The 249,274-nt window shown below is 49.4% G+C and overlaps 5 protein-coding genes, 2 long non-coding RNA genes and 1 other non-coding gene across 24 annotated transcripts; 4 read left to right on the forward strand and 4 right to left on the reverse strand.

Annotated features, from left to right (window-relative positions):
* Window positions 1-11,028: 11,028 nt before the first annotated feature.
* CAPG (capping actin protein, gelsolin like) lies at window positions 11,029-23,989 on the forward strand. 10 transcript variants are annotated; one of them, XM_010958920.3, is made up of 10 exons: window positions 11,029-11,126; window positions 17,818-17,853; window positions 18,015-18,187; window positions 18,293-18,447; window positions 18,634-18,801; window positions 20,030-20,179; window positions 20,515-20,607; window positions 21,080-21,212; window positions 23,132-23,220; window positions 23,802-23,989. In XM_010958920.3, the coding sequence occupies exons 2-10, from the start codon at window positions 17,831-17,833 to the stop codon at window positions 23,865-23,867; spliced, it is 1,050 nt and encodes a 349-aa protein (XP_010957222.1). In that variant the 5' UTR covers window positions 11,029-11,126; window positions 17,818-17,830; the 3' UTR covers window positions 23,868-23,989. The 10 variants fall into 10 exon arrangements, with proteins under 10 accessions (XP_010957222.1, XP_010957225.1, XP_074210845.1 ...); XM_010958923.3 differs by having other exon boundaries at window positions 11,035-11,126; window positions 18,018-18,187; XM_074354744.1 differs by lacking the exon at window positions 11,029-11,126 and adding an exon at window positions 11,294-11,391.
* Window positions 23,990-24,961: 972 nt separating this feature from the next.
* On the reverse strand, window positions 24,962-43,785 carry ELMOD3 (ELMO domain containing 3). 8 transcript variants are annotated; one of them, XM_045519490.2, is made up of 13 exons: window positions 43,715-43,785; window positions 42,579-42,746; window positions 41,325-41,609; window positions 38,129-38,197; window positions 37,580-37,649; window positions 35,040-35,108; window positions 33,968-34,059; window positions 32,668-32,791; window positions 32,338-32,460; window positions 31,233-31,363; window positions 26,865-26,941; window positions 26,437-26,564; window positions 24,962-25,981 (listed from the first exon to the last, which is right to left on the reverse strand). In XM_045519490.2, exons 3-13 carry the CDS (start codon window positions 41,376-41,378, stop codon window positions 25,779-25,781), a joined length of 1,140 nt encoding a protein of 379 aa, XP_045375446.1. In that variant the 5' UTR covers window positions 41,379-41,609; window positions 42,579-42,746; window positions 43,715-43,785; the 3' UTR covers window positions 24,962-25,778. The 8 variants fall into 8 exon arrangements, with proteins under 8 accessions (XP_045375446.1, XP_045375451.1, XP_074210848.1 ...); XM_045519495.2 differs by having other exon boundaries at window positions 42,688-42,746; window positions 43,715-43,734; XM_074354747.1 differs by lacking the exon at window positions 43,715-43,785 and adding an exon at window positions 43,505-43,711 and having other exon boundaries at window positions 42,688-42,746.
* A 34-nt stretch (window positions 43,786-43,819) lies between these two features.
* On the forward strand, window positions 43,820-56,690 carry RETSAT (retinol saturase). Its single transcript, XM_010959124.3, has 11 exons — window positions 43,820-44,128; window positions 46,686-46,868; window positions 47,326-47,567; window positions 48,065-48,266; window positions 48,687-48,884; window positions 50,507-50,626; window positions 54,011-54,149; window positions 54,378-54,487; window positions 54,565-54,731; window positions 54,836-54,995; window positions 55,273-56,690. Exons 1-11 carry the CDS (start codon window positions 43,960-43,962, stop codon window positions 55,410-55,412), a joined length of 1,830 nt encoding a protein of 609 aa, XP_010957426.2. The 5' UTR covers window positions 43,820-43,959; the 3' UTR covers window positions 55,413-56,690.
* On the reverse strand, window positions 56,671-64,326 carry TGOLN2 (trans-golgi network protein 2). The gene is made up of 4 exons (XM_010958914.3): window positions 63,997-64,326; window positions 63,103-63,773; window positions 62,037-62,120; window positions 56,671-60,432 (listed from the first exon to the last, which is right to left on the reverse strand). The coding sequence occupies exons 1-4, from the start codon at window positions 64,040-64,042 to the stop codon at window positions 60,427-60,429; spliced, it is 807 nt and encodes a 268-aa protein (XP_010957216.1). The 5' UTR covers window positions 64,043-64,326; the 3' UTR covers window positions 56,671-60,426.
* Window positions 64,327-64,463: 137 nt separating this feature from the next.
* Window positions 64,464-70,988, forward strand: LOC141575474 (uncharacterized). Its single transcript, XR_012503070.1, has 2 exons — window positions 64,464-67,592; window positions 70,716-70,988. It is a non-coding gene; the product is annotated as an uncharacterized LOC141575474 (long non-coding RNA).
* On the reverse strand, window positions 70,945-215,836 carry TCF7L1 (transcription factor 7 like 1). Its single transcript, XM_074354743.1, has 12 exons — window positions 215,434-215,836; window positions 215,285-215,348; window positions 214,950-215,077; window positions 88,279-88,362; window positions 77,692-77,824; window positions 76,748-76,850; window positions 76,392-76,475; window positions 75,405-75,548; window positions 74,576-74,735; window positions 74,380-74,487; window positions 73,547-73,622; window positions 70,945-72,357 (listed from the first exon to the last, which is right to left on the reverse strand). The coding sequence occupies exons 1-12, from the start codon at window positions 215,677-215,679 to the stop codon at window positions 71,924-71,926; spliced, it is 1,764 nt and encodes a 587-aa protein (XP_074210844.1). The 5' UTR covers window positions 215,680-215,836; the 3' UTR covers window positions 70,945-71,923.
* Window positions 146,097-146,200, reverse strand: LOC123618075 (U6 spliceosomal RNA). The gene has a single exon (XR_006726445.1). It is a non-coding gene; the product is annotated as a U6 spliceosomal RNA (small nuclear RNA).
* Window positions 215,837-216,006: 170 nt separating the features above from the next.
* LOC141575475 (uncharacterized) lies at window positions 216,007-222,063 on the forward strand. The gene is made up of 3 exons (XR_012503071.1): window positions 216,007-216,922; window positions 217,256-217,319; window positions 219,393-222,063. It is a non-coding gene; the product is annotated as an uncharacterized LOC141575475 (long non-coding RNA).
* The last annotated feature ends 27,211 nt before the right edge of the window (window positions 222,064-249,274 follow it).

Raw genomic sequence — 249,274 nt, forward strand, 5'->3', positions numbered from 1 at the left:
AAAAACTGTGACCCAGACCCTGCCCCCAGGGGGCCGCTCCTAGCGATGGAGAGGGCAGACCCAAGGAGATGTTCAGTCCCTCTGGGCTGCAGTTTCCTCCTGTGTAAACAGGGATGCGAACAAGGCATTCCCCGTGGTGGAGGCGCTTCTGAGGGCTGAATGGGATGATACCCAGGAAACACAGTGCGTGCACAGTAAATTGCAGCTCTTCCTGAGGAGGCGGGACCCCTGTTGGTAGAGCTGTTGCCAGCGGATGGGGAAGGTGGCGAAGGCTGGCTGCGGTCCCTGGTGTGAGTTAAGTGGGAAGCCTTGTGAGCAGGAGGTGGGTGGTTTCTGAGGACCTGAAGGAGGACAGGGAAGCAGGGAAGCAGGGAAGCAGGCTGTGGCTAGAGGTCTCAGAGGGGGGAGATTGTGGACCGTGGAGCCAGAGCTGCTGAGGTGGGGCTGGACCCCTCAAGGCAGGAGGGGATGTCACCCACTTCTGCTGGCGTCGAGCACTTCCTGTGTTTGGGGCCATCTCCACCATATGAATCCTTGCCTCCATCCAGAAGCCAGATGAGGCCCACCCAGCCTTCCTGGCAGCTGGTGTGCAGGCATTCTGCCAGTAGGATGCCCCCATGCTGGGCTTTGTATCCAAAGCAGGCACCAAGAGGAATCCACCCCGGGGAGGGGGTGACAGCTAAATCCTGCTTCCAGAGGCCAGGAAGGTGGAAAGCCCAGCGGTACCACCCAGAGCCGGGATCAGCCCAGAGGTGCCTCCAACTGGGCCAGGTTGGCTGTGGCCTTTGGGACGTTGCTCCTGGTTGGTTCTCTGGTCCTCCGGGAATTGTGGTAAGCTACAGGGCGATTCTGAAGAAATTATTTTTCAGCCTAAAGTACCTAGGGTTGGTTTCTCTTCCTTTCAGTGAGGAACTCTGATTTAGAGATGAAACCGCAACATCAGGGGGTTCACCACATGGCCACCAAGAGGCCCAAACCACGAGGGGTCTCACGGGAAGGTGAGACCAGGCAGAAAGAAGCAGTGTAGCTTTTCATTTCTATACTTTTGGGACTTTTACATGACAAGCATTCATTATTTTTAAAGTTAAAAAAAAAAATCTGTCAATACAGATAAAAAGATAAAAAGAAGGAAAGCAAAGAAGTGGGGAGTGGTATGGGGTCGCCACAGGACAGCCAGGGCCCCTAAGCCAGGGAGATAGGGGGAAAGGGGGGAAAAACCAGGAGCACTCTGAGAAGACAAGGCTTCTGCTCCAGAGAGAATGGGAATCCATCGTGGCAAGTGGAAGGGGTTGGGGAGGAAGAGGGAAGGGAGAACTTTCTGACCCTGACTTAGGGCCACATGGGCAGGAGGGGACGGGGAGGGGAGAGCGGAGAGTGGGGAACAAGTCCTGTGAGGGGTAAGGGAGAACGAAGGGGTCCTCAGGATATTTTCATCCGAGCAGGTGGTCAAGTTAAGAGGCCCACAAAGCTCCTAGGGGAGGGGCCTGAGGCCAACTGAATGTCTGTGGTTGGGTTAAAGGTAAAGTCAGGGCAATCTTTTTTTTTTTTAATTGTATTATTATTTATTTTGGGGGAGGTTATTTATATTTATTTTTGGAGGCGGTACTAAGGAATGAGCCCAGGACCTTGTGCATGCTAAGCCTGCGCTCCACCACTCGAGCTACACCCTGCCCCTCTCCCCGGGGCAATCCTGAAGGAAGGTGGCTGGCAGGAGGGAGAGAAGGGGTCCTCCTGGGCTGATGGATGGAGGATGTTGGGGCTGGCTGAGCACAAGCAGAGCCCTGCTTCCTTGGCCTGCTGCCCGCCCAGGCCCACTGACTCAGCTCAGTCCGGTGGCAGCTGTGGCAGGTGATGGAGGGCAGTCGGATGACACACAGACCCTCCTAAGAGGGTCTCTGCTGCACCACCGTTTATTGCTGCAGCTTCCGAGCTTTGTGACAGTCCCTCCATCTCCCCAAACACAGGTGCAAAGCTTGGTGTGTGGTTTGTGTTTTTCTGGAGGGCAGCACACCAGCCTTCTGCAGATTCTCCAAGGTTGAGGGTTGGGGCGGAAAGTTGAGTTGGCTTTCTCTGGCCTCCAGGGTGAAGTGCACGAGCTCACACCACCCTGCTTGCCTCTGCCTCTGCCCCCGCCGCCCGGTGCTGTGCCTCGGTCCCACACACCCTGCCCCTCCCTCTTCTGGAACTTGTGCCCGTGATAGATTTGACCATGATGCAGCTCTGCCTGGAACCCTTGACTGACCCCCCTTGAGTGGAGACAATCGCTTCTTGTTGCCGAGCAAGTCAGTCCTACCTACCTCTCCAGCCCCATCCCCTGCCTTTGCCCACAGACTCACTCACACCCACCTTTTTGCCTGTGGTTCCACGGTGATGGGGCCCCAGGTGGCCCATTCTGCACCCTTTGTTGACTTAAGGAAATTTCAGTTGGAAGAAATTGAGATTTTTACTGTCCTTACAGAATATGAAAAAGAGGGAGGGCTTTCAAGGATAGAAGAACAAAGCAAAATAAATAAATAAATAAATAAATAAATAAATAAATAAATAAATAAATAAATAAATAAATAAATAAATGTTAAAATAAAAGGAAGAAAAAAGGACTCTCCTGCATAGATATTATACTTCAAAAATTTTTTTTTTTACCATCCCCCTCAAAAGCCGCTCTGGTCATCTGCAACTGGCAGTCTTCACAGATGGTGCAAGCACCCTGTCCTCCCCTGGACCCCAGGCCTCTTCCTCCACCTCAGCTCCTTATTATGCAGATCACCAGAGTGCCTTGAGCTGCCTGTGAACTTGATGCATTAGCACACTGCCCAGATTCTACCCTAAGGACAGCCCAGCAGGTGTCCCAGTAGCGGGAAGCCTGGGTGAGGTGGGGGCAGGGCGGCTGCAAACACTTCTAGTGGTACCTGACTTCTTTCATCCCTCTCTAGTCTCAGACAGGCTCCTCCTTACCTGGGAGCTGCACACTTGCCTTTCTTCTGCTAGAAACTCCGGTCTTTTGCCTCCCTCTTCCTTCAGGCCAGTTTAAGTGACTCTCCGCAGGGGTCCCAGACCAGGGCAGTCAGTCCCCCCTACATAATTAAATTTACTTATATTTGTATTTTATTATCATTATACTTAATTATATATTTTAACGAATTTTATTTATTATTTGTTTTTAAATTATTATATTTAAATACAATTTTATAATATATAATTATATTCAATTATCTAATAATTAAATTTAGTTGTGGCTCCCACCATAATTAAATCTATGGGTGTATTTCAGGGCTAGACTGTAGACTCTCACTCCACTGCAAGAGCTCTAAGTGGGTAGCAACTGTGTCCGTCCAGTTCATTGCCAAATCCCAGGTGCCCGGCCTGCAGCTTGGCGCGTAACAGGCTCTCAAAAAATATTTGTTGTAGCTGCACATTCAAATCTTACTCCTCTCCCCCACCTGCTCAGAGCCCCTGCTTCCCTGCAAACAGCCTTGGTCTCACTCTGGAAGGCCCAGGGCTTGTTCCTTTCCTGTCAGTGGACACCAATCACCAGGCCCTGGCAGAGCACAAACGTCCTGAGGCCCTTTCCCTGTTTATCAGCTTCTCTAAATGCAAATGGTTACCAAGGACCTTTGACCTCGCTTTCAACCACCGGGGTCCTTTCCTCTATTTACCTTGAAAAGTGGAGGAGGGGCATCTATCCTCCCCCTACTCTTCCTACTCTCCATCCCCCATCCCCCCATCCTGCCCCGCTCCCCCTCCCTCTCCAGATGTAACAAGGCCCTGCTTAGGCTTCCGTCTTCAGCTTAGAGCCTGAAAGCCAGGCATCTCCTGTTCCCGTTGCTTCCTTGTTCCTTTCTCCCAGGACTGGTGAGCAGAAGTATGGAAAACCAGCCTGGCCTCCTGCCTGCCCCTTAGGAAAGACCGGGCAGTGCCGCTTCGCGGATGTCCTTCGCGGATTCCATCCACACATCCTTCCTCGGTGGGTGTGGCGGGCCCTATCACCCTCCCCAGCTTTACCAACGGAAAAGCTGAGACCAGAACGGAGATGGATGCTGGGCCTTGGGCCAAAGTCATCTAATTACGTACACAGGACCAAAGCCCTCAGTGCCCCTCACCGCATCCCTGCCGCTATAGGGACCTGGGCAGTTGTTCCCCGGGAAAGCGCGACTCCTGGTGGAGAAGAGAAGCATGGCGGCCTGTCCCTCATCCCAAGACTGGCTGAGAGAAATGGGCGTGGTCTGCAGGACCACCGACACACGGCTTTATCCAGTTACTGATGCAAGGCCCTTCCTTGGAAAAATCAGGTATCTGTGTATGTGCAGGTACTTCCATGCATAGAATATGTACGTTTCTGAGCCACTCCCAAGGCCCTGAGGGGAAAGAACCCAACTTTGGGAGCACCTTCCCCTCCGCCATATTCCCTATTAAGGACATATTAACACTGCCCTGTAACTTTAACTGCACCCTGCTGGCTGGATCTGTAACCCAGGAGGACCCTATGGGGCCTTCTCAGGACAGACCCCTCCCCCATATCATCTGTTGCAGCTCCTCTCTGAAGTACCCAGATAATGGTCTCTGATGCACATTTCCTGAGTTGTTTTACAGCTGCTAAATCCACCACCAAATGGAAGAAATTAACTACTTGCTGATTCTGAGCATGTGGCCCCCAGACCTACTGGCGCCAAAGGACTGATAATGTTAACCCCTGTGACACCGCCCTGTTACCTCACCATCAACCAATCAGAGAATCATGCACGAGCTGATCACAGACCCTGGGACACCCCTCCCTTGACTTGCCTTTAAAAATTAAAAATGCTTTGCTCAAAACCATCTGAGAGTTCAGGTTTTTGAGCACTAGCTGTCCTGAGCTCCTTGCTAGGCACCCTGCAATAAACACTGTACTTTCCTTCACCACACCCGGCTGTCAGTAGATTGGCTTTGCTTCCCACTGGCAAGCAGACCCAAATTTGGGTCGATAACAGATCTTCAGGAAGCAGGGATAGGCATTAATGGCTTTGGCACATTGTGGGTAAGTCACATAGGCTCTTACTGATTCAAGAGTCTGGTGCTAAGCCCTGGAAAGCAGGAGAGAATGGGCTCTTACAAAGAGCACAGGGACTGGGGCATGGGCTGTCTCCAAGTTTCTATGGTACCTATCTCTGGTATCTAGGGGCAGAGGGGATACTCAACAAAAGGCTGGTTGTCTTAACAGAAATACTTGGAAAACCAAGACTTTGGTAACTTCCCAGGCAGCAATGGACATGCTTAGAGACCACCTGACTAGTTAATGTGACTCCTACTCCTGTTACCAAAAGGAATCTGCGTGTTCTACTTTGAACATCCTTTCTGGAGTCGTTTCTAATTATTTCAAGATTAAATGGACTATTTCCAGGAAATAGCTGGTCTTAATCTAACTTACAGAAGAATAAAATCTCACTGACATTACAGGGTCATGGCTAGACCTTCAAAAGCCAGGTATTTTCCTATCTGCCTTGATGGTCAGGGACACAGCAGTATATGGTCAGATCAGGAAGTGTAAACGCTGAAAATGGAGTTGGAGACAGAAAGTCCAATGTGTTGCTGGCCACTGTGGTGTCACTGCTCCCGATACAGGTGTAACCTGAATCCTCACTTGGGAGCCAGAAATCAGCTGAGAAGAGGCCTAGGGAGAGAGACCTCAGCACGGCTCACCCCACCAAGCAGTTCCTGACTGGCACAGAAGGGGTTGGGTAAGTCCCTTCTGTAGTATCTCAGTGGATCCTTATGCAAACTTAGGACAAGAGTCCTGGTGCTTGACGCTGAGGTGTGAACAGAGCACTTTGAGAGGGAGCATACTGAAGAAGAGTGCCAGGGTTATTACTTCGTGGCAGCCCCTGAGCCTTACCTGGCTCTGCCATGTATAGCTGATGGCTGGGTGCAGGGCGCTAAGAGCCGTCAGACACCGAGGATCGAGCATCCGAACCTACACCCCAGGACTCAGGAGGACCCTGGCCTTCCCTGGGCTTCTCCAGGAGACCTGCAGGCCATACAGATACCCTAACAGGCTTAGTCCTGCCTCAGGGTTTGGGCTGCTCCTCCCTCCAGGAAAAGGGAGTTCGCTCCAGGCGATGGAGAAGAAGGTTAAGGAGGCACACTGCGCCCCTGCAAGGAGACTGGCCCAAGCGCCCACCTGCCATCCCCTTCTCCGACAGCCCCAGCTCGGTCGGGAAGACGGGGCGGCACTCAGGATCGGGGAGTAGGACTGGGGCCAGCGGCCTCACGGTGGAGTACTGTGTGCGGGGCAGGGAGCCGGGCTGCTGGGAGTGCAGGGCCGCCTCCCGGCGGCAGGGGAGACCCGAGCCCCATCCGGAGCTGGGGAATCCCACCGCGCGGGACTCTTGCTTCCGGCCGGGAGCGCCTCCCTCCCGGAGGCCCCGCCCCGCGGCCCACGGCCTGTTGGGGTTTGTAGTTCGTGGAGGCAGGGCCAACACAGCCAGTGCGCGCGCGCGCCTGTGTGTGTGCGCGAGTGTGAGTGTGTCCCGAGGTCCGCTGTAGCCTCCCGGTCCTCCTGACCTCGCCCCCAAGGGCCCCCAGGACCCGGGCGTGGCGCGGGGATCGCCGGCCCTCGCTCCCGAGGCCCCACCTCGCGGCCCGCTCCTGCTGGGATTTGTAGTTCGGGCTGGGGCTGGGAGTCCCACCTGGACCCCGCGTGGTGCCATCCTTATTTCCACTTTTTCCCGAGGGCTCTGGATCTGGCCACTAGGCCTGGCGCGGGGTCGCAACTCCAGCCGGGCTCCCTCTGGCCCTTGCTGCCTACCGGTCGACCCCGCGATGTGTCTGCCGGTGCCGGCAGGACCAATCGGTAGACGCGCAAAAGAGGCACGAAGACGGGTGCGCTCTGGCCCGGGCGCGCCCTGGTCTCCGGCCGAGCCAGGCCAGAGTGGAAAGCCGGGAGAGAAAGGCGGGGGAGAAAGCCAGACCGGGCCGAGGACTCCAGGCCCCGGTGGGCAAGGCTGGGCTAGGCGATGGTCCAGGACCTTTTCAGGTCTTAAGGGTCTGCGATCAGTGGTGTCCCGTAATGATGACCAGACCCGCCCAGGGCTGGCTGAGCACTTGACAGCTGATTACCTTTCAGGGTTGTCAGACAGAAGTTTTATTTGCCAAATTTAACAAACCTACAGAAGGAGCCCTGGGAGGGAGGAAGACTCTTGTGACCCTGAAAGCCAAGAAATGGGGCGACCCTGCCCACGTGTTTGCTTTGAGGATCATGTGGCAGGGTGTGTGTGTGTGTGTGTGTGTGTTTAGGAGGTTTGTAAACTGTAAAGCCTGGGGCACGGGTGAGGTGTTATTGTCAGGATCCGAACTCTTAAGCCCTGGAGAAAAGGCGCTGGGTCTTCAGGAGCAACAGGTTAAAGGGGAAGGTACACTCGGTGTGTCCCCATTAGGAGAAGCTGGGTGATAGGTACGTGGAACCTCTCTCTACAGTTTTTTTTTTTTTAACGTGGGGTGCAAATGAATCAAGGCTGGCCTTACCACTCAAACATACAAAACTGTTTTGTTTTTCCATTTGTTCACAGCTTTATTGAGTATACAATCCAATGTTTTCTAGTATATTCTCAGAGTTGTGTGACCATCACCCCAATCTAATTTTAGAACATTTTCATCACCCCGCCAAAAGAAACCTATACCCATTAGCAGTCACCCCCAAAATTCCCTAACCCCTCCAGACCTAGGCAACCACTAATCTATTTCCTGTTTCTAAAGATTTGCCTATTCTGAACAGTTCATTTTAATGAAATCATATAATATGTGATCTTTTGTGACTGGCTTCTTTCACAATGTTTCTTTCATGATTTTTTTTTAAGTCTTGTTTAGTTTTATTATTTATTTATTTAGAGGGGGAAGGTAACTAGGTTTACTTGCTTGCTTTATTTTTAGAGGAGGTGCTGGGGATTTAACCCAGGACCTTGTGCTATATCCCCTCCCCTTCTCTTACGATGTTTTAAAAAATTCTTCCGGGTAGTAGCAGGTATCAGTACTCTGCACTACTTTTGTAACTTCTTGAGAGTCTATAATTATTTTGAAATTTTTTTTTTTTTAAGTACAGTATCTGGAGGGTGAGCAGAAATAGTCTCTTATCTGCAAAGGACTCTGAGCTGGCAGTAGCATTCAACACTAAGAGCAGGACAGGCCTTGGTGGGGGGGAGAGCAGGGTCTGGCAGGGAGGAGGGGCGGCTGTCTCAGCCCCGCTCCACCGCAGGAGGCTGGGTGCAGTGTTTGGGAGGGGAGGCGTGGTGTCCTACCTGGCTCTGCCACTTACTAAGGGAGTCCTGGAGCAAGTTATTTTGATCCCACTTTGCCTCCATTTCTGTAAGATGCCTCCGTCTGTAAGATGAGGATAATGAGAGGATCTACTTTTAGAGGGTGAATGGGAGGATTAAATGAGAAAATCGTATGAAGGCAGCGCCTGGCATATAGTGCCAACTCTCAAGAGTGTTAGCTCTTATGACCGTACAGTGGTGTTGAGGACCCAGTGTGACACTGGCCTTGAGGGAGTAAACCTGTCCTCTCGTGTCCTCCTTGGGGACAACCCCTCCTGCCCCAATCACTCAGTGCCCTCCCCGCCACCATGATGCTCCACCCGAGCTTCTCCTGGCCTGCCCGTTCATGCTGTACTGGACAGTCCCATTTTCCCTACAGATCACCAAGGAATTCCAGGGTGTCACTGTCCAGGATGCCTCTGAGCACCCAGCAGTGATTGAAAACAAACTTCCTAGTCATGAGCTTTATTCAGAAAATATGGCCATCCAGACCCCTGGCTATTCCTCAGAGCAGCTGAAATGATCTAGAAAAATTCATTGCAAGTCAAATGTAAAGGCTAGTGGCATCCTGAGTCAATGCCTTCAAGGGATATTCTGGCAGAGTAGTGATATTGGAAGTTCTAGGTATTGTGACAGGCCCTTGTCATCCCCCCAGGCTGAGGAAGTACAACAGCTTAGCCTGATCTGCCCTCAGGATTGGAGTCAGAGGACCCAGAAGGGACTCCTCGTCTAGTGCCTGCATGTTACAGATGGGAAACAGGCTCGGACAGACGGCCACGTGGCAGGTAGTTAGAAGCCAGGCTGGGAAACTCACTTGGGGAGGATCCTTTGCAACTTCAGGAAATTCTTAGCTCGGGAAATCAGTCCATAGCCTGGGTCCACAGACACAGGCTGCCACCTTGGGAGGTCCCAGACCTTGGCCAGAGCCCAAGTAGCCAAAGGCCGGAAGCCAGTCTCCGAAGCCTCCCTGTCCTGGTTTCTTTCAGCCAGATGTTTGTCTTAGGACTCCATTAATAATAAAGACCATGGCATCCTCCACGTGTCTAGGACTTCGTTCTTCTCAAAGTGCCTCCCGTAGGTCAACTCATTGGAGCCCCACTATCCCTCGGGTTAGGAGGTCTGGGGTAAATGTCCTCACTTCACATGGGAGGAACCTGTAGTTCGGAAGATTTAAGTGACTTTCCCAAGGTGATGAGGCTAAGGGCAGTACTAGAATTTGGGGACATTGCTCTCTAATCTGTTAATACATTCAGGTAAAAACAAAATTATTTTGAGTGTCTGTTACCTGCTGGGTGCTCTGGTGGGTGCAGGGATCGCAGGGAATGACCTGTTATGGTCTCTGGGATGGAGGAGCTAACAGTGTGATGGGGAAGGCAAAAGCGGCAGATAATAAAAGTGGTGGTGAGGGAAATTTCTGGTGGTGGAAGTGTTTTATATCCTGTGGGTTATATGGGTGTTTGCATATGTCAGAACTCATCCACGTGTACGCTTATGATGCGTGCATTTCACTGTAAATTTTACCTTTAAAATGTAGGAGATGGGAGGGGGAGGGTATAGCTCAAGTGGCAAAGCGCATGCTTAGCATGCACAAGGTCCTGGGTTCATTCCCCAGTACCTCCTCTAAAAATAAATAAATAAACCTTATTACCTTCCCCTACCAAAAAAAAAAAAAGAGAGAGAGAGAAAAATGTAGGACATGGGAATGCTCTGGGAGGATTACGCCTAGCAGGGTCTTGGCAGGGTTCAGCTGTCCAGAAGCCAAGGGCTGACTAGGTTGTTCGTGGATGCAATTTCATCTTTGCTCCTGGGGTGTGGCTGAAAAGTTTTCCCATGGAGTCTGTAGACCTTAATGGCCCAGTGGCCTGATGCCCGGAGCACCTAGGAGAACTGAGGAGGGAGTCAAGGTCACTGAATGTTTCAGAAGAGGGATATTTAGGCTGAATCTGTAGGTGACCAGTTGGTCAGAAGAGGGTAGTTTCAAAGCATTCCTCAGGAGCGGAGTGTGGCTGCCCAGTGTTGCCCAGATGCAAGGGGATAGAACAAGGCTTTGAACGGCTTCCCTTACCTCAGGCCCCATCAGAGGGCCTTAGAGAAAGTCCTGCTGTTGGAAAATTTTCAAGCCGATTTCCAAGAAAGGATAAAGTCCTCTTACCACTGTGTCCGGGACCACACCCTAATCCTAATGCCTTTTGTTAGCTGACCTCTTGGCGGGTTCTCCTGCTGGCATGGCTCCATTCAGAAACCAATATGGAATTGTGGACCACCTGCTATGCACTCACTTCTGAAGGCCCAGGCTCCAGGTGCAGACACTACTGGCTGGCGTGTTTTCCTCTGAATAAAGAGAAGGGTGAGGTTTCGCAGCTCCAGCACCGGCTTTGACGCCCGACCAGCCTGAATTAGAATCCTGGTTCTGCTACTGAACTGGCAGTGTGACCCTGGACAAGTTACTTACCCTGTCTGAGCCTCCCGGAGACTTCATTATGATGAGGACAGTTGTGAGGACTGAACAAGATCACTGAGTACACAGTAGGCACTCAAGGAACAGTAGCTGTGCCATTTTGATGGAGGCCAAGGCTCGATCAGTTGGATGGGCCACGAACACTGCCACGGTCTCAACAAGTTTTGCGCATGGTACGGTTGTTAGTTTCCCAGCATCCGCCCCCAGTCTAGGTCCCTTTAGGCGCCCTAGTCTCCTGGGAGGGGGTGCTGCGAGGGGCGGGCTCAGCAGCGCCCCCAGCCGGCCCAGGCCCGCTCGGCCCCTCCCTCTGACTCACTCGGGGCGGCTTCTGGATGTCGAGGGCCGGGGGAGACCGCGGCCGGAACAACCCAGCGAGGCGGTGGCAGGCAAGTAGCGCTTTGGGCTCTAACCACCCGGTGTCCGGGCTCCTCAGTGCCGGACGCAGGGGCTCAGCTGGCTCGGGGCCGCCTCCTCGGGTGGCCCGCTCCCCAATCCTCTCTTAAGGCCGCACCCACGTGTCTATTCACGTCTCCTGGCTTCCCGTAAGGAGGGGCGGGAGGGGGCGGGTCCGTGCTAAAGTAATGCTTTCTTTGACTCCATTTGGGACAAACTGGTCATTCCTGCTGGGGAGACCGGCGGGAGAGGAAAACTGTGAGTCTGATAAAAAACAAATGTAAGAGTCTGGTTACCAGAAAATATCATTAATGCGTGCTTTGTAAGAGTTCCCCGGTGCTCGGGCGGAGTGTCCTGCTCTTTTGTTTCTCTGTTAATTTGCAAACCTCTTTTTTCCCTGTGGTGATGGAGCCACCTCTTTAGCCAGGTGAGGCTCCAGTGTGGGGAGAGAGCAGACACTCGTTCATCCTTGTGACTTTGGTCGCTGCGGAGTCCGGAGCTAAAAAGCCACCCGGGTTCTGCACCAGTGCAGACCAGAATCAGTGAATCTCACTGGGGCAGGGTGGTGGCAGGGCCAGGAGGGGTGATCTGTGGTTTAACTTTCCATCCTCTTGCTAAACCGTGAGCTGGGGGAAGGGGCAGAGATGTTGCATCCTGAGGAGCTGGGTATTTGTTACTGAGGTTCCATGGTAAACTGTGTTAAGAAAAGAAAGCCATCTAAGCTTATTGAGCATCTACTATTTGCTAATTAATTATACCATCTAATTAAATCTTCACAGTTATCTTCATGCCCATTTTACAGACAGGGCACAGGGAGGCTCCAGCAAGTTAAGTCACTTGCTGGAGGAAGCATCACCAGTAAGTAGCCAAACTTTCCAACCTTCCATTCTACCAGGTTATCTGCCCAGCCTCTGGTCTCATGGAGACAAGACCCTGCTGGGATTCCAACCCAGACTACCCTCTTTTTAAGGCCGTGGAGACACTCAGGTGCCAGCTAGAGTTTGTGTTCTTTGAAGAAATTATTTAACTTCTTAACTTGCTCCGGTCCAGAAATTTTAACAAAGGGATTGAGTCAGTTTCACTGCCCCCTGGGTGGGGCCACTTGAAGGCTAAGTCTTAACTCTAACCAGCCTGCTGACTAGCCTGGGTCCAGGCCAGGCCTGTGTCCAGGACAGGTGGGCCAGTGTCCTGGGCTGAGGGGCCCTGTGTGTGTGGCGGCATCACTTTCTCCTGGCGCACACACGCACTCTGTTGCCTCCTCCGCAGCAGGCTCTGGAGGGAATGGAAGCTCCCTTGCTCTGCCTCCTGCTCCCTGTGTGATCACAGAGCAAGTCACTTGTGCTTTCAGGGGCCATCTTGCCTCCATCACATCGTAAGGGCCTAGAGCTACTCTGGTCCAACTCGCTTGCTTACTCTCCCAAGGAGATATGGAGGCCCTAAAAGCACAAGTGACTTGCTCTGGCACGCTTATTCTCGGTGCTGTCCCTCGGAGCTCCCAGAGCCAAGACTGTGACAGTCAACCCTGGTGAAGGAGAAGCTGAGCAGGGGTGGACTTCAGAGGCTTCCAGGGTGCAGGACCCTGCAAAAGTGTTTCACGGGCCTCAGCTACACCCTCAGAACTGAACTTTAAAAAAAAAATTCAAATGTCTGCATTCAGGGCAAGGAGAAAGACAGGTCCGGGGAGGAGGAGAACATGGTGCAGAGGCAGTGACCCCACCCAGGAAAAGTGACTAACCCCGCAGAGGCCGGGCCGGCAGACGTGCTTGCCCCACAAGGCTGGCGCGTGGGGAATGTGGCCAGTCCCAGCTTTCCTGTGGTTTCCCTCGCGGGTCCCAGACTCAGAGCTGCCAGCCCCTGCCTGCAGCTGGCTGAGGCCACTGCGGGGGCGCTGCGAGCTGGGGTGGGCCTCCCGCCTCGCCGTGGGGGCCTCTGAGGAGCCAGCCCTGCCATCCTTCCTGGCAGCCCACAGTGTCAGCTCTCCATCAGAGCCCCAGCACAGTTTACCCCTTCCTGTCCTAGGACAGGGCCTCGGCACAGGCTGGGGGAGGAGCCCAAGGGTGGGGCCGATGGAGTGGCCGCCCAGAAAGAAGGCGAGGGAAGTGGAAAGGTGGGGTAGGGCAGGCTGGGAGGAAACGGAGCCTGAAAAGCAGAAGCAGGAGGAAGAGGAGCAACTAAGAGAGGTGACAGTGGAGGGTGGCCGAGGGAGGACCTGGCTGCGCTGGCCGGGACCTTCCTAGGTGGGCAGGTGAGGGCTGGCTGCAGGGGCTGGAAGCCGACTCACATTCCTGGAAGCCTCTTTGCCCAGGGCTGGTGCGCTCAGCTCACTGCCCTGTCTGGACAGATACATTATCCGACGGGAGCCTCCTAGCTGCACAGGTGGGTTGGGTTCACAATATTGATAAGGAGCTCCTGGGTCGGGGCTTCCGGACAGAGACCACCACGCCAAGTGTCCAGACACCTGAAGGCCCTCGGCCAGCCCGGAGGGGCATTCAGATTAGAGGATGCCTGTTTCTAAGTTAGGGCTGTGGTGTGACTGTGGGTGGGTGGGTCGGAGTGGTTGGCTGGGGTGGGGCAGGCCGAGCGTTTGATCTAACTGTGTGGCCCAGTCCATTATTTTGCAGATTCAGCAAGACTCCAGCTGAGGGTCTGGCTGGGGGAGGGTGGAGGAAGGGAGGTGAAGGTGGAGCTGGGGAAAGGGCAGGAGTCCTTCTTGGTGTCAGGGGCAAGGGCACTGGCTGAGGAGTCCCCAGGCCGGGCCTCTGGACCCAGCTCCTGCGAACGCCCACGTTCCGGGCTGGGGGGATCTGGCCTCCTTTCTAGAAGTGCTGACACCCACCCCTCACTCATTATTGGGGAGAGGGGTAGGGGCTGTTGCATTTCACGTGGAAGGGCAGACAGGGAGGGTGAGGTGAAGGGACCTGCTGGGAATCAGTGGAATCGGGGTCTGGGGAGGACTGGCCATTCTGACAGCTGTCCAGCATGACCGACCTCCCACCCCTGTGTGTCCTCAAAGGCCGGTTCCTTCCTAAGTCAGGACCGTGGGACAGCCAGCAGGGCACACATCCTCCCCCAGCCCCTTGACGATCTGACTTGACCCCTAAGCCCTGCTTTCTGCCTCCAGGGCTGCCCCTGCCTGTTGAAATCCTGTGCTATGTTGTAGACACTTAGGTTCCGTTTGGTATAGTAATTGGAGCCCAGCAAGTCCAGTTAATCAACTCCTTCTCTGAGCCCCTGCATGGTGCCAGGCACAGTGTGAGGTTCCAGCCAGATCAAAAGAGGCAAAATACAGTTCTTGCCCCCAAAGCCCTTCTAATCTAGTGGGGGAGATGGCCATGGCCATAACTCAGCACATTGTGGTAGAGTGGGAAGAAATAACGGCTTTAATGTAAGAGGTATAGAAGCAGCTGCCTTGTGAGGTGGTGAGTTCCCCGTCACCGGAAGTGTCCAAGAAGAGGATAACGAGGGGTGTATAGAAGGGATTTCTGTGCTAGGTTTTGGGAGGCAGATGTGGAATAGGATTCACCTTCTAATGCTGACATCTGTGATTCTGTGACAGTCTAGGGAGGGTTGTCTGCGGTGTGATGGTTTCCTGCTTCACCGCCCCATTAGCTAGACCATGAGACATGCATGTCTCTTTCTTCATTTGTGTGCCCCTCCCCACCCATTCTGCCCAGTGTCGAGCTCCCAGCATAGACCTTGAATGGAGTTACGCAGCCCCTGTCACGGGCTGCTTGAGGAGTGCAGGAGTGCCAGGCGTGTCCCCTGCTATGGTTGAGACACAGAGCTGTCAGGTCACTCTCAGCTTGTAAGCAGGAACTGAAGGGTATGCTCCTAGGTGAGAGGTCTGGGAGAACTCCCAAAGAAGGCAGAGGCTACGGAACGTTGTGGAAGCCTCCTCAGACAGATGGGGCTTGAAATGGGCCTGGAGGGGTGGTAGGGCTTTGATGGACGTGAGGGTGGAGCTCCTTTGCAGAGGAAGCAAAGGAGCTGTGGTCTTGAGCGGAGGGGGTGGAGGGAGAGGAGTGACAGGCCGGACTGAAGTCGGGTGGACGCCTGCCTGCGGGAACCTGGAGCAGAAGGCCGGGGGGGCAGCGCTAGAACTTCTCCCATGCTGATACCTGGGTTCCACACCAGAGAGTCTGGTTTTAACTGGCCTGGGCACTGGGATGTTTTTAAAGCCCCCAGATGACTCTAATGTGCAAGGAACTGTGAGATGCTGTTCTGGACAGAGTTAACTGGCAGCTTCAGAACCATCTGGAACACAGTTCAAAATGCAGATGCACAGGCCCCATGGAATCCAAATCTCCAGGCCTGGGCCTCTGTGTTTTTGTGAGATCCCGAGATAATTCTAACGGGTGGCCAGGGTGGAGAGCCTTGGGGCAGGCGGCCAGCCTCTCTCATTAAAACCCTGCAGTGGCTCTGGGAGGCCTGCCTGCTTTTGAGTTGTGGCCTGAGCTCTCAGGTCGGTAATGCAGCACAAAAAACAAACAGCCGACACTCGGCCTCTTTTGTTCTGCCACCGCTGTCCCCAGTCTCTCCCCAGTGGCTTGGGCTTGTGGGCGGCCACCTCACCACTTTGGGCCTGAGTCATAGGCTGAGCTGCCCATGGGATGTGGGGACAGCATGTGACCCTCTGTGGGATGGAGAACCACTAAAGTTTCCCTCCCCCAAACCTCCCCCTCACTGCCTCCGCCCTTTGGGAAGGTGTGGTTCCAAAAAACGCCTTCAGCTATGTTGGATGTTAGGAAGGAAAAGGAAAGTCTTAATTCACGTGGTGTTTTACACCCATGACCACTGCTCCTGTTTCTCCCTCTGTTTCCTACTCAGACTTAACACCCTCTGCTCTCCCATCCACCCACCAAAGACTACTCTTTGCCCTTCCTGCTTCCGCAGCCCCCAAGAGTCTCCTATGGTGCCGATTTGCCTTTTAACGCTGCAATCCCCCGGCCCTGCCCTGGCACCACAGGGGCTTGCTGCTCAGCTGCACAGCATGAATTGTGCTGCAGTGCTTGCTGGGGTGGGTTCCGCGTTTCAGCCAACGAAAGAAACCCTCTATTGATGGGAATACATGAAAAAGACAGCGAGTGAAGCAATAGCTACCGCATTTGCGGAATTTTTTCAAAGATAATACATTTTTTTTAATTCCTTGCCTTGAGCACTTTTTTTTCTCCCTAAATAACTTTTGTCCCAAAAAAGTTGCTCTTACTGACCTACAGAATAAAGGTGATGTTCATCATCCTGGCATTGGAGGGGAGCTGGGCATCCAGAAGTGATAACTGAGACCTGGGACTGGGGGAAATTCCCGGGGGAGGGAGCTTAGCATTAGAGACAGCAGGAAGTCTGATGTTAGCTGTAGGGTTTTTTTCCCCTGAGGTTTTTTGTTCGGTTGGGTGGGTGGTTTTGGTAGGTGCCCTTCTATTCCTAGTTTGCTGAAAGCTTTTGTTTTTTTTAATCAAGAATGGAGGTAGATTTTTTCTTAATCCCCTTTCTGCTTCTGTTGAGATGATTTTATAATTGTTGATGTGGTTGGTTAATAGAGTGGATTCTATTGATTTATTTTCAGATGCTAGACCGACTTTGCGTTCCTGGGATAAACCTCATTTAGTCATGATGTTTTATCTTTTTATATATTTCTAAATTGTGTGTGCTAAAATTTTGTTAATTTTTTTTTTGTTTCTGTGTTCCTGGGGTATCTTGGTTGAATCTTCTTTTCTGGTTTTGTCATCTCAGGATAATGGTGGCAGCAGAGGATGAATTGGGAGGGGCTCTCTCCCGTTTTCTGGAAGAGTGTAGATCTGGTATCATCTCTTCCTTAAGTTTTTGGTAGAATTCATCTGGACATGGAATGTTTTGGAGGGGAGTTAGTTTTTAAGTACAGTTTCAATTTCTTTAATAGATATTAGAACTATTCAGGTAATCTATTTCTTTTTGAGTGAACGTTCATAATTTGTGCCCTTTAAGGACTTTTTCCCCATTTCACACAAGTTGTTGAATATATTGGCATACAGTTTTTGGAATATTCTCTTTATCCTTTTAATGCTTGTAGAATCTGAAGTGATGGTCATAGCCTTGTATTGGAAATTTGTGTCTTTTCTTTTTCTTAGTCAGTTTGTCTAAAGGGTCATCATTTTTTTCTTCTTCTTTTCTTAATGGAAGTACTGGGGGTTGAACCCAGGACCTCATACATGCTATGCATGCCCTCTGCCCCTGAGCTATACCCACCTCCCTAAAAGATCATCAATTTTAATGATTTTTCCCAAAATCAGCTTCATTGATTTTCTCTTTTTTGTTGTTTTCTATTTATTTATTAAGTCATTGACTTTTAGACTTTTCAAATGTAAGCAGTTATTGCCTCGTGTGATGCCGAGTTAGGAGTCTGGAAGCAGAAGAGAGGTGTGGCCGAGGGGTCACAGCAAGGGGAAGATACTGGTCCAGGAGCCAGAAACCTGGTTATCGCCAGCCACTCACTAGTCACTCAAGTGTGTGACTTGGGATTTAGACTCTCTTTGCCTCAGTTTCTTTCCCTGCATGATGGAGCCAAAGATAATCTCCTCTTGAGTTCTTGCAGGTGACTTAGTTGATGAGTATGAAGGCACTTGGCCACCTGGAAGGATCTCCCCAGACTAACGTGAATGGTGGTTGGAACAGCATTTGTAATAATAATGGCTTCTTCTGTCTTTTCAGATCTGGAAACAGCATGTACACACCCGGCCCTCAGAGGTAGGCTGTGCGCCCCATCCCGTTTCACCCCTCCCCTTCTTCACTTCCAAGGGCTGCCCCTCCTCGCCCCCACCTCCCGGTCCCCCGGCCTGCCCAGGTCTCTCTGCTTGGGCCTATTCCTCAGGGGCCTTGTCCCCCGCTGACCCTCTCCCCTCCCGCAGCAGCTCTCCGTTCCCAGCCTCGGTGCGGCACCCCGGCCTGCACGTATGGCGGGTGGAGAAGCTGAAGCCAGTGCCAGTGGCCCGAGAGAACCAGGGCATCTTCTTCTCTGGGGACTCCTACCTAGTGCTGTACAATGGCCTGGAAGAGCTCTCCCACCTGCACCTGTGGATAGGTAGGTAAGGGCGCTGGGAGGACTGGTTGGGAGACTGGCCCGGGCAGGGCCCGGGGCTGGCATGGGTCTCATGGGCCGTGCCCTGCCACCTCCCACCCGCCCCAGGCCAGCAGTCATCCCGCGATGAGCAGGGGGCCTGCGCCGTGCTGGCCGTGCACCTCAACACCCTGCTCGGGGAGCGGCCTGTGCAGCACCGGGAGGTGCAGGGCAACGAGTCCGACCTCTTCATGAGCTACTTCCCGCACGGCCTCAAGTACCAGGTCAGAGCCCGCCTCCTGCGGTTCTCTCAGAGCCGGCCCCACTTCCAGCTGGTCCTTACCCTGCGAAAGGCCTGTGCCCCCTTGGGGCAGGGTCCTCCCCACCTCTCTGCCCGCCTCCCAGTGGGATGGGGTGTGGGATGCTCGGGCCTTGGGTCAGCCCACTCAGGCTGGCCATTTGGGCTGCAGGATGGTGGCGTGGAGTCAGCGTTTCACAAGACCTCCCCAGGGGCCGCCCCAGCTGCCATCAGGAAGCTGTACCAGGTGAAGGGGAAGAAGAACATCCGGGCCACCGAGCGGCCGCTGAGCTGGGACAGCTTCAACACAGGGGACTGCTTCATCCTCGACCTGGGCCAGGTGGGGGGCAGGGCCGACCGAGCACCCGCCGGGCTGGCACTGCGTTTTGAAAGGGCGGGGACCCAGAGGCAAAGGCAGAGGGAGAGAGGCTGAGAAGGTGTAAGCGCACTGCGAGCGGACCACTGCAGCCATTAGAGACAGCCTCCTATTTGTAAGGACAGAAGCCTCCCTCCGCTGTCTAGCCATTGCCTCTAGTACTAGAAGCTACTCTCTCCTTCTGGAGCCTCTGTGGGTCTGAGTTAGCTGCCCACCAGCCCGTGCGCTCATCAGTCCACTCATCCCTTCACTCAGTGAATTGATGATCCTGCTCTCAGCCAGCACGGGGACCACAAATTGTGGGTCCATCACTGGCTGTAACCTCATCACTGGATGTGATGAAGGTCCTAAGAGAGGGAGTGGCTGTGCTGGGGGGAGGCTTGGGGCAGGGAGGGGCCCTCTGGCCTAAGCCACAGTCACTGCCCCAGGAAGGCGCCGTTTGACTGGACCTTCCCAGAGGGGAAATGCCATTCCAGGAAGGGACAGGTGAGCCAAGGCACTGAAGGGGAGGAGGGTGCAGACATGCATGTCATCAGCACAGAGGGATCTAGCCTGGCTGGGACCCAGGGTGGGGTCAGGAGCGGTGGGAGTGGAAATTGCTAAGGAGGCCGAGACCCAGGTGAGGAGGAGGTTGACTATCTAGGGGTCTGGACCTCATCTTGTGGTGCTGAAGATTTGGGACAGGAAGATGAACCCAGGTGCTGTTTGGAAGCAAGTCTGGAAGAGGAAGGAAGTCTCAGGAGAGGTGATGAGGGCCGTGCCTGGTAGGGGTGCAGAGGCCTGTGAGATTCTGGGCCCAGGGATGCCATTTATTCACTCAACAAATAATATTCAATAAACAGACAATAAATGTTTATTCTGGGCCTAAATACGTACCAGTTTCTGTTTTGGCAGGGGGCACACAGCAGTGGGCCAGGCTAAGCAAAACAAAACACTCATGCCCTCTTGAGTTTTGCTTTCTAGTCAGGGAAGATAGATTATAAACAAGATAAAGATGTTTAAATGTATGACATACGTGATGTAGAGAAACATAAAGCCGGAGGGAGATGGGGAAACCCTCTTGCACACTGTCATTCCCGTTCCCAGAGAGGCCGTGGTCCTTGCTTGTCTTTGATCGTCTTGCCTCAGAGGACAGTTAGTTCTGTGGACGCAGGCAGCTGGCTCTAACCTGATCCTCCCTACTCCCCTCCAGAACATCTTCACCTGGTGTGGTGCAAAGTCCAATATCTTGGAGCGTAACAAGGCGCGGGACCTGGCCCTGGCCATCCGGGACAGTGAGCGGCAGGGCAAGGCCCAGGTGGAGATCGTCACTGACGGGGAGGAGCCTGCCGACATGATCCAGGTTGAGAAGACTTGGCGGGTGGCCTCTGCTTGGAAGCTCCTGAGAGAGGCAGTGATCAGCTGGGGGGCTACCCCGGAGGTGGTGGGTGGGGCGCTGCTCAGGGCTTGGCTAGCTCAGTGGCTACCTTGGTGGGACTCAGAGTCAAGTCTCCCTGGGGGTGGAGAGACCGGTGGCCGGGCAGGTGGACCTAGCCCTCCCCACCTCTGCCTGGCACCCTTGTGCTGCAGACGCAGTTTGTCCCAGCAGAGGCGGTGGCCCTGGGCCTGATGGGGTGGGAAGGTCCAGGCCAGGTGCCCAGGATTTCCTGGAAACATAGCCTGCCCTGGCCCCTGCAGGTCCTGGGCCCCAAGCCGGCTCTGAAGGAGGGCAACCCCGAGGAAGACCTCACAGCCGACCGGACAAACGCCCAGGCTGCGGCCCTGTATAAGGTGGGAGCTCCAGGCCTGCCCTGGGACCCGGCAGGGGGTGTAAGTCTGGTGTGCGTGGGGCTGAAGGGAGAGGAGAAAGCAGTGGGCAGGCTGGGCCCAGCACTGGGCTGGTTTACCCAGGGCTTGGAGGGAGAGGAGGATGGGAAGTGGGCGGAGGCCGGGTCCCCGAGGAGAGGCGCGCCAGTCACTTCCGCCCTTCTGGAGAAGGAGGTTTGAAACAAGCCGAGCTTTACTGTTTTGAATGCTTTGCACTTGTTTGTTAATTTGGAGTCTCCTCAATTTCCAAAGGAACTTGGGGGCTCTGGGAGGCAGTGACTGAGCGTGAAGTGAGGGTGGGGTGGGGCCCAGGATTTGCCTGCAGTGATTCCTCTGGTGAGGTCTGCTGCTCTGGCCTGGGGCCGTGGGTGGCGAGGCGGCCTGCTCCGTGTGCTGCAGGGAGGAGGGTGATCCAGCGCTGCCCACTCTCCCCCAGGTCTCTGATGCCACTGGGCAGATGAACCTGACCAAGGTGGCCGGCTCCAGCCCCTTTGCCCTCGAGCTGCTGATCCCCGACGACTGCTTTGTGCTGGACAATGGGCTCTGTGGCAAGATCTACATCTGGAAGGGTACGTGTGGCTTCTCCACCCCAGCCTGAGACCCCTGCGGCCGCTCTGACCTGGGGGGCTCCCCACGGCAGGGCTCAGCCAGCCAACGGCTTTCAGAGGCAGCCTCAGGGCGCCTCCATGGCTGAGGCGTTTCTCTTTGCAGTTCCTGGCTCCTTAATTCCAGGCAAAGGTTCTGAACCTTTAGCCTGCCTCAGAAGCACCCGAGGGCCTGTTAAAACCCATAGCTGGACCCCACCCCATGAGATTCTGATTCACAAGGTGTCGGGTGGAGCCTGAGAATTTGCACGTCTAACCATCTAACCGGTTCCCAGGCCGTGCCGCCAGTCCAGAGGACCACTGGCACAGAGCTCTCCTGGGCCTTCAGGGCTGCTGGGACCCCTGTTCCTACCATTCTGCCTTGCGGTGTGACAGACAGACTTTAGATATTAAATCTCCCTTTACGCAGTGGATAGTAAACCAGCAGAACTCGTTTTCCCGGGAGATTGCACCAGCTGGAAATAAGACACTGTTGTGCGGAAGCCTGTTGGCTAGATCCCACTCTGAAAATGTTGAAACAAAGCTCTGGGTCTCTGAGTGATACAGGGGGCCACTTCTCTGTGCTGTCTTTTCTTGGATGTCTCACCACCCTGCCCAGATTAGAAACCTCTTGAAAGCAGGAAACACATTATCTCTGCTGTCTTGAGGAGATAGCATTTGCTCAGTAAATATTTGTGGGGTCAAGCAAAACCAAGAGAAAGTCTCAGCCAGGAGGGTGAGTATGAGGTGTTCTAGCCTGGCAGCTACGGGGCAGTAACACTGTTGCCTCAGGGACGGGTCAGGAGTGGCACGAGGCCAGGCGGGTTCCTAAGAGGTAAGCGGGTGGGGGAGGGGGGAGTAGTGCTACTGGGGCTGCTCCTGCCTCTGGGTACCTTTCCCGTGGAACCAGTTCTGCGCATGGGGGGCGGGGGGGTGATGTTCCCAGATGCCCACGGGAGTGTATTTAATCCCAAAGAAGAAGCGAGAACCCAGAGGAGAAACAGGAAGCTTGGGAGCCAGGAAGAGAAGTGTCTTGCAATCACAGAAGCAGGATACAGCACATTCATTTCAGATACATTTTCACTAAGTAGATTTTTACAGCCTGGCTGGAGAGCCAGCCACAGAGCCTTGCTTCCTTGGGAAAACCAGGGGAGCATAGTTTGGTTAAAGGGACCGGCTGCAGGCCGGGAGGGAGGACCGGGCTGTTCCCTGTAATTGCTCTTCGCTGGCGTAACGATTAGGCCGGTGTTGGCATCTGGCCTTGTGGGAGTAAGATGGATAGTAAATCACACCCTTTGGTCCTATTTAGTGTTACGAAAAAGGCTTGACAACAGTGTAGTTGACAGACTCAAGAGGCGAGGGGCCTTGGAGTCTGATGCCAGGGAGACACTGGTTCTCCTGGAATTTCCCTGGGGCCCTGGTCTGAGCAGAAGGCTTCGACGATTAGAGCGGGCAGAGGGCAGTTTTCATCTGGAGCTGCCAGGTTGGGAGGGGCTGACCTCCCGCCTCCAGAGAGCCCTTCAGCATTCTTAGCACCTCCTGGTCCTTTTATTTTATTTTATTTTATTATTTTATTTAATTTGATTATTTTACTTAATTTGGTTTAATTTTTTATTTTATTTTATTTTTTATTTTATCTTATTTTATGTTATTTTATGTTATTTGATTTGATTTGATTTGATTTGATTTGATTTGATTTGATTTATTTTATTTTATGGAGGTACTAGGGATTGAACCCAGGACCTTGCACATGCTAAGCACACACTCTGCCACTGAGATACCCCGGTCCATTTATTTTCAAAGGTGCCAGCTATTCTGTTGACCCCCTTAAATCTCAAGAGAAATGGGATGTGGGCAAGAGAGGGGGCCCTGCTCTTTGGAAAACTCTCCTCCCTATGATCCAGGGCGAAAAGCTAACGAGAAGGAGCGGCAGGCGGCCCTGCAGGTGGCCGAGGACTTCATCTCCCGCATGCGGTACCCCGCAAACACTCAGGTGATGCGATCCCCGCGCCCCTGTGCCCTCCTCCTGGGGCCCTCCCCGTGGCCTCCCACCTCGTGGATGGGACAAGGAAGGCAGGAAGGCCTGGGGCACAGTCAGGAGCAGCCAGGCCTCCCTCCCAGACCTGCCCAGTGGGAAAACCCCTCTCAGCCCTTCAGAGATTTACAATATGTGTTATTTTCTAAGGGGGTGTTGGGCACCACCCCCTCGGGAGCCCAGCGAGCCTGTGTGCCTCTGGACAGCACGTGCGCCTCCTCTGGGCTGTGGTCCCTAGCTGGTACCGCCCCTTCTTGCCCCAGCCCAGCGACACCACAGGTCATTCTGAGGAGAGCTGGTAAAGCCCGTGTGTAATTGGTGCCCCTCTCAACCTGCACCCGAGTCCTTGAAGCAGTCTGTTTTCTCAGCCTGCGTCCCTGTAATCTTTCTCATCTCTTGGCTTATCCGGAGGAGCATCCCTGGCCTGGGTGGTGTGTCGGCTCAGGCCTGGTACCCGGCACCCTCCTCCATGGCCCTGGCCCTCCGCAGAGGCAGAGGTGGCCCCCTTGTGAGCGAGACATCCTCTGCTGTCCCTGCAGGTGGAGATTCTGCCCCAGGGCCGCGAGAGTCCCATCTTCAAGCAATTCTTCAAGGACTGGAAATGAAGGCAGGTGTCTCCCTGCCCCACTGCCTGCCTGTTGGCTACTCTGCCTTCCCGATCAGTGCTGAGGTGCCCCCGCGGATGTTCAATAAAGGAGACCAGTGCCCTTCCTGCTCTCTGCCTGCACTGCCTGCCTCCAGGCTCACTCTCCCTGCCCTGCCTGTTCACCTGGCTCATTCCCATGCTGGGCGGGGCGGGACCCAGATGACAATTCCACAGCCTCTGAGGGGCCAGAGCTGGCTTTGCAGGGTTCAGGCAGCGGGGCCAGGAGTCCAGCGGGCCTGGCAGGCACTGCCGTGAACCCAGGAGGGCGGTGGCGCAGGGCCAGGCCTCAGGGCACTTTCAGCCCAGGGCTCAGTTTGGTCTCACGTTCCCAATGGGGACGAGGCTGTGGCGGCAGGCATGGGATGCATCTCCATTCAAGTCAGTTATTAACTCAGATGCCCTAATAAACCACTGCGAGGCAGCTTCCAAATGATGTATGTTTGCCAAGCAAAAGGCAAGTCCTCTGTGCAGGAGTCCAGCTTGCCACGTCATAAGCACATTGCATCGTGTATTCAGCTGATGAGCTCAGGGCCACGTGGGGAAAAGCATCAGACTAGCGTCAAGGGTCATAGGTTCTGGTTCTCACCTGCCTGTTTGCTCCCGGGCAAGTAGCTCTTCCTTGTCCAGGCTCTAGTTCATCCTCTTGTGTAGCGGGGTGGTGGCTGGACTATCAAAGAGGTTAGAGAGCTAAACGGGGAGAATGGAGTGGCCCCAAAGCAGTCTTACCCTGGAGAGTGTGAACCGGGGGGGCAGGAACAAGGTGAGAGCTGTGTAAGCCTGGACCAGAGGGATGGGAGTCTGCGAGGCCTGGTGGGACTGCAGCTGTCCTGGCCCACCCTCGGGGCCTGCGATTGCAGCAGGGTGCGGCCGGAAAGCCTATGAACTCGGCGGGAGTTTGGCCAGGGCAGAGCAGCCTTCTCTCGGGGGCCTGTGACCAGTGCAAGAGACAACTAGGCTGTCGCTGGGCCGAGTGCCTGGTTCTAATGGGGACCCTGGGATAAAAGGGCCACAGGAAGGTGCGAAGCTTGTTAGGAAGGACAAAACTTGAGACCCTTAACCCAGAACAACTCTTTTATTCGGAAACTGCTGGTTTGTGAACTTCCTCCTTCCCTCAGCCAGGCCAGAAACCCCTCCCTGATGGGACCCGCACAGCCTCCGCCGGGAGCCCAGCTAGATGAGACGACAGGGTGGGTGGCAGCAGAGACACCTCGCCCCTGTGCCTGGCTGTGTATCCCAAACGGCGGGGAGGGGGAGGGATGGGGAGTGGTGAGTGGGGGGGAAGAGTGCAAGGCCAGAGACGCCCCCTCTGGGGCCCCCTCTCCCTCTAACTGGCCTGGGGGACGGAGGAGGACAGCAGGCCCAGCTGCACTCTGGGGCAGCTCTGGTTCACGCTGCCGCTCCCCCCGCCTCCCCCCGTCAGCCGCCACTGCTACCCTCTCCCTTCACATTCTGACTCAGTCCCCGGCTGGTCCCTGTCCCGTGGACCCCTGGGGCCTGAAAGCCCGTGGGGAGTCAGAATTTCAGCACCTCTGCTTGGGAACATCCTCCACGTGGGGCTGTGTGGAACATCCCGAGGGCTTCCCACCTCACAACCAGTCACTCGCACTGAGACTACCTGGAACTCGACTCTGGAAGCTGCGGCCCAGCTACGATTAGGCAATGGCCTCCTTGCTCTGGGGGCAGGTCTGCAGGGAGTGGGTCAAATAGAACAGCCCCTAGTACCTCATGCAGGTGAGGGTCCTTGGCTCCCCTGACCAGGCTCACAGGCTTCCTACATCCCTTCTGCTAGGGCGGGAAGGGACTGGCCCAGCCACGGGGCACCCGCCGAAAGCCCCTTCAAGGCTCCCCGTCAGTCAGCTGTGGGGGTGGGTCAGATCAGCCACCTGCCTTTGGATGAGGGCGGTGGCAAGTCACACACGCCTGTGAAAGTCAGGTCCTTGGATGGAGGGGCTTGTGGCCCAGAGCACTTCTGTGCTCCCAACAAGGAGGCCTGTCCCTTTGACACACCGGCTAAGTAGATCTCCAGGGTCTTGAGCAGCCGCCGGGGGCTCTTCTTGGCCCACATTTCCAAGTCTGGAACAGAGGATTGGGGAACAGAAGGCTTGCGGGGGCTCTGGCTTGCACAACCATCAGGGCCTAGCAACTCTGGGGCACACGCCCAACCAAGAGCCTCTGGAGAGAAGGAAGAAGGCATCTTCTAAGAGGGAGAGCTCCCCAGAGAGGCCAAAGAACCAGATACGGCCACAGGGACCACACACTCTACTTGTCCGGCACAATCTCAACTCTGAATAGTCAGCCCAGGTGTCGGGCCCAGCTTTTGAATCAGAAAATATGATGGCCGGGGGTATGAGGCCAGAGAGGGAGGTGATGGCGTCAGAGGAGAAGAGTGGGCTCCCGAGAGGGTGCTGATGGAGACTCAGGGAAGCTGAACTTGACACTGTGTGAACAGGGATGTGGCCAAAACCAGTCCCTGAACCTGGGCCCACTAGGAGTGCAGGAGCGAGGCCTCCCGGGAAGAGCGAGCATACCTTTAAGGACAAAGCCCGAGTCTGAGATGGTCTTGTGCTGCGTCCTCCAGACGTGCGCCAGGTGGAGGAAGGTGGCGGCGTAGAAGCTGTTCACCACCGGGATTACCTGCTGCCGCCGGTTACACTCCCTGAAGGATGGGGGGGGGTCACCTGCTCAGCAGTGGACAAAGGCTGACACCTGGGGGGGGTTCCTCTCTCCCTGTTTCCCTAGGGGAGCCCTTCCCCAGGCAGCCTTCACATCTCAGGTCAGAGTCAGGGAGGAGAGATGGTCTGGGACCCTCATGCATGGGGACTTCATCCAGGTCCCCAGGAGCCAGCAGATGAGTGAGGAAGAGAGCTGGGGAGGATGAGGCAGGGGTGGGAGGGCACCAGGCTCTGCTGGCCAGGGGCTGGGGACAGGGTGGGTGGTGAGCAGCGTGGGGACTCACCTGGACAGACACTCCTCCCTCAAGGCTTGGATGGCGATGCGGGTGATATTCACGGACATCAGGCAGAAGGGAAATTGCTGGAATGGGTGGGGTACGGGTCACTGGCAACCCAGCCTCTGCTTTCTGTGCTTCCACCATCCACAACCTATCCTGGCCTGCAGGCGACCAGGGCAGTCACAGCCCGGAGGCAAGCAGCCAGTATGACTGAGGCTTACACTTAGTTTTCACGATAATCTCCCCATCTTACAGAGGAAGAGACTGAGGCTCAGGGACCTTAAATCACTTTCCTGAGGCACTGGGATCAGGATTCCTACTGAGGTTAATTCACTCCAAAGCTACTGTGCAAACGTCTGTGCCACTTCCTCCAGCTTCTTCAACATCCCCACCGATCAGCTCTCCTTGGCCTTCACCAGACCCAGCCAGTGTGCCCCCCCCATGGACCATATCGTCCCCTGGGGTTGGATGGACCCAAGAGGAGTGAGGCTCAGTTATCTAACCAACTATAGGTTCTTAAAAATCTCTTCCATTCTCTAGGCTTCTGGTTATTTGACTGCTCATAAGCTCTTCACCCAAAAGCAGACAGAGAAGGTACAAGTAGGTAGAAAGTCAACCTTGACTTGGAGCACACCCTGCTCTTCAGTGACACTGAGGCCTGCGGACTGGCTGTGCAGGTCACACTCCCGAGAGGGGGCAGCCTGGGTCCAGCAGGGCTGCTTCACCAGGAAGGGCTTCAGAATCCCCTCCAGGGGGTCTGCCTGAATGCTTTATTTTTAAAGGGGCAAGCCCCTTCCTATTCTTTAGTAACAGAAAGCCAAGCAAACAAAAAGGGGCTTTTTCTGGGGAATTTGCAAATACTACATGTTAGTTTCCACTGCTGCGCCCACATGAGGACGTCCGCTGAAAGGGACGCGCAGGCCAGCGCACTCCGGAGCTTAGAACACAAGCCAAGGTCTATTTATCTCATCTGCTTCCCCCGAGAAGAAAACTCCATTACGTTAGGATATAGGACTGTGCTGTCCAGCACGACAGCAACTAGCCACGTGAAGTGTTTTAAATCTCAATTAGTTGAAAATTAAGTAAAATTCAAAATCACTCCTTAGTCATCCCAGCCATATTTCAAGTGCTCGATAGACACATATTGGACAGTGCAGATACAGAATGTTTCCATCACTGCAGAAAGCTCTAGTTGACAGCACTGTACTGTAGAGGGTCTTCTGGCCCCAGGAAGAATTTTCTCAGGGTTTTTTCTTCCATGAAACCTCGATCCCAAATCTCAGCCTGGCCACCTGCTAGCTGTGTGTCCGTAGGAAGGCCACCCCAATTCTGTGAGCCTCAGCTCTCCTGTCTCTCCAAGTCAAAAAGGAGATGAAGTTTGAGTGCTGTGCAGAAAAGAGTTAGGCCAGCAGGCCTGACACCGCCACCCACAGAAAGTGCTGCTTACCAGGGTAGCTTGGCTGGCGTCTGGGAACGTGGATTTTGAGAGGGTTCCCATCATTCCCTCAGACTGACTCACTGCACCTAAACTGTCTGTGCAAACAATGCGATGATTTCTGCTGAATGCCCGGTTTCCCTCTGTGATGCTGGAATCTTGGTGCGTGCCAGACAGATGGTGCCTGCGTGACCAGCCCCCGGTGAAAAGCTCAGATACTGAATTGCTAATGAGCCCCCTGGTTGGCAACAGTCCACGTGCTGCACAACTCGACGCCAGAGGAGCTAAGTGCATCCCTTGTGGCTCCGCTGGGAGAGGACTCCTGGAAGCTTGCACCCGGTTCCCTGTGGATTCTGTCCCACGCTCTTCTTCCCTTCGCTGATTTTGCTTTTGCTGGAGTCAGTCATAGCAGAGAGTCTGACTATATGCCAAGTCCGGTGAGTCCTCCCAATGAACTGTTGAACCTAGCGGTGGTCCTGGGGACCCCGACACGAGCACCATGCTGGGCAGAGTCAAGTCACTAATCATTACAGAAACTCCATGAGACCTTTTATTACCTATGGTCTACACAGTCTGTTGTCCCACAGCCTACCTCACAGAGCTGCTCTGAGGAGTAATTCAGATCACACGTGCAAAATACTAAGCCAACACTGGCGCTTTCTTCTCCATTTCTGTTGATGGCCACTCTGTCTTTCAGACTAAAAATCACCATTTTGATGCCTCTCTTTTTCCTACACCCATACCCAATCCATCAGAAAAATACGCTGGCTTTCCTCTCTAAAGCCCATACACTCAAGATTCTTTATCCAGAATCCGATCACTTCATAACATCTCCTCTGAAAATACCCTGATCCAAACCACCATTTCTAACTTGATTATAAAAGCCCTCACGGATTCCTTAAAAAACTGAAAACAGAGTTACCGTATGATCCAGCGATCTCACTGCTAGGCATGTACCTGGAGGAAACTCTAATTCAAAAAGATACATGCACCCCAATGTTCACAGCAGCACTAGTTACAACAGCCAAGACATGGAAGCAACCCAACTTTCCACTGACAGATGACTGGATAAAAAACGTCATGGCACAGATATACAATGGACTCAGCCAGAAAAAAGAATAAAATGATGCTATTTGCAGCAATGTGATAGACCTGGAGACCATCATACTAAGTCAGTCAGTCAGAGAGAGACAAATACATGGCATCACTTACATGTGGAATCTGAAAAATGAATGACATAAACGAACTTATTTACAGACCAGAAACAGACTCACAGACGTAGAAAATAAACTTATGGTTACCAAAGGGGAAGGAGAGGAGAAGGGATAAATCGGGAGTTTGGGATTTGTGGATACTAACTACTATATATAAAACAGATAAACAACAAGTCCTACTGTAGAGCACAGGGAACTATATTCAATAGCTTGTAGTAACCTAGAATGAAAAAGAATGTGAAAAAGAATATATGCATATATAAAACGGAATCACTATGCTGTACACCAGAAACTAACACAACATAGTAAATCAACGAGGCTTCAATTAAAAAAAAAAAAAAAAAAAAAAAGAACCTCACCAGAGACCACTCTCAGGCTTGCAGCTGGTAGGATCCATTTAAGAATGTGAGTTGAGGGGGAGGGTATAGTTCAATCGGTAGAGTGTGTGCTTAGCATGCATGAGGTTCTGGGTTCAATCCCCAGCACTTCCATTAAGCAAGTAAATAAATAAATAAACCTAAGTCCCTGCCTCCGAAAAAAAAAAATAATATATATATGTAAGTTGGATCATGTCACCCCAGGCTGTTTAAAAACCTCACTTTACTCAGAGTAAAAGTAAACGACCTCATCACAGCCTACCAGGCCCTCCGCCGCCTGGTCCCTGGTACCCTGTGAGCTCCTCTCCTCCCGCACCCCCCACTCCTTCTCTCCAGCCAGCTTCCCTGCGGTCCCTTTGCCTGCCAGACACACTACTTCCTTGGGACCTTTGCTCTAGCTGCTCCCCCTGCGTGGAATGCTTTTCCCCCAAATACCAGCTTGGCCAACATCCTCACCCCGTTCGAGGCTTGGTTTAAGTCTCACCCTCTCACGAGAGCTACGCTAACACCCCACGACAAACTGTAACCCTCCCGTATTCTCCTAAGCTTGCCTGCTCAGCACCTTTACATACCCTGCCATTCATGCACGTATCGGGCTTACTGTCTTGTCCTCTCTGCTAGGAGGATCGTCGTCTTGCTCACTGACACACCCCAGGCACCAAGAACAACAGCTAGTCCCAACAACAGCTCGCACAGGGCATGCTCAGTGAGTAACTGTTCAGTGAATGAAGAATTCCAGGCCCCATGAACCTGCGGCAGACGAACGGCAGGAGACAAGTCGAGTTTGTTTTTTAAAATGGAGGGGCCACCACCTCTTACTACCTGGGAAAGCCATCACACCTAACCCCAGACAGCAGGCCTGGACAGAGACTGAGTGCCACAGGGGCCATTTCTGGCCTTGTCACCTGACCGTCGGAGGCAAACTCCGTCCTCTGGGCATGTAAAGGCTGCCCCCTTCCTCCAGGGTCAGGGGACCCTGCCAGTTCTGGGAGGGCAGTGGGCTGAAGCGTGACACCACAGTTGTGTCTACTGCTTTTGTACATTAGCCCATTTAATTTTCTCAACTATCCAGCTGCAGTTTCCATGATTTCCATCGTACAGACGAGGAAACCAAGGCTCTGAGGAGCTGTGGCTCTTGCTGGAGACGCACACCAATGAGCGGCGGAGCTCAGACTCCAGCCAGGTCAGGGCGGCAGGGCAAGCCAGGCCTGGGTTGCCTCAGCTGTCCTGCGAGTCCTCAGCAACTGGAGATATCTGCCCGCGAAGCCACCCTGGCAACTCAGGAGAGCGCTGTGCCCACGTCCCAGCTCTGCCAGCCCTGTCTGCTGGCTCCCCGCCAAAGCCCCACCTGGATATGGTGACGGGACAGGCGGAGAATCTCCTGGGCCATCAGCAAGGTCTTTGAGTCCATCACCAGGTACAGGAGATGCAGGAGGGCAAGAAAGCCTGCTCCTCTCAGGTCTGTGGCTGGATTTGCTCCTGTAACAGAAACCAAGAAGACAGCGAGGGTGACGGTGGGCAAGGCTTAGAAATCCCTGCTCTGTTCGTTGCCAGCAGACCTACCTTAGAAAACGGCTAAAGGAAAGGAAATGACAAAAGAAGGAATCTCAAACTATTAGAAATAGAGAGAGAACAGAAGGAGGGTACATACGTGAGTAAATCCGACAGGCTTTGCTTCTCTTGAGTTTTTTAAATTGTTTGATGGTTGAAACAAAAATCATACCCCTGATGTGCTTCCCAGTTATACAGACGGAATATTTAAGACAATTATGTTAAACATGAGGGTGGGAAAAGGGACTTAAACACACTGTCAATCCCAACAGGGCACCGATTAATTATGGGTATATAAAGATTCCTTTTAAAATTAAGGTATCTTCCTGTTCTAGACAAACGTAATTTGATATGATTTTGCAAAAATAGTACAAGCCCAAAACAGGTGCAATCATTTTGTTTCACTCAAAAAATAAAGTAACAGAGGTTGGGCATAGCTCAGTGGTAGCGTGCATGCTTAGCATGCAGGAGGTCCTAGGTTCAACCCCCAGGACCTCCATTAAAAAAAAGAATAATAATATAAAACAAAATTTTCATCAATATTAAAAGAAAAGAAGAAAAAGGAAAAATTGGATTCTAAATCCTATCACTCCAACGCTTTCCACCTCACTTAGAGTAAACGTTGTTTGTTTTTTTAACCATCTCCCGTAGAGTGAATGCTTTGTCGTGGCCTGCAAGGCCACCGTGAACACTTCTGTCACTCTTCTCCACTTCAGCCACCCTCCTTGCTGTTTCTCAGAAAGACTTATGCATGTTTCACCTCGGGGCCTTTGTGTTTGCTGTACGAACTTGCCCCAGGTACCCTGTCTACGGTGCTGGCATGACAGCAGGAGGACCGTGGGCTCTCACTCTAGCCTGGAAGAGGGAGTCAAGGAGAGGACGACGATCCATCCCTTTCTTACCCTGAAAGCCCAGATCTTCCCAGTGGTCTCCAAGGAGGGCACAGTCAAACTTGGAGCCGGTCAGCTTCTTGTAGATGGTCTGGAGGACTCGGCCGTGCATCGGATCTTGGCTATCCAGGCCACCTGCCCCAAAACACACCCCAAAGCCCCCAAGCTCTGTTGCACTGCCCTCAGGGGAGGACTGAGTGCCTCCCAGAGAGTAGGACAGCCAGGAGAGACCTGGCCTGTGCTCCAGACACCCCGCTCTCCCCCTGACATGGTAAAGGCAAGACCCCTGGCTTAGTCTCGGCAACAGGGTGGGCGGCCTGTGCTCTCTGCTTGACCACTCACACTGAGCGATGGTCAGGACCAAGTCTCTTTCTTCACGGAGGCCCTGGTGGAGCTTTGGAGGCCCAAACAGACGGTGCCGGAGGGCAGCGAGCCCGGTCCTTCGAATCGTTGGCTGGATTCTTTTCTGGGGAGGAAGTTGCAGGCAGTGGGCAGAGTGCTAGGTTCACTTGCTTTCACGAACTCACCATCAGGCTCGGTACAGGACTGTTCTTGCAGAGAGGAGTGGTTCCCCCAACTAACTGGCTGGCCTCTGGACCAGGGAAAGCGGGCAGGAGCTAGGAAGCACCTGCTGAATCTGGAGACAGGCTCTTCTAGCTCCCAGGCTCTTCGTAGGCAGAAAGAGATGTCCCCACGCACAGGCATGATCAGCCAGTCACCTGCGTTTGGAACTAAATATGTCACTGACTGCCAGGAAGCTAGAGGTTCCCAGCAGGACGATTTCTACCCTTTGTATGTCTGCCTCTGCCTCTCTCTGTAAAGGACATAAACAGAAAGTCTAACGGCCCCCTCAGCTTCCCGGACAAGATGGTCAGCGGGAAGGGGGGTTCAGTGGAGGCTTTTTTGGACCTAGATCCCCCTGAGGGGTAGCTGGAGCCTCTGTCCACACAACAGCACTAAACCAGCTCACGCTGACTTCTTGTTCAGAGCCATTGCTGTGGGTCTTAGCACACCCTGATTTCAGCAGCTCCTGGCTCTCTGGGTCCTACAAACCAATCTGACCCCTGTCTTTTCATCCTCTCTCCTTGAGCCAGGTTTTAGGCTGAAGATCTGAAATCACAGTCCTCTAAATTTACTACGGGCCACTCAAGATGCCCCAGAAAGCTTGCCAGCTTTTATTCTCCTCAATATTCTTTCTTTTTCCAACCCCACTTAGTTTTTAAATTCCCAAAGAGCTTCCTGTTCCTCGAGAGAATGGAAGATTTTCCTACGCTGACCGTGAATTACTCAGCTCTCTGGACAGGCTACCCTGCTTCCCTAAGGAACCTAGTATCTGATTCCAGACCTCCCCATCCCCAAGAGGGAAGAGCAGGGAGCAGCCACACAAACCCCTGAATGATGGGACCACAAAAGCTCCAGGGGCATAGTCTCCAAAAAGCCGCCGTGGCCCCGCATGAAACGTGGATAAACGTGGGTCTTTGGCTCCCCGTGAGCCTGTGGCCCAAAATTTCTTAGCTGGGACAGGTCCCTCAACTGGAAGCTTCCATCATGCTTGCCCAGTGCCTTATCTTGGTGGGACAGAATCCTGGCTCCTGGGAAGAAAGTGCTTTGCTTGACACCCCAAACCTCCTCACTGTCATACCTTGAAGGAGGAGAGGTCCACGGTCTGGAAATGCTGCAGAGCCTCACCGAAGGAGATAAGCTGCCCCGGCTGGTCTGAGCGGGCCTGGCTCCCTGCGGCCAAAAGGAAAAAACCTCAGGGTGTGCAGCAGCAGTCATTGTCAGCAAGCACTTGCCGAGGGCCTTCTGGTCACCATCTCTAAGCCCAGCACTGGCCTCCAGCTGTAAACACCAAACACCTACAGCTACAATCAGTCCTCTGTCAGGGGGCTGGCTTGACGTGCTGGGCCGACTCCCTTTTCAGACTGGGCTGTTCAGGGGCGGGCTAGGGCAACACTGCAAGCGAACAGGGACCGATCTGCAGGGAGCTTCTGAAGCCCACTCATCTGTGAGGGGGCAAGTCACTGCCTGGAGCAGGTGCCTAGGCAGGAGCGTGCTACAGGTTTGTTTAGGGGCCTTTCTACTTTGCCCCTTCCCACACCCTGGGTATGAATGATCCCCTCTCTGTCCTTTGTTACGGGGAACTAGCTTATCAGTCAGCATACAGGTGATGGCTGATACAGTCCACTGCACCATCTCTCCAGGAGCTCAAGTGGGGCTCAGGCTCGATATGGGTCACTGTTCTGCTCTCCCACAGCTCCATCCAAACCTCTCAGAAAGGCACGAGAGACGGTCTTGACCCAGCCCTCAGAGCTGCCAGAAGGTGCCTTTAGTCCTCATGCCTGGGGACTTCCTTGTACAGTGAACAACCTGTTCAACCTTACACAGGGGTCCTGGCTGCCTGCCTCCACCCTCCTGCCCGACCTCATCACCCTGCAAGAGCTGACCCTGACCAAGGGCCTCCCTGTCTTCTCCCAGGGCAGGAGAGCTGGTGGCCCGTTCCCCGTGGTGTTCACCCCCCTTCCTTCCAGAGGTTGGATGGCATCACCTTTGGATTGGGAATAGAGACGTTATTCTCTGTCATGCAGCTAAAATGAGAACACTCAGGAATTCTGTGTCCTCCTCCCAGAGTCACAGAAGCACTGGCCACCCAGGTGGACGGTGCCCTGAGCAGCCGCGGGGCTGTGCGCAGATGGCGCCATTCCTGCGGTTACCTGTCTCTGGCTGGATGCTCTCCACGGCTTCCCATTCTTCCTGGGCTCTGAGCACCTCTGTATTCACAGCTGCAACAGTGAGAAAAGGAGACCCTCTGAGATCCAGGTGTGTCCAGATCACTGACGCAGCCCCCAGCTTTACCTGCCAGCCTTGGGTCTTACCGCCCCCAGAACCCTCTACGGGTTCTCCATAACTTTTCACAATCTGGACCCTTCTTGCCTCTCCGGCTCTGTTCTAAGGCATCCAGAACTACCTGAAGTCTCTCATCACCCACTTCGGTGCCTCTGCACACACCGCTCTCCCACCTTCAGTTCCGGCCCCTTCTGGTGCAGCTCCTGGTCTCACCTCCCCCGGGTGCCTGTTTAACCTCAGCAGTCTGCACTCGGAGCCGCTCCGCTGGGAGACCCTGACCCCCCGTGCTTGTCTCAGTGCTGTGACTGTCTCTCCCGCTGCACAGGGAGCTACAGGAAGGCAGGGTTCTCCTGAGCCTGGCACAGTGCTTGACACGTGACAGGTGCTCAATGAATGTTTGATGAACAAGTGAAAGCATGACGAATGGGGCGGTGGGGGATGGAGAACAGGAGCAGGGCAGGCGCTCTATAACCACCGCGCAGCCCTTCTCTCCACACCACAGCTGTCACTCTCCAGCCCAATCCTGGCCGAGAGCCTCACATGACATTGAATCGTTTTGAAAATATACTTGCAAATTAAATAAAATGCTACCGAAACCTTGAAACATGAATGGTTGATGGGGACGAGAAGGCAGCGGGGAAGCAGGAGAGGAGACCTGGAACTCACAAGGCAGAGCCCACGGCTCGTCCGCTTTTCATCCCCATCACTCGCTTGCTGGACTTTTCCAGCCAAGTCGGTCAACCATCCGTAATCCCTCTCAGGACTGTAACTCTTCAGTTCTAGGGGTGTGTGTATGTGGTCCAAAGGTGAGGGCTCAGTGCACGTCAGCTAGAGTCCATCCGACTTTGCTGACTCGGCACGCTTCAGATGGTTACGAGCTACTTTATCAATCTTTCACCCTGCACACTTTCACCTACAAACAAGCTGATCAAAGATTGTGAGCCAGGAGGCCAACCTCGCAGGCAAGGGTGTGGCCAGTTGGCCGTGATAGCAGCGTAGTCAACGGGACGGACAAGGTCTCAAGGAACAATCGCAATCTGGTACCCAAATTAGAGACAAACATCCAGCCTGTGTAAGAGCATCTTTCCTTTCCTTTAGGAACCAGGTACACAGCCCCCACCTCTGAAGATGATCCTGACGTAAATACTACTTTCCCACCCCCTCATACGAACAGAAGATGGCGGAGCCAAATCTCCAGGATAACCAACCCAGCTCACACGAGTACGGCTCCTTTTCCCTTTTTTCAGCTGCCTCCTTTACTCAGGGTTTCTTCTACTTATTCACAGAGTACACAGCACTGCTGATGTAGTCAGCCTATTAATTTAAAGTAGCTGAGAGCCATCTGGAAAAAAATTCTAACGTTTAATATGATTAAAAATGTCTGGCACATAAATGCCAGCTGTACTGAAATAGAGATTTTTAGCATTTAAGGCAAAATCTCAGATAAACGTTAGGTTTGTCACTACACGGTCAAGACAAAATTAAAAGAAACTTCACAGACCTACAAATTTAGAATATTTTTAATAGGCCCATATTCTTGGAGATTACATTTCAATTTGCAGAATTTAAAGATAACGATGCGTACTCGTGAGCACTCAGCATGGCTTACAATCTATGTGCTAAGCATTTAATCCTTATCAGATTCCCACCATACAGATTCTGAGATAATTCCTGTGTTATAGATGAGGACAATGAGGGTTAGAAAGATTGAGTTAATTACTCAAGGTCATGCCGCTGGTGGATGAGAGAGCTAGGACTAAAGCCAGAGATACCTGACTCTTGTGAACTGGTGGGTGTGCTTTTTGGTGTAATAAGTTAGCAAGTAGTTGTACAGCACAGGGAAATATATTCAACATCTTGTAGTGGCTCATGGTGAAAAAGGATATGAAAAGGAATATATGTATGTTTGTGCATGACTGAAGCATTGTGCTGTACACCAGAAATTGACACAACATTGGAAACTGACTATAACTCAATTTAAAAAACACACACACACCAAAAAAATTAGCAAGGCGAATGAGCTTTAAGTATAGTACGGGAAGAATCATGCAAGTCAGATGAAATAGATAACTTTTCAAAGCCTCTTCACACACTCTGTCTCATTGCATTATCACAACATCCCTTTGAGGATAAAGGAGGTACTAATGTTTCCACTCCAGACACAGAGATCACATGATTTGCTCAAAGGCATACAGTAAGCCACTAGCAGGGCTTGTGGGGTCAAATCAGAACTCATGGCTTTTGACTCCTGATCCAGTGTTGGCTCTCATTCTCCTTGAAGAATGATAAATCTATAAAATTCTGTAGGCAAAGTAGTGAGAGATGTTCAAACGATAAAAAGCAGACCCTTGGGGAGCTCTGCCTTGTATCCCACCCAGGCCCCGAGGACCCTGAAGGGCGACCTTACCACCTGGCTCCCAGCCATTAGCTTCTGTTGTCAGGGCCCGGAGGATGCCGTGGTTCTTCAACTCCGAGATCTGCAGGGGCAGCTGACTTTAGTGTGAGGGCAGAATCCATGGTCCCCCGTCCACAGCAACCCATCCCACCCGCTATACTGAGTGTTCCTGAAACTTAAGGCCAGAAGGATCTAGTCTTCCCTGATGGACTGATTAAAGCCGATCTTAAAGAGAGGAACCTGGAAAACTCCAACGAAGGTGTAGAAGGTGGGCGATGTGGGGGCAAGTTTGTGCCCTCCTTGAACAGTAAACAGACAAAAATTCACTCAACTCAACGAGACGGTGGTGCGCCTTCGGCATTCCACCGCACTTGATATTCTGCTGCATTATAACAATTATCTTATTGGATGGAGGTTGTTTTGCCTGTCTGTGCCCCCTGCACCCCAGCACCCTCCACCCCGGGAGTGTGGGCTACTGGAGGGTGGGGTCTGTGCACCACACAGCAGCACACAACATCAGCTGCTACTGGCAGGAGGTATCGAGGTGTGGGTGACACGTACAGGAATTCCTCTGAAAGCCAGAAGGGCACTGCTGTCCTTGTCACAGGGTGGAGCAGACACACTTTCAACCTGCAAGACAAACCAGAGTCAGTCTCCCGGGCACGCAGCAGTCCCCCAAAGGTGAGAGCTAAAATGTCGCACCTTTTCCAGTAACACTAACACACACACACACGCACGACGGATGAACCCCCAAAAAGTCAACTACAAGAAATACTGCAACGGAAAATTTTTGTGTAATCTAGTCTTAAGAAAAACTGCAAAAATCTTATATAGATGTCTTGGCTCCATTAAAGGTCTCAGAGCTCTAAGTAAGTAACATTCAGAGAGGCAGTTTCTTCATTTTTGGCCTCTCTGCTCAGCCAAGCCTTTCCTCTACTGGAACTTAAAAAACTGCCTGACCAACATTTTGCAACTCTTATAACCAATACAAGGCTAATTTTCCCAGTATGTTAAAAAAAAAAAAAAAGATCCTACAAATCAGTAAGGGCGAAAACCAACCCAGTAGAAAAATGGGCATGGATGTGGGCAGTTTACACGCAAGGAAACAGAAATCGTTCTTAAACCTATGGGAAAATGCTCAGCCTTACTCATGACAAGAGAAATGTCAAATGCTACTACTCTGAGAAAATATTTTTCACTTATCCTGTTATCAAAGATCAAAAAGTGTGGTAACGCGGCGCTGGATAGATGGCCAAGAGTTATAAGTCACTGGAGAGCAAACTGTTACGACCTCCACAGCTCGATAATACCTGATGGAATCATACATGCTGTTTATATGTTGGGCCTACAATTACACTCCAGAAATGTAGCTAACAGACAGACTCATCCTTGTGCAAAACAATGTACAGTGTGATTGACTAGCAGTGCTGTTTAGAATAGCAGAAGGCTAGGAAAACCCTAAATGCCCGCTAATAGACTTAATTTTTCCCCCCGATTTACTGAGATGTCATTGACACACAGCGCTGTGTAAGTTTAAAGTGCATAGCATCATGATTCGACTTGCACGCACCATGAAATGATCACCATAATAGGCTTAGTGACCATCCATCATTTCACATAATACAACATCGGCGAATAGAAAATTTTTTTTTTCCTTGTGGTGAGAACTCTTGGGATTTACACTCTTAACAACTTTCATTTATAACATACAGCAGTGTTGATTATCTTTATCATGTTGTACATTACATCCCTAGAACTTCTCTTACAACTGGAAGTTTGTACCTTCTGCCTGCCGTTACCTAGTTCCGCCTCCCCCACTTCCCTACCTCTGGTAGCCACAAATCTGATCTCTTTTTCTATGAGTTTGTTTGCTTGTTTTTGAAGTATAGTTGGCATACAACACTAAGTTATCTCCTGGTATACAACATAGCGACCCGGTATTTCTATATATTTCAAAATGATCACCATGACAGTTCTAGTTGTCATTAATGGACTAATTGTAAACAAATTAAAGCATATCCACTCAGTGAGATCCTATAGAGCCATAAAGAAGAATAAGAAAGTGCTTTATAGACAATATGAAACAATCTTCATGCTACATTAAGTAAAAAAGCAAAGGGCAGAGTATATATACTATTTTACTGTTTGTATTGCCAGGGGGAAGGGTATAGCTCAAGTGGCAGAGCGCATGCTCAGCACACAAGAGGTCCCGGGTTCAATCCCGGGCACCTCCTCCAAACGGAAATCAGTGAAGAAACCTAATAACATCCCCCTCATAAAACAAAACAATACCAGCCATTTGTATTTTTTAAAAACACATAAATATATTTTCCTGCCTTTGCAGAGACTATTTCCAGAATTATATCCAAGGAAGTAGTAACTTTGTCTCTGGAAGGAAAAAAGAGGTGACTGGGGGAACACGAAAGGAAGGTCATTTTTTCACTATATGTGCATCCTCTGCACTTTTTGGATTTTGCACCATGTGAATGCACTATTTTCTCCAAAATAAACAAAAGAAAAAATAATTATTAAAAGAAAATAACTAATAAAGGAATCATCATTTATGTCAAAGCCTTGGAATCCCAGATTGTCCCATTACTCTAAACCCTCCTACATGTTTTCGCCAATTAACACTCCTTAAACACAGCCTTGATTTTTTAAAATTTCTTTATGCTTGGGACACAAGAATGGACACCCAAACACACCACAGCTGAGCAAACTCCTCTACAACTGGCTCACGATGCCTGAATACTATTCTTTCCCACTTCAACCCAACGAACACACTTCCTGCAGTTCCTCTGCCATCCATCCCTTGGTTCACGTGGTTTTCCTCCAGAATTACCCCCCCCCCCCAACTTTCTGTGTCCTCTAGTCCCATCAAGGTCAGTTCCATCTTCTCAAGGGGGGTGACGTTACCAACTGGGGGTAAAATGGGCCCTCACTTCTCTAAGTCCTACAGCCCTTCTGTATGAAGCACAGGTCTTCTGCAAAAGACCCGCCTCCCGAATCTGACTCGGCTGCTTTGAGCGCAGGGACCTCCTCAGATACGTTTTATATTTCTCACACCCATCTGCACAGCACGAGGCACAAGGTACGGTCTCAAATATCCAGTGATTCATCGTGCTGAACAACTTCCTGCATGGCCTGTGTGCTCAGGACTCATCACATCCCCTCTTTCCCTCTCCGACTCAGTCCCCTCCAGTGTCCAAAGACTCCCCTCTGGAAGAACAGTTCACCTGTCTTAGTACAGTGAAGAAAACCTTCCTGGGTTTTCAAAGCAAAGACTTTGTCCCCATTCTGTCCACTGAATCCCACAGGCTCCATTTAAGACTGTTTCTGGGCAAGGTAGTGAGAAAGGTAAGGATGTAGAGGTACCTGCCAGGCTCACACAAGACACAGCACAGTGAACCAAGGGTCCTGAGGATAATCAGGTCAAAGTAGGTGTTTGAGAGAGAAAGGGCCGATAAGGTAAACAATCCAAATCGATGAAATACAAATGTCCTGGGGAATCCTGGGTTGGAATTCTCCTCCCACCCAAGCAAATCCAAACCAAAATCCCATAACCCACTTAGAAGAAAAGGTATCAGGAAAGGGAACTGATCCAGAAGTGACGAGAAGCGAACAAAGAGAACTACATGAGGATTTTCCCTAAACATTTCTAAAGCTCCACACTGTCTTCATAGATGCTCTGTCTTACGACCATTAACAGCATATCCCAAACCAACACCTTATTTCCCGAAGAGAAGCGCTTGCTTACCTCTCCATCTCTTAATTCTTTCTCATTTTGGAAAGAGCAAGAGTTTTCATTCATGACTCAAAACCATTTGTTCAAGAGAGCTTTGTCCTTGGGCTCAGAAAGGAGTTGAATGAGGTCTGAGATTAGAAGCTATGGGGACAGCCTGAGATCTGGTTGTCCTATCTTTGCCTTCCTTCTTGGCAGCATTCAGACTAAGAGCAAGAAAACAGTCCCTTTGTGCCATCACCAGGGTGTAGGTTTCTGTGAGTATTGAAAGAAGTCCCCGAGGTCTCTGGAGCCTCAGCCCTGGAAAAAAATTAAAGAAGAAAACTGGTTTCATCATTTAGTTATGCTCTGTTGGGAAAAATTGACTTTAAAAATGTTTAGGCAGCTGTAAACATATTCTGAATAAACAGGCTGCTTTAGTCAAATGCCGTTCTCTTACTTGCCCTGTCACTGAACAGAAAGAAGAGGTCCCTGCAGGATTCTGAGGGCTGGAATCTCAGTGCCCAGGAGAGAGGGCCCCAGTGTAAGTGGTGGGGTCTGTTTCCAACATGAAGTTACTGGGATCTGGGGCAGCCTATCAGAGGGGTGAGGCTAATGGGTGGCACGCTGTTGAATGGTCTTAGCTGAAGCTCTCAGGCTTTGCTTAGGTCTCAGCACAGGTTGGACCTGACATTTGATTTGGTTCCTTTGATGGTAGAAACTCAAAAAGCAACGCAATGCCTACCCTTCCTCAGTTCTCACCAGTATCGTGCATGTGACAGCTGCCTAGACAGTCTGGTCAACATTAAGTCTTTCCTCCTATGACGTGACCTTAGGAAGAGGTCTGGACAGGCCCGTACCTCACCGCGGGGAACCGGACACCATGGATGCCCGTCACAACAAAAATCCGGATAAACAGGCAGATGGCCCACCTACAACTGACAGGCACACCTCACAGACTTGGGTGACTGAAGAAGGAGGGTGGCACGGCTCTGAGGTCAGCCCTCCATTGTGGGCAAACGATCTGGATTCTGGCTGCAGGTGACAAACTGGAATCTTTATCAGGAGGCAGGACACACTGATTCCTAACACCAGGAGCAGGAATATCTCCTGGCTTTTGGGCTGGACATTTGGCCCAGGGTAACTGAGGGAGCAGGGCAGTGCGGTTCAGTCATGGCATCCCAGGATCTAGCTCTCTCCATGTCCTCTGGGGTCCCGGTATCTGCCTCCTTTTCCTTTCCCTCCCCCTTGACTTCCATGACAGCATATGACAAAACACGTATCACCCACCCTTGGGAAGGTGAGAGGCAGGTATGGTAGCAGCAATCTCAAGAAGGCTCTTCTGTTACTGGGCACGAAATGAATCAAGTAGCGTAGAAGCATGACCAGCTTTACACACCTGCAAATCTCAGCTGTGGCTAGAGCGCTGCTGGGGGCTCCAAAAGAAATAGTTACTACCTGTATCAGAGGAAGAAAAGAGCAGAAACTGTCAAACAGCAAGTACAAGTTACAGAGTCACTCCTACTGGTTCCTTATAGCTGGGCCTGAGGAAATGGCCGTCTTTAAGGATAGATGCTTTCCAAATTAAGTATTTATGGTGTACCCACTTTTTAAAAATTGAAGTATAGTTGATTTACAATGTTGTTAGTTTCAAGTGTACAGCAGTGATTCAGTTATGCTATATACATGGATTTTTTCAGATTACTTTCCATTACTTTCAGATTACTAATCTTGTAGGTTACTACAAGATATTGAATATAGTTACCTGTGCTAAAGCTAGGCCTTGTTGTTTATCTATTTTTAAGATGCATCCACTTTAGGCAAGAAGCTGCATTAAGGGGAATGATTTTAAGTTTAAGCTTGCTGAAGCTTACACTCTTGGAATAAGTATTGAATCTAGAAACTGGCTCCACACCTTAAATACAAATACGCACACAGGCAGGGCTGTCCTCTCATTGGGCTTGTCACCGGCCAGCTCCCTGCTCTCTCTGGCCCCCATCAGGCCCCCACCGCAGGCATCGTCGGCGGGCTGTGGGGCGCCACGGCCGAAACTACTGGCCACTTTGCCGGCACAGAGCCGAGTACTCGCCGGCTGAGATGTGCGAATCTCAACAGAGATCTCAATCTATCGAGACACCCAGCCAGACAGGGGCTGCGCGGGGACTCCAGATAGAAACTTTCTCACTGCTCGTTGGGGAAACAGGAAAGCATCTTGCCTCAGGTCACCCAGCGAGTCCGCGGCAGAGCGCGGACCATAACCCAGATCTCCCGTCTGCCAGTCGGGAGTCTCTCTGTCCTGCAACTCTCAGCCTCGTCTGGCCCTAGGGCGATGACTTCCACCCCGCATTCCTCCTTCTAGGACTCCCAGAACTCCCCGGACGCGTCCCCGAGTTCCCAGCTCTGTCCGGACTGGGGTCCCTCATCACCTCCGGGCCTCCTCCGCGCATGCGCACGCCGCTATCTGCCCCCCAACCCCCCCGCGCAGCGGGAGAAGGAAGTACGAGGAGCCGGGAGGGTCAATCTGCGTCGGAGGCTTGGCGTCCCACCCGAAGAGTGCTGGTTGGTCAGCGGTCCAAGCTGCCTCCACCTCCCGGCTGGGAGGCCAGGCTACCTCTGGGGCGCCGCGGGCGCAGTCCAAGCGGACGAGCTGCCCGCGTCCGGCGCCGGCGCGATGTGGCTGTCGCTGCTGCTGCTGGCCGTGCTGCTGCTGGCGGTCCTTCGCAAAGTTTACAAGGCGCTGTTTGCAGGCGGCTCCCCGAATCCCTTCCTCGAGGATGTCAGGCGACCACCCGCGCCCCTGGTGACCGACAAGGAGGCCAGGAAGAAGGTTCTCAGGCAAGGTCAGCGGGAGAGACCCCGGGGTCCGAGGCTGCGCCCGGGCATCCTCGCGGGCTGGCGTTCCCATCCCCGCAGGGCGAGCTGCTGCCGGACCCAGGCCTCAGGGTCCCCAGACGTAAAAGGCTTCCTTGCAGGTGGAGACGCCCGCTTTAGAGTCCTCCACCGGCGAGAGCCTTCACCCCCACAGGCTCAGGGAATCGTGGCTCCCCCGGCGCGGGCACTGGCTTTCCCCCTACTTGGAGACCTTTCCCCCACTTGGTTTTAAGACCTTAACTTTTTCACTTATTTTCCCACATGGGTTCAGAGACCCCCGTGGGATTGCTGCACAGAAACCTTTATAGGAAATTGCATTTGGTCCATCGAGCGACTTGACTGGTTGGACCATGGCTTGAAAACTTAGGGAGACGCCCAACAGAGTCTGCTCTTTGACCAAAGGACGTTCTCTGTCATCTTTAAAAAGTATTTGGGGCTTCTTTCTAAAGTTTAAAGAAAGAGTTATGCCGCTTTAAAAAAAAAAAAGTTTACCCTGTTTGATCTCCTGGGTCCCTCACTAGTATTTTGTGTGACAAGCCTTGCTTCACAGTTGGAGATGGTACTGTTCTGAGTGAATGGACTATTAGTCGGAACTGCTGAGATCAGTTTTAATTGGACTTGTCACTAATTTCCTGCATAACCATTAAGCACACTGTCACAAATTTCCTGCATGACCATTAACGAATCACTCCATTATCTGGGTTGGTCTAAAAATGAGATAACTACTTTAACTGTATTTCACACCAGGTTGTGATCTCTTAGTGGGTCATGAAATCTACTGAGTGGGTTGGGACTAGCATTTTAAAGTGAAGTAGAGTTGAAAACATCAGAGTGCATCATATATAGTTCTGGTAAGTATTGTGAAACTTCTGTTTCAGGTATTTATGTTATATACTAACATATATTCTGGGATGTAATATGAAATGTATTTTTCACTCTAGTATTCCCATTCTGGCAGGGTGAGCTGCTGCCCACTGGGACCCAGCGAATTATGGCCCCACCATCTTGGGCAAGGACTTTGGTGAGCAAAGGTCTGGGCATAGCCTGGTCCAGGCCCCGCCCCTTAGTATGGCTCATGCTCACGTGATAAAGAGACCTTTCTCTTACTGGTTTTAAGACTTTAACTTTTTAATTTGTCTTCCCACAGGGGTTCAGGTACATAGAAGAGCTACACAGAAACCTTTATAGGAAATTGCATTTGGTCCCTCAAGTGATTACAGTTAAGAAAAACAGTTAAACTAATTATCAATTTTTAGACCAACCCAGATAATGGAGTGACTTTTTTCCCTTCTTTAAATTTCCTTTTTAAAATTTTTCCTTTTTTTCTTTCCTTTCCTTTTAAAAAAATTTTATGGAGGGGAAGTAATTTTAGATTTATTTATTAAAAAAATTTTTTTAAACAGGTGCTAGGAATTGAACCCAGGACCTTGTGCATGCTAGACATGCACTCTACCACTGAACTGTACCTTGCACCTTGGAGTGACTTGTTAATGGCCATGCAGGAAATTAGTGACAGTGTGCTAAACGGCTATGCAGTTTTTCACTCTAAGTCTTTTTTAAAAAACATTTGAAAAGTTAAAAGTTTCCCAAGTTCTCTAGCAGCTTGAAAGATTGCAAATCTCAGTTCTTCAGGAGTGATCTTTAAAGAACAGACCTTGTGTGGGGAGTGCCCATCAAGCACCACGGGCTGTCCAGTTTTGTCTTGTTTAGGTACTGCCCTTTCAACCCTGCCTCCAGGCTTCCCCAGTGTGAGGGGGGTGGTGCTGTGACGTCTCAGAGCAGCAGCCTCCAAGCAGCTCTGTGCTGCCCACGCCTCTGCATCAGGATCTTGAAGAACCATCATATGACCGGGCTGGCCCACCTCTCCCTGCAGACTTTACATTTTCCCAAGATAACCTGCTTGTGAATGGGGTAGTTCCTTGAGCCAGCAGCCTGCCCCACGACACTCCCTCTTCCCCCACCTCCTTGTATTGTTTCTTCCCTAGCTCACTCTCTGTCTGGTTTTTGGTTTCTCAGCTTATGTTGTCAGAATTTTTCCCTTTTTTTTGGTGGGGGGAGGTAATTAGGTTTATTTATTTTTAGAGGAGGTACTGGGGATTGAACCTAGGACCTCATGCATGCTAAGCATGCACTCTACCACTTGAGCTATACCCTCCCCCCACTGTTGTCAGATTTTTTTGTTGCTTGTTTTTCTTATAATAATTTCTCGAGTCTTACTTTCTTTGAAAGTAGGGAAAATCCCCAGGTACATAGGTGGCTTTGGTTAAATCAGTTCTTTTTTATTTTGTTAGTTTTTGGTTAAATCAGTTCTGATCAAACCAAATCACTCTGTTTAATCTGCCTGGCTGGCCTTGAGCATTTCCCAGCAAAGTGTTGGTGATATTCTAGCCGGGAGTTCCGAGCCAAGCTGCTCTAGAGTTTTCCTGCATTGTACAAGCTAGAGGGTTCTGCCTTGGTTTCCACATCTTTGCTCTTTCGCTGTCCCGCCTGAGCAGCCCACCCTCTATCTCTTCCCCTGTGCTGCAGCTTTCTCAGCCAGACTGGTGCCAGAGAAGCTAGATGTGGTGGTGATTGGCAGCGGCTTTGGGGGCCTGGCTGCCGCTGCGATCCTGGCCAAAGCTGGCAAGCGAGTTCTGGTGCTGGAACAACACACCAAGGCAGGAGGCTGTTGTCATACCTTTAGACAGGATGGCCTTGAATTTGACACGGGTAAGGCTTCTGTGGAAAAGGGTGTGGGATAATGGGCATTTCTGTGATTTGGGGGACCACGTCTTCTCCCTGGGCACCACTTTCCTTGTCTGACAGCCGTACCTGCTGGGAGCTGAACTGGGCAGGGATTTGGTGGTTTCTGCTGCAACTACCCTCTACAGAAAGGGTGGGTAGCCCCCCCAGGCGTGGACTTGGCCCTGCAGGACAAACTCTTTCTTTTGTTGTTGTTGTTGTTGTTTTTATTTTTTTATTTTGGGGAAAGAGATAATTAGCTTTTTACTCATTTTTTTAGTGGAGTGGGGATTCCACCCAGGACCTTGTGCATGCTAGGCATGCACTCTACCACCAGGCTGTGCCCTCCCCCAGAACAACCTCTTTCACGTTGCTTCCTTGTTGGAGCCTTTCAGGGCTCAGTCGCCTTCTCTCTACGATGCCTTGTTTTTCTGTCTCCCAACAGGAATCCATTATGTTGGTCGCATGCATGAGGGCAGCTTTGGCCGTTTTACCTTGGACCAGATCACTGAGGGGCAGCTGGACTGGGCTGCCTTGCCCTCACCCTTTGACATCATGGTACTAGAAGGGCCCAGCGGCCGAAAGGAGTTTCCCATGTACAGTGGGAAGAAAGCGTACATTCAGGGCCTCAAGGACAAGTTTCCCCAGGAAGAAGCTGCCATCGACAAGTACATAAAGCTGGTGAAGGTAAGCTGGACACGCTGAGGACCCCCGCCTAGTCCCGACAAGGCTGACCTTCCGCATTAGAGGAGTGAGTGGTGAGGGAAGCAGGAAGGAGGAGCAGGCATGTCTGTCTGGAACTCAGCCCCCAACCCGGGTTGGCCTCTGTGCGCAGCTGGCCCCTCTGTCTCTGCAGCCTGGGCTCAGCAGCTGCAATGCTCACTCCGGCCTCTGGGGGCGCCCTGTTCTCCTCGCTCACCAGGCTGTGTTCACATAGGCGCCCTTTTCCACTTCCTCTGAGACCAGATTGCGATTTTTCAAAAGGAATTTGGGCAGGAAACTGAAAAGCCAAAAAGGAATCATATGAGGGGAGGATGGAAAAAAATTCAGAGTACAGAGTTTTAAAAATCCATGTTCAGCCGGGTAAGTGTTTCAGGGCCCTCGGCCAGTGCAGGCTCTCGGAGAGATGCTGTTACAGCGCTGCTGGGGGCCAGGCGGTTCCTCCCTGCCGGTTTCCTCCCCAGGTGGTATCCCGCGGAGTCCTTCATGCCATGTTGTTGAAGATCCTCCCGCTGCCTGTGGCTCAGGTGCTCAGCAAGTGCAGGCTGCTCACCCGATTCTCTCCGTTCCTTCGCGCGTCCACCCAGAGCCTGGCCGAGGTCCTGCAGCAGCTCCCAGCCTCCCGGGAGCTCCAGGCGGTGCTCAGCTACATCTTCCCCACATACGGTGGGTACCAGCCTGGGGCCCTGGGCGGTTCCCTCGATCTTCCTTCCTGCACCTGCTGGACTGACTGAAATGGAGCAGCATTCACCCCAGGGAGCTTAGGGAGCTTAGGGAGGAGACGTCTGTCCACCTCCCTGCTGGATGCTCTGGAGAAAAGGCCATTCATCCATGCTCTGGATGACCTTCCTTCCCAACCACCACTGCCCTCCCCGGCAGCCTGGCAGTTGGCAGGGAGGACACTCCCCCTGGCCCCAGCGTGGTTCCCCACGTTTTGATGGAAACAGGCCCTCTGGCTTCTCTGGGGATCACTTGGATCCTGGGGTGGAGAGCCTCAGGCCACGTGTTTTCTGATGGGAACCGTGTCCCTTCCTGAATGGTGTTGCTGCCTGCTCCTGCCTCGTCACCCCTTCCTTCATTTTGTAGGTGTGACCCCCAGCTATACGGCCTTTTCCATGCATGCTCTGCTGGTTAACCACTACCTGGAAGGGGCCTTTTACCCCCGAGGGGGCTCCAGTGAAATCGCCTTCCACACCATCCGTGTGATTCAGCAGGCTGGGGGCGCCGTCCTGACGAGGGCTCCTGTGCAGAGCATCTTGCTGGACTCAGCTGGGAGAGCCTGTGGTGAGAGGCCTGCATGGGGCTTCATGGTCCTTGGGCTGGAGTGGAGGGGAGACCCCAGAGAAAAGAAAGCAGTGAGGGCAGAAGGTGCAGAACTGACCTCCTCGTGGGAGCTTAAAAGCTGGAATCTGCCTCCAAACGGGTGGAGAAATAGTGATTGGTTCAGAGGTAAAAAGGACACAGGAAGGGTAAAGGATTGCGTGGTTCCCAGAGAACAGTATTTCATCATTTTTTCAATAGATAAAAATAGTTATCCAGTAACCCAGGGCCTTCTTGAGTGTAGGGGCTGTGTCTTTTTAATCTTTATGTCTGTAGATTCTAGATAACAGAGCCCAGTAAACGTTCAGTGGAGTGGGTCCGTACCTGGGCACTCCGTAGGGCATGTGCGGGCCGGCAGGCTGCCCTGCCCTCGATCTATAAATGACACTCACTGTCCCAGCTCAGGCATTTGAGGTCACCTGCAGGGAGTCAGAATCCCCCTGTGGGTGAACTCCGTGAGGGGAGGCGCTATGCAAGGATGGACTCCAGTAAATAGAACGGGGAGGGGGTGGTGCTTAAGAAGCATTGGGGACAGGGACGGAGGAGGCCCTAGGAAAAGAGGACTGGTGTGACCGTGAATTTGCCAGAGAAATCTGTTAGGGAGGAGGGGGTGAGTGGGTGGCCCAGTGCATGAAAAAATCAAGGGAGATCTCTGAGGACGCGTTTGTAGAGGAGTCCGGGAAGTTGCCAGGGGGAGGAGAGGCAGCTGGCAGCTGTGTGAGACTCTCTCTCCTTTTCATGAGCAAGTTTTTCCAGCCGGAAGGGGCTTATGAATCAAGGTGGGTTTATCGGTTCAGTAAATTCAGTTCCGAATATATTTATTTGTGTTTTTCATGTGCTAAGTGATAAAAGGTGGAGATAAAAGATACGTAAATCCTAATCTCTCATTTAAGAAGTTTCCAGCTCATGGGGAAGATAATTGACATGCCCCGTAGGGGCACGTGCTGAGGGTGGAGGTGACAGAGGATGGTGGCAGGGAAGGCCTCAGAGGGAGGCCACAAAGAGGGAGGAGAAGCCAGAGAGGCGGGTAGGTTTATTCCAGGCCGGGGGAATAGAATGTGCAGAGGCACAGAGGTAGGAAAGAGCTGAAAATGTTAGGTTGAATCATAAGAAACTGCCGTATTTATAGGTCAAAAACATGGTCGACTACCAGCTGTTTCATGTAGTTCCACCTAATAGTTGGGTGAGAATGGCCAGAGACGAGGCTGGGTGCCCAGGAGGGGCCACGTCATGGAAGGCCGATACAAGGCTTTGGGGTTTGATAGAGGTTGAGGTGTCACTGGAGGATGTTAAGGAGAGTGTTGGAACCAGAGCTCCGGCAGCGGTGAGGAGGGGCCTGGGATTCCAGCAAAGGCCTTCAGCCCACCAGCTTCGTTGGGGTTCGTGTGAAGAGAGGAGAGCCCACGCAGGGGTGGGGGGGTTGGAAGCAAGTGGGGGTGACTGTGGGATGCCCTGGGGGTGCTTGAGGATGTTCCCCTCACTTCGCAGTTTTGCCCGCCTGCCCGGGGGAGAGATCTGGCGGGGATAGGGGCCTTTCTCGTCCTCCTGGAACACACAGAGCCCCAGCCAAGCTCTTGTGCCTGCAGGTGTCACCGTGAAGAAAGGTCAGGAGCTGGTGGACATCCACTGCCCTGTCGTGATCTCTGACGTGGGACTGTTCAACACCTACAAGCACTTGCTGCCCGAGAAGGCCCGCTCTCTGCCAGGTAAACGCCGGGCTGCGTCGCTCTCCAAGTTCCCCAGCCTGGCCCCTCTGCAGGCAGCTTACTCAGCCTGGCTCCTCCTTGAATCAGGGCTGCCCTTTGACCCGCCTTAGACAGAAAGAGGAACACACTGGTCCCTAATGTCCATTCCCAGCAGGCCTCTGTTCAGGGGTTGGGGTCAACTTCCTTTGTATTGCATCCTCCTCAAAGACCCCTTGGTCCTTCTCTCTCATTTCATTCTTGGCATATTTACTCCCGTTCCCCTTGTAACCTCAACCACAGTTCCCTCTCCTCTGTTCGAGTCTCTAGTCCAAGTTGCCCATTTCTGGTTTCCCTAGATCTTAGATCCTCTCTCTGATAGTTAATGACGGTGGGTTGAGTCCTAAAGGGACATTTCTGGGGTTTTCACTTAGGTTGCCTCATGAATTCTGCTTCCTTTCTTAATTCCTCACTTACTGAGTGGGGAAGCCTGGTCTGACATTATCGGTAAGGGAACTAAGGCTGTCGTGGAGGAGAAAGGCCTGGCGTGATCGCTGCGGGCCTCTCCTGGGGCCCAAGGTTATATTTTCCTGTTTCTTTGGGAACCAGCTCCGGATCGGTGTGCAGGCTACAGGAGTACCCTGCTGGCTTTCTTCTGTTCCTTGAGCCCAGCACTCGAAACCTGGGACCCAGATGGAAATATGCCTCAGTCTGGCCATCTCCTGATAGTCTAAAAATGAAAGCCTATGTATTTTGGTCGGGGTGGGGGGCCTGTCTGTGTGCGAGCTATAGCTTTGTCCTTGCACTGGATGCTCAGCCACTAGGGAGAGAGCGTCGCCCTAATGTTCATGGCTGGGGAAACAGGTGTGTAAGTGAGGAACTTCCCAGGGCCAACCAGCTGGAGGTGCTCAAGCCAAGACAGGCTGCTGGGGTGTCTGACTCGAAAGCCTGAGCTCTTGGCCCTCTCTGGGCTGGGAAGAGTGGGGCCTCCAGAGAGAAGGCCTCACTAGAAGGGGCAGGAGAGCAGGTCAGCCCACAAGAAACAGTGGCTGAGCCAAGGTTAGCTGGGACGCCACCATTTTGGAGTGTAGCCGGAAGCTCCCGACATGCTTGAGGGAAGGGGGCCGCTGGGCTGGAGGGGACCAGTAACCCGGGGGGTAGGAGAGAGGGGTCTGGGTGGAGGCCTCTGGCTGGGGCGGGAGGTGGAGAGTAAGGAGCAGCTCAAGGTGCGGGTGGGGTGGAAACCATGGACTTCAGTGGGCCCCGGAGTGGGGGCCCTGAGAGCAGTGGAAGGAACTCTCCATCCCCGAGGGAGCCGGGCCAGGTGGCTTCAGTGGGAGAGTGAGGTCTTGGGTTTCCCTGTGGGGAGAGGGTGGGTGGCAGCTGTGATTGTCTCCAAGAGACAGGACGTGTCCTCCCAGAAACTGGCCTCCTCAGTCCTTTGCCCCACTTGGCTGGGCCTCGGCCAGCATGACTGCCAGCAGAGGCCAGCCCTCTCTCAGACTGGGTGAGCCGAATGGGGTGAGGCAGAGACCGCCCACTGGCTGTTGGCACTTCCTGCTTCCCTCTCTCCCCGGACCTCTGAACCCTGCCACTGTCCCCGACAGCCCACTTCCCGCCAGGCCCGCCTCCCCTCCGGGCAGCCACGCTTCAGAGTTGCCGCTGCCCTGCCCTCCCTTCACTGCCGGCCACAGCCTCCACCTGTCTCAGCCTGGAAGACGGGCTGGGGTGCCAGCCCCGACCTGGCTGAAGGGCCACTTGTCCCTCTTGGGTGCAAAGTTAGATGCTGCCCCAGGTGAATCTCAGTTTGAGAACATTTCAGGCAGTGGTGCTAATGACGCTTAACTCAGAGACCCCAGGCGCTGGGACTCCTTTGTTTCCAGCTGTTGCAGGGTAGAGAGTCTCACAGTTCTGTCTCCCTTTCAGAGATGGGAACTGGGTATCTGGGCGCCATGGGGACAGGCGGTTCTGGGTCAGGTGGCGGGTGGAGGTGGGGTGGTCAGGCAGAGGGGCCTTTGTGACAAGAGTGCTTTTCTTAAATTCCAGGGCTGGTTTGACAATCAGTAAGGGAAGCTAAGGCTGGGGTTGAGAATTAGGGCTTGGTGTAATCACTGTGTGCCTGATTTAAGGCCCGAGGTTATATTTTGCTGCCAGGTGTGTGGCTCCTGGACCCCCTCCTTCCAGGTGGAGAAAGGGAAAGGCGGGGCTGCGCGGAGGTGGTTGCTGTTCTAACAGGCCTCTGAAGACCTAGCGGGTTTCACTCCCGGGCCCCTGGTCCTCTCCGCACCCACCCCACCCCACCTGGAGATGGGGTGTGGTCACTTGGCAACGCTGGGGCCCAGGTGGGAAGGTGCACCTGCGGCCCTGGGCAGTTCCTGCTCCTTACCACCTCCCCTTCCCGCCTCAGTGCCTGGAAACCTTAAGGCCATTGCCCTACTTCCACTGTTACAACGCCCGCTTTCACTCTCAAAAGTGGCTTTTTCTGGATGACACATTCTGTGGTCATCCTACCCACTGCACTCAGTTCTCTGCAGCCTCTAAGAGGGTGGCGGGCTTCTTCTGGAAGCTCTCTTTTGCAGGAGGTGGGCATCTTGTCTGACTCCTCCTCACTCAGCACGTTTTAGGTCCTCAACAAATATTTGTTACATGAATTAAGCAGAGCAGCCAGTGGTGAGCTATCCCTCAGGCAGGGGCTGAAAGTGTCCTGGGAACAAGAACAAGGGCTAGTTTGGGGGAGCAATTTCCAGAAAACTGGTCTGGGAGCATCGGCTGAGAGGTGGGGCCGCCCAGCAGCTTCCGTCCAGGGGACATCCAATGGCTGTCACCTTTCCACTCCAGTGCTGTTCCTCCCTCCTCCCCAGCTGAACCCTGAAATGCCAGGTGCCAGGTGCCTGTGATGCTGTTCACATCTCTTCACCGGCATGGCTCATGGCTTTGAGGCCTTGTGCTGACTGTCCAGCACAGTAGGAATTAGGCGCATTTATTCATTAGATAAGCTTGTATTAAACTTAATACTGAAGGCAAGGCTTATAACAAACTACTGTTCACATCGGTGTTCTTGGCAGTTTGGAGCCCAGTCATGGCTCATCACTGAAAAACATTAAGGGGACAGTTGGAGGCAGTGAGCTTGAGACCGTCCTGCAGGCGCGGTGAGCCGGCTCGGGGAGGCTGAGTGTCACCTGCTTCTGAAGGAGCGCAGAGCAGAAGTCTGGGGCTGTGGCCTTTGCAGGTGGGAGACAGAAGAGCAGGCCCCCGCCAAGTCGATGTTGAAATGCGTTGTCCGAAGGGCTGAGGCTGCAGATGAAGGGAGCAGGCATCTGCAGGCCTCTCCAGGGCGGCGGTGGCCGTTGGTGGCCATCAGTGGCCATCTGTGGCGACGGCTCACACAGCCCTCCGGACTCTCTGCAGGCGTGAAGCGGCAGCTGGGGATGGTGCGGCCCAGCTTGAGCATTTTCTTGGTCTTCGTCTGTCTCCGAGGCACCAAGAAGGAACTGGGTTTGCAGTCCACCAACTACTACATTTATTTTGACACAGACATGGACAAGGCGTAAGGCATCTATGTGCACGTCGGGGAGGCTGAGCCCCGGGAGAGGCAGCAGGCGATGGGATGGGAGGAGGTGGGCAGAATCCACTCCCGATAGGGCTTTCTCCCACCCAGGCTGCCCCTCAGCTTCATCCCTTTGGAGGGGTCCCTGGGGATGAACTGCCCTTGGGGTGGTGCTGGTGGCTGCCAGGAGGACCAAGGCCAGAGACCAACAGCCCCCTCCTCCCCCAGGATGGAGCGCTACCTCTCTAAGCCCAGGGACGAGGCTGCAGCCCACATGCCCATCCTCTTCTTTGCTTCCCCTTCGGCCAAGGACCCGACCTGGGAGGACCGGTACCCAGGTGGGGCTACAGGTCCCAGGGGGAGGGGAGCTGGCTGGGGAAGGGGCGGCTGTAGTGACCCGGCTCTGCGTCCCCAGACCGGTCCACCCTGGTCATGCTGGTGCCCACCTCCTACAAGTGGTTCGAGGAGTGGCAGGGCGAGCCCAAGGGAAAGCGGAGCAGCGACTACGAGGCCCTCAAAAGCTCCTTCGTGGAAGCCTCTCTGTCAGTCGCCCTGAAGCTGTTCCCACAGCTGGAGGGGAAGGTAGGGCAGGGGAATGAGGGCCGGGTGACTGAGCTCCAGGAAGGGCAGGAAGGGAAGAGGCGAGGATCTCACAGGGTCCCACTCCCCATCTCTCATCTCCTCAGGTGGACAGTGTGACGGGAGGATCCCCGCTGACGGCTCAGTTCTACCTGGCGACTCCCCAGGGTGCCTGCTATGGGGCTGACCATGATCTGAGCCGCCTGCATCCTCATGCGATGGCCTCCGTGAGGGCCCAGAGCCCCATCCCCAACCTCTACCTGACAGGTACCCCATTCGGCCAAAACCTGAGGCCCTGGGCCTCCCTGACACCCCACATCCCCTGTCCCTGTCCTCAGATCCTGCTGTCTGTCCCCTGCAGCCACCCACACCCTGGCTGTGCTGCCTCGGCAGCTGTGGGCCCTGGTCCTGGTCTGAAGCCAGCACTCAGTGGCCCCAGCTCAGGGGGATGAACCAAGAATCTTTGTCCTCCCTTGTCCTCCCCTCTCCCCGACGTGATGGGGGCAGGCAGCAGTGCTCACAGGCCTCTGTTCACGTCTCCTAGGCCAGGACATCTTCACCTGTGGGTTGATGGGAGCCCTGCAAGGGGCCCTGCTTTGCAGCAGCGCCATCCTGAAGCGGAACGTGTACTCAGACCTTCAGAAGCTTGGCTCAAGGATCCAGGCACAGAAGAAAAAGAATTAGTTCAGTTGGGGATGAATCAGAGGAATTTGGCTGGTGCTGTGGCACTGCCCTGACTTACCCATGTCTTTCTGCATTACTTCCTTGATCACGTAAATAACTCTAATTTGTTGCTGTTTTTTGAGTAGATGTCCAACACACAGGGCTAGCATACAGCTTCTTCCACCCAGGGCAGGCGGTGCTCGTCCACACCTTTTGTAACACGCCATCCCAAAAAAGGCCCAGTGTGGGCTACTGATTTGGGCAGCTTTAATGGCTCGTTAACAGTGCTCTGCATTCCACACCCACACTTCCAGACTCTGAGCCCTTGGACGGAGTGTTCTTTTGGCCACATGGCTAGAACCCTCGAGCATGGGTGAGCTGAAGCCTGGTGGGCCGGTGGGTCCTGTGGGCCCGAGGCTTCTCCTCCCGTTCACTCTGTGCTGTGCTGCAGGTCTGCACTGTGGAGGAGAGGGTGCCTGATGAGCAAGGTTGTGGTTGTAGTTCCACAGGGTCAGAGGCTCCAGATCCCATTTTTCTGGTTCCAGTGGCTCTTTGAGAGGGTGGGGAAACCCGTGTGATTGATAGGCTCCGTGTGGATGTGGGAGCTGGGGGTCAGACAGGACACGTTAGAAGGCAAGATATGCGGTAGGCGAGCACATCTAGTTCGTATGTAGCCAGGCCCAAGGCTCGTCTTCTTTCTGATCCAGGTGACATCAGGGTCTCACGTGCCGGCACCGAGATACCCTCCCAGAGCTCCGGGCCTGAGCCTCAAAGCTTATCTTCCAAAAATACACAGCAAGGTAGGGGTGTTAGCAGTCAGACACATTATGACTAACAGCCCAGCTACCTCCCAGACCTAGAACACCGGCTGCATGATTTCTGGGTTTGGAAATCAGTCAGGATCAGAACCTGAAAGGCTACAGAAAGTGTGCCAAGTCTGGGAGTGGCATTTCAGTTTATCAGTACGTACGTGGAGAGCAGGTGGGAAGGTGAATGAAGGCCAAAGGGTAAAAAAAAAATGACCTTTTACTTGTGTTAGACCTTGTTTCAGTTCATTTTTATGCAGTTTTAATAAATTTGATATTACGAGGGGGATGAAGAAGTGCACTGTAACCGGCAATAGCGTAGTGACGTCGCGCGGGGACAGATGGTTACTTGCCTTAATGTGATTAACTTGTAGATAAATGCCGAATCGCTGTTCTACACCTGAAATGAATACAATATAGTACTAACCCTATCAACTCTCCTTTTTTAAAAGAAAGGAAAAAAAAAATAAATGTAATGATTTGATAGCTTTAATATTTGAAATTTATTTTGGTTTCTGTGCAGATACAAAACTTCATTGCAATGGCCCTCACAGAAGCTCAGTAAAACATACACTGAAAAATACTTATCATCAGACCGAAGAAGCTTTAAAGAAATAAAATTAAGTAATTATCATTAAGTTACAAGCTGGAAATATAAAACATTGCAAAACAGTGGTGTTCTACTAATTGGGTAAACAAAAAAGAAGGGAAAATTTCAACAATCACTCATTTATGTAACACGTCAGACTGCTGCATTAAAGGAGCATCAGAGTGTGAGGAAGCTGGCTTTGCTGGCAGCTTGAAACACTCTACAGCTCAGACCCCGTAACTTTACCGAGCAGTTTCTAAATTGGGATATTTAGGAAATTCACCTGGGACTTGGGGAGTGGAGTTGAGTTAGTCCTGGTTCTGGATGCACAGTTAAATTAAATTTGAAAATCTCTTCCCAGGATTCTGTCTTAAGCAAAGCCAAGCCAAACACAACCATTCCAGGAAGAGTTTTTAGAAAAATGGCTGGCAGGGCTACTGGGGCTGGTGGATGGCACGCTCTCCTTGCTGTTCAAATGATTCAGAACACGGGCAAAGCGTGCTAGTTTTCATCACACATGCAGCATTACTTATCAAGTTACCCTGTGAAAACAAGGGGCAGGCTTTTGAATCAAATGACACGAAATGGCAGAAGAAGATGTGAATGCTCATCCGGGGAATTTCCGAGGCTCGGAGTCCCATCACCCAGTGTTCCGTTAAGAGTCGTCATGGGAAGAGAGATGTCAGCGTGCGCATCGCCGGCTGTCAGGTCTTTCTGAGGTCTCTGAGCCTGTCTAGTTAGATGCCTTCTACTCCCTCAGTCCAGAGGGGGACTCATCAGATAACTCTGCCCGGTGATCTGAAGCAGGGAAGCAAGCTCCTCTGTTAGCATCCGTGACTGAAGCACAGATCCATCCAAACAAACATCCTGCAAGCGAAAGCGGGGGGCGGGAAGGGGAGCACAGAGCTGTGCTGCCCCAAGATCACGCTGGTCCCTTTACACGCGAGAGGAGATGCACAGGAAGCCACTTAAGGTGGCTCCTGAAAACAGGGATGCGGGGCCTCTCACGCCTGCTCCCTGCCCCTCCCTGGCGGGACAGATGCCTCCACCAGCCCACCTTCATCTACACAATCTACAGGAAAACACGCTTCAAAGAGTCTATTTTCAAAAAGACAATTAGCCAGAGAACGACCTTCCCTGTGGTGTGGGAGACTTCTCCCAGGGCGATCTCTAGAGTGAAACTTCAGTTCTATCATAACTCACACAAGGAACGGTACTTCTTGGAGGCTCAAAAAGCTATGTGGACGCCACATGACTTGTGCACCCACTTGGGGCCCACCCTCCTGGTGCCTGGAACCAACCTTTCTCTGCTCTCCTCCTTACTGCAAAGTCCATCAGTAAGGGACAGCAACCAGTAGCCAGAAAGAGCTGGGTGAGACCCCAGTCAGGTCACATCCAGATGTCCTGCACAGAGAACACGTCTCCTCTGTAAGAAGACACCCAATTCCTGACGTCCCTGGGGCCTGTCCCGTGTTAGGCAGATCCACAGACGGCGCCATGGGGGGGGGGGAATGTCCCACAAGGAGCTTACTTTTCTTGGGGAGATCAGACAGAGACGTCGGATACTGGATGCCCTGCTCTGCTGGCGTTGCACCATTTGTGACCGGCATTATTAAGAGCTACTGGAGTGAAATGGAAAGAGCCAAGCGTGGAGGTGGGGGAGTCTGGGGAAAGAAGAGAAGGGGGAGCACCCTGCAGGGAGCCAGGGAACAGAGGCCACAGCAAGGACAAGGTGGCACAGGGGCCTGGGTGCGCACCCGACAAGAGAGGAATAGACAGACGTGTCTTCGAGGGCCTTCTCCCCCATCAGCACAGGATAAGGCAAAGGAGTTCTCAGAAGCCAGGACACAGGCCCCAAAGAGGGGAGGTCAGTTTGGACGGTCCATAGTGTCCAATTCTATCAGGGCCAAGACTAAGCTTTGAGAACAAGCCATTGGACTGGGTGACCTGAACCTCTGGGAAAACATCATCAGTGGAAAGACAGGGACCAAAGTGAGTTTGTAAAGGTTATGAAGAGGATGCAGGGCAAGGGGATGGAAGCGACACTTTCTGGAGAGGGTGAATGGCAGAAGGAACCACATAGACTGGCTGGGAGCAGAGGGATCCGGGCAGGCACGAAGGCAGACACAAGGGGCTAGTGGAGATGGGCAGAAAGAAGAAACAAGAGGGGAGGAAGGAAGGTAGGGACGTTCCCTTCTTACTTGCACAGATGTCACCTGCAAAGAATGAAAACCTCAACTCGAAGTCGTGGGCTGTTTTAAGCAAGGTAGAAGACAGCGTGACAGACAGGCCGGTCCCTTCTTCGGCCAGACGTCTTCGACAGCACAGAACGCATCCCATCCTCTCACTTCCCCCCTTCTCTGCGTTTCCCTGACACCAGCTGTTCTCTCTCAGTTTTCTCTTTGCAGAAACGACTCTCTCTAGGCTCTCTGCAATCGGGCAGCCCCACAAGGACAGATTTAAGTCAAACTTCAAACCACAGCATGACCCAAGCCACTAGCCCCGGTCACCCCGGGGGACTCTCCAAATTTCTTCCATTTTAAAAACCCCTGACGTGGGACAGAAGGGGAATTTTTACTCATTACCCTTGGCATTTTGTATCAGATAAGAGGACCATTAACTAGATTAGGTGGAAGAGGGCGTATAGTCAGTTTGTAAATAGAAGTCTGTTTTGTCTGTTCTAGGCAACAAAGGCAGAACAGAGTTGGTGGGAAACCTGGTTCACGAAAGCCCTTGGGAAAAACACGCAGACCCAAACCAGCCCTCCCACATGCTCCCCCGCCCGGAGCACGAGTTCACCGTACTCCCGAGAGCGTCTGAGAGCATCTGTAACGACCGGTGGGGGCAGGGACGAGCACAGAGATTCAGTAACTGCAACTGTTATTCTCAAAAGAACCTGCGATAGGACAGTGGCGCTACGGCTTTGCTCCCAGAACCGCCAAGTTGAGCTTCCTGCTCAGGACAACCGAATGGAGGTGGATTCACTTTGTCCTCAGTGACATGAAGACACCAGAAGAACGTGAAGAGGTTGCGAGACAGGCTGGATCCACAGGCGCCAGAGTGCTTTTTTAGTGGCTGTTTGGGTTTGTGGCTGAAGCCTTGGAGGAGAACTGTGGGTGCAAAGGAGCTCTCTGCTCATCGACATTTACCATCTTCTCCATCTTCTGTAGGGCACCCCCCCACCGCCAGCCCCGCTGCTCAGGGAGAGGACTTACTAGAAACGCACCTCAACCTACAGCTTCCTCCTAGGTCCGCGAAGGTAAATAGTGGTGAGTGCGCTGCTACCTTCAGGGGCTAACTTTAGCACAGAGCCAAGGCCCCAGGGAGGGCAGTCAACAGCAGTCACCTGCCTAGGCTGGGAGCTCCCTTTGGTCACGGCTGGGAGCCCGCATGTTCCTCAACTCACACTTAGAGGGGGAAAGGCTGGAAGACACCAGCATAAATAACAGGAACACAGGAGGACAGGGTCACCAAAGTGCAGGTGCAAAAACCAAAGCAATGCCCCCCGCCTCTGCCGGCCGGGACTTGCCGCCGAGCCCTAGAGGGGGGGCTGTCTCTTATGTCACAGTATTCTTCTCTTCATTTTTCTTGATTTAGAAACACATCAGCAGGGAGGACAAGGTTCTTGAGAACAGAAAAATCAAATCTGAAACGGGAGCAACACAACCCATTGGTAACGGTCACTTTTTTCAGAGGAACATGCCTTACTACTGTGATTGGAGGAGGGGTCGGGGTGGAGGGGGAATCAAACAGGAGTCGCAATTCGGGGAAAAAATTCAGAATTAAGACAAACTGACCCTCCACCATAGAACCAGCAATAAAAGCACATCAAATTATTATTATTTTTTTACAATTATGGAAAAACATTTTAAAGCTTTTTCTTGGTGATGGGTGCTTATGAGGTTTATTTATTTATGTATTTATTTCAGTGGAGGTACTGGGGATCAAACCCAGGACCTTGTGCATGCTAAGCATGCTCTCTACCACTGAGCTATCCTTCTCCCCGCCCCATAAAATTATTTTAAAAGTTGGTTTGTGGTAAAACATACACTAGAAAGAGCCAGACTTGGTGGAGGGCATATGGGAATCATGGCTTCCACCTTGTACCATTCTGTATTGTTTTGAATTGTTTACACGTGCATTTTTCTTAATCAGAACAAAATTATGGTGGGGAGGGTATAGCTCAAGTGGTAGAGTGCATGACTGGCATGCACGAGGTCCTGGGTTCAACCCCTAGCACCTCCTCTAAAAATAAATAATAAAAAAGCTAATTACCCCCCCCAAAAAAACCCCAAAAACTAAAATAAAATAAGGCTTTATTAAAAAAAATTATAATGAAGGGGAAAAAAAAATCCCTGGAGTCAATTATCTGGGAGGGTACTAGGCTAGGGTTAAACTGTGAAGCTGACCCACTGGGTCAGCTGACAAAGGGGTTCTGAGCTGAGTGGCCTGGTCTGAGCTGTACATGTGAGCTGTGTTCCTTGTAAGTCTGGGAACAACGCACAGCTGGGCACCAACTACTCTTGCCCAATGCCCTCAGTGAACTGCACAGAGGGAGGAAGGGCGTGTGCTGGCAGCGAGGCAGAGGCAACAGCCGGTCCCTGGCAGGGGCCTGAGCTGGCCGCACTCAGGAAGCCTATTTGCAGGGCTGAGCGGGGGGCTGGAGGCTCCCAGATCCTCCGTTTCTGGGTGTGTTTGTTTTCAGGGAGTGTACACTAGTGCTTTACCATCCAAAGTGCCGTTCCAGCAGCATGAAGAATGGCACCTGGGAACTCCCTAGAAATGAAGACACATTGGCTCACCCCAGACACACTGTGTTGTTTTTTTTTATATATATATTTCATTGTGCTTTTTATCACAATTCCTAGGGTGAGTCATACGCCGATTAAAATTTAGGAAGTGCTAGTGGAGGGCAAAAAGTACAGGACGAAAGCCTAGAGAGCTGCCCTCAGACCTAGATTTTGCCATAAACTTGTAGTGGGAAATTAGGGGAAAAAAACCTAGTGTTTCTGGGCCTGAGTTTCCTCATTTGTTGAAGGAAGAAGCTGTTGAGTACTTGAGAATTTCTTCTAGCTCCAACACTGCAGATATGTTTATATGGATGTCTTTAAGTCTCAAAAGGGCAGGGGCAATGGTAGCCCCCCACCCCGCCCCAGAATCAGCTGCAGCCACCATGCCAGACGCAAGCGCACTGCTGGGCCCATCTGAAAGTGCATATCCCTCCCATGGACCCGGCTCTTCCTTCCTTACCTTCTGGTCCAAACGCTGGTAGTCACTGGCCTTTGGCCGCCGAGTGACCTTGGATCTTTTCCCTTCCAGGACAAAAGCAATAATCTAGGGCAAGGAAAAAGAAAGTGATTAACAAGTCACTCTATAATGACACGTTTCAGTCTCTGAAATCAGAGGTAATCACCTGGTGGCCCATTTGTTAATGACCCTGACAGCAAAAAAAGCAGTATGTCCACAGAAAGGTCAGGGCCTCGTTACATCAGAATCCTTCATGCTGCTAAACAGGAAATGTCAGATGCAGGAGGGCAGTTCTAGGCTCTAGCTTGTGGGAGTCATTTACTCAAGAGCACTTGGTGAAAAGAACTGCCAGCTCCTCCCCAACTTAGCCTCCTCCAGGCTAAGCGATCCCTTTTTTTTTTTTTAATCATAAGCAATATTTACTTATCTGCCAATATATTCTTTCACCCCCCAGTTCACTTCATCTTAACCTTATCACTCTCATCTCATGCCATGATGAATACTTGGATGTAGAACAAGGACATTTTACTAAATGTCTCCCCTCATTTCTCACAGCCCTAGGCCTCATGGCTATCATGAACTGAATCCTTCAATTTTAAACAGCCTATAGAAACTACGAAGTTCTTAGGGCTCAATAAGAAATGCAATCATTTTGTAGTTAGAGTGGTTACTAAGCTAGAGATAATAATAAGACAGGAAGCATTGTCTTTTTTGAGAGTGGAAGCAGCAAGAGAAGTGCTCTAACTAACAAACTGACAGCTACTCGGGTCCTCTCAGGCTGTGAAGGATCGAAGTTCAATATTATGGGAGGAGGCCTCAACTCAGGTCAGGTCATAATAATGTCCTAAACTCGGCACCTGATGCAACAGCAGAGGGCCCGCAGAGGAAACAGACATGAAAACAAATGGTTTCTACAACAGGAGTAAAGAGCCCTAGCAGGGTCTGAGAAGAAAACTGAAGTCTGTTTTAAATTCCCAGTGCTTACAGGCAGATGAGTGATGAACACTCACACCACGCTTTCTGGGTGGAGGAAACCCCATTGCTCTTCTTAGGGTGGCTCTCAACTTACCTTCCGCTTGTTGTGGTAGGCAATGTAGAGGACAGCAACGAGGATGGCTGCTGTCACCAGATACGCAAAGAAGTGGCTGCTCTCCGCACCGGCACTTCCAAAATTATCCTTATCAGGGTCATCTTGCTTATTCAAGGGGTTCAAAGACGTCTCTTCACGGTTCTTACTGGAGACAGGGTCAGGCATTTCTTTCTCTTCTTTGGGTGGTGAATCCTCTTCAGGCTCTGTATCCTCTTCCTCAGTGTCCTTGGGCTCCACATCTTCACTTGGCGCTAAAGACTTATCTTCTCCCTCCTGTTGGGGAGAAGGGGGTTCGGAGCCCGGTAATACGTTTCCCCCAGCTTCAGTTCTGGAAGCTTGTAGAGTTTTGTCAGCTAGTGTGTTGAAGTCAGGCTTTGTGACCTCCTTGTTATCAGAGGAGGCGCTGGGGACCTGCTGGTTGGAGTCTCCAGAGGGCTGTTGCTCCGATGTCGACTCTCCAGGGCCGGCTTTCGTGGTGTGCAGCTCCGATGCCGGCCGGCTAGAGCTGTCATTCGTGGAGTGCTGTTTCAGAGTGGTTTTGCCAGTATCTTTTTGCTTAGACGGTTGGCTCGAGGTGAGAGGTCCTGTAGAAGGCTGAGTTTCCTTCGGAGCGAGGCTGGTGGTTGGCGGAGAAGTGGGCTGCAAGGCCTCTGAAAAACAGAAACCAGGTAGCTGAACAGAGGCAAGCGGGGAGAAAGGAACCCGCAGATCCCTGCAACGGACAAACAGGGGAGGAGGGGTGATGGCGAGCGGAGGGGTGGTGAGGGGCAGGGCAGGGAAGTGAGGTCAGGTGGGGATCGGCCTCGGCGAGGATGGTGGGCCCGGGGTCGAGAGTGGGATTATTGGGGGCTGGCAGAAATGGGGGGGTCTCACCCGCCACGGCGACGCTCAGCAAGACAAACGCAACCAGGAACCGCATCCTGCAGATTGCGCTTCCGCCCTCTACTGCTATCGCGAGATCGGCGCGCGGGCTCAGCTCTCGAAGCCCCGCCCCTTCCTGCGCGCGTCCTCCGCAGCCCCGCCGGGAGCCCAGGGCGGGGCTTGGGGAAAGGCCTGCGGGGTGAGTAGTTCCGCAGCTTCTTTCTGGTTGTGGCGGATTTTGTCGGTGGCGGTGTCGTGCTGTCCTCTGTGAAGGGCGTATCCACCTTTCCCTGGCTCTTTTGCTCCGTGGCTGTCGCAACGGACGTGTCACTCTCCTTTTCCTCTCATACTTATGGGACTATCCAGGCCGAGCACGAGCTCTCTGGCCCGCGGGGTCCCACGGGAGTGTGACGTCGCTGGGCCGCGCGTCACTTCGCAGCATCGCCTTCCTGCGTATCTTTCCCCGTGTCTCGTGGTTCCTGCCCTGCTGCACACGAACGTGTGGAAATCTGTGGCGGGAGCCTGCGCAACCTTGCTGCCCTCTCTCCCGACTCCATGGGAACTGCCCTCTGAGGTCGCCAGAGATGTTTTCTAAAAAGTCCATCCTTTTCCTGATCTTAGAAGGTCTTCGTGTTTCCTGCAGAAAATCCACTGAATGTGTAGAAGTAGAAAACAAAATTTTTGTCCCACTCTTCCAGGGTAATCAGTGTTAATGTTTTAGTGTATTTCTGTCCGGCAAATACTTAATGTTTTTGATTACGTAATACATTTAATGGTTCAAAAATCAGAACGGGATTTTTTTTTAAGTACAGGTAGAAAATTCTTGCTCTCTACTCCGCAACTTTACATCTAGTTTTTTTTTTTTTTTTAACAAATACAAATAGACATATTTTCCTTTCCTTCTTAATTAGTGTATTTTCGTTGTCTTTTTTCTATGCATATTAATTTTCTCCCAAATTGGAACCATTGGGCAGTTTTGCATTACACTGTTTAAAATTACGTTTATAGTTATTGTTGTTTATAATGAAATCGTTTTATGAACACTGGCCAGAGTATGTGCTTTGTGGACTAAGGTTTAAAAAATGGTAGGCGCTAACTTAATGGAACATGTAATTTAGTGGACCACAAACATTAATCAAATATTTACACAGATGTGTGTGTGTGTGCATGTGCACACACATTCCAAGAAATGCTAAGAAAGAAAAGTACAGAAAACATGAGCTTTGTTGAGAAAGGCACTTTGAGCTGAGGACCAGGTGTAGACTGTAGGTATTTCTCTGGTGAGATTGAAGGGAAGAGGAGGGTGAGCTTTCCTGGCTGAGTGTACAGGGTGTGCAGAGGCCTGGAGACAGGTGGGAACTCGGTATTTTGTGTAAGAAAAAAGATGATGATAGCATTGTCAGATAACAGAGAAGAAGAAGAATGGCAGGGGATGAGGCTGGAGCAGATCTGGATTAAGGAGTAAATAATCTGAGAGTTGTCCCGAACATAAATCTCTTTGGGGCACAAAAGTACATCAAAAACTATGCCAGTTAACGCAGGTTGAAATGTAATCCCACTGAAAAGGACTACAGCTGTCAGGAGATAAACACTCCCCTGCAGTCTGAGTACAATATTCGGGTTCCATGGCATTCAGTACTAGTTAGTCCAAATTCTAAAGGGTTTTAAGGACTAGTACATGGCATAGATACAATTTTCAAGAACAAGTGCCTTGTCATTTAAAACCTCTTTAATATGCGTCTCAGTGTTTTTCTGTTGTAAGAAAATCTCACACACACTCTCATCACTAAGGCGAGAATAAGAATCAGAGTGAAGTGAGAAATTGTTTACCAAATTATTTCAGAACCATGACTCTGGCTAGAGGAAGTGAATTGGTAAGTGAATGTTTCTAAAATTGTCTCCACCTCCCCTAAATAAATACTTGAGTAACCTTAGAGAATACCGGCCTAGGACAAATGGTTACTAAACTTACGTGGTGATCATTTTGTAATACATGCAAATGTCAGATCACTATGTAGTACACGTGAAACTAACATAATATCGTCCGTCAACTATATTTCAATTAAAAAAAAAGGATATTGGCTTAGCACACTCATATGTGCGCACATTTGTGTTTGTGTGTGTAGATAGGAGAATGGCATATTATTAAGCCTGACCCATTATTAGGCAGGAGAGAAAATAAGGGTCCAAATCATGCAGAGTTCGTGGGCCATGTCCAAAGTTTTATATTTTATCCTAACATAAACGAGAAGCCATTAAAGAGGTGTAGGTAGGGGAAAGATATAATCAGAGACGGGAAGTTTTGAAGGTTAGTCTGCTTGTCAGGTGAAGAATCTGTCGTCAGGGTGGTGAGGGGAGAAGAGTGGATTTAGGAGTTAATCATTAAGGAGACTTGCTGTAGTCCAAACAGGACCAACACAGGGACGGTGAGAACGGAGGGAAGTGGTTGGACTTGAGATAAACTTGGGAGGCAACACCAACAGACCGTGGAGGTGGACTGGACTTGGGAGGGAGGGGGATGGTGAGGAAGGTGTAGAAAACCAGATTTAATAAGGGTAGGGCATAGAAAATGAATTCATCCTGCTCTTGTTTAAGATGCCTGTGGGACAGTCAAGTGGAGGTGTCAGGGAGGTAGTTGGAAATGTGAGCATGGAGTTCGAAGGTAAATATAGGAACTGTTTCCCTAACTAAAATATTGTTTAGAAAATATGACTTAATAGTTTCAGAAAAAGTAATTTGAGTTTATCATAATTTTTGTGACAGTTCCCTTATTATTGGAGATCTGAATTATTTTCAGTTTTCTACTGTTAGTAACTATTATTTGTAATCAGGGACTGGTTAAGGGCATGAGACAGACCCTCAAAAAAATGAAGCAACTTGCTTAAGGTTGTCCTATTATCTTACCCATCCTTGGACAGCAGTGAATATTCTTAACCTGCTAATTTGATAAGAAAAAAAAATAGTCACTAACTATTATTCTTGAATAGTTTTTGAACAAGTAATTCACATGACTTGGGGGAATTTACTTAATTGCTTTAAGTATCAAGTTCTTCATTATGAAATGGGAATCAAAGTGTTGAGGGTTAGATAATTCATACAGAGTATTTAACACAGTATCTAGCATATAATTAAGGTTCCCCCAAATTGTTGTTATTATAATTAATGTGTTCATTATAGAAAAGTTAAAAAAACAAAGATAAGCTAAAGTAAGAAAATAGAACTATCCTGTAATCCAGAGCTATGATCATGAATATTTTGTTGGTTCTCCCTTTTTTATAGGCATCTGTGTGCATATGGTATCAGCTGGAAACAGAGCAAGTTACAAAACCACTCATGCAGTTCTTACCTTGCAGACCTCTTTGTAGCTTTAGTGCTACTAGTCTTGTCACTTGTCTTTTAGGACACTAACCTCTCCTTGTTTTCCACTATTTGTTTACTCAGCATCCTTTGAGGGTTCACAGTTGTCATAGGAGCAAGTGTTTCCAGAAGGAAAATGGAATCAACAGTCTTAAACCCAGCACAGAGCTGAAGTAAGATAAGGACTTAGATATTTCAGCAGACTAGTGGGAGCAAACCCCGGTGGCAGTGGGGCAAGTGGTGAATGGAAGGTAAGTAGAAACCACCGTTTCCTGGAAGTGTGAATGAGAAACAGAGGGTTTCTAATGTGGGAGAAGATTAAGTTTTTTTATTGACTGAGAGGAAGACAGTATTAGACCAAGATTACAGGACAGATACAGTGGCTGGACGACTGGTGGAACAAGGTACCCAAGATGAAGGGCCGAGGTCTGGAGAGCAGTAGTGCAGTTCCCACTGGGTTGAACCCGGGGTTGACACGTAAGACCTGCAGAAAGGCGGTTAGAACGGCCGGGGGTGAGAGGATGTTTAGGTAGGGCTGTTGGAGATCAAACTAGAGCTGGCCTCAATTTTCTTGATACTCTAAGAGGTAAGGCAGTCTTTGAGAGTAAGAGGGTGGGGATTAAACTGGGGGCTTGATGGTGGAGAGAAACGTTGTTGAGGGGACTAAGAGAGGAAGCTGACCCAGGGTACGTGTAATAATCGATGAGCGGTGCTGAGGGCCTGCGTTATGTTAGGCACCACAGATCTACTGTGGCACCTGCTTCAGTTGTGTGGTTTTTTTTTTTTCTAAGAAGCAGATCTTAGCACTAACTCCTAACTCACACCAATTTCGGTTTAAGGGAACGGTAGGGTGTAACTTGAATAAGTCTTAAAATTGCCTTGCACTTCTTCATGATGAAAACACTCAACAAACTCAGAAAAGAAGGGAACTTCCTCAGTCTGAAGGGGGGCATGTGCAGAAACCTTACAACTAAGGTCATACTTAATGGTAAAGACTGGGTGCTTTCCCGCTGGGATAAGGAACAACGATGTATGCTCTCCCCACTTCTGTTCAGCTTTGTACTGGAAGTAGCCGAGACAGCTCAGCAAGAAAACAGAACAAAAAGCATCCAGATTGGAAAGGAAGAAATAAAACTATTGCTATTTGCAGATAACATGACCTTGTATAAAGTCCTGAGGATTTTCTAAAAATTTATTAGGATGAGTTCAGCACGGTTGTAAGCTGTAAGAGCATTCTACAAAAGTCGGTTGTATTTCTGTACACTTGCAATGGACAACCTAACAATGAAATTAAAAAACAATTTCATTTACCATTGTATGAAAAAGAATGCAATCCTTAGGTGTAAAGTTAACAAATGAAGTGCAAAACTGACACTGTGAAAATTTATGAGAGATTATTGAAAGGAACTGAAGAAGCCCTGAATAGATGAAAAGACATCCCATGTGCATGGACTGGAAGACTTGATTGTTAGAATAGCTGTGCTCCCCAATGCCTATTACAGTCCCAGCGGGCATCTTGGAAGAAGTTGACAAGCTGATCCTAAAATTCACATGAAAATGCAGGAGACCCGTAATAGCCAAAACAGTTTTGAAAAAGAACGAAACTGGAAGACTCTCACTTCCCAATTTTAAAATTTACTACAGAATGATGGTAATTAGGACAGTGTGGTACAGGCATAAAGACAGAGGTAAATGGAATAGAACTGAGAGTCTGGAATTAAGCCTATACTTTTATGGTCAGCGCCATTAGTATTAGTTGAGTAAATGCAAATCAAAGTCACAGTGAGATGCCACTTCACACCTAGCAGGATGGCTGTAATCAAAAAAAAACAAAATAATACGTTGGTAAGGATGTGGGGAAATTAGAACCCTCACTTTGCTGATTGCAATGTAAAATGTTGCAGAGCTTTGGAAAACAGTTTGGCAATTCCTCAAAAAGTTAAAACACGGAATTACCGTATGACCCAGCAGTTCTGCTTCCAGGTATAAACCCCAAAGAATTGAAAACAGGGACTCAAACTTATATTTGTATGTGAATGTTGATAGCAGCATTATTCACAAGAGTCAAAATGTGGAAACAGCCCATGTATTCCTGAATGGATGAATGAATAAATAGAATGTCATTTATACGTACGATAGAATATTACTCAGGTATAAAAAGGGATGAAACGCTGACTCACACTACAACATGGATGAACCTCGGAAACATTATGCTGAGTGAAATAAGCCAGGCACAAAAGGACAAGGACTGTATGATTCTTCTTACATGAGTTACCTAAAAGAGGCAAATTTATAAAGATAGAAAGTAGATTAGAGGTTCCTTAAGTCTGAGGGAAGGGGGGAATGGGGAGTCAATGTTTAATGGGTACAGTTTTTGTTTGGATGATGAAAAAATTCTGGAAATTATGGTTGCACAACATCATGAATGTACTTGATGCCACTAAACTGTCAACTTATACATATCATACATATATATGTTATATTACATATTTTACCACAATTTAAAAAGCTGTGTGTCTGAGTAGGGTGAAAAACCTGGCAAGTACTCAGAAAAAGGTAAAAGAAACTAAATTATTTTATCAAGACTTAAAAAACACAACTCTGATATATGTTACAACGTAGATTAACCTGGAAAACATTATGCTAAGCTAAGTCAGTCAGGCACAAGAGGACAAGTGTTTTATGAGTCCATTTATATGAAATATTTAGAAAGAGAAAGTAGATTAGGAGTTACCAGGGGCTAGGGAGAGGGAACTAAGGGAGTTACTGCTTAATGGTTACAGAGATTCTGTTTAGAGTGATGACAAGTTTTGGAAATAGACGGTGATGATGGTTGTACAATACCACGGATGTAATTAATGCCACTGAATTGTACATTGTTTAAAAGGACAAATTTTGTTCTATCTGTTTTACCATCCTAAAAAAAAAAAAAAACCAAATGAAGTGCTGTTACATACAACATGGATGAATCTTGAAAGTATTATGCTGAAAGAAGTCAGTGAGAAAGGACCATACTGTATGTATGATTCCATTTAAATGAAATAGCCAGAAAAGACACATCCAGAGACAGAAAGGAGATTCATGTTTGCCAAGGGCTGGGCTGGGCTGGGGTGGGAGTGGGGTGAGAAGGAGGAAGTGGAGGGTATTAAAGAGTATAGGGTTTCTTTTTGAGAATTTTGAACATGTTCTAAAATCGACTGTGATGATGGGTACACAGCTTTGAACATACTCAAAACCATCAAACTGTACACTTTAAATGGGTGAATTGTGTTATGTGAATTCTATCTCAATACGGCTGTAACAACAATGAAAAATTAGCTGTGGGGCAAGATACATGCAAAGCAATCCAAGGACACCCTTCTTGGTAATTACAGGACAAATGGAAATAAAAAGACCCCTCTCTCTGGATCTCAGTTATCGATGCAGACTGGTCTGTGCACATTCGAGACTGGAAGCTCGGCTGGATTTTTCTAGTTGAATCAGGCAAGATTTATATCCCCCTCCAATTAGCAGTAATCTTCTGTGTGTCTGCAAAACCCTCACCCCGGGCTCGGTGTGAGGAAGGGGGCTTAATTCAACAAAAGGACTAAAATACTCAGAGGAGGTCTTGCGACTGCAATTTTATTTTCTTTTGTGAAAATAAACAACTGGGAGTTTAAACTGCTCCAAAAAAACCCCATAAAAACAAAAAGAAATACACACAGAAGAAGCTTGTGAGGTGATGGGGGAGGGAGGAGGGTCTGTAGAGCTTTGGCAGATTGTGCTAGCACTGGCCCAGGTGACAGAAGCCAGACCTCGGAGCCAGGTCCTTTCTGCCACTCTGGGGCTGTGAGGGGACATCTTGACTGATGAGGGGATGGAACACAGGCTTCTTCACTGAGGAAGTGGCAGGCACCTTGAGGCCCTTTAAATGCAGGGAAGAACCATTTCAGAGGACCTCTTCCCCTGCCGAGAGCTGGAGGCTGGCGGGGTCAGGGCCACTGATGGAAAGGACGCTGGTGGAGACAAACCAGGCCAAGGTGTCTTCTGACACGGTCACAGCCTTACACTGGGCAGAGGATGAAGAAGATGAAGGCAAGAACCGATGGAGTTCAGCAAAGGAGAGACACGTGGGCCAGGTAAAGGGGAATGATGCCCAGGAATGGGATGGAGATGGAGAGGCGGCGGGCTGGAAATGGCAGCGCTGGCCAACATGCAGACTGGGTGGGGGAAGCCGGGACACACTGGGGACGATGAGGAGAGGGAGGAGGGCAGAAAGTCCAAGAGGTAGAGAGAGAGGCGTCTTCTGCCCAGGTCCATCCACCGCTGCACATACAGGAAGAGGAACACTACTTTTCAGTTTTCAGTTCTCTTTTTTTTTTTAAGTTTTTTTTGTTTGTTTTGTTTTGTTTTTTAAAAAAAGCCTTAAGTTCAGCTACTGGTTACATCTACAAAACGTAAAGTGCTGCCGTTAAGCAGTCACTTTACAGAACAGTCCAGAGTGGTCAAATATTGACCAATAAAGTTTCCTTTTTGTTTTTTTTCTTCTGCATCATTACTACTCGATGAGTCACGTGACAGCCTGCATGGGTCAGGGGGCAGCTCAGTGGGCAGACTTGGTGACCAAGGAAAGAGGCTGGGCCTGGAGAACGGGGAGGGCCTGGTGGGCATGGAGCGTGGCTGGGAAGGAGGGGGGGGACGTCAGCAGAGCTGTGGGCATGGACCCCAGGGGCAGGGGCCGGGACAGGAGTGGGGGCTGGCTGCCCATCTGGCCAGAGGAGGTGGCCGCCGCCTTCCCTGACAGGAAGGCTGCCGAGTGGAGCGCCAGCTGGGCCCGGGTCTCTGGCTTGGTGGTGAGGGAGAGGGGCTGCGCTTGCTCCGAGTGGGTGGCGGCCGGGGCGGCCGGCGAGGCCAGGGCCGCGGAGGGGGTGGCCGGGGAGTCCAGCATGCTGCCGTGGGAGGAGGCGGGGCTGTCACAGGGCTTCTCAGGCGGCAGGTACTGAACACATGGCTTCTTGCTTTTGGAGGCCAGAGCACCTAGGGAAAAAAAAACAAACAAAAACAAATGAAAGAGCCAGCAGCTAGTGGCGTTGGGTGAGGTGGGGGCTGGAGGAGAGGCCCAGCTATCCAGGGTGTGAGGAGGAACGCTTAGCGTTCACAAGGTCTTGGGTCCGTTGAAAAATAAACTTAATTACCCCGCTGCACCGCCCACAAAAAAGAATGCCTACCAGGAGGGAAGTGAGAATCTGAAATCATGACTGAGGCTTTCAAGACCCAGACACTGAGAGCACAGGGAAGGGGCAAGGCCCAAATGCCAAAGCCTATTCAGCGTCTGCCTGGAGGGAGGACAGCTCAGCCTGTCAGGTCGTCTCCTCTGCCTAAAATCTCGTCACTCGGGCTGGGTCTCCACTCAATTTGCGCTAAAATCTTTGGTTCACGGTACTGCTGGAGACAGTGTAGCACCTGCCAAGCAGCATGGTACACAGTGGGCTTTGCATCACACAAGTTTACTTACATGTACCCAGACTTAGATGAATACACGAAGGATACAGAGACAAAGAAAGGAAAGGAGGAGGAATAAAAAGCAGATGGACCCAGCAGTTCCGTATGTGTCCTGGGATGTGGGAAGTGTGATCAAAATATGGGTCACCGTGTGAGCCTCTCTGTGCTGGGTGATTCTGGTGTGAAAAGATACAGTACATACTCGGGGTACAAAGGGGCCCCCAGCCAACTATTCCTGGTATTCGACCACCCAGACACTGGAGGAAAATCTGATTCTATTGGATTCACTGGTAGGAGGTGCGTCAATCTCTTTTAACGGGCCGGTTTTCTAAGGCAATTTCAAGGATCCTTCCAGCTGTATTCAGTTTTTACCTTGCACACTGACTTCAGAACCTAACCCTCAAATGAGATGCAACTCAGCTGCACTGAAAAGCTCCTCGTCTTCCAGGTGGGAGAGTGCTGGGATCGAGTCCCACCGCCACCTTCAACAAGGGGCGTGACTGGGAAAATCCCTTCACGTCTCTGAGCCTTGGAAGTGATCATCTCCAAAAAGGGGGTGATGGCAACACCCACCCGAGTGGGCCTGGGGCGGAGGCCTTGGAAATGGCGGTTAGTACCATACAGCATTGTCTCCATGTCCATCAGAGACCAGGGCAGGGCCCTGGCAGGTGTAGCTGCATGGCGGGAAGGAGAAGTCAAGATGCGGCGCCTCCTTAAGACCTACCTTCTGCTTCCTGGGCTTGCGGCTGGGACTGGGTCTGCGACAGCTGCTTTTCTCGCTTCCTCTTCTTTTTCTTACCCTGGAAGATAACAGCCAAAGGGAGAGGTGAGCAGAGACAGAATGCCTGGCTTTTCCGGGGGACTCCCAGCTACGAAGCAGGCAGATGGGAGCTGCCCACCCCAGGCACTCCCCGTGGCGGCCCCAGGGGGAGGCAGAGTGAGACGTCCCGGAAGGCCGCCTCCTGCCCTCACTGCGTCCTGTCCTCACTCCGTCCCGCCTTCCTGCTCGGGGGTCCTGGCTTTCTTGGAAGGCCTCTTTCTTTCCTTGCCCGCCAGGCTTATCATCTGTTTCTCTCCCTAGAACTGTGTGGGGTTCCTGATCTTCTTGGACAGGGTCCCAAGTCTCACTGAAAATCTAACACAGCTATGAAGACTCTTCACAGAAGAAAAGCAAGCAAGAACGTACATTGAACAACCTGCCCAGTTTCAGGGCGTTTGTTAGAAGTGCCAGCAGCGGCTCGCACGCTGGTCTTTGAGCCCCAGGGTGGGAAGCCTTGGCCAGAGACGCTGTGACCAGCAGAGCAAGCACACAGCTCACACGGCACCCTGAATTACAGAACGAAAGGTTGAGTCCGCTTCCAATGGGACGGGCACAAATTTAAGTCTGTCCTCAGGACACCAAAACCAAGACCTTGTTGATCTCCTGAGAATTAAAGTGACTTCCTTCCGTCTAGGGAAACAGATTTCTCCCTGGGTCCTCTACAAACAGGGTCAACATCCTTCTCCCCTCTTCCTCCGGCAGAAGCCGATCCTGGGGTCCGAGTGGGCATCACGTACATAGTTGTCCCGGGCTGACCAGGTCGGGTAGAGCTGCGAGTGAAGCTGCCGCTCCTTCCGGGCCAGTTCGTAGTACTTGGCCTGCTCTTCTCGGGACAGGTTGTGCCACTGCGGGAGAGAGGGCCGGGGACGGCCGGGAGCGGTGAGCGCGGGGGACGCCGAGCTGCACGGCCCGGAGCGCAAGGACGGACCTTACCTTTCTCCCCAGGATCTGGTTAATGGCCGCACTCTCCTTCAGGGTGCACTCGGCCACCACCTTGGCCCTCATCTCCTTCATGTACAACATGAAGGCATTAAGAGGCTTCTTCACGTGGGGTTTCTTTTCTTCCTCTTTTTTCACTGGAACTGGCGATTTCCTGGGAAGTCACAAGGCTGGGGTTAGCGTGGGTTGGCTGGCACCTTCCACGGAGGCGGAGGGGATGGCTGGGGGGAGGGGGAGGGAGATGAGCCGCTTGGATGCGATTCAGGTGGCCCCGGGATTTCAGGGCCTGAGCATCCGGTTCCCAGCAGCTGACTGACCTCAGGCCCCGTTCTAGGAAAGGACAATCTCCTGACAAAGGAGAACAGGGTGGTGAGATCTGGGATGCACTGGCCCCAGGTGGGAAGGAGGAAGGGGGCAGGGCACTTCAGGCAGAAACAAGACGGGGGTCTCCTCGGCCACGAGGCACTGACTGGCTTTCTGCCGTCTTACGGCCTAGCGGACAAAGCACAGGCCTCAGCGCTGGTCTCGGCTCTGCCACTGGTCAGCCACGCGGCCCTGGGAAACTGTTCCTTTCTGGGCCTTGCAGCTGTCAAGTATATGGGGGGTAGGGGAGGAAGCTACACATTCCCTTAGGTTCCCTTTCAGTCTCAAAATCCTGATCGTAAAACATTCCTTAACATTGGAAAGGCTGCGCGGTGTCTCAGAGGAGGGGAACCCCAAGGGTCAAAGGGAACAAGTCCCAGGGAGAGGATGTGGCCGAGGGAGGCTGCCAGGCCCCCTGCTGAATTCCCCCTCACCCCCATCCCAGCTGCCCGGGACTCACGCGCTCACTGCCGGGCTCAGGCTGGGGGGCGCCGGTTCCTGCTTCACGATGGGGGAGACGATGGCGGGGTGGGGGATCCCTGAGGTGGGCAGACCAGGATGGGCCGGAGCCACCATGTGAGGGGAGAACCGACTGGAAACCAGGCTGCGTGCCAGGTGGAAACAAAGACAACAGACGGAGTCAGGCTGCAGGCCTGTCACCCACCAGTAAACACCCCCGCTGGGGCGGAGTGGGGGCATGGAAGGCCACGCACTGACCTCGGCAGAACCCAGTTTGGGACACACCGACTAGCCTCCCCGCCCCCACAAACGCACAAGTTTCTTCTATCTGGTGCTGAAAGCAGGTAGGACGAAAAACAGAAAAAAGGTGTGGCGGAGGTGGGAGGGTGTAGCTCAGGGGTGCTTAGCATGCATGAGGTCCTTTGGTTCAACCCCCAGTACCTCCATTAAACAAACAAACAAACCTAATACTTCCCCCTCCTAGAAAAAAAAAAAAAAAGGTGCAGCGGGTCAGCGGCCAGGGTACACAGAGGGGAAGGAAGGGCCTGTGCTGTGCGATGCATGGCCTTTGTCACTGGAGGTGCTATTGTCAGGTAGATCGGCCCCTGAGACAGAAGCCCCACACTGTCCCCTGTGCTGACATCATTTCAGGAACAGTTAATCCTCTCCCAGTCTCTGGCTTCAGTGTGATGTACACAAAATGCTCAGGGCCACAAAGCCCAGCCCATGGGGGGACTCGGTGCAGAAGGGCTGGGTGCGAGGGCTTTGCCATTCTTCTCTCAGAGAGGTGGGCACGACCGAGCTGAGCCTGTGGTCTCCGTCCCCACCAGGGGCTCAAGGAAGTGCCTCATCAGAGAGGTAGGGAAGGAGAGAAGGTGAGCCCCTGCCCAGAGAAGGCTGTGTAATGGTCAGAACTGGCACGGATGCTAATAGACGACCATCCCCCATGCTGCCATTTCATGCTCACAGCCCCAGCCCCAGGACTCACCTGGACATCGAGGCGTTCATGGCGAGGGCAGGGTAGGGGTGCCGGAAGCCACCGGGAGGAAGGGAGTACATGGGCTGTCCTTGCCTACAGGGACCAGGAGCAAGGAAATCCGGTCAGCAGATTGGCTAAAATGGGAACATCCAAGACAGGGAAGGAGGGGGGTTGGGAAGAAAGGATGATTAAGTAAAAGGCAGGAAGTAGGAGTTGGGAGGAAGCTGCCCTGGGGAGGGCAGGGAGGTCCGTCCCCGGCTTTGGTGAAAGGGCGCCTGTGGGACCCCAGAGCAGGCTGGAGGTCCGGAAGGCAGAGCTCAGCATAGGGAAGGAGGGAGGCTAAGAAAGGCTGTAAGTTTCCTTACTGTGGGACGAGCCAGCCGAGGGGATGGGGGATTTGTCCGACAGCTCCGGGAGACAGTGGGTAATACGGAGACAGCTCAGATGGGTGAGGGGGCCGAGGGATTCCTGCTTCCAAAGAGAGATGTGTCAGATGGTTCCCTGGCTCTACCTGAACACCTTACACCTGCAACTCCCAGCTACTTATACAGGAGTCGTTTAAGAGGCAGGCAGCAATCTTGGACTGAGAGACCAAGATATCCCCAGAGTCGTCAGCTAGAAAACCCAACTCGTTCATGGAAAAATAGACTTTGGATCTCCCGTCCACATTTGTCCTCCTCATTATCTGTAACTGGTAGGAACTATGCTTTCTCTAAAGAGGGGCTCCGAAAATGCTTTGAGCCATGGCAATTTGATGGGAATTTGATAAACACTGTGGCTCCCTCTGGGATGGACAGTTTGGGCAAGTGAAAAAAAAAAAAAGCCAGCTCAGCCTTACTGCTTTATAGCTATACATATGCACCTGGCTGGACCGATTGTACTTGAGGATGTTCGGTTTAGGGCACAGGTCTGGGTTTAGGGAGGCTCAGCCTGCAGCTGGCCTGGACTTCAAAGTCAATGAAAAAGGAGATGTTTTTTCCCTTCCAGCTCATCCCACTCCTAAAGCACTGAGAACCTAAAGTGAGAGAAACAGCGGCCGAGCAGCACCAGATGTGTGCTGTGGGACCAGGCCCCAGGGGTTATCTCATTTCTCTTCCTTATCCTCACAGTGACCCTATGTAGAGGGGACAGGTAAGGGACAGCTGAGAAAACTGAAAAGGCTAAAGTTAGTGGGCAAGGTTACAGACTCTTGTGAGTCAGAGACATGGTTTGAACCCAGGTCTGCCTGATTCCAGGGCTGAGATGGAGAAGGAAGCCTGCCCCGACTCGAGCTCTGGCCCAGGCCTGGCCTGGGCCACAGCCGACTCACCTGTCTTTGGATCGATCTCTGGGGACAGGTGTGCGGGAGGGGAGCCGGGGGAGAAGTGGTCGTTGCTGTAGGTGATGAGAGGCGTCAACGGGTGCATGTGATGCGGGTGCTGAACAACAGGGACTTTGTTCGACTGGAAGACAGAGAGAAAGGCTAAGGACAGTTGCCAAGGAGATGGAAAGTGCCGGCAGAGCCTGGAGACACTGCGGGCTCGGGTCCAGGGCACAGCAGTAGCGCGAACAAATCGCATGAATTTTTTGGCTCCCCAGCGCATATAAAAGTTATGTTAAAAAAAAAAGTTATATTGACACTACACTGTCGTCTGTTAAGGGTGCACTGACATTCTGCCTAAAGCAATCTACATACCCTAATTAAAAAAATACTTTATTGTTAAAAGGTGGTAACCATCACCTGAGCCTTCAGTGCGTTGTAATCTTTTTGCAATAGTATCATCAAAGATCACGGGACCACAGATCACCACAACAAACGTAATAATCACGAAAAAGTTTGAAATACTGTAAGAATTGCCAAAATGTGACACAGGGATGCAAACTGAGCAAATGCTGTTGGAAAAATGGGGCCGACAGACTTGGTCGACACAGAGTTGCCATAACCCTTCAATCCGTAAAAAAATGCAATTATCGGAGAAATGCAGTAAAGCGAAGTGCGGTAGAACGAGGTCTGCCTGTAAAACCTGCAGTTGTTTACTGAGTCGCGTGCGTGCCAAGTATTTTCCACGCAGCATCCCGTTCAGTCCTCACAGAGTACTTGCAAGAAAGCAGCCGTCTACACAGCAGGGAAAGAACAGCAGGATCAGAGGAGGGATTCCACCCACCCTCCTACATACCTGCTTCAGAAACGACCCACCACTATTGACTGCATGTATACTGCGGGGTGCTGCGGGCTGCCGAATTGTAAACCGTGCTCTGGGTAACCCCAGCGAAAGGTCCAACACACGCTCTCCAGATAAGCTTCACAGACACAGCAGCTCCCAGGTGCAGGTCTGAGACTGGGACCAGAGCAGCGAGGGAACGGTCACCATCAGACCTCACGTGACCAGCTGTCACCTTCAGGCTTTGCAGACAGCACCAAGAGCACCTGAAACAGTTCTCCCTGGAGTGTTTCAAACGCTCTGCTGACCTAACGACCACATTTCATTTAAAATACCCCTAAGCCTAAGGAATGCCATTATTTTATATAACTGTTAAGAAAGCAAAAAACACTAGCAGGTCATTGACCCTTCCTGATTTCACAAACGTTAAAAATGGGGAAAACCTGCGTGTCCTAGAAATTAGTGAACTGAATTAATGTTTTAACTGTTTTAACCTATTCTGACTTAACAACAAGGCTTTTTATTATTTTAAAAAAATGGCTACAATCCTTATTATAACCTAGCAAAGAAGCTACGATTAGCTTCATTTGACGAACAAGGAAACTGAGCTTGGGACGATTACATGACAGCCTGGGACACAGAGCCAGTAAGTGGCAGACATGGATTCATATCAGCCCTTCCATAGTGTTTTCCCAGCACTGGCGCCCTTCCCAACAGTCTAATCACAACATATCTGTCAGAGAAAGGACTGAAGATACTTTGGGGGGGGGGGGTGGATAATGAGGTAAATGAGTTACAAGTGGAGAAGAGATTTATTCAAAAAGAAATTTGTAAGAAGAACAATGTTTTGGAGGCATGTCAGGGGCCAGAATTCCTAACTGCTGTCTTCCTGGCTGAATGTTTAATTGCATTGATTCCCTGAGCCCTTTTTGCCTTTTACTCATTTGCCCCTTTGGTGCTCATCATGCAAGCTACAGTCTGCACATCTCCTAGGTATTCGTGTGCTGACGGTAGCCTGGCTCCGTTTTAGCAGGCTAAGCAGAAATGAGAGGCAGAGTATTGGAGCAGGCGACGAGCCCAGGCGTCCAGAGCCCAGGGGTCCAGAAACCAGACCCGCAGAAGTGAGGTCAAGAATTCAGATGTTTAAGAACTTAGAATTGATGGAAAACAGTATGGAGATTCCTCAAAAGACTAGGAATAGACTTACCATATGACCCAGTCATCCCACTCCTGCGCTTATATCCAGAAGGAACCCTACTTCAGGATGACACCTGCACCCCAATGTACATAGCAGCACTATTTACAATAGCCAAGACGTGGAGACAGCCTAAATGTCCATCAACAGATGACTGGATAAAGAAGATGTGGTATATTTATACAATGGAATACTATGCAGCCACAAAAACCGACAACATAACGCCATTTGCAGCAACATGGATGTTCCTGGAGAATGTCATTCTAAGTGAAGTAAGCCAGAGAGAGAAAGAAAAATACCGTATGAGATTGCTCATATGTGGAATCTAAAAAACAAAAACAAAAACAAAAACAAAACAACAAGGCATAAATACAAAACTGAAATAGACTCATAGACATAGAATACAAACTTGTGGTTGCCAAGGGGGCGGAGGGTGGGAAGGGATAGACGGGATTTCAAAATTGTAGAATAAACAAGATTCTACTGTATAGCACGGGGAAATATACACAAAATCTTATGGTAGCTCAGAGAAAAAAATGTGACAATGAATATATATATGTTCATGTATAACTGAAAATTTGTGCTCTACACTGGAATTTGACACAACATTGTAAAATGATTATAAATCAATAAAAAATGTTAAAAAAAAAGAACTTAGAATTGACCACGACCACTAGGTGGCACTGGCACTTGGCCGAGCCCTGCTGGTACCTCCCACTGTACAACTTCCTATCACCTCCCTCAGTGGGCTCATCTGAAGTTGCATGAGAAATTCTAAAACTATTTTCTTCTTACTGTTTTCACCTGTTCTCTTAACTGGCTTTTGAAGAGGTCTCTACGTGCATGCACATACACAAATAAGAGTATTAAAAAATTATTTTAGGGTCAGATTTCTAGGATCTTGATGTATCAAGGTTTCTTAGAAACAGCTTTGTCTAAAGGGTGATTTTTAGTACCATAAAAGCCATAGAATCATTACTAAAGTAATGGTAAGTGACAAAAGAATTATACAGAATGATTATAATTTTTAAAAAACACATAAACTCTATGATTTAAAAAAAAGACCAGAAGCACACCAAAATGTAAACAGTAGGTATGTCTGAGTGGTGGAACTATGGGTGCTTTTTGTTTTTCTTGTTCCCCTTTCTGCATTTTCCAACTTTAATTATTACCTACTTAAAAATGTGCATACGATAAATATAAAATTTATTTATAATAAGTATAAAATATACTTATGATAAACACAAATTCCCTAAGAAAGAAATACAAATTATATTTTAAAACATTTAGGAAAAAACAATCACACCAGCCCAACCCAGTCGTTACCATCATTTGGCACATCTCCATTCATTCAGGCCTCTTGTGCATCTGTTTTTTATTTACATCATTTAGAACCATCTTTTAAAAATTAACTTCTTTTGGCTTTGTTGAGGTATAATCAACAAGTAAGACTGTAATATATTTCACGTGTCCTGTGTGATGGTTTGGTACGTTCACATACAGTCATCTTAAAATACTAGCGTTATGAAACCATGACTGGTCATGTGCTGTTGGGTTTGGCTTCATCAGAAACTGGCAAACAGCACCGAACGGGTGGCAGAGTTAAGCACAAAGAAGGGAAATGTGAGGTATATTTGAAAATGCAGGTGTCCTCACTTAAACATTCTGTGAGGCATTACTGGTTCCCATTAGGAGGCATCATTGTCCAGAAGATGGATGGGAAGGTGGCGGGTTCACAGAAAGAGACAGGAAGGTGAACGTTTCCTTGGTCAGGCTGGGAAGATCTGGCCCCTGGGGCTGACCCAGGGAAAGCTCTCCTTGGAGGTGGCGTCTCAAGAAAAGTTCCCGCTTCTTGGCTCCTTAGCTGCCCATGGGGGCAGGATGTCCAGAACATAAACCCAGGCCAGGGGTAGGCATGCTGGGAACCACTGAACACCTCTCAGCGGATAACCCACTGTTCGGTACACAGGGCATCGCAAACCAGGGCACAGGTGTTCCCTTGGCAAAGTAGCCGCGTCCAGCTTTACCCAAAGAAGAGCATCTCGGAGCCATTTTGGACCTGAATCCTTCCATCCAGTCACACAGACCCGACCCCTTCCTAGCTCAAGTGTCTCTCATCTATTTCACTCTGTTTGTAGAGTTGGGCCAAACCAAAGTTCTCCTTGAAACTTCTGGTCCCAAGGAAGCAGTGTATCCTCTCTCTTACTGTTCATGACTTACTTCCAAGCTCTAAGTAAAGCCAACATCACAGAGCTCCACCCCAGACAGACCAGCCAGTTCTCTGCAAACCGTTCCTCCACATGGCCCTGCCGCTCCTGTCCGGCTGCTTCTCTCAGTAGCTGGTTTGAGGCCTTCACTGAGCCCCCTGCCTCCTCGTGTTCACTCACTATCTTCTCCTCCTGATCCCAACTTCAGAGATAGGAAGGATAGTAAGGTTTCAGGCAAAGAGAAGCCTAAACTCTGTGCTTATCACACACAAAGCAGTCACTGAGCAGCCAAGGGCTACCCAGGAAAGATCCTCAGAGTTGCACTGGGTCGCTAAGCATACCTGATTTTAAGTATTTAAGAAATATCCTCTAGTCACTGCTTACTGACTGAAGAAACCTTCTCTTTTGGGGCCCAGAACTGTTTTCAAGAGACTATACTTAAATGCAGGACTTGGGGGGAAAAGGAAACTGAAATTGTTCCTAAAATGTGAGTCCCCTCACAGCGGTGGGTTTACATGGAACAGAAGCAGGGGCAAATAGGAACTTAATTAAAGCCGGGGGAAAAACCCAAGTCTCTCTCTGTGTGTGCCCACGCACACCCCTCTCTAACCAATATCACTTAAAGTGTAAGCTCTTTGCCAGTTCTGTCATCCTAAAAAGCTGGGCGCTGTAGGCTCTGAAAGATGACACGGTAAATCCAGGGTCTCTAGAGGGCAGCGGCAAGAGAAAATGCCCAGGTCCTTCTTGGAAGCAGTGGCCCATTTCTGAGGTCTTTGCAGACTGGACGAGGCACAAACCTCTTGGGATATATCTTCCTTTATCAAAATGCCCCCTTTTCTACTGTTTGCTGGCATGAAAGACAGAAAAGAGAGCCCTGAGATTATTTTTATTTTTGTTCCTTTGACACCAGTCTTGCCCCTGCCCCTGCATTAGATGCTTGTAGGAAAAAAATGTTTTTAGCCCTCGCAATTCAGATTGTTGCCAGGACATGTTTAGGTGAATGTCAACTTTCACTTACTGTGTAGAATCCAAGCGAGCTCTTTCAAGCTGCACACGCAAGTGTTTGTTTTCAAAGCCCAGTTCCACTCTCCTCTCTTACTGTCCATTGTCTTTCTTTCCATTGGCTGTGGTCTCTTCAGGAACACTGTCTGTGGGCTGGTTTTTCAGTTTCTCTCCTCTCTCCATCATCATCCTTTCCATCTGTGTCTTCAATGCACAGACTTGACTTGTCACGATGTGCACTCTGCTCTTAACTCAGATTAATGAGCTGGGAGATACGAGGAAGGATTCCCCAAAGCTAAATCTCAGTAGCAGAAACTAATGAATGAATGACATGACCGTCATTGCCTGCCATGGAGAGTGGGCGAAAGTTTGATGAGAAACAGGGCATTTACGCAGCTTCAAAGCCTCTCCCTACAGAGTGCTGATTACTTACAAAGGGAAGGGGTAACTTCAGAGGAAACACGTCAGACACCCCCTGAACCAAATGACCAAAGGCCAGCATCACCGACACTGGGACAAATGGACATCGCAGGCCTGTCCCCCGACGTGATGCGGGGAGAGGGACCCATCAGTGTGGTGGTGTCCTTGCCAAAAACACACAACCCGAATCCAGTCACGAGGAAACCTCGGACAAACCCAAACTGAGGGACATTCTACAAAACAGCTGGTCTGTACTTTGCCAAAGATGTCACGGTCAGGAAAAGACAAAGGCTGAGGAAGTCCGTGAGACTGAAGGAGACTAAAGGACATGACAACTAAATGTAACGTGTGATCCTGGGTTGCACTCTGGGCCAAGGAAACACACCCCGCTTAACAGACATTACTGGGACAATTACCAAAATTTGAACATATATGTGGATTTAGATAATAATTGATTTTGATACCTGTACTGCAGTCATTGTAAGATATTACCTTTGATCTTAAGAAATACATCTGGAGGGGAGGGTACAGCTCAGTGGTAGAGCGCATGCTTAGTATGCATGAAGTCCTAGGTTCAATCCCCAGCACTTCCATTAAAAAAAGAAAAAAAATATAAGAAATACATCTAAAGCATTTAGGGGTATAGGGTCACAATGTCTCCAACTTACTGACAAATTGTTAAAAAAAAACCCTCATATATACGTGTGTGTATATACACACATACAGTGAGAGAGAGAGAGACAAAGACTGGGGCAAATTTTCTGAATCTGGATAAAGGGTATATGGGAGTTCCTTGTATCAGTCTTGCAATTTTTCTAGAAGTTTAAACTCACATCCAAATACAAAGTGAATACTGTGTAATAAGAATTGGAACCAGTACTGGAAGTCGGGACAGAGCAGCCACAGACTGCGTAATGGGTTTTGGGGTCTACACGGGACCACTGGTGGAAAGATGGAGAAACTACCATTTAAAAAAGGAAACCTCTATGAATGTTTTTACTCGGGAACTGGCATGTTGGGAAAGTCAGGCTTCTCAGCTCTAAGCCGCAGCGGTGAGACCGCCACCCTCTAGGAGGGCTTCCAGGCCCTGGTTTGGACACGAAGCTCCGAGCGCAGCCCAAAGCTTAAGGCTAAAACAGGGTGTTCACCTGATCAAAGGAAGCACTTCAGCCATCACCTAGAAAGCAAGTTACTGGGGGACACACACAGAAATGAGACCAAAATGCTACGCAACAAAACGTTTGGCGGCTGTGGGAGTACAGGGTTTCTTCTGTGTGCTTTGGCATTTTCCCAAGCGTTCTACACACACGCATTTCTTTTCTGATTTCAAAAAATGATTTCATTTAATTAAAGCTCCTGAATGAGGAGAGGAACTTGACTCGGGGGCAGAGAGGGGCTCAGAAGCGGATCCCCAGATCACTGATTCTCCATCCATTCACAAATGCTCCTTTGAGCCTGTTCTGGGCCGGGCACTCTGACAGGTGTGAAATAAACAAAGGTGAACAAAACAGATGAGATTCCTATCTTCAAGCCAGTTAAACTCTGGAAGTACATGTATTTGTTTTGTGTGGTTGGGCACAGCCTTCCAGGGGGTGGATGTGGGGAATGACAGGCGCCAGGGGGAGGCATCTGAATCGCAGACTCCGTGCAGTGATCAGACACTACAGATACCGACATGAGAAACATCACTGCTACTTACTTTTTAGAGCTTGTTTTGAAGGCATAAAAATCCAAGCGGTAATAACACTTAACTCCATCCCCGCCCCGGCCCAGTTACGGCTTGTTTATACACATTTCCCTGACAGGCAGCTTCGACATGACTCACGTCTCTGCAAGCATGCAGGCTGTTTCCTTCATTTGCCCTTCTCCCAGGGCAAACCTCATCTTAAAATAGTTTGCTTATGATGCCCAAAAGGAATTTCATAATCAAGTGTTTCCATTTTTCTAAGAAAAAAGCCAGTGTCCAAACCTCTGACTACTTCCAGTCACCTGCTTACCTGCTCCTGCCTCCAGCCTAGAGAACCCGGCATCTAGGAAACCGGGATGGTCCCTGGCTCCCTCGCTTCTGCCTCTGATTTGCAATGAGGGCAGTGATTCTCAGCTCTGGCTGCCCCTTAGAATCTCCTGGGGTGCTTGAAAAACAAACAGCCCTGCCCCAGACCAGTTAAATCATATCCTGGGCAGATTAGATGCCAGATTTTATAGCTCATTATCTCTATTACCTTGCAATGCGCCTGTTTGACCTGGCACCTAAATCAGGCCCTCATCACCTCTTCGCCTGCTGATTAAACAGTACTTTAATTGTTCTTTCCGTCTCTTAATAATGATAGCAGTGCTAGGGGTGGTGATGGCGGGAAGGTTGGAGCAAGCTAACAGTTACGGAGGCTCACTTCGGGCAAGTGAGCACTGTTCTAGACGCATCACAATGCACGGGCCCGTTTTCTCACAACTCGGAGGCCAAGTCCTCTTCTAATTCCCGTTTTATAGGTGAGGAAACTGAGGCAAGGAGAGACGACGCCATCTCCTGAAGCCGCATAAGTGGGAAGAGGTGGAGCTGGGGCTGAAACCCGCTGTAAGACGCAACCTCCCGCACGCGGAGCATCCTCACCAGGCATCTGAGGTTTGGCTCCCACAATACGTGTTATTTCTCTCAGAAGTCAGAATGAGAAGCTCTGACTCAAAAACTGAAGATGGTGTACAGAATTTCAAGTTACTTAACGTTTTCTCCCATAAATGTTCTTAAAGCTTCTGATTTTTTTTTCCATTAAACTACAGTACAGAGTATGATAATGTACAACTTACTAGACAAGTGTCTAGTGTCTGCTTTTCCATTAAACTACAGTACAGAGTATGATAATGTACAACTTACTAGACAAGCATCCATTGTGCTTTCTACAATGTAGTGTATCCACTGTTCCTGCTCCTTCACTCTCGGACAAACAAGGAGTCCCTGCTCCATCACGGTGCTGGGCCAGCATCCACACCACACACACCTGCAACAGCTGGGGGTTTGCTTGGCAGTGGGAGCTATGGGCACAGAACCTTGTGGACAGCTCAGGGCTTTTGTGTATGTTTTATGTCATTTCCACTGAGATCATAAATGAGGATGAGTAGCTGATTTATTTGAGGAAAAGAAGAACTTGATAATGTATATTAATACGGTCTCCCAGAGCCAAGGAAAGGAGAATTCTAAGAACCAGAGGGTTGAGAAGAAGTAGGGCAAATGACTGGGCTCAGGTATTAGATGGCGAATGAACTGGAAGAATAAATGATTCAGGGATGGGTGGGTGGAAGTTCTAGTCCTTGTGTGAAATTGGGTGGGGAATGTTGGAAGGGAAATAGGGTAATGTATCACAGGAGGAGGAGGGCGGGACGAAGTCTTTTTATTTGGTTTTTCAGAGATGGATGGCTCTGTGCAACAGGAAGGATGGGAAACTCAGAGTATATGTGCTAGTTTTAAAGGGAACTCACTTCCTCGAAATGTAGATGGAGATTTTGGATGATACGTAGAGAGACAGTATGTGGAAGGAAGCAAGAAGAGATGCAGGGTCTGCTGGGGTGGGCTAGGGGACGCTACAGGATGGGTGGGGGGCAAGCAAAGACTTGAAACAGTTAAAGAGAGACAGCTGTGCTGGGAGGGGACAAGCCAGCTTTGTGGCAGGGTGGCCAAGTCCTCCACCGTGACTGACCACTAGAGGGCACCAGTGCCTCGCACCCGGCCATCCACGGCCATTCTGGAGTCGGGAGGGCCAGAGGTACCGCCCCCGCCTGCCCCCTGGGGTGCTTGTTCAACAGGATGCTCACCACAGAACCCCTCAGGGCAGCCTGCACTGGATGGCTGGCCCTGCTGCTCACTCAGTCCCCACCTGTCTCCCCAGCAGATGGCTGTGCCGGTCACCTGAGAACTACACGTGGCATTGCTTTGACAACCATCGAGGGCTCTGTCACCGTAAGCTGCTCTCATGACTGGAAATCCTGCAGGCTCACTGCGCCATTACTTATCTGCGCAGAACTTCCTTCTCCTCACCTAGACTCTAAACTTGTATTGAAAAGGACTATTGGATATCTTAAAATGTCCTGAAATGAGAGGAAATAATGTCTGGGATTTGCTTTCAAACAACCCAGTGTGGTGGAAAGGGGAATGTGTGTGAAGGGAACCACCGTAATTTTCCATAATGTTTAAGAAGCATCAGGTCTCCCAGGAGCTCCCTGTCTGTGAGATGGATAGGTCACGCCAGCTGGGGTTCCTTCTGGCAGCACCCTCTTTGGTTCTGAGACCCACTGCGCAAAGGACAATACCAGTTAGCTGGTGGGATGCGCACTTGTGGGGAGCTGGCCCCAAGCTCCTAAGAAAAGTCCAGGATGGAGGAACGCGGGGTCCCGGGCACGTCTCCTGTCATATCAATTTCAGCCCAATTTCAGTCCATTGTAAGCCCCGGAGGCGAGGAGACCTGTCAGATCCCACTGCCCCTCTTCCCAGGACCCTCCAGACCTTCCTTGGCGGCATGTTGCCCGTTGGGGTTTCTGTTTGCACGTGTTTTAATTAATCCACTCCTGTAACATCCTGTACAGAAGAGCCTCTTCAACTGCTGCCTTGCAGCTACGAGGGGGAAGCAGAGGCCACGCTGAGCGAGCTCCAACAGGAGAGAAAGGAGAACACGGCTGCCCGGGGCGGATGGACGGCGGGGAAGGACCAGGGTCACCAGCCAGGGTCAGGGCTGGCATCTCCCATCCACAGCATCCTGGGCGGTGTGTGCTGAGGTGGCAGTGGTGGGCCGTGCACAGGCAGCAGCTGCATGCCTCACTCCAGGCCGTACAGCTCACACACCTGCGGCAACACCGCTAGGCCTCTGGGAAGGTGAGGGGAGGCATGACGTGGGACGAGGCCGGCGAGGGTGCCGCTGCGGCGCCTTCAGGCGAAACAGACTTACCAAGTGTGCGGGGGACGGCGATCTGGTGTCCTTGACTGTGGCACTGGCGGGGACATCGAGGAGGGGCCATTTCATCTGCAGGTACTGCACGGGGACAGAAAACAAAGCGGCCAGTGAGAGGAGGCCTCGCGACACCCCAAGTGCACAGGGGGGTGCTCCGCAGGTGGGAACACGCAGTTCGTTTTAACTGCATGGTCCTTATGGGGTCAACGCCCAAGTGATCAGAACAGGGTAGGGCGTGCATCTATGACCTCTACCGCCACCAGCCCCTTCGTCACTTTGGGGACACACATGACAGCAGAGCCGATCAAAGTGTTCAAAGACCCTGCTGGGGAGGGCCAAGTCCCCCTGCTCTGGTTGCGTTACAAGCGGGGCTCATCCAGGGATCCAGGACTCCCATATGGTGACCCCGCCTGTTCACTGACATCTCTTATAGCTTCACACACAGCGCCCGCCCCCAGGCAACAGCCTCTCCAGAAATTTCTAGTGAGTGAATGAATAAAAACCACCTGCTTGACACTTGCAGGGTCATGGGCAATACCTGTCCATATTCAAGGCTGTGGATCTTTACTTCGTGACAGTGTTTCTCAAACCTTGAAAAAAATTATCTGGTACCTGCCCTCTCCCATGTATTGCTGCAGAAAACCCAAACCAGTTTCGGGCAAAAGGCTGGGAGAGAGTGGGTGGAGAGACAGTGAGAGGCCCCGGGTGAGCCGCCTGCGCCTGGGGGTCGAGCGCTCATGGGTTCGGGTCCTCACTCTGCCAAGGTAGGCTGTGTGACCCTGGATAAGTGTCTTAACAACTCCGAGTCTCCGTTTCTTCATCCATAAAGCAAGACTCTAATCACTAACTCTACAGGTTGTTGGAAGGATTGGGGACAACATCAAGGATTGAACACAGTGCTTTGCAGGTGGAAGACACTTGAAAAACAGCAGCTTTTATTTTCGTAAGTGAACCACGAGTCTTTGCCAGGAGCAAAACACACCGTGTCGGCTCTGTCAGCACTGACACGGTGCTTCTGGGGCAGCAGACCAGAGATGCAGCCTCTTTGCAGAATTTTTGAGGCTCCTCTGAAAATTAACGCTCTCAGAGGAAGTGGTGGCTCCAGGAAGAATTTCACAGGGAGACAGAAAGAAGTCTTTGAATAATCTCTTGCTCTGGTCATTCAATTTGGGTGGGGATGGGGGGGCGGTAAGGGTGGTGGAAATCATGATTTGGCCTTGAGGTCTGTGCACAGGATCAGAAAAGGAAGGTGGGCGGTGCCCCTTTGCTCTTCATCAGCCACAAAAATTGACTGAGAGGGCAGGAGCTGGGCTTTCAAAAAGGTGTCCACAGGCAGGAATAGTAACCCGAGGGCACACCTCCCAAGGGCCAGCGAGGGGCACAGAGAGCAGCGGGATGGGGTAAGCTGGCCCGACTGTGGGAGGCCTGGGAGGTGGGAAAGACAGCGGGCCTTCGAGGGGGCCCTTGAACAAGGACAGTTCCACTCCGGGCCCCCGGTACCCTGCCCCTCCCCCTCAACTGAGTGTCACCTCTGTCCCCGTCCTCTGCTGACTCTGCTTCCTTCCTTCACCCTCCTACTCATCCATTTCCCTTCCCAGAGCCCACACTTCCTAGATGAATTGACTGGGATTTAAACGCCTGTGGTAGGTTAACAGCACTGGACAAACACTGGTATTGTTAAACCCAGTTTAAGCTTCAGCGCAATGCTGCCACGGCAAGTTGGAGTGACCGTCCCAATTTTCAGAGGCGCTAGTGGAGGTAGATTCAGGGTAAATGACCTGCCCACTCTATGAGGAGCTGGAGCTGAGGCCTCCTGCCTTCACACCCCACTCTTCACCACAATATGAGTCAGAAAGCTTTTCATAGCATCGCCTTCCTGAACATTCCACGCCACCCCCCACCCCACCCCCACCCGCAGCCTTTTCTTTGCTCTGATGGCTTTTTCTCTCTCCTTTTCTGCCTCACTCGGGGCTGGCCACCCGGAAGCTGAATGAATATACACACACAGCAGCGTTCTCCTGGGGGGCCCTGGAGGTGGCCGGAGCGTCCACGCGAGTGGAAGTTGCTTCTCTGCAGTCACAAATAACCAGTGCCAAAGAGAACTGGCCCAAATTTACACCCCCCAACATGAAACACAATAAGTGTTCCTAAAATCCATCAACTCTACCCGCATCTGATTCCCTCTTTAGAGTTACAAAGACCCATGCCGAACACACTCGACTCTTCTTGCTTACCAGGGGTGTTCTTGGGTCAATGTTGGGGTGACCCAAAGGAATCTACCTGAATCCTAGTTTGGGACAGTGTGGAGCTTGGCTCTTTAAGAATACACAGCCGACCCCCAGGTTGTTAGGAACAGCAGGCTCGCAGGACTCCAGCACAGGGCTTCTCCGCCCTGGCACTACTGATATTTGGGTCTGGATAAGTCTGTTTCTTTTTCATGTTCTTTTTCATGTTCTTTTGCATTACAGGTTACTACAAGATACAGAGGATAGTTCCCTGTGCTGTGCACAGTAGGACCTCGTTGTTGATCTATTTTATACATAGTGGTCAGGAACTGCACATCCCGAACTTCCAGTTTATCTTTCCACCCTCCCCTGTCCCCCCTGGTAACCATAAGTTCGTTTCCTACATCTGTGAGTCTTTTTCTGTTTTGTAAATAAGTTCATTTGTGTCATTTTTTTTAAAGATTCCACATATAAGTGATATTATATGGTATTTGTCTTTTTTCTTTCTGGCTTTACTACACTTAGAATGAGAATCTGTAGGTTGATGCATGTTGCTGCAAATGGTATTATTTCTTTCTTTTTATGGCTGAGTAGTACTCCATTATATATATATATATATATATATATATATATATATATATATATATATATATATATATATATATGTATATATATATATACACACACACACACACACACACACACACCCCCCACAACTTCTTTATCCAGTCATCTGTCGATGGACATTTAGGTTGCGTCCATGTCTCGGCTATTGAAAACAGTGCTGCTGTGAACACTGGGGTGCATGTCTCTTGTTGAGAGTTTCCTCCCGATATATGCCCAGGAGTGGGATTGCTGGATCACATGGTAAGTCCATTTTTAGTTTTTTAAGGGACCTCCATGCTGTTCTCCATAGTGGCTGCACCAATTTTACATTCCCACCAGCAGTGCAGGAGGGTTCCCTTCTCCACACGCTCTCCAGCATTTATGGGCCAGATAATTCTTTGTTGTGGGGACGTCCTGTGTATTTTGGGATGTTTAGCAGCATTCCTAGCTTCTACCTACTAAATGCCAATAGCCCTCACTCTCCTGCCCAGTTGTGATAACCAAAAGGTCCCCAGACTTTACCAAATGTCTCCTGGAGGGATAAAACCGCCCCCTTCATGAGAACCACTGCTCCGTGGTTGAGGAGCTTGTACCCATTACACTATGAGATGCATGAGGGTCGTCCATCTGCTTTGGTCCTGAGGCGATCAAGGTACAAACATACTTAGAAACACACACACACGCACAGTAAGGGCTGTCGGCAGTAGCCACTATTCATGACTGCCTGTCGTGTGGTTAGCGTTTCACCTGCTACCAGGATGTCTGGGCTTCTGTGGGAGGAACCGCACTGGCCTCTGCTCTCCTTGGAATCCACTCTCATTCACTGACTTTCACTGAAACCCGGGAGCTTGAAGGGTGGGTGAAAATCTTCAGCCCTGGCCACCACGGAGTCTGGCTCCTTCCGGGTAAGTCACACAAGCGTGGAGAGGTGGTTCTGGAAATAGCCTGCATCTTCCAACCCATCATGGGGGTTAGGGGGTGGTGACATGTGGGTGTTCAGAGGGGGCTTCATTCCAGGAGGAGGGAAAAGGAAGACTGTCACTCTCCCCTTTCCACTTTTCTGCCTCTTTTTAAAAAAAATTTTGAAACAAGTGGTGGGGGTGAGGGTGGGGGAAGAGTCAGAGCCCCTGCAGCTTAGCCAGGGGATGCCTCTGGAATTCGGAGGAAAAAAGCGTTCTAAAGGGACAGCTAAGCTTCTCAGAACCACGACCTGGGGCAGAGGGAGCCAGCAACACCCCCTGTCACCCTGCCCAACCTCATCACCAGAAATTTGGAGGTGGCTGTGCAGTTCTGAATTCCCAGGTCAGGCTCGGCCCAGCGTTGAGTGGAAATAAATCTTTCCTGGCTGTAATTCTCTTGTGAGGCCAGTCCCATGGGGCTAATCACTCATTGGTGGGGAGCGTGTTCTTGGGGATTAAGAGATGTATGGCTGAGCCTAAACTTCTGCACAGTAATGGCATGTGGGCAAATGAAAACTGCTGCTTTCTCCAAGCCCAGGCGAGGCTCCATCCAACTGGCCACACTGGCTCCTGACCAGTGTATCATGGCCAGACTTCAGCACACAGAGAAGCTGGTCCAGCCACCTCCCTCCTGGGGGATGGTCATCGGAATGGACCGCGTGGGGCCTGTGTGCCGGCAGCACACCGACGGCCACGCAACAGCCACAGCCACCACTTATGGGACAAGCGCTCCCTTCCACTATTCCAAACTCAGAAAGACAAAACCAAACTCAAATGGTGACTACTGCTAACCCACGATGTGCAAACACTACTGAACCTGCTGCTGCATGCGGTGACTCTTGGAGATGGGCCAGATAGGCAATTTCCCAACCTTACTGAATCTGGGGAACTCTTTGTTGGGGGGGTTCCGTGGAACCCACTTGGGGCAATTCTGCTATTGTGGTTCACAGTTAAGTAGAGTGAGGCTGTGCCTTGGACCCTGCCTTTACCTTGTTAAGGAAGGAGGGTTCTGTTCCTCTTTGTAAATCGTCATCACTGGGGTAGTTGCCGAATTCTTAGAATCTATCAGAACAGCCTTGTGGTTTCTCGTACTTGACTCAGTCACGAAATGTAGACACAGTAACGGGTTTTCTTACACGGACGCGCTCTTGTGCTCGCCGGGTGTGTGGTGGCGTGTCCGTGCTTGTACCACGTCGTGGAATGCTAGCCACGCGTGTTTTAAGATTTGCACTCATCCCTAAGTCAGAGTGAGCAAGCTTTCTTTTTGGGGTGACGTCTATATCAAATGTTGCATCCCTGTTATGTTGGCCTTATTACTTACAAGGGGTGCTGCTGCCGTTTAAGGCCCCTTTCTGCATCTTGGGCCCCTCCCCAGCACCCTCCTTGGTGGGGGAGGGAGTCACTCGGCCAGGTGGGCTGTTTCCGCTCAGCCTGGCCCAGGGAAGGGTCCCTCTGAAGGGTCTCTCCCCCAGAGCGCCAGAGCTCCCTTCCTGCGGGGAGGCGGAGCCCGGGGCCCACCGAATCCTGCTTAGCTTGGAGCCTGCAGCAGATTAACTGCAGCTGTGCCCTGGAATTTCCCCAACATACAAATCTTCATGATGTAAAACAGCTGGGAGGAAATCCCAGCATGCCCTGTGCAGAGGCACCACTGCCAATGAGCTACGGAGATTAACCCTCCGCCTCCCAGGAGGTCGGGGCGCCCCCTCCCCCAGCCAGGCCCTCCTGTTCCAAGCTTGCTTTGGCGTGGACAGGACTCCACGGGACTCTTGGGAACGCCCACATTCTCCCCAGTCACACGTTCTCACAGAAGACCCTTTAAGCCCAGCAAGAGAGGAAGCAAAAAAGCTTCCTGTTACACAACCAATCGCAGTGTCCCCAGAGGGGGGCGCCCTACAGCTGGGAGCCAAGAAGCAAGTTCTCTCCAGAAGCTTCGCAGGTGAGAACACAGCACTCCACAGAATCCCTTCTGCTGCTTCTGGGCGGGAGGCACAGCCTGGTGCAGAAAGAAAGGGCTCCTTTCTCTGGCTTTCCTGTCTTGTGGTGTTTGTGCTTCATAGAAGCAGCTTACCAGTTTAGGTGACCAGTCTTTCTTGCCCTTCTGGTCCCCAGTGGTGAACAGAGACTCTGGGACGCCAGAGGTGGGGCCCCTTTAACAGAGAAGAGCCCTTCCCAGGCCTCCCTTCCAGGAGATGGTACGGCTCAGCCACCCAGGAGCGCAGGCTAGAAACCCGATCCTGCAGGCAGAAGACCAGCCACCACACAGTGACAAGGACACTGTGCAAACGTTCTCCATCTCCTTTTAAAGGTGATTTTTTTAACATCAAGAGTCATACTATAAATGAAAAATGTGAACACTCTATCATTTCTTCGTTACTCTCCACTCCGCCACAGCTGGAACGAAATCATTTATCGGGATGACTGCAATGGTTTCCTAGAGTCTACAAGAGTTTAGATGTCTAAAAATCAACCCATTAGATCCCGTCCCTGCTGAAATGCCTTCCCTGGTCGGTTGCTGGGTCAGGGGACACTCACCAGCAATCTAGAGCCAACTATCCTTCTGGTTTCAACCGTCAGGGTTCCCGCACCCAACTCTTCCCCCGCACCAAGCCAGCCACACTAAAGTTCTTGATAGACTCTGAAAGTGCCGTATTGCTCAGCTGGTCCCCAGCCTGCTGTGTCCTTTACGCATGGGAATCTCTATCCTCTTCTTCAAAACCCAGCATCAAGGTCCTCTGCCCACACGAGCCTTCTCCAGGTGCCCACGAGAGTCAGTCACCTCCCCTCTGGCACTCAGCATGCTGCTGTTGGCAGCCATTTGCAAATTCTGTCTGTCCTTTGGACTGGAAACTCCTCAATGGTCACGTCTGCAGCCCCAGTCCCTCGCCCAGAAGCCACATTTCATGATGCGTCCAGACCCTGCCCAACTCGAGCTTCCGCGAGCTGCCAACCTCGTAAGCCCCAGCTCCCACATCTGGAACACTGGGCTCTCCAGCCTCTTCCTGGATCCTTTAGCAACACGAGTCGCACATAATGCAACGGAGCCCCCTTCACTCTTGAGCGATCGGTTCTCACATCAGTTGGCTTAGTATTGCCAAGAATCTGGAAATGCAGCCTGCAGGCTGTGTCACCCGACCCTGCCAGTTCCTGGAGGCCTATTTAAGGTCAGATACTTCCTATCAAAATGGACACTAAGTTGATCTAAATTTGAAAACTGAGCAATGAACTCCTTAGTGAGGAGACAGAACAGCTTTCCCAAGTGGAAACAAACGTTTAGTTTTCAGGAGTCACCGAAGAAGAGAAAACGGAAGTACCAGAAGAGCTGGTTCCCAAACACGATGGATCAGACAAAATTCCAGGAGCAAAAGTATAAAACAAGGTGTAGGAGGGAGGGCACAGCTCAGTGGTAGAGCGCCTGCTCGGTATGCATGAGGTCCTGGGTTCAGTCCCCGCACCTCCTCCAAGGATAAATAAATAAACCTAATTACCTCCCCTCACCAAAACAAACAAACCCAACCAGGTTTCCACTCTTACCCCTTATTTCCTTTCCTAAAGATGAGTAGTTTCTGCATTTGCTTAGTTTTATGAATGACACTAAATTGCAAACACAAACGCCCTCTCTGTTTTGCTCAAGTGTGCAAGGTTTGGTTCGGTTCCTTCTCGAGGCTTTGCCGAAGGGTGAGTTGCGACAAAGACATCCAATTAATAAACCCAGGAAGCCCTAACGTAAGCGACGCTTTCCACTCGATATGCCAGGCCCAGTTTCCCTTGGAAAAGTTGCTTAGAACGACCTTTCTGAAGTGCTTTAAACCAACAAAGTGAACCTTCTCTCTCTAGCACCTGCCACAGCGGTTTTGTCAACAGATATTTCTGCAGACCGTCCGAGCACTGGGAGCAGACGGGCTCCGAGGATACGTCCCGACGGAAGAAGAGCAAGCCCTGCGGCAAGGGTGGGCGCTCGGGCTTCAGCTCCCCCACAAGCACCTATTCCCGCCCTTTCCCCTGTAACCCCTATTCTATGCTGGTTGGCCTCAAACGGTGCCCTTCCCCTCCCAATTCAGAGAATCTGGCCATTTTGCCCATCAGGTTTGATGAAAGGCTTGTTTTTAAAAACTGGCTCCCCCCAGAGGCCAGTTTCCAGTGGTGGAAAGACAGAGCACCCGAGATGCGAGAGGCCAGGGTTCCAGGCTCTTCCTAACCTCTCTGGACGAGATTCTGTCTCACCTTTAAAATGGGGCTGTTTGACTTCATCAGCCTGAAGGCAGGGACCTGGACCAGACGGCCTCCTATGGGAGGAAAATCCAGTGCAGGTCCGTGTAAGGCACAGCGGGTGCCTGGGAGTGGAGACTGGGTCGAGGTGCTCAGTGAACAGAACCAGGAGTCCCAGCTGATCACCACGCACAAGCTGAGAACTTGAGGGGGTTGCCTCCCCTTTCGGAACCCCTGCGTTCTCACCTGTAATGGGGGACTAACAGCACCTACTACTTGGACGGCTTTTTTACCTAGAGGGGCAGTCAGTCACTTGGGAAAGGACCGGCAGCTCTTGGGAAATACGTCTTTAGTCATTAGTTATTTTTGTTCGATGCGCCCATCACCTGAACTTTACCCAGGGACAGGGAAGAGCTGATCACCGGAGTCGGGCCCCTCACTCATCTCCGGGTGCTTCGTGGGGAGACGTCCCTTATGGATGAATGTTCAACAACTGGCTCTCGAAGCAGAAACAAAAAGATAAGCCCTGCTTTGCAGGGTTTGCCGGTATTCCCACCCTGGCTGACCACAAGCTCCCACAATGAGTTGCCGACGGCAGTGCTGGAAAGAGATGCTTCTAACCGGCTGGGGAGCAGCTGGCCGGGGCAACACCACTGCCTGGGGCAGGAGCCCGCAGGGTCTCAGGTCTGCCCCGACTCGCTGGGACTGCTGGCTGTGTTCACAGATGGCTGGGAGGCTGACACCCGGGGTCCTTGGCTGAAGCGGTCTTAAGGGAGAGCTAGACACCTGGCAGGGCACTGGCCGCCATGTGCTTTCAGAAGAGGCAGGGAAACTCTGTCCCCAGAGCTCTGGGTACAGCCACTCTGTGATAAGGGGACCTCTGGGGCAGAGATCTGGGCTTGCCGAGAAAGTCAAACAAACTGCTTTTGGGTCCTCATTTTTGAAGCCCAGAGCTTCACTCCTCCTGAGCCCTGCACTGGCTTTGACCTTGGGCTTGCTGGGCCCGGGCAGTTTCTGTGCTCGCTGCCCGACAATGGACACACCACAGAGAAGCTTCTTTGCGGGAACTGACCTTGGACCCTGGCCCCCCTTTCTCTGGGCAGAGCCCTACCTGACCCCACTCCTCTTGCTGCCTTGCTGTGGCCACGTCTAGTGCATACTGACCACGTGCCCCCGCGGTTGGGGCCGAGCATCTGTCCTGGCCCCGCGGTGGCCTCTGCCCATGTACAGCTTTCTGCAGTGCTCTGGCCGCACCCACGCCTCCCACCTTGTTCCCCGAGCAACGCGTTCGAGCGCATCCCACATCAGCACCCAGACAGCCGCCTCCCCCGGTAACGGCCCCTCAGGATCCGCAACCTGGAGGTGCCGCCGCCTGTTAAATAAAGCAGCGTGGTCATAGACGGACAGGTGCTTCCAGTCTTTTGCTGCAACGAACATCCACCCTCATCACTTTGCTCATGTCTGAATACAGCTGTGGGATCCATCTCCAGTCGCGACAGAATCGTTAGGTCAAAGGTACGCACGTTGAGGTTTTCTGAGAAGTGTGACCAACTGCCTCTCGGTCTACACTGGAGGCAGCAACCCGCGAGACAGCTCATTTCCCCAAACCCTTGTCCACACAGTGTTATTAAGCTTAACGACCTCTGCCAGACAGACATGTGAGAAACAGTAACTCACTGTAGTTTTGGTCCGCAGTCTTCTAGGTGGAAGTGAGGCTGGGAACACACGTCACATGCACAGGTACTGATTGGAAGGACAGAATAAAGCTGTGTGTTGTCAGGAGGGAGTGGGCTTACAATCTGGGGTGGGGGCGGGGGTCAGGGAAAGGGTGGGAGTGAGTCTTAAGTGTGCAGGTGTAGAGGCAGGTGTGGGAGAGACACAGGAGGGGGTCTCTGGGGATCCTCTCAGTGATGGCGGACTGTGCAACCTCTGTGGCACCTTCACCGGGTGAGGAGAGGGCCGATCTGGTGGGAGCCGAGGGCACGAGCTGCGGGGTGCGCCTGCGGGCAGAGACAGAGGGGACCCCAGGACGCTGCCGCTCAGGGCTGGTGAGCAGGGGGGCTGCTGCATAACCGCGTTCTGCTTCCCCCTCCTTCCCTGCCCAGGTCGCTGCGTCCAGGTTTGCTCTTCCTCCCCACCTCCCACCCGCCCCCTCCTCACTTTACAGCCTGGCTGCTGTTCCAGTCACTCTGCTGCCTCCCACGACTTGGGAAAGAAAATAAAGGCAGCTGGCGTTTTATCTGCCAAATCCTATGGGCATCTCATGGGCCTCATCTTCCTTGGTGGCCCTGGGGAAACACATTTGCTGCCCAGAAGCCCTCCCCCACACCGTCTCTCCTGGGTTCCAGCTCTGCGTGCCCTCTGGTTGATCCACATTTACTGACCCACATAAATGTCTTGGACAAGCCGTTCAGTGAGAAAAGCCAGTTACGGACCCCAGAAAGCTAGTCACCAAAATGTTTACCCTGGGTTTCAGCATTTTGAGCAATTTTTTTTTTGGGGGGGGATAATTGAAGTCTAGGCAATTTACAGTGCTGTGTTAGTTTCTGGTGGATGGCAGAGTGTGAGCAATTTTCTTACTTCTTTGCGCTTTTCTTCTTCATTTGAAATTTTTACAATGACCGTATAACGTACTGTCGCAACAGAAGGCAAAGCTATTAAAATAATAGGAACCCTAAGTGGGGGAGCGTATAGCTCAGGTGGTGGCGCGCGTGCTTAGCATGCACGTGGCCCTGGGTTCAATCCCCAGTACCGCCTCTAAAAACAAGTAAGTAGGCCTAATTACCTCTCCTGCACAAAATTAAAAAATAAAATAAAATAACATCACCCCTAGATGCATTATTTTCATCTCCCAAACCCGTGCCTTCGGTTTCCCCAACTAGAAACCTCAAAGTGCACCAGCTTAATGTCTTTAGCCACCTCCCCTCCCTCCTGTGAGCCACCAAGTTCCACGGATTCTCGGCATCTTTCTAAACTCTAGCGATCCAGGCCCTCCCTACTTCAAGGCTGGGCCACTGCAGCACCCGCCTCTGGTCTCCTGGCTCCTGTGTCTGCTCCAGACTCTCCATCCAGGAGGCCACTGGGGATGGCAACTCGGTCGAAGGGGCTGGGGAATGGGCTGCAGGTCATTTTGCCTCAGACTGACAAAATGTCTGCTGTCCAGATCAAAGAACAGGGTGGTGGAAGGAGATTACGGGGTCCCAAATCCTCTTCCACAGTGTCCCCACTGCTTCTGTCTCTCTCCCCATCTCTTCCAGGCTGCCCTTCACTCACCTCCAGAAACATCTTTCTGAAACATAAAACTGCACTATTGAAAGCTAGCAGGTGGCTTCTCATTCTTACAGAACTGCCTACTTAGACTTCTAAAATAACCAAGATGCAGCGAAAGCTCTGTGCAGAGCACGCCATAAACGTTTAATGGGTATCTCCTCTATCAGGTGGCTGTTTATGTGCATGATATGCCACAGGGGATATTTTTTTTAAGGTGTATAAATAATGTAGAATGTAAGTCAGCAAATGACAGGTCCAGAGAAGAGAGGGACTGTGGTGGGCAGGATTCTCGTGGGAAAACTAGAACACTTCATAGAGGAGGTGGCCTCTGAGCTGGGCCATACAGGCAACATCCACTTCTGTGGTCATTTTTACTTTTGAAAGCATCTTAAATTACTGATCTCATTTGATCTTACTGACCCCTAGCTATGGACAAAGCAGCTATTACCATCCTCATTTTAAAAATGGGAAAACTGAGCCTGCTGGAATCTCCTGGATTTGCCCAAGGTCTTCAACTAGTTGATGTTCCAGTTGGCATGAGAACACGGGGCTTTGGACTTTTACGGTATGACCCACAGGGTCCAAGGGATGCTCTTTGCCTTCCAGAAGCTTCAGTTTCATCTTGGAATCCTGGGATGGCAGATTCGGTGCCTGGGTGCTGCCCCTCATGGACCCGTGGCAGACACTGCTAATAGATCGTGGCACTATTCTCAATTAGTGCTGGCTAAGACTTCAGAACCCTCAACCCAGTACACCACGCAGGTCACCACTGATCTGTGAGGTGCAGTCTGTTTGTTCTCTCTGACTAAAGCCTGCAGGTAGATACAGAAATTCCGGCTGGTGAGAAAGAGAGGTGAGGCCAGGCCTCAGGAACATTTCCCTCCTGCTGGCACACAATGAGGAGCTAAGTTCCTAGACAGAGGGGAGGGAGCCACACAGAACGCGACTCCATAGCAAAACCAGTAACGACTGCAAAGCCCATTGACCAGGAGCAGGCCTGGGAACTCTGAAGCTGATGGATTTTCCCTGTGGGAGGAGAAGCTGGAAGGCATCCCAGGTATTGAGGAGAAAGGAAGCAGGATCTGTGGATAATCAATGGGGAACAGGAAGTGCTTATCTCGGGCCAGTGAAACACACAACACAAAAGAACAGCCAGGCGGCCTGGAGCTGCCTCCCCGTGCCTCTCTCCAGGACCCCTCTGCGGCTGGCCAAAATCAACAAGTCCCGGGCACCAGGAAATGGGAAACGTCTGAGGAGGTCCCTCAGTCGGTGGGCAGTTCTGCGAGAGATCTCGGACCCACCGGTGAGAGAGGGTGCTGAGAATAAGGCCACGCCAGCCACCTCTACACGCGGCCATCACTCCTGACTGGGGAGCCGGAAGCCTAGGGTCCTGCATCCTAGTATCCTGGTGTGTGTGCAAATGCGTGTGCACACACATTGGGTTACTCACTCAGAGGGAACCACAAAAGGACTGTGCGTTTACAGGGAAGCGAGGCTGCGGGAAATCAGGACAGGATGGTGGAAGGGCTAAGAAATTAACACTGACAGTGCGTGAACTGCATGTAGATACTTTATACGCATTATCACACCACCGAATTCATGCCTCAGGCTCCTGCTTCATAAACGGGTGTTGCACCTCATCCCCAGTTCCCATCTCTAAAACAACATTCAGTAGATGCCCATCTATTAAATAACAGCTTTTTTTTAGTATTTAAAATATTCATTTTAATAGGCATTAGTGTATCTATATATTTATAAAACTGGTTTCTTAGACAAGGCTGCTTTCAATAAAGTTCCATTTTCTAAAAGTAGACATAAAGTGAGTCAATTCAAAGAAAACTATTAAGCAAATAGCATAGGTACTCTGCGGCAAAGATTATATAAATAAGGGACATTTGAGGGGCCCCCAGAGGCTACAGCAAATTATGGGCCGTATCCTCAGGAGCCAGAAGAGGTCTACACACAAAACCTAAAGTCAACATGTCCAAAGACACACTACTGTTTTCTTTCCAAATGCTTCTCACCCAGACCCACCATCCTCTTGTGTTCTCCCAGGTCAAAACCTCAAGAAACATTTTGCTTCACCCTCTTCCTCACTGTTTGCTGGCTACATCCTGTTCATGGGCTGCCCCAGTATTTTTTCCATCTCTACCACCCCTGACCTTCAAGGGCTTCCTAACCCCTCCCACCCTTGACTCAGTCCCTCCTGCAAGTCATGCACACACTCTGCTGCCCCACGGACATCCCTGCTCACACTCAAGACTCACAGATCCTCCGTCATCTCCCCTGAAGCTCCACGGCCCAGGAACCAAAACTTACTCGTGCCGTGGGTCCCCACAGCCCCTGGCCCAGCACATTATTTGAGAGGTGCTTGATGACTATCACAGGGTGTGTCAGACTTAAACCAAATCAGAGACACAAGTGCTTCTCCCTCTGCGTGTTGCTTCCCAACCAGTTCTAGGTGGAAATGCATCCAAAGGGCAAAGGCAATCAGTGGCCATGCTCCCCAGAGACCCTAATCTCACTGGCCGAGGGTGAGAGCAGTGACAACCACAGCCCTTGAGGAGGCAATGGATAGAGCCAGTGGCCTGTCCACTGCCAACGGGTGGTCCACCAGCTGATAAAGTCTCCGTTTACTTAACAAAGTAAGGCTGATCAAATCAAACACTCACTGGTGTCGTATCTGCTTCCAGTGGTTTTAGTATCTCCCCCTATTGTTTATATATTGATTACAAAAAATAACCTGATCTATCTTAGTTCTCCTGTAGTGGGGGTTTAGGGGGCACGGCCCTATGATTGTGCCACTCGTTGCTACTATAAGATACAGCATTTCTGAAAGTCATGTTCTGTCTGATATTGTCATTCAGGTAAGCGGAGAAGCAGGTGCAAAGGCCAAGGACAGCAAACTGCACAGACGAATAACAGGTGTCTTTGCAGATAACGTTTACTGACTAAATCGCCTTACACACGCACTGTACCAAGCTGTTTCCATGCGTTGCTTCATTTAACCCTCACAGCCTTGCAAGTCGATGCTGCTGTCACACCATTTAACAGAGGAACAGAGCAGAGAGGTTAAGTAACTTGCCCAAGTCCTGCTCCCCCAAAGGCCACACTCTTAACCCTTTCCTTATACTAGTGTTGAAGGAGAAATAAGCCACACTCCTCCAGCCCACCCTGGCGTTTCTCAGACAAGGGCCCTCAGGCCACTGGCAGGGCTGGGATTGGAACAAGCCGGGCACCCCGGCCCCCAGTGGCAGAAGAGGATCAGGTTATTTTTTTTTTCAGCCAACATATAACCTATAGAAAAAATTATAAAAATAACTGGAAGGGGATGAAACATTACTCTGAGCAAATCAATATTACGAATGCCAATCAGCAGAAGTCATATAACACATAATAAAGAAATGCATTAGTCAAGATTTTGTTATGGAGAAACCAAAAGACCCGAGCGTGGCCATAGCTCCACACTGCCCCCTAGTGGTCCCTATGCACACACGGGAGCAGGCCCGACGAACGAGGAGCCTGAACAAAGGCTTCGGATGAGGGTAGAGACCATCGATGCTGGAAACCACATCAGGGAAAGGCCTCAGAAATCCCAGGCGCCGTGACCTGGAGGGTCAGACAGTAAAGGTCCTCTGGGCTAGGTACTTACCCAGACAGTTAAGGGAAATCTCTGGGCTCCACCTCCATTTGTGTGCAGAATTTGAGATAAAGAAGTTATGAACTCGGTAATGAGTTAAATACTTTCAGCCTGTCAAACTGGCTGAGGCTTTCTCCTCTTTAATTACCACGGGCACTTTTTCATACCCTGTTGGTGGGAAAGTAAATTAGTAAAAGCTTTCTTGTGCAATTTGGAGGTATGTATCAAGCCTTCCAAAGGCTTACCACTCCCAGGAATGTATCCTAAGGAAATAATTAAGGATGTGAGCAAAATATAGCTCAAGAATGCGCACTGAAGAGCTGTTTCTAAGAGCTAAAAGATATTAAGTACCTTATGCTACAAACATGATATCTGAACTTACAAAGCAGGTGAATATTTACAGACGTGGAGAAGCGTATAAACTGTTAAAATGGGAGAAAGCAAGATACAAACTCGTATAGCATCCCACTTTTGAAACATTTTTATGTCTTTGTTGAAGAGAGATCTGAAACGCTACACATCGAGAGGCGAGCTGAACTTTTCCCTGGACGACACGATTACAGGTGTTTTTATCTTCTTCTTTTAGTTACACATATATTGTTTTCATTTTATTATTTTTTTATCCTTTTTTTTTTAAATGGAAGTGCTGGGGGTTGAACCCAGGACCTTGTGCATGCTAAATACATGCTCTGCCCCTGAACTCTGCCCCCAGCCCCCTACACTTACATTGCTTTTAAAATGTAAAAACAAATATATGCAAAAGGAATCGCTTTTTAATCAGAAATTTTAAAGACAGGTAAAACCAATTAGAAAAAAAAATCAGTGAAATTTATATTCAAACCTCCAGTTTTCTATTTCTGAATTTCTAAGTGCTATTTTTCCTTGAATAGTGTCCTGCCCCTGACAACTCTATCCAGTCATCCCCATTAGGGTCTGAAAAAGGGTGACAGCCCCATGGGGAATCTCCACTTGTCCCTGGGCAAGATGAGCTGGGCCTGCAGTGTGGTGACTGACAGCTGAGGAAGGTCCGCTCTGCAGACCCTGCCCTTTGACACGCTCCTCCAGATCCTTTCCTTTCCAGGCTGGACACAGAAGGGTGCCCTAAAGGGGGCAAGTTGGGGTGCCATTTCGACCAGAAGGCATAGGCTGTGGAGATAACCCAGTCTGCTGCAGCTCAGCCCTCCCTGGGCATCAGCACTGCCGGGAGGAGCCTGAAGACACTGACTCCTGTCCCAACTCCTGATCAGGATCTAACTGCTCTAGAGGAGGGCTTGAGCATCCTTGTTTTAAAAAAAGCTCCCCAAGTGATGCTAAAGTGAGATAACAAGCCCTGTCCCCTAATAACGTTCGGCAGTTTCTACCCACTGGGCTTCTTGTTCAAAAATGATCCCTGTGGATCTATGGTCCTGTCCCTTTTATGGTCTCATCCCCCAAAGCCAGCATCCACCCACTTACCCTTTAAACATTTTCTCAGTGCCACCTACTGTATGCCAAGTACCACGTCTCGCCCCTGTCTGAATCCTTACCTGGAATACTATGTTTATTACAGAGGAATCATGACATGGATAAGGCTCAAAGTGGAAGTTTCTAGTAAACACGGAGAATCCACAACCTGAAAGCATCCTTGGCAGAGTCCACCAATGAACCGTCAGGAGGTTAGACAGGGAAGACCTGCACCGCGACTCCTGCTGCCGCTCCTGGGCAAGTTCACCGTCACAACCAGTATTCCTTTAACATTCCTACTGGCGTCAGCACAGGTCACGCCTTACTTCTGGGGCTGGGAGAGGGGCTGCAGCGCATTCCCGGGCCTCTCCAACCAAGTCCAGGGCTTAGTCCTTATGGAATTTCAAGCATCTGGGCTAGGCTCGTTGGGCTGGGACGGGGGAAACATTTCAGAGCACAGAAGCCCTGAAAACATGTCTCGAATCTCATGTCATCTCCCACGTGACCCGGTAGCACACCGACTCCAGGCACAGCCCCGCGCACAAGGCCGGTTACAGAACTGAATCTTCACAAGCAGCTGTTTGGGGAGTAGGGATGGGAGGGGATCAGGCCTTGCTCAGGGCCTGCATCTGATGACCGCGAGATTCCACATTTCTGCCACTTCCTTCCTGCGGCCCTGGTTCCCATCCACTGACTCTGAAAGGCGATCACTGAATTGAGTGACAAGTCCCTCTCCACGTCCCAGGTGTGGCTCATCTGAACGCTTCTGGCAAGTTACAAGCCAAATTCTCTATTCGATCCACCTTAATTTTCTATGTTACATTCTTAAGCGTCTCACACGACTTATCAATTCCTTGAGGTCAGGGTACTCAGACATGCTGAATTAAACTTGAAGTCATGGTTTGAATGGGTCATTAATTTCTTCCTCCTCAATTTCCATTTTTCTTCCTGAAGAAGGAAAACCAGTGCAGCTGGCCAGCCCCCCCCACAATTGGGTGGGCCCCTGGGCTGCTGCCATCCTCTCCCCCTTGTAGTCTTTTTACAAGAACCCCAAACACCCCACATCGTCCCTTTCACTCCTGACACCCCGTCCCACTGCAGCCTGTCTTCCCTATCACTGACGCCGCTCCGGCATGGCTGCTGTGGACACCTGCCTCCCGGGTTCCCTGTCATCTCCCAGGTCTCTTCCCCAAGAGGGCCCTCACCTCAGGGACACCCCTATCAGCTGGCTGCCCCCTTCCCCTCCCACCACTTCTCAAGGCCTTTCTCCGTCCTCCCAGTGCAAGCACGTGCCCCCAGGGCTGTCAGTGCCCACATGGCGAGCACCCCTCTGGTTGGCCCCAAGCTCACTCCCGAACCCCGAACCCCGCACTTCCAATGGCCTCCTCTCCATCTTGGCACAGGCAGCTCAACCCCCCAACTACTCATCAAAACCCCTAGCATCCTACAAACCAGGACTCTTTTGAAAGCAAAGGGGAACACTTTTAACAGTTCGGCCAGTTGTGACGGTTACTTTCTGGGTCAACTTGACTGGACCACAGAGTGCCCAGATATTTGGTCAGCATCAGTCTGGGTGTTTTGGGGTGAGATTAACATTTGAATCGGTAGACTGACTAAAGCAGATCCCCCTCTGGAAGGTAGGTGGGCCCTGTCCAATCAGTTAAAGGCTTGAGTTGAAGGAAACAGTTGACCCTCTCCTGAATAAGAAGATTTTTCCTCTGATGACCTTTGAACTGGGACATCAGCATCTTCCCTGACCTTGGACTCAAGCCGAGACACCAGCTCTTCTGAGCCTTCAGATGGAAACTGCACCCCTGGCATTCCTGGTTCTTAGGTGTTTGGCCTCAGACTGCAATTAAACCATCGGCTCTCCTGGGTCTCCAGCCTGTTGATTCACCCTGCAGATCTTGGGACTTGCCAGCCTCCCTGATTGTGTACACACACACACACACAGCCCTTACTATTTCTGTTTCCCTGGAGAACTCTACTACATCAGACAACAGATGTACCCCAGGACACAAGGTGACGCTGACCGCTCTGCAAGCTTGAGGATAACCTTCTCTCCTTCCCTGACCCTTACATCTGATGGGGGACCAAGTCCCATCATTCCAACCCTGGAATGGCTCTCAAATCATTCCCTCTCGTCTCTTCTCCCCATCACTGACCTGCACCTCTGCAAAGACTCCTGCCTGACCCTCGCCTGCAGCCCCTCCTTAGGTCAGCCCGCCCTGCATGCCACTGACTGTGTCACTGTCTTGCTGAGAGCCCTGGTGGCTCCCTGATGCGAGCAGAATAAAACCTGCCTGTGCAGTGGGTATCAAGGTCCCAGCCCACACTGCCCCAACCTCCAACACCACCTCCATGTTCCAGCCTCCTCGCGCTACTCTGTTCTCTGGGTGTTCCGCTGTTCATGCCCCCGTGCTCTGGGCAGGGCCAGGGCTGGACCACCACCGTAGGCGCCTTTGGTCAGTGGCCTAAGTGCTGACCAGGCACTCCCCTCAGCTCTCTCCAGCCATCACAATGTCCATGAGAGAGAGAGAGACTGAGACCCTTGTTACATAGCAAACAAGGCCTCATAGTGGCCTCTCTGTTATTTCTGGAGTTCCAAGTTTGGGGTAAGGACAGGGGAACAGATCCCATCAGTTGCAGAATCCTAGCGTTCCTCTCCAGGTCCCTGTCCTTGGGAGTAATGCTCAGCAGGAATCCAAAGGGAACCTGCTCTGAGACCACAACCCTTACCCTTGCTCCCTCATGGCCTTCAGGGGTCCCAAGAGAGCCTAAGGTTGCCAGGCATCCCCTGCGTGTATAAAGGCTCATTCTTTTGCACTTTATTCCCATTCTCTTCTGGCAACTTGGGGGGAAATCTCCCGAGGAGTCTTTGAACCTGAATCTCTCACAAGGCCTTGATGAAAGTGCCCACATCTGGACCGAGGGCTCGAGGCACTCAACTTCTTCCAAGCCGCGTCTCTGAGGGCTGCAGGCTGCTTTCCCCCTTACTCCGCTTGGCTTATCAGAGGCCCGAGGGAACTGAGAGATTTCCTCTGGAGAGGAAGCCCTGGGCCTGCGGCATATTCTTTTTAAAAGCTTTGACATCTACTCACCCTGATGGCTTAGGCTGGCTTTTTTTTTTTTTTTTAATTGAAGTAGTCAGTTTACAACGTTGTGTCAATTTCTGGTGGACAGCAGAAAGTTTTGGTCATACGTATACATACACATATTCCTTTTCATATTCTTTGTCATTATAGGTTATATAAGATACTGAATGTAGTTCCCTGTGCTGTACAGTAGAAACATGTTGTTTATCTATTTTATATATAGTAGGTTTTATTTGCAAATCTCCAACTCCCAATTTATCCCTCCCTCCTTTTCCTCTTTGGTAACCATAAGTTTGTCTTCTATGTTCATGAGTCTGTTTCTATGTTATAAATAGGTTCATTTGTGTTCCTTTACTAGAGTCCACATATGACTGATATATGGTGTTTCTCGTTCTCTTTCTGGCTTACTTCACTTAGAATGACGATCTCCAGGTCCATCCATGTTGCTGCAGATGGCATTATTTTATTCTTTTTTATGGCTGAGGAGTATTCCATTGTATATATATACCACGAAGTCCTTATCCAGTCACCTGTCGATGGACATTTAGGTTGTTTCTGTGTCTTGGCTGTTGGAAACAGTGCTGCTGGGCTAGCTTTCAGTCACAGCTAAAGCACATCTTCCTGTCCTTCCTAACTCCACGGGTGCTGGTGGAGTCACATACGGTCCCCATTTCTCTAGGCCGGTAGGGAGGTGTTGATGGCAGACCCTTCGGTAGGTCGGTTCCATGGGCCTGAGCTCATGTGCTTCATAACCTCAAACCCACTGAAAACGTCCTTTCCTTGAACACCTGCATTGCAAGCGGCCACTGGGATGTGGGACCCAGAGGTCTGGCCGGTGTGATGCATCTCAGAAGAAACCAAATGCCTTCACATCCAGGCCTGGGAGCCTTCTCGTCTTACAGTTAACTTTCATGGTGGGTTTGAGGGGATTGAATAATTCTACTAATACTATCAGAAGTAAATTTTATTGCTTTGGCTTTGGAATACAGGCCCCCCCACCACACACACCCCAGCAGTAATTCCGTCAAGTAGTCAAGAACCGTAACGCTCCTGAGGTCACATTCAGCTACTATATAGTAACTGCAAACCACAAAGATACTAGTTAGAAATGGCAGAAAGGTTATCGGCAAGAAGGAACTCAGAAGACACGTTCAGGGCCTGTCGCAGGAAGACACGATGACTGAGGGTGAGAAACGCTAAGTCACTGTAACAAACCCCCCAGGCCCTCGCGGAACCCTGTGGACATGCCAGAGTGGAGGGCCGCTGTTTTGGGGTTTCACTACTTGGTTGTACCAGTATCTGTGTCGCAGGTCAGGCCATGATGCTCAACATGTGTCCATCAGGTGACCACTGAGACAGCTGCCACACAGGCGTGGACAAACGGCCAGGCCCTTCACAGATGAGGTGTCTTTAAATGATGAATTGGAAACAATGATATCGCTTCTTCAGGTTAAATTCCGGCCTCCCTACCTGTAAAACAAGGCAGGGCAACACCCTGCTGATAAGGCTGTATCGAGGATTCCACAAGGAAATGTCAAGTTCAGGTGCTGGTTCTTTTAAGCACTCAGTAATCACCATCATTTCTCCTTGTTGGTGTTATTGTCACACTGTGGACAGAGCAGCGTTCTCGCCTTAATGAATAAGAGTGAGTTTGCAAGTCCTGCCCACAGGGCTGTCTTAGTTCCAGGGGCTACACCCTCCCTCACACATGCACAATGTCTGTGCCCAGGGGCGCTTCTGGCCAACCCCCGCCCCTTCTTTTCCCGGCACTTCACAGCTCTCCACCAGCATTGATTGTCCATTGTTCAGACAAAAATGAATCAAGCCATGACTTGAGGTTTGAATTCAACTGAAAAAAAAAAAAAAACTGTGTGATTCTAAGGGTCTCCATCCAAGTTTTTCCCCAAAGATTATTCTCAGTGGAAAAAAGAAAACAAAATGGCTACATCTCAAAATTTTTCAGGCTCCATTATCCCACGGCTCTCTTTACCCCTTGAGACACAATTTTCAATAGTAAACTGGGCTGAAGTTTGAGGGCAAGGCCTAGCGAAGCTGTTTAACTCCTGCCACCAAAGACAAACTGGGATATTCTTTCACAATTTCCCCTCAGGCTGGCCCTCTGCTTTCTGGGGCCAAACCGCTGAAAGAATAAATGAATGCAAAAAATTTGCCTCACAGCAGCGAACGCTAAGATTTTAGACAGATACAAATTCCCCAGCAAACCCACCCCGAAGACAATGAAAGGAGGGCTGGGTTTATGCGCTTGTTAAAGGCTGGGTGCCTGATTTTCTTTAGGGTCTGAATGTGTTTACAGGGGGCGGGGGGAGCCTACTGACATAGCAGTTCAAGAAAAATCAGCAAAGGCTGAGAACACTAATTCGTCCGCAGGGAGCTCACCTTTCCTGCCACGCGTACTCGCGGTGCGTCTCCCGCACGCCAGCACTGCGTGCGGTGGCCCGGGGACAGAACGGCAAGGTGGCTCCAGGCGGCCTCTGCCTGATGAGGACAGACTTGTGCCCCGTGTGACAAACGCCACGGAGCATGTGAGTGTGTAGAGAAGGCAGAGAGGTGGGATGTGACCTAGACTTTGAAGAACTTGAGAGCCCAGTCGCCCACCTGGACAGTTTACACGGAGCGGGGCTCTAGTCCAGAACCGGTGCAATTATAAATACGCAGAGGTTCTGAACAGAAGGGATCTGGGACAATGTGTTCCTAAAGACAGCTAGGGAGGAAGTGTCAGAGGTCAGTGGCTGTGACTGGCCCACCCCTAAGATCTGCAGGTCCTGGGACAAGAGTATAGATGAAAAGTCCACGTGCTGACATATTGAAAACTTAAAACGCACACTAACAAACTGTTGAATCTTCTACCCTCCTGTCTAATTGGTACAAAAAGGCTGGGTTCAAATTTAGAATTCCTAGACTTCAGAGCTCCAGACCAGATGTGGTGGGGGGGAGCCTGACCCAGGACCCCTCCTTTCTCTTCCATCCCCAGTTCCATTCTGCACCACAAGGTCTCAGGACCACACATGGGAACAGGCCACACACCTCAGCTCCAGGCAAGCAAGCAGCCCCCTGGACCGCCCCTTCTAGGGGTGCGCACACCAGGGCTCCGTCCACGCCTGGAGGATGGACGGAGGAAGAAATCAGCACCAGCCTCGGACTCAGAACCCCATTCATTCCCTGGCTCCTGGGCCCACGGGTGCTCTATCGTCGGAGGAAGGCAGGGACCAAGGGTGGCAGACTGGGCCTCCTAAACCTGGTTGGGGGGCGGGGGCGGGGGGCCCTCCTGCTTAGCCTGGGGGTGACACTGAGTCCATGGAAGAATTCGATTTGCTGGGTGATGAGACACAGTGCTGTGTGGCCTGGATGGCGGCGATGATGCTGGCGGCTAACCTTTATACCAGACAATGAATACAACAATGTGAGTTTGCACCGAATCCCCCGGCCAAGCCTGTGAGCTCTGGATCGTTGGTCTGCCCACTTCACATATGAGGACACTACGATTAGAGAGATTTTAATGTAACCAAGGCCACCCAACTAGAGGTGGCAGAGCCACGGTTCCAATGTTAAGACTGAGCCTCGCGGCAAAAAACGCAGAGGAAAATCATTTCCTGGTCCTGAATCATGGAATCAGAGCCAGAAGGAACCACGAAATTCATTACGTCCAACCCTCCCAGTGTGGATCTGCTGGCGGGCTGTGCAGGGGAGGAATCCAGGGTCCTGCCTGAGGACCACCATCCCTTCTGCGCGGTGGGAACAGGCTCCCAGGGGGGTAGGGGACGCCACCAGGGGCCAGGCAGGTGGCCAGGGGTGCCCGGCAGGCGTGTCCTGCCCAGAGCCATCCCCGTGGCCCTTGGTGAGGTGGGAAGGTGACTTCCCTCCAAGCGGGACCCTGGGAGTCCTTCCGAAAACCGCTGCTTTGATGCTTTCTCCAAACCCCGAGAGCAAAGCGGCGGGATGCATTTGGGGGGTGCATTTGGGGTGCCGTGCAGCTTCATTCTGTCTCCAAGGGTTGGTGTGGGAGCCCAGAGCCCAAGCCACTCCGGGCGCTCAGAGATGCCCGCGCGCCAGGCCCAGAGCCCTTGCCCGCCCTCCCTACAGCTGTGAAAGCCGGGCAAGGCCCTGCGGGGTCAAGAAGGTGGACTTTTTTTTTCGTTTCTTTCTTTTTTCAAAATTGAGTTTCTGTAAACTTTTTAAACTAAGGCATACATTTTTACATCGGGAAGTGCACGAAATTTTTGTGCAGCTCGATGAATTTTTAATATGCCCGCGTTATGTGACCACCACCCAGACCAAGACAGAGAATGTTTTACAAACGGACTGAGAATTGCAGAAGTAACACATGAACACATTCTCCTGGTGAAGCATTCACACAGGACATGCAAGCTGACCCCCCACGACCCCCCTCCTAGCATCTCTCTACACACACAAGGCCCCACTGTTATAATTCAGTGTGTCCGGAAGCCAGGCCTTCCCCCTCGGAGCTCCCAGGCCTTCAGGCATTAAAGCTGCCTGACCAAACAGGTTTGGGGTCTTTCTCCTAGAACATTTGCTCCTGCCCGCCCCACCCCCATCCAATTCCTGCAGCAGGCGGAGAGCCTGTGATTCCTGCACCCAGGACAACACAGCTGCCTCCTGTAGCGCGGGGCGCGGTGAGGACCAGGCGGGGGGACCTCTCCCCATCCTCTCGTCTTAGAGCCGTTTGGCCCGGACCCCGCTAAAGTGCGGCTGCTGCAGACAAAGAGCGGCCCGGGCTGCAGGGTCTACACCAGGTAGAGGGGCCTGGGGGGACGCCAGCCTCTGAGAGGTGGGGGCACGCCTAAACCAGAAACTGCCCGAACTGGTTACATTCCAGCCAGATTAGCACAAGGCCCGGGCCTGCTCCTGAGCCCACCCCTCCCTCCTCTCCTGGACCACGAATAGGAGGTTTAACTGTTTCCCTCCCACTTGCTGTCCAGCCTCACACGCTGACAACACTCCCTGCTGTTTGCACATTAACCTTCCATTTGCCAGGCAGCTTCTCAGGGGCTGTGGATTAACACCCCCCAAGCCAGACAATGGTCTCCAGGGGAGGGACGCAAAAGGCTCAGACAAGGGCTCAGACAAAGGCCCCGGGCTCCGGGCGCTGTCCGTCACTGCGCAGTCACCACTGCCAGCACGCACGGGTGGGGCTCCCAGCCCAGGCCCTGCGTGGGGCTCCAGAGGGCTGGGTGTGCTCCCATCACAGGGGCCTGAGGAACTGGAAACCACCCCCACCCAGTCCAATCTGGACGTCCTGGCCTCACGGTGACTGAGTTCAGGCCCGAAAGGAACCCACAGGTCCCAGGCGAGACCTGCAGGAACCAGGCACCAGTGCGCTGGGCTGGGGAGCACTAGGGCAGGCCTGGCCCACCCACCCCTTTCTTCTGGCAAAATTGGTTTCCCAGGGGATACAACAGGCAGCAGGTGACTCTGGCCCCCGCCTCGAGGCTGCCAGGCAAAGTGGCCCGTTCTCTCTGCAAGCCTGACCCACACCACGGGTAGGCATTACTCCACGCAATGCTATTTTCTTTCTCTCTCGTGTGCAGGCGCGCACACTTGCGTGGACTTGGAAAAGCAGCAGCAGGTGAGGGAGGGAAAGGCGAGAGAACCAGAATCTCAGGTGTGGAAATGGCTCTTACACGACCCAGACCAGTGGCTTCTCAGCTGCTGCTGCTGCTGCAGGATGAACGCCTTGGTGTTAGCATGTCAAAATTCTCCTCCAGGTGACTCCAATGCAGTTCTGTCCTAAAAAGCAGAGCCTCCGTTCCTATGAATCGGCCTGGGACCTCATTAAATGCAGACTCTGGGTCAACAGGTCTGAGGTGGGACCTGAGATGTTGCATGTCTAACGAGCTCCTGAAAGATACTTGTCCAAGGACCCCGCTTTGCGTACAAGGGTCACTCAGTCTGCCCCGTTCATCGTTCATTGGGGAGGCTGAACCCTCCCTGCACGGACAGGCTGCCTGGCCTCAGCTCGAGCCCTTTTCTTAAGGCGGCCGCCCCAGCTGCACACAGCCCTGCTGGAATCCTTCATCACACTGAGATGACCCCATGACAATCTCAAGTCCCTCTTCTCTTGACCTGAGGTTCCGGGCCCTCATGAAAAAACCATCTGGCTTCCGCTCCTCCTTTCCCCGCACGCCCGTGGCTCCTAGTCTGGGCCAATGAGACCATTTCTCTGACCTTCCTTCTGCTCATAGTTACTAATACCGGACAGGGGATGGGTGGGGGCGGGGTGCAGACTGGCGAGACTTTTGGGGGTTGGGATGGAAAGAGAGCCTCTAACGGAAACAGAAACCAGAGTTCCAGCCCCGGGGCAGTTAACGTACAAAAAATTTAAGGACAATTAAAAAGCCAACAGCCACAATTAATAGGGTTTACACAGGCAGAGCTCATTAGTGTGGGACAGGGTGGTGGCGTTTACCTTGACTGGGCAACCCCTTCCTTTACAGATAGTACAAATTAATTGCAAACAAGACTGCAATGGGGGCTACTTAAAAGGCTGTGAAACCACCTCGACACCCCCAGATGCAGGGGGAGCGCTGCTGACCCTCGCTCTGGGATCTCTCTGCCACTCTGGTTGAAATTCCTGGTGAAGCTCAGATGCAATAAACCTGTGCTCCTTTAGAAAGGTTTTTATAATTCAGAAGACTCCCTAACTCACACCGACATCCCCCCTGAGACTGAAACAACCGTGTTTCCAGGCAGTGCTGCCTGGGCCCCTGTGTCCTGCAAAGGGAACCACTTCACGGCCATTGCCGCAGAGGAAATTTGAGCGGGGCTTACGGTCTGCAGCGGCAGCAAGTCTACAAATGATTATCCCAAACGAGATGATGTAAGAGCTACCTCAAAGAAAGGGCTCATCCGGCCACCCGGGGCTCTGCCGGGCTCCCTGCCTTTCCACCTGCTCCAGGCCACCACTCATCTGCCAGGCTCCACACAGCAAGACGGCCCGGAGCTTCTACAGGCTAAATTGTCCCAAAGACCCCAGGACTTTTGCTGCCTCTCGGCCCCGCTGCGAGCCACAGACCGTGGCAGGGTCTGGCTGAGCTAGGGCTGAATCCTGACTGCACCCACATGAATTGTATTACCTTGGTCTAAAGTTACCCTCGGTTCCCACTTGTTCAAAAGGTATAACTCAGTTCATAAGGTTGTGCTGAGGCTGAACTGAGTTAATACGTAACAAGCATAGGGTCTAGACTAGGTAAGCTCTTGTAATGGTAATTTAAAGATGGGAACTTTTTTTAGACCGAGGGAGATGGTCTAACATCCCTCCTTCTCTGAGGCTCCAAAGCACATCATTCTGTTAAGACACTGAGCTTTCTCTGCCATAATGTCAGTCCAGCTGTTAGTCCTGTTGGCCTGACAGACGGGCAGGTGGGAAGGGATGGTCTTACTCATCTTTGACCTTCCTGTGATGCTCAACCCAGTGTTTGCTTGCGATCAGCAGGAAGCTGGTCAGTATTTGCTGCGCTGATTTTCCGGCAAGAACCGGCCAACACAGAACTACGCACGGATGCCGTAACCAGGTGGGTCCGGCGGCAGCGCAGACCAGACCTCCCTCCCACCGTAAGCAGGTGATATTTCTGTCCTTAGGAAAAACCATAAAACAGGACCTCCTGATCTGGTGCCAAACACTTCATGAAAATGACCACCAACACTCTATTTTTCAAAAAAATCAAACACTGAACGATAATGTCATCACACAACAAGTAATCACACACGTCTGCAGTTTCAGAGGCCTGCTGCTTCTTCAGAAACACAGATGCTGAGTGTTTATATTCAATGTGATGCAGGCTCAGAATGCCTTGCTCGGTGGCCTGTCTCAGTGGCCTGTCCCTATAAACGACCTTGTTTTTACACAAATGGGTCACAAGGTCAGGGGCCACCTTCTCCCAGGCTGTGGCATTCTTTGGTTGGACTGGACCATCTCTTTTGGGGTGGTGTTGGTCTAATTTTAGGCCTTCAGAGAAACTGCTGTGCTGTTTTCCCCAGCCTTAATTTCCGACAGTAGGCAACAAAGATGGAAGTTTTTAGGTTTTCACATCAGTAAGCACTTCCGTTTGCTTGAGCTGTCATCTATTCAGCCTAGAAGTTTCAGCCTGCCCTTCTGGGCCCCAGGAGGGGCAGGATTAGCTCCAAGGAAAGCCGAGTACTCGCAGCTGGTGGGTAGGGGCAGGGCCAGGTGGGTGGAGGCCCAGGGTCCTAGGGGAGCGCGTGGTGCGGGCTGCTCAGAACCACATGTGTATTCAGATGACACTGTTTGTGTGCAGACATTTCTGGAACTCTCCCCTCAAAACGGGCTGTGGGGAGTAGGGGCTCCGTTACACACATACTCTCTCGTGGCCTTTTTCTTCCCTCTCCTGGCTCTGCTCCATCGCTCCCTCCCTGGAGCCAGGGACTCCCCAGACTGGCAGGGAAGAGCAGGGCTGGGCAGGGACCTCTTTCAGAGGGGTCATGTCGAGGGCTCACACTGAGGCTGGGGTCAGGTGTAACAGCAGGCAGGCGGGCAATGCACACTCATTTTGTGCGGTCAGCCTGGGGAGCTGTCTGCATGTTCTAACAAGGGTGGAACTGCCTGTAACCGTGTATGCGAGTTCTCTAGAAGTCCTACAACTGTACAGGGGCCAGTTTCTACAGCTGCCAATTCAGGCCCATGGCCGAGGCTTCAGGAGAAGGGAGTGTTTCTCAGCTGAGAACTACTGGAAACCAGAGGCGCAGGCTGCCCTGCAGAGTGGGGAGGGCCAGCTCAGGGCCCCCTGTGTCCCTGGGTGATAGTTCCCCCTTCAGTCCTTTGGTTATGTTATACTATTGCCTTCTGGCCCTCCTGTCACTACCCTCTCCCTGCAACACACTTGCAACACACACACACACACACAGAGCATCTCCAGCAGGAAAGTTTCTACATTTCTCTTAATTGCACTCTGTCCACTAGTTTAAGGGCAAGCCAACACAGACGTCAGTCACAGGGAACAATCTAGAAGCAGAGACTTGCCAGAGGGACCCTAGAGACAAAACTCGGGCATCTAATACGAAGCTGTTGTCAGGGCCTCTCCCCCACTGGCTCTTACGTCCAGCTGGTCCCTTCCAAGGCGCTGAGAGAAGTCCACAGCATCGGGCCGGGGCCAGAGACCTGGGTCTGACTGAGCAGCGAGACCTCAGGCAGGTCCCACCCCGCGCCAAGCACAGATGCTAGAAAAAGCCTTTATTGAAACAAACACATATTAAATACCCACTGTTTACACTATATACTGTGTACAATAGAAGGCCGAGGCTTTTTATTTCTTCCCCGTAAGGCTTCTCTTTGTGTGTGATGAGAAGGAGGGCCGGTCATCACTCTGGACAATAACACTATCCAGATACGGGTCATTACGCGGGGCAATGACCTACCCCTCGTTACACGAACCTATTCTTGGTTATTCCAAAACATTATTCAGACGGCACGATAAATTGCTTAATTTTTCTTTCCACTCCCAAACTGTTAAATTAGACTCAAGCCCAAAACAAATAAACCACACAAACCTCCTAAGTACAAAGTAAGACCTTGGTGCTAACATCTGTTTCCCCGCCGCGCAGGGCTGGTGGCGCTCTCCCGCTACGGTGGCCTCAGGCCGTGTTCTCTGCATTTGGCCCCTGACTCTTAGCTGCTGTTTAGAAGCGTGCTAATTACTTCTTTACCACCTTCTTTCGCTGCTCAGACAGAACATTAAGTATCCTCCAGGGCCTCTAGTTTCTGCTTTCCCTTTTCTGAGTGGCTCTGAAAGGTCTTTTAAAGGTCATCTCTCTGTCCCCCAGACGAGCCCCATTCCCTGCATTCAGGGCTTCCTTTGGAGGGGACAGCACAACCCGAGCGCGTTCAACATGCGCAAAACACAAAGCAGTGTAATACAGCGCTGCACAGGCTTATTAAAAATCCCACTTTTAACCTAGGCTATATTTAAGATCTTATTATTGAGTGCTTTTTAAAAAGGCCAAATCACCAATTCTTAAGCTTGGTAGGGGGAGGAGGCCGGGGGTGGCCGCAGCCTTGTGGTTTCCATCACAGAAGCCTCCCAGCGGTGCAGTCGGGCCAGCTGGTCCTGGTTTATGAGCGTCTCTTCTGAACCCGGCGGTCACTGTGGCCCCACCGGGAGTTTGCAATCGGTTGTGGGTGGGAGCCTTTACACCATGGAAAAGGACAAGCACCCCAAATCGGGGCACCCCCCACCCCCAGAGCAGGCTGTTAAGTGTCTCCTCGCACAACATGCTTGCGCCCCATTCCCCCACCATTAATTTAAAAGAAGCATTTATTGAGCGGACAATCTCCTGCATTCGACCCTGGAACCCAAAGTTGAGCTGAATAAGCTCATGATACAGGGAAAAACAAAAAAACCAAAAAACCCACAATGTGGATGCCACACAGAAACACGATAACAGCAGTGAACTCACTCTGCGTCCAGCACCGCCCTAAGTCTTTGCAGACGCAAACTCACTCAACCCTCATGCCAACATGGCGCGTACAGACTCTTTATCTTCTTACCAGCTCCTTTTCACAGATAAGGAAACTGGGGGCCCTTCCCCATTCCTGGAGTCCAGGCGTTTTCTACCGACCCATGGAAAGGCCTGGGTATAGCCCACGTGCAAATTAAAAAAAAAAAAAACCCAGAGCAATGCTCCACCAGAGCTCAGACCCCAACGCAGATGATTTTACGGAGGCGAAGGGCCAGAGAGCATTCTTGGAAGCGACAAAATCTGTGTGAGCTGTAAGGAAGGTTCCAGTGACCCCAGGAAAGGCAGTGGAGTGGCAGTTCAGGCCAGCTTGAGAAGAGGGGTGTTTGCCTACAACAGGCCCCTTGGAACACAGCCCCCTTCTCCCTTTGTCAAGCCAGGGAAACCCCTTCCATTTCTGAAGGAGAGAAATGGAAGGAGGCACAGAACACAATCGTGAGAGGACAAACACACCCTCAAGAGTCTCACAGCTGAACCGCGAGGGAAAACCCCAGGCCTTAAAAGCATCGAGAACCTGGCTGTCGCCAGAGCAAACACCCGAAGGCCTCTGCCCACCCCTCCAAGGGTAACTGCACACGAAACAGGGCCCACAGCTTCACAGGACGACGAGGGGCCGTGTTTTCCAAGCAGTCAGGGCGGCGGTGGCGGCGGCTGGTTCTCCTGCTGGGGTTCCCAGCTGGAAATTCTGGAGGGAACTGCTTTCTGCCTTTAAGCCTCCAAAGAGACTGCAGGTCGTGAATAACAAAAATTGCGTTTCTTCGTGCTACTTCATATGATGGAAACAGCCACATCCTGCAAACAATCAGACAGCAGGCTGGGCCTTTCCTCATGACACTTAAGAGAGACAGAAAACCAAGCCCACTCCCCTCTTCCCTACTTCCTCCTGCTTTTTTTTTTTTTTTTTTTTTTCGCCCAGGGAATGAGTCAAGCCAGTCAACAACTATTTATGGAGTGACCACAGGATTGCAGAGTCTGGGAGGAGACACGGGTTGCTGGAAGAAGCCCAGGAGAGTTCTCACTTGAGACAGTACAAGGAAATGTCAATCCTCAGGCCAGCTCTAAACAGGGCAGTAAAGAACTGACTGCCACCCTGGGTGGGTTTATTCCGGACCAATCACTCCCCTCTGGCGGAGCGGTTTCTGTTATCGTAAGGCCAGAGTGGGTGGATCAGCCACGATCATGCACATTTTTGGAAAAATCCAGGCACAACGCTAACAGTCTTGATGGTTTTGGGGTGGGGACTGGCAGCTTGGCTGAGACGCTCTTCTCCCCCAACTCCCGAAGGGCCCCACAACAATCACAATTAAACAAATGTTGTCAGATGTTCACTATTTTCTGTCTGCAAATGGAAATGTGTACAAGCTAAAGGGGAGAGGGTAGGAAAATCTAGGGCTGACGGAAACAGACTTCTGCGGGCCTGACCTTCCAGCATTGGGTCGTTTTGACGTGGCTCCCTGCTACTCAAAGTGTGTTCCGCGGACCGCAGCATCAGTACCACTTGCGATGATGTCAGAAATGCAGTCTCTGGCTCCACTCCAGACCCATGGCAGCGTAACACAACGGAAGGACCGAAGTGGGGAACGATCACCCAGGGACACAGGGAGCCCTGGGCTGGCCCTCCCCGCTCCGCAGGTCAGCCTGCGCCTCTGGTTTCCAGTGGTTCTCAGCTGAGAAACACTCCCTTCTCCTGAAGCCTCGGCCATGGGCCTGAATTGGCAGCTGTAGAAACTGGCCCCTGTACAGTTGTAGGACTTCTAGAGAACTCGCATACACGGTTACAGGCAGTTCCACCCTTGTTAGAACATGCAGACAGCTCCCCAGGCTGACCGCACAAAATGAGTGTGCACTGCCCACCTGCCTGCTGTTACACCTGACCCCAGCCTCAGTGTGAGCCCTCGACATGACCCCTCTGAAAGAGGTCCCTGCCCAGCCCTGCTCTTCCCTGCCAGTTTGGGGAGTCCCTGGCTCCAGGGAGGGAGGGAGTGACGGAGCCAAGCCAGGTTGGGGAAGAATATATTCCAGTATGTCTGAATAACATGTTTGGTTACAATGAGGGTCAGCGCATCTGGGGCAGTCACCACACCTTCCCCACCTCACCCCATAAACGTGGTGATTTTGATAACAAACAACGCATCTGGAGATTGGAATATAAGTACGCAGGCAGAGGCAGCCACGGAAGATGTTAATTTGCAAGTCCACAGAGGAAAAGAATCAGGCGGCCACACTAATGCTTAATTCCACAGAGCCTCAGGACTCACCAACAGCCTCCCCATGGACACGCTCTGGGTTGAAAGCTGATTTTCAACCCCTCACGATTTTGCCTAAAACTTAAATTTAGCTGCTTGAGAAGGAGGCTGGACTGGATTTGATTTTCTGTGAATCCTGAAACAGTGCAAATAGAAAAAAACTCCATTTAAGTTTTGTAAGTTAAATACAAGATATCTAAATAGATGTGATGCAGTTCATTCACCTTGGCATAGTAAAGAAAGAAGAAAAAAAAAGGTCAAATTGGGAGAGATACCTTCTTAAAAGGCCCCGGGACTTAAGACTAGGACCCAGCTTAGTTGCTGCTTTCTGGTCTCCTCGAGCTGCTTTCAGTGTATGGGCCTTTAAGAAGGTAAGTCTTCTGAAATAGGATGTATAGGAGGGAACGCGTGTGCGTAGGGGAAGAGGCTGTTAATAACAGCAGCCATACTGCTATATTGCAGTCACGTGCTGTAACACACCACCTGCACCGGGACACATGTGACACGCGACGCACTGTTGTAACAACGGGCAGGGTGGGAACCTGGCCACCTGGGAGGAAGCGAGGTCCTGGGATACTTTGCTCACTGTGTTAGTTTCTCCAGGAACATGGAGCAGCACGTGGACTTGCTTAATTAAACACCTGAAGAAAGACAGAAGAGGCTCCTGGAGGGACACCAACCCAGTGGGGCAAAGAAGCAGAACTTGGCAAGAGCATCTTCAAGTCACCGTTTCAGTTAGGAGGGAAAAAGCTACAAAATCCTCCCACCCACACAGCACAGACCTCACGGAAAGCGGCTGGCATCCACACTTTACAGAGAACGGTGGGGAGCCAGGACCCACAGGGACCACAGCCACAGGGCAACGCTCCGGCCCTGCGATGACCAAGAGGGAAGGAAGGTTGTCAGTCACCCCATCGACTCGGCAGACGTGGTTCACGCACTCCTTGGGGTGCACCTATCAGATAAGGACTAGACGGCATGATTTCACAAAATAAGAAAAAAAAATGTCTTGAGAGTTAAATGCGTGGGAGTCCTTAGGACGGCAACTCTGCGGACTCCTTGGCCCATCTGTTATTAATAAACACCGGTGGCAACATCCGTGAGTACACTTGTCAGAGGGGCTGCTTCCTCCCCGCCTCCCTGTCCCGCCCGGCAACGGCCAGACGTGGAAATCGGGGGCCCTGGGTTCAGAGTCCGGCCCTGCCAGGGGCAAATCCATCACCTCGATAAGCCTCAGCTCATGTCTATTAAATAGGAGCGATTATAGCAGCTTCGCTTAATTCTTAGAACTATTTTGAGGATCAAATGAGATAATGGATGTGAGTCCCTAAGTGTGTCGATCAGCCAATAACCCAGGCATATAGGCTATAATGTGGGACGTCTGTGGGTGGGGCTGGGTGTGTCTGGGGTAAGCTTCCTTCTTCAATGTCATAAGAGGCATGTGACACTCATACTTCCCCCTCCCAGGCCCCTAAGTAAGTTTGCCTTTAAATTTTAACACATTTAGAATTCATTAAGCAACAAAATCCAGTTCTGATTTAATAGTGTGTCCTCTGAGGGCAGCTTAAGGCTCCTCTAAGCCTGTGAACCTTACATGTAATAGGAAGGTGACACTCCACCCAACTCACTCGGGTTGAGCTGTCCGTCATCAGGTTTCTTCCTGATGACTTCAGCTCCCTGGATGGCTCTGCTACATCTGGAGCCCAGGGCCCAGCCAGCCTCCACGACTCGTGGGAGCATAAACACCACCACCGCATCGCGTCCGCAGTGCGGACAGTCCCGCCCTGAGCCACTGGTCTGAAGGAACACCTGGCTGCCACTCAGACGGAGATCCTCCTGTGGCAAGGACGGCTGGCCAGTCACTCAAGAACTGAAGCCTGTGCCGCGCTGCCCAGGAGGGCTGAGGCTGCCCTCTAACATGTCCATTCAGCAAACTCCTTTCAGGGCACAAACAGCTGCTTGTTTGCTTCAGAGAAGCCCTGGGCCTGATCCTGGTGATCGAAGACTCCCCCCCCCCCCCGTGGTTCTAGTTGCCCACCCAGGGCTCCTTGTTTGCGCTGAGCCCAGCTGGCAGCCTCTTCAGCCCTTCACTCCATCTAAGGTGATGAAGGAATGGGGACCGAGGCCTGGCGGGGAGGCCCTCAACTCCAAGGAGCCCCTTAGGTCCCATGCTCTGAAGCCATTCCTGAGCCATAGGGAGCTTCGGTCCTTTTCACCCTGCAACTCCCAACATCAACCCACTGATTCCACCAACCTCCCCAGATCAGGAGTCCAGCACAGATTCCAAGAGCTCTCCTGAGGCTCCTCGGGGGCCAGGTGTGCCCGGGATATTGGAGAGGAGCCCCGTTTGCCCAGTACCTGCCTCGACCCCCCACTCTGGAATCTGCCCTGCTCTCTGGCAGAATGCCACGTCCGTCTTGGCAGCTCCATGGCAACCACACTTCTGAGGACAGCGATGACCCCCATTAGCTCACCCGTCACCTTACTTGGCCCTTCAGCAGCACCTGACTCGGGTGGCCCCTTCATACACTCTCTTCCTCGGCTTCAGGGACCATGTACCCTCCCGGTTCTCCCCCTCTCGGTCTCCTTCGTCAGTTCTTACTCTTCTCTCCATCTGTGAAAGCTGCAGTGTCAGGGCTCGGCCCTTCACCTCCTTCTTCGCAGCCCTCATCCCGCAGGGATCTCCTGTCTGGGTACCACCGGTGAGCCCATGACTCTAAGGTCTCTCTCTCTAATCCAGATCCCTTTCCTGATATCAGTTGCCCTACTGCCCATCACTACCGCACTGGATGTCCTAAAAGCAGCTCATATGCCACATGTCCCAAACAGAGCTCCTGGTGATTTCCCCCCCAGATCTGCTTGTCTCACAGTCTTTCCCATTTCGGCACCGCTTCCCTCCCTCCTTCCTGTTGCTCAGGAGATATTCCTGACTCTTTTCTTCTTCTTATACCCCACCAGCAAATTCTGCCACTTCCCCTTCAAAACGGATCGGGGTGAGGGGGTGGGGAGGGTAGAGCTCAGTAGCAGAGCATGTGCTTAGCATGCACGAGGTCTTGGGTTCAATCCCCAGTACCCCCATTGAAAAAAAAAAAAAGGCAACAAATAAATAAATAATAAACCTAATTACCTCCCCCTCTCCGAACCAAACAAAACGGACCCAGGATCCAACAACTCTCCCTCTCCACCGTCCAAACCACACTGACCTCCGCCCCAACTTGACTCCAAGTTTCCTACCCTCACCCCGCCTTGGTCCATTTTTATCACAGTGGCCCTAGAGCTCTGTTAAAACCTAGCTCAGATCATGTCACCCCTCTGCTCAAACCCTCCAACACTCCCCTTCTCACCTGGGTCTTGAGGAAAAGGAGCCTCTGTGCCCGGCTCCCAGCTGCCCTCCTGACTGTGCCCGCTCGCACCTGTCCTCTGCTCGAGCCACGCGGGCTCCCTCCCCTCCTCAGACAAGCCGTCGTGATCCTGCCTGAGGACCTTTGCACTTGCTCTTCCCTCCCTGTGCCTGGAACGCTCTTCCTCCCACGTGTCCACACAGTCAGCTCCCTTCTCTCTTGACTAAAAAGTCATCCCCCAGGGAGACCTTCAGTAAATAGTTGTTTAACTGGCGGCTCTGCCTGGAAGCCCCCTGGGGCGCAGGGACCCCTGACAGAGTGCCTTGTCCTTGTTAGTCCTTACCCTAGGGCGGGATCCAGAACCCTTGGCCCCCGACATCTCACACATGCAGGGGATGCTGTGTGGTCTGTGCCTGGCAGGGGTCTGTCTCTGAAGGCCGACTCTGCCGGCCTGTCTCCCCCGAGAACAGGGACGGTGCATCTTGTGCGTCATGACAGGCATATTTGGTGCAGGGCACAGAGTGGGTGGCCCAGCGTGTATCTACTGAATGAATGAATGATCCAAAGGCGGCCTCACACTTCACAGGACAAGAACCCTGCCCTCTCAGCCCCACAGACCTGTACCTCTTCTGCTGTTTAGACATTGACAGTGGTTTCACAGGAGAAATGGGTCATCCCTCTGTTTCGTTTCAAACCACTGGGTCCCTTGTGAATACCACATAAGCACCGCTTCCCTGTGCAGAGTCCCTGCACATGGCCCTACCATCGTTTTCTCCTCAGACCCGGCGCAGAGATGGGCACTAAGTCACATGTGCCTCCTGGTGAGTGAGGGACAAGATGGACCTTGAGGAACTCAAAACAAAGTGCGGGAGCCTCATGTGAGTGGTTGAAAGCCTCCACTCAGCTTCATCATTCCCGGCACGAAGCTACAAAAGCTCAGTCTTCCGTACCCGCCTCGAGGTCAGAGCTTGGAGATGCTTCCTTCATCAGAACACAGACAGACAGCAGGGGGATCTCAAGCCCTTAATGACGCTGAGGAGCAGCCACAGCACTTTACAGAATTAGCCTTTTTGAAATAGTATGCCCACGGACGATGAATCAACTTCAAAAATAGGCTGAGGGTAGAAAAACTGGAGCTGAACGCATCCCAGTTTTGCACGTGGTAACCAAGATACGTGATGTTCAGCTAGAAGCCAATTCGAGTTACTTATTGTCGAGTAACTACTATGGCTGGTACTTGGCTGCACTGAGGTCTAAGGCTTGTCGGAGGCTGCACCTTGAGAGGTCTGTCATCTAAAAGGAGAAAGAAAAACATGCCCTTTCATTCAAGAGCTTTAAAAAAAATGCAGCGGCATACCAGGAATGTAAAAGAGAAAAAAAAGAGGCAAAATAGTTGCTTCCAACAATAGGGAGGCTGAGAAAGAGGGAGACAGAGGTGTCAGGGGAGATTTTTCGCAGGAGACAGAAAACTAGAGATTTGCAAAGAGAAGAAATGGGAGGCAGCAACACACCCCACATGGAAGGGAGACGCCTGCACGGAGGGGAGCTCCAAGCAGGGGGCTCAAGGGAAATGTCTCCAAGAAGCACGAGCCTGGGGACAAGCCCTCACACTTGACATCTGTACTCATTCATTGCGAACCGCAGCAGGGAGCCCATTCAGGAAGGAAGACGCAGGCAGAGTGCAGCTTCCGAGGTCCAGAGAGATGGGGTTTGGGTCTGTGGTGTGATAACAGCACGGTCAGGTTTGGATGAGAAAGTTAAGCTGACCAAAACCTAAGGCAACGTAGGACCGTTCTTTCCCCGCAGAAACACAAGGGAAAGAAATGCTGACATGTCATGCGTTCACGAACAGTCCAGTGTGGATTTGACCAGATGCTGGCACCATACTGAGCGTGTGCATTTCGTGACGTGGGTTCCATGTTGGTAGTTGGCAGCCCAGGGCTGGCAGGGGTGCCCTGGGAAAGCCAGTAGCCAAGGCTTCCAAGCCTCGTGGTACCCATGGAAGAACTAGGGGATCGTAAACGTCACGAGATGGAAAAGACCTGCTGGGGGACACCTAAGTCTCCCCCACCCAGGGTCCTGTAGGCAAATGTTTGATTTGGAGTGATCCAGACAGGGAAAGAAGTTCCCATCAGTTTCTAAAGCTAGATGTTTTCAGAGTCTGGGTAATTAAAAAACTTCCCTGGCTATAAAAGAGAAAGAAAGCAGAAAGAAACCTGAAAGGAATATTTATGGAGAAACAGAAACAAACTATTCCTAGATCCATGTAGTTGTCCAGCTCCTAAACTGTGGAGAGTTCATTTAAAATACTAAAAATAAACAGTGACCGTATTTAACTTCTTTTTACGTTTCTAAAGGAGCCAATAACATAATAAAAATATACCTGGGACCTGAATGATTTCACATGAACAAGGACTGCTTAAAAAATGCATCCAGGGGTGGGAAGAATAAATTGGGATTCAAAATCTGCAGATACTAACTACTATATATGAAACAGATCAACAACAAGTTTCTATTCTATAGTACAGCAAACTATATTCGCTCTCTTGTAGTAACCTATAATGAGAAAGAATATGAAAAGGAATATATGTATGTTCATGTATAAATGAAACATTATGCTGTACACCAGAAATTGACACATTGTAAACTGACTATACTTCAATTAAAAAAAATAGAAAAAAAAAGAAAAAGAAAAAATGCTCCCTCTCCACTGAAAAAGCATCCTCCCCACTGCTCCCCATCCTTGAAACTTGGTCTGTGAGTCAATCAACAAACTTCCACTGAGTGCTATCATGTAGAAGGCACAGAGGACAGGGCACTAGCAGAGTCAAGTGAGCAAACTCTAGCCTTCCAACTTCTGTTCCCACACTGAAAAAGAAAGACCGAAAAATGCTGAGCTTCAAAAGACATGCTGTGAAAATTGTTGAAAAGGAAGACAAACCCTTTAAAAGGGTGACCTTGGGCGTGCCCCTTCCCAATCAAGTTAAATGTCACTGCTCTGAGAACTTGTACTTTCTGATTTCCTGATTCTGCAGAATCCAAAGCTAGCAGAACGAATTTAAACCCTCCAGCTTCCTTCCTTTCTCCATTTCCTTAAAAACAAAAACAAAAGCCACAGATTTAATATTTCCATTAAAATGCCACTTCACAAAAAGCATCACATGCGTTTACTGTTACCAGAGGCTTAAGGAAAAAATACATTTCTCTTTCTCTCTTTTTTTTTTTTTGCTGAAAGATGACTTTTTCAAATTTCAGTGAGACACTAAATTCTGCCCCCGCATAATTTAGTCCATCAGTCTAGGCACTATTTTTGTAGATTTATGGTATTTAATTGTCTGTGCGTGTTTCCGTTATCTCTCGCTTGTAGCACAGTGACTTAGAAACAGGAGGAACATTCCCGTATCAGCCCTTTTACTCCCACCCTGGTTTTCCCATCAACACCTTCTGGGATGGTAGCCACCGAACTTTTACAAGAGCCTCAATCTCCATCTCCGGCTTCCTCTCCTCTGTATTCACAACAGCCTCATGAGTGAGGGAGGTGCAGGGACGCCATCCCCTCCACTGTGCAGATGAGGAAAGGGAGGCTCCCAGGGCCACTCTGCAGCACGGTGGCCACTCGCCACGCGTGATTTCTGAGCACTGAAATGACGGTGCTGCACGCGTAAAACACACATCAAAAACTTAGCACGGAAGTAGAATATAAAGCACCTCAAGAATAACTTTTTATATTGAGTGCATGTTGAAATGATAATATTGCTGATAAACTGGGTTAAGTAAAATTCATTACTAAAACTACTTTAAATGCTCTTTGACATAAATCGCAGTAATATTTTCTTTGGATCTGTCTCCTACAGTAATGGAAATAGAAGCAAAAACAAACAAACGGGACCTAATTAAACTTAAAACCTTTTGCATAGCAAAGGAAATCATAAACAAAATGAAAAGACAGCCTATGGAATGGGAGAAAATATTTGCAAACAATGAGAACGACAAGGGATTAACCTCCAAAATTCACAAACTGCTCATACAGCTCAATATCAAAAAAACAAACAAGCCAATCAAAAAATGGGCAGAAGACCTGAGACATTTCTCCAAAGAAGACATACAGGTGGCCAACAGGCACATGGAAAGATGCTCAACATCACTAATTATTAGTGAGAAATGCAAATCAAAACTACAATGAGAATGGCCAGCACCCAAAAGTCTGTAAGTAATAAATGCTGGAGAGGGTGTGGAGAAAAGGGAGCCCTCCTGCACTGCTGGTGGGAATGTAAATTGGTGCAGCCACTATAGAGAATAGTATGGAGGTTCCTTAAAAAACTAAAATTAAAGTTACCATATGATCCAGTAATCCCATTCCTGAGCATATATCTAGAAAAGACAAAAATCCTACTTTGGAAAGATACATGCACCCCAATGTTCACAGCAGCATTATTTACCAACAGTCAAGACATGGAAACAATCTAAATGTCCATCGACAGGTGACTGGATAAAGAAGATGTGGTGCGCGCGCGCGCGCACACACACACACACACACACACACACACACACACACACACACACACAGGAATACTACTCAACCATAAAAAAGAATGAAATAATGCCATTTGCACAAACAGGGATGGACCTAGAGATTATCATACTAAGTGAAGTAGGTCAGACAAAGACAAATACCATATATCACTTATATGTGGAATCTAGAAAAATGATACAAATGAACTTATTTACAAAACAGAAATAGATTCAGACATAGAAAACAAACTTATGGTTACCAAAGGGAAAAGGGTAAGGAGAGATGAATTAGGTGTTTGGGATTATATAAAACAGTTAAGCAACAAGGAACTACTGACAGCCCAGGGAACTATATTCATTCAATATCTTGTAATAACCTATAGTGGAAAACAATCTGAAAAAGGATGTATGTATGTACAACTGAATCACTTTGCTGTACATCTAAAACTAACACAACACTGTAAATCAAGTATACATCAATTAAAAAACTAATTTCATTGTTTCATTTTCATTTGTTTTTAATGTGGTTACTAGAAAATTTAAAATTATCTCCAGGGCTCATATTTTATTTTTATTGGACAGCATTGCCCTAGAGGGGTCAGTGCAAAGTCACCTATCGGGCCAGGGGCACACCGGAGCTAATCCCACTGCTCCTACTGCTTTTTGGCATAGTTTCCCAGCGCTTGAGGAACTAGGGGGAGAGCCTGACATACAGATGGGAAATGGTCTGCACTGTGCCCAGGAAAGAGGTGAAGGATGCTGCCTGGCCATTTATATCCTGTGCAAGGGCTTCAACCCTCCCAGCAGCAGGGAGAAAAGGGTACATGGACCTCAGGGAGGGCGAGCCCTGACTGCCTGCCTGGGGGAGTTTGCACAGGGGTGGCAGGGGGACCTCAGCCTGGCAGCTGGGTCCAGCAAAGGAGGTGGGGTGCACATACCTCCAAAAAAGGCACCCCCGTAGACCCAACACCTGTTCCTTCCTTCCGTTCCTTTTTGACACAGTCGTTGGAGATTTAAAAATTTATATCAGATGAAGTCATACCCCCCCTGCTTAAAACCCTCCAGTCAACCCCTGTGCACATGCAGTCAAACCCACACTCTACAGTTTGATCTGGCCTCCGCCGTCCACTCTGATTTTGTCTCCTACTCCCTCCCTTCCCCACAGCTTTTTTGACTGTTCCCACTGCCAGGGACACCCTTCCCTGGATCTCCTTGTCATTCCCATCATCTCAGCTTTGATGTCTCCTCAACCCCTCTCCCCTCCACCGCCTTCTGCCCAACCCAAAGTAGCACCTCAAACACCCCCCCCCCGCACTGTTTCAGTTCTCTGCCCAGCACATCCTTACTGCTGGTGGTGTTTTATATGTTCGATGTCCGTCTCCACCAATAGAATGTGATGTCCCCGAGGGCGGAGACCTAGCCTGTCTCAGATCCTAGGACAGGGGCTGGCTCTTGAAGGCAATCCATAAGTTAGTGCTGAATGTAGAAGACCCCGGAGCAGTGCCCACAGCCGTGCGCGAGGACCCAGTTCCTACAACACACACGTGCGACGTTCTTGGTAAAATGCTGCATTGAATCCCCCACCCTCAGAGCTGCCGTCATCTGCATTTCGGAGGAAATGGAAGAGTCCAGTTCATTCCGTGGCGGCTGAGGTTCAAACCCTGACCTGGCTCCAAAGCCACGCTCCTGCTTGCCCTGTCACTGTTTCTAGCCTTTTTTGCTCCAGCCCTTCCCCCAGGACCTGGAAGACAGACCCCAGCTAAGGCTCTAACCCTCCCCCCACCGCAAGTGCTCCTGCAGCCCCCGCCCCTCCCCCAACACCCCTCCCCCCCCAACACCCCTCCAGGGACACAAAGGGCTCCGAGTGGAGTCGTCTGTGTGCTGCCCTTTCTTCCCCACTGGCTTATGGACTCTCTGTGAATAGGGCCCGTGTGTCCTACATCGGAATCTCCACCCCTTGCCTGCTGCCACTGCGCATAACTGTTCTTGGTATACAGCAGGGACCTAATAATCATTTGCTGCTGGAACAAGCGACTGAGTGGAGGAGAGCCTTTTCGCCTTTGACCCAAGGGCGCAGGGCCTGTCATCTGCCACGCCCCCTCCTTGGCGGGTTCCCCCCCCCCCGCCCCCATCACCTTCTGCTCCAATCACTTTCCCCTCATTCCTTTTCCTTAGGTCAAGTAGGCCCAGATCACTTATGCTTCTCATCACTTATGCTTCTCATCACTTACGCTTCTCATCACTTGGCATCAGCCCTACTTGCGCGGAAGTGTCCTCCGCCTGTGAAAACCCTGGGAGCCTGTGTACCCGCCCCCCCCCCACCTTACGCGTCACACTCTTACCCGCCCCTCCCCCACCGGGCTCACAGTCCTCCCAGGGCCCCCAGGGAGGCCCCTCTATCGGGCATCCCCCCTCCTCCCCCATTATCCTGAGCTTCGCCCCTCTCCCCCTGGACTGTTTACACAGCTGCAGAATGAACCGACGCTCATTTCTCCCCTCCCCTCCCCAAGCCCCGGGTTAATATATGTATATTTCCGGCTCCCCACAACTTGGGGCAGTGGGAATGCTACCCCAACCCTCCTCCTGTAAGTAGTCCATCCGCTGATAATGGCACTTTCTGGGGACTGGAAACGCATGCTGAACCGCTTACAGTAAATGAGCTCGTGGACGCCTACGCAGGCTGCCTTTCCGCGGCCCAAGGGGCCAGCGGCTGTTCCGCGCCACCTGAGCCCCAGAATGTAAGCAATGGAAAGGTAGGCACACCGCAGACCCCCAGGGGACCAGGGTTCCAGCCAGGGACAACTGCAGTGGGCATCCTTGTTTGAGGATCACAGCATCCAAGGCTTGAGCAAGTTGCGGGCAAGTTGCAGGGGGAAAAAACACTCCCCACTAGACAAACTGTCCAGTTCTAACAAGTATCTTAGAACTAAACTAAGTAAATTAACTAACGAAAGACTTGGAAAGCATTTTGGACATCTCCAAACCTAAGATGTGCCCCAGCGATCAGCTCCGTGACCATACTCCAAGCCAGGAGGGAAGACCACACCAGACGCGTCTCAAAGCACTCGTCATTAGCGTAGGTAGTGGCGGCAGTACCCCAGACTGGCCTGGATTAAATCCGATCAGAGGACAAATGAAAGAACTCAAGACAGTGACTCCTGGAAAGCCATGGAACTTTTGAGGTTTCTGTCTCTAAAGAAGAATTATTACTTTGCCTTCTGACTAACTTTCTCCAAGGAACTAGTCTGGGGCTTTTGTTGCCTCCCGTGGTCCACTCCCCCAGGGTGACACATTCTCAGACAGATAAATACATACAGCCTGCCCAAACCCCCACCCACCCCGCCACCGGGGTCTCAGAACTGCAGGCACCAAGGGTCACTTTGCTTTTCTACTTAGGGATTAACAAATATTCCTTTTCAACAGATTACCTGATTTGTCTGATGGGGTGGCCACAGCTAGAAACCTGACAAGTCAGATTTCTTTTGAAACACTTTCACACTCTGGGCCTCAGGGTCAAGCAGCACGTTTACACAAACTCATCCAGAGGCCACCGCCACACACCTAGGAGAGGAGACCCTGGGGTCTGACCCCGGCCGGGGGACCCTCTGCAGGGAAACACGGGGATGACAGCCCTGATTCTGTCTGTGATGTCTTCATGGGGTCCAGGACAACCCAAGTCAGCTCAGAGCAAAGGATGGAGCTTGGAAAAAAATCTGCTTGTACTCAGAGAGTGCCCACCAGGACTAAAGCACATGCTGACACACACAGGAATCCCTGCAGAGCTGCTAAAGCCACCCTGGCTGATCTGAAAGGCTGTCACACGGCCAAGGTTTGATCATCACCAGAAAGGTGCGTGATTTATCCTTGCGCTTGAGATCCTAATGCCTGGGTTAGTGGAGAGCCTCACAGGTACACGCCTCCTCACTGAGCTTCGCAAGGTCCTGGGTCACAGGAAGAGCATCAGGCCCACTGCACAGGTGAGGGAGTGAGAGCCTGGTCACACCAGACACTCCCTAGGGGCTACGCTCCGGGCGTCTCCAGAGGGGGGATGACAGACCAGTCCTGCCACCCAGGGCTGGGTTTCTGCATTGTAGGACGAGGAAGAGGCTTGTGAGAGGGCAGGGGAGGACAGGCAGAATCCATCATCAAATTAAACTCATAAAATCCGAGCGCTCTGGATTAATATTGGTGTGTTACTTCTACTTAGTATGGACTCAGGCTTAAACTAAGGGAAAATGAAAACAACTTTGACAGCCATTTCCTTGCTTTCTTTCTCCACCCAAGAGGCACCAGTGGTTAACAGTATGGTGGCAACAAGTGGGTCAAAGGTCAGCCCCTCAGCCAGCGCTGGTTTCCATGGAGATGGCGCCTATTCATCCAGCACACAGAGCCTCTTCACAGCCACTTACACACAATTGAGCTATTACTGAGAGCCCAGGAGAGCTGTGTCTGGAGCACGGTGCACTAGACAGGGCAGGGTTTAATGGAGCTGATTAAATGGTAGTTGGGGAATTATCCCAGAGCAGGATTTGGGAATGCCCTTCAGAAACAAGTCAGATCCCCAAGCCTCATCCCATTCCCAGCACCCAGGATAATGCCAGCATCTACACACCCCGGCTCACCTCACCCTTCTTCCCATGTGTCCAAAGTTGAGGACAAACCCTTGTTCTGAGATTCCCAGACCTCTGGCATCTTTATCATTTGCTCAGCATCGCTGTATTTTTTGTGATTTAGGAAAATATCGACCCAAAGACAAAGAATGAAAATTTAAGTAGGTGATTCACTTGGGGCATCAAATAAATTCCAGTGGATGGAGAGTGTGGTTCAAAACCAGTACTTCTTAGAGGGGAGACACTCTTTGGCATTTGTCTGGGAATCTTGAAATCTTGTTTTTCTGAAAGAGTGGGGGCAAAGTTTCTTCACAATATGCACTGCCACCTGTAATTTATCAGACATAGCTTCTACCAGCAAATTCCCACAGCCTTTCAATCAGAGCGGAACAATACGAAATGAGAAGTAAAATGACTAGAAGTGTAAAAAGCCTTAGGAAAAAAAATTATTCTCACACAAAAACTTTAGGTGAATGTTTTATCCATAACCACCCCGACTGGAAGTAATCCAAATGTCTGCTGACAGGTGAATGAATCAGCACACACTGGCTCATCCACACACTGGAATACTATTCAGGAGTGAAAAAGAACTGCTGAAACAGGCAGCAGCAATAATAAATCTCAAATGCATTCTATTAAGTGAATGAAGCCAGATTCAAAAGGCCACACACTGCATGAATCCACTTCTGTGTCATTCTGGAAAAGGCAAAACCTATAGGCGTGGAGACCAGATCCATGGTTTCCAGGATTTGGGACTGGTTACAGGGGTGGGTTGCCTCTCAGAGGATGCCAAGCTGGTGGCAGATGGACTTGTTCTGTACTGTGACTTTGGTGGTAAGCTTTGTCAAAACCCATAGAACCGTACTCCAGAAACAGTGAATTTTATAGTATGCCACAAAAAGAAAAAAAATCTCTGAATTTAGTCCTTTAGAAACAGGGTACTGACTCTTCAGGCCAGGATGAAACAATGAAGAATCTGCGCGATTCTCCCGAATTACACCTGCCCGGCTCCAAGCGCAGCGCACTTTTTTCAGTCCCTGACTCTGTTCTCTCTAACCTGGTGAAGGTAAAGATGAATATATTCAAGACCCGAAGCTCATCTGTTTCTGTTTTTTGCGGTCTTGCTCTTTCTGTGTATGATTTGGGAAGAAAAACTAATAGTGGAGGAGACATCCCTTAATAAGTAGGAGAGGAAATAGTGGGAAGAGGATGAAAAGAAAGCAGTGCATGGGGGGAGGGTGTGTAGCTCAGTGGCAGAGCGTGTGCTTGGCATGCATGAGGTCCTGGGTTCAATCCCCAGTACCTCCATTTTAAAAATAATAATTTAAATAAATAAATAAATAAATAAATAAATAAATAAATAAATAAATAAATAAACAAACAAACAAACCTAATTACCTCCCCCCCCAAATTAAAAAAAAAAAGCAGTTTATGATCTCAAGTGGGTTAATGTCCATATGCTGAACAGAGGTGAATAAATTCAAGGTCTTGGTGCAGAAGGTCAGTGCGGCCTCACAGTGGTCATCCAGATCCCTGGAATGGCAGCTTCACCGGGACACTCGTATCCCTGCGGTGGCCCCAGTGGCCAGGACAACATGGCGCCCACATGCATGTGACAAGATGCATAATCCGTATTTGCCCAATAATGAACAGCCCTGAGGCAGGAGCTCAGAGGAGACAATTTGATTAGAGGAAAATGGAGAAGAAATACATGGAAGATTCACACAGGTCAAGCTGAGTATTAGGAAGTGTGCCAAGAGAGATTTAAAATAACATTACAAAACTGAACACACATAAAGCAAAACATAAAAAAAAAAAAACACCCCACAAAATCAACCTCCAAAGCGAAGGACAGAAAGCAGACGGCTCAGAACGAATGGCACGGGAGCCCTGACTCTCCAGCCCTGAGCTACCTACCCCGGACCTGTTTGCCAAGCTGGCCTCTGATCTCACAGGCTCCCTGCTCAGACCTGGAGGGAACACACAGTGAAAAGCGAAAACATCCCAACAGGGCTAACACTTCCATGTCTTACAATGTCCAGGCTCTGTGGTCAGAACTTGACTAGCATTAACTCACTTCATCTTCACAACAACCATCTGAGGTGGGAGCTGTTGGGTCCCATTTTACAGATTGAGAAAACTGAGGCGCAGGGAGCTTTCTGACTAGCCCAGGGTGGGATCTGAACCTACCCTGACCCGAGGGTCTGTGTAACCCTTACACAACCGGAAAATTGGATAAATCCATGAAGACAAAGGTTATCAGAGGTCAAGTCTTCCACCCACAGACATCCCACCACTAAGGGCAGGAAGGGCGTAGGAGGGGGTATGGCTGAACTGACAGCTACATACGTGACAGTAACTTTTGGTGCCCCCCCAAAAGACTGCTTCAGTGTCTAATGTTCCTCCCAGGACCAGGGAATGGAGTTCTGTCCAGAGTGGAGAGGCAAGTCAGGGACATTCAAAACTACGTTATCTGCAGACAGTCAGGGTGGAGAGAAGACGACACGGGAAGGCTGTCTTCCGGAAAGTGAAAGGCCATCATGTGGATGAGGAGGAATTCAGTTTGCTCTGGGCTGCCCCCGTCACTGCAGGTGTCCAGGCAGAGGCCAGACAACAAACTGTTGGACCAGATAGCCCTGTGATCTCAGCTAACAATTAATTATTCTCAGATGCAAAGTGATTCTCAGGTCTCCGAGAGCAAGTAAGGAATGGAAAGGCCCAGCTCCAGCTCAAAGAAGAAATGCAAACCTGGCTGCTGCGTGGAGATGTCATGTGCGGCCAGGTCGGAGTTGAACCCTGCAGCCCAGAGCATCCTGACCGACCCCATTTCCCAAGGGCTGGTGACCCCGTCAGACCTAGCTGGGGTGAGGCGGGCTGTTCCTTCTGGCTTGCTTTCAACCTCGTCCATCAGTAAGATTCCTGCAGGTGTTTCAAAGGATTTTCAATGCACCCCATAATGTTTCTGGGAACATTTATATGTTCTCCCCCCCAACTAAATAGGGCATTAATCCTGAGAACCGATTTCAAAAGTCAAGGGGTCTATCCAAGCTTAGACTAAGTTTTGGAAAGTTTACGATATTTGTTCCTTTATGACAAACTAACAGCAAATTAAAAGGCGACAGACATCCACCTACCCTGTCAAGCTTTTCCTCGGGCAACACAATCAAGGCGACTATATATGGTGTACAGTCTAGGAAAACCAATAAAAATATTGACAACTCGAGGCCATTACTTTTTTTTTTTAAGGACCTGTAATCCTACTGGCTCTACCCTACAGAAGAGAGTGCCACGTAGGGGTGCAGGAGACATGGGTACCCTACGGTAGCCCCAGGAACAAACTGGCTCAGCCCACCGTAAGGAAACTTGGCAACATGACCAAGAGCTTCAAAATGTTTCTAACCTTTCACTCAAGGAGCCCACGTCTGGGAATCCACTCTAGGGTAATAATCCTAAATTCAGAAAAATCTTTACTCATAAAAGACATGCACTGCTCTATTGTTTGTAAGCGTAAGATTCCAGAAAAACCTGAGTTTCTAAAAATAGGGGGATGGTTATGTGTCCACTGAAGATAAAGCTTGTGGTAAAGTATTACATGAAAGAAGCCAGATACCAAATTAGACATCAGTCTAAAGACAGTGATGTGTTTTTTTTCCTTCATAATCTGTTTGGTCTTTTTTAAAAAAAAATTATCTATTTATTTTTTAATTGAAGTACAGTCAGTTACAGTGTGTCAGTTTCTGGTGTACAGCACAATGTCCCAGTCATGCATATACATACACATATCCATTTTCATATTTTTTTCATTAAAAGTTATTACAAGATATTGAACATAGTTCCCTGTGCTCTACAGAAGAAACTTTTTTAAAAATCTAGTTTTATATATAGTGGCTAACACTTGTCAATCTCAAACTCCCAAATTTATCCCTTCCCACCCCCTTTCCCCGGTAACCGTAAGATTGTTTACTGTGTCTGCCAGTCTGTTTCTGTTTTGTAGATGAGTTCATAGTATGAAGACACTGATGTTTGAAAAGAGAAACAAGTATGTAATTTACACACCAGGAGAAAGTTCCGGCAGAAACTGGACCCACGTGTTTAAACGGTTATATTTGGGTGACAGGATTAAGTGACATTAAGAAAAATCTCATCTTATAATAACCTTTAATGAAAAAGAAAATGAAAATGAATATATGTACATATATGCATGACTGGGACATTATGCTTACACCAGGAATTAACACACTGTAACTGACTATACTTCTGTTTTTTTTTTTTTAAAAAAAAAGGAGAGAACAGTGTAGTCCTTATGGGGGCTTGGCTTTAAGGACTAAAGGATTTCTTATTTGCCAGACAGTGTTAAATCGCACAGTCTCCCATACTTTGCTGTCAGCAGTCCCTTGTGCACTCTTCCCTGGGCATTTGCTTCGTGTTTCTCCCTCCTCATTCTCGGCGCATCTAAATCCAGTCCACCTGTGGAAGCCCACACCCACACATCACTGCTTGCAGACCCTTGTCCTGCAGGTCTCCTGACCAGGCCTGGCCCAGGCTGGCCCCTCTCTTCCCTCCCTCCCGTTTACTGGTCTGGCTCAAACACGCAACTATATGGCAAGCATTTCAACTCATATACTGGATCTTCCAGGTGAAAAAAATATATACACATATACATAAAGCTTTTTATTTTGGAAAATTTCAAACATATACAAAAGGAGCAAGAATAATATAAGGAGCCTGGTTAAGCCCTCAGGCACGCTAGCTCGTGGCCAATCTCGGTTCATCTACTCCCGTCCACTCCACGGTCACCCCACCTTGAGCCCCAAACGTCTGTGAAGCAGACCCCAAGTAGCACATCATTTCACTGTGTATCTCAAGAAGACAGGAATTCTAAAAGTTTCTACAAAATGATTATGATGTTTTTATATGTAACAGTACTCTAATACTATAAAATATCTTTTGTATTTTCCTGATTGTTTTAAAAATCATTTCCCCCCTACAGTTGATGTATTTCAATCAGGACCCAGATGTGGTCCATACATTGCTGTGGGTCAGTCTACGTCTTTCCCTCTCTCTTTTGAGCCTTTTAATCCTTAGCTGTCCGACAGGTATCTATCAGAGAGAAGGAGGTATTCCATAATCCTTTAAGCACCAAAATACTTTCTAATAAGACATGAAACCAAATCATTTAACTACTTCTCAGTAGTTTTAAAAAACGTTACTTTTAGTTATAAAACTACCTATAAATAAAACTATAGGTACATATTTTTTTAAAGTAAAGAAATAACTGGTAACACTAATGTACCCATTACCCATACTGAATAATTTAACACTTCCCCACACTGATCTCAGAGCTCACCTGACTTTTTTTTTTTAAATAGAAATGAAGTGTTTCTGATACACAGGTAAAGTTTCTAATCTCAGCCATTCATTTCCCCACCCTCCCCAGAAGTTAACTATTGTCCAAAAGTGCTGTTTATCAAGCCTCTGCATGTGTCTATAATTTTATTTACATGTATTTAATACATATATGTATTAGCCACAGTTTACAGATTCAGTCTGGGTGTTTTCTTCAACTTTTTATTTAGAAAACATTTACGGGAAAATTGTAGGAGAAGAACAGTGAAAACCCATCTGTCCTTCAACCAGATTTATCGTCATTAACATGATCCCAAATTGGCTTTAGATTTACCTCCCTCCCCTCTATACAGGTGCACACACGCACGCGCACACACACACACTTATTTTGCTGAATCATTTGAAAGTAAATTGTAGTTATTTTGACGCCTCACCCTCCAATCCCTCAGCAAGGCTCTCCTAAGCCCCAGGACACTCTTCTATGTAACCACAGTGAAAGTATCACTCTCGGGAGCGTTTTAAACGTTCATATTAATGCTGTTACATTGTGAGTATCCTTTAGCAACTTGCATTTCCCAATCAACATTAGACTTCTGGAAATCATTCATGTTATGCCCGTAGCTCTGGTTAATTCACTGCATTCTACCATACAGCTGTATTTGTTTACTTAGTTAATATGCTGATGGCTATGCAACGTCCCAGTTGGTGCTTCTGCATGCGACGCAGCAACAGTTATTCTGGGTCACGGCCCTTGCGCCCCGTGCAGGAGATCTGCTGAGTCACAAGACACGGGCAGCTTCCGTTTTACTAGCTGTCACCAAATCACTCCTCCAAGTAGGTATACTGATTTAAGCATCGTTTGTTAACCAACATCCTTGTCAACACCTGTGCTCTTGGACTTTAATTTTTGCCATCTCATTGTTTTAATATCATTTCCCCGATCCGGCTTCTCTTTTTAAACAGAAAGCATAGAATGCATTTAACCTCTTCTGGTCATCCTGTAGCACCACCGTGACCCCCCCGTTACCAAGCACCCTGCTGTATTATCGCTGCACCTCTTTGCCTTTGACTAGGTGGTCAGCTGCCACTTAATCTGACCATCCAGTAACCAAGCGGTGCTCCTAAATCAACTTCGTAAAATCCTGGGTAAAGGTCCAGGGGCCCCACCTCTGGATTAAAGAGCAAGAACTCTAGTAAAGAACAACATGACCAACTTTTCAGTGGGACGAGGGCCTGTTTTAACTGAACAGTTCCTCGTTCTTGATTTTAATACAGATGTTTGAAACACTGAAAGTATAATATCTAGATAAGTACTGCAAACTCCCAACTCTGGGATGTAGTGAAAAAAAGGACAAGACAGAGGTCAGAGAGCTTATCCCCTCCTCTTAACAGAAAGGTGTGCAGCCCCCCCAGCCCGGTGAAAGGAAGCAGCGTCATTTCAGTTACTCAGGAGGGGACATGGCAGAAAGGAGAGACGGGCAGAAGGCACGTGACGACGGAAGATACGCTCAGCTACGAGTCAGACCCGGCTGCTGATTCCAGTTCGTTTTCCTAGTCTGTACAAGGAGATAAACTAGATGGCTTAAAATTTTTGTTCTTTCAACTCAAACACTCAATGGTTCTACGATACCATAAACACCTGTGAAAAATTCGTTTTACTTCAGCCCTAGACAAAACTGGGATTCATAAGGCTGATCCTGAATCATCAAAAACAAAATGAAATGGAAAACAAAAAACAAAGTTTCTATCTTCATTATTTAAGAAGTCAGAAAAGCGTAGGATGCATTTTAGAACAGTTCCATCAAAAACGGCTAAAGTTAATTTCAGCATTTTGAAAAACGAGCATTTACTGTCTGGAGAACCAAATTTCGTAAGGGATAAAAGGCACAGATACATGAAATTTTTACCCCATAAATACACAGTGAACACTCTCAGGTACCCTTTCTAGGCATGGGGAGAGAGGAACTCCATTTCTGATCCCAAGGAATTCATGATCTAATGGAGGAGATAGATGAGAAAAACAATTGTTTTAATATAAACTGATTGGTGCTATTTAATGCTAGTATGGGCTGTTGGGGGAAGGGGACAGAAGTCGATCACGATCAAGAGTAGGAAGTTGATGTGGTTGCCAGTGGGGAGGTGGGGTGGGAAGGGACAGACTGGGAGTTCAAGATTTGTAGATACTGACAGGTATATATAGAATATATAAACAAGCTTATACTGTGTAGCACAGGGAAATACATACATATATATATGTGTGTGTGTATATATATATGTATATATATATATATATATACACACACACACACACATACACACACACAAGATCTTGTAGTAGCTCACGGTGAAAAAGAATACAAAAATGAATATATGTATGTTCATGTATGACTGAAAAATTATGCTGTGCACCAGAAATTGACACAACATTGTAAACTGACTATAACTCAATAAAATTTAAAAAAAATAGGAAGCTGATGGGCTCATCTGGTCCAGTCACTGGTGAACATGTAGTGAGGCGTGAATACGCCCATAAAGCATCAGCTTCTTCTAAGACGACATCAGTGTCTGGAAGTGTTTAGAGCAGGGGGTGCCTACACCACGTGTCATGAGATTCACCTCCTGAATGAAGATGGTTAGCCTCTGAAGACTTCTGACCAATCTCCAGCGTTCTCGGGACAAGAGGGTCACTGAGACGAAGGGGCTCTCTCCACTCTCCAGGGGGCTTCCCATCACTGGAACGGAAGGCAGGCTAGCGGGACCCCGGCTACTCCTAGAACTGCTGCTGGGTGTTGTCCCGCAGCGCTTGGCTCACGTACCTCCTTGCCAGGGCCACCCCTCACCCCTCCGAGCCTGAGCCGCTCCTCTCACAGGTATTCCATCTGACGTTTTATTCTGCTTTGTCAGTATCGTAAGGACTGGTTTTCCTGTTTGTTCCCCTGCAATTCAAGCTCCCACAGGCTGGGACCCTGTCATGTTCTACTTGGTAACCACAGAAGGTGTTCAGTCATTGTTAAATGGATGGACGGATGCATGCACCCCAGGCATTCTTCCAAAGCAGGCAGGGAGGGCGTTGATACTGCTGCTCTGATTAATTTCACAACATGCACACATCCTAGAAGCATAAGAAAGCATGGAAAATGTCTGTGGGCTGGTGTGTTTGTTTGGATTGGTTTTCTTTTCTGAGGCAAAACGAAGAGGGTAAAAGGAGCGGAGTTAACATCACTAACCACTCACTGAAAGTTGTTTGGAATCCACCGTTTCCAAAAACTCCCAGCACAGCAGGATGCGAGGTTCCCAGATGGCAAGTGGGCTGTCGGGTCTTCACGGGCAACGGAAATGGCAAATTGCATTTTGCACAGTCACATACCTTCTCAGCAGATCCCAACTATTATTTCCGCACCAGTCAAGTAATTCAAGGGCGGGAGTGGCGCGTAGATAAATGGTGCCCAGAGTGGGGGAGGGGGTGAGGGGAAGGCTGGGCAGAGAGGGTTCAACCTTGCCCGTAGTTTGTCAGTTTCCTTTCATCCCTTCTGAATAAAGTCTGCATTCCTTTTCTCCCAGAAGGGCAGCCCCGCTCCCCACCTAACACAGCCCTGAACACGGTGGATTCCGTGCCCCTGAAGCCGAGGTCCGCAAGGAAGCTGAACGGAGGCCAGTGTTAGCGCAGGAGAGAAAGGGAGATTGTCCCCCTGGCCAAGCTCAAACATTTCATTCTCTTCCTAGGCCTCAAAACCCTAATTTGACCACAAAAACCTGGCCTCTGGTGTTTCTGTTATGAGTATCGGATTCCTCCGGCTGAACTTGGCTGTTCACTGCCTGAACAAATTACATTAACAATACGGAGAAATGTATACAGGGCCTTAAAAACACTGCTGAGCAGGGACCAAAACAAAGGCGGTGGTGTCCTAGCAACCAGCCTCACCCCCCAGCAGCCTCTGGCCCTGCCAGGGATTGTAAGCCATTCAGCTCCTCTCTTCTCTGCAAACAATTAGGGACAGAGAAGTCACAATTACAGATGGGATTTACAGCCAGAGGAGCAATCTATAAATCACGGAGCTCCCACCCCCAGCCATTCCCAGCCAGATAATCAGAGCCAGATGTTCGTCACAGCTGCTTCAGCGCGGGTACACTGCTGTCCAACTCGACCATGCCCCTGCTCTGAGAACCGGCAGAGGCTGCAGCCAGAGAATCCGGCCAAGCCAGAGGGGGCCTCTGCACCCTGGAGCCGGCCCAACTGTAGGAAAAGTTGGGTCGTGTGGGAACCGTTTGGTAGAGCGACCACAGAGATGCCCGGCACTCTCCTTGGTGAGCACGGTGGCTCCCGGACTTCCCGCGGACTTTGCACAATTTGGTGATTGTGGCCATTAGCAGCAGCGGCAGCATTAGCATTCATTATCACTTGTGAAGCACTGAGCATCCAGCGAGGACTTCACAGGTCGTCCCTCACTGCAGAGCACTCCTGAAAGATCAGCCAAGTCACAGAGCAAGGAACTGAGCCCTGGAGAGGGCAACAGTTTTCGAGAAGGTCCCAGGGCCAGTAAGAAGCAGGGCAGCAACTCAAAGCTGGGTCAGCTTGAAACTGATGCCCAGTCATCTCGTTAAATCATGGAGCAATGGAGACTCTGATTCAGGATTTAGGTTGGCAGTTTCCAAATTACTCTCTTGACTGTCAAGACTTGGAAGAGACTCGCATTCGTTACTTTATTCCTTCATAGTGGCTGTAGTTTAAAACTTCTGGACTGAACCAAGTCAAATTGTTAGGATCTGGGGCCACGGGACAGCAAACTCCAAGGGTAGGAAAAGCCAGACTATTCAAATATTGCCAAGGTGCTTTTCTTCACAGCCCTCCTTTTATGCACATTTTAAATTTTTTGTGATAACGTACACACAATGATGAGCACACATCTTCACTGTACAGACCGATTAACTTTTACATATGTATAAACCCGTGTAACCAACAGTAGATCAAGATACGGAACATTCTAGAACCCATTCTAGAAGTTTCCCATGTGTCCCCTCCCAGTCATTACTCCTTTGCCTCTAAAGTAGCCACTATTCTGATCTTCATCGTCATAGACATTTTTGCCTCCGTCTGAGCAAATGGAATCACAGAGCATGTCTCTGGTGTAAAGATACACCTTTTGAGCAGTTTGGGTTATTCTCAGGGTGAAGCCCACGCTCCCGAGTAAAAACTACCAACAATGCCAATAACCCATGATGAAAAAGAATATGAAAAAGAATATATATTTATATATGTGTAACTGAATCATAACGCTGTACACCAGAAACTCACACAACATTGTAAATCAACTATATTTCAATGAAAAAATTAAAACCAAAACTGCCAAGAATGAAAACTTGACATTGCATTACAGTCCTGTCCGCTACACCAGCTTTGCTCTGTAAGGCAATCCCGTGGCATTTGCAATTCCTCTTCCCAGGACCCTGCTCATGGCGTCTAAGATGCCCTGTCCTCAAGGGGCGGACAAGCCCCTGGCCATCTGTCTTCGAGCACTGCTGGTAACTGAATCTGGTAGTAACAAGCTGTGTTTACCCCACTTGTCACCCTCATCCTTCACCCACTGACAGCCACCATCTTTCACTCCACAGGAAGTGCAGCGGGGCACGGAGGATGTGGCCGGGGCTCTTCATGGGAGGAGCAGGATGACACCGGCTGGAATGTCTGGGCTCCGAGTGCCCTCTGGGTTCGGGCTGTCCCTCACCCTCTCACCTCCCCAGTAGGAGCCCTCCCACCGGCACATGAAGAGGCTGCCCACTCACCACACACGCACACGGGCTCCCTGCAGGGTTGGGACTTTCACTCAGAAGTCTAGGCAGGAAAGCCACCAGGCCTGGGGGTGGGCATGGGGTTGCAAGAAGTTGCGGTGGAGATGATGTAAAGAGGCCAGCACAACAGGAAGACGTCCTGAGCAAAGCACCGGGAGGGAGGGGCAGGGTTTTCCTTTCTTGGCTTTCTCCGCCGCAGTCTTGACCTCCCCCAGAAGCGCACTGCTGCTCACCTTAACTCCTTGGCGCCGCCCCAGCTTCCCTTCCCAGGGTGGTTATTTTTAGCTGCGCTCAGCACCTGTTTGTTTCCATGACTGTTTTAAAATTCTAAATCTGTTGGCACACTGGGACACAGGACTCTCCAAGGGATCTAATGCTACCAGCCGGAAGTGGCGGATCCTCAGGAATTCATTCTCTGGTCCAAGCATTTATGGCCGACACATAAATGCAGTGACGCTCCCTTCCAAATAAAACAGCGGGGCATGGGACTCCACAGAGGGTATTCTGGGGTGTGACTTCTAGACGCAAGAGACGATCGAAGGGGTACGATTAGGGGAAGTGTGGCGTGTTCTTGGTTAGTAGGCCTGTGTCTGCTGATCTGTGATGGGGACCCCTAGGAAATTTCAGAACTTGAAATTGACACAGATGCAGGCCACTCTCAAGGTCAGCGTTTCCAAGCCCAGTGCAGTCTTCTGTCACTGCCGCTCGGGTCCAAAAAGGAGCCGGGGCCCATCCACACACCTGGCCCTCAAAGCCCTCCCCCACCCCCGGCACACGGGGAGACTGGAGGCTTCCCATTCAAGGCATCTCCTGGGCGCTCCAGTCTCAGCAGACACACCCTCCCTTCCACCCCGGCCCCTTCTGGGACTCCTCCTGGAGCCAAACATTCTCTGCTGCTGGGAGACAAGTTTTGTCCTGTTCTAGTCCTGGGGGTTTCTAAAGGCCAGTCTGTTTCCTAACCTGGTAACTGACACGGGAGATCCTTCCTGTAAGCCTGTTCGGACCGCACGGTGACCCTGACACCACAGCCTGCTCAGCGGGTGGTGTTCGGATCCAAAGGAGGAATGCCTGTACCCAACCTGTGAGTGAGCACATCTTTGCTCAGGGGCTGAGGGCGTGAGGAGCACCTGGGCCCAAAACCTTGTGCAAGTCACACAGGAGCAGGTGAGAAAGCTCTCGGTGGCAGTGGAAGGAAGACTGTATATGGGTTTGCAGCCACTCAAAGCAGCCTGCACATTCCTACTTCCAAGCTTTGGCTCTTGCTGTTCCCCGGCCCGGCATCCTCTCCTTCCTCTCCCAGTTCACACTCGATTCAAAAGACAACTCAAAAAAACATCAAGACCTCAGACTGCAATGAGCCTTCCTTCCTCGAAATCAGAGGTCAAACACGAGAACACTTCTCAGGGCCAGGCGGAGAGTAGTCGTGATAATAAACAGAAACCATGATAATAATCATCCCGTGAGGCAGGCACCGTCACTGCCAGGATGTACAGAGGGGTCAGGTAACCTGCCTAAGGTCATGGCCGATGCTAAGTGGTGGGGCCAGGGTTTGAACCCAGCCCTGCTTGTGGCCCCAACCAAACACAGCTCTGCAGGAGGAGTGGGCGTGGAAACCGGGAGGGAGGGAGGCCGCCAACCTTCACCCCGCAGGAATTTGAGCCCAGCCTTGCTACACCTCTGATTTTTCAAGAGAAGCTTGAAGTTGGGATTTTTATATGATTTTTTTTTTTTGCTTGTCTGATGATCAGAACTCTTATTTTTTATTTTATTTATTTTTTTAATGCTGGTTTATTTTAGGTTATGTTTTTCAAGTTTCTCCAATTGTCTAGTTTCTTTCTTTTTTCATTGAGGTACAGTCGATTTACAACGTTGTGTCAATTTCTGGTGTACTGTAGAGTGATTCAGTCATACATACATATTCCTTTTCATAATCTTTTTCATTACAGGCTATTACAAGGTATTGGATACAGTTCCCTTTGCTCTACAGCAGGACCTTGCTGTTTATCTATTTTATACACAGGAAAACATGGGGCGCTTCACACATTTGCGTGTCATCCTCGCGCAGGGGCCACGCTAATCTCTGTATCGTTCCAATTTTAGTATATGTGTTGCCAAAGCGAGCACCGACAATTTCAAACTTTGCAAAATCACCGTACCAGCCCCAAGTCATGTCTGAAATGGGACTGGGCCAGTGGGCACAGGCCATGCCTGCCGGGAATAACGCCTCCGACCCCTGAGCCGGCACCGCTCCGTGGGGTCTCTCCTTGCAGGCCTGGAGTTCCGATGTTTGTGGTTGCAGAGAGCCCTCCTTCCCTAAATCACAAGCTAAGCGAGGACAGAGAGCAGGTCTTACAGTCCATCGCGTTTCATGAAATCCTACACGGCCTCTCGCCCTCCTGGGAAGAACAGGGGAGAGCCTGACTTTCTAGAAACCCTACTACGTGCCAACACTTGTTCTAGATTCTTCTATATATCGGCTTATGTAATCCTTATTCTTTCTAAACAAAGGCAGACCGTGAAGGGTTAAGAGGCGTTGAGTCTCTTACTAAAAGTCTCAGGCAGTGGTGGCAGCCCCATGCCCACTCCCTCCAGCTCCTTCCAGCTCCTTCCAGCTCCTTCCAGCTCCTTCCAGCTCACGGAGCAGTTGTAAATCCTGGTTGATGAGCTCTATCTCTGTGGTTCCAGGCAGGGAAATCAATTCTTAAATTAATGAATGAGGGAACTGTTTATGTTTGAAAAGCTCTCAGTAAATAATAAAGCACTTGGCTCCCTGGTCACCTAAGTTCTCAGAGCTCTCGGGGCTACGTCGTCTGCCTTGAGGACTGGACACTGCCCTGGAGACAAAGGCTTGTTCAGTGATGTTGGCTAAATTTCCAGGGGTGGGGGTCCCAGAGTAGGAAAGCAAAGTGTCTCGGGGGACAGGCCCCTCGTGCTGTGTGGCCAAAGGCAGCGCAGGGCGGAGGGGAGCCTTGAGTGGCCTCCCGGGGCCAGTCTCCTCACTTCTCCACACTCAAGTCTCCCACCTGTCAGATGGGGGTGATGAGCTCGGTGCTGACCGTGCTCACCGCTTCACAGGGCTGTTGTGCGTGTTCAGGGCCCTGTCTGGCCTGTGGCAGCCCCTCCAGAGTGGTGGTGTTCAGAGCCCTGTTGATGCATCTCTGTCACCCCCATGGAAGGAAGAGGCCCAGCAGACAAGGACAGGGTGTCGGGACCGACCGGGATGAACCCAGCCCTCCACGCTGCCACCGGATGCTTCCTTCCACGGCCCAGGGAAAACTCCTCCGGTGAGTCTCGGCTGTGGCTCATGGTTTATGGTGGGTTTCCCTGGACCCTCTTGGGCTTCCACGTAGGCAATCAGCAAACCGTGATTGTCTTCCAATCTACTGTCTTGGCTGCCACACCCATGTAACCCTTCTCTCCCTCCCCAGCTCTCCGCACTTGTCATTTCCTCAAAGGAGAAGGCCCGTCTGTCTTGTCTACCTGGCAGTGACCCCGAGGCACCACTGGAGATGCCTGCCTAGGGGAGACCCTGTAGGGCTCAGCCTGGGTAGGTCCAAGGCCTCCCCAGCAGGGCAGGCAGCTCCTGGGAGAAGCCGGAAGGGAGATGGGGACACTCAGTGTGCGTGGAGAAGGGGGCAGGCAGGAGGGGAGACCTCCTAGGGGGTAAGGGCAGGGGCAGAGCTGACGTCACCATAAGGAAGCAGTAATGGTCACACGGCTGGGAGGGTCCCCCACCGGGTCTGACACAGGGCTAGGATCCAAGAAGTACTGTTGAATCAACACTGATCTGTGAAGATTATGTCCTGTCTCCACAGGCACAACCCAGGACAGATCCTTCTAGACTCTCGCCTTCTCCAGGATTTTAGGTATATGGAGACTGAAATGCTTCCTCTCTTACAAGGGATATTCATGTCTCAAATGGAGATCCCTTCAAAGAAGGCAAATGAGTTTCCTAACCCGTTAACATTGTTGAATTTCCTGTCTGGAACCCCCCACCCAGGTCTGCTAAGTAGCCTCCCCAGGACAGGACCTATCAGACACATTTGGGGGGAAAAATCATCCATAATTCGGAAATGCAACAGTTGCAGCAGTAGGTTTCTGTGCAAAGGCGTTGCTTCCATTACCTACTCCCTATGTGGGCCCTGGAGACAGCCCTTCCGTCTCGAGGCCGCACCTTCTGCCCCTTGGGATGACCTAGGAATCTGCATTTCAACAAGCAGTTGGGATGATTCTGAAGCAGAGTTCCCTGGACCACACTTTGAGAATCACTGTCCTGACGGGTCTGCAGCTTTGAAGCCCCTGAGCATCTTCCCTGGAGCTCCCTGCTCCCTTCTCTGACCCAAGACACCCACCTGGACATTCAGAGCTGGAGCAGCTCCCTTTGGGAGCACAGGCAGTGGACAGACCACAGGAAAAGAAGCAGGCTGGCCAGCAACTCCTGGCGCTGCAGCCCCCACCCCCAACCACGGAGGATGCACGAAGTAAGTCTTCTCGTCTCATTCATGTGCCCAGAGAGGACAGCGCCATTGGCTTCACAGGGACTCACGCAAAAGAAGGAGAAGATATCCTTGTGGGCCCTACACTGGGGCCCCCAGTCGCCCTCCTGCTTTGGGCTGTTGCCTGGGGACTGACCTCCTTATTCACGCCCCAGGTCTCTCCTGGGTGGCCTGGACGCACACATCACCTGTCCCGCTTGGCAAAAACTCTCCTAACCAGACCACCTGTTTACCTGTTCACCCGGTGGCACATTTTAGATTCAGAGAAATATCTGCCCCTGTTTTTCAATGACTACTGTAAAATCTGTAAAATACGTGGAGGAAAAAGAAATCAATGACATTACACATGGGGCCGAACCCGCAAGCCCAGATTACTTGGACAAAGTCACTTTCTTACTGATTTCGTGTTGATTCCCAAGGGGAAGAAGAAAAAAGTTCAACTTTTTTTAATAATGCGTCACTTCCTCAAGATAATAAAAAATGAACTGAAGATAGCAAAAATGTGGCCCATAAACATCTTTTTGTTTTTCTTCCTGGAATTGTCCCTTCCACAAAAAAGGGAGATCCTACCATTCCAAAGGCTCTCCGTCCACTGGACTTTGTGTGCGCTCCTCCCTCGGTATCCACAGAGGATTGGTTTTAGGACCAAAATCCATGGATGCTCAAGTCCCTTACGTGAAACGGAGTTGTATTCGCACACTCTAATTCATCTCTAGACGACTTGTAACACCTAATACAATGTCAATGCTATGCAAATAGTTGTCACTGTGCGGCGAATTCAAGTTTTGCTTTTTGGAGCTTTCTGGAATTCTTTTTGCCCCCAGATATTTTCGACCCGCGGTTGGTCAAATCCCCTGCTCGGAACCTGCGGATGAGGAAGGCCAACTATATTCAGCTCCAGACACATGGAAAACTAAAGCTGCATGTGTGACAGGCCAAACACATACCTAGAAGCCACCTGGAGAACACGGAATGGTAAGAATTTAGCTCTTCAACGAGGAATTCGATATGGCTCGCCCCCTCACCTCCTCCAAGTCTCTGTTCAAGTGTGGCCTCTGTGAGGCCTGTCCTGCCACCACCGTTCAACAGCATCGCCGTCTTTCCTCTCCACGTGTCTCACCCTGCTTTATTTTCCTCATCAACACCTGACACGCTGTGTCACTGTGCTCACTGTCACTCTCCCCAGCCGGAAGAACTTGAGAACTAACCTCTTCTTCATTGCTATATGCCCAGTCCCTCGAAAGTGCCTGCCAGGTCAATGGACCCAGTGAAGGACCCCATCATCTGCCCATCAGTCCATCCATCGCCCTCCCCAAACATCCACCCACATGATCTAGACGCCACGATGGATGTTATGTAACGGGAGAGAGACAGACACAAAACAGACGTGGGTTTTTGCTTCTGGAGGGACAGACCCCAGGCAGATGTGTGCGCACAAAATACAAAGCTATGTTTGAGATAAGCGCCTAAAAAGGACAGGCGAGGGGCTATGAGAATGAAAAGCGCAGGACTGATTTCAGGTTAGGGGATCAGGGAAGTTCCCCAAAGAAGGTGACACGTAAGCTGAGACCCGGAGGCCGAGGGGGTTGCCCAGGTGCAGAGCAGAGTGAAAGGGAAGCACTCAGGATGGTCCAGGATGGGAGGAGTTTGGTGGACGTGAGTGAGGAAGACACGGGCACGAAGGACAAGAAGGCGTCCGCCCACATCTGGCAGACAGACGGGCGGTGACCTGGAATTCAATCAGTGCCAGTCAGGCGTTGACTCTGCTTACAGGATTTATAGAAGCAGGGAATAAACAACTCGAAGTGTCTGTTCTCACACCAATTATAAAAGAGGACTAAAATTCATGATTAAAATATGGGCTGAAACCCCCCATTTGTTTCTGCCTCAGCGAAGGTGCTTCTTAAATGTCTGAGAAAACCTTGGAATGAGGAATCAGTGTGGCTAAAACATTTTTCGGTCATAGAATCCACCCCCCTCCCACCTTTCCCATCCTTGTTCAGAACGACGTTTCTGGCTGGAGAGTGGAGTCAACATTCAGGTTCAGGGAACCGAATTCAATGTGCGTAAGCAAAGACAAATCCTTAGAAGACTGGATTTTCTTTTTCACTAGAGCAAAATATTTCTTATTTTTTGTTTCCTGGGGTTTACTTTCTCCACCTAAAATTACAACACATGCAACAATTTAATTTGCATAAAATGAAAGAGGATCTCCTTCTTGAACTATTAGCTCCTTCTAGGGAGGCATTAACTCTGGATTCCCGGCACTACGATTAGTGCCTGGCCCAGGCAAGAGCCTGAAAACAAGTTTAATGAGATGAAGGAACCTCAGTTTAAAGACTTCGCCTGGTCTGGTTTAGCACAAATCCTGCTCTCAGTCCGGTGCCTGCCTCAAGCTAGCTGTGGGATTACAGGCTCTGGAACTGATTTTCCAGAACATTAAATGAAATGATGCCTTATGAAGAGCACCTATTCTGAAGCCCAGGACTTGGCAGTCGATCAATAAGTGGCGGGGATCCCTGTTTGGTCCCCAAAATGCAAATAGAATCATGATTGTTCATGTAACTTTTGCATTGTCATCTTCAGTGTTTTCTATCAGAGTCTTTACTTGGCACAAAACTGCTAACCCACTGACACATTCTGTGGTCACACAGCCCCGCAGGGCCAGGGAGGAATGCAGAGCCTGTCTGGTCAAAAACTAACGCACAAGGTCTCAGTGATAACAAGGGCCGCCAACAAGGCAAGTCAGTATTGTGCAGGTGTGAGAAAGGCCACCAACCTTCCCACAAGGTGGAAGCAATCCCAGCAGACAAGTCACCCTCAGGCCACATGCCCTCATTTTCCACTAGGGCCTCTGCCCCAAACCCTCTGGGCAGAGGACAGGAGCCCGGCAGGAGCGAGTTAATGCCCCCAGGTGGCTGTGCCTTCACTTGGAACTGTCTTTCTTTGTCATTATTAATAAAAGGCTGGCTGTGCACTTCAAACCAAGAAAAGGAAGCATCCAAGCGGATGACTGTCCTTATCAATGACTTATCATTCCCAGGCTCCAACTAAAGTGATACCGTTTAATTTTTACATGAAGTCTACTGTTTTAAAAACCCATAGGAGCTGGAAAAACCACTTGGAAATTATTATATGAAAAAAAATGGAATAAAGGACATGAGCTGGGGGGAGGGTATAGCTCAGTGGTACAGAGCATGCTTAGCATGCAGTCCCTTGTTCAATCCCCAGTACCTCCACTAAAATAACTAACTAAATAAATACACCTAATTACCTCTCCCCCGCAAAACAAAACAAACCGGGGAAAAAAATAAAAGGACAGGAGCTGACATACACTCCATACACTCCTGTCTGCTGCTCCCAACCTCTTCTGTCAATATATCCAGCGCCCCGGATGCACAGGCACACACAATCTGTCCTTACATGAATCCATCATTTCAAGACTCGAAATACTCAACCTGTGGTTGACAGTGGTCCCTACAGAGGTATGCAGCCTCTACTGCAGGAAAAAACAAAGGCTTTTAATACACATCTTTCCTGCTGCCCTCAGCTCCAGGCCAGCTCTGCCCTGAGAGGGAGACAGAAAGAGTAAACCACCTTTAAGGGCGGCTTTGTTTGATATCGGCTTTTAAAATATCCTTGTTTTTCAATTTACAAAGTCAATATACACATATTACCTTCAGACAACCTGAAACAGGACTCAAATTTAGGAAGCGGAAAGTTCTCCCAATCCTGTTCACTTCCAGCTGGTTTTCTATGCAAAGATTAAAGAAAAAAAAACTAAGTAATACCTTGAACAAAGATTTTTTTTTCTGCTCATAAAGAAAATGCAAAAAATGAGGCATAATTTCTGCCTGTTGAATTAGTTTAAATTTAAGAAGCTGTTGAGAGTACAGAAAATCATTCCCATACTGTTAATGGAAGTGTCATTTCTATTCGCATGTCCATTTACAGAAAGCTTTTTTTTTTTTTTTAGATGGCACTTTGGCAGAATTTATGAAAATTTAAGATGCATACATACCATTAGATCCAGTAAATATGCCATTAGGAATCTATTCTAGAGAAAGACTAACTTGTAGGCACACAGAGACAAGTACAAGGATTTTTTTTTTAACGTTTATCAACATGGGAATGGTTCCAAGGTAATCCTTACTACAGAATGCAACACAGCAGTTAAGAAGAATGAGGTTGACCCATATGTACTTGATCTGGAAAGGTCTCTGAGATACCCTGAGTGGGAAATAACACACAAGTTACTGAATATGAGTAATATGATCCTCCTTGTGTTAAAAAAAAATTACACAAAATAATACACAGTTGCTGTATACAGTCGGCCTTCTATATCCTTGGGTTCCACATATCTGGATTCAACCCACCACAGATCAAAAGTATTCCGGGGAAAAAACAAATTCCAGAAAGTTCCAAAAAGCTAAACTTGAACTTGCCACACACTGGGCAAATGCTATTCGCATAGCATTTACATTGTAGTAGGTATTAGAAGTAACCTAGATGATGTGAAGTATGAGGGAGGCAGCACATAGCTCATATGCACATACTACAGGCGTGCCTCAGAGATACTGCAGGTTTGGTTCCAATAAATAAAGCAAATATGGCAATAAAGCCAGTGACACAATTTTTTTTGTTTCCCAGGGCACATAAAAGCTGTGTTTACACTATACTGTAGTCTAGTAAGTGTGCAGTAACATTATGTCTGAAACAATGTATGCACCTTAATTAAAAATACTTTATTGCTAAAAATTGCTAACCATCATTTGAGACTTCAGGGAGTTATAATCTTTCTGCATAGAAACATCAAAGATCACTGGTCACACATCGCCATAACAAATACAGTAATGAGAAAGTTTGAAATATTGCTAGAATTACCAAAATGGGACACTGAGTCACAAAGTGAACAAATGCTCTTGGAACAATGGCGGAGATAGACTTGCTCAAAGCGGGGTTGCCACAAACCTTCAATTTGTAAAAACCCAGTTTGTAAAAAATCTGCAAAGTGCAATAAAGCAAAGCATAATAAAGCGAGGTATGCCCCCATGCCATTTTATATAAGGGACTTGGACATCCTCGGATTTTGGAATCCACAACGGGGGATCCTGGAACCAGTCACCTGCAGACACAGAGGGTCCACTGTATGTACATGTTCAAACCAGCCTGGAAGGACACACACCAAACAGCTGAGAGTATGGTGTGTACTGGAGCGAGGCAGAGAGAGAGGAAGGAGAGGGTCAAGACAGAATTTCATTGTACTTGTGCTGTTTGACTGTTCTACTGCAATTTGCATTCATTCCTCTCTTAAGTGTAAAAAGAATGATGGAAGGAAATCTTTAATCCAGTCGATATATTTGACTTCAGTATGAGGTAGGGCTCCAGCTGCCCATTCCAAGCCATCCCTTCCTTTATACATGCTTGAACCTGTTTGAGTTCTCCCTGATGTTCCTTTGGTCTATTATCCCTTGTTGTGGCTTTACAAGACACTTTAACATCTTTTTCAAAACTTTTTTAAGTGTCTCAATTTTTTAACCTCTTAACATGCTAATCCATTGGGAATTAATTTTCTTTCGTGATATAATTTTCCACTTAGTTTGAGTCTGATGTATCTATAATCTGAACTTGCATTTCAGCTACTCTCGGCTATCCAGCTACTCAAGAATAAACATCTTTTAAAAAGATTATACTGTATAGCACAGGGAAATATATACAAGATCTTGTGGTAGCTCACAGTGAAAAAAAAATGTGACAATGAATATATATATGTTCATGTATAACTGAAAAATTGTGCTCTACACTGGAATTTGACACAACATTGTAAAACGACTATAACAATTAAAAAAAAGAATGAACATCTTTAAACATGATACTGAGTTGGCATTTCATCTGTGGCAGGGACATGCAGTGCTCTGGTCATTTTAGTTAATCTGGTGTTAAGATGCACGTAACACCTCAGAGATAAGTGCTAGGTTTCAAATGTTAGAAATGCTACTAAAATTCACTCAAAGTGGAGAATATACCCTAACCTTTCATGAGAGTCAGGAAGTATTTCAGGTTTCTATAGGATCCCAGAGTCAGTCAGTATTTGCCCCTCAGTTGAAATAATTCAGTACCTCAGGTTCCTTGCCATTACAGTAAGTGGGCTGGGGTTCCCAAGTCCCTGCTCTACCGTTCTAAGATTATCAAACTACCTTGCACAGAATGAAGCTGGACCCTTAACCTTTTGGAGTGATAAAACCTACCTCATACAATACAGGAAAATTAACTCGAAACTGACCAAAGACTTCAACCCTAAGAGCTAAAATTTAAAAAGTCTTAGAAGAGAGCACAGACATAAATTTTCATAACCTAGGATTAGGCAATGGTTTTTTTTAGATATTCCATATAAAGCACAAAAGACAAAAGGAAAAAATAAATCACCAACATTCAAAACTTCTGTGCCTCAAAGGATACTATCAAGGAAACGAAAAGACAACCAACAGAATGGGAGAAAATATTTGCAAATCATACGTCTAATAAGGATCTAGTGTCCAGAATACATAAAGACTCATAACTTAATAAAGAGACAAATAATCCAATTTTAAAAGGTGAAAGATTTGAATGGCCACTTCTCTAAAGAAGACAGGCCAGTGGCCAATCAGCACATAAAAAGATGCTGCACAGCTTTAAAAAAGTGTGCTCTACACTAGAATTTGACACAACATTGTAAAATGACTATAACTCAATAAAAAAATGTTTAAAAAAAAAACTGTAACAAGATACCACCGCACACCAAGATGGCTATAATGAAAAGGCCAGGCAATGTCAAGTGTTGGCAAGGATGTACAGAAATTGGAATCCTTGTACACTGCTAGTGGTACCACGGTGGACCTACCTTGGAAAACAGACTGGCAGTTCTTCAAATGTCTGAACAGAGAGTTACCTTACGACCCAGCAACTCCACTCCTAGGTATATGCCCAAGATAATTAAAAATATACACACAAAAACTTATACACAAATATAAGTACTCATAATACTGTTCATAATAGCCCCAGAGTGGAAACAATCCAAAGGTCCATCAACTTATGAATGGATGAACAAAATGTGGTATATCCCCCAGTGGAATATTATGCAGCCATAAAGAAGGACTGTATGTGGATTCACACTGCAATATGAATAAACCTTGAAAACACTATGCTAAGTGAAAGAAGCCAATCACAAAAGCCCACATATTGTATGATCCCATTTATACAAAATGTCCAGAATGGGCAACTCCATGGAGAAGTAGGTTAGTGGTTGCCAGAGGTTAGAGGGAGGAGATAGAGAGAGTGATAACTAATGGGTTAGGGGTTCTTTTTGGTGTGATGAAAATGGTCTGGAATTTGTGGTGATGGTTACACAATTCTGTGAATATACTAAAACCACTGAATTGTTCACTTTAATAAAAGGGTGAATGCTATGGTATGCAAATTATATCTCAGTAAAATAAATAAACAGGATTTCTTTTCAAGCCATTAAAGGAATGAAGGAAAAAATTATCTTGTACAATATTTCTGGAAATAAGCCTGAATCTTTACATCCAACTGGCATACCCCAAACAATGGTCTCCAATCCTGGCTGCCCATTAGAATAACCCAGGGAACTTTTAAAAACACACAGATACTTGGACCTCCTTCCCAGAGGCTATGATTTAATTGGTCTGGGGTGGAGCTTGGGGACTAGTGTTTTTCGAAAGTTCCCCAATTGATTCTAATGTGCAGACAAAACTGAGAACAGGCTGCCCTAGAATCTGAGCTTTCAAGAAAGTCCCTGGTGTTGGTTTAGATATCTGTCATTTTATCCTTTCTCATAAACATGAGACAAACAAGAGTTTAAATGGCTCACAGTTTCTGGTTGTTAAAACTGGGATTTTATTTTACTGTGTCTTCTATGTATATATATACATTTTTTAAAGATCAGCAGGTTGCCGTTTTACAGACAGAGACTCTGAGGTACAAAATGGCTAAGACACACACTGAGGTCACCATAGTGAGCTGCAATGGGGATCGAATTAAAACTGAGTCCTTGGGAACCGAACTTACTTCTTTTTCGAGTTACTCCAACAGAAGGAACCATTAGAAACATCCACTCAACCTGAGTATTGTCAGTACAAGAGGCAGAAAGGCTGGATGGAAACTTGTCTGGAAAAACTGCAAACTCTCAAGTCCACCAGCTTCACCTTCGGAACCATCCTGTCCCTACCCTGATGACAAACCGGTTTTTCTTACGATGGTGGGAAGACGAGGCTATTCCACCTCCTCATCTCAGGCAAGCTCCCGTCCAGGAGCTCGCAGACCTCGAACACTGCTTCTCTGATTTTCATGATTTTCCCCCAAGCTGGTGAAACCCACGTCGGGTCTGCATTAGGCTCCATGTTGGTTTCGGAGCCCCAAAGCTGTTTCCAATTGGCAAAGTCATGGCCAGTGCGTGTTGCTCATTAGTCCATTTGTGGGAGGCTGTCTGGGCCCCCACCCAGCCCCTGCCCATTGGAAATTCCTCCCCGATCAGAAGAGCCACCAGGCCCCGGAGACCAGGAACGGGGAGCCCCTTGCCCCTCCCCCGGGGTGCTGCTCGGCGCTCCTGCCCCGCGCTCCTGCCCCTTCCCTCGAAAGGAACGAGCACACCGCGCTGGTTTGGGTCTGAGCTTGCTGAGTAACCTCTCCAAGATTTTCTGTGCAGCTCCCTGGCTCTTCCTCCCCACTTTCTCACTGAGCTGTTTTAAAAGTTGAATTCTAACCTGGGTTTCTTCACAATGTCGCCTTTGACTAAAAGCTAATAAAACCCCAAACGGGAAATTCGGGAGTAATGGAGATGCCACGTGACTGTAACCGAAGGTTGTTGGTCAACTTGACTGGGTTTTCAAGCTTGCACACCACCTGGGGGCTTCAGCCACCCCACCCGCCTTTGTACCAGTAAAGAAGGTCTTTGCCTTTCCTTGCACGGAACATGGGGCCTGAGCCTCCCCGAGGAGCCCCGCAGACAGCCTCACAGAGATGCAGGACACCGCACGGCCCTCTCCACGTCCGCCACACTGCCCGCCAGAGCTCTGGGCAGAGGCACCCTGCTCTGCTCGCACCTCGAGAGCCAGGGGGACCCACTGCCCCGGCGCGGGCTCTGCTTCTCACCTGCCACCCATCCGGCAGGAGCCGCAGCGCTGCCACAAAGCTGGCTGCTGAAACTCGCCGGGGAGGAAACCTCTGTGTTAAGGAGGCTGCAATCCTCGACATAAAAACCAGATCCATCAGGGAGACAGACAGAGGTGTGTCGCCGTGCCCTGACACCCACGGTTATGGCCGACAGCTGTCCTCTAACCAGCCACATCACCTAGCCGCTTATTTCTGATTCCTGTTTTTAATTGCACAGAGCTGAGAAAAATCTTGATTTCCACAGACAGGTGGTAGAAAATGCTAACTGGCTTTTAGGAGACTCCCTTCGGATCTTAAAATGATCCCTAGTTAAAACCAGTGTTTCTTGGTCTTTCTTTCATTATGAAGCACCTTCCCCCGCAGCCCCTGAACGAGGAGACTTGCTAGACAATTTTGCCTCATTGTGCTCCCCCCCAACCAGGAATCTTAATACAGATACTCCATGCATCTGACCCTTTGGTTCCATGGACGGTGACCTTTTGGAGAGCCATGAACCATCACCACATAGTTAGATTTTTTTTTCTGCCCCCTGGGGGGCAATACCTTTCTGGTTGAGAATGCATGAGTTCAGTACATACAAAATTTGAAACAGTGGTAGAAAATTTTCGTTGCAAAGAGTCATTAAAATAATATTAGAAACAATGGAAAACTCTCACATGGTAATTATTCTCAGCCCCTTACCTATATTTTTACTTGTGTAAGCCTTGCAACACCATTACCATGATCCTTACTTAAAAGATGAAGAAATGAGGCACAGAGAGGTTAGCCGACTTGCCCAAGGCCACACAGGCAGCACACGGCAGAGCTGGGACTCACGTCCAGGCTCCACACTTGAACCACTAGGCCGTGCAGGCTTCCCACACTACTGAACAACTGCTCGTTTCCTTATCACACATAAAAATCAAGCAAGACGCACCCAAAACTTGCAAGAAGCCTGAAATATCAGGAGACAGTTCCACCAGGCGACACATCCCACATTAGCGAACTGGCCACTGGGCCTTGAAGACAGAGCCGCCAACCCCATGAAGGGCATGAGTGAGCATCTGGGTAGTGGCCTGACAGCAGACTGTGCCTGAACACTGAGCAAAACGGGTGCTGGACTCCAAGCTTCTAACCAATACCACATTTATAAGAAATTCCAATAGACAGAAGGTGGCAGCGGACTCCCCCGCCCCAGTGTGAGCCACCCTGGAAGCTCCATTAGGGCACCGGTGGTCTCCAGCCTGTTGAAATGCGGGCTATCTAATCAGGCATGTTTTATTTTGGTTACTTGGTAAAAAATAAATAAATAAACAAAATAAAGACTTTTTTAAATTAAAAAAATCAAGTTCAAAATTTGAGAAACCCCCAAAGCATGGGACCCATAGCAGAGAACAGGAACCACCTGATGACCCCGCAGGGCTCTCTGGTCTGACCGAGGGTGCTGCTCCCATAAGCTGGGACGGCCTCGATCCGGCTTCCTGCAAGCTCCCACCTGCCCCTGCCGCAGCATCCCTGCCCTGGCCCCTCTGACCTCCGGGTCCATGTCCCTCAGCCTCGCCTCCCACCAAAGACCCAGGCCGCGCTCATTCCTAAGCTCCCCAGGTGATTCAGCTGTGTGGCAGGCTGGAGGGGACAGCTCTGTGGTCCTACTTGTCTCCATCTTCAGAAGTTTAACCCAGTTCTGAGCAGGATCACACCCAGCTGGTCCAAGCCTCTCATGCGAACCTGAAAAACACGCCGCTCCACGCCGCTCGCATGTCTGCGCTTACGCCTCACCACCGTCGGAGAAGGGAGCCAGCTCTCCGGACTTGCCACCTGTCCTCACAGAGCTCACGTGCTCCTGTTCATTACTGCTTTCTTCCCACTCATTCATCTTATTTAGCAAGTGCCTACTGAGTACCAGGCAACTGGGAAATCAAAACAGATAGGTACATGATCACATGCTGTTCCTATCGTTACCAAGGGAAAAGAACGGGGCCCATTTTAGAGCAGGGGACGGCAGGTGGATAAGTGGAAATGAGTTACGTGAGGATGGAGGGTAACAACGTTCTAGGCAGAGCAAACTCCGAGCGTGAGACCCAGGGACCGGGGGGTTTGGACAATCGGAAAGCAGGCTCATGAGGCCGGGAGCACACGGGGCAGAGAAAGAGGCAGGGGCATCCTCCGCTGAGGGGCTTGTTTCACGCCCTGCCCCACGCCCAGGAGGCAGCAGTGAGATCACTGCAGCAGGGGCGTGTGCTGGGCGGTGAGAATGCCTCACTCCCTGTGACTTGCCTTCCTGTCTGTCAGTCAGGAATAATCATAATCCTTACCCCAGATGGGGTGCTGATGAAATGCAGCTGTCCTCCAGAAGCAGCGGTTCTTGACCTTGCCTACCACGCTGGAATCATCTGGAGCCTTGTAAAGTCCTGATGCCTGGGTCCTGTGCCACGCCTGGCCTGGGTTTCTGCCTGTCAAAGCTCCCAGGTGATTCTAAGGCACCGCTGGGGTGAGAACCACAGCCCGCGCAGCACGGGCAGATGGGCCTAAGGGACGTGCTGGAAAAATGCGACCTGTTACCACTGGTCGTGTCTCCAGTCCCCGCTCACACCCGTCTTTAAAAATGCTCAAGCTCCCAATCAGAAATATCTCTTAGCCCTTCAACCATCATTCCTGTGCAGATGACTTCCGTGACCACCCTAGGAAAACTGTTTAGCAGCCAGACTCATAGAGACACAAGGTAGGAAGGGAGTTCCCTTGGGGAAGGGGGAACGGGGAGTTACTGTTTAATGGGTGTTGGATTCCAGTTTGGGAAGATAAAGTCCTGGAGATGGATGCTGGTGATAGTCAAATAGCATGAACATAACTTCACTGATCTGTATGTACACTTACGAACAGTTAAGATGGCAAGCTTTATGTGATGTGTACTTCACCACAGCTTTTTAAACAGCTGCTTAAAATACTATTCACTTATATTCACAATGTCTTTCAATGTCCACAGAATATAAGAAACATTAACTTGAAAAATAATGACTACATTTGTAATTCTACACTTATAAGAATTCATCCAACAGAAATGCCACGTCTGTGTAAAGACACGTGTGCAAGCATGTTCAGTGGGGCATGCTGCAAAAAGCATAAGCAACCTGGGAGTTCATCACCAGGGCAGTGGTCCAGTGAGTCAAGGGCCATCCTGAGAATACTATGCAACCACGAAAAAGAACGCTGATGGCTCAGATAAATAATACACTACTCGGGAAGACATGTGGCCCCTGGCTTGGGCCTCCCTTCCCGTAGTTAGGAATCCCTGCTCCCTTTATGAGTCCTGGTGGGGGACAGAATCCGCCTCTCACTCTGAAAGCTGCAGATCCTGAACGTTCTGGTTTTGTGGCACAGCGGTGGCCCTGGTCTGGGCTGCCACCTAGTTTCCAAGTTTGAGTCCACAGCCTTCCGAGCAAGTCTGGGAAACCTCCTGACGTCCCTTAAAGAAATTCCTTCTCTGCTGGTATCCGTCAGTTGATACCTGTTGCTTGCAACTAAGAACCCTACTGATAAAAACATTCAGAGTAGGAATGCCTGGTTTTTAACCAAAAAAATTAAAATGAAAATTAGGTCCTTACATGTCAATAGGAAATGATAGCTAACATTCCTTAACCATTTGCCAGGCACTGCTCCAGGCTTTTTCCACGCACCAACTCACTTAGTCTTTACAACAACCCTATTTGGCCTGTACTGTTACTCACACTTTAATGATGAGAAAATGGAGGCAGAGAAAAGGGTAAGTAACTCGCCCAGAGATGCACAGCTTGTAGGCAGTGGAGGTGGTCTGTGAACACAGGTCTGCGCCCAGAGCCCACGATCCCAGCCACCACGCAAACAGGATACTGCAGATACCCTGAAAAAGGACCGCAGGGAGCCCCACTGTCCACACCCCTCGCCTCGGGGATGAGGTGAGGAAGCCTCTGATGTGTCGCCTCTATTTGGTCTGAATTTTTCACCACGTGCACCACCCATGTGTTACTCTCAGATAAACTTGGGGTGATCACACTTGAACCGGGGCGCCTACAATGCTCCGGCAGCAGCTTCCTGCCAAGGACGTGAGGATTCAGCCCCACACCTCGATATGCCAGGGTTTTCCTCCTGGTTCTTCTGTGATAAGCCCCTCCCGGGGTGTCTACTGTGATGGGTTACACACTCTGCTAGTTGTGTGAACCACACAAGTTGTTGGCCCTGGGCTCCAGGGCGGCTGGAAGCCGTGTTCAGCACACATTCAAGTTTGAGGGTCTCAGAGCTGCAGATGGCCCCAGCATCCCCACAGGCCCTTCTGACCTGTCCGTCCACTGCCCGGTCCGTCCCCGCTGCCTCGTTCTCTCACAATTTTCACTCCCCAAGGCCCAAATCAGAGCTGTTTGTCGTGGCAGCCTAGGTTTCCCCTGGGCTCTGCCCACATCATCTCAGAGGGTAGTCCCGCCTTTTTTGGTGGAAAGGTCCCGTGTTCAGGGACCACTTCTCTCTTTCTTAGTTCATTCACCCTCTTCTCTCATCACTCACATGGTCTCCATCCCTCCACTCCCAAGGGCCGCGGTCCTGGGCTCCCGACCCCCCGCCACACACACAGCAAGTGTTTCTAGAAACACTGCCCTGGTTAGTCTATTCTAGAAGAACTGACACACAAGTGGTTTTATTTCACATGAGCCCTAACCACGTGAGAGTTATTTTTAACTTTTTATTCTGAAATAATTTCAGACCTACAGAAAAGTTGCAAGAATAGTTACAATGAGCTCCCTCCACCTAAATACCCAAATGTTAACATTTAATCTAATTTATCCTTCTCTGTCTCACCAGACAGCTTTTTCTTCTGAACTACTTGAGACTAAAATGCACACAAGACACCCCTTTACCTCTAAATACTTCAGTGTGTATTTCCTTAAAGAGACATTTTCTTACATTACCAGGTTAATTACTTAATCAGGAAACTAACATTGATACAATTACTATCATCCAATCTTCAGACTTTTATTCAGATGTTGCCAATTGCCCCAATAATGTCCTTTAGAGCAAGAAAAATAAATAGGTAAGTAGAACAAACCCATGGTCCAGGATCCAGTCCAAGCTGAACAATGCTGGGACCGCACTTGGCAGCTTCTTGACATGTCCATCCAGACTGGACAAGTCACTTTCGTCTCTGGGCTCCACCCTCCATCACCCATGAGCATAAAAGGGCAAGAGAAGCCATGGGCATTTTAGTGATTGTGCTCTGTAACAAAGGCGATGAGCCCCGCGGGGTCGCAACTCGTGACCTCAGCTTCCCCAGGTATAGACACAATTCACTCAGCTGGAAAAAGAGAAGCTCATTTTATTGAGAGATTACTAGTGTCAGAACCCCTCCTGTTGTACATGCACCATCTCATCTAAGCCCCGTGGTTCCCACTGTTACCCCATTCTGCAGATGAAGAAACTGAGTTTGTAGGGGGTTATGGTCAAGGTCTTTCAAGGCTTAAACTCAGAGAGAATCAAGGAGGGAAGAAAACACACCTTGCCATTCGCAGTCTGACCGATTTTCTCTAGACTAAACTAAGTCCCCTAGATTAGAGGAAATAGAGACCACCAAGGGGGCAGCGGGCCACGGTGGGAGCACTCTGGTCCTACGCAGTGCAGCACGGAGTCCCCTGGGCAGAGGACAAAGGGATTCTGGGACCACGGCAGAAACAAAACTACACCAAGTTTCATGTTGCCAGACGATTTCTCTCAGTGGCCTGGAGCTGAATTTTTGGCCCCTCCCTATGAAGAGCTTTTCCCTATGGAGCTGGATACGAAATCCCATCCCTTCGTGGGAAGCCGGCCACATCCACAGAAGAAACCAACTTCTAATGCACTAAATGGAAGAGTACTGAGCACACACCATGCCTCCAACGCTGACTAACCGTAGGAGGCATCCCATCTCACCGCCGGGTTCTGTGACCTGCCCCGAGCTGAGCTGGCACTGGACCCAGCTCTGCGAGACCTCACAGAGCGCTGTGCCCTTTGGGACAAGCTGCTGAGGCCAGATGTTTGGAAGCTGGCATCGTGGTAAGTGGATCCTCATCCCTCCATTAGCCACGGAGCAAACCGCCCCCCTTTCTCAGGAGGAAAACCCATGCGTTTGTCCCAGCGGGTTCGTGACCACCTCCCCAGGTTCTGCGACACGTGGGAAAGCTCCTCCCTTCCGGTGCCCTGCACCCACACTGCCGCCACTCTGGCTGCTGGAAGTTTGGAAAGTGCTTCTACGTTTGTGAGCTGCATTCTCCCAACTAAATCGCGAGGCTCTTAAGACTTCTTAAGATGCCTACCTTTTTGACTGTCATGGCCCCAACAAAAATGTGCATTTCTTTTTCTTCCTTTTTTCTTAACCCTTAAAACTGGGATAAAAATTAGAACAATAACTTGGTTCACTGCACCAGAGTCATACTTGCAAGCACCACCACCTGCGCTGCTAAGAGCCCGAGCCCTCGTCTCCACTGCAGCTCTGCCACTCATCTGTGGAGGCCTCTTCCTATTTCTGAGCCTCAGTCATTCCATCTGTAAATGGGAATAACCATCTTTCCTACCTCCAAGTACCTAAAGCGCTTATAAATGCACATACGTATATATTTTACAAACGTGTGTGTCTGTGCACAACAGCTTAACGGCTTAAGTCAAATCATGTATTACATACAAAGCACTCAGCCCAGTACGTTCCCAGTAACTAGCAGACTCTACCACTTCTTAGCCCATCGCTGCAACTTGCTGCTGCGATCACCCAACATGGTTTTGTAACGCTGGGAACACTACGGCTCCTTGGCATTTCGGCCTGTCCTTTTCATCCCGCCCATTTCTCAGCCTGCTCCTAGGGGGCCTGAGCCGCAGGGAGGGCACAAGCTGGAGCTGAGAGCCAGAGCTTTTGAGGGTTTTAGCTGCCACATGGCACAAGCCAGAGGGAGTCAATTAAGTCCAAGCCCCCGAATCCACATCTGCCGCTAACCGGTTCCCAGTCAGCCAAAGGCACGACCCCTTCCTGCAAAGGGCCTGAGGCTGATCTCTGCAGACGCCTCGGGGTACACCTTACACAGCTTCTCAAACTCCAGATGCAGGTCCCTGACAGCCAAAGGGCCCTTCTCTGTGACTTCCCACATTGAAAATGTCCTTTGTCCCTTCAGGGTCTCAGATCTACCAAATATGAGGTGATGCCGGTTCCTCCAGTAGGTTGCCTGCACCCCCAGGGGCAGAGCAGCTTCTTCAAACAACAGCCGAGTACGTGGACATCATGCGTGTGCCCTGGGCCTGAACGGAAGGAGCACCACCTTGGTTCGCTCATCCAACAAGCACTTATTGAGCGCCTCGGGTATGTAGGGCCATGAAGATCAAAAAGACAAGGTCTCCATTCTTAAGCAGGGAGTCAGGTGGGTGGTACACAAAGATAAAAGCGGAAGGTCAGAGCCAACGATGAGCTGGAGCAGGCCCCAGCTTGCACATTCCTCCTCGCTACAAGGTATTCCTCCCCCGGCCTGCCACAGCCCCCAAGTGCACAGAACGAATGAGCCCCAAAGCGGGCTCCAGCGTCACCCCTCTGGGCTCACTCCTGGGCCCTGGGCTCCGCAGAACAATTGGGGGCTCCCGGAGGCAGGCTGAGCCGGCGCGTTCTCATGTGCGGGGCCCGCAGCGCCCTGCTCAGCTGATTGTGCCCAGGCGGCCGGGGTCTCCGAGGCGCATGAATGCCCTTGAATGGGCCCATTCAGGCTGATGGACAGGAGCTGAAAGCTGCACACACACAAAAGCCACTGGGCAGCCGGGAGGGCTCCAGGCCCGGGGTTTGCCCACGGGAAGGGAAGGGAGGCCACCCCTCCACAAAGAGCAGTGTGAAGACGCCTCTGCGTTTTCAATGGCATCTTCTGGGCGCCCAGTGCGCAGCAGCAGCAGCAGAGGCTGGGGCTACATGGGGGCAGCTAAGAGGCCTGGAGGCAGCAAGGAAAATCCAACAAACAGTAAATACACAGGATACCCTTTCCATTCATAGCAAGATGGGGCTCTGGGCCAGAGGGGAGGCAGGGCGCCTCCGCGTGCCTGTCCTGTACATCGGTTAGGGCTGCATTCCTGACGCCCACGGTGACCTTCAAGGGCTCCGGCTGACCTGAGATTGTTTAACATGTCACCAAGAAAAATGACCTCGAAAGGACACGGCCAATATTTAAATGAGGGTTGGAGAGGCAGGGTCCCATTCTTGTGTCACTCACTTGGTGTTCTCCTAGGGGGGGAAAAATTCTCCAAAAAGACATTTGTATTTTTAAATAGAACCAGGAAGGGAAGAGCCACCCACCTGGAATTCTTTTAATTGCTTCAAGGGGAGGGCAGACTCTGCCAGTCAGAAGAGCAGAGACGTCTACTTCCACTGTTGCGCACAAATATTTTAAGCGCATCGTCAGGTGGCTACTTCGGAAAGGATGATTCTCAGCTCCCGAGATCACATTACTTTGGAAACAAACCTCCGAGAAGATAATTAAAGATAGTTCCTCCTCATACTGCAATCCTATAATGAGCAATTAAAGTTAAATTAGCTTGTCATAATAAAAAAGACGGATTGCGTTCTCAGGCTTCCTGACCCAGGCTTAGTAACTCGCAGGAAGAAGGGAGAAGTTGGTGACTGAGCAGTTATACTGAGGAAATACGAAATGTCCAGACCAATTCAGTGAACAGGTCAAGATAACATGGAGGCAGACACGTACCCAAGCACCATTATTAGTTTTGTTTACTTTATTTTTAAATGATGGAATAATTCAAACTTTTTTTTTTAAAGAAAAGGACGGAGAAAACGAGACAACACCAATGAACTCATCAGCCCAAATTCACAAATGTTAACATTTTGTCGTATTTGCTTCGGGTTCTGGTTTTTTGTTTTGTTTTTTTTTTTAAGAAATAAAATGTTATGGCCCCAGAAGTCACTTGGCCCTCCTTCTGCATAAATAAAAAAGTAAAAAAAAACACACACAACATTAAAGTCTGTACGTGTCGCATCGATAATGGCAAGCTTGTAAAAAAAAAAAGTTGTGTGTTTTTTTAACTTCCCATTTTGAAATAGTTCTAGATTCACAGGAAAGTGAACTGACATGAACAGGGAGGTTCCATGCACTGTCCCCCCAGGCCCCTCACAACGTGGATGTCTGGTACAAGCAGCTGTAGCACAGCATCAAAACCAGGAGAATGGCGCTGGCACAATCCAGAAGGCTCATTTAGATTTCACGAATTCTACAAGCACTCGTGAGTGTGTGTGTGTGTGCACAAAACTTGATCACGAATGTGTCGCTTTGTGTAACCAATCAAGATACTAAACTGCACCCTCCCCAGACTCCCCCATGCTGTCCCTTAACAGGGACCTAATCACCTGCCCCCACCCCTAATTCCTGACCACCACTAAGCTGTTCCCCATCTCTGCAATTTTATTATTTCAAGAGTGTTCTATAAATGGAACAGGACAGTAGGTACCCTTTGGAGATTGGCTTTTTCACACAGCATAGTTTTTTTGCAGTTCATCCATGCTGCTGCATGTATCGATCATTTATTCCTTTTTATTTCTGAGCAGTGTTCCATGTATGTGTAGGGGTATCACGGTTTGTTCAAACACTCACTACTGAAGAACATCTGGGTAGCTTCTAACTTGTGGCTATCTTGAATAACAGTGCTACAAGCATTCATGTGTAAGTTTCTTCGTAAACATTAGTGAAAGGTCCTAAAACAGCCCAAATAATTTCGAAAAAGAATGAAGTTATCCCTCTTTCCAATGTTCAGGATTACTCTTATAGCTACAGTAATTGTGACAACATGGTTCTGCTTGAAGACAGACCAACGGAACAGAACAGAGAACTCGCAATTAGCCCCACACAGATACACCCAGGTGATTTTTGATACTGTGCAATGAATTCAGGGGTGAAGATGAAGACTTTTCAACAAATGTTGCTGGAGCAATTGGACAAACACACACACACATAAATATCAACCTCAATTCCACACCTTATGCAAAAAGTAACTCGAAATGGACCACAGACTTATATGTAAAACATAAACTATTAAACTTCTAGAAAAAAACAGGGAACATGGAGATATCTTAGCTCTGTTATTCACAGAACACCAGGAAGTGCCTCTTACTACATCCTCTCCTCTGGTCTGTCCCAAATGACTGAAATTCCACTATTACACAGTCATACCTTTGGCTTAGAGGCTCATCCACAAAATTCCTTTGCGAGATAAGATATGAACTTTAAATCTTGGGGTGAATTAGAATATCACGAACTCTCCAGCTCACAGCTGAGAGGAGGCTTTAAAAGGAAGTAAAATGAAATAGGCACCGAGCACTAAGGAGAATGGAGGAAGGTGAAAAGGAGTCAGAGGGAAAAGATAATGTTCTGACAAGTTCCACCTGCTTGACAAAGCCATGGCCACTTCTTCCAAGATCCCCATCTGGTTTCAGTATCACTGGCGGTTATGGTGCTGATAATGGGTTTTCACCAAACTACACCCACCTAACGCGAGCAGACAGCCACACGCGGTACCCACCACCTTATACGCCAAGAAGAGGAGAATATGTGTATGGGTGTAAGAGGAGGCGGGGAGGTGTGGAACTAAGGTTCCCTCATTAGTAGAGCACAAATCTAGCACAAAACAAAGAATTTATATTCCAAACAGGATTGGCAGTACGGAAGACATATTTATTACCTATCCAGCATTTTCCTTCTTGAGTTTATCATTTCTTTACGTGGATGTTTAATGGAACTGCTTAGGCAAATGCCTCTTTGGGAACTTATTCTTGGAGAATTCTAATGACAGCTACAGTGGGCATTATCACTGACTTCCAGAGAATCAAAAACAATCAAGGGCTTTTAACTCTTAATACTTTGTAGAAACAAAAATTTCACCTAGGCCAAGTCAGAAGGCACGATAAAAGCCATATGGTCATGTAATCATATTTACCAAACTGTAAATTTGTGTCATACAGCTAACTTGAGTAATAAGCATATAAAAACAACAGTGATGAGAAAGTTAATCCGGGGAACGTGGTCCATGAGATCTGCGGCTGCCGCTGCTCACTGTTCCCATCCATGTGGGAAGAATGTTCAGAGAGGAGGCTTCAAGTCTCAACGGCGCCCCCTGAGGGCAAGGAGGAGCCACCGTCGCTTTAACAGGCCACTCTGAATGGGACCCTGTATTCTCTCCTGACCCGCAGGTAAACCCTTATCTCCTGGGGAGGCTGTTCGGAGCATATGCCCTTCAAGTTTAAGTGAGGCAGCAGAGCACGCAGAGAGACCCAGAGTCAGGGCCGCAGCCAGCGTGGGCCACGGCACATTGAGGGCCCTCCCTGTTCTGATCATCTTCCTCTCCACCAGCCAGTCACAGAAACCCACCGGGGGCAGCGAGCTGCCACCACCTCAGAGCAGGTGGCATCTCAGGCTGAGACCCAGTCATTCCCTGACTCAAGGCAGCCTCCGGAGAAAGCCCGCAGGCACAGACAGGCCAACCCTCTGCAGAGCTTCAGAGGCCGCTCGGAGCCAAGCGAGCGTCTGGGAGGACTGGCTGCCCTGAGCTTAAGGGCGGGGGCTCTAAGGTCCGGCTCCTGCTCGGGGCTGGGCAACCCACTGAGGCTTTCTGTGCTTCAGTGGCCTCGTCTCCAAAATGCCGTGATGCGAATTCACGAGTTAACAGGCAGGCCTGGCCCTCAGTGCAGGCTGGCTATTACAAATTCCCTTCTCATCCGAGTGCACACTCGCCTACAGATGATTTCCCAGGAGTCCCAGTCCCCGCCCAGGCAGCCGCATTCTTAAGGAATGTGAAATTCTTCATCCAGGGCCCTGAAAGATGCTCAACGCTGGAACAAACTCCAGATGTGAAGTCAGAAAACTGAGACCCAGGCAGACCTGTCACTCCACTTCACTGTGACACCTTGGGATGGGCCTCTCTGAGATGCTCAGAGTCCCTGCCCTGCAGAGGTGCTGTGGGGATCAGAAGGCAGGACCCACGGGAGAGTCCCCCACCCCTCTGCCCCGCCACCTGGCCATAACAGGGCTTGTGGCCAAATCGAACAGCAAAGGTCGGGACTGGGCGCTCAGAGGGAAGTAGGCACTGAGAGCCGGCCTGGCTCCCTCCCACCCCAGCGTGGGCAGGGAGCATCGGGGGGCCACCCTCTCAGGCCAAGCACAGCGGCATCCACGGGGAGAGCGTTCAAGTCCTGCAGCCTTGACCTTCCACGCGGCAAGGACGGGCCACGAAGGGGGCGGGCTGATGAGATTATCCCGCACCCGGCTCCGCAGGGAAGCACCGCGGCCTCCCACCTTCACGCTCTCAGGGCTGGAGGTGCAGGGAGGCCTCTTCATAATCACCATCGTGAAAATGCTAGAACTACCAAGGACTACAGACCTCATCCGCACAAGCTGGCTCTTAAATTCGCCCACTGTCCCTTTCAATCTCCCCCAACACCCCATCTGGACACTCGTCACCAAACTTCTCAAGCCGCCTCCGGGTCACCTTCACTCTGGAAGATCCCACAATCCTCAGCCAGACAGACTCCGCTGTCCAGAACGCAGTCCCCGCCAGGCCTGGTCCAGCCCCTCTTCCCTGCTGTCAAGGCCTGCCCAGCCCGTGCCTCGCGCCCTCTCCTGCGGACCCCACCCTCGGTGCACGTCTGCTGGCTGGAAGGCCTTCCCTCCTCATTTCCCCCAGCTTTGCTGAGATACAACTGACATATGGTACAAGCGGTACAAGGTGACGGTTTGATGCGTGTCCACATTGCGAAGCCCTCTCCTGTCCACCCAGATCCTGCCTGACCGTCACAGCCTGGCCGAAGACCGGCTCCACCAAAAAAGGTTCTTTCAGGTTTCTTGCTTCCACAGACACTTTGTTTTCTTCCAGTCCAGCTGCTCTCCCAAAGTCATCACCTGAACGTGGGATTTGCCCAGCTCCGTGTGAGCAGTCCTGGTGCAGCGCAAAGCAGTAGTGTGCTGCTCTGCTTTCAGACTACCACGATGGTTCAAAAATTCCCCTTCCACGCCCTGAGTCAACGAAAGATGCCCCTCACTCTGCCTCACTCTCCCCAGGAACTGCCCGTTACGTCCACTCTGTTCCCACGACCACAGCCCAAAGTTATAACGATCATGATGGCCAACCAGCCCATCACCTTCCATCTTCCCCAGGCCAGGGCCTCCTACAGACCCTTCAAAATCACTGCTTTGTCTAAGGCCCACTGAGACTGCAGCTCCCAGAACTAAGCCGAAAGCTCCAGAAGTGGGCTGAGCAGGACCAAGTTGTCGGGGCCATTCTCTGCCCTGAGCTGGGCTCCCTGGCTTGAACACTGGACACACGCAGCCCTGTCTGGGCCCTCACTCGTTTCCCAGGCACACCTCCGAGATACTGTGGGTTTGGTTCTAGAACACTGCAATAAAGCGAATACTGTAATAAAGTAAGTCACACGAATTTTTTCGTTTCCCAGTGCATATAAAAGTTATGTTTCTACTATACTGTAGTCTGCTAAGTGTGTAACAGCATATGTCCCCCCAAAACCAAAGTATATACCTTAATTCAAAAATGCTTTATTGCTGAAAAACTCTGTCATTTGAGCCTTCAGCAGGCTGTTATCTTTTTGCTGGTGGAGGGTCTTGGCTTAATGTTGATGGCGGCTGACTGATCAGGGCGGTGGCTGCTAAAGGCTGGGGTGGCCGTGGCAATTTCTTAAAATAAGTCAACAGTGAAGTTTGCCACATCAAGTGACTCTTCCTTTCATAAATGATTTCTCTGTAGCATGCAGTGCTGTTTGACATTACCCACAGGACAACTTCTTTCAAAACTGGGGTCAATCCGGGGGGAGGGTATAGCTCAAGTGGTAGACTGCATGCTTAGCATGCACGAGGTCCTGGGTTCAATCCCCAGGGCTTCCATTTAAAAATAAATAAATAAAATAAATAAACCTAATTACCTCGCCCCCTCCAAAAAAAATTAAAAATAAATAAAAATTTTTTAAAACCTGAGGTCAGTCCTCTCAAACCCTGCCACTGCTTTATCAACTATGTTTATGAAACATTCCAAGTCCTCTGTTGTCATTTGAACAATCTTCACAGCATCTTCACCAGGAGTAGGTTATATCTCAAGGAACAACTTTCTTTGCTCAACCATGAGAACCAGCTCTTCATTCAAGTCTTGCTGTGAGATGCAGAAGTTCAGCCCCACCTTCAGGCTCCACTTGGAAGGCTAGTTCTCTTGCTCCTTCTACCTCATCTGCAGCTACTTTCTCCCCTGAAGTCTTGACCCCCTCAAAGTCATCCATGAGGGTTGGAGTCCACTTCTCAACTGCTGTTCATGTTGATATTTTGACCTTTTCCCATGAATCATGAATGTTCTTAATGGCATTTAAAATAGTGAATTCGGGGGTGAGGGACATAGCTCAGGGGTAGAGCACGTGCCTAGCATGCACGAGGTCCTGGGTTCAATCCCCAGTACCTCCATTAAAAAAATAAATAAATAAAAGAATGGTGACTCCCCTCCAGAAGGGACTGACTTTGCCCAGGTCCACCAGGGGAATCACTGTCTATGGCAGCTACAGCCTTAATGACATGTATTTCTTGAAGGATAAAGACTTAAGAATGACTGCAGACTGGATGCTGTGCTAGCAGCCATCGGCAACAGTCTGACTGTACCTCTTCATCAGAGCTCCTGAGTGACCAGGTACATTGTCAATGAGGAGGATTTTTTTTTCTTAATTTAACATTTTGATTTTTCTTACTCCTTTTCTGTCCATAGACAATTTTGCTCATCGAACTGAAGTTCGGAAAGCTTTGGCCAAAGATAAGGAATGGCAGGAACAATTTCTCATTCCAAATTTGGCTCTTATTGATCAACCAGAGAGTGACATTACTTATCTGGTGCCATGGTGCAAATTAGAAAAACCTCCAAAAGAAAGTAAGCCCTTCTCTCTTAATCACTTCGAATTTTGATGGAGAAAATACTAAAGATTTATAAAAACTAAAGCTCTACTGGAAAAATATGAAGTTAATCTTTTGCTTAATATAGGAACATATGTTGATTGTTGAAATAAAAATAAGTTGGACCTCTTAGCTTATCCTTAAAAAACACGAGCATTAAATAATGAAGTATTTTTCCAAATTGGTATCTTACTGATACTTAAAGCTTAGCTGTATTATAGAAAAAGTTGACATAGTAAAGAGGAGGAATTTTTGAAAGGAATCTTTCTTTCCTAAGCAGTAGATTTCAACACTGGGCTTCAGATATTCAGTAAACCACGCTGCAAACAGATGTGCTGTCCTCCAGGCTCCGTTGTTCCACTTACAAAGCACAGGCAGAGTAGGTTGAGGATAATTCTGAACGGCCCTAGGATTTTCAGGATGGTAAATGAACACTGGCTTCAACTTAAAGCCAGCAGCAGCATTCGCCCCTAGCAAGAGAGTCAGCCTGTCTTTCGAAGTGTTGAAGCCAGGCATTGACTTCTCTCCAGCCATGAAAGGCCAAGATGGCATCTTCCTCCAACATAAGGCTGTTCTGTCTACTGAAAATCTGTCACTTAGCGTAACCACTTCCATCGATGATCTCAGCTAGGTCTTCTGGTCAACCTGCTGCAGCGTGTACACCAGCCCTTGCTGCTTCACCTTGCACTTTTCTGTCACGGGGACGGCTTCTCTGCTAGCTTCAAACTCGGCAGCTTCCTCACCTCCCCACTTTCACAGAATTAAAGAGAGCTGGGGTCTTACTCTGGATCCAGCTCTGACTCAAGGGAATGTTGTAGCTGGTCTGATCTTCTATCCAGACCACGCAAACTTTCTCCGTATCAGCAATAAGGCCGGTTTTACTTTCTTATCATTCACGTGCTCACTGCAGTTAACACTTTCAACTTCCTTCAAGAGCTTTTCCTTTGCATTCACAACCTGGCAAACTGTTTGGTCCAAGGGGTCTAGTTTTCAGCCTCTCTCAGCTTTCGACATGGCTTCCTCACTAAATGTCATCGTTTCTACTTTTTGATTTAAAGTGAGAGATGTGTGATTTTTTTTTTTCCCACTTGAATGTGCAGAGGTCACGGTAGGGCTATTAACTGGCCTAATTTCAATATTGTTGTGTCTCAGGGAATAGGGAGGCCCAAGGAGAGGAAGAGAGCTGGGGGAACAACTGATTGATGGAGCAGTCTGAATACACGTATTTGTCTGTTAAGCTTACTGTCTTCTATGAGCATGGTTCCTGGTGCCCCAAAATAATTACAGTATAACATCACAGATCACCATAACAAGCATAATAATAATGAAAAGGCTTGAAATGTTGCCAGAATTACCAAAGTGTGACACAGACACCAGAAGTGAGCAAATGCTGTTGGAAAAAAATGGCAACAATAGATCTGCTGGAGGCAGGGTGGCCACAAACGTTCAATTCATTAAAAAAAACAAAAACAAAACAAAACCAAAAAACCCACACGGTACCTGCAAAAGGCAATAAAATGAGGAATGTCTGTATTTGGGCTGCCCCGGCCTCTGCAGCCAGATAAGGTCACTGAAGATGTCCTGGAGCCGTGTTCTCTTGAATCCTCTGGCACAGGCAGGCATATAAGACCTGCTGATTCACCCACTGATTTAACCCCAAATCAGGCCTGAACCACATGATATGAACCCATTCACTATGGTTAAGGTTCTGACCAAAAGACACCCACTGCCCTATGCAAGCAAGCAGGGTCATAGGCTCTGAAAGTCATCGGGCAACAAAAATGAAAACAGACACCAAGAAAGAACTGGGGACATTCAGAACAAAGTCCATCGCATGTGACGATCTGGTACTGTTTGCAGCATTCTCCCTTAGGGCTGAGCTGTAAGAGTTGGACTAGGGGTGCCCAACCTAGGAACCCAACCTAGGAACCTGAGTCTCAGGTGACTCACGTGGTGTGGGACAAGTTGGACACTCGATAATGAGCTCCATGAAGGTTTTGCCTCCTCTGCGCCACGAGTCCATGCAAGCCTTGGCTGACTTCCTCCGCGCACTTGAAACCTAGTGATTCAGGCAGAGATCAGTGCTGTCAAGACCTGGGCTGCCCTTTTTCACTGTGGCAGCAACAAGGCCACCTTCTCTTCCTCCGGGACCGGCAAGAGGACTCTATTTCTCAGGCTCTCTTGGAGTTCAGTGGAGCCACTGGCACTGACCTCTGCTCTCTTTCGTCCCCCATCTCCTGGCTGGATACACAAGCCTCAGTGGAGAACCACGAAGCCCTAGAAAGGTGGTTTTCAGAGTGTGGTCCTTGGACCAGCAGCAGCAACAGCAGCTGGAACTGGTTAGGAATGCAAATTCTCAGGCCCACCCCTGGGGGAGTGCTCAGCGACCTGAGTTTTAATAAGCCCCCCAGGTGGTTGAGCTACACATTCAAGGTGGGAAACCACTGCTGCAGAAGATGGCAGAGCCCTTAGAGGGAAAGATCTGGGCTTGCACTGGAGATGGAATAAAGCCGCATTGTGTTAAGCCATTTGCGGAGCTATTTTGCAAAGCAGGTATTCTGTCCCAGTTGAAATAATAATCACCGGGCTTCAGGTCTATCTCCTCACTGGGGCCATGTCCCACCCGGGGATTCCCAATGCCAAAGGCTGGCAGGGCAAGCAGGCTGGGGTTATTTTATCGCGGCGCTGAAAGCCTGCACAGGACCCCTTTCTACCCACTCATTCATTCGGTCACAGTCTGGCTGGTATGTTAACAATGGGGGAAGCGGAAGTCACTGCCGGGCCAGGATCAGATAGCAGCCAGCTGCCAGTGTTAACGCATTCCTGCTGCCCTCCAGCCCTCCTGCCGGCCTGGCACCCCGGGCCAGCACCTGCCTGCTTGTCAGTTAGGGGCGCCCAGGGCCTGCATCTGGGCCCGAGTTTGCAGAGGACCAGAGACCCTGTTTCTGCAGTCCCAGGTCCCAGGCCGCCCTGAAGGGCCTGGATGGCCATCTTTCCGCCCATGCCACGCGGGTTCAGTTTTGAGGACCTGGTCTCTGCTCGCCGCCTTTCCCTTTCCTCTCCAAAGGAAATCCCACTTACCCCTCGAGGTCTCCCCTACAAGTCCGCTGGCTCTCCCTTCTCCTGTGTCCGTAGATATTCTATGTCTGACGCTCTCAGAGTGGCCTCAGACGGCACCGAGTCCACCCAAGCCATTTAACTGCTTCACACGAAGGTCTGTGTCTCCCCTTTAAGACACAGTTCTTAAGGATGGGGGCTGTGTTTTGCATGCCTCGCACGTACCCCTAGACCTGGCACCGGACGTGGAGCAACCACGACATTGGCACTCACCGAATGCCTGCTTAGTGACTGATGAGTGAGGTTTTGGGGGAACAGTGACCCCAGGTGAGCGCCCTGGTGGTACTGTACATGCGCCTGCGGGACCAGTGAACCTAGATTTTAGATTCAGAGACACAGACTAGTCTTCTTCCCGGGGGGCACACTATGGCCCCAGACTTGCCCCTCCAAGCGGCCTCTTGCTCCTCTGTAATTATTCAGTCGCAAGAAAGAATGCTTCGGGAGCTGCCTGAGGTTCCCTTGCTGTGCTGAACTGTCTCCCCACCACCCATCCTTTTTTTCCCACGAGCTGTTTACTTCCCAGGCCTTGCACAGAAGCACACATACCCCTGCAAACCTCCCATACCTCCGCTACCACCCAAAGCAGGGCCTTTCCTGGGCAATGTTAAAGGATGTGGCTTACCTTCTCACACGTAGGTTTTTGGCCACACACCATACTGGACGAGAACTGTGCGCCCTCCACCCTTCCCCCACCCCGAACGCCTGCCAGCCACTCCTGTTAGGCAGGTCTGCTCACCGAGGGATCCAGCCCTCCCTCAGGTGCCCCTGCTCACAGCACCTCTCTCTTTTGCAAGCCTCATCCCCAATTCCCCCGAAGAAGCCCCAAGCCAAGTGGGGCGACAGGGCAGGCAGCCTCAGAAATTTATGAAACCTGAAACCTCCAGCCTCCTCTTCTCCTTTTCCATCAGGAGAAACAGCTGACTGCCCCAGTCCAGCGGAAGGGGACGTTGTCTGTCAGAAGCCCTGAGCAAGCTGGGACTTGGGCTGGGTCTGGGAACCACATGCTTCAGACCTGCAGGCAAACAGGCAATCTAGCTGCTGGTTATCTGCTGGCTGCACGATGTCGGGCAAATCACGCAGCCTCAGAGCATCTCAGTTTCCCCACCTGCAACACAGGGCTGATAAGGCTAATAGGCACTAACAGCCCAGGGCTGCTCTAAAGATTCCAGGCGGGAATAAATGCAGACACTCGGAACGGAGCCTGGTGTGGAGGAAACACTCCTCAGGGCCCAGCTCTTACTCTTATTATTACTGTAATTATGTCCTCAAGCCTCACTTTGGGAGGTCACTCACCTCTGTAGAATGTGCAAGGCAAGAAGCAGAGACCCTTGTGAGCCAGAGGATAAAGGCCAAGGGGGAGCTCTGGACCACAGAACCCTCCAGCACCCGTGACCTCCGAGGAAGAACACCTGGAAAACTTCACAAGGATGGTGCAGGGAAGAGCTCAATCCTTTTGATCCCGTACCTAAGGGGAGCTGAGTCAGCAGTAACGGAACAGGCTGGCAGCGATGACCTCACGTTTAGAAGTGATTTAATTAAACACATTTCAGTTTTGCAGATTTCTCTATTTTGAAAAAAAGTATGGGTGTATATAATCATATATATTCGCATAGATATATCTATATCATGCATGCTAAGCATGCGCTCTACCACTAAGCTATACCCACCCCCCCTCAAGATACTGAATATTTTTAAAGCATCCACATAACTCATTTTCTTTTTCACAGTGAACTTTCTTCTAGAGGTACAGTCGCTGTACAATATTATATAAGTTTCAAGTGTACAACATAGTGATTCACAATTTTTAAAGGTTATGCTCATTTATAGTTAGTATGAAATATTGGCTATGTTCCCCATGCTGCACAATATATCCTAGTAGCTTATTTATTTCATGTGCAGTAGCTTGTACCTCTTAATCCCCTACCCCTATCTTGTCCCTCCCCCACGTCCCGTTCCCCACTGGTAACCACTAGTTTGTTCTCTGTATCTGTAAACACCCCCACGTTATTCTGACACACATTTGGGAAACACCCATCTGGATCCGTCTAACTCTCAGAAGGGCCTGAATAACCTCAACAACATCCCTTCCTGAATTTGCATCCCTCCAGAGAAGGAGGGCTCACCACCTCTCATGCAAAGGCTTTGCAAACTGTAAAGTGTCCCAGAAAAAAATAAGCTATTATTATTATTACTGTTATTATTGATGCTGGGCAATTACCCCACCTTTGGACAGTCTGACCCTTGGGTTGCTCTTCCTTATAAAGAGCCAAATTTGCATACTGTGACATCCTTCAAAATTCCGAGCGGCCCCAGCATGAGCACCATCAGAAGCCAGGCCTCTTGCGCTGTCTTCCCAGTGAGGGTGGTCTGCACGGAATGGGGTTTCTTAGTCAGGCTCGGACAATTCAGCTCTTTATGCCGGGGCCCTTCTCCCCAGCTCTCTCCACTGCTCCCTGGCACGGCTTCTGCCCCCCACCTCACCATCACCCTCCTCCTCCACCCCCTTCACAGGGGTCAGCAAATCTCGCTGTTGGCCGTCCTGTGGCAAGCCATCAGCCTGTCAAATACACCCCTTCTAGCGGCTGAATACCCAGAAGCTATCCGGATGGCCAAGACCCTCATAGGGCCTTACTCTGGCCACACAGGACAGGTCCAGATAGGAAAGTGCTGATACCAAGGAAATGGGATTTTTCTCTTGGGCCATAGGAAGCCATCAACGGTTCTGCAGTCCCAGGGGGTGGGGAGCAGCCGGGCTCAGCAGGGGCGCGGATGGCGATACGGCGGTGGTAGAAAGGGCAGGTTGGGTGGGGGAGAAATTGGAGACTGGCTGCAAACTACTGGACACAAGCGCAATCTAAGGAGGTGGCAGCGGCATGAACCACACAGTGATCCGGGGAGGCTGGGAGTCACTGGTGTGGGGGCCAAGGGAGAAGGCGGTGTGGACAACTGAGAAGGTTCACCAGGATGGGGATTCGAAGCACATTTGAGGGGGGATGGTAACAAGCTAGGTCTGAGCTTGAGGCTGAGATGGCCGAGGGCCAGGCAAGCAGACACCCAACTGGCAGCTCGCACACCGAGGTCCTAAAGTCAACCAAAAAGAGCGCTGTGCAGACCGGAAGCCTCAGGGCTCGACACCAGGCTCCCAGCTCTGCATCGCTCCTCCCGCCCCCCACGGAGGTCTCCTGACCCTCTCCCCAGCTGGTGTCCCTGTGCCCCTCCTGGCCCACTTGGAGCTGTTCCCAGGCCCTGCTGAGCTGCGTCCTGACCAGTGACATCCTCGACAGGAGGGCGCGACTCCCCCACACACTTGAAGCCGTTAAAATTTAACTCTCAAGACCTTCTGAGAGCAAAAAAGAAGTCGGAGAAAACTGTTTAGAGGAGCAGAGCACTGTCTTTTTTTCATTCAGCATCTAACAACAGTTATGACTCAAGAGAAAGGTTGTATTTCTTTCTTTCAAAAAAGGATCAGAAATCTTTTTTATGCACTTACCACGGAAAACGCTTAGCTCGTCAAATTTCACAGGCTGAAAGGAACTAGACGGACAGCCCCTGTAAAGCTGTCTGTCCCTAGACTTCTGTGTGCTGGAGTTTTTTTTGTTTTAATGACTGCTTCACTTTCTTTACTGGTGATCAATCTGTTCAGATTTTCTATTTCTTCCTGATTCAGTCTGGGAAGACTGTATGTTTCTAGAGATTTGTCCACTTCTTCGAGGTCAGCCTCACTCAAGCCCTATTCTGACCCCTTCGCAGGGTGGCAGGTAACGGAAGGATCCAGCCCCGGGGGAGGGAGGAAGGGCTGTGGGCAGGGCTGGGGGGGCAGTTCAGCTTCGGGCCTCAGCCAGAGTCTCTAGACTACTCCATACGCTGAAAGGAGATAAATTCTCTTTTAGACGACGGCTCTCTACCGCGCTCACTGTGTTGGTTTTGGAGGGCAAAGACGGGAACAAGGACCCAGATCTGAGAGGTGCCCTAGGACAGAAGTTCTCAGGGAAGCAGCCGCATCACAGGACACTTTGTCAGAAATGCATGTTCCCAGGGCCCCCACCCAACCCAGACCCCCTGAACACGAATTTCCGGGGCGGAAATTGATGAGTGCTGACCATCCAGCCCTGCAGACGAAGCTGGTGCACCTGAGACCCGGTGAAGTCCTCCGGCCCTCAGGCTGTGTTTCATTCCGAGAAAAACCAGAAACCGCTCTGTGCCCAACTGGTAGGAAACAAACTCCAGGTGTTCCCAATTTCATTCGAAAGGCCAGCCTTATTTTGAGCTCAAGGTGAGTGGCTCTACTGATTTTACCACGGCAGTTACAGGCAACTTACTCTTTTTGCTGTTCCAGGCCAGGGGGATGACGCCTGCAGAACGCGGGTGGCTTTGGAGGGAACGCAGCTCGGCCTATCTGAGTAGCATCGGCCTGGCCTGCGGGACCCCGTCCTCTCCCAGCAGGGCCTCTGAAAGGCCCCACCCTCTCACCTTGGGCCAACCAGCCCCCGTCTCCTCCTGTGCACCCTCTTCTTGACTGTCTCCTCCACCCAAGCTCCACTCGCCCCCAAGAGACGCCGGCAGGGCCGGCTGAGGCACCACAGTGACCCTTGCTTGAGACACTTAAGACAACAGTGTTTAAAAACGCAGCCCTGACCGCCTGTCTCGGTGGCTCTCGAAGCTCAGACAGGACAGATGGCAACCACAGCAGAGCCAGGGCTGCAGTGAGGCCATGCCGACCTCCGATTCCAGTGACTAAGCAGGCCTCCATTTCCCTCTCTATAAAATGGGCAAATCACTATCTCGGAGGGTAATTAAACACCAGTGCTCCGAGCCTCAAGAGAGCGAGCCGCCTGGGACGGAGGGTAGAAGCATCTCCTACACAGCTGCCCCTTTTCCCCTCAACACCCCCGACCACAGCCCCTCCTGGAGCCTTGAGTGCACAGTGGGAGCCTATAAATGGAGGAGTTAGGGGGAGAGAGGTGGAAGGAAAGAGACTGGTGAATGCATGTATGAGTCCGGCAACAGCAGAATTGATCAGCGATGGTATTTGAGAGGGAAGGAAACTGCTAAACAAATCAGACTGTGTTTACTACCATGAAAGGAAGCCAAGATAGGCACCGCTAACATGAAACACAGGAAATTCTGAAAAGTGTGTTAAAAGGGCACTGCTTTCTTTTCTTTTCTAAAAGATTAAAACGGTTCCCAAACTTACTCCTTTCCTCTCTAAGTACTCACTGTCCTACGTACGGAGATGTTCCCGGGAGCTCAGGAGGGGGCCTGACCTCACACCGACTCCTTCCCCTTCCCTCAAGGTGCCCTGCTTCCTCCCGGGGCAGGGAGGGCCCCCGACATCACTGGTCTGCTCTCTAGTCAGTGTCTCTTACTAGACTCTGGGTCTGACTCCGACTCTGTGTCTGCTCCACTAAACGAAGTGCAGCCACCCCAACGCTCACCGTAGCCGCAAAATGTTTGTGTTCTTTAGTCTTTGTTTTATGGTGCCGAGAACTGTGGAGGAAATGACTGCAACTCTGTATATTGTACTCTGATGATAACCATATAACTGGATTCATCAGAATAAAAACAAAGGAAATACTCAAATGAAAATGTTTGTTAGGTGATGAAGTTACCACCTTTTTTATATAATGTGGTAGATACTGACCTTAAAATAAATAGACAATTATCTATAATGTAGTATATTATATTATACATAATTTTATATATATATAGCAGGTGTTCAGGATCCACTGATCTTCCTTTGGAACAAGAACAGGTAACTTGCACAAAGCCATATTTGATAGGATGGTGAGGGGCGAGAAGGGCACAGCCCACATGAGGACCAGTCACTCTAAGACAGCGTAGCCTGGCAGCCAGGGATACAGAGGAGGTCACCCTGGGGGACTCCAGAGTGAGGAACGGAGAAGACAGAAGCTAAATCTAAGGAGGAAATGCCCTCCTCCACACCCCAATGGAGCTGTCCAACAGCAGAAGTAACTGCCAAACCCTCCTGACCGCGCAGAGGTGTGGGGAGGAAGGTACTGAATAAGCTACCTGCAGGAACTGGTGGGCTCAGGGGCTTCCAGAAATCAGTTCCAACCACGATCTGCTTCGAGGTAAACACGGTCAGTGGGAAATCAGAGTCTCAAAGCCAGGTCTCCCAGGGCCTGGACCAATACACCAGAGTTTCCAACCAGTTGGTGGCTCTTGGCCTCACAGTGGGCCAGGGTGTGCCCAAGGCAACTGAGCCTCCAGGGTTGACCAGCTCCCACCTTTTTGCTCATCCCAGTACACCCTGCAAAAGTCATCATCAGCTCCTTGCCACAGGGGGAAAAGGATGAGAGCGCCTGTCACCACTGCAGAGAGGAAGAGATGGCTTCCTACAAAAGCTAGGAAATGTTGCGTCAGAAGGAAGTCTGTCTTCATTGGAACCAACCCACCCAGCCGTCTAATCTCAAACTCTGACTTTAAGAGATACATCTAATTATCTCTCCTTTTCTTCAGGAACAGCCCCTGCCCACACCACCCCGACCGAAAAAAAAAAAAACACCAAAAAACAAAAAACAAAAACGCTGACCTAAACATGTCTGGTAAGAATGAGACGGGGAGATGAGCCAAGCAAAACGAAAGACGCGGAGGGCCTGCACCGAGAGAGGCAGGAGTCCTTGGTCGCGCTTCCACATCCTGGCTCCTGTTACAGCCAACTTTTGTTTACCGAGCCTACGGATTCTCTTCCTGCCCTTCCCACCTTCCTATTTTAATTTTCTTCTTTTGCTGTTCACTATCATCTCAGCAGACAATGAACACAGACAACAGGGAGGCAGTGAAAAAACTCAACTAAGTTACCTGCTGATGTGGATTACCGGATCCACCTGGAAAACAGAGACTGCGAGGGGACAAAGGACCGGGCAGACCTCGTTGCTCCCGATGTGGTTATCACAAGTCACACCCCGCCCCCTACACTAACTTGATGCTTAGGTCTGTGACCAGGAGGGAAGGGAAAAGGAGTTATCAAAGGTCCCCCCGAATGGGCGCTGGGCACCTGTTGCTATTCTGTGGCATTCACGCAGGTGAGCATGGTCACCAAGAAAATCCATGGTTTAAAGTTTTAACCAAAATTCCAGTTCCTTTTCAGCTGGTTCGGCCACACACTCTTAGCAATTAACAATGGGAGGTCAACACAGAATGTGAAGTGATTTAAACCTGATTCCCCCCTCTAAAGACCATTGTGCAGCTGAGCAGGTGGCTCCATTCACCCCTCCATCCTCTCCAGTTACATGGCAAAGGGCTCCAAACTCCCAGACACTAAACCAGCCAGCACTCAGAGAACCCACCGTGAGCTGCCCCCGGCGGGCCCAGGGACAAGGACGTTACAAGACACTGTCTGGCAGTGTCGCATTTATGGTTTGGTGGAGGCCATAAGGCAAGGCAACGACATCAAAGGGGAAAAAAGTGTACTTAACAAGAAAACATACATGTAAACATCAGTAACTGTCTCAGGCAGTCATGCCAAAAAGGCCCGCAGAGCTGGCCTAATACAAAGGTCCTGAGGCAGAGAAGTGGGTTTCACAGGCACCTGAAGTGACTGCAAGAGGCCCAGGATGCCCAGCAGGGGAGGGCACAGCTGGGGAGAACGGGATGCTCTCAGAGCTGACTGTGGAGAGACCAGGCAGGCAGGAATGGAGACTGGAGGGAAGAGGTGGGGAGGCTACTGAGTTCAGATTTGACTTGCAGGTCAAAGAGGAAGACTTTGATAATCTCACACAATGTACACCAGCACAGAAGGGTGTGAGCCTCCAGTTTAGGAGCAAGAAAACCCCACTAGCATCAAGCCCTTCATCACATTTCAAAATGGCTCAGTGGCAGTAGGAAGAATCCAAATGTTCACTGACAGATGAATGGGTAAACAAAATGTGGTATATCCATACAGTGTAATAATACTCAGCCATAAAAAGGAATAGTGTTGTTACACGCTACAACACAGATGAACCTTGAAAACATCAGGCTGAGAAAAAGAAGCAAGACACAAGAGATCATATGTTGCATGATTCCATTTATACAAAATATCCAGAACATAGAGAAAGAAAGTTGCAAGGGCTGGGTGTAAGGGAAAACACAGAGCGACTGCTCATAGGGTGACGAAAATGTCCTAAATTTAGACAGTGGTGATGGTTACACAACTCTGTGAATATAATAAAAATGACTAAATTGTACCCTTTAAAAGGATGAATTTTATGGTGTGGGAATTGTCTCAATAAAGCTGTTATTTTAAAAACTGGCTTGACGGGAGTCTAAATATGTTTGCTACTCTCCTCGATGTACGGGGTATGTTCGATTCAATGTAATCTTTACTAACAATTCAAGGTCACTGTTTCAATTCTCACTGACTGGGCACCATGTGCTATAATTAAAATAATGTGCCCCCCCCGAAGTGCTCCTTAATATCCCCGCATGGTGCCCTTTTTTGTGTTCCTGTCTCCTGCCTCCGATGCTCGATGCTCGCTGGCAGGCTGTCAGCCAACATGGGGCCACTGTCAGGATGTCTCATCGCTGCCACCCCCTCCCCCCACCTCAGCTGCGCAAGCGTAGGTCCCTGCTTGTCCCGATGCTCAGAGCCGATCGTCCCAATCAGGCCCCCGGGTGAGGCCCCTCTGCTGACACTGAGCAGGAAAACATGGGGAGAAGATCACCTTGTCATCTTCGTGTTCCTTTGGAAAGGAAGGCCTGTTGGATGAGTTGAATTTTCCTCTGGAAACAAGGTCTGGATAAGAAAAGTCAGCACATTTGGATCTTTTAAAACACTGTGTTGTTGGGGAGGGTATAGGACAGTGGTAAAGTGCATGCTTAGCATGCACGAGGTCCTGGGTTCAGTCCCCAGTACCTCCACTAACAAAAGAGAAAAAAAAAGTTAAAACACTGTGGCTGCTTATTTATTTATTAAAAATTGTTTATTGGGCACCTACTGTGTGCTCAGCACTGCTCTGGTGCCAAGATACAGCGGTGGACAAGCCCCTGTGGGGCTGATGTTCTAGTAAGAGGGGAGGGACAGTGACAAACAGTGGTGACAAGGGCCATGGAGTGAAATAGAGCAGGGGAGGGGGAGAACGAGGGCTGCAATCTGAAATAAGGTGGTCGGGAAACCGAGGAGACGCCAGTCACAACAAAGAAGCGGGGGAGTGAGCCACAGAGTTAGAGGGAAGAATGTTCTCGGGGGGGGGGGGCACACAGCAAGCCCAAAGGCTCTGAGACAAAAAGCAGCCCGGAGGGAAACAAGAAGTATGGACAGAACAAAGGATGTGAGGGCGCGGAGCCAGAGGGGGAGGATGCTGGCTTCTGCCTGGAGCGAGAGGAGGAGGACTATCACCCCGTCATTCCCTCAACGTCGCCCCAGGTCCTAGACATCATTTTCTGTGATGCTGACAACCCTGTTGGCACACCTGGCTGGACACACTGCTGAGTGTGACTTGGGGCATGAATTGCCAGGGGCGTCTGGTGACGGATACAGGACGGCACAGCCCAACTCACAGGACAGTCCAGGAGAACCCGCAGGAGCAGTGGAAACTGAGAAACTGGAGCCCCAGGCACCCCCAGGACCCACATGCACAAAAAGGATGTGTTTTAGAGTGAGAAGTTGGGTGGGGGAGGTGGCAAAAGTCACCCCAATACGGTAAAAACAGTGCGACTGAATCACTCGACACGCATGATGGCTCTGCTTTAAGATAATCTGGCAAAGGTGAAGTTACAATCCCCATCCTACAGATGACGAAACGGACTTGGCCAAAGCTGGGAGGCTGGCAGCCGGGAGACGCTCGGTTCCAAGCCCAGGTGGGCCTGATTTCATGGTCTTTCTATCAGTTCGATCATACAGAATCGCTGATCATCAGCTATTTGCAAACTCCAAGAATGGCAGTTTCATACGGACCATACGGAGTAGCCTGGCACCCCCAATCCTGACCCACAACAGAAGCACTGAAGGTCCTTAAAGGAGACAGACATTCTCTTCAAGGTCTACAGCCGGGCCCTGTGAGTCGGGAGCACACACCATGAGGTTTTCGGGCCTCGCTGTTGTCACAATCACCGTAGGAGTCCTTACCGCCGCCCGGCCCTGGCCCACCTGAATCAGAATATCCAGGGGCGAAGCCCAGGCCTCTGCATTTTAAAACAGAATCCCTGCTCCCCAGCCCTTGCCCCACATCACTCTGACACGGTCCTCCCCCAAAAGTCTGAAAACCCAACTGCCTCACTATTCTTTTGGCAAATGGAAACAAAACTAACTTCGAGGTGTGCATTTTCCAAAATATTCCTAGACAGGAAAACCCGAGTGAATTCTCTGTCCACAGGCTCCCTGCAGGAGGGAGGGCACTACCTTCACATCTCCTGTGCGCTGGCTTCCTGGGCGGGCAGGCAAAACTGATTTTCAAAGCTCCACTCTGGGGGAGTTCCCCGGGCGCCATTTTTCTTTCCTGAGACGTTCAGCACTAAAGATCCATCTGCTCCAATTAGCAGACAGAGGGGTAGGAGGAATCACAGAACTCTCTCCGCCCATAATAAGGGAAGTTTAGACAGTAGCAGAAAGGCGGTGGCAGAGTAAGCAAGAAGGAGCTGCTGGCTATAACTGGAAACTCTGGCGTGTTTTAGAACAGAGTGATGGTAGCTGGAACAGCCCACAATCTGGCAATCCAAACCAGGGGCAGAGTTATTTGCCCCTTAAATTTTTTAATATCTCGATTTTCCATATGGTTTGATTTCCCTTTGATGACTATATATGACTTTCCCCCCAACAAACTGACTTAATTCTATAGTCAGAGATTGCTTACTTTGTTAAAAATGCTAGACTCGATGTTTCTGAAAATGAGGCCCACCCACGGAACACGTGGCCTCTGCCCCAAGCCTAAGATGACCCAAAGGAGCAAAGTCGGCTCCTCTCTCCACACTGAAGGGAAGGCAGTGTAGACATCCCTGCTCACTGGGCTGAGGGAGCCCTTCCAGAGAGTTAGAAAACTCTTGGCCCCTGAGATCTCATCAAAATTTCTTCTCTTTCAAGTCTACCTCATCACACTCTAGACTTGAGTTTGCAGAAAGTAAGTTTTAACTACTTCAAGTTGTAATTACAAGAAAATATTGTTCTGGTTTTTTTTCCCCAATTCTGATCTTTCACAGTTAACTCAAAGTGAGTTTAACTGATTATCACACACTCAAATAAAACCTGACCATTCACTAAAATACCCTGATTGCTAGTCCCTTGCATTCCAGGCTAATGACTACTACACAGGGAGCCTGCAAATTCCAGTCTGCTCTGGAAGAGCCTGCGGAATAAGGACCCAGAGCAGAGCTGTCAGGTGCTGCGTGATGGGAGCTGGCTGTTTCCATCACTCAGCAAGCACTGATGAGGCATGGAGATGGCCATCCTGGTGCCCAAGGTGGACAAAATATACAGCACAGGGCCCCTGCCCACCCACCAATTAGGGGCCAACACAACATGCTTTGCCTAACTCACTATCACACATAGATAGGTAACATATGGAAGTTATAAGACAATAAAGGTACCATTATATAACAAACCAATTGTGTTTGATTGTGAGGCACATGGGAGAAACGTGACAGTGGGTTAATGTGGAGTTCAGCTCATCAAAGCCAGCGCTGTTAGCAAAGGGACAGAAGGTTGTAGGATGAAGTCTGGAAGAGAAGCAGAAACGCCCCAAGTGTGGGAAACGGGCGCGTTCGGAAACGCTGAATGACAGGACTCATTAGAAGTCAGGCTGGCCCGACTGGTTGAGGTCAGGTGCGGAAGGCCTCAGGAACTAGGTGTACAAAGCAAAAAGGTGTAACTGCTGCTTTCTTAGAAATGAAGGTACAGGATGATGGTGTTTTGGAAGATGGAACTGATCGGAAAGGGAAGGTGAGCGGAATGAAGGAAATGGAGCCAGGACATTATCTCAATCAGATTTTCTTTCTGGGATGGTAGCAACCTTGGCCTCCTGCTGCAAGTTTGGTTTCAAAAATTTTATTTACAAATGCCTGCGAGGCTGTCCTCTGACCACCTGCTTGTGGCTGCAGCTCCCGGGTTCCGTCTGAACCCCAGCTTTGCCAGTCAGTGGCTGGTGCTCACGCCGGCGGCACCTGGCCTCCCCCAATTCCCTGGCACCGTGCTGGCCTCCTCATTTGCATGCTGGCCCCACCTTCACCTCCACCTGGGTTCCTGGAGCCCCTCAGGGCCTGTGTTGGGCCTGCCTGTCTGAATCAGCCTTCCGTCTCTCCCCTTCTCAGCATCTTCCATCCAATGTCCCAGCATGTGCTCCTGGGAGCTAGCCTTGTACCATGCACTGGCTCTTACCAGGCAGCCCCATGTTGCAAGAATCATCCAGCAGCGGGGTGTGTCTGCAGAGATGGAGCAGGGTGTCATCTCCGACTATTAGAGGTTAGGTCCTGTTAAGTGCTTGGCTGAAAACCTAAACCAAAGAAACTGGAAAAACCAGCAAACAGGAAATAAAATAGACACCTGTGTGCCAACATCTCCAAATGGCTAGCTAAAATCCCAGACGCGGTGAGCCCTGTTACTCTGTGTGGTTGGGGAATGGATGTTCCACTTAATCAGACGTCCTGTAACTGGGAAGCGCCAAAGGCACAATAAACACACGGCTGGCTTTGGGAAAAGTTACCACCTTTGTTCTGAGTGTTCTCTGCAATCTGTATCAGGTATCTTCTCTTGTACCATGACCTCACAACAAGAGCACGGGCAGCGAGGCAACAAACATTCCCATCCTGCATCTTGAGGCCACATCAACAGAGGAAGCACTCAGCACAGTCAGATCAGGGGTGTCTGGAAGGATGGGCAGGGCCCCTGGGTCCTCCCAAGCCCACCAAGTTATGACCTTTCCCGACAATCCACCCCATGTGTGTCCAGGCATCCTCTCGTCCCTGCCTGGCCCCCCATCCCCTGTGAGGCCTGGAGCCCTTCTCTGAACCCCAGGGAGTTGGCTGCTGCCCTAGTTCCCTGCCTCTCTCTTGCCTTACTCCCCCTCCCCAGCCCAGAGAAACACGGGGTGCTGTGCCTACAGACTGCGGGCCCCTTTGTCAGCCAAGACTCCTGCTGCGGGGCTCCAGGTCCAGATGGGACCTTGTAAATGGCAACCACACCTAGGACTGGAGTCCAAATGCTACAAAGGCCTCTGGACGCGTCAAATCACTACCTCCAGCCCTGAGGCTGACGGACCGTGCTCTGGTTAATGGAACAACCAGGCTATGTGCCTCAAAAAACCAAGCTTCAAAAATACATCCTATAACCTGTTCTGTATCATGGTTGTTGGAGGAGTTAGAAAAATGTCTACATGGGAACAAACTGCATAGAACTGTATAAACACACACACACACACACACACACACACACACACACACACACACACAGAGTGAAGGCGTGTTAAAAATGGTGAGCCCTGAATAAGGCCTATGATCTAGTTAACAGTAATGTACCAGTGTCAATATCCTCATTTTGGTATTGAACTTGAGCTGTATAAATAAGATGTTACCCAGGGGGAAACCATTGGAAGAATTCCCGGGACCCTAATGTACCATTTCTGCCTACCTGTGAGTCTAATTATTTCGAAAGAAAAGTAAAAAGCAAACAAAACTCCAAAAACAACCCATAACCCTAATCAACTTCAATCAGATCATTTTCACGCCCACCGTTTATGTTTTTCCTGGAACGGGTTCTCCGAGCCCAGCTTTCACCTCCAACACAGGCAGCACAGGCACCAGTGCAAGGAAGGTTTGCACATTTGCACAGTGACCAAGAACACCTCCCGGTGCATCTGGCCCTGGGAAAGTAGATGGTTATTTTGCCAAAAGCCACTCTCTGCCCCACACACTGGAGCGGACTGGCCAGAGACAGGGATCAGCTTTCCCAAGCAGGACCCAACAGGACAGGAGAGCAGATTTAAGGCTGAGCTTGTTCTAAAATGCCTACCTAACCCTTAACGTTTTTGAAAAGAAGAAGAGGTGTCCAAGTCCATGTGAGTGTATGTGCACACACGGCTTAGCCCAAGGAGCCAAAAATGAAAGCTACAAATATTAGCTACGTCAGTGATTGTCAAGACTGTAATCTAGACGTATCTCCATTTGTAGGATTTACCCACTCGCTGAGGATAGGAAGGCATTTGACAGTCACACACCAAGGCTTCTTAACCTCTTCAGTGCCACAGACCCCGCTGGCAGCCTGGGGACCCTCCTCAGAATGGTAAAAAGTGCACAAACACATGGCGTTGCAGAGGAAACCAATTACAGGAACATGCAGTTATCAGAATATTTTAAATTTTTGTATAGTAATATTTAATCAACACCTTAAATGAGATCTAGTGGTCAGTCTCAGAGCCACCTTAGTTCTGAAGCAGTGATGAAGATAACAATGCTTCAGGATATCCACGATGGCCCCAGCATTAAAAAATCATCTCAGCGGTTCCTACTGGTGGCAGTCTAAGCTGCTGTTCACATCGCTTTGGTTTGCGGTCTACATTCATAATCGAAGGAAATGCAAACTTTCAGGCTGTGAAAATAAGTTGTAACTTTTTTTCCCATCAAAGTTTTCAGAGCCCCCGCCAAATTTTGGCTGTGGACAGACTCACGTTAAGAACCTTAGGAGTAAGCAGCTGATGTGTGACTTCCACGGCTGAGAAAGCCTGCTTTCACTCCACACCCTCGTCAACTCCCTCACCGTTTACCAGCGATAAAGTCTGTACTTTCCAAAGCAGGACCTCCACCAACACAGGCCCTCCATCCAAAGCGTTTTCGCGCATCCACTCAAACTGATGGGTAACACCAGCACGTGACTCCGGCTTTTACTTGGGGCGGGGAGGCCCACCCCTCATGGCTCACCTCTACTCCAGCCTCTTGGCTGCTCCTGCCGCTGTTGAGGAAATAAATCCATCCCTGGGGAAGCCTGAACGTAAACCATCGTCCTCCAAGTGTCCCCAGAACCAGGGAACAGATGTCAGTCCCCTGGCCAGTTAGTGTGGGGTGCTGAGAAGCGACAGGCCCTGGTCTCCGTGCTCTGAGTGATTTGGGGGTAAAGGAAACTCTACTGTGGGGCTCCACCCATTAAAAGCTGCAGCTCAGGTGGCAAGCTTGGAGAGCATTAGTTAAAGGTTGAATTGTGTATCCCTCCAAAAGATATGCTGAAGTCCTCACTCCCAGGACCTCAGAATACGATCTCATTTAGAGACGGGGTCTTCCCAGAGGCAGAGGAAGTCAAGTTAAAAGGAGGTCATCAGGGTGGATCCTGACCCAATGTGACTTGTGTCCTTATAAAAGGGGGAGATGTAGACACAGACACGTGCAGAGGGAAGATGTGAAGAGACGCAGGGAGGAGATGGCCCCTGTGAGCTGTGGAGAGAGGCCTGGGACAGATCCTCCCCTCACAGACCCCAGGAGAAACCCTGCCCACACCGTGGTTTCAGACATCACCCTTCCGTGCCACTCTTCAGTTTGAAACAAGATTTTGTTCAGAGTTGGCTTCTGGTTCCTCACAGGATCGACGGTCAAGCCAAGTCTGTCATCAAGAAATGACAGGACTGGACAATGGAGAGAGGGGCTTAGAGAATCCAGGGGTCACCGGTGGTGACTCTGCCACCAGCCCGTGGTCTTTTGTGGAGGCCCCCACCTCGCCAGGCAGAGCTCTTTTTAATCCCTTCATTCAAATGTTCCATACGGAGCTCTGGTCTAAAGCAGTGGTTCACAAACTTGGCTGCACATTAGAAGCCCCTGTGGAGCTTTAAGAAAATTCCACCCGAGCCTGGGCCCCACCCCAGACCAGCTGAATGAAAATCTCTGGGGGTGGGGGCTGGGCATGAGCACTTTCTAAAAGCTCCCCAGATGATTCTAATGTGCGGCCGGGGTTGAGAGCCTCTGGACCCTGCGACCTTTGAAGCCTTTTCCTTCTCAGAATTCGGCGAGAGTGCATTCTGTGTTTATCTTAGTGGTTCTCAGAAGCGTGCTGGGGGCCGCCTGGGGCTGGTTTCTCAGGTCCAGGCTGCAGCCGCCTTTACTGGGTAGGAGTGGATGAGTAATTCTGATGATCTAGGGACATCTGACGGACAGTGGCAAAGAGGGGAGGGAGTTTAAAATGCTTTTTGCCCTTTCATTGAAACATCAACTCAGTAAGCTTTGGTTATGAAGCTCCTACGTGCCAGGAACTCTAAGATGAACCAGAAGCCGGTATCTAGACCTCCAGAAGCCCAGTCTTATTCCAGAAACAAGTGGACAGCTGTTAAAGTGAGGAGTACCACAGCAGAGGTGCGTGTGGGAGCAGGGGGTCAAGCCACCACCCCAAGGCAACAGAAGGCAACTCCAGAGATGATCTCAAAGGAGAAACAAGAATGTCTTCCATGAGGACAAACAGCGTGGGAAGGCTTAATCCGTGCTGGGCTCAAAGGGTTTTGTTCAGCTAGAAATAGAGGAGACGATACATCTGCAGAGAGTAAGAAAATGTGAGGACCACTGCTCTGTGAACTGGGGATCTGACATGGGGTGACCTGGGCTGGGTGAGGCACTGCCCCATTTTGTTGTTCTCACTGTCCACCTGGGCCTGGCTTCTGTCTGCATCCACAGAGCAGCCCCCAGACCCCCCTGCTGCCCGAGGCAGGGGGTTTCACCATGATCTATGCACCAACTTCTTTGTTCATATTATTTTTAATTTTTTTTGGCTTAAAAAAGTAATTGAAGTACAGTTGATTTACAATGATTCAGGTGTACGGCAAAGTGATTCAGTTGTACATATATACATTCTTTTTCAGATTCTTTTCCATTATAGGTTATTACAAGATATTGAATATCACTCCCTGTGCCATACAGTAGGTCCCTGTTATTTATCTATTTTATATACAGTAATGTGTATCTGTTAATCCCAAATTCCCACTTTATCTAATCTTTTCAAATTAGAGTTTTCTTCTTTTCTGGAATTTTCTTCTTTGCCCAGGAGTGGGACTGCTGGATCATATGTTAACTCTTTTTAGTTTTTTAAGGAACCTTGATACTGTCCACCACAGTGGCTGCACCAATTTACATTCCCACCAACAGTGTAGGAGGGTTCCCTTTTCCCCACACCCTCTCCAGCATTTATTATTCGTAGACTTTTGATGATGGCCATTCTGACTGATTAGTACGATGTGGTACCTCACTGTACTTTTGATTTGCATTTCTCTAATAATTAGTGATGTTGAGCATCTTTTCATGTGCCTGTTGGCCATCTGTATGTCTTCTTGGAGAAGACATAGGACTTCTGCTTGTTTTTTGATTAGGTTCTTTGTATTTTTTTCACATTAAGCTATATAAACTGTTTGTATATTTTGGAAATTAAGCCCCTGTCGGTTGCATTGTTTGCAAATATTTTCTCCCATTTCGTAGGTTGTCGTTTTGTTCTGTTTATGGTTTCCTTTGCTATACAAAAGCTTTTAAGTTTAATGAGCTTCCATTTGTTTATTTTTGCTTTTGTTTCCATTACTCTAAGAGATAGATCCAAAAAAATATTTCTGCAACTTATGTCAAAGAGTGTTCTATGTTTTCCTCTAGGAGTTTTAGAGTATCTGGTCTTGCATTTAGGTCTTTGATATGAGTTGATAAAATGAGTTTATTTTTGTAGATGGTGTTAGAGAATGTTCTAATTTCATTCTTTTACAGGTAGCTGTCCAGTTTTCCCAGCACCGCTTACTGAAGAGACTGTCTTTTCTTCATTGCATATTCTCGTCTCCTTTGTTGTAGATTAACTGACCCTAAGTGCGTGGGTTTATTTCTAGGCTTTCTTCCCTGTTCCACTGCATTATGTGTCTGTTTTTGTACCAGTACCAGACTGTTTTGATTACTGTAGCTCTGTAGTATAGCCTGAAGTCAGGGAGCATGACTTCCCCAGCTCCGTTCTTCTTTCTCAAGATTGTTTTGACTATTCACGGTCTTCTGTGTTTCCATGTGATTTTAACACTTTTTGTTGCAGTTCTGTGAAAAATGCCATTGATGAAAAATGCCCAGGAATTGCATTGAATCTATATATTGCCTTGAGTAGTGTGGTCATATTGCCTTGAGTAGTGTGGTCATTTTAACAATATTGATTCTTCCAACCCAAGAACATGGTATATCTTTCTGTTTGTGTGGTTTTCCATCTCTTTCATATAGTAGTTTTTGGAAAACAGGTCTTTTGCCTCCATGGGTAGGTTTATTCCAAGGTATGTTAAGTCTTTTTGATGCAATAGTAAATGGGATTGCTTCCTGATTTTTTTCTCTGGTACTTCACTGTCAGTGTACAGAAATGCAACAGGTTTCTCTATATTAATTTTGTATCCCGCAACTTTACTGAATTCCCTGATGAGCTCTATGGTTTCCTGGTAGCGTCTTTAAGATTTTCTATGTACAGTATCATGTCTGCAAACAGTGACAGTTTTATTTCTTCTTTTCCAATTTGGATTCCTTTTATTTCTTTTTCTTCTCTGACTGCTGTGACTAGGACTTCGAAACTATGTTGAATAAAAGTGGTGAGAGTGGGCATCCTTGTCTTGTTCCTGGTCTTAGAGAGAATGCTTTCAGCTGTTTACCATTGAGTAGGTTAGCTGTGGGTTATGTACCACCTGTTAAAAGGCAGCTTTTAGTAAATACATGCCCTGGGGCCCCATAGCCTAGAAATTCTGGGCACAGGGGTCAGGCATATGGACTTTCCAAAAAACACGGGCTCCAGAGAATTCTGATGGGTCACTAATTCTCCACCTTTTGGGCACTCGTGGCTTTGATCTCCAAACTTGTCTCTGAGGATAGTCCCCCAGGCTGTGGCCCAGCACTGGCTTGCCCTGCTGGGCCTGCCTAGCTCGACCTCCGTCTCGCATGTGGGACTGCTCCCCTGGCTCCCTCCCTGGAAGACTGACCACCAGTGGCCTGAGTTTTCCCTGTAAGGACTCGCCCAGGCCCAATCCCCCTCCAGCTCTGACCCCTGCTCTCAGGCCAGGGTCCTGGCACCAAATCTGCCCAAGGGGCTGCCCCAGAGTGCAGCTCCCCCACCGAGCTAATCACCACACCCCCTCAGCCCACAGTGCAGGAAATCGTTCTCTCCTTTTCACACAGACTGGCTCTACACAAGGTACAAATGGGACCTGATGTCCCCTGTGCCTCACGTGTTACCCTGGCTCCCCACAAAAGACAGCCACAAGAGGGGTGCATTCATTCTCTGCACACAGAGTCATTCCCTCCCCCGGAGGCCAATCATCCGATCCCAGGAGGCAAGGGGGCAAGCCTTGGGCCGAAGCGAGAGGCCGGAGCTCAGGGAACCAGCCCCATCCACCCGGGCACACCCCCCCCAACACCGCGCACAGCTCAGAACCCACCTTAAAGAAAACCAGTCTTCAGACTGCCCTCTGTTCCTTTCTCACTGCAAGTCCTGGCACCCAAAACCAAGTACCCAAATCACATTTTATAGATTTTTTAATTTATTCTAAGAGCTCGTTCACGCCTCCAAACCAGCAGAGAATCTAAACATTTACCAGGAAATTTGGCAACTGCAACTTATCCTGGAGACTCTGGAGTTAACACTTCATTAAATGAGAAAAATCTCTCTGTGAGTCAAGGCTGTCACAGTACTCAGAAGGACACGGGCAGAGGAAAGAGATGTTTTTTCTGAGGACAAGGTGGTGGGTAAATCCTTAGCTAGAAGGATACTGGCAAGCTCCCCAAAGCCAGCCCAGGAAGGGCATTCAGCCGTCTGTGAGCTGATGGAACACGTCTGTGGCCCTAATTCTCCCACACCGGTTTGGGGAGCCCAGACAGACCTCGATAACCACGCCCTGCCTTACTCTAATTAAACAAGAATGATTTGTGGGTTCTTGCTACAAATGATTTGCAAATGATCTTCTGGAATAAAATCAAGCCCCTTAACTTTTTTTTTTCAAAAAAAAAGATGTACCAAGACTCCAAAAATAAAAGATGGGCTTAAATCCACTGTTAAGAGTCTCCCGTGCACTTTTTTTCCAACTCGTCTTTCTCCCTCGGGCCATTTCCAGCTTAGGGTTATTGTTACAGACAGCATTCCTTTAAACTTAGACTTCATCTGCTTCCTCCTCTAACACATAATTTTGAAGCACTGGGCTACGAGAAGCATTTTTTACGATGAGCAGAAAGACAGGGATGCAATAGATAAAAAATGCTGACGTGCAGACACAGCTGAGGGTGCGGAGGAAGAATGCTGGGTTAACACCGACTTGCCCATATCGGGGGGGGGGGGCCAGGTGGGAGTCAGGGCTCGGCAGTCACAGTGAGGTGCCAAGGAACGTGGAAGGCTTTCAGAAGAGCACACTTCGTTTCCATGCTTTTATTTATACCACTAGGTATCCGTGAAATTTATGGGAAGCTGTGGTTAATGTGGACAACAAATCTCTGGGGAGTGTGCTGGGGGTCAGGGGTGGCTGGGGAAAGAGGTGGGTGGGAGAGCATGGCTACAAAGGGGTCAAACACAAGGAGTTTTTAGGAACTGTAATGGTGGAATTACACAAGTCTCTATGTGTTAAAATGCATACTTTTTTTTTAATTTGAAAAGAAAATACAGAACAACACAGTCTTCAGGCAGATGGAGAAAAGTGTTGGCTGGAGATTACTCAGCAAAGCTCTGCTCGGGTCGGCGGGCTCCGAAACGCAGAAACCGAGTGACCAACACTCAGCGCGCCCAGGGAGGGGTGAACCCAGACACCAGGGAAGCAAGAGATGCTCTGGGAGGAAGCTGGCCACTTGCACAGATGGAGAAAGTAAGCAAAGAAGGACTGTGAAGGGCAGAAGGAAACTGGCGGGGGGAGAGGGCGCAGGAGGCGGCTGCCAGGCAGCACGGCCAGCAGGACGCTCGGTCCAGGCCCAGGCCTGCTGTGAGCGGCCTTGGAGAAGAGCCAGATGTCCCACTTCTCCCTAAGCATCCCCTTCATCCAGGCTTCCACGGGCCTTGGGCCAAGAAGGCCTGAATAAGACCTTTAATTCCTTCAGGGCTGCTCCCATCTCTGATGTCAAAGGGCCTTCTCCCAAACCAGTCAGAGGCCAGGCCCTGATATGGAAAGCAGTTGGAACATCCAAACCTACCTCCCTTCACACCCCGCAGGATCTCCGAATTGCAGGCAGCTAACCGTGCCCTTCTTGGTGCTTTCCGCAGAGGGCATCACTCGGCCTGCAGACAGTGACCGCCGCGGAAGGAGGGCGGAAATGCCCAAGCAGGGCAGGTGGGCGTCTGCCCAGCTGCTTCCTGGGAAACCCTGAGAAGCTGCAGGCTCAGTCTTATGAGGGGCCAGGAGTGTCTCTGGACCACAAAAGGGGCACAGACCGTGGTCCTGAGGGTCAGTGGTTGGTCCAAGAGCTGGGGTAGTCAGAGCTGTTCTGGGAGGAGAACTGGCTCCCGGGATGCCCGCCGGCCTTTCGGAAGGACCGCGAGGCTGGGAGAAGGGGCAGAGGCTGCGGAAACACCAGGAAGTTTTTGGTCTTGGGCACCAGTCTCTCTCTCATTCCAGGAATCCCGTCTTCCTGAAGCGAGGGCCTGCTGTTGTTTACTTATACAAGGCTGAACCCCACCTTCCAGGGCGCTGCAAAGGCCTCCTCCACCACGAAGCCCGAGTGCGCGTCCACATCCTCACAGCCAAGCCAGAGACAGGGACTCGCCCGAGGGAAGATAATGTGTACCCGAGACGGAGGCACAGTCAGATCTGAAGGCGCGGCCCTTCAATAACGGAGATCGGGGTGGGGAACAGCCCTCCGAGGACAGACAGAAAGGCGTGGCGGGGGTTCCGGTGCCAGGAGGCTCTGCGGCAGGTGAGCTGCGGATATTTGGTTTTGGACCCTCTCCAAGGAACCAGGCCTCACTGCAGGCCTGACTGAGAGAGAAGTTACCGTGCTGCTCTGCTCAATTACCCACTTACAGAGAGGCCTAGTGACATTTTACTATATCAGAGTGAAAGATACGGGGAGAGCAGAAAACTCCAGAATTTTTTTTTCCCCCAAAAGGAGACAGGAAACTTTATCATCTCCTCAAACTATTCTAGCCTAACCTACAGTGATTGTGGCAATTCAGACATGATCATTTTTCTCAGGACTTGCAACGTGGGCTTCCTCTCCGTCCCCCAACCTCTCCCAGCAGCGGGCTTGGGCAGACATTATTTTTAAACAGGTTCGTATCTTCCCGCAACAAAACACATCGAAAAGTGCCGCAACAGACCCCTGAGCTCTGGGCGGGCCTGCGCTTCCCACGGTGTCTGCAGGTGGACACCAAAGCCAGAAGGACAGAGGTCCCCATCAGAGGGGAATGGACTGCCCCTGTTCTCAAGCACCCTTGCCAGAAGAGACAAGGCAGCAGAACGCAGTCCATTCACTGGTCAGCTCCTGGGGCCTGGGGGCCTGGGGACAGGGTGACAGCGCCTCTGGGCCGATGTCATATTTGTCTGTCTGTCTAATATCCCTTCTTTAAAAAAAAAGTATGTCTGTATATTATGTATATAAACATACAGTCACATATATATGTGTATGTGCAATATATATTCTTTTATGTATACATGCATATACACACATGCACGTGGCTTTATTCATGTATGATATAATATGTGTGTCTGCGCACCAGGGTTTTTCAACCTCTGCACTATGAATCTTAGGGGCAAGATAATATTTTGTTGTGAGGGACTATCCCGTGCTTTTTAAGATGCTTAGCAGCACCCCTGGCTTCTAACCACTAGATGCTAATAGTGTCCCTCCCCTCCCCAGTCGTAACAACCAAAAATGTCTCCCCGCATTGCCAAATGTCCGCAGGGGGTAAAATTGCCCCCAGTGGAGAAGTAGTCATGTGTACAGACACACACACACACACACACACACACACACAATAATGACGCACATTTTGACAGAGTGAAGTGGTGGGCAGGGTGAGAACAGAGGAACACAACTTCCACGTACAGAGCCCTTGCCATGTGCTCGTGGAAACTTTACAGGGGTTGAGACTACAAACATACACAGTACTCTGGAGCTTCTTTACATCTGTAAAACGGTTACTGTGCTCATAAAGACTGCCCGCAGACTTCATTTGGCTTCGACATACAGAGTCCCATTTAGTGCGGAAACTTGCCGGGCCCCGGGGCTCCCCGGTGCTAGTGGGGAACGTGCCCGGGAGCTCGGCCCAGGGGACAGGAGCACAGGGGGATCCTGTGTGCTCCCTCCGCGCTCCCTGGCCCTGAACACGCTTGCTTGAGGAAAAAGAAGCCGCCTGGGGCAGCAGGCCCTTGGGTGTCACGCAAAAGGAAGGGGCCATTTTGCCAAAGGTGCAATTCTGTTTTCACTCGATGCAACCGCGGATTTGACCAAACTTCTCTCTTCCCAGTTCAGAAGAGCGAGGGTCTTGGTGAACAAAGCTTGGGTACACTGACGTGAGACCACGTGTACACACCTACCCATCTTGCTAATTAAAGTAAATTAGCAGAGGGTGCAGAGGTAACATGGAAGAGGGGAGACGAATGTCTGCTTTAAAGAGGTCAGTTTACCCCCGTGTTTAAAAATAAGAACCCTGAACTCCCTTTCTACCTCATTCCGACTTCTTTAACATTTGTTTCTAATTTACCCAAGATCATAATCTTCACTGAGGACCACATGTGAGCCAAACTTGAACTTGAAAACCAAGCTGGGCCTTTTGTTCTGCCTGCGTTAATGAGCACACAAAGGGGCATCTGATTTCTCCCTCCCCTGACAGTCTGAACACCAGCTCCCATTTATGTAACTAACATCGTTAGAGTGGGCTGCAGGAGGCCTGTGGGCAACGCCCAGGGACGGGTATCAAGAAATGAAGGTCCCAATCCTAGCTGATTATTCACTATGCACCACTGAGACGAGTTATTACAAGCACTTAGCCTCATCTTTAAATATATTGACAGATGCCCACTAGTTGGATGCACGGAGTACGTTGAGTAGTAGTATGATGGTCTACAGAATTCCAGTTACTCAAAAATGAAGACCAAGCCCTGGTTCCCAAAGTGGGTTTGGCAGAGCACTTGTCCCATGAGCTGCTGCTTAGAAATGAGCCGGTCTACGGCACCTCCACTCACCCAGCAAATATTCACGGAGGGACTTCCGAACGCCAGGTGCTGGGAAGCCCACAGGGAACAGATCAGACCTGCCGGACCCACACCCTGCCTTCTTTAGTGAGTTTAGGATCCAGAGAAGACAAACATGTATCAGATCACGGTTAAGCCACATATTTACCAGCAGAGAAACGTCCTCATGTACAGCGAGCTGAGCTTCTGCCGCAGGGACCGCATCTAAGGCTGGTAGCCAGGGAGTATGAGGTGAGACTTACGCGCTGGGTGGGGGACACAGGGTGGAGGCTAGTATTCCAAACACAAGGAAAGCCTTGGTCAAACAAGCCTGAGGAATCCTGCACAACGCACTCCCCGCTAAGAGACTCCTGGTGCCCGCTGGCATGTTAGAGGCGCCGGAAGTCCTGCAGGAATGAAGCAACAGGACTGCCACTAACATCCCAAGGATGTCACCCTGAGAAACGCTAATGGAGGCGCTGCTGTTCCCAGAGTCTATAAGAAACTTCAGCACAAAACAAAAGCTCTTGTTCGTATAATTGGGAAACTATCACGTGCCCTCTCAGAACAGCCAAAAGACGTCGGAGTTGCTAATGTAATTCTAAAGTATTTTCCTTGGCAAAGGCCTGTAAAAACATATGGCTTCCACAACTGCTAACACACTCACGGCATCACAGACGAGGGGAAGTCCATCGCTACACGCCAGTAGGCACTCTTGTCTCCAGCACAGACATCTGCTTTGTTTTTAAAAGAATGTAAGCCTCTATACTGGGATGAATTGAGAAAACCTTCATAAAAAGTAAAATAAAAATGATCAACCACTGATGATCAACTTACAAGAGATTATACCCCAAAAGTGCTCAGAAGTGAACGATGATTTCCCTTGTTAGCCTAAAAAGGTCCAGAAGGAAGATAGACTTTTTGCTCTTGGTTATACAGGATACATTAAAAAGAGGGAAATGCAAATAAACAAATACTCATCCAGTCCAGATTTTGTGAACAAGGCACTGTGCTGGGGCGACGGCGATCAAAAGGGAAATACGACAGTCACTAAGAACGTGCATTCTAGAAAGCTAGCAATCCCAAACTGAGCTGTGTACCCAGGGAAGGGCACAAGGGAGAGCCTAAATTTCAAACGGGCAAGAGAGGCCTGAACACCCAGTTCCTGCAAAGCTGATAATGGTTTCCCTTAACCAAGCCCTTACTATGCCCCAGGCGGTGTCCCACGTGCTCCTGTACAACTTTATTTCATCTTTGCAACTATGAGGGAGCTCCTAGGAATATATCCAAATATGGCCTCAGCCTCAGCATTCAACGGAAATCTGTTGTTCAGTTTTGACTTCAATCTTCAGAAGGTCTGAACTTCTGCATGACGGGTGACCACGTGGTCACAGAGGTGACCAACGGACGTAATTAGTGTCACAACGTTGGAAAATAAGGAAATGAAGCAGGTCTGGATTCGCTGTCATTATCTGAACATGCCCTTTCAAACACAGGGAATCATTCCACATGTAATTTGAGCAGAAATCTCCTTATGAACTTTATCCGTTGAAATGCTAACAGTTGGCAGAAGTATATGTAGATATTTTATTGAAAAAATAAAATATGAGCGTGAAAAGTGTTCATTTCATAGAAAACAATTCTAAAGTTCAACTACAATTACTAAATAAATAGGAGGCTTAATTAACATCATTAATATTAAGAGTACATTATAAATAGAGAACATTACATACTTATAAAACAAAACAGCGATTAAATGTTTTAAAATTACAATAGGCATATCACAGTCTACCTATAAATTACATGGATTGCTTGGTATGCTCGTAACATTAAACAGAATAACCTTTAGGAACTATGTATACACACCCTCAGATGCGACTCTAAATAACATGTTTCACTGGAAGGAATCAGAGCTCCTGGAAATGGCTGGCTCCAGGTGTGGGGCAGGAAATGCTCCTGGATGACCTTGGAATATCCTGCCACTCCGGTAATCAGGGCAGCATCAAAGACCACTAGGATCGTGCACACAAAAAGCCAACTGAAGGGGCTCCCACTGGCTAAAGATGAGGCAACATGAGTTTCAATAGGGATAACTGCAAATCGATTGAACTATATCAATAGGTTTAAGTCTGTGAGTTTGTAACGGTATTTGAAAAAGTAACTTCATTGGTCACCTTTGCAGGGCAACAGGAAACCAATCAAAAACTGGGGAGGGAATCAAACATTTAAACCGCCTTTTGCATACGATCGAGAGCAGGGGTTGGCAAGCTTTTTCTGTAATAGGGCCAGATCTTTTCAGCTCTGAGCCACTTAGGGCCTCACTGACAACGGCTCGCCTCAGCCCCTGCAATGCAAAAGCGATCCCAGGCAGTACGCAATGAGTGGGCATGGCTGTGTTCTAATACAACAGTCATGACAAGAAAACACAAACGCTGGTTTGGATTTAGTCTGTGGGCCTTACTCTGCTGACCGCTGATCTAAGGTAACTAATAGCTGATGAGAGGCAGTTTCTCTTTTTAAAAAGAATCACGGCTGATAAATGGAGAAGCGATGATACAACAGACTCTTGCCTTTTCTGGATGTGGGTCAGCATCACCGGGGATTGTTAATATCACACAGAGAAACACCAGACCTTAAGTGTCTCACGATGTAAGGACAACATCTACGACAGAGTCTTGCAAAAATAAATTTAAAAAGGAGCAAGAGAGAGATGAACCTTGAAGCTTGATCAAGAATCTAAATCCAGCTAACAATTTTCGAGAACTGCGGGGGGACAGAAAAAACATGTTTAAAGACATCAAGGGGTTGCATTAAATAAAAATCCAGACCATGAGAAACCCCACAGGAGTCATCAGATAAAAACCTAAAAATCTTAATTAGGAAGTTCCTGACATTCTACAAAGAATGCAGAGCAGAATGTCAATTTTGTTACCTCAATATTTCACAAGATTTCAAAATCATGTATCATAATTTCTTGATAAATCATTGATGTATGATTGACCCAGACATAACAAAGACTATAAAAATTATGAAGAAACCATTTTTTAAAAGGACCAAACATATCTTGTTCCTTCATCGTATTCAGTATTCAGAAGTATGCTATAAAGAAGCACAGAAACAATCTAGCAAATTATAGAGCTAAGAAATTATTGTTTCCGTGTTACAATGTCAAACTTTAAAAATCTGACCACCAATCTGGCCACAACCACAGTGTTTCTGGCAAGAAACATCAATGGATGTTAAACCAGTAGGTGAAAGTTTGATAAGAAACAGAATCTGTACATAGTCTCAAAGTATCTCCCCATGAGATACTTATTAATTACAAAGAGGAAAAAATAGTAACTTTCTTGGAGGAAGTGGGGAGACTAAATTTTAACAAGTGATCAAAATTAACATCACCTGAAAGTGGAAAAAGAGACAGCCCCTCGTAAGAGAAGCGTTGAGAAGGACACCACATCAGTTACAGTGTTCTTGCCCAAAATATATAACCCGAATCTACTCGAAGAAACATCAGGAAAAAAATTTTCCAAGACCTTCTGCAAAATAAATGGCTTGTATTCTTCAAAAGTCAACACAAGAGACACAGATCAAAAACCCATTCTAGACGCAAGGAGACTAAAGAGATGTGGCCACTAAGTACAAGACGCAGTCCTGGACCCATCCTGGACACCCCCAACGCCACCAAAATTTTTAAATGTTTTCTTTTGCTACAAAGGACATTAGGAAGACAAGCAGTAAAAATCCGAGTAAGGTCTACAGCTGAGACAGTAGGACTGTCTCTCTGCTAATTTCCTGACTTTCATCATTATATCGTGGTGAATGTCCTTGGTTTCAGGATGTATGCATGAAGCTCTCTAGGAGTGAAGGGGCACTGTGTCTGCAACTGACTCTCAAATGATTCAGAAAAAAAGTCACAGAAAGACAGAAAGATTTATAAAATGTAATAAATGTTAACAGTTGGAGGAAAAGTACACGGATATTCTCCGTACTCATTTGCTCCTTTTTTTTTCTGTGTCTGAAATTATCCCAAAATAAAAAAATTATCCCAAAATACAACTAACTTATTCACATATATATATATGTGAATATATATGTGGATAAGTTGTATGTATGTCATTCTGTTTGATTAAGCTATTTGATTCAGAACTCACACAAACTGGTCATTCTTTTAAAGTGATACGTAAGTCTTCACAATGGGAACTGATAACCATGTACATTTAAAAAACCTGCGCTAAGTACGGAAGCTGATGTACTAATTGTGTTTAAGATTTTCTGATTCTCCCCTGACAGTATCATTTAATCATTTCCTGTAAAATATTTTTAAATATTACAAGAAAATATCCACTTACTAAAATATTAGTTAAAAATTTTGGCCACTAAACATCTTAATCAAGTTATATTGTAAATTATTTTGATGACATTTCCCATTTCTTTTTACATTCCAGAGACTCACTCTACGATGGCGATATTTAGTTTTAGTCTTGGACAAATCCTGGTTTTAAAACACAGTCCATTCAGCCAAAATGTTAATTCAGTGACCCTCAAACACAACCACTACCCTCAGTTTGCCTAAGAGGACCGTGGGGCACAGGCGCACCGAGCCAGACCATGGCCAGGCTGGGGTCCAAGGCCTGGCCGACTGTGGTCAAACCCCAGTCCCAGACCCCGTCGCCACTTATCCTGCTGGTCAGTGGAGGATGCTCCTCTATCCCTCAAGCCTCAGGCTCCTTTCCACGCATTCCTCGCTCCTTCCTTTTGGTACAAGGTCAAAGGACCAGCTTACTAAGGGGCTCTCCCCAACTCCAGACTCTCTCACCATCCCACCCCCTTCCTGTGTTAACTCTCCCTAGGAGGGCCTGGGAACACTCCTGGGAAGATCTCTTTCCCACTCTAAGCTTCACACCAGTGTCTCTCTCCCTGACAAGCATTTTATCCATAGAAAGTCTTATGCTGTAAAGTAGAAGTATAAAGCATTTTCACCTGACACATCTCTAAGACTCCTGCTACACCTCTCCTCTATGCACCCCGCCTGGAAACGCTTAAATAGATAATGTGATTCACAAGCAATGACTGTATCCAATTTACATACAAAGTAACATTCACACATGTGTAAGAAAGTGGGGCTGGTCAGGGGTGGGAAGGAGGCAAAAAATCAAGTCAACAGATGCACCCCACAACACGACATATTGTGGTCCCTAAGGAACCAAGTTTACCACCTCGAAATGTCAGAAGAAAGCCCAAGGGAAACTGAAGGGGGAGAAAAAACAGATGACATGAAGCTGCAGAGCACAGAAAAGCAAAGAAAGATTAAGACCGCAATGAACACCTTCGCTGACACTATAAAGACACCAGTCATGAAGGCTCTGACTCCACCCCAGGCAGACGCAGTGATTAAAAGCGCCTCTTGGTAAAGGGCTGGGAATGCCACTGGAAAGAGTGAGTGCAGAGATTCTGCTCATGACTCATTTTTCACTTGTACCCCCATTTCTTTGTATTTTGTTCCACATTAATTTGGCTGTCCGCTTTCAGTAGAAGGGAAATCGCAGCATCGTGGCTGAACGATGGCTTTACCCTCTTCTGGAGAGGCGACTCTGCGCCCTGTGCTCACTCTCAGTCTCAGCTCCCTCGCGGGTGAAACAGAGGTCGTACCAACAGACGTGGTGACAGTTGTAAATGGTGTGGTGTAGCGCCCCGGAAGACAGCAGGTGCCTACAGGGCTGTTTTTTCCAATTCTGATGTTTAAATACGCACGCTGTCAACATTCAACCGATGTCTATGAATCATTTATCTTGGGTCAGGGGTTCTAGTTTGATACAGAAATATTTTGAGGTGCGTTTTTTCCATAGCATTTCCTTCTGCCGGGGCTGCCATGGGCCTCTGAGCATCTCCACCGGCTGTCTGATTCAGGCAAGCCCACAGTCTCCCTGGGCTTGTGTTCCTTCCCCACGGGGTGGGCTGGAGGGTCCCTCCTACCTCAGAGGCCTACGGGGTGCCCACGCAGGGCTCTTGCATAAGAACCATAAGAAGGGAGGAACACCCGACCCACCCCTACGACGTATGTGTTCTAAACCCAGCTGATTTTAGTGACTCTGGTGTATCCATTCTGGAATTTATGGAGAAGAGCTCAGCCCCAAACATCAGAAAGCACTACTGCCAACAGAGCTGGACTTGGAAATCGATCAGCATTCCATACCACTCATTCCTGCTTCTTTTGTTTTTCTTCTTATCATCAGATCCATCTGCTTCTCTTTTTATTTTTTCTGATATTCACTAATCTCAAACTCCCCTTTATTTTATTTACTTGTTTTTATTGAAGTCTAGTTGATTTACAATGTTGTGTTTGTTTCTGGTGTACAGCACAGCGATTCAGTTATACAAATGCATGTATACTCTTTTTCATAATACATAATTACAAGATATTGAATGGAAAAAAAAGTTTCTTCTGTATAGCACAGGGAACTATGCTCAATATCTTGTAATAAACTTTAATGAAAAAGAATATGAAAACGAATATATGTCTGTCTATGCATGACTGGGACATTGTGTTGTGCACCAGAAATGGACACACTGTAACTGACTGTACTTCAAAAAAAAAAAAAAAAAAGATACTGAATGTAGATCCACCCATTTCTTAATCACAGTTACTAGTTCATATTTATGGCGCTGTTTTTCCACACACTTTTTATAGACATTCTTACAAATAATGGCCCCATTCACTTTATGATATATATGACGTTTATCCCACCAAGATTAGTGCCTTGTAATATGCAGATCTCCAGGAGGGCTTACCAAGGACCCCAGTGCCCCCTCAACGTCTATCAACCAAACTCAGAAGCCCCTCTTACTACTCTTACCACCATGTGACTCTTCTTCAGAAAGAGATCACCTGGAAGATAATTCGGTAAGTGAATGTAAAAAGTACCAAATTACCTGAGTCCTCATTTCAAACAACCTCACACACTTACACACACACACAGGAAAGGTGAGAGGGGGACTCATACATTCTCTGTGTGAATGTTTAGTATTTACGTAGCCATCAATTTACTGAGAGTTATAGGCGATTGGAACTGCATTTGTAACTTATAAAGAATTTTTTAAAAGCAATTAATTTATTAAATATGTCATAAAATGTGCAAGAAGGAAATAGTATTTGCATGCTCGGTTCAGCAGAGCTTGGTTTGTTAACCAAACTATGTTGTAATCCAGTTGCAGGGGCAGTGGGCGAGGCTGTGTCTCCCACCTCCTTCCACGCCAGACACACTTGTGTATTCTTCAACCCACCCATTTCAACAAGGAAAAACAGTCCCCAAGTGCAGAAAAGTTCATGTCTGTGTTAGTAGATAGCCACTCTTTCCTCTGAAGCAGGGTAACTCGTGGTGGTGAAGTTCCTGGGGCCGCCCACTAAGGGTTATTCAAAGCCTCTGGAGCACAGACAGCCCCGGAGGAACAACTTCAACCACAGCCATCCAACTGTTTACTGGGGAAGCTACCTTCCCAGGTCCGATTTGTCAAGTAGGAACAAATGTGCCCGCCCTTCACCCCAACTGGTAACTCACGTCAGGATTTCTGAACCGGGAAACAAAGGTCACTGCCCTCCTCCCAAGAGGAGGAGGAGGGGCCAGTGTATCAGGCATGCGTGGAAAGCCACAAGGGTGGAAGGCCTAGACTTCGGACCCAACCAAGTTCAAATCTGGGTGCTGTCAATTACCAGCTGCGTGACCCTGAACAAGATACTTGACCTCTGCAAGTCTGTCTGCCCGGCAGCAAGATGGGAATTATAAGCGTGTACTTCCAAGCAGATGAGAAGCTGTGATAAATATTCAGGTTTTAGTAACCAGGGCCAAGTGCTTTCCAGGGGGATGGGGCTATCGACACCCTTCAAGAACGGCAGCTGAGAGCACCCACTTCACCACACATTTGCCAGCCCTGAACAGTTGTAGACAAAATCTTTGTTATTCTGGTGACCAAAAAAAAAAAAAAAAGAGGTTCTTGTTTTTATTTGCATTTCTGACTACTTGGGAGGCTGAACATAATTTCACATATTTAGTATGCATTTGTAGTTTCTTCTTTCGTGAATTTTTTGTTTATATTTTGTATTTATTTTCTGCAAGTGGGGTGAACACTTGTTCCTCCTCTTGAATGAAATCGATTTCTAAATTGCTATCACACAGTTTGAAAGTATGTGTGTGACTTCACTTCCTGTCCCGAGGACCCCAGGTACCTGGAGCTACCGTCCCTTATGACTTTCACCAAAACACTTGAAAAGGGCCATGTTCAGGAAGACTTTTTTATGATTTTATTTTCAAGCTCTTAAGTGTATTTCTAAACTAAATGTTCATTTTCCCATGAAAATTGGAAGGTCATGCATGTAATGAAAAGGAAAGATTTAGGATTCTGAATCTAAATCTTCAGAACCTTAAAGATATCTATTAATTGAGGGATAATTCAGAGCATCTCAGAAGGAAGCTGTCCAGTGCCCCAGAGCTGTTCCCGGGGCAGCGCACACAGTATAGAGGGAAAGGTCAGCCCCCTCACTCCCCTCATGTTCTCTCACTCCCAAATGCCAAGGTTTTGGAAACTGCAATCATTTCAATCCAGTCTGGGGGAAGATAATAAAACATGGGCTGTATAAAAACCTCCTCTAAAATTACACTATTAGATTAGCCAGTGTGGGGCCATTTTTGACAAACTTTTAAGCGGTCAGTCAGTCCCTTCCTATCCCCAATCACTTATCGCACCCCAACATCTGCCCCTGGATGCTAATGCGTTGTGTTTCGATCCCCACCTCTGTTCCCCTTCAAAGTCAGCCAGCTCCAGACAATAAAAAGAGGAAAAATTTCCCAAGTGTGTCATATCTTTCAATCAACGCACAAACATTTCATTCTTTAACATGGAGCCAAAGGTTCCCAACAAGTTGGGCTTTATAACTGGGTACAGAGGAAGGGCCTGCCAACAAAACTCCAGCCAACTTGCCCTTGGTTTTACTGAGAATCTCAAAGCCATCCAGCTGCCCAGTGCACTCCTCCTCAATTTCTGCAGCTCTGTGTCTGCATTTTCCTACATCCCCCTCTTCAACTTGGGCTCATCTGCAAAGTCCAGAGAACAACACCGACTGGGGAGCACCCTCCATCTATGGAGGGAGAAGACTGCCGTCTTCCCCAAGTTCTCAGTCTCATCTCTTCCTCTGAGCTTGTCCCCCATTCACCCTCCCCCACCCTCCCGCCCCTACAATCGAGCTCCCACTCCAGCATCCCAAACGGACTTCCAGAGCCTGCAGCTCTTCCCCTCCCTGTCCCTGGCATAGCCCATCTTCTTGAATGGGTTGTCCAGAGTCTGGCTTTTCAACATATCCCAGACTGCAAGTGCAATGCGTAAAGCATGCTGCTCGCAAGTGCGGGAGTCTGGTGTGGGCTCTGGCTGAGGAGTGACGGGTGGGCCACACCGCAGGACCAGTCAGCATGATGGAACCTTGACATCCAGTTGAGAAGCCTGAAGCAGTCTCGGCCTCTGTACCTTTTATCATCACTGCCTGCCTGGAATACTGCTCTCTGTGGGCACGAATTACTTCCTAATTAGTGAATTCCCAAAGCACGTTTTGACTCCTCAATCCACTTGTCCCCTCCCTCTGTGGCATCTGACACTGAGGACCGCCCCACCCCTTTGCCTTCCCTCCAGCTTCGGCACCATCACAGGACGGCAAGTGCTCCTTTCCAGCCTCCCTCAGGGACCTGCTTCTCTGCTTTGAGAGCCCTCTCCCCTTCTTCTCTCCCTCCCTGGCATCAGCCAGTTGCTGTAGTTTCAAGTATTCCCTTAACATCCCCTCAAACCCGATGTGTCTCCAATGAGCCTTATCGGTTCCTCCGAGTGAGAGCCTCTGGCAAAATGCATGGGCTGTTATTGCCAAAGCAGTTCATGAGCATCTGTCCGGCACTAGGAAGGCACAGACGGCAGGCCAGGGCCCCACCTGCGGGAAGTCATCCCCCAGGTCGCCCCGGCTCAGACACCAGGCGTGAGCGGACATCAGCTACTTTCTTCCTCCGGTACCACCGCTCCCCGCACAAAATCAAGCAACCGACCCAGTCTCTCATCCTACCCTTCCTCTCCATTAGGACACTCTTAAGTCCCTTCCACTTCACCCCTGGACTTCCGTGAGTCTCCTAAACAACCTAGGTCCTCCCAGGTCCTCTGCCCACAGTCACTGTTCCCTTTCTCAGCACATGCACGACTCACACCTCTTCCCAGCAGAACTTTGGGTGGTTCTCTGCCGCCCCTTGAAGGAGATCAGATTCCTTCACCCGCATTCAACGTCTGGCCCCTTATCCTTCCAGGCAAATGGAAGAACTTACATTACCCAAAACAGCCCTGAACTTTCCCCTCCTCCGCGTCTTTGCTCTCCCTGCGCTGGCTTCTATGTCAAGATGCGGGCGAAGAACTTCCAGCTTTCACTCTAAATACCTTTGTATTGTTCAAATATTTTATAATCAATAAGAATTACTTTGAATGAAAGAATGATGAGTTTCAGGGACTAGTTTAAAACAATTTCCTTTACTTGCCTTCCTTGATCATGCCAGCCCAAGACAGTTTTTCTGTTCTTTTTATTCTGAAAATGCTCTGAACTTTACTGACTCTTTACATGGACCTTCTATTACAGTGGTCTGTACTAACATTACTTCTTCCTAACTCAATTTTTAAGTCCTTCAGGGCAAAGCTGGGTCTAATTCATCCTAACCCTCACAGCCCCTTAGTCATTCCCCAGGATAGGTCCTCAATAAATAGCAGATGAAGTCGAGGGGCTACGACTTTATCTGGAAGATGCCAATCTGAATTTCCCCCAGTTTAGCAAGAAAAAGTTGACTCTAACGTGGAATGTAAGTAGGATCTTTGCATTATGGATTTTCCAGTGAGTTAACTGTTTAAGTTCTTATTTATGCCAGAAGTCTTTGAGGAACTTTGCACAACACTGTAGAGGCTGGAACACGCTACATTAAAGGTTAGGGGTGTGTGTGTGTGTGTGTGTGTGTGTGTGTGTGTGTGTGTGTGTGTGTGTGTGTGTGTGTGTGTGTGTGTGTGTGTGTAAATGCACTAGCCTGCTTTCTGATCAAGAATCCCTAGAGGTGAGATCAATGAAGACTGGGACCAACCTACAACTTCCCAAAATTAGAACAGAGCACGCAGGTATTCCCTGCCAGATCCACCCACCCACAGAAAAAGGACTCACAGGGTTTGAGTCCCTCCTCAGAGCTTTTCACCCATTGTCACCTCAGCAGTCTAAGTACCAAAACTTCAGCCAGCCAGGCAGGGCCCTCGCAAACGCTTGTTCCATGCGAAAAGCCCTCATTAAACCCTGAGTTATATTTAGAAAAAAATGGAACAGAAGTTATATTTAGATGAAATGGCTTTAAAAAATTTTACCAAAAGCAGCATGTTTCTACTGATCTGCCAGAAGCAAAGGTTTTACTTGGCTCTAACACACCACCCCTAAAAACGGGGAACCCCTCGACACGTGTACAAAGGTTTCTGCCGGGGGCCTTCATGCCCGGCAAGATGCTCACGGGAAGCAGTGGGACACGAAGGACGGAAAAACCGGCCCACGTCTGGAGAACAGAATAATTTCAGACAGAAATCTGAGTTAAGATGGGCTGAGAAACATGTGATTAGCTTGGTGTTTGAGCTGCACAGCAGCAGCTCTCAAATCTACTCGCTGGACCCCAGAACCACAGATTCCCTCAGCAGCGCCGCCTGGAAGCATCTTCCTCCAGACCGTCCTCAGCACTCACGCTGCGGCCACAGCGAACACCTCTCTGTCACCCCTGCAGCTCGCTCGCTGAGCCACGGGCAACATTTTCTTTCTGGCTCTGATTAGTCCAACTATTTTTCAACATCCACTTTCTTCTGTGTTAACTGACATTTTCCTAACAAAATTCTAGTCAACAGCACCGAGGTGGTTCGGTCACGGGCGCAGCCTGGTCATGAATGACGGCAGAATTTCGGGTGACCCTCGGGAGGAGTGAAAGATGGCTTGTGGTGGTCAGTCCTCTCCTCACTGGCCACAGGGTCCCCAGGGCTCCAGCTGACAATGAATCATGGCTCGGAGGCTTGGCACACACCCCAGGTTAAGGGGACCTCTTCTCTAAAGAGCTTCAGGAAGAGGCCACTTCCCAGCCTCCCAGCCAAAGCAGAGTGGAGGACAAAGGTATTCCAGTGGGGGGAGGAGACAGCCGGACTGCAGGACTGGCCGCCCCCAGTTGTCCCAGAAGGAATTTTGCCAGTGGGTGAGGATGCTGCAACCCTGCCGCGTGCTATTCCTAGGGTCAATTAACACCCTGAAAACACTCCAGCCAAACCTCACTTTTGCCTCTGGCTTGGTATTTCCAGGAAGTGTTCTAGCAGAAGAGAACTGAGGTCACCCAATTTTATACCACTTACAGGCCTTAGAACAGCAAGACCTATGGTTGTGAAATTTAGAGGTCAAACGAAAAAAAAAAATACCTCGGCTGCCAAAGAGAGGCCAGAGCATATATTCCAGGCACCACCCCTTCTCAGCCTTCCGTCACCTTCCTCCCATTCCTCCCCCCACAACCATATCTATCTACATTCATTTTTAGCAGGCCAGGACCCCCACAGAGGGCCAGGTCATCTGCACCTATAGTTTGCCTACAGTGAGAATCACATTAATTACATCAATATAATCATCCAGAGGAAAAGCACCATCTCAGTCCTCCAGTCCAGACAATCAAGTGCTTAAGTGTTTCCTCACTCGCTTTCCTAACAGTCACTGACGCCCAAGGAAAGGGTCAGATTAGCAGGTTCCACTGAGCCGAGCTAACCGCAGGAAACTTCACTGAACTTTGCAACCAGGCAGGTCAAAACACAATGACAGGCACATAAGGGGCAGGAACAATGTGGGTCTTGAACTGACTTCGGCAAGGGCAGTTCACCAAGGGGATAAGATGGAAGTGTAAGAGTGGGACGGGACATACTAAGTCCTGTTCGAAGGATCGACAGCGAGAGGGTGAGTGTCCTTGGAGGCTCAAAAAGGAGGATGGTGACAAGGGCCCAGGGAAGGGAGCAGCTGCAGGGATGAGCAGGGATAGTCAGAAGCATGCAGAGGGGAAAGGTCAGCTTGCTCCAGGAGGGCTGCAAACACCCCACGCAGGCCTGGATTTAGTAATCAGGAATCCCCAGTACCAGCAAGAAATCAACGTTCGGAAGCCCTTAGGCTAAAGAACACGTGATTGGAGAAAAGGTGGTGAAAGATGGCAGGAGGAGGGAGGGGACTGACACAAACAAAATCTGTGCCACGTGTGCTCCTGGGAAGGGGGAAGAAGAGCAGCATATGAAGACAGGCAGTTGTTATCAACGAGGAAGAATCAAAGTGCCCTCATGTGAAACGGGCAGGGGAAAGGCACAGCCAGCTTGGGTGAAATAACTGGTCATATTTGGAACATTTCTGGTGACTTTATCTGCAGCAGGACATGGATCAGTGCTGACTCACAGAAATGCCAAACCCCTCTTCCCAGGCATCTAAAGGTAAAATGGAAAAAGGGGACTCTGATGGTGTAACAGTCTCACACACAGTTGTAGGAACCCTACTAAAACTTTCAGAACTAAGCTGCATTTGCAGACATGGAAGAGAATCTGTGAAAATCTGAACAAAGTGGCTGCAACTCGTTTGCTCAACTTCTACTCACACCTTTTTTCTTTCAATATGAATGAGAAAAAGCAACAGCCAGGTGCCCAACTCCAGCTCCTGTTCAGGACTTATATTTGGGACTTCCTGAGATGCTCCAAAGCAGGGCCAAAGGTGCAGCGTCGGCCCTGATTGAATGGTGAAGGCTGTGTGGTCCTACTCCCCTCTCGGTTGGTCACACCTTCACTCCCACACCCCAGCTGGCCAGGGGAGCGCCCCCACTGAACCCGCAGCAGCGGCCTCGGCTCTCCACCGACCGCTGTACCGCGACAGCGGGGATCCTGCACTCAGCACCGGTTTCCCGGGCAGCACTTTAATTATGATCATTATTTAAGGACAGCTTGAGCATAAATTGAGTTTGTTGGGCCGGCTCCTAAGGCACCAAACACCTCCTACCTCGAAGCAAGCAGGAACTGGCAGACACTGGGAAGCTGGGCAGGAAGCAGAGAACTACTCCGATGCGCGGGGCGCCCAAGCAGCAGTGCGCAAGAGCCTGGCGCATAGTAGGTAGGCGTTCATCCAAGATCTGCCATCCGATCTAGCACCTGGACAGGGGGTCCTGGGGTGGGGTGGCAGCTCAGGGGACAAAAAAGCCTGACCAGCCCGGCGTTGCGCCCTTCGCGACGCGGGGGAACGGGAGTTTAGAGCCGGGAAGGGGGGCGATGGAATCCGCCCTCATTTGCACGTCGTCTGGGGCCCGGTCAATTTGCTTAATCACGGCTCTAAATGCCAGCGCGCAGCACACAATGCGCGCCCATTAACAGGTTTAAAGTGTCGCAGCGCTTGCTTTAAATGAGAAAAGCCTGCAACAAAGGGGGAAAAAGCCAAGTTCCTCAACTTGAAGAATGCCTCGATTCGCCCTCGAAATCATTCGGCGCGTTTAAAATCCCGAGCTCTACAGAAAAGTTGAGGCCCCCGCGCGAGGGATGGGGGTGGCGAGGGTGTGTGTGCGAACAACCCGCCACGAATACTGGGTTTCTTAGGAACCAACTAGCAGCCGCCCAGCGAAATTGGAGTCGTGGGGCAACGTCGCCAACCCAGCTCCCCCAGCCCCACTGCCCAATTGCCAGGGAAAGTTGACCGATTTCCAGGAAGAAAGCAACACCTCCCCCCCCCCAAAAAAAACCCGGCACAAATCCAAGTTTTCCTTTAGTGCGAGCAAAGGATTTTGGAGACCGACGAAGACTCCAGAAGTGGCCCCAAAGCCGCTCCCCAGCAAAAGGGGAGAATGTAAAGGAACTTTCTTTCATCCAAGCACTGCCCAGCGCAGCCTAACGCTCGACCGCCGGAGTAGTTCAACTCCGTAAGCAAGTTTTGCCCAGGATCCGCACGGGACGGCCCCATCCCCCACCTCGCCGCCGAGCCCGGGGGCGCATCTCGCCGGCCCCGGCCGCCCACCCGCCCCGGAGCGGCCGGACGGGCACTCACCGTGCGCGCTCCTCCGGGAGACAGGGGTCCGTTGGGGAGGTACGGGCTGCTCAGGTCCGGGATCATCAGAAACGGGTACCCAGGGTAAGGGGGGCCCTTAAAGAACGCGCCGTCCTGGGGCCTTCTCACTGCGGGCAAGACCAAGGCGGGGGTGAGGCTGAGGCCCCCGGGACGGCGCCGCGGCAGGGGACCCGAACGCGCCCCAGGACGACTGCGGCAGACAGGGGCAGGGAGCAGGGGCATGGCCACGGGGGCGACGGGGACCGCGGGCGGGCCGGGCTGGGGCGCCGAACGCCGCGGGGCCGGGAGTGGGGGCTGCCCGAGCCGGCACGTACCTTCGGCGAAATAGTCCCGCGGCTTCTGGAAAGCGTCCCGGGCGGGCTGCGGGCGCCTCTCCGCCTGCGGAGGAGACACAAAGGCGAGGAGGGCGGTGAGCGAGCGCGGGGCCGGGGCCCCCGGGGATCGGCCGCGGGAGCCTCCTCACCTCCGAGTCCGAGCTGCTGCTCTGGTTCTCCGACTCGTTGACCAGGGACGACTTCACCTCGTCCAGGTCCCGCTGCGCCGAGGCGCTGTCGCTGCTCGGCTCCTGCTCCTCGCCCCCCTCATCCTGGAAGGGGATCAGCTCGTCGTTGGCCCCGAGGTCGTCCCCTCCGCCGGCCGCCCCGGCGCCCGAGCCGCCGCCGCCGCCTCCCCCGCTGCCGCCGCCGCCGCCACCGCCGAGCTGGGGCATGGTGGGGCCGCGGGCCGGGGCCGCTGCTCTCGAGCCCCTCGCCGCCCGCGCCCGGCCCGGCCCGGCCCGGCGCGCGCCCCTCCCTCCTTCCCTCCCGCTCGCCGGCCCGCTCCGCTCGCCGCCGCGGCGGCCGCAGCAACCAAGTTTGACAGGGCGTGGCCCGGCGGGAAGCGGGGCTGGCGCGGCCGGGCCGGGGCGGGGGCGGCTCGGCTCGGGCCCCTCCGACTGCGCGGAGCCCAGGGCTCCCCAACTCGCCGCCACCGCCTGCTCGGCCGGGGCGTCCCAGAGCCTGGCCCGCCGGGGAGGGGCGAGCGGGGAAGGAAGGAGGGACCGGCGCGCGGGGCAGGGGGGCTGGAGGGAGGAGCCCCGGCTGCAAGCTGACACCCGCGCGCCTCGCGGAACCCGGAGCGCTCCGGCGCGCACACACTCTCGCATTCACACTCGCACGCCGCTCGCTCACACCTTCCGGGGCTGCGCCTCCCCGCAGCGCGCACCGCCCTCGCCCCTGGACTCGCCGCGACCCCCTCCCCGCGCCCCGCCCCACACCCCGGCGGCCCTGCCCCCACTCTCCGCCCGCCCGCTCGAGTCCCGCCCCCACCCCAGGCATCCCCTAACTTTCTTCGCCAGAACCCCCAGAACTCCGCACCGCGGCCGCACCCCCTCCCACCGTATCCGCGCGCTGGCGGGCGGCACTGCCCCCTGCGGGAACGTTTCGGACCCACAGACCCCCCGGGCCACTTGGTGCCTGGAGTTCTCCGAGCGGAGGATCCCGCCCGGCCTGGTCGCCCTCGCCGGGTGCGTAAGGCAGAGAATTAGGGAAATGTATGGCACCCCGGAATATGCCAAGCGGCCTTCCACCCCTCTTTCCCGTGGGGTTCCAACGCGCACCCCGCTCTAGTCCAGGTTTTCGACTTTACTCAGGTGTCGAGAGTCACCCCGGCCAAAATCCCAAAGAGCACCTTCACCCCACAGTTCCGGATGCATAGATTTTTAAGCGAGTAACTCACGGTCTTGGGTTCAAAAGAATTCGGATTTGGTTCGTTGCAAAGGAAAATTGTCAGCCCAGTGACCTCAGAAGCTTTCACAAAGCTGCCTCGGTAGCCGATGGGCGTATGAAAAATGCCCAACCTGCCTCACGCTTAAAGAAATGCCTCCTGTGATCACATTAAGGTATCATCTCTTCAACCAGTTCGGGAAAGTTTGAAAAAATGCATCTTGTGTCATCCACGGCGGAGAACCGTAGGTGAGTGCGTCCGTTTTAAAAGCAGTCTGGAAGGCAGAACTAGGAAACTATTTTGAACGCAGCTGGCAGACGTTTTCTACAGCGATGTGTCCACATGTGGTCAAAGTCACAGATATGAGAAAGCTGAACGCAGATGGGAGGTTGGTAAAAGGTATTCCGGGTCTTTCTTAAAGTGACAGATTGTGCAGCAACCAGCTCAGCAGAATGAGGCCCCTGCACACACAGATCCTAGAATAATTCTGGAGGAACACACCTTTCAGCGAAAGTGCATATGGTGCTGGCTCTTCATTTTTGTTCTCTAAAAGTCACATACCTGCATTTGTTTCTTCTTAGGAAGGAAGTCTGAGAAGACGCACACCAAATTATTATGAATAAATGTTTCTGGGCAAAGGGACAGGTAAGAGGAGAGGGGCAGTTTTCTTTTCTACTTTCTACAATTTTTTTTAAATTTTTTGGAGGGGGAGGGAGGTAATTAGGTTTATCTGTTTATTTTTGGAGGAGGCACTGGGGATTGAACCCAAGACCCCATGCATGCTAAACATGCACTCTACTCTATACTGAGCTAAACCCTCCCCCTACTTTCTACATATTTTATTGTTTACAACAAGCAGATATGCTTTATCTATATTTTCACACAATTAGTATAGGAATATAGTCTCATAAAACTTCTTCAAATAATATAGATGTATCTTGAGTGGCATCTTGAGTGAAAAGTAGAAGCTCCTCTCTCCCCACCTCCCTCCCACACCTCCCTCCAGGTACTTACTGTTACTCGTTTGGCATATATTCTCCCAGACATTTTTTAGGCAGTTACATACGCATGTAAACACAGATACAAATGTTCAGATTTACTTTCACGTAAACAGAATTATACTGTTCATATGATTGCAGGATATTTCATTTTTATAAGTATTTAAAAGTCAAAAGGTTTTTCACGTGGTCCATAAACATATGAAAAACCTATCATATTAGTTTCCCATGGTTGCTGTAACAAAGCACTGCAGACTTGGTGGCTTAAAACACCAACAGTGCATTCTCTCGCTGTTCTGGAGGCCGGAAGTCCGAAATGAGTTTCACTAAATCAAAATCAAGGTGTTGGCAGGGCCCTGTTCCCTCCGAGGCTCCAGGGAGAATAAACTCCGTCTCTTCCAGCTTCTGGAAGCTGCCAGCGCTCTTGTGATTGCATCACTCCAATTTCTGCCTCCGTCATCACGTTGTCTTCTTGCTTGTCTTTGTCAAATCTCTCTCTGCCTTCTGCTTACAGGGAAGGACACTATGATGTCACTTAGGGCCCACCCAGATCATCTTGGACAATCTCCCCATCAGGATCTTTAATCACACTTGCAAAGACCCCTTTTCCTTATAAGGGAGCATTCACAGTTTCCAGGGGTTAGTTTATGGACGTGTCTTTGGGAGTGAGCCATTATCAACCTACCACACCTATCAACCTCGAAGAAATGCAAACGGAAACAGCACAGAGATACCTTTTCCCACCTATCAGATTGGCAAAGGCAGAAAAGAGCGACACCCAGCATTGGCCCCTGTGCTGAGAACACACAGCTGCTGGGCACGCCCTTGTGTAACATTTCTGAAGTTTGGCAATACCTATGAAAAAATCTTTAAAAGTATAAACTCTTTGACCCATCTCTGTTCTTCTAGGATTTTATCCTAAGGAAATAACCAGGTACACAAGGCAACCCATAGAAGTGTCTTTATCCCAGTGAAAAGCTGGGAACAACCCCAGGGTCCTCAAATAGGGAAATGTTAAATGAAATCATATTCTTTAACAGGGTTTTTATTTATTTTATTTAACAAGGCATGGAGGCCAGGAGGCCTCCCTGGGATCTGTAGTTGAACCAGATGGGGCAGAGGAAGATCAGAATGAGGGTCAGCTCATAGAAAACAAACTAATGGTGACCAAAGTGGAAAGGGGTAGGGGGAGGGATAAATTAGGAGTCTGGGATTAACGGATACAGACTACTATATAGAAAATAAACAAACAAGGACCTGCGGTACAGCACAAGGAACTATATTCAATATCTGGTAATAACCTATAATGGAAAAGAATCTGAAAAGGAATACACACACACACATGCATATATATAACTGAATCACTTTGCTGTACACCTGAAACTAACACAACATTGTAAATCAACTATACTTCAATTAAAAAAAAAAAAAGAATGTGGGTCAGCGGCCACTGTTCTGGGCACTACCACAGTAGTCATGGCTATTTTTGTTTTACCCGACAGGTTGCAAATTCCCTGGGGCACAAATCATATCCTGTGCATACTTAGCTTTCCATCAATAGACGCTGATGTTGGTTGAGTTAATGAGCAAATGTATACATGAACTTCTGTTTTGGAGAAACTTTTGAAGTGTTACAGAGCAGTGGAAATAATCATAATGGCCACTATTAGGTCGTTAATGTATTCATTCAACAAGTCATTGTTCACTTACTACGTTTCAGGTATTGTGCTAGGAGGCACTGGAAACACAGCAACAGACGAAACAAAGCAAAACAAAGCAAAACGCTGCTGCCATGTCCTCATGGAACTTACCTTGTAAGTGGGGGAGAATTTATTGGGCACCTACTATGTTTCCTCTCAACTCCTGCCCCTTCGTCTGTATCACTAATTTAGCATTTACCAATAGGTACTGAACTGTGAGTCATAGTTTCCTGTATGTATGCACTGTCCCTGGGGCCAACTCTTACACTGAGTTAACGTTGCACAATCAATTGGCTAGAAAGTAAGTGGAGAGAGAAGACTAGGAAAGGAGCTAATGTAGTTTTTTGGGGTTTTTTTTGTTTGTTTGTTTTTTTGATTAGATCTGAACTAGGGTGGGCCAATGGGATGCACTGAGGGGAAGGATCTCTGACTCTAAGAAAATGTATTACGGTCAAGAGAACTTGCATTCTGAGGAAAGGCGATGAGTTTTGCCTGGTTTAGAACCTCGTATAAATGGAATCATACAGTACTTTGTATCTGGCTTCTTTTGCATAAAATTATTCTTGTGAGATTTATCCATGTCGCCATTGCATGGAGCAGCAGTTTTGTTTTGTTTTTTCTTTTCTTTTTTGAGTTGCTGTATAAGTTATATCATATGAGCACGCCCTAATTTATGGATCTATTGTTTTGTTGATGGACATTTGAGTAGTTTCACCAACACAAGTGATGCTGCTAGGAACGTTGTTCTCTACATTGTTGGACAGTCACTTCCACTGAGTCCTGGGAGTGTAATTGCTGGGTCACGGGATGTGCATTTGTTCAGCTTTATTAGATAGCACCAGTGAGTTTTCCAAAGTGGGCATACCAATTCGCACTCCCGCTGATAGTGCACGATAGTTCCATTGCCCCACATCCTTGTCCACACTTGGTGTTGCCAGTATATCTTTTAATAGCTTTAGCCATTCTGATGGGTGTATATTAGTACTTCATTATGGTTTTGATTTAGATTTCCCCAGTGACTGGTTTTGTTGACTGCCTTTTCATATGTTTCTTGGCTATTTGGATATTTTCTTTTACGAAATACCCATTCGAGCCTGTTACCTATTTTTCTCTTGGGTTGTCTGTGTTTCTCCCATGGAGAAAATGCAGGTGTGAGTTCTTTATACATCCTGGGTATGAGTATCTTGACAGACATGTCTAATGCAAGTGTTTTCTTCTGGTCTGTGGCTTACCATTTTACTGTTCTACTGCTGTCATGTGAGGAATAGAAATCTTAAGTGTAATCTAGTCCACTTTATTGTTAGTGCTTTGCTCACACCAGAGTCATGAAAGTATTCTCATGTATTATGTCTTAGGGACTATTGTTTTTCTTTAAGTTTAGAGCTGCAATCCATCTGAAATACATCTTTGTGTGTGGCTTGAATTAGAGGTCAAGGTCCTCCCTTCTGTAGGTACGGTTGCCAGTGCCATCCTTTCCCCCTTCATAGCAACTTACACTCCCACTAGCATACAGTAGTTCCAGTGCTCTACATTCTCGTCCACACTTGGTATTGACAGTATGTATTTTAGTGGCTTTACCATAAATCACAAGTCGAGGTGTGGGTCTGGCTCTAGATTTTCTCCTTAGTCCATCTGTCTAAACTAGCACTGATGACACATTACAGATACGTAACAAGCCTTGAAATCTGTCAGTGCAAGTTCTTCAACTGTTCTTCAGGGTCATCTGTGTTATTTTGGGCCTTTTAAATGATACAGTGTTTCAAAATGTAGGTTTTATTGTTATTGAGACATAGTGAGGCCAGATGACTTTCTTTGAAAACATAGTATGTTATTCACAGTTTCAAGAGGAGGGGGCATGCCAGGCCATGCAGGGCCACTCACTAAAGCACCAGGGAAGGAGCCAGGAGAAAGCATGGGCAAGAAACCTTATTGTGGTTTTCATGGGGAACAATGGGTGAGGCGACAGGCAGGCTAAGCAGGTTTGGGATTGGCTTATTTAAGTCATTTCAGCAAGCTCTGGGGCATAGGATCTGCCTTGAGTTATCTGGTACTGGCCATGGGACGATCATGACAGGGGAATATTGGCCTAGAGTGTAATAGCCCAATAAAGATAGCAGTGTGGGGGAGGGGCGGTGAGCTTTGGCTTGGTTGTGGAAGTCCCATTCACAGGGGGGTCATTTGCTATCTCTAGGAGTTAGCTTGCCTGGGAGGGGCAGTCTCTCCTGGGTCAGCAAGGCTCTCAAGATGTGAAACCATCATGAAAGACAAAAAATAAAAACCATGAGTCATTCACATATAAATTTTAGAATTAGCCTGTCAATTTCCACACACACACACACACACACACACACACACACACACACCTGCTGGAATTTTTTTTATTGGTTTTGCACTGAATCTATAGATCAATTTGGGAAGAATTAATTTTTATATACTGTTACATATTTCCATCAATGAAACCAGAATATTACTACCCTCCTTTTTTGGAAGTATAGTTGATTTACAATATTGTGTTAGCTTCAGGTGTACAGTAAAGTGATTCAGTTCTACATATTTTTTTTTCATTTTCCATTATAGGTTATTATAAGATATTGAATATAGTTCCCTGGTGCTATGCAGTAAATCCTTGCTGTTTATTGCTGTTTTATATATAGCAATGTGTATCTATTAATCCCATATTCCTAATTTAGCCCTCTCTGCTACCCTTTTCCCTTTGGTAACCGTAAGTTTGTTTTCTATTTCTGTGGGTCTATTTCATAAATAAATTCATTTGTATAATTTTTTAGATATCACATACAAGTGATATCATATAATATTTGTCTTTGTCTGACTTACTTCACTCAGTATGATAATCTCTAGGTCCATCCATGTTGCTGCAAATGGCATTATTTTATTCTTTAGTATGTCTGAGTAATATTCCATTGTGTGTATATAGATTTATCACATCTTCTTTATTCATCTATTGATGGACATAAAATGAGTAATAATTCTTGCTTCTTCTATTCTCTGGAAATTTTATGTAAGTTGTACATTAGTATCCTAGGGCTGCCCTAACAAAGTACCACAAACTGGGTGGCTTAAAACAACAGAAATGTATTCTTTCACAGTTCTGGAGTCTAGAAGTCCAAAATTAAGGTGTCCGCAGGGTTAGCTGCTTCTGAGAATCTGAGGGTGACTCTGCTCCATGGGTCCTGTGGTGATGAATTTTATGGGTCAACTTGACTGGGCCACAGGGTGCCGAGATTAAACATCATTTCTGGGTGTGTCTGTGAGGGTGTTCCTCGATGAGAATAGCATTTGAATTGGTAGACTCAGTAAAGTAGATGGCCCTTCCCAATGTGGGTGGGCATCATCCAATAAATCCAGTGAGGACTGGACAGAAAGGCTGAAGTAGTGAGGGAGAGGGGCAGGGTTAAGTTAGATGGGAAGGTTGAACTGCAAAGCACTTGCAGTAGAGGACTGAGTTGATCCCATGGGGAGCCACAGAGCTGGCACTTTCCTTTAGACTTGCCCCCAGATGAGTCTCTGTACTCTCACACTGACTACTGATTGAAAATGGGCTGCCACCGGAGCAGGGACACGATCCTGGGGAAGGCAGCTCTCGTTTGCCCAGAGCAATTTCTAGAGAAAGATTCAGCTGTGAGCCATTGGCAGCCAATATTCCTGGCTGCTGAGGAAATGAGTCTCTCAGTCCTCAGGAGGGGATTCTGTGCGGCAAACTACAGCATCCACTACAGCCATCCCTTGCACCAGGATCTGTTTCCTTTGTATATAGAGTCAGTTCACTCCTGGAGAATAGCTCCAGGGTTCTGAACGATCTCCTTTCCTGGGAAAACTTTTGAGAGAAAATTCAGTGGGGCAAACTACAGCCCTCACTGCTTCAGCTGGTCTCAAGCCACAACCTCGAGTCTAGCCAGATTCCAGCCCAAAATTCCATATTTCCCTCATCTTCCATCTAGATGGCTTATCTGATGGGTGGCCCAGACCTTCATTAATACTGAGTGGTTTAAGCCTAGAGTCATCGTACTTTTCTTAGACTGTGGCTACTTCTGTTGTCCATTTGCCATAAATATTGGGCAGGGAATACCAAGAGATTTCCTAGTGAATCAATCATCTGGGTGCAAAATGCATTCTTCCCCACTTCCACTGAGTAACAGCAACTCTGTCTCCTTCTGATGATCCTAGACATTTAATTACTCATGACAGTACAGTTACTCCTTTCCTTTCTTCCTATTCTCTTGGCACAAGGAGCCCAGGATGACTTAGCAGTAGTACAGGGAACTCTTCCTATGCCCTCTGGTGGAAACGTTCCCTTCTGGGAACTCCAGAACTTAACATTGAGGGGATGGGAAGCTCAAAGTCTCCAAGTGGGCCAATGGGAGTGATGGTAGTTGGGGCCACTCTTAGGAACATTTCTTGATTTCCAAACTCATGTAGTCTGTCTATTGTGGACACAACATCATGTAATGAACATTGACTTAGGGTATATATTGCATCCTGAAAGATGATGTCCCGTTTTTGCTGAGCATCATCTCTAAGCTGGTACCTCAGCTACACTTTCAAAAGGCTCCTCCATCACGTTAGTAGTCGAGAAGCTTCTGCCCAGTGTGGCATGTGTGGCATAGGACCAGTGGATTGCACTGTCATATGGTGATTGCCACACCTCCCTTGCTGTAAGTTAAGTTTCTTGGTCAGAGGTGATGTGCAGAATTCCTTACCAGTACATCACTCTGAGTCCTCAGATAGGGAGCTTTCAAGGCACTACAGGCAGAAAAGCCCGACCGTATCTAGAACACGCGATCATTCCAGGTGAAGCAATACTCCTCCCAGAGGGGCCCAGCAGTCAGCTTGGCTCCAGCTGGCTGACTGGCCTCCTTGAGGCCCTGTTTCGGGGACCCAGCATTGGCCTCTGCTGCTGGCAAGTTGGGCATTGCCTAGCAGTAATGCTAGGGTGGGTGGGAGCTCATGCTTTGGGGCTCACCCATAGCCCCCAGTCCTTCTGCAGTGACGATTCCATTCCTAGCAGATTCTGCCAGCACTGGGGTGGGAGGAAACAGAGGTTGGCTGACATCAACTGAGTCATCCTGTCTGTTTGGTTGTCTGGTGGCCCTTCTGTGGCTAGATGTTCTCATGTGGTCATTGAAATGCAGTCTAAAGACATTTACTCTCCTTGCCCACTTCCTGAGGTCCATCAGTACCAGGAGCTGGCAAACAAGCCCACAGGCCAGATCCACCCACCGCCTGTTTTGTAAATAAGGGTTTATGGGAACAAAACCATACTCGGTTATTTATGTATTGTCTGTGGCTGCTTTCACACCCCAACAGTGAGTAGAGTGGCTGCAGTGGTAACCACGTGGCCAGTACATCTGAAATATTTGCTCTGACCCTTTATAGAAGGAATTTACAGACTTGATCTACATGCTCCTTTCCAGTCTCTCCTTGTCCCCAGTCATCCAGTCGTTTTCCTTTCAGGTCCTTGATCCATTTGCCGTTGCCTTGAAGGCTGTACCTGCTTGTACCCTGGGCCGCTTCTCTTCCCACACAAAGCAGATGACCAGATGCATCACACAATGCTCTGACCACTGGGAGGATTTCCCCTCAGCACCCTTTTAGTGAGTGAGACCACACAGCACCAGCAGTCCACTTCTGGCTTGCACCCACATATCGAGGCAATGCACCCAAGAATCAACCTTGGCCTTTGGCCTCTGTCAGCTTGGAATCTCAGGAAGATGCATCAGTGCTACAGTGGTCTAGGGCACTTCTTGTTGTGGCTTACTTTGGCCTCTGGCTTGCTTATTATATAATACTTCAATTTTATCACAGATTGCCGTTGGGTTCACTCAACATTATAGCTTGGTGGGTCTGACAGAAACCAGCTCATGATAGACACTTCTGGCCACATGGTCACGTGGTGTCCCACAGTCGCACGTTCCATCTCTGTCGTGGCCTGGGAGCATGCCAGGGGCTATTTATTCGATGGCGTAGAGCTGTCTGGGGCTTGACATACACTCCTCACAGGTCTGTTTTCACTATGGACACCTCTACTGTCACAGTCTCCCGGATTCATGGCTCGCATGGCAGGGCTGCTTGTCATATCACATGGACCAGGTGTGGAGTCTTTTCTTGCTCTGGGCCCCACTCAAAGTTGTCAGCCCTCCACTAAAGAGCCAATCAAGAAGTCAGAGCAGACTTCCCCAGTATGAAACTTACTGTCATCTCCAGAGCCCAAAGAAGCCACCAAGTATTGTGCCTCTTCCCCGACAGATCCCTAAACCCTTTGCTGAGGTGGTGAGCCCCAGACTCTTCCTAGGATTTATCTCCCATTCTCTGGAGCGCATGTCTTCTACCAAAGCACCAACATACTAGCCACTTCTTGTTCATGTGGTCCAGTTAACATGGTGTCATTGACATAATGGACCGATGTGATGTTCTTCAGGGTGTTCAGATACTCCACCTTGAGGTGGACTGTGTTATGGTGGTGTGCTGGATTTAAAATAGGTCCACAAATTCTTTCATATTTTTAGGAGGTGGAGCTTAATTTCTCTCCTCTTGTAGATCACTTGTTCTCAGGGAAGTTAGTCAGGACACTCAATCAACAGAGAGGCCCATGTGATAAGGAACTGAGGCTTCCTGCTAGCAGCCACGTGAATGAATCATCTTGATGGTGAATCCTCCAACCCTAATTAAGCCTTCAATTGGCTGCAGGATCTGTGGACATCCTGACTGCAACCACCTGAGGGATCCTGAGCCAGAACCATCCAGCTAAGTTACTCCTGCATCCCTGACCCATAGGGACTGTGAGATAATAAATATTATCATCTGCTCCACGGTTCTTATGACATGGTGCCGTGGGGTGCCTGCAGAAACCTTTTCAGCATTCGTACATGTGCAACCATGAAATATGATGGATCTGTCAACGGGAGACAAAAGCCAGTGGAGAGAAGCTTCTCTTTCATTACCTGGTACACAGTTCCAAAGCACATTTCATACAGCTTCTCGGATGGTCCCATAGAATTAAGCACTAATTACATATAATGAATGGTAGCCAGTTTGTTAATGCATCTTTGTGCTGGCTTTCCCTGTTTCTCCGTTTCACTTTCTCTTATTCCTTGCTCTTGTTCCCTGGGATCACCTTCCCCCAAAAGCTATTTGCATACAATCCTTTGTCTGTTTTCAGGGGAACCCACAAGATAATATAAAAAGGAAACTTGATATAATTTAAACCTGATTGTATATATCACTGCCCAACAGTTAGCATCTTCATTTACTTACTGATTATAGAAATACTGAATCAGGAATAGTGCTGCTGTCTCCACTGTGATTTAACATCGTTTTGGAAGTATTCACCAACACATATTATTCAAGGGAAAGCACAGTAGATAAGAAATATAATAACTGAAAAGGAAGAGATAAAACCATCTCTATTTAGCAGCATGCCCAGTGGTCCTGCAAATCCGTTCCTTGTTTCAGCTGTGTTTGGAGGGAACAGACCTCCGAACAACCTCCAACCTCCTCTCTAGTCACAAAATCCAAGACCATCTTTTCGGCCACCCCCTTCCTCTAGGACCAGCCAGCACGGATTTTGTAGTTAGCTCCTTATTGCTGACCAAGCAAGAGTTCCAAGATTCATCAGGATTATTGCACTGAGGTGGAGGTCATTGTCAACCACCTGGTCAACCTACATCTGCTGGCCTCCTACACCCACCTCTCTCTGGGCTATTCTGACCATGAGGACATGGCTCTGGAAGGAGAGAGCCTCTTCTTCTGAGAGCTGGCCCAGGAGCAATGGTTGCACCTACACTTAGGACCTGCAGAATATGTCCCAAGATGAGTGGGATAAAACCCTGGACACCATGGAAGCCTCCATGGCCCTGGAGAAGAACCTGAACCGGCTCCTTGGGATCTGCACGCCCTGGGGTCTACCCGCACAAACCACCCCCATTTCTGCAACCTCCTGGAGAGCCACTTCCTAGATGTACAGGTGAAACTCATCGAGAAGTTGGGCAACCACCGGACTAACCTCCACAGGCTGGTCAGCCCCCAGGCTGGGCTGGGAGTGTGTCACTTGGAAAGGCTCACCCTCAAGCAGGACTGGGAGCCCGGGAGACCAGCAGCCTTTGAGGGGTCCCTCAGCTCCCTGCTGGTGTCAGGGCTTCTGCCCAAGCCTCTTTCTGCAGCCGCTGGGCAGCTTTTTAACCACCCTGGAGCATTATTCCCGAGGCTTAGCCCAAATGGAAATAATGTTTTTGCCGCAACAAATAACCCTATCTCTATTTGGAGCTGATATAATTGTTTAGTTGGAACACCCAAGAGCATTGAACGAAAAACTATCACAAGCAATAAAAACATTTAGTAAAGTGACATGATAAAAAAATAAATGTGTAAAAATCAATAGCCTTCGTATAGACAAACAATAAGCAATTAAAAGATATAATGAAAGAGAAGATACATTTTAAAATAGCAAAAATAAAGTGAAATATCCGGTGTGGACCTAAAAGAAATGTGCAAAACCCATATGGGTAAAAATTATGAAAAACACGCGCAAGGCACAAAAGTGGACTTGAACAAAGAGAAACATGTACCATGTTCTTGGGTAGGAAGTCTCAGTATCATAAAGATGCCAATTCTGCCCAAGTTAAGTGATGTGTTGGTCACGATCTCAGTGGGGATTACCATCAGGTTTTGATTGTTTTGTAGAGCTGAACAGATTTGCTACACAAAGTTTGTTCCTCCAAGAATTGCTAGCAGGATCCCTTAAGAATGAGAAAGGTGGAGAGTCCAGCCCTCCGAGACATTAACGTGTTATAAAGTCTCAAAAAGTAAAATGGTGTGGAGCTGACACGTGAACAGACAGATAGACCAATGGGATTGAATGCAAAACCCAGAAATGGACCTAGGTGCGAAAGGAAAACTGGCATACAAGAAAGGATGGCCCTCGAATCCAAGGGGAGAAGACAAACTTTTAGTAAATGGTACGGAGACCACCTGGAGAAAGATAACATGAGATTCCTTCTTTTCATTTACCAGAATAAATGACGAGCGAGTGAAGAGATCTAAATGTGAAAAATAAAAACACAGAAGGAAACTGGAATGCATTTCTTTATAGCCTGGGAATGGGGGAAATATTTGTAATTTTACAAATAAGAAGAAATAGAAGAAAAGATTGGTAACGTTTACTACATAGACACAAATATGCCTTGCAGGAGATAAATCCTGAAAGAGAGAGAGAGAACACTGTAATTTGTCAAAAGACAAATTGACAAATGGGGAAAAGGGTGTTGCAGCCTGCATCACAAACGGCTAATACTCCTACTAAGTAAAGTGTTCCTGATTTTTAAAATGAGAGGAACACACGAATATAGTTAGTAGAAAAGAAATGCAAATGACTAAGATCCTGAGCCTTTTTCATAATAAGGGAAATGCTTACTAAAATTACTGAGATAACATTTCTGCTCTATCAGATTGGCAAAATCCAGAAGTCTGACAGCATGCTCTGATGGTGAGATGTAGGGAGTCGGGCTCTCTACATAGATTACTCATGGAATGCAAAGCGATACAATCTTTATGGAAGGCAATTCGGCAATAGCGAGCCAAATTAAATACACATTTACCCTTTGATTTAGCAATCCTCCTTCTAGGAGTCTATCGCAAAGACTCACAGGTAAAGCTGTGAAGTGCCACAGAAACAAGGAGTTCGTTGCAGCACTATTTTTAATTAAAAAAAGACTGTAAACAGTGCAAGTATCTATCAGTAAGGACTGGTTGAAAGTTACATGTTTGCAGTGGAGTGCTCCCCAGATGTAAAAAGCCATGAGAAGAATCCATGTTGCTCTGGACTGAATCGTGTCCCCTCAAAATTCATATGTTGAAGCCCTTCCCTTCAACGTAATAGTATTTGGAGACGGAGCCTTTGGGTGATTGAGTTTAGATGAGGTCTTGAGGGTGGGGCCCTATAAGAAGGGCCCCTATGAGAAGACATACCAAAGAGTTTACTCTCTGCTTGCCTTGTGAGGACCCAGTGAGCAGGCAGCCATCTGCAAGCCAGGAGGAAATCTCTCACTAGAAATCTGCCAAGCTAGCATCTTGATCTTGAACTTCCAGGCTCCAGAACGGTGAGAAAATTAATTTCTCTTGCATAAGCCACCCGGTCTATGGTCTTTTGTTATGGCAGCCTGAGCTGCCCAAGATACCTACCCACCTCTACGCAGTGATTCCAAGATACGTTGCTAGATGGGGGAGAGCAAGGGACAGAATCGTCCACGGTATGCTGTTCTTTGGGGGAGAAAAGTGTGGAAATGTGAATATATAAATGTATTTGCTGATATTTTTCTAAAGAAAAAAATGAAAGCACAAATGGTTACCCACAGAGCAGTCTTTCGCAGTCTTTTTCACTCCAGAGGAACTCCTGAAATGAGTTTTAGGTCCCAGGAAACCTTACATAAAAATTACACCCACAGCTCATGGTACATTAGCATGATTTGTGAAATGTAAATATAATCGTCCAGAATAATTGACAATGCTCTTTCGAGTAGAGAATGTTATTTTTTCCCCCTGTGGCCTATGCATTTTGCTTAACTTACTAGCACAGTCTTTTTTTTGTGGATCTTCCAATCACAAAGGATTTCGACTCCAGTGCAAGTCACTAGTGTTGGTAAAGGAATCCCCAGCCTTTCATTTAGAAAACGTTTCCCACATGAGTATTTTACATTATTCAAGAAGATCTAAAGTCTTATTACAAATTTCTACTATATAAGATGTTAATGAGTTGTGATATATGGCGTGTGGGGGCTTTTTTTCTGCCACTGAAAACTAAAAATGGCTTTATAGGCAAACTTTTTTCTTTTTTAAATATTTGTGTGTGTGTATATATATATATAGTTGAAGTATAATAGATTTACAACCTTGTGTTAGTTTCAGGGGTACAGAAAAGTGACTTGATATATATATTTTTTTTTTCAGATTCTTTTCCATTATAGGTTATTAAAAGATATTGAATACAATTCTCTTGCTTTGTTGTGTCTTTGTTTTCCATCATTTCTAAGTATTTTCTAATTTTTCTTTTCATTTCGCCTTTGACCCAGTTGTTACTTAGGACTGTGTTGTTTAATTTTCACTTATTTGTGAGTGTCCCAAATTTCTTTCTGTCACTGGGTTCTAATTTCATCTCATTGTAGTTGGAGAACATACTTTATATTATTTCCACACTTTTAAATTGATTGCGGTTTGCTTTATGGTCTAGCGTGTGATCTGTCTCAAGGATGCTCCGTGTGCACTGGGGAGGCTCCGTTCTGTTGTTGTTGGGCAAGTGGTCTGCAGATGTCTGCTAGTTCCACGTGGTTTATGGTGCTGCTCAAATATTTTTCTTTGTTAATCTTCTTTCTGGTTGTTCTACCCATTATTGAAAATTGAGTATTGAAAAAAAATTTGAGTATTGAAATCTCCACCTGTTATTGTTGTATTGTCCGTATATATTTTCAATTCTGTCATTTTTTTTGCTTCATGTATTTTGGAGCTCTTTGTTAGCTGCATGTGTGTTTACAATTGTATCTTCTTAATGGATTATACAGCAGCTCTTTGCAGCAGAAAAAAAAATGGTCTTGAAATCTACTATTATTTACAAATATCACAAATTTTAAGTTGTGATATTTATTGGGGAAACCTGTTGACTCACCAGCCTGGACAGAGATGTTGTTGATTTAGTGTATTGCACAAAACCTCTTCGGTATCACGTGACTGCCATCAACACAGTGCCCTACTGGATTTTGGGGGAACAGAATCTTTGCATTTTCTCACACTGCAACTTGCTTTAGGTCTGTAGGGATTTTTTGCAGGAGGAGGTAATTAGGTTTGTTTATTTATTTAGTTTTTCGATGGAGGTACTGGGGATCGAACCCAGGACCTCGTGCATGCTAAGCATGTGCTCTACCATTTGAGCTGTACCCTCCCCCTGTGTCTTGTTTTAGAGTTCAGACAACTTTCATCTTATATGTGGAATTACTAGATTCTCACCAACAGTATGACTTCCCCCCCCCCAGGTAACAAATCCTGCTACTAAATAATTTGCTTTTGGAGCTTTTTCACTGTTTGTGACTTTTTTAAATAAAAACTTCACTCTGTTTGGAAATCCCAGTAGCCAGTAACAATATTAGCCCCTTTACTTGTCAAATAGTTGTTATCTGTAGTTAAGCGCCTTTCAATTTTGCAGCCTGCAATTGACGAAAGGTTTGTGTCCCCTCACAATTCATACATTAAGTCTTAACGCCCGGTGTGATTGTATTTGGATGTGGGGCCTCTGGGAGGTGATCAAGTCCTGAAGGTGGGGCCCTCAGGAATGCGATGAATGCCCTTATAAAAGAGAGCCTTCTCCTGCGCCTTCACATCCACACAGTGAAAAGACAGCTGTTTGTGAAACAGGAAGTGGGTCTCACTGAATCTGCTGGTGCCTTGACCTTGAACTTCCCAGCCTCCAGAACTGTAAGAAATAAGTTTCTGCTGTTTACAAGCCACTTGGTCTATGGCAGTCTGTTAGAACCATCCAAATGGACCAAGAGCCGTTGCTGAATGTGTGAGTTGATCACCACAGATGATACACAAAGAAGGAACAGAACACCTCAAGTTACCAACCCATGTAAAACCCATTCGTAAATATCTTTCGTCATAAAGGTGAACTTTTTCATGTCCATAGTCTCCTAGTGCAGGGACATCTTATTGCATCAGAAAGCATCTAATGGAGCCGTTTGAAAAGGACACAGGAGACAACTTGAAGGGGTTTCCACTGGCCTAAGATGGGACAATTGGAATTTGCTTTAAAATACCCCAGAAAAAAACAAAGTTGGTGAATGGATACATGAAGTAAGATTGGCAGAATGTTGAGGAAAGTTGAAGCTGACTGATGGACATGTATTCTCTTTACTTTTGGTATATTTGACATTTTCCTTAAGATTATTTAAAAGTAATATATATTCAGGATAAAAAATGTAGAAAATACAGAAATATCAAAAAATACAAAATTATTGGTTGATCCCTCCACTCAGAGATACAACTGGTAACACTGAAGTGTTTGTAGGCCGTTCCTACACACACTTGCAAACCCTGGCCTGTCCAGCATTGCTCAGGGGTGCTATTAACCATCACTGACATAAACACGGCCTTCTCCTGCTCTCTGGGGAGCCGCACCTCACGGTTCCCCGTGGGAGAAGCAACTTGCTTGCAAATTGGCACCTGCAACGCCAAGGCTCTGTCCTTGTCACGGTGGCTTTGGGGCACATGTCTGAAACCAGTTTCTTGGCCCTGACTCAGGGTTTTACTTGGGCAGGTCTCTTCTGGCCCTCACACAGGTCTCTCCTTGAACTTGTCTGCCTGTCTCCGCAGTCCGTCAGGCCCTCCTACCCACAGAGGGAACTGTGAGTGTGCCATAAACCTATATTTGAATTCAGCCCATCCTAAACATGCCCTACACATTTGGAGAGATTCTGTCCCCCTCTTTTAATTTTTTTGGGGTAACAAGAAGACTGAACTGTCATTTAATTCACAGGGATTCGTTATGCAAACTTCACAAATTGGGATCAAATCCTACTCTCTTTTGCTTTCCATATACCAGAAATATTTTCATGTACTAGTAAATACACTTCATCATGTGATTTTTCAGGGCTGGCATCATTTTCTGAAATAAAAGTCAATTCAAATTACTTTGCACAGCATTTTTCACAGCGCTAAAGAAAGCTGCAGTGGATGCTTTTGTAACTAAACCTTCCGCCACCCCCCCCTTAGGGTAATTTTCTAGAAATGGGGTTCCTGAGTCAAGGCATTTGAACACAGTGTGTGTGTAGTAAGTTAAAATGTCGTCAATGTGCCATGTGAAAAATGGGGCTTTTCTTTGATGACTAGTAAATGACAGAAGCATTTCAATGATTTGGGGGGAACGTCAGGAGATATTAAGGGAAAAAAGGACATAGAACTTTCTCTTTTGAAGGATGCCTCTCATGTGCACTTGCATCTGCTTTAGTGGCTGGGAGGAAAGAGTGATGGGGTGCTAAAGCCGGACAGATCTGGGCACCGCGGGCAGATCTCTTGCCTGTTTCTCTGTCTACAAGCACAGAGTCACAGGAGTACCTACCCCCTTGTGTCCCGTGGCACTCTCCCGAGGTAGTCCACGTGAGGCTCCGTTCTTGCCTGCCCTGGCGTAGACACTTAACACATCACTGTCAGGGTCATGACATGAACAGACATTTGGAAATATTCCGAAATATTAACAGAGATTATTGCTGGATGGTAGTATTAGGTGTGATTTGGGGTTTGTTTTTTTTTTCTTACCTTGTTATGTATTTTTGAAGTGTGTGTTTTTTTTTTAAATAATGATCATGTGTTCTCTTAATAAATTCAGAAGACTTTTATTTTAATTGCAGTATAGTTGATTTACAACGTCATGTTAGTTTCCGGCGTACAGCATAGTGATTCAGTTATGCATATATATATCCTTTTTCATAATAAGTTATTACAAGATATTGAATATAGTTCCCTGTGCTGTACAGTAGGACCCTATTGTTTTCAAAAGATATTTAAAGAAAAAAAATTTTAAAGGCAGTATCCCCTCCCCCAGCTGGAAGCCCTCACTCCCCAAGGTTTACAAACACTTCAGCACCAAGCTGGCCCCCCGGACAGCTGGCACCCCCCACCACAGCCCCGCAGCCGCCTGCCCCGCTCTCAGAAGGCTGCATCGAACCGTGTCTTGGGGCGGCCTGCCAGGTGCACAGCTGTGACCCCTCATAGCCTGAGCTGCTCTCCCCCATGGCAAACTGAGGGCCCGGCTGGTCGTGGAGAGGGTCTGGCTGGAGCTGAGCAGAGATGGGGGAGCCAAGAACTGCTGTGGTAGCCCCAGCCCATCCGGTACCACCATCTGTGTCTCTGGCCTGGCGGTCCCAGCAGGCCCTGGATTATTTTTAGAATTGGCTGGAGAGGCCTTCCAGATGACCTAGCCTGTGGTTCAGCCTCAGCTGATGTGGGAATCATGCAGGAAGCGTCTTAAACACCCGGATGCTCAGGCCCCCTCCAGACCAATTAGATCAGAATCTCCAGAGGTGGTGCCTGCTGTCAACAGGTGAGTCTGATGGTCAGACAAGACTGAGAACCACTGAGTCCAAACTCAAGCTGCCGAGGCCAGGTCACACCACTTGGCCTGTGGTCGGGCTTGAACACCCACCACAGCTGGTCGTGCAGCACGAATCGTCATAGTCCTCCCTTCCTTTCTTCCTTCCTTCCTTTCTTTTTTTTTTTTTTTTTATGGGAGGAGGAAATTAGGTTTATTCATTTATTACTCCTAGAGGAAGGAGGTACTGGGGATTGAACCCAGGACCTCCTGCATGCCAAGCATGCACTCTACCCCTTGAGCTATACCCTCCCTCCACAGTCCTCCCTTCCATCCTGAGAGGGCTGCGTGGTTTACAGAGATTTTCAGGGACATCATGCCTATTGGTCTGCATAACATGGGATGAGGAAGGCAGGCAGCCATTATCTCTGCTGTGGGGACCAGGAAACTGAGGCCCACAAGGGCGAAGTAAATTGCAGGGCCAAGACAGAGCCAGAACTGTAATTTGACTTCATTCCCGACACCCAGAGGCAGAACTCCTTCCGAGGGGAGTCACTCGGTGTGAATCCCTTAAGGGCTTGCATTCCTGAGCCCCGCCCCAGACCCAGGGCATCAGCGCATCTGGAGTGGGACGTGCAGTTTTTAGAAACTCCTTGGGGGGTTGGGATGGACACTGAAGTTTGAGGATCATTTCAAGGACCTCCACCGTGGGGACTTGAGGCTAAATAACAGCATATATGCCGATTTACAGTTTAATTTTGACTGTAGGACAGAGGGGACTTTTAAGTCCAAGATGGTCGAGCAGAGGAACGTCTCAAAGAAATTGTAATTAATATTCTTAGAGAGAGAAGATACTGCGTTCATTAAGTTAGAATAGGATGATCTTTCATTTTTAAAAAGAATGACAGCGGGGAAGAGTATGGCTCAGGGGCAGAGGCCTGCTTAGCATGTGCCAGTTCCCGGGTTCAATCCCCGGTTCCTCTACTAAAACAAAACAAAACAAAACAAAACAAAAATGAAAAAAGGAATGACAGTATTGAAAGATAAAACGCAATGGAGAGTCACTTCCAAAATACTGGGTGACAATGCTTTTTCATTTTTTTTTTTTTTATTTTTTAGTGGGGATGTAATTAGTTTTATTTATTTATTTAATGGAGGTACGGGGGATTGAACCCAGGACCCTGTGCGTGCTATGTATGCACTCTACCACCGAGCTGTACCCTCCTCCTTGGGTGAGAATGCTTTTTAACCCAAGAGCTCATCCCAGGCCTACCCAAACTATCGATCAAGTGTCCATGAAACAAAGGTGTCAGACTTTCAAAGTGAAAAATGGCCCAACCAGCAAATAATCACACAAAAGAATGTGTCCTTTCTCAGAAAGCTGCTCACACCTAGAAACCAGCCAGTTCAGACTGGAGGACAGAGGACGAGGCCTCTGGGATGTGTCTCCTGGAAAGAGCGGACGGGAGATGTTCGACCCTATGGAAGATCGTACTAAGAGGCATTGCATAGAGTTGGGGGAATGTGGGGGAAGACTTGGCCAGAGATTGAGAGAAAACTAAACAAATGAGAAAGAATGATGCAAACCCAAAAGGCTGTGTCAGAAAGGAAATGTAATCTTAATACTCCACCTGGCTTAGCTGTGAACAGCTTCCTAGTCATGATAATGGAAACCCTGATTATCAATTTCACCAAAAATGGTGACATACTGAAAGGAGAGAAGGATGTGGGGAGGGTGGGTTTGAGAGAGCTGAAGTCCCTTTCTGCCACAATGGGATGTCAGTGAATAGTGAATGAATAGTGAACAAGACTGGTTATTAAGCGATGACAGAGTGTGCATGTTATTTAAAAATACAGAGGTACATGCTCACAAAAAATGAAAACAATTGAAAGTGATTGCCTCTAAGGAGTTGGGGAGAGGACAAAAATGGGAGAGGAGGGGAGAACCAGCAGATTAGCTACTTTATTATAGACTTTTAGTCATTGTTTGATGTTTTAAACTATGTGCATGTATTACTTTGATTTTTAAAAAAATTTCCATAGCCTCCAAAGATCATTCCAAAAACGTCTGACCCAACAGTGTTGTTGCTTGATTGAATTTCAGAAAGGAAGAAGGTGTTCACAGCACACATACCGACTAAAAGATTTGTAAGGTGAGCATATAAAGAACTCCCACAGGTACATAAGATGGGGGTGGAATCTGAATCCAAAAGAAAAATGGGCAAAAAAAAAAAATGCAGAAATCCATGAGTGGCTCACACACATATGAAACATTTCTCATTAAAATTCAGGGAGATCCAAATTAAAAGCACAATAAGATGCCGTTTCATTTTTCCCCCCTTTTTTGTCTTTTTGAAACAACGACTTTAAATTTTGTTTTCTTATTCTATTTTTTCCTTCTCCTAGTCGAAAAGTTGTTTACACTTTAGCCATTCTTTCAGTAGTTACACTTGAAAGCTCATCAGGCAGACTCAAGAAAGCCTAACGCAGCACAGGGAACTATATTCAGTATCTTGTAGTGACCTATAATGGAAAAGAGCCTGAAAAAGAATTATGTATATATATGTATAACTGAATCACTTTGCTGTACACCTGAAACTAACACAACATTGTAAATCAACTATACTTCCATTAAAAAAAAAAAAAAAAAAAAGGAGCCAGGACTTGATGGTTTTCAAAGTTCTCAGTCTCTTGAGGATGACAAACTGTGCTAAAGAAATGGCTTCTGAGCGCTCCCAGGAAAACACGGTCTGGCAATAAACCAGGGTAGGACTACACGACCTTTTGTGAAGACCTCAAAAAGGTGAAAAAGTCGGAGTATTATTCAGTCACATAAAAGGCCTTTTCAGGAGAATTAGGGTACTCCTTCCAGACCCTCTCCCATCAAACAATAGGACCTCTAGGACACTTACGAGCTCTGTCCCCCAGCAGGAGCCCAAGGTAGAGAAGGGCTAGTCTTAAAGAGATCTGTGGGAGTCATTTCTGTTAAATGGGGTGAGCCCCAGTGAGATTCAAAGGAGACCCACAGAGTTTTTGAGAAAACTGTGTAAGTGGAATCACTACTGGCTTGGGCTGAAAAAAACAGATGTACAAAGTGAAAAAAGGCCGTTGGAACTCCAAAATTTTGCTGAAAGGAAGCAGGCTGAGCAAACCATTCAGGTGTAAACACGCACTGCCCATCGTGACAAAGGAAGGGTGGGCTCGGAGGCGGAGCCCAGAGCCTACCGGGCGCGGCCGAAAGTCATGGACAGTCATTCCCACGCCTTGAAAACTAGTCAAGGAACTTGCAAGGTCTAGCCAGGTGGATTTCGGAATTTCCATGGACCAACAATTTCCTTCGCCCTTCAGCTTCTTGGTTTTTGAACAGGAATGTCTACAGCAGTTACCCTACGTCTGTCCCACCACTGTGATGGGGGTGGTGGGGGGAAGGGTGCAAATAACTCATCTTTTCAGTTTTACGAATCCAGAGAGAGAGGAACCACATCCGAGAGCTGGAACTACACCTGAGGAGCTTCATCCACAGCTGGACCTGATTTAGATCCTGAAATTCTGGACTTCTGAGCTGATGCTGTAATGGACGGAGACTGAGGGGCCTTGGGGAGGAGAGAATGGAGTTTGCATGTGACAGGGACCTGAATCCCTGAGGGCCAGAAGGTGGGCTGTGGTTGGCAGCTTCTCAGAGGGACCCCAATATTCCCTGCCTCTGAGTGTTCGCATCTCATGTAATGCTCTCTCCCGAACTGGGCTGCTGGACCAGCTGACTCTTCCTGAAACCAGCAGACTTAAGCAGGCCGCCACAGACCCGGACATCAGGCCTCCTCCTAGGCTCTCGTTGCACATCTTGTAAGGGCACCGCCTGACCTGCCACAGGCTGGCAAGCTTTCGACCTCCCCCAGAAACACCACACTCGGCAGGAACCCTAAGGCAGTAAAGCAGTCTAGGCCTTCCTAGAAAAGTCAGGAAAGGGAAAAAGCGCGATTGCTCAGGGGCTCTACCTGTTGTTGGAGCCCAGGATCCTCATCCTCCGGCCTCGGGGAGGCACTGGCCTCTCTGCAACGTTGCCAGTTGCTGGACGGACCTGCTGCCGCTATGCCCAGTATCCCTTCTCATCAGCCTCTTCCCTAAGATGAAGGTTGGGCAGGGAGCCAGGGTGACTGACAACTGGAGCCCCCATGGGGCTCATTAAGGCACGCTGGATGGGGGATCTAGGAAAGTTCACGCTCCCCTGCCACCCCCAGACCCATCAGCGGGCTGGGAGCGTGGAGGAGAGGGGGTCAATCCACCTGAGCTGGGTGTCCCCCGCCTCCTGCCAGCTCAGTGCCCACCTGTGCCCATGGCCAAGAGTGAGGCGTTGCTCCCGAGGGCCCAGTAGCAGGCCTGGAATATTCCTAAGTCCCAAAGCTTCCCATCCCCGGGCCTGTGGGTCTCCTCAGACCCCCTGGTACATGCCCTTCGCTGCCTTCCATTCTAGAGCACCCCCCCTGGCTACTGTGTACCACTCTCAATGCTTCCTCCCAGTCCGAACCCTCCCCTTCCCACTCCCCAGTCTTGTGACACTGAGCCTGGCTGTCTTCATTTGGATTTGCTACTTTACTCTCCCCAGAGCTGGTTTTGATACGTCGTGTTGAAAACTAGCTGAAGACTCTGTACCTACATCCCTCTGTCCATACATGGGCTCATTTTCCTTTTCTGTTTGTGCCCTTTTACATTGTTCAGGTGTTTTTATGTCTCTTTGGTTACTCTCAAACTCAGGGAAAACAGTAGGCACTTCTAGTTTGGAAGGTGACTATTTCTCTCCCAGTGATCGAGAGCAAGGACTCTGGAGGCTGGCTGACAGTATCTGCATCCTTTTCCTGGGTGAATTGGGGCAAAATACTTAATCTCTCTGTGCTTTGGAATTCTCATGTGTGCAAATGGAATTAATAAGCTTAATAAGATTAAACGAGCTAACGTGTACAAAGTTTTTACTGACACACAGTCAGTCCTGAATAAATATTTGTTAAATAAAAATTTAAAATTCAGCTCCGCTGCCAGTGAAGGGCAGGTGAGTCATAGGATCCGATGGCTCCCATCTCATCTCAGTCCCTGCCCCTGTCTCTCCCTACCCACTTCTGGCCCCGTCTACACAGGGTCCGGATGTCAGAATCTGTGTAGTTCCGGTTACTGCTCCAAGCTATTGGCCCAGGACACCGCCCAACGCCCAGGACCTGGCAGGTTCTGTGCGCCTTTCGAAAAGATGCTCCACATTACTCGTCATTAGGAAAGTGTAAACCAAACCCGCACTGACATACAACTTCACCTTAATTAAGATCGCTAAAAAAAAAAAAAGAAAGAAAAAAGATGGCTTTTTTTTAATGGAAAATAACAATGTTGGTGAGAATGTGGAGAAATTAGAACCCCGGTGCATTGTTGCTACAGATGTCAAACGTTGCAGCTGCTGTGGGAAACAGTAAGGTGCTCCCCAAAAACGTTAAACACAGAACTAGCACGTGATCAAGCAATTCCACTCCTAAGTATGTACCGGGAAGAACTGTACGCAGGGACTCAGCCTTTCCTGATGAGAACACTCAGGAAACTCGGAATAGAAAGGAATTTCTCAACATCGTGAAGGGCATTCATGAAAAATCCACAGCTAACATCAGAGGCAACGATGGAAACCTGAAAGCTTTCCCCCACAGTCGGTCATAAGGCCAGGATGTCCACTTCCCCATGCTATTTAATTATCCTGGAGGTTCTAGCCAAGGAATTAGGCATAATAATAATAATAGGCATCCAAATTGGAAAGGACGCAGTAAAACTCTATTTGCAGACGACATGATTCTATGTAGAGAAAATCCAAACACTTCACAAAAGCCTGCTAGTGTTAATAAACAAACTCAGCAACGTTGCAGGGTACCCGATTCACTCACAAAAACAAGTTGTGCTTTCCCATACTAGTAATGAACAACTGCATTTACACAGGCATTCAAAAGAATGAAATACCTAGAAATAAATTTAACCAAGGGAGTGAAGGACTTGTACACTGGAAACCACAAAGCATTGCTGAAAGGCATGAAGGAAAACCAAAATAAATGGAAAGACGTCGTGGATAGGAGACTTAACATTGTTAAGATGGCAATTCCTCCCAAAGCAATCTGGAGATCCAATGCAATGCCTCTTAAAATTCCAACTACTTTCTTTGCAGAAACGGAAAAGCCGGTCCTCAGATTCATATGGATTTGCAAGTAGCCCTGAACAGACAAAACAGTATAGAAAACGAGGAACAAAGTTGGAGGACTCACACTTCCTGATTTGAAAACTTACTACAAAGCTCTAGTAGTCAAAACAGTTTGGTAGCGAGCGTGCTTAGCATGCAGAGGTCCTGGGTTCAGTCCCCAGTACCTCCATTAAAACAAACAAAAAACAAACCTAATTACCTCCCTCCTCAAAAAACAAAACAACAGAAAGTCAAAACAGTTTGGTACCAGCACAAGGAATAGAACTGACATACAGAGCAATGGGGGAGGATGGAGAGTTCAGAAATAAGCCCGTACATTCACAGGCAATTGATTTTAACAAGGGTGCCAAGGGGAATAGTCTGTTCAACAAATGTCGCTGGGAAAACCAGATATCCACTTGCAAAAGAGGGAATTTGAACCCTTATCTCACACCACATATGAAAATTAACTCAATATGGATCAACAACTTAAAAATAAGCGCTAAAACCATAAAACGTTTAGAAGTAAACCCAGGGGAAATCTTCATGACCTTGGATTTTTCAGTGGATTCTTAAATGTGACATCAAAGCATGAGCAATGAGAGAAAAATAGACAAATTGGTGGTGGTTTTACAACACTGTGAATGTACTAAAAGCCACTGAATTGTACACTCTACAATGATTAATTTTATGCTATGTGAATTTAAAGTCAGCCAAAATGGAGCTTTATCAAAATTAAAAACCTTTGCTCTGCGAAAGACACTATTGAGAAAATGAAAAAGATAAACCAGATGCGAGAATTCACTTGCACACCCTATATGTGATAAGGACTTCTTTCCAGAATGTGTAAAGAACTGAACTCAGTAAGAGGAAAAACAAGCCAATTAAAATATGGGCAAAATAGACATTTCACCAAAGAAGACATGTGAATATCTAATAAGCATATGAAAGACGCTGAATATCATTAGTCAATTTGGAAAAGTAAACACATTTTGATGCCATTACATACCCATTCAAGTCACTGTAATTAAAAGAACTCTAGGGATTAAGCCAACTGTCAAGTTCGTCTATCCCTAACACATAGTGGGGGCCTGGGGAAGTGACCACGGGCAGAACAAAACTCGGTGGACCTTCTCTGAACTAGATTTGGGCCAGAACTCCATTTATCGCCATTTATTCCCCAGCCCTTCATGCTCCTGTCTGTTAACAAGCGGCCATGATCACCTTTTGGGTCTCAGGTTATCCAAGTCAGCTGGGGGTCTTGGGCAAATGTCCTCCAAATGTTTAGGCTTTTTTTTTTCATGATGCCCAATTCCCCAAGTAAATATCCAGAGTTCCCTAAGGGAGAAGGCCAGAGGAAACATTACCAAGTTCAGTTGTCACGTGTCGCCGGGTCCTTCTTCCTGGAGTTCCAGCCTCTTCTTTAATCAGTGGGTTCCAGGCTCGAAAGCTGGCTCAGCGGAGAAATTAGGCAAGGGGGCGTGGCTTCTTGGTCATCATCACCGTCCTGGATTTCTTCCGATGCTTCAGTGTGAGTAGCACCCGTGCTGGCTGGCTGGCTATGTTGCCTGTGGCTATGCCAAGATGTCTCTGTCACCGTCTCCACAACTCCCTTCTGCTCTGGCCCACCGTCGGCTGCCACTTCAGCCTTGCTGCTTGCTGTGCTAATTGCAACCCCCTGGCTTCAAGCAGGTACGCGCTGCCACCTGTCTTCCCTTGCTCTGGAGTTGCGGCGTGAGCCCTGGCCAAGGAGAGAAGGCCAGATAAAGGACCTCCCTCAGATCACACAGCCCATAAGTGATGGAGGCAGCGCCCATCCCAGGCCGTCCGGCCCCAGCACCAGTTGGCACTACTGCCCTGGAAACCTATTAAAAACAAGGGTGAAAACGGACCCTTTGGAAACCTCCAAGAGCTGAGGGCTGGGCTAGGGGTTGCCTTTCCATTTGGTGTTGATCTACTGCCCCCAGGTGGTCACATCCTGAACTTCATTTTTTAAAAATTGAAATACAGGCAGTTACAATGTGTCAATTTCTGCAGTACAGCACAATGTCCCAGTCATGCAGATACATACATACATTAGTTTTCATATTCTTTTTAATTAAAGGTTATTACAAGATATTGAATATAGTTCCCTGTGCTATATGGAAGAAACTTTTTTAAAAAATCTATTTTCTGGTTTGAACTTAAATGAAGATCCTCGAACCTCACCCTGCTGGGAGACACACCCTCTCTGGCCTTGGACAGCACTGTGTGACCTGGGGCAGGTTACTTAACCCTTCTGGGCCTCGGTTCCATCCTTTCTAAAATGGGGTAATGATAGCGAATTAAATGAAATGATAAAATAATACAAATAAATTCCTGGCTCAAACTAAGAGCCCAATAAACATTAGCTACGATGCTGGCAGGTTCCTTTCTCTCTAAGTAGGGTGGCAACAGTCACTCTTACCTCTGCTGCAATGTATGAGCTGCCAAGTCTACTGCGGTCGTTCAGAAGCCGTCTTCAGCACAAGGCCACCTCCTTTTCAAGGCTCCTTGAAAAATGCTCTGCTAGATTAGCTCGGTTCTTGCTGGCTTGACTCCGACCACAGTTGCATAAAAGGCTGGAAGTTGCTGAGGTGATGGGAGGATTGGCTCAGATCCCTGATTTTGAGACTGTTCAGAAGTCTCTCACCAGACGATGCCCTCCTGCTCTTAGAGTGGGAAGGACAGACTTCCCCGTGGCTCGGGACATGGAAGTATGTATTTGCCCCAAACCTCTGCTCCCTGGACCTGCTGGAGGCTTCTTGGTGTGAGACGGCCAGGTGATTTCACGGCCGTGATGTCTGCTCATCCACAGGAAGCTAGTGCCCTCGTCTTGCAGAACAGGAGAGTCAGACTTGGAGGCAAGGGGCTGCGCCAACCTCACACTGCGCTGGGCCTCAGTCCCCCAGCTGGCACTTCCCAGGCCTCCCTGCCTCTTTGACAGCGTGGAGCCCGTACATGATGGCTGATCGCCAGCCTCGAGGACCCAGGAGGGGAGCCCGGCCACTGCCTGCTTCCCTCCCGGCACTGCTGACGTGATCCCTCCGACTACAAACACAAGCAGAAATGGTTCAGGATCTGGTGCCTCTAGTTCACAGGAATTCGCCAATCTTGTCCATCGCGAGAACAGAAGAGGCAGCTGGAAAGTCAGGGTGGTAACTGAAGAAAGCCGGCATGAGGTACCATGAGGTCAGTACTCCTGCTGGACCATGACCTCCAACCTTTGGAAACCGCAGCGGCAATTTTGGAGGCAACGTTCAAATACAGCAGAGCATAGTGTACATTAAGTATATAACACAGGTGACTTTCTCACCCGGGGGGAGGAACATACGTGCATTCCTAGGCCAGTGTTTCTGAAAGTTATGCTGTGGCTTTAAGGGTCCTACCCCAAAATGCTCCCAAGGATGCCCATCTAAATACCCAGAGAGACTTCTGTGGGCTGCCTGCTCTGAATTTACTGTGGTAAAGATAAGGCAGAAATTTTGATGAGGCCAGAGAAGAACGGTAGAAGAACAAACCATCTTGTGTTTCATCTTGTGTTTTCTAGAAATGTCCTAATTTCAGTGTGCTGTCGTATCAGAGGTCATGCCAGATGGATTTTACTTTGTCTGCTCTGAGTCAGCGCACCTTGGCTCTGGCAGTGGTGGGACCTGGGAACATTTATTTCACCCCTGACTCTGAGGCTTAAGCATTCCCAAGGCAGCAGTGTGGTGGCCGACGGGACAGCTGCTGGGCAGCTAAGCAAAAGCAAAAGCAGTGTGGTGTCAGCAGCTTGGTGTCTAGTCCCATGGGATGACACCGAGCCGGAGGTCTGGTTAATAGATGGCAGGGGCAGTGGCCGCTCTGCTTTGCCAAAGCCTGCTGTCAACTCCAGCCGACTTCTGTGGACCGATGCAGGGGCTGCAGACACATCCTTGTGGCCGCCGAGGAGACAGGTGGAAAGGGCTGCCCAAAACTGAAACCAGGGCCTGGATGAGAAATGGAAATGGCTCCTGAATGGTGGGGAGGCAGGCGAGAAAGGGCCTCACGGCAGCGCGCCCCGGGAGGAACTGCTGGGCGGCCGCTGCTGGGCCCCAGGGCAGAGCCGCTCCCCTACACTTAGTTCATCATCTGTGAGCTGGGGATGTTAAGAATATCTAGAGGGAGCGGTAGAGCTCATGCTTAGCATGCATGAGGTCCTGGGTTCAAACCCTGGTATCTCCATTAAAAAATTTTTTTTAAAGAATATCTAACACAGGTATATAAGTTTATTTTAGATAAAGTTCACATAGCATTTACCATGTTAAAGTACGCAATGCAGTGGGTTTTAGTGTATTCACAGAATTGTGCAACCATCACCACGACCTATTTCTAGAACATTTTCTTCGCTCCACAAAGAAGCCCTGAGCCCATTGGCTGTCACTCTGCACTCTCCCCTCCCCCCAGGCCCTGGGCACCACTAATGCACTTTCTGTCTTGGCGGGGGCGGTTTCTATGCTGGTCATTTCATTTAAATGGAACCGTACAATGTGTGGCCTTTGGTGTCTGGCTTCTTTCACTTACCTGAAGGTTTTCAAGGCCCATCTAAGTTGTAGCAAGTGTCAGAACTTCATTCCTGGGAGTGGGGCCCACTGGTAGAGTACCTGCTTAGCATGCACGAAGTACTGGGTTCAATCCCCCATACATCCAACTAAAAAATACAAAAAAATAAACCTCATCACCTCCCCCTCAAAAAAAAGTTAAAAAAAAAAAAAAGAACTTCATTCTTCTTTATGGCCAAATGATACTCCACTGCGCGGATGTACCATATTTTGTTTATCCAAATGTCCTGAAGGACACTTGGATTGTTTCCACTTTTTCGCTATTATGAGCAATGCTGCTAAGAACATTCCTGTATGAATTTTCGGGTGAACATACGTTTTTAGTTACCTTGGGCAGAGACCTAGGAGTGGAACTGGTGGGCCATGTGGTAACTGTGTGTTTAATTTTTCGAGGAACTGCCCAGCTCTTTCCACAGTGGCTGAGCATTTTACGTTGGTGTGTGCTTTTAAAATCATAAAAACCATGAACAGAATCTGGCCCACGATATTCATTCTTTCCTTCCATAAATGTTTATGGAGCACCTACTATGTGCCAAATGTTGCAGACATAGGGATACAGTAGCAACTACTAGAAAGCCGGGGTTTGTATGTGTGTATGTGTGTATGTGTGAAAGCCGTATGTCCTGCATCCTTTAAGAAATCTTTGTCCATCCTTGGCTGCCCGGAAGGCAATTTGGAACCAGGCAGTGTGAAAAATCATCTGGCACGAGGGACACTGGACAAGCACCAGAAAGTCTGCATGGTGGGTTTGGGTTTAATCGGATGGACCTGTCTGGTGTTCTGTAACCACAGAATGGTGAGCACTTGGAAAATGCACTACAAAGAACGAAAAGGCTTGTTGAAATAGAGCAAAAGTGTTTTTTAAAAGATACACCCATCTTCCTTCCCAGACACCCCCCACCTCACGGTCTCAGCCCCTTAGAGCCTGAGAAGATAGTGAGAGGATCTTGTTCAGGGAGACGCCAACGTTTGATGGTTTTCACCATCAATTTTAACCCACTTTTATTCGTTGAAGGCATCTGGCTGTTCAAAAAGGGAAAAACCAACAACGGCCAAAAAGCCAACGAGGACTCTGAAGAGGAATAAAGATTGTTAAGAAGCAAGCCTTGTCCGCTCGCCAGTCCTGGGCGGGTGGGGCTCGTGTCGTGCAGGCGACGCTCTGGCTCCTTCCCCATCCCTGCTCTAGTCGCATGTGTCCTGTGAAGCTGTGAGGGGGGTGAGGGGTCCACTGTCTCCGTCTGGGCTGAGCAGAGACCACACCTTCACCCCTCAGACTCAGCGTCGTCTTCGTGGCGTGCCAAGTGCCCTCAGCAGTGGGTCTGAGGGTGGGTCCTGAAAATTCTGCAGGCAAATGAAGCTATAACTTCCGGTGTCACTGGAAGCAGTAGCGAAACACACACACACACACACACACACACACACACACACACACAGATGAAGACAGAGGGAAACAGGCGAGGAAGCAGAGCGGGACTAGAGGAGGAGTGAGATCTTCACGGGCTCCTTTAGACTATAGAAAATTCCCTGCAGAACAGCTGAGACCCAGTGCCACACGTTCTGTCCTAACTAATATCTTAAGATGGTGCCACCCAGACAGTGAAGCTCCACATGAATGAAATGGAAAGAGATGTGGACAACACAGTTTACAGATGTACCCGCGAATAGATTCACATCAGAAAACACAGGTAAGCCGGGGAGCCAAGTGATGCTGTTATAAAGACAACCCACGTAAGGACCCAGTGTGTCTGGGAGCCTGTTACAATGTTTGTCATTTATTTTAAAATACCGCTGGGGGACATTTTTCAAGGTAAGTTTTAATTCAGAGCGGGGTCAGCGAACAGGTGGCTGACATCCAACTGGGTCACACTCCAATGACATGCCCTTTTGCAATTCAGCAGAATTTAATGAGCACACTGCATACCCCCAAGTGGGTTTTCACTCGTGAAACTTGTGCCTTGTTGTCCCGGGAGGCTCTCATAGACAAAATGAAAGGCATTCGAGACTGGCTGGAATAGCGTATGGGGTGAGGGTGTTAAGGAGCCACGAGATCTTCGGTCTGCAGGGGCTGGGGCTGGGGCTGGTCCCCCAGCTCTGCCGCTCTCGCTGATCTGGGAGTATCACACAATCTCACCTTAAGAATATTGTTGCTTCCACGTCAAGTGTTTAGCCTTCTAAACCACACAAGGTGTGGTCAGAACACCTAGAAAAATAGGACTCCATCCGGCTCACAGGACAGGATGCCCCAGTTTTGTGCCCGCTTCGTTCTCAAATGCGGGTCGATGTTCTGTGTGTGAGGCCGGATTCCAAACACGCTCACCCCCATCCGACAGCAAGACTTAAGGCAGTAGCTCACACTCACGCACCAGATCAGATCGGTCACTTTACCCACCAGATGCAGCAGGCTTGGTGACCTTTGAATATACTCCCAACTGGGCGAGGGAAAGGCTCTTCCAGGAATTATTTCTGGAGAACTCTCTTATGGGGGGAATGTCTGTAAAAACTGCAAGTTGTAAATAATGCTTAGCCCAAAGCTCTGGACCTTCTGAGAGCCCAACTAGTGTGTATAAATGAGGGAGGACGGGGTGATGGTGGTCTACGGAGGCAAGAGGAGCCAGCAAACCACAGGCCAAGCCCAAGGTCTGTAAAGGAGACAAGGGAAAGACTAGGTTCCTGAGGGATTAGTGACGACCTCAGACTAGAAAACCCAGCAGCCTAGGTTCAAGGAGCGCGGCCCCAGGATGCTGTGTGCACGTGGCCCACAGGGGCTTCAGGTCACACACGCACGTTCTTCAACGTCTGCACGCAACCCGCTCCCCAAGGAAAACGACCAAGCGACACAAAGTCGCACTGAAGGGTGCCTTTTTAATCAAGCAACCTATTTCACTAGCTGCTGTGAAGTTCGGCTGACTTTATACAAGCCGAGAACTTGAGGGGAGCACGGTCCTTTGTAAGTTGAGGAGGCTGACCAAGGCACTGCCCCCCTGACAGCAACTGACCAAAAGGCCACGTGGACTTTAGGTCCCGGACCAGCCTCCCTGACAGGCGAGAATCTTTCACATCTGAATCTGCTAACCACGTTAGCAAGGCTTGCTGCCGGGTTCCTTAAACAAGGAAGTTCCCAGGCCCATGTTTATTTATAGAACAACTATTTGCCAGAGATGCGCTGAACACTAGAAGCATCCAGAGGTAACGAGCCCTCAGAATCAAAGACAAAGCATCACTTCGGCGTGGCTGCAGTGGACGGGCACGGGGAGTGAGGTTTTCACACCATTCTGAAAAACAGTCACCTGAATCTGGCTTTGGAATACTGTGATGAAATCATTCAGATTAAGGCTGTGTTTAAAGCCACAGAATTTCACAACATTGTCACCAATGAGCAGAAAGCCTGCCAACAGCTGTTCCGTCTCACATTCCAACCTGAACCGCGCTCCACCTCCACCTGCAGGCAGGGCTTCAGTGACTCCGTCTGAGTGTCCAGCGCAACTTTAAAGAGCACAGCAAAGCATGACCCCTGAGGCAGCATCAGCGTGCACTTCAGCATGTAATTCTGGGAAGCCTTCAGACCCCCCATTTTACTTATTACTGCACATGAAATCAATTTTCCATGTGCCTCCAAAACTGTGCGTGCAAGTCGGTGAGGCTCACAGCAGACCTCTCACGTACGCATGCGGACGCGGGGCTTTTTGCTGTGAAACTGCTGTTGAAGAGCTTTCCGCTCCCAGGCCTCAGCTGCACTCGGGCAGCCTTTCTACACTCCTGGCTCACGGGGCTGTTGCGGCGGACTTAGGGCTTACCTGCTCGCGCTGAACGCCCTCAGCGGCAGGGACCTCACTCAGAAGGCTCTTTCCCTCCAGCTGCCTCCTTCCACTCCTTCCTCTTGCCCACCTCGCCCTGTATGCCCTTAAACAGAGCTATGAGTCACGGAAGTCTGTGTCACACCCAAGAGCCGTGGAGCAAAACACCCACGGGAAGAGAAAACCTCGCCGTGAGAGGCCATCAGGAGAACTCTGAACTCCTCAC

Source organism: Camelus bactrianus, chromosome 28 (assembly GCF_048773025.1).
Source record: "Camelus bactrianus isolate YW-2024 breed Bactrian camel chromosome 28, ASM4877302v1, whole genome shotgun sequence".
NCBI lineage: Eukaryota > Metazoa > Chordata > Mammalia > Artiodactyla > Camelidae > Camelus > Camelus bactrianus.

What these genes read in the sequence shown, in the direction of transcription:
- TCF7L1 (XM_074354743.1), bottom strand. Translation starts at nt 215,679, where the DNA reads ATGCCCCAGCTCGGCGGTGGCGGCGGCGGCGGCAGCGGGGGAGGCGGC. An exon ending in CTCCCGGAGGAGCGCGCACG is followed by an intron (nt 88,363 to 214,949) that starts GTGAGTGCCCGT and finishes GTCCCCGTGCAG; the next exon opens with TACCTGCAGATGAAATGGCC. An exon ending in GGTCAGCCCGGGACAACTAT is followed by an intron (nt 73,623 to 74,379) that starts GTACGTGATGCC and finishes GTTATCTTCCAG; the next exon opens with GGTAAGAAAAAGAAGAGGAA.
- ELMOD3 (XM_045519490.2), bottom strand. Translation starts at nt 41,378, where the DNA reads ATGAATGAAAACTCTTGCTCTTTCCAAAATGAGAAAGAATTAAGAGAT. An exon ending in AAGAATTAAGAGATGGAGAG is followed by an intron (nt 38,198 to 41,324) that starts GTAAGCAAGCGC and finishes TTTGTCTTGCAG; the next exon opens with GTTGAAAGTGTGTCTGCTCC. An exon ending in CTCGGGCTTTGTCCTTAAAG is followed by an intron (nt 25,982 to 26,436) that starts GTATGCTCGCTC and finishes CCTCTGTTCCAG; the next exon opens with ACTTGGAAATGTGGGCCAAG.
- RETSAT (XM_010959124.3), top strand. Translation starts at nt 43,960, where the DNA reads ATGTGGCTGTCGCTGCTGCTGCTGGCCGTGCTGCTGCTGGCGGTCCTT. An exon ending in AGTACATAAAGCTGGTGAAG is followed by an intron (nt 47,568 to 48,064) that starts GTAAGCTGGACA and finishes TTTCCTCCCCAG; the next exon opens with GTGGTATCCCGCGGAGTCCT. An exon ending in GAAGGCCCGCTCTCTGCCAG is followed by an intron (nt 50,627 to 54,010) that starts GTAAACGCCGGG and finishes GACTCTCTGCAG; the next exon opens with GCGTGAAGCGGCAGCTGGGG.
- TGOLN2 (XM_010958914.3), bottom strand. Translation starts at nt 64,042, where the DNA reads ATGCGGTTCCTGGTTGCGTTTGTCTTGCTGAGCGTCGCCGTGGCGG. An exon ending in GCTGAGCGTCGCCGTGGCGG is followed by an intron (nt 63,774 to 63,996) that starts GTGAGACCCCCC and finishes TCTGTTTTTCAG; the next exon opens with AGGCCTTGCAGCCCACTTCT. An exon ending in CCTACCACAACAAGCGGAAG is followed by an intron (nt 62,121 to 63,102) that starts GTAAGTTGAGAG and finishes TCCTTGCCCTAG; the next exon opens with ATTATTGCTTTTGTCCTGGA.
- CAPG (XM_045519498.2), top strand. Translation starts at nt 11,322, where the DNA reads ATGCTTTCTTTGACTCCATTTGGGACAAACTGGTCATTCCTGCTGGGG. An exon ending in CCACCTGCACCTGTGGATAG is followed by an intron (nt 18,188 to 18,292) that starts GTAGGTAAGGGC and finishes CACCCGCCCCAG; the next exon opens with GCCAGCAGTCATCCCGCGAT. An exon ending in TCATCCTCGACCTGGGCCAG is followed by an intron (nt 18,802 to 20,029) that starts GTGGGGGGCAGG and finishes ACTCCCCTCCAG; the next exon opens with AACATCTTCACCTGGTGTGG.